This window comes from Capra hircus, chromosome 8 (genome assembly GCF_001704415.2).
Source record: "Capra hircus breed San Clemente chromosome 8, ASM170441v1, whole genome shotgun sequence".
NCBI classification, from domain to species: domain Eukaryota; kingdom Metazoa; phylum Chordata; class Mammalia; order Artiodactyla; family Bovidae; genus Capra; species Capra hircus.
The window spans coordinates 90,598,574-90,886,931 of NC_030815.1; the positions used below are offsets into that span (position 1 = coordinate 90,598,574).

The 288,358-nt window shown below is 40.9% G+C and overlaps 2 protein-coding genes across 2 annotated transcripts; one reads left to right on the plus strand and one right to left on the minus strand.

Annotated features, from left to right (window-relative positions):
* Positions 96,868–237,209, plus strand: PLPPR1 (phospholipid phosphatase related 1). Its single transcript, XM_018052534.1, has 7 exons — positions 96,868–96,968; positions 183,399–183,587; positions 197,533–197,665; positions 221,924–222,174; positions 226,557–226,733; positions 229,633–229,764; positions 236,098–237,209. Exons 1-7 carry the CDS (start codon positions 96,906–96,908, stop codon positions 236,128–236,130), a joined length of 978 nt encoding a protein of 325 aa, XP_017908023.1. The 5' UTR covers positions 96,868–96,905; the 3' UTR covers positions 236,131–237,209.
* Positions 246,449–262,732, minus strand: BAAT (bile acid-CoA:amino acid N-acyltransferase). Its single transcript, XM_005684245.3, has 4 exons — positions 262,636–262,732; positions 254,886–255,380; positions 254,451–254,653; positions 246,449–249,050 (listed from the first exon to the last, which is right to left on the minus strand). Exons 2-4 carry the CDS (start codon positions 255,346–255,348, stop codon positions 248,457–248,459), a joined length of 1,260 nt encoding a protein of 419 aa, XP_005684302.1. The 5' UTR covers positions 255,349–255,380; positions 262,636–262,732; the 3' UTR covers positions 246,449–248,456.

Sequence of the window (288,358 nt, forward strand, 5' to 3'; positions counted from 1 at the left end):
GTTTTCAGTATGGGACCCAGGTCTCAGCTGGGCCTGGTCACCTAATTCAGAGACCCTCTCTTCCCTTTCCTGAGATTAAAGCTCCAGGATTCTGCTAGGATGGAGGAAGAATTGCCCAAGACTTTGGGGAGCCAACTGCTTCTTAAGTATTCTTTTCACAGATCTTTCTGTTGTTAGCCTCATCTTCTCTACCCTTTCCAGAAGTATTTGGTGCCATTGATTCCTGAGCCACTGGGAGTTCTGCCGTGAAAAACAGACTGTTCTTGCCTTTCTTTGCTGCTGATTTAGAATTGTGCTTTTTTGAGTCTAAGTCAGTTTCCACCTATTCATCTACTTTCTAGCCCTCAACATTTTGTTTTGTCATTTCCTCTCCCATTTTCCTTTGTGAGTTTCTGCATTGCAAATATAATTCTTGAAATTTTATGGGATTTGAGAGGGAGCAGAATTAATTGCATGTGTTTAATTTACCATTTAAAATCACAAGTGCTTTTAAATTTATTTGCTTTCCTCTAGTCTCTGAATTAGATTGGAATGACTGGAGAGTTACATGAATTATGGCATCTCTACCCCTACACTTCCCCATTAGAAAGCAGAAATAGATACAGTATGTTTAGATTAAAAAAAAAATTTTCCCCTCTGTGTTACATTTGGTCCAGTTCTATTTCTGCTTAAGACAAGATGAACAGGAATGTATTTAAATTTCAGAAAGGGGAATGGAAATTAGATAATAAAATCTCCTGAGTGTGTGGTATGTTGAAGTGGGTTATCAGGGGAATCCACAGAAGCTTTCGAGTAGCTGAGTTGACAAAGAGCTCCTAACATAAGCATGGATCTTAACTTGGCTGGCGTTCCTTTGTAAGGCATGGCAATTAGCACAGGAGCAAGCACACTCTCCTCTTTGTCTGGATTAAGAAATATCTGCAGTTTTAACCAAATGCAGTGCTCTCATTGATGCCTATTTGGATATTGCAGAGTTGTCCCTGAGATCAGGTTGCTTGCATCCAGTTAGTACCTGGACATCATTGTTGAGAGTGGTGGGCATAGCTGCTGCCAGATGGGCAGTGACTCAGTGAGGAGGGTGGAGGGGAGGAGGGGACTCTGGCAGCTGCTATGAACAATACCATATACAACCTAACAAAATAACGTATTTTATCATTTGTTGTTTGAGAAGTGGTTGCGGTTTGAGAGTGGTTGATTACCTCTCTACTTTCACAGAGCCTTGAGGTTTACCTGGTCTGCCTTTTATTTTTATTTTTCTGTTATTCTTCCTTTTACTTACAAACATAATTTCATCAGAACATTTTCTGGTAATTTTTTTTTTTTCTTTTTTACTTTGAGGGTTGGGGTGTGGTGGTGAGCAGGAAAGCTTTTGATTTTTTCAAGGAAAGGATTACAGAGCTTGATTCACCCATGCAAAGTTCCCTTTAGGTGTGTGTGTCACTGTGTACTATGAAGCCAGTGCTGCAGGGAGAAAGCAATCCTAGCTGTGCCACGAAATTTAGTTGGATTTATGTTTAGCTGCAGAGTCAAACTCAAGAAAATAAAGTTGTTATTTACTGCTTTGTATTGGAAGCGTGGCCTTTCCTTGCCCTTTCTGGTTTTGAGTTTGGAAGGACAGCACTGTGCCATATTTACTTATTTGGACGTTCTGATCCCAAGATTCTAAAGGCAGTATCGTGCAGGAGTAAAGAGTATGGGTTTGGGAGTGAGATGCTGGGTCCCGATGTGTGTGAGTAACTTTGGCCAAACTAGTTCATCTCTCTTAATCTCAGCCTCCTTATTTGTAAAATGAGAATGATGTTTGTGTTTCTCCAAGGACTGCTGTGATGATTAAATGGACAAATGTAAGCAAAAGAGCTCCTGTCACTGCTGTAATTATTATCACTGTTACTATTATTCAGAGAAAGTCTGGGACCATCATTAGGTGGAAAAGTGAGAACAGACATTTTAGAAGAGACTTGGGGTGAGCAAAGGCATGACAGCTCAGCCTGCTTCTCCTGCAGAATCTAGTGAAAGACCTGTGTAAGCGTGGTTCCACAGCCCAGTGTGTGCTCAGTCATGTCAGTCATGTCTGACTCTTTGTCACCCCATGGACAGTAGTTCCCCAGGCTCCTCAGTCCATGAGATTCTCCAGACAAGAATACTGGAGTGGGTTGCCATTTCCTTCTCATCCACAGCACAGACTAGAAAATAAATCTTGCTTTATGGAATGTTCACCTAAAATTTATCTTATCACACACCAACCAGATCCTTATAAGGCCCATGGAAGAAGCTTGGTGAATCATCACAAGTTCAAAGTCCCATTTACAAGACTGCTTCTCTGGTGGCGTAGAAGGTAAGGAATTTGCTTGGAATGCAGGAGACCTGGGTTCGATCCCTGGCTTCCGAAGCTCTCCTGGAGAAGGGAATGGAAACCCGCTTGAGTATTCTTGCCAAGAGAATTCCATGGACAGAGGACCTGGCAGGTTACAGTCCATGGCATCCCAAAGAGTTGGACACAACTGAGCAACTAACTTCTTCCTTACCTGTGTCCAACCTCAACAGGAGTGAATATTGATTCTGTTGAGAGAGCAATAAAAATCCTTAAATATATTATTTTTAACTAAAATGTCCAAATATTCACAGGAGTAGTTGTACAAAGTAATAAACACATGGAAAATTATCAGAACTGTCTAGCTGATACATTTTGAGACTTGAAGGGAGTGTCTTTTTTAAAAAAAAGAGCTAGAAAAAGAAATAGGATTCAAAGGATCTGTGATCCAGAACTGGGTTTCCTACATTTAAAAAAATTAAAGTAATGCGAAATTGACTGTGAAAAGAATAGCACTTAGTAACTGAAAGCTTTTCTTTTTTCCCATGTATCAAATCGAATGCATTTCATAAAGGAGCAGGAACCTCTTAAATACGATGAAGCCGCCTTTAAGCATTTACTCTAGGGACTAACAAAAATCAATTGCCTCCTCAAGGTAGATCTTTAATAAAAGATGGACTCAAAATGGTACTGGAAGCTGCATCCACATTATGAAGAAGTGGCCCCTTAAGACAGCTGATTGCCCACCATGCAGCATCTTTAGTACAGATGTCATTGTCTTTTTTAAAGGAGACTGTTTGATTGAGGAATGCCATGTTGAATACAAAGGTCTATTCCTTCATCTGTTTACTTATTAATGATCAGATTCATTATCTTAAATAATGGAGAGAAAGAATATTTCCAAGCCTTGTAATAACATGAAGGAGTGTATTTATGTGTACTTCACAAGAGAACTCCACTTGGCTGATGTCACCTAATTAATCTTTACAGTTGGCCTGTAAGGAAGATGCAGTTTTAATGTCCCCCAATCTGTAGATCTGATAACTAAGGAACATAGACGATAAATTGTGTTTGCCCTGAATAGCTGTTTTAAAGGCGTCTTTACAGTGCTGATAATGAAGCCCATTCTAAGCTTTGCACACAAGGGGACTTTGACTCTGAGCTTCCTGTATGGGATGCCTGGAGGCTGTTAAAACAGGGAAAATTTGTTAGAAATGCTCAGGTCGTCCCAGTTCTTGAAGGAGCAACACAGTCTGTGCCATGCCTTGGGGACCTACTAGGGTCTTTTCTCTTTCCTAAATTTTGGGATTTGGGAGGGTTGGGGGTGTGTGCAGTAAAGTACACAGTGACAATTCCTACTGTGGGAGAGAAGGATTAAAACTCAGTCGTGTATCACTTGATCCACTTGGATGGGGCAGTGAAACAGTGAAAGCTGAATGGCCATAATGATGATGACAATGGCAATGAGAGCAATGTTAATGACCTATTTTATTAAATGCTACTCTGCTTATTAAAAAGCAGAGACATTACTTGGCCGACAAATGGTTTTTCCAGTAGTTATGTGTGGATGTGACAGTTGGACCACAAAGAAAGCTGAGCACCAAAGAATTGATGCTTCTGAACAGTGGTGTTGGAGAAGACTCTTGAGAGTCCCTTGGACTGCAAAGAGATCAAACTAGTCAGTTCTGAATATTCTTTGGAAGGACTGATGCTGAAGCTGAAGCTCCAATACTTTGGCCACCTGATGCGAAGAGCTGACTCATTTGAAAAGACCCTGATGCTGGGAAAGATTGAAGGCAGGAGGAGAAGGGGACAACAGAGGATGAGATGGTTGGATGGCATCACTGACATGAGTTTGAACAAGCTCCAGGAATTGGTGATGGACAGGGAAGCCTGGTGTGCTGCAGTCCATGGTGTTGCAAAGAGTTGGACATTACTGAGCTACTGAACTGACTCTCTGCAGACCCAGACCAAATAGACACAATACTCTATGAGGCTGATATTTATTATTATTATTATTATACCAAGTTTACAGGGGGGAAAAAAAACCATCTGGCTTCTGTTAATAAGGAAAAATGTGGGAAAAATCAGAGCTTCATAGGAGTCATCTTTTGTTTTTTTTAACTGAAGTATAGTTGTTTTATAATATTAGTTGCAGGTGTGCAACATGGTGATTCAGTGTTCCTACAGGTTATACTCCACTAAAAGGTATTAAAACATAATGGCTATAATTCCCTGTGCTATACAGTATGTCCTTCTTGTCGCTCATCTGTTTTTCACATAGTAGTTTATATCTCTTAATCCCATACCCCTATTTTGCTCCTCCTCCTCCCTTCTCTGCCCCACTGGCAACCACTAGTTTGTGTCCTATTAATGTATCTGAGTCTCTTTCCATTTTGCTATATACGTTCATTTGTTTTTTAGATTCCACTTGTAAGTGATATCATCCAGTACTTATCTTTCTCTATCTTACTTCATTAAGCATAAGATTCTCCAGGTCTATCTACCTTGCTGCATATGGCAGAATTTTATTCTTTTCTATGGCTGAGTAATGTACTGTGGTGTATGTGTATGTGTGTTTGTGTGTGTGTGTGTATTAAAAATAATATATGTATATATATATATCTCACATCTTCTGTGGCCATTTGTTGTTGGACACTTGGGTTGCTTCCGCATGATCCAGTTAGTTTTCAGTGCTGTGTTTTTGATGTGTTCATGGGGGAGAATGAGTGTCATGTTTTCTTACTCTGCCATTTTGAGCATCTCCTTCGGAGAGTCATTTTTTTTCCGGTACAGAATATGGCAACTCATTTTACAATGTTCCATTGGCCTCTTTACAAGTCACCTTGGTTTTTGATCCAAGAATTTCTTTGAGGTACTATGTTCAGGGATTGGTCTGGGGACTGAGCAAGTGCCGTGCTTAGTCGCTCAGTCATGTCCGATCTTGCGATCCCATGGACTGCAGCCCCTAGGCTCCTATGTCTGTGAGGATAGGGAGGTGAAAATGGCCCACTGTTTGTCATTAAAAAATTCATTCCAAACTGGGCTACCAAATCAAATTCTTTCAGGGCAGCCATGCAGTATGACATCAATGAGTGTGACAGAGGCCAGCTGGAGATGTTCAATTAAACAGCATTAACAGCAAAAACTCCTGTCATGTGAGCGGAACCTCTCTCTGGGTTGGATTAGCTTTAGCATTACTTTGCAACTCATGGGCTAGCTATATTCTGATTTCTTAACCAGTATTATGTTTTGTGTGTGATTTTTCATATTAAAATTAAAACATAGGGTCTTTACCTCTGTGATATGGAAACTTTGATATGGAGGCTTAGGAACTGCTGGTGGCCCAGCTCTGCTTTGAAGGACGCCACTGTCATGAGACTGGCATGGGCTCACAGAGAGGAGCAGAGACAAGAGATAGGGTTATCGAAAGTCCAAATGGCATTCCTATCCCCAGTTCTAATCCTCCCTAAGGTCCAGTGGTACCGTTCCTACAATTTGTTCAACGATTTCTTCAGTTACAGAAAATGATACTCGAGAATATCCTTCCAAGTTATTTCCCTTTCTCTTTTAGCCAGAGGTAGGTTAAGGGATTTCTACCGCTTAAAACTAAAAGTGACTTGAGTAATTCATTGGGTTGCCTGTGAACCCAGAAAAGGAGGTGAAGGACGTAGAAAGTCAATGATGAAAGAGCAGAATCCATCCAGAGAGCACACAGCTGGATAAGGCATCTACGCTCATAAGCTTAAACACAGAGACATGAATACTCACAACCAGACAGTTAAGTCAAAATTAAAAGGCAAAAGGATACTATGGGAATTGGAGAAAATTTTTGAGAAGAAAAAAAAATTCAATTACTATTTGAAACTGAAGTCAAAGTCATAATTAACGTGCTTTTGCCTGAAAGCTGTTGGGAAATGGATTCTGGTGTTTCTCAGTGGGTCAAAGACAGGGCTCTTAAAGGAAGGGAAGCTGGAACTAGTTTTTAAAAGGAGGAGATGCTGGAGGTACTGGGACAGTCTATAAAGTTGACTCACTTCTTTATTTTTTTAATTAATTTTTATTGGAGTATAGTGTATTAATAGACAAAGTGTGTTAGTTTCTACTGTACAGCAAAACGAATCAGATTCTTTTCCCATCTAGGTCATTACAGAGTATTGAGTAGAGTTCCCTGCGCTCTACAGTAGGTTCTTATTCATTACCTGTTTTATATATAACAGCATGTGGACTCACTTCTTTAGATTGTCTCCAGAACTTGCTCTGGCTTCTGAGGGGTCCCCTTCTCTCATCGGAAGTGGACCAGCATGGCTTCATTGGCTTCATCTTAATCTAGATCTGAACTCTAAGAGTATTATTACCTTCTTAGTATTCAGGGAACATAAAACATACCCTGAACGTATCCTGTGAACATCCTCCATGCTTTCTATTGCTAGCTGTGTTCTTTAAAAAAATCTTTATTAAGATATAATTCACGTGCTAAGCAATTCACCATTCAAAGTATATAGCTCAGTGGCTTTTATTGTATTCACAGAGTTGTAGAACCACAACCACAATCTATGTAAAATATTATCACCAAATCTAGAAGAAGTCCTGTCCCTGTGTTAGCAGTTACTCCTCATGTCTCGCTCCGTGTCCCACTCCCTAGGCCTTGGGTTTCTATCTCATTAGATTTGCCTGTTCTAGACCTTTCACATAAATGGGATCATATTATACGTGCCTTTTGTGATTGACTTCTTCCACTAACAGTGTTTTCAAGGACTATCTGTGTTGTAGATGCATGAAAAAAATCGCCTTTATTGCCAAATAATAGCCCTTTATATGGAGAAGGCAATGGCATCCCATTCCAGTACTCTTGCCTGAAAAAGTCCCATGGATGGAGAAGCCTGGTAGGCTGCAGTCCATGGGGTCGCAAAGAGCTGGACACGACTGAGCAAATTCACTTTCACTTTTCACTTGCACACACTGGAGAAGGAAATGGCAACCCACTCCAGTGTTCTTGCCTGCAGAATCCCAGGGACGGGGGAGCCTGGTGGGCTGCCGTCTATGGGGCTGCACAGAGTCGGATACGACTGAAGTGACTTAGCAGTAGCAGCAGCCTATTATATGGATATACCACATTTTATTTTTCTGTTCATCATCTGATAGATATTTGAATTGTTTCCACAGTTTGGCTATTAAGAACAACAGTGTTGTGAACATTCCACGTACAACTTTTTGTGTAAATATACATTTTCATTTCTCTTGCATATATATCTAGGAATGAATTTGTTGGGTAATGTGGAAACTTTATATTTAACATTTTGAGGATTTCCAAACTATTTTATAAAGTAGCCACTTCATTTTACATTACCAGTAGTAAAGTATGAAGGTTCCAGTTTTGCTGTAACCTCAGCAGCTCTTGTTTTATGACATGTGTTTTTGACTATAGACATCCTAATAGTTATGAAGGTGTATCTCATTGTGTTTTTTTATGGCTGATAATATTGAGCATCTTTTTATGTACTTATGGCCATCTGAATATCTTCTTTGTAGAGATATCTATTTAGATTCCTTGTCCATTTATAAATTGGATGGTCTTTTTATTGGGTTCTTTATATTTTCTATTATATGTCTCATCAGTTATGTTATCTAGAAATATTTTATCCCATTTTGTAGATTATCTTTTCATTTTATTATCCTTTAAAGTCCAAATGCTTTTAATTTTGAAGATGCCTAATTTATTTTTTTCTTTTGCTGCTTGTGCTTTTGGTGTTGGGTCCAAGAACTATGGATATTGATTTGTTCCTACACAGTTTTTTAAAAACACAGTTCTCTTTTCCATGGAATAGTCTTGGCACCCTTGTCGAATAAGAGCTACCCATAAGTGCAAGTGGTTATATTTAGACTTCTAGTTCTAGTCTATTGATCTTTAAGTCCATTTTTATGCCAATACTACACTGTCTTGATTTCTTTAGCTTTGTCATAAGATTTGAAATTAGAAAATGTGTATCTTCCGACTTTTTCGATGCTGTTTTGGATATTCTGGGCCCCTTACATTTCCATATAAATTTCAGGATCAGTTTATAAATTTTTGCAAGGCAGTCACCTAGGATTTTGATAGTGATCGCATTAAATTATTTTACTCACTGATTGAATTTTGACAGTATTTGATTGTGATTGTATTAAATCACTTTGGGGAGTAATGCCATATTAACAGCATTAATTTCTTTTTAGTTTTTAATTGGAGGCTAATTACTTTATAATTGTGGTGGGTTTTGCCATACATTGACATAAATCAGCCACAAGTGTACATATGTCCCCCCATGCTGAATCCCCCTCCTGCCCACTTCCCCATCCCATCCCTCTGGATTGTCCCCGTGCACTGCCTTGGAGTGCCCTCTTTCATGCATCGAACTTGGACTGGTCATCTATTTCACATGTGGTAAATGCTATTCTCTCAAATCATCCCACCCTCACCTTCTCCCACAGAGTCCTAAAGTATGTTCTTTATATCTGTGTCTTTTGCTGTCTCGCATATAGGGTTGTTGTTAACATCTTTCTAAATTCTGTATATATGTGTTAATATACTGTATTGGTATTTTCCTTTCTGACTTCCTTCACTCTGTATAATAGGCTCCAAATTCATCTACCTCATTAGAACTGACTCAAATGTGTTCTTTTTAATAGCTGAGTAATATTTCATTGTGTATATATCCATCTGCTGATGGACATCTAGGTTGCTTCCATGTCCTAGCTATAGTAAACAGAACAACATTAATCTTAATATGTTTTCAGATTAATAAATATTGGAATATCTTTCTACTTATTTACCTCTTTAATTTCTTTCAACAATTTTTGTTTTAGTTTTCAGAGTATAAGTTTTATACTTCTGTTCTCTGTTATTAAATATTTTATTCTTTTTGATGCTAATAAAAATTGTTTTCTTAATTCTAATTTTGGATAGTTCACTACCAGTGTATAAAAATAAAATTTATTTTTGTATATTGCTCTTGTACTCTGCAACTTTGCTGAATTTGCTGATTAGTTTCAATGGTATATTTGCTGACACCTTAGGGTTTTCTATATACAAAATCATGTCATTTGAAAATAGATATACTTTTATTTCTTTTTCTCTAATCTCAATATTTTTTACTTCATTTTCTTACCTAATTGCCCTGGCTAGACTCTCCAGTATGATATTGTCTAAAAGTAGTGAGAGTATTTGCCTTTCCTGATCTTAAGGGGAAAACTTTTAGTCAGTGACCATGGAGTGTGATGTTAGCTATGGGTACTTTATAGATGCCTTTTATCAGGTTGAGGAAGTTCACTTTTATTTCTATTTTGTTGAGTTTTATTATGAAAGAGCATTAGATTTTTTGAAAAGCTGATCATGCGTGATTTGTCTTTTAATCAGTTAGTATGGTATATCATATTAATTTGTCTACTTGTTTTCTTGAATACCTGAGAACGTTTACTTTTGGGTACTCAATGTATGTCATGCCTTAGATTCTCTGGAAGCAGATATAAAGATCAAATTTGGAGTGCAAGAGATTTTTTAGGGATCAACACCTATGAAAGATTGGGAGAAAGCAAGATTGGACAAGGGAAAAGGTTAAAAACTGCCATATATGTCTGACAAAGTCTTAGCCAAGCCTGTAGGCAAGTCTGAAATAGATATTTCCCATTGAGTTCTCCTGTAGTGGGTCAAAGTGGCTGAGGCTTTTTGCCCCATCTTGCTCAGTATCCTGATGTCAGCTTCTCTATGAAGAGTGTGCCCCAGGGCCAGGTAGCTCCCAATGGCTGAAGAGACCCTGAAGGTACTAACAGCTGGAGATTGTTTGCAGATCACTTGGACAATAAATCATGCCTGGAAGGTGATTGGCCTGTGTATCAGCATATCAACCATACTCACTCATAGAAATCTTAGATTCTGACTCAAGGTTTGTTGCTGTTATCAGAATTTTGAATTGCAGAGTAGATCAGAAGTGTGGGATAGCCTTGATATACTTTCATTAGAATCATACACAGTAGGCCAGTAGTCACAAATGCCCAAGCAGGTGCCCACGCTCCTTGAACTACATGGCACACACAAAAGTCTATACCCATAGTGTTCAGAGGCTTTGGTGACTAATTTAACTGTTATCTCATGAAGAACAGGGCTTGTGCAAATCTGGACACATTCAAGAATAAGTAAGTTCAGTTTAGTTGCTCAGTCGTGTCCAACTCTTTGCAACCCCATGAACTGCTGCATACCAGGCCTCCCTGTCCATCACCAACTCCCAGAGTCCACCCAAACTCATGTCCATTGAGTTGGTGATGCCATCCAACCATCTCATCCTCTATTGTCCCCTTCTCCTCCTGCCCTCAATCTTTCCCAGCATCAGGGTCTTTTCAAATGAGTCAGCTCTTCGCATGAGGTGGCCAAAGTATTGGAGTTTCAGCTTCAACATCAGTCCTTTCCATGAACACCTAGGACTTTAAAGGGATGGACTGGTTGGATCTCCTCGTGGTACCAAGGGGCTCTCAAGAGTCTTCTCCAACACCACAGTTCAAAAGCATCAATTTTTTGGTGCTCAGCTTTCTTCACAGTCCAACTCTCAGATCCATACATTACTACTGGAAAAACCATAGCCTTGACTAGCCGTGAACTCCCTGATGTTCAAGCTGGTTTTAGAAAAGGCAGAGGAACCAGAGATCAAATTGCCAACATCTGCTGGATCATGGAAAAAGCAAGAGAGTTCCAGAAAAACATCTATTTCTGCTTTATTGACTATGCCAAAGCCTTTGACTGTGTGGATCACAATAAACTGTGGAAAATTCTGAAAGAGATGGGAATACCAGACCACCTAACCTGCCTCTTGAGAAATCTGTATGCAGGTCAGGAAGCAACAGTTAGAACTGGACATGGAACAACAGACTGGTTCCAAATAGGAAAAGGAGTCCGTCAAGGCTGTATATTGTCACCCTGCTTATTTAACGTCTATGCAGAGTACATAATGAGAAATGCTGGGCTGGAGGAAGCACAAGCTGGAATCAAGATTGCTGGGAGAAATATCAATGACCTCAGATATGCAGATGACACCACCCTTATGGCAGAAAGTGAAGAGGACCTAAAAAGCCTCTTGATGAAGGTGAAAGAGGAGAGTGAAAAAGTTGGCTTAAAGTCAACATTCAGAAAATGAAGATCATGGCATCCGGTCCTATCACTTCATGGGAAATAGATGGGGAAACAGTGGAAACAGTGTCAGACTTTTTTGGGGGGGCTCCAAAATCACTGCAGATGGTGACTGCAGCCATGAAATTAAAAGACACTTACTCCTTGGAAGAAAAGTTATGACCAACCTAGATAGTATATTCAAAAGCAGAGACATTACTTTGCCAACTAAGGTCTGTCTAGTCAAGGCTATGGTTTTTCCAGTGGTCATGTATGGATGTGAGAGTTGGACTGTGATGAAGGCTGAGTGCCAAAGAATTGATGCTTTTGAACCGTGGTGTTGGAGAAGACTCTTGAGAGTCCCTTGGACTGCAAGGAGATCCAACCAGTCCATTCTGAAGGAGATCAGCCCTGGGTGGTCTTTGGAAGGAATGATGCTAAAGCTGAAACTCCAGTACTTTGGCCACCTCATGTGAACAGTTGACTCATTGGAAAAGACTCTGATGCTGGAAGGGATTGGGGGCAGGAGGAGAAGGGGACGACCCAGGATGAGATGGCTGGATGGCATCACTGACTTGATGGATGTGAGTCTGAGTGAACTCCGGGAGTTGGTGATGGACAGGGGGCCTGGCGTGCTGCGATTCATGGGGTCTCAAAGAGTCAGACACGACTGAGCAACTGAACTGAACTGAACTGAACTGACTAGACGGACCTTTGTTGGCAAAGTAATGTCTCTGCTTTTCAATATGCTATCTAGGTTGATCATAACTTTCCTTCCAAGGAGTAAGTGTCTTTTAATTTCATGGCTGCAATCACCATCTGCAATGATTTTGGAGCCCAGAACAATAAAGTCAGCCACTGTTTCCACATTCAAGGATAGGTTCCTGTTATTTATGATGACAGAAAAATCTTAGAAAATCTGGTAAGTAAAGTTTCACTGGCACGCCCTTCATTTAAGAAGGGAAGTTTTAATTGAAAATATAATTTAATATGCCTGTTTTCTTTTATGTTTTTTTTTGTCATACTGTTGGTCTTTTCTTATCCTTATTTTCATTTTCCTACTAAAAGTCTTATACATGTAACTCAGGAGACCCAGAATCACAGAAACTATCAGAAAAAAAAAAAAAAAGGAACAGAGATTAAAAACTCACATCTGTTTCTATCACAAGAAGTCTTGCTTGTAAATCTAGAATAAATATTTGTTCTGCTCCAGGTTTCACTTTTATTTACTCTGGCTTTGTGACTCCAGGTCTCTTTTCAATGGTCCTCTAAAATCCACTTAGACTGGGTTGAATTTACTTGTTCTTTGTTCTCAGAAAATGTGACATAATGGACAAAAAGCCACATTTACACTAATGTGGAGTGTCAATACATGTTATGTAAATAAACCTCTAAGGTCTTACTTACTGGATTGTCTGGGAAGTGGAGAGAGAGAAATTAACCCAGCAGTGTTCCTGAACATTGACTCTAATCTATTCTCCAAGTAAGAGGAACTCTGGTATTATTTTTATCAGAATTGTCTAGTTACTGTTCTCTGAGGTAAATCATTCTTCCACAAATGAAATGATTTGTCATTCCTTTTATCTGAAATTTGACTCATCAATAACAGCGTCTGATTCATCTCTGTCTCTGAGAGGCTGACATTAAGCAGAGAGCGCAGCTTATGGCCAAGTCTTTGTCAACTCTGAGTATTTGCCTGGGGATACATATGCTTGGCTTTTCAAGTAAGCCTCAGAAGAGGATCCTTACTGATAACATTTGAAATGAGAACTGAAGCATCTAAATTTCCCTGCCTTCAGTCCTCCTGTCTCAAACCTCATGGAAATGATTAATGAAATTTAGAGATGACAAGAAACTTCAAGGAATTGCTGCTGGAATACTGCTGATGCAGCTAGTTAAAGAAGGTGACTTTGAGGACCAATAAAGCATTGATTTGCTTGTGAAATTCCTATCTCTTCTCCGCTTGTGGGAATCAGATAGGCCTCGGGGTAGGTGAGTGAAACAGCCAGGAGGAAAAAGTAAGGAGTGAAAAGAATCCAAATATCTATATCTTGCTTATCACTCACTTATTTTTTTTAATGAAACACAGCATTTTCTTCTATAACATTGAGCTACTGCTAATTTTCACAATGATTATTTCAGACCATCTTAAGTAATCCTGCATATGTTGCTCAGTCATGTCCAGCTCTTTGTGACCCTATGGGCTGTAGTCCACCAGACTCCTCTGTCCACGGGATTCTCCAGGCAAGAATACTGGAGTGGGTTGCCAGTTCCTTCTCCAAGGGATCTTCCCAATCCAGGGACTGAACCCATGTCTCCTGCATCTCCTTGCATTGGCAGGTGCATTCTTTACCCTGGAGCCACCTGGGAAGCCTTCTTAAGTAATCAGCAATACACTTCTCCATTGTTGAATTCTATGTGAGCAAAAAGACACTTCGTATTGCTCTCACCATGCAAAATGCTTTGAGGAAGTATAGCAAGGGTTACCAGGGAAGGATGAGGGGCAACCCACTCCAATACTCTTGCCTGGAAAATCCCATGGATGGAGGAGCCTGGTAGGCTGCAGTCCATGGGGTCGCTAAGAGTTGGACACGACTGAGCGACTTCACTTTTTCCACTTTCATGCATTGGAGAAGGAACTGGCAACCCACTCCAGTGTTCTTGCCTGGAGAATCCCAGGGACGGGGGAGGCTGGTGGGTTGCCAGCTATGGCAGAGAGTTGACACAACTGAAGTGACTTAGCAGCAGCAGCAGCAACAAGGGTTACATGGGAAATGGCTGCAGTGATATTTCTGCTGTCACTTATAGTAATCAAGCATGTGTAACCTGCTTGGCCTTTTATCATTTCTTCTCTAGAAATGTCTTTATATTGAAATTTTATAGGAAAGTCGTAGTGTGAACGCAAAAGAACTGCTGGACTTTGCTGTGCTAGCTTACTGATCCCTGAGTGTTAGTACTCAGCTGATGAAACAAATACTTTGACATCTTACAGTTGATTCCAAGTGGTGAACATTTAAAACCCGCAGGGATCTGCCTTTCCTGGAAAGCAGCATAGATCTTTGTTTCCTAGTAAACTAAATTGTAAGAGCCAGGCATTAACATTTATTGATTACTTAGTATTTATCAGCCTTGTGATAATGTGCTTTATATTTATCATCTCTTCAATCTTTTCAACAACCAAATGAAAAAGTTCTTATTCCTGCTTTACAGGTGATTAAACCGAGGCTTAAAAAGTCAAGGGTCTTGCCAAGAACAGTGAATGATGGAGCTGAAACATAGAAAGAAAGAATATCATTGTTTTTGTTAACCAAATAATTACTATTAAGTATATTAGCTTAATTACATATGTTTTGAAAGGTATTATTAGTATTTTCATGCTTATGTTTACTGTGGAATGATCAGAAAAACATTAAGAAAATAAAAATCACTGTGTTCTCGTAGAGGAGATAAATAATTTTCCCTCTGCCTTTTTAGGTTCTTGACTGAGACCCCTCCTCACCATAATGAAAGACAGATTAACAGAAGAAAAAACAAACAGTTTAATAACACTTCCTGTCTACATGGAGATATACGGGAGAACCGAGTAATTCCCTGAAGTGGCCCAAGCCATTACCTTAAATACCGTTTTCAGCTTAAAACAAAGGAAAGAGGTTGGGGTGGGTTGGGGGCTGCTAATGGGGGGAGGGTTTACCAGGAAAGGCACAGTAACAAGTGAGAGGGGTATGGTGGGCATGCAGATCTAAGTTCTTGTCTCTCCTTTGATAAGAGTCTCTTGAGAGTTAGCCACCCTTCTTTTGCTAGTCCTGAGAGGGAGGGAGGAATCCTTGCAACTGGATTCCCTTATGAATGTAAAGTCTCATACAAAAGGGTAACTTCTATTCAATTTTTAGAGGTTTTCCCTTGTCTGCTGTTGCTTAAACCTGAGCAGCCTAAAATAATTCTTCTACCAAAGAAATGTATTTGGGGTGACAAATTCAGTTCTCTTTCTCTCTCCTCTAATGCTCACCATTATCATTCATAATGTACACATGAAGTACAAAGTTGGAATAATAATGGACCTTATATAGCCTGTTTTTTCATATAAAAATGTGTGAAAATGTTTCCATATCATTCGTTTTCTTCTAGAACAGTATTTTAAGTATTTAAAACATGGTGTTATGTTCCAGATAAGGAACCTATGATTTAGTGAGCCAGTTTCTTAATTTTGACCTAAGTGGTTCCTAATATTCCATTATTATGTGTATTACAATGATCCTTCCTATTAAGCAGTCTGTTTGATACATATTTCTAAACTGTCCTTGGAGAGGATAGTTTGTAAGATGTATTAGCTTGCTGAGGATGGTTTATAGCAAGGTGCCACAAACTGGATGTTTTAGAACAAGAAAAATGTATTCTCTTACAGTACTAGAGACTGGACGTCCTAAATCAAGGTGTCAGCAGATCCATGCTCACTCTGACACCTACAGACAATGGGTCCTTTCTTGACTGTTCCAGCTTCTAACCCAGGACATTTCTTGGTCTGTGGCTGCGTAATTCTCCCTGTGTCTCCCTGTATCTCTTCACACGGTCTTCCTTCTGTGTGCCACTGTGTCCAGATTTTCTCTTTTATAAGGACAGCAGTCATTGGATTAGGGCCCATCCTAATAACTTCATCTTAATTTGGTTAAATCTACAAATATCCTCTTTCCAAATAAGGTCACATTCTGAGGAAATGGTGGTTGAGACTTTACTCACCTTTTTAAAGGAAAGTAAAAGTCGCTCAGTCGTGTCTGACTCTTTGTGACCCCATGAACTATAGAGTCCATGGAATTCTCCAGGCCAGAATACTGAGGTGGGTAGCTGTTCCCTTCTCCAGGGGATTTTCCCAACCCAGGGATCGAACCCGCATTGCAGGCAGATTCTTTACCAGCTGAGCCGCAAGGAAAGCCCGGGGAGACATAGTTCAACCCATCACACAAGGTGTACGATCTTTATGAGTACGATGTAGGAGTCCTTATTTTCCTGCATGTTCACCAGGACTGGGCAAAATTTAACAAATAAAAAGAGATTTCATGTTTGCCAATTTAAAAGATGAAAAATGATGTGTGTGTATGCTTTGATTTGAGAGTGTGCATTTTCTTATAGGTTGTTACACTCATGTTCAGCCACTCTCAACCCACCACAATCTGTCTTCCACTCCTACCACTCCTCTGTATCTGCTCTTTCTAGAATGCTGGTGGCCTCCTTCCCACTAAATTCAGTGTTCATTTCAGTTTTTATTTTCCTTGCTCTGGTAAATAGTAATGCATATTTATGTCCCAACTTTCCATCTTGAAATATATTCTAAATCTGCCTTGCATGACAGTGCCTCTCTTGTTTTCTTCCGTTCACATTGGCTGCTCCTTCTCAGCTCCACCCACTTCTTTCTCTCTCCCATCCCCTAAATTCTGGAGCTCTTTATGGTTGTGTACTAGGCCTATTTCTTCTTCTTCCTTTTTAAAATTTTTACTCTCACTCCCTAGATGATCACCTGTACGTGGCAGGTAAGTTACTACACATGTTAATGACATATGTAGAAGTCAGAAGTTAGCTACTCCTGAACTTCTGTCATCTTCATCCAACACAGTGTATTCTTTCTTGCCTCCAGGCCTACACTTTTTGTTGTTTTTAGTCTGTAAGTTGTGTCCGACTCTTTGCAACCCTATGCGCTACAGGCTTCCAGGCTCCTCTGTCCATGGAATTCTCCAGGCAAGAATTCTGGAGTGGGTAGCTGTTCCCTTCTCCTGGAAATCTTCCTGACTCAGGGACTGAACCTGCATCTCCTGCATTGGCGGGCGGATTCTTTACCACTGAGCCACGTGGGAAGCCCCCTGGTCTGCATACTTGCTCCTTAAAACTGCAATAACAGTTATGTGTTTCAGTTTCCACTTTGCTGAAGTCTACTTGATTTCTCTTTTAGGTCCTGCTTAAAACCTTACTTCCTTTAGGAAGTCTTTTGCGGTTCCCTGTCCTCTGGATATTATGTGTCGCTACTTCCCTGTATCAGCACATGCTATTTTTACGTTGTGAGGGTCGTATCTATCTTGCTTACCTTCCCTGCTGGACTTTTAGTACCTAGCTGGTACTTCATTCACATATATTAAATCCTCAAAGCAAATTTGTTGAGTTGAAAAAAAAAAATCAATATGGTCCTTTATCAAATAAAGCATTCTTGCTTGGTCCAGCCCTATCTCTTGAAATTCATCCTGCCTCTCTCTCTTCTTTTCTGTGATCCATGCACACTAGCCTCTCAGTTCTGCCAAGGGACCCTGTTCCATCATGCTTCAGGAACAATGCCTATGCTGTACCCTCTCCTTGGAATGAATTCCTGTGCCTAGACCTCTCCTTCAGATCTCAGCCCAGGGGTGACTTCTGCAGGAAGCTTTTCTTGGCTCTCCCTTTTATAGATTAAATGTCTGTGAAGCCTCTCCATTCCTATGTTGAAACTTTAAACTGTGGTAATTGGGTCTTTGTGTGGTAATTAGGTTTTGACAAGTCGTAGGGGTGGGGCCCATGATGGGATTAGTGTCCTTAGGAGAAGAGGAAGAAACCAAGCTGTCTTTCTCTCTGCTTCATGTGAATACAGCCATCTGCAATCAGGAAGAGAGTCTTCACCAGACACTGAATTGATCTTGAACTCCCAGCCTCCAGAATGTGACACGACTGAAGTGACTTAGCAGCAGCAGCAGCAGCAGCAGCAGCAACTCTCCTTGGTACTTGTCCTCCCATCTCCATCCTTCCTTCTGCTTCTTAATCTAAATCATCATCTTCCATCTGGATTGCAGCTGGAATATTCTAGCAGGACTCTCTTCCTCCTGCTTTGCCTCCCTCCAGATAGTGTTCACAGATTGATATTTCCAAAAGACAGATCAACTCAAGTCATTCTGCTGCTCAAAAACCTTCAGTAGCTCCCTATTTATGAATTTATTCATAAATACTATCTCACTAGAAAACGTGTGTGTGTGTGTGAAGTCACTTCAGTCATGTCTGACTCTTTGTGAACTTATGGACTATAGCCTACCAGGCTCCTCTGTCCATGGGATTCTCCAGGCAAGAATACTGGAGTGGGTTGCCATATCCTTCTCTAGGGGATCTTCCCAACCCAGGGACTGAACCCACATCTCTTTTGTCTCCTGCACTGGCAGGTGGGTTCTTTACCACTAGTGCCACCTGGGAAACCACTTATACTTATTTATACTGGAGCATATTACCTATTTAAGGTAATAGGTTTAAGCACACATTACCTGTTTAAGGAGTAAATGTGTACAGCCTGGTCACTTTTTGGTTAATAGGCACTGCCTTGAGACTTAAATAGAAACGAAATGTGAAACCCACTCTAGCAGCCCTTCTGTCATCAGTTTGAACCCGATTTTCTTGCTTCTGTAGTTTTCTCAGCTCACTAAAAACATCCCTGAAGGCATCAATCTATCTCAATTGTAAAATAATCTGTTATTTTTCTTTCTGACTTACTTCACTCTGTATGACAGGCTCTAGGTTCATCTGCCTCACCAGAACTGACTCAAAATCATTCCTTTTATGGCTAAGGAATATTCCATAATATCTTCTCTGTCCATTCATCTGTCAGTGGACATCTAGTTTGTGTCCATGCCCTGGCAATTGTAAATAGTACTGCAGTGAACATTGGGGTACATGTGCCTTTTTCAATCAAGGTTTTCTCAGGGTATCCTCCAATTAAACAATCTTCTATTAAGGTAGGAAGTTTCAAGAAGCCCCAGCCCTCACCCCAGTGAGTGGTAGTGTCAGGTCTAAAGTACTGACCATGAGTTCCAAACCATGCTGTCAGTGGCTCTGCAGCTCATTTGTTCCAGAGGGTGGTGTCTGAACAGATTATGTGGTGTCGATAATCTGTGTTTGGGCTTCCCTGTTGGCTCAGATGGTAAAGAATCGCCTGCAATGTTGGAGTTCTAGGTTCAATCCCTGGGTTGGGAAGAGCCCCTGGAGGAGGGCATGGCAACCTGTTCCAGTATTCTAACCTGGAGAATCCCCATGGACAGAGTAGCCTGGCAGACTACAGTCCATGGGATAGCAAAGAGTCAGACATGACTGAGTGACTAAGCCCACAGCATAATCTGTGTTTATTGAGCTTTCTATTCCTTTCTCAGACCTTGAAATTGTCCTTCCTAGGATTATCCACTTGTACTCAATTTTCTAAGCTCACTATTCCCTCTTCCTCTACCCTCATGTACCTCAATCAGTGGGACTAAACTTCTAACTTCGTCCCTTTTCCAAGATTTTATTTCAGCAAAACCTGATATAACTGAGACTCCTATGCATCTCCCACTGTCCCAGTACCCCTGCTAGGAGGTTTATGAGTCTCATAGTCCATCCATAAATATTCCTTGTCTGCTGGCTTCTGAGTACTGTCCTCACAGCTGCCTTCATAGTGCCTGGACTGGATCTTCCCTGAGTCTGTGATGGGTTTGCCCATTTAAGTGGAGCTCACCTCTCAGTCCCAGCCTTACCTACATGTGCTGTGGTAGCTTCACTGCGGGAAAGCATAATTCTTCCCTTTATTTGGCTTACAACAAAATATTTTTTAAAAGCTAACTTTCCTTGATCAAAGGCTATGTGCCAGTCATAAAACCTTCATAAACATGATCTTCATCATACAGGTGAGGGAACTTGCCTCTGAAATATTACATGACTGTCTCAAGAGCACATAGCTGATAAGTGGTAGAACCAAGATTCAAATTAGTATCATTCTGATTTCAAGCATAAAATAGCTCTTTCTCTGCAAATTGGAGCAGAAAACACTTCAGACACATACAGAAATATTTCTGAGCCACTAAAGGAGGTTGAGTTCATGATAAGTGTTCCATCATTACTGTTTGTTTTCAATGTTGAGCCGGTATCACTACTTTAAGCCTCTCTTATTGATTGTGGCCAAGACAATGATAAAATTATGAAGTGGAACCAATCAAAAGCTCTCTGAAATGAAGGAACTTGGAAGGCCCTGAAGGTATTTAACTGGATTGCCAAAGGTGATGGAAGATGTGGTTAAAAGCACATTTAAACCCAGTGAAAGGCTGACAGTTGCTGGAACAATTTTCCCAAGTTGATGAGGGTATTTGAATATGAGAATCAGATATAAATACAGTGTAAACAATGGTGAGCTTGGGCTACCCTGAGATCATAGGATGATCAAACTGTGAGGCAACTGATGGGCCAGCAGAGTGTGCATAGGGAGTGACACAGCAGCGGCATCAGGAGAGAGGCCGGGGGCCATAGGAGACAAGTAAATGGGAACTTTGTAAAGAAGGTGCCATCCTCAACATGGGAAGTGGCTGGAGCAGTAGGTCCCCTTCAGCTCTGGTTGGTTAGCAGTGCATACAGGATGTGTAGGGCAGTTCCTCACGGAGTGAGCACACAACTGAATGGCCCTATGAGCATGTCAGTGAGCATGTGTGAGCTGAATAAGCACCTTTAGCATCAGAATGGGCTTGTAAAAATCTGTGTGCATTGTGAAACATGTATGACAATGTGTAAGATTGGAGTGAATTTGTATATTACTTGAAATAGGGTGAAAGTGAAGTCGCTCAGTCATGTCCGACTCTTTGCGACCCCGTGGACTATAGCCTACCAGGCTCCTCTGTCCATGGGATTTTCTAGGCCATAGTCCTGGAGTGGACTGCCATTTCCTTCTCCAGGGGGTCTTCCCAACCCAGGGATGAAATAGGTGTGACATCTAAATAAGCACATGACTATGGAAGATCAGAATGAATAGCTTAACGTATGAAAGATTTAGGTAAATATTTTTTAACAATGCAGTGAACATGTGTGTCATCTCAGCGAGCACATGTACTATCTGATGAGGTTTTGTGATGTCTCAGGTATGACTTTCCGAACTAGCTCATGCATGATCTGAACATCAGTGTGTAATGTTTGAACTATTTGCTACTTAAATGAATATGTTTTCTAACAAATTAATGTGTGTATCCTTTTAGTGAAGGGATGTGTCACCTGCGTTAGTAAGGATGTGATCTGAGCAGGCAGGTAGAACATCTGAACGGGGATGCATAACACCTAAATCGGCAGGTCTCAAACTTGAGCGTGTGCCAGGGTCATCTGCAGGACATGTTAAGCTCACATTGCTGGGAACTTGTCCCAGGAATTTCTGAATCAGAAGATCTGGGGTCAGGTCCAAGGATACACATCCCTGTGATCCTGGTGCTGCTGGCCTAGAAACCACATTCTGAGAACTACTGTTTTAATGATGTGTAACACTTACGTGTAGCATTTCAGTGAGCGAATTAATGGCTACATGGACACATGACAGATCTAAGTGAACACATGTGTATAAGGGACATATATGTCACCTGAACAAACACTGTGACAACTACACGAACACATGTAACATATAATATGTAGGGAACATAAGTGAATCTCAAAGTATTTGCAAAAACATCTAAATAAGCGTATGTAAGTATTAGGTTATATGGAATAGCTGAATGAATGTGAGTACCATCTGAGTAGATATGACATCTAGAAGATGTGTATGTTTTACATCTGAAGGCACTCATATGAGTAGACAGGCATTATGGGAAATGCAGCAATGAATGTCCAGGGAATAAAGATGCACAAGAAACAATAGCTGCATTAGTAGCAGAAGCTGCTAGAGGAAAAGGGAGGTGGAAGATGACCTGTTAGGTCTGTTTTAAGTGCTGGTTAGGTCTATGGCTATACCACCCAGAATGCGTCCCTTCTCATCTGATCTCAGAAGCTAAGCAGGGTTGGGCTTGGCTAGTGTTCGGATTGGAGACCATGTGGGAACACTTAATACTATAGGCCTTTTTTTTTTTTTTTTAAACAAAAGCTGATTATGAATTCTCTAGGCTAACAAGAGGAGGTAGGTGGCAAAGGTCATTCTGTAAGAGAGCATAGCATAAGAAAAGGCATAAAACAAAATAGCTTGGTGTGTTTGGGGAACCAAAAGTAGTCTGAGATTTCTGGAATAAAATATCATGTGGTTGTACGGGCTGAGGCTAGAGGGTTTCCCAAGGGATCAGACCGTGGAGATCCTTATGGTCCATGATATGGAACTTGATGATTTTTTTTCCTCCTAGTAAGTGATACAAAAACCAATGAATTGGATTCAGGTAGAGGATTAATGTGATGGGTTTATGTTCACAAATAGGACTTTGGATTCTGAATGGAAGATAGACTGGAAATGGAGCAGGAAGTCTGCTACAACATCTATGTGCAACAGACAATGAGGTCTTCAGCTATTAAAAAAAATGCAGTGGAAAATAAGGGGCAAAATCAGGATCAATTTTAGGAGATGAAAGTCCGTAGGACTTGTGGACCTGTGCACTGGTGCGTCATGAGTCTCAGGTGAAGTGAATGGTGGAGACAGGGATTATGGGAGAATGGACTGGAAAGAATTATGTATTTGCTATTAGACACTGTCAATTTGGGTGCATCGCCAGCATTCAGAAGATGATGTTGTACACTTGGGTCTGAAACTCAGGAGATAATCCAGGTCAAAGATAGAAATTTGGAAATGGTTAGTCAGTGCTAACTACACTCATGGGAATGGCCAGGCTTTGGTGAAAAGAGCAAAGAGGCCAGAGAGGGGGCTGCCCAGGATCATCAGCATTTGAGGGGTCAGCAAATGAAGAGACTGAAACAAAAGAAAATCAGGTGGAATACTGGAAAGGTAGAGGGATGCAGAATCATGTGACCCCATGAAACATCATGTTCTTTTAAAAGTCGGGGGAAATTCACTTCATTTCAGTGGTTTACAGACAGTCCTGGATTGAGAGTGGGTTGTTCAAGAGGGAGATTCGTGTTCCATCCTGGCTGTGCCAGGTGCCTTTGTGGCTTTGGTTCATGAATTTGAGTCTCTGGGCTTCAAAATATGAAAAATGCTAAGGCAGTCTTGACTGTGAGAGAACAAGAGCTTGGTAGTTTCTGTTCTGCTTCGTGAATGAGAGTTTAAAGACTGTCCTTAAAATGCCTGTTACAAGGGCAGGCTCTGGCGTTGCTCAGCCCTGGGTTGAAATCCTGAAGGCCTTGTTTTCTAATTCTTTGACCCTGGGTAAATTGCTTAATCTCTCTAAGCCTCAATTTCCTATAAAGTAAGTGAAACAATAGTAGACTTGTGGGGTGGTTTTGTGTGAGTATTTAAAGAGACACATCATGTAAACTGCTTAGCACAGTGCCTGGTACAGGGTAAGTGTTCAGACAAACCCATCAACAGCAATAACAAAACCCTACAAATTCATGATGTTGGAGGAAGTCAAATTATCAGATCATCAGTGAAGTCTTTTCCAGCTCCACGTTATTTGTCTTTGTTTCTCTTTTTGTCTGTGATCCTGAAATGAGACTCAGTAGACATTTATTACCTATATATTGGCTAGGAAGGATTTGGTTTCTGACTTCTGACATATATTACACAGTCAAGAAAAAATAATTCTGATGGGGGAAAAAACCCACCATAAAATGCAAATACACTAAAAAAAATATGGCTTGCCAGGCAGTGCCCCTCCTCTTATCCTGCCCTGAGGCAGCTGAGGAGCCTGTGCTGCATGGAATCCAAAGAGCATCTTTTGCTAATGACCTGTAATAAATTGCTTCCTCAATCTAATCACTGGGACAGGTAATTATTTGTTTCTCAAAATATTGCGGTACAACGAGAAGGAGTCATGAGCTTGGGGGAAATGTGGTGGCTGATTATTCCTCTCTCTTTTATCACACCTGGTCAGAGGGTCTCATTACTTCCTTTATGAGACTTGCATGGTTAGCATTTTTTCATATGTGCAATATCTAGAAAAATGTGAGACTGACAAAAAGTGGGTTATTAATATGGATCCCCAACTAAATTTAGGACCTAGCAAGGTAGAAAGATAAAGCAGTCTGACTCAAAGCCAGTGGCACAGAGCAACTGAGAAGATGAGAAGATCTCACCTTTGTGGTGACAGTGACTATTTTGCAATGCAAAACCATCCTCATCTCCACGGAAAGGCAGGCTAATGAGACTGAGCAGATTAAAGGCTGGACCTGGAAAGAAGTTAAGAGTTAGGTTTTATCTTCTACTCATTTTATTTTTATTTATAAAAAAACATAAGATTGCATTTCTAGGTATTATTTGAGCATTTCACCTCTGTATAAGTCCTCTGCCCTCAATTCCTCATACTTTACTCAGCTTATCTGCTTGAAATAAAACCTCATTGCTCTCAAACCCTGAAAATACTACAGTTATTATGGAAATGTATTTTGGAACACAGATTTTTATACACTAGCATTTAAAAAATTTTAAGAAACTATATTGTGATAATATATGGGATGGACTTAAAAGATGATTTGTCAGAGAATTTTCTCTTTGTTTGTGTGAGTGTAGCATTGGTTGTAGCTCACATTTATTGAGCACATTGAGTAACCAAGTGCTTTTCCAAGTTCTTATTTAGCATTTAATCCTCACAGTTAGGACCCCATTCTTAAGACTCCTAGTGATACTGATCAAGGTTCTTGGCCTTCCCCATCAATAGAAATTGACTAGAGGCGAGACAAGAAATTCAGGCAAGGTTTTATTTGGGCCACTGCTGTAGCAAGGGGAGCGAGAACAAACGAGAACAAACAACAGGTTCCCTTGCTTGCCCACTCCCTGAGGGGGAGCACCCTTGTTCCTTATATGGGATGAGGGCAGGCATGTGTCCAAGAGTCTGGCCTGGGAAGTGGATTAGGTGTTTTGCCCACCCCCCTGGTGGTTTTGAGTGCAAGGGGCATGCTCAACATGTTGCTTTTGCGCCAAACACCCTGTTTTTGCTCCTAGCTCTTCTGAAGTGGTAGTAGGGATTTTTTGGTCTTTTTGTGTCTTTTGCCCAGAACTTGCCCCAACTGTACTACACGCAGTCATTTTCCCTCCCATATAGTTTCTTTCTGTTTTGTTGTTGGAGGAGAGGTTTGTCCAGGTATAAGCACTGCAGCAAATGGTCCCAGGTCCTGGCCTGTCTCACTAGGATACTGTTAGAGCCCACAATTAGGATTATTATTTCACTCATACTGTAGCTGAGAGAGCTGAATTTAGTGATGCAAAGTAATTCACCCAAATTCACATAGCTAAATAGTGGTGGAGTAGGATTTGAACACAGGTCTGCTTGATTCCCAAACCTACACTTTGAGCCACTGCACAATACTTATGTGTACAAAAAAGTATATGCAAGTGAGTTAAACCTTAAGAAATGCACATTCTTTTCCCCATTGCTGTTTATGTTCTGCTTAGCTTGCTGAAGGCACTTTGTGCATTCCTTTATTACATTTACTTATTGCTTTGTATTATTAGTTTATGTTTATTCTCTTTTTTATCAGTAGCTCTTGATTTTCTTGTGCAGTAAAAGATGGTGATGGCTCTCATGAATCTTTTTGAGGATTACGGTTAAGCGTCTGTCTACAATGTGGGAGACCAGGGTTCAATCCCTGGGTCAGGAAGGTCCCTGGAGAAGGAAATGGCAATCCACTCCAGTACTATTGCCTGGAAAAGCTCATGGACAGAGGAGCCTGGTAGGCTACAGTCCATGGGGTCGCAAAGAGTCGGACACGACTGAGCAATCTTCTTCTTCAGTGCTTCAGTGATGACTTATTTAACATTATACATTTTCCCCATTAAAATATAGTTTGGGTATCCTTAGATTTTCTAGACATGTGAGATCACTCTTCTACTTAGTATCTTAATACTGAATACTTCATAAAGGAAATTTAGTCTCTTTCAGAAAACATCTCAGTGCTTGCTGTAAATGCTTCTGAGTCTTTGTTGCCACACGTTACCTCTGGGCGCAGCTGCAGACAGCTCCAGAACAAGTTCTGGAGAGTTGGTTGACATGCTTAGTGAGTACCTGAGCATAGCTTGAGGTCATTTAAGAAGGGAAAAGGGGAAAAACTGATAGTTCTTTTCCCCCAGATTTCTTATTGGATACTCTACATGATATACAGCCATCTTGTTGAACAAATAATAAATGGATGAATTAAAGGATAAATCTACAGACCCTTTAAATATTAATGAACCAGGTAGTTCAAATCCATGCAGAAGACTGTAAAGTTCTTAAGGGCAAAGTTTTTTCTATATTCTTTACCATTCTATGAAAGTGAAAGTGTTAGTTGCCCAGTTGTATCTGACTCTTTGCGACCTCATGGACTATAGCCTGTCAGGCTCCTCTGTTCATGGGATTTTCTAGGCAAGAATACTGGAGTGGGTTGCCATTTCCTTCTCCAGGGGATCTTCCTGATGCAGGGATTGAACCCTGGTCTCCAACGTTGCAGGCAGACTCTACCATCTGAGCCACCAGGGAAGCTATTGTATACCTATAAGCTAATGCTAAAAAACTATTTGTTGAATATGTTAATAGAATAAATCCATTAGCTAAGTATATTGGTACACTAAAGAGAAAATTAGAGCCTCTTTTTAAAAATTCCTCTTTTAAAACCAGGCCATACGCTGTTAAAAGAATATTTCCAAATACAAGAGCATTATTTGCCCCAAAGAGATTAATGCCATTACCTCTTCCATGCTGTTTATAGAATATCACCCTTTCTCACTTATCACATTTCTAGTTATATTTTATGTAATTGCCTTTTCCATTATAAAGTGAGCTTATATACTTGATGAAAGTAGGAAAAACTTTTATCTGTATACCGCTGTATTTCCAGGTTTTGGATGGAGGCAATAAATATTTGTTGAGAGAGACCTATTTAATCGATGAATGGATGATTAAGTCAATCAATTGATCATTCATGGACTATTGGTTGGCTTAGATGATAAACATCTTGCAAATGTTTATTCTGTTTTGTATTCCTGACCTAAACCATGGAATCTGGCATGAGTAGGTGTTTGATAGATGCTTGTTGAATGAAATAAATACATGTATAAATGAGTCTTGGATAAGCCCTTACTGTCCAACTTGGGACTCTTTGTTTATGAAGGCAGAGGCCATTAGTAATTATGCCAGGATATCAAGCGTAGACCAGAATTTCCCAGACACGCTGGGAATTCCGTTCGGTCACCCTGTGGATAAAGATGATACCAAAGTAGATTTTTGTTTAGGGAAAGTACAAGAAAACATCATTATAATGCAGTTCCCCTGAACATTTTTTAAAAATCTCACCCTATGCCATAAGTTAAACAATTAAGTTACACCTGGTGGTGCAGAGGTTAAAGTGTCTGCCTGCAATGTGGGAGACCTGGGTTCGATCCCTGGGTCAGGAAGATCCTTTGGAGAAGGAAATGGCAACCCACTCCAGTATTCCTGCCTGGAGAATCCCACGGATGGAGGAGCTTGGTGGGCTACAGTCCACGGGTCACAAAGAGTTGGACATGACTGAGCGACTTCACTTTCACTTTCACTTAATATTTACTTTGGAAATCCCAAGATTCTTTCTATTTCCTAAAAGTCCTGAAAACTGGAAGACAGGCTCAAAACAGGCTGGAGAGCAATTGGGCTTTTGTCTCCTGGCCTGATACAGAAATCATAAATCATTACAACAATTTGTGTTTTGTTTCACTAACCTTTGGGAAGAGAGTAAACATCCTCTGGGAATGCTGCTCTCCTAAAACTCTTGCTTACTGCAAATGTTCCCAGCCTTCTTTGGCTTGAAGTTTCTTCTTAAGGTGTCTCTGGATCAGAGCACAGCCTTCACTTCTATCCATCTTAGAACTAGATCCATTTACCTAGCTCAGACGATTAATGGAACTAGCTAATCTCTAGAGGCAGTGATGTTGGGAATGAATGGGGGCCACAGTTTCATTCTGGTTTATGAGCTTCTTCTCTTGTTTGTGGATTGCAGTATCTTCTAGTCAAGCTAGCTTTCAGGCAGTGTGAAAGGGTGACCTCAGAGTTAGAAGACAAGGCTATGGGCTGAAGTCATAGTTTGCTACTCAGATAGCTATGTGACCCTTTCTGGGCCTCTTTTTACTCCTGTGTAAAGAGTCATGTTGTAAAGATCACAATATTGAGGGAATCTTAATGTGAAGGTGATATATAAACTGTAAAGGACAGTACAGAAACTGTGAAGGCCTCAACAGTTCAGCATCCTATAGCTGCTCTGGACATCATCCATGATAATATTAGGGCACCGCCAGGTTCTATGATACTGTCTGTACTTCTCTTTAGAAAACAGTTAATAATGTCATTATTGTTCAGTCACTAAGTCATGCCCAGCTCCTTGTGACCCCATGAACTACTGCACACCAGGCTTCCCTATCCTTCACTATCTCCCAGAGATGACTCAAACTCATGTCCATTGGGTCAGTGATGCCATCCAGTCATCACATCCTCTGTCACCTTCTCCTCCTGCCCTCAATCTTTCCCAGCATCGTGGTCTTTTCCAGTGAGTCAGCTCTTCTCATCAGATGGCCAAATGTCAGTGAAATCTAGTAATCATAAGTAAATTTTGCCTATTTTTTGACACTCTAATTGACAGTTATGAAATCATATTTTATATGTTCTTAGATTTTACTTCTTTTTACCATAATATTCCTATAACTTAATAATATTTCATATTGCTCTGTATGGCCAAAATACACCCATCTTCCATGGCTTTTTCTTTTTTGTTGTTGTTATTGCAAACAACAGTCCTATGAACATCCTTTTACATGTGTCCTTGTGTGAAAGTGCAAGTATTTAAGGGAAAATTTTGCATTATAAATAATTCACATCTTTAGTTTTACTAGATTATATCTAACTATCTTCTTCAATGGGGAAGATAAATTGATATATCCAGTAAGAGCATGTGAATTTTCTAATTCCTACGCATCCTAGCCAACACTTGATATTGCTCAACTTTTTAATATTTGCCAATCTAATGGTTATAATGGTACTGCATTATGGTTTTAATTTGTATTCTCCTGATTATAAAAGAGGATGAGTGAAGTGAAGTTGCTCAGTTGTGTCCAACTGTTTGCAACCCCATGGATACCAGGCTCCTCCATCCATGGGATTTTCTAGGCAAGAGTACTGGAGTGGGTTGCCATTTCCTTCTCCAAGGAACTTCGCGACCCAGGGATCGAACCCAGGTCTCCCACATTGTAGACAGACGCTTTACCATCTGAGCCACCAGGGAAGTCACAAAAGAGGGTAATTTTTATTTAATACCTTTATCCATGATTTGGATTCCCTACTCTGAAGTGCCTCATTACATGTTATGCCTATTTTTTTTTTAACATGGAAAGTTTTATATATTTACAAAAAATATTCCAGATTAAAATTTACACAGGATTGGTGATTTCTCACTTTACATATAAAAGATGCCTTGCAGATAAATTACAAACCAGAAAGATTTTCAGTGTGGTCATGGGTGACTGGTAACCAAGCATTAGGGTTATTTTTGAGATTAACTTTAGCATTTCTGTTCAAATGATGCTTTTTTTAAGACTAAAACTACTACCACTACTTTTATGTTTTTTTTTTTATTTTTTTAGTTTTTTTAATTTTAAAATCTTTAATTCTTACATGCATTCCCAAACATGAACCCCCCTCCCACCTCCTTCCCCATAACATCTCTGTGGGTCATCCCCATGCACCAGCCCCAAGCATGCTATATCCTGCGTCAGACATAGACTGGCGATTCAATTCTTACATGATATTATACATGTTAGAATGCCATTCTCCCAAATCATCCCATCCTCTCCCTCTCCCTCTGAGTCCAAAAGTCCGTTATACACATCTGTGTCTTTTTTCCTGTCTTGCATACAGGGTCGTCATTGCCATCTTTCTAAATCCCATATATATGTGTTAGTATACTGTATTGGTGTTTTTCTTTCTGGCTTACTTCACTCTGTATAATTGGCTCCAGTTTCATCCATCTCATCAGAACTGATTCAAATGAATTCTTTTTAATGGCTGAGTAATACTCCATTGTGTATATGTACCACAACTTTCTTATCCATTCATCTGCTGATGGACATCTAGGTCATTTCCATGTCCTGGCTATTATAAACAGTGCTGCGATGAACATTGGGGTACATGTGTCTCTTTCAATTCTGGTTTCCTCGGTCTTGATTATCTTCTTATTGATTTTTTGGTGCTCTTTATATTTTTTTGGACACTAATGAATTGTTAGTAGTTTGTGGCAACTATTTTCTCTCAACTTGTGGTTTGAGTTTCAGTGCATTAAAACAATTTTTTATGTTGTAAAAGCTTTTTTTTTTCCCCTGTAGTCAAATTTAACTCTTCTAATAGTTAACCATTTGTGTCACATTTAAGAAAACATTTACTACTTTGGCTCATAAAATATTCTCCTGTAATGTCTTCTAAGATATGTAGAATGTTGTCTTTTGCATTTGTCTTTAATTCATTTGGAATTAATTTTGGTATATGATATGAGATGGGACAAATTTAATTTAACTTTCCTATGAATAACTAGTTGTCCCAATGCCTGTTTTTGTCCCAATGCCATCCTTTACTGCATTTCCAGTGCAGGCTCAGATTTCCATGTATCCGTGGGTCTATATTTCCAAACAGCATTTTAAAAAAGAGAAAGAGTCAATCTCACTGAAGCTCTCATTTATTAAGAGCTTAGTTTGGACTAGGAACTCTCCTAAAAGCTTTTTATATGCATTGTTTTATTTGACCCCCAAATAATCCTGTTGAGATTGATGGGTACTATTCATTTTATCCTCATTTTACTTATGAGTAAACTGAATCACATACATGAATTTCATAAATTAAGTACTCAACATTTCCTAATAAAGAGTGGAGACTGGCAATGAACTCTATATGAAAGACTTGTTTATTTTGCAAGGCACCATTTGAGTTTGAGAAACCAGAATGTATCCTTAAAACCCTGAGTTTTTAAAATCCCTTTTTGAAGCTTTAAATTTTATTTCAAATACAGTCTCAGTGGGGGAAATGATGTGAGTACACTTCCTGCTCGCCTCTTCTGCCATGCTGTCTTGAAAAGCTTTGTATGGAGTATTTTGCCAGAATCTACTCGTTTTATAAGGATTAGCGCATTTACTCAACATGAAGCAAAACTGTTTAACTCAGAGATACTTTAAATTAATGTGCTTCTTAATGCCTGCGTTTGGGTAATTGAGTCAGCTTTATAGGGCTTTACTATTACTTTTAACATCAGTTCAGTTCAGTCGCTCAGTCGTGTCCGACTCTTTGCGACCCCATGAATCGCAGCACGCCAGGCCTCCCTGTACATCACCAAATCCCAGAGTTCGTTCAGACTCAAGTCCATCAAGTCAGTGATGCCATCCAGCCATCTCATCCTCGGTTGTCCCCTTCTACTCTTGCCCCCAATCCCTCCCAGCATCAGAGTCTTTTCCAATGAGTCAACTCTTCGCATGAGGTGGCCAAAGTACTGGAGTTCAGCTTTAGCATCATTCCCTCCAAAGAAATCCCAGGGCTGATCTCCTTCAGAATGGAGTGGTTGGATCTCCTTGCAGTCCAAGGAACTCTCAAGAGTCTTCTCCAACACCACAGTTCAAAAGCATCAATTCTTCGGTGCTCAGCTTTCTTCACAGTCCAACTCTCACATAGGTGATGATTAAAAATGTATTTAATGTATTCATTTCAACCTAAGCCTGAGATATTCAGTGTAATATATGTCTAAAAACCCCACTGGGCACCAGAATTCTTTTATTATAGAAATTCCACCTGTAGAGGAAATGACTGATCACTAGGATTATTTCCTACTCAGAAAGATCTCATCTGTTTATGAAATAATGAAGGCCCACCCTGTACATAAAGTCTGAATATTCATATGCTTTTGTGCACACACACACACACACACACAATTCCTGACTCTGGTTTAGTTTTAGGGCTAATTAACACTTTTTGTACCTTTTATGCACCTTACCCCACCCACACAGACATATAGAATAAAATAAAATCTTAATTGGTCATTAAGTTGGAGATTTGTAATGTACGGATGGCTTTCCTTTTCTGAAAGGTCAGATGCATTTTGAGAAAGAGCAAATTCCAGAAGACCAAAGCTTAGATAAAAATTTCCTGTCTTTGCTATGATTTTCCTGTTAGACCTTAGTTTGCTGTAGTTTTTTTTTTTTTCTGTAGTTTTCATTCTGGCATTTTTAAAATGAGGAGAATCATACAGTCATAACATGTCAGAACTGTATGAAACCTTAAAAATCTTCTCATTCATGGATCCATAAGACCTTTGCAAGGTAAAAATCTTTTTTGTAATAATACTAAGATGCTACCTGTCTCTTTACTCTCACTAGCGTTCAGTGAGTTTCCCAGAGGCTACATGGCATGTGTTATCACAACAGATGGAATGTAGACAAAGAAGAGAGAATCCAGCTGTCTTCCACTTACCAGACAGGAAAAAGATGTGCAGAAATGCAGGGGAGTGGCTTTTACAATTGTCTTCTGGTTTGGAAAAGCTCATTATTTTTCAGTAATGTGTTTTAATGTTAACCTGCATTGGTTTTTTAATGTTACCCTTGAACTAACAAATTGTTTTAAATTTTCTCAGTTTTAATTACTAACATAATAAAATTGATTGAGATAACTCACAAAATAAAAGCTCTTTTTGGTCCTTGATAATTTTTAAGAGTGTAATGGGGTCCTGAGACCAAAAAAATAAAGTTTAGAAACTTTCATCTATTTTAACTTAAGGTCATCATTTTGCAGTAAAGAAATGGAAACCTTGACTTCCTCAAGGGCGTAGTTGTTGCATTTAAATCAGCATTTTGTTCTCTTCTCTCTATTGACTTTGCTAATCATTCCTTATGCAGGTATGTATCTGTGGTGCTGCCATATATACTTCTGCCTGGAGCATGATCATAGCTTCACAGAAAGTATTCAAATATACTCACTGAGTATAATAACCTAAAGGTTATTATGAATTTCTAGTAATCCTTCTAGTATGTTCTTCAAAGGGTATATGTAGGAGATTCCAGCACAGAGCACTTGGCGTTGATTTTTTACCATTTCCACAGAAAGATTAAGAGTAATTTAGTAATAGTCAATCCTAGTACCCAGGCAAAATCACTGTGAACATTTTTGAGTAATTCTTTTTTTTTTTTTTGGTGTGGTTTGCCAATTTGAGTCCTACGCTATCTTTTAATGAGTTTTAATCCTAATTAACTAGCCATGTATAATACCTGTAGCTGAGTAGTTTGCTTGTGACAGCACTTTCAAAGCTATTTTGAAATCTTGGCACGTGCCAGTGGTCTTTATGTGCTGCTGAGCAACTCTGCTTTGGGGTAGGACAGGTGGGAAAACTGTTCAGTGATTCTCCCAGCAAAGCGTCCCAAACATGTAAACAGTTTGGCCATGGTTAACAGTGCCAAGACACAACAGCTTTTGCTGCTGCTTTAAATTATCATATATCAAAGCAGGAGACTATGAATGTGAAGGGAAGGACATAAATAACAAAACAGTTTCTTCGCTAGCAAATTAGTTGAAGAACAGCAAGGCAAGATTTTCCCTAGTCTCCAGAATCCATATGATGATTCACTTGGAATTTAGAATTTAAGGTTCAAATTGAATAAGTGATTAACCTCACTCATAATTAAAGAAATACAAATGAAAATACAGTAAAAAATAATGCAGTGTCTTAGCTTTTAGCTCAGCAAGGATTAAAAGGTTGCATAATAGTGTTGCTAAGAAATGTAGATAAAAATAGCCATTTAGAAAAGGCAATATGATGATGTCTAGCAAAATTAAAAGGCATATGTGTATATCCATATACTGAACAGATTCCCTCTGTACTGAAACATCTATGCAAGTTTGCAAAATACATGTACAAGGATGTGGTATCATTGTTTGTAAGAGTAAAAATCAAGTGATGGAAATATGCATCAATGGGGACCATTTTTTAGTAAGTTCTATTATATCCAGGCAACCAAATTTGATGAAATCATTCAAAGGATTGAAGAAGAGATATAGGTACTGATCTCCAAGATATTTTGCTAAGATGTAACAGGCTTCCATTTGTGTAAAGGCACAGTGTTAGTTGCTCAGTTGTGTTTGACTCTTGGCGACCCCATGGACTGTAGTCCCCCTGGCCCCTCTGTCCATGGGATTCTCCAGGCAAGAATACTGGAGTGGGTTACCATTCCCTTCTCTAGGGAATCTTCCCAACCCAGGGGTTGAACCTGAGTATCCCACATTGCAGGCAGATTCTTTACCATCTGAGCCATCAAGGCAGGGTGTATGAGTAAATTGCATGTATTCCTGTGTATGAATATAAAGATTCTGGAAGAATAAATAAGAAATTATCTACACTGGTTACATCTGAAGGATAATTTGTAGGTTAGGGTCAGGGAAGAAGGTAAAAGAGCTTTTTACTTTTTGATAGATTATGTTCATGTGTTCCTATAATTAAAAACATTTTGATAAAAAGCCTTTAAATTTTTATCTTTTTAGATCCAGGAATACAACTTTATGGAATTAATGTTATAGAATTGGTTATGTATTAATAAGAGCCCTGATCCTAAGATGGTCTTTTGGCATTGTTACTAAATAAAGTATTAGAAGCAATGTAAGTGACCAATCATGGAATTAGGTTACATGATTTATAGTATTATTAAAAATGATATTTTGAAAGAATATTTATACTGTTTGTTAGATGGTGCCCCTTAAAGTATGTGCACTATAGCTCAGATATCTGGGATGAGATATATCCAAACATGATTAGTGGTAGACTAATGAATGATTTTTATTTTCCTTGTTTTTTTTAAATCTGTATTTCCCAAGTGTGCTCTAAACATACACACACATACAACCCAAGTTATTTAAAAATAAAAATAAAAATAAAAGCTAAGATATTTAGATATTGCTGCTGAGTAAATTAATCTCTTAGCATCATCAGAACATCTGTTCCCATATTTTCATAACCTGACTCCATTTTCTTAGTTTAGTAATGTTACGTACTGGTTGGCTTATATGCCATGGGATTCCCATATAACTGATACATTCATAAACCTGTCTATTCAGCAGTCAATTCCTTTAATAAAAATATGTTGGAGCTTGTGTAGTGAGATATTTGGGGGAAAGTATTTTTCTGTTGTACCTGCATTTGTGTTCCTAAACTATGTTAACTGATCTATGCAATTTGATATGGTTTGTCAACAATCTGTTGATGCTACTCTGGCATTTTACATTGTGGTTGTTCAGTTGCTAAGTTGTGTCTGACTCTTTGCTTCCTCACGGACTGAAGCATTTCAGGCTTCCCTGTCCATCACTATCTCTTTTAGTTTGCTCAAGCTCAGGTCCATTGTTTTAGTGGTACCATCCTACCATATCATCCTCTGTCACCCCCCTTCTCCTCCTGCCCTCAATCTTTTCCAGCATCGAGGTCTTTTCCAATGAGTTGGTTCTTCACATCAGGTGGCCAAAGTATTGGACCTTCAGCTTCAGCATCAGTCCTTCCAATGAATATTTAAAGTTGATTTCCTTTAAGATTGACTGGATTTGATCTCCTTGCAGTCCAAGGGATGGATTTTGTTTATTTTGTTAGGATAGGAAAACTGTGAAGCACTGTTATTAACTTTATAAAAATTCAGGTACTAGGTGGTAGAACCTTAATTGCACAGTTATAAAAACAGTACATCTTGACTTTCTGACTTTCCCTGACCACAGAGCAGTGCTGAATGCGTGAGCTGTCCTCTTCTAGGCCGGACTGAACCATGTCATTTAAAAGTGTCTGCCGACCCAACCCAACACTAATGAAGATACATTTAGAAGGGCAGTCAAATATTAGAAAGTCTTTATAGTAGGAGAAATGAAAAGAACGTATGCTCTCAAACAATGCTTTAAAATACATACAGCTTTACTTTAACTTCTCCCTTCCAACTTTATAAGGTGCTTTGTTTAAACAAATTTAAGCTCAGGAAATAATTTGGCATTTCTCTGCCCCCATATACACACTCTGTCTCTCTATATTCTGTGATAAGGAGATCATTTCTTTTTTTTTTAATTTTTATTTTTACTTTATTTTACTTTACAATACTGTATTGGTTTTGCCATACATTGACATGAATCCACCACGGGTGTACATGCATTCCCAAACATGAACCCCCCTCCCACCTCCCTCCCCATAACCTCTCTCTGGGTCATCCCCGTGCACCAGCCCCAAGCATCCTGTATCCTGCATCGGACATAGACTGGCGATTCGTTTCTTACATGATAGTATACATGTTTCAATGCCATTCTCCCAAATCATCCCACCCTTTCCCTCTCCCTCTGAGTCCAAAAGTCTGCTCTACACATCTGTGTCTCTTTTGCTGTCTTGCATACAGGGTTATCATTGCCATCTTTCTAAATTCCATATATATGTGTTAGCATACTGTATTGGTGTTTTTCTTTCTGGCTTACTTCACTCTGTATAATCGGCTCCAGTTTCATCCATCTCATTAGAACTGATTCAAATGTATTCTTTTTAATGGCTGAGCAATACAAGGAGATCATTTCTATTGCAGAATCTCTGGTGGCCATCCTGTTAATTCTCTCTGAGAAGGATATTTGCCTTGTGAGCTACAGTTTTTGCACAGAAAAATGAGGTGTGGGCTTCAAATGTCATATCAACTGAAATCCAATATTCTCCACTTACCATTTGTTTCTACTTAATAAATTGATAATCATACTCAAAGACAATGCAGTTTTACAGTCCTGTTTGAACACTCTATCTGCACGTTAGCTTAACATTGACTTCACCCCACAAAGGCATTCATGGTGGTAAGGACAACTTTTCAGATACTGTTATTTCTATATTACGAAGCATGTGCATATATAGCTTTATTTATATTTACATATAGAGGCAACAAGTGTTCCACACATAGAATTTGAAAGGGGGTATAGGCGGAAATACAAGCCCAATTTTCTAAATAACATTTAGCTAAGATTGGCCACTTATGCGATCCTTATTCATTTAATATTGGGTTTCATTTTCATAGGATGTAATTTTGGAACTTGGAGTTTGGCTACTATTCTCATCTAAAAATATCTCAGATGAACAGCTTCAAATACAAACAGTGTTGTTAGCAGTAATTTCAGTGCTTCAGTACAGAAACTATCTCTTCCTGCATTTAATCATTGTCTGCCCTGGCACGCAGGAGCCCTGCATCTTTACTTGGTCACCCCAAGCAGTGCAGCGCTGAGCTTGACAGTTTCCATATGGCGTGTCACACTAGGGGAAATAGGGAAGTGAAGAAGGCTGAGAGCGCACTTTCTTCCATCCACACTGGGAAGGGAAATGATGCTGGCAGCTGTCTATCCATAGAAACATCTGAGCAGGTTAAAACTTCATCCTCACACTGTCAAATGCCAGTGGTGGCACTTGCTTGTGTGTTTGTTTATGGTTTACATTGAAAGAAACTCAGCAGGATGAAACGCATGTCAGTTCTCATGGGATGAAGCAGTAAACTGACCTCACCATTCAGACATCTGCCTCCCATATTTGCATATTTACAGTGAACATGGTTTGGGGGCTTGAAAGGTGGATCTTTTCCTCCAGTTTTTTACTTCTTTGGAGAATTGACAAATCCTTAGGGATATACCTGTTTGGGGGTGGGAGGGGGCAATTGTATTTGTCTAGAACCTCCATCTTGATTGCTTTGTTCTTTTAGACAGTCAAGTTAGGAGGTGCTAGAATGATAATTGGAAGTGGGACAGGAAGTGATGAGAAGAATTTTATTCTTTTGCTGCATCCTTAAATATTCTAGTGATTCTTACCTTGGAGGATGTTGCAGTAGCCTCCAGTGAGAACCCTCAGCATTGGTTCTGATTTACTCAAATCATAACTATGCTAAACCAAACCAAACAAAATGTAAAGAAACCAGGTCAGTATTTTTGTATATTTCTGCCTTCATACGCTATAAGTGATGTATGTTCTTTAGAGAAGCAACAAGAAAGTGATATGTTTAAGGGATATAGGATGATTATGTTTTTCATTTTCCTGCAGGAAATAGATCATTCATTTTATTCTGAAATGAACTAGAAAGTGTATCATCCCAAGGTCTTTACAAATCAGAGATCAGATGTACCCATGGACTCTCAATTTGCATTCTTAATGGAAATTTTTTTTACAGCTTCTTAAATATACCAGTATTCAGTATGATTAGGGGGAAATGTGGTGGTAAGAAAGAACAGCAAAAATCATACTCTTAGGCTGACACTGAGGCTTTTTATATGCAAAAAAATAAAGCAAAAAATCAAGCAAGTCTCTGCACTGTTGATAGACAAATGCAATTTTTTTTCACAATAAACTTAAAGCAATTGCATATTTCTGCAGAAACTTGAGCCTCTATGGCTCTTTGGACCCATGGCAGGATTGTGGAGCAGTGTCTGCCCAGCAGTAAGTGAAGGCAGGCACAAACAGTGAGTTGCAGAGGCTGTAGGGAGAAGAGCTGAAGCCTGCAGGCAGACCTCTCCATCGAAGATGCGAGGAGACACAGCTGGGGAAGGAGGGAGTGCGGTAAAGTGACACAATAGCTGGGGCAGTTTGGGTGGCCCCACAGGAGATCAAGTGAGGAGTGATGGACGTGTCCTGAAAAGGAGATGGGAGCCTAAAATTGGTCCTAATGGCAAAATCAGCAAGACAAACAGCAGCATCAAAACTGAGGATTGAGAGTCTTCCCATGGGCAATGGCTTCCCATTGCCCATTAGAAAAGAATCCAAAATCTTACCAGGCGGAGGTCCTTTAAAATCCGCTCTTACTGTCCCCTCCAGCCCCATCGTTCTCTCCACTTGCCTATTGCTTGCTATGCTCCAGCAAATTCACCTGCCTACGGTTCTTCCAACAACTCAAGCTTTTTTCCTCCTCAGGTCCTCCCCATGTGCTGTTTCCTCTGCCTGGAATCGTTTTTCCCCATACTTTACCTCCACTGTTCTCAACGTGGCTGACTCCTACTTCCCCTTCATGTCCCAGCTGCTATGCAACCTTCTTCAGAGAGGTCTTTCTTGACCTTCTAATTTATAGGACTGTAACCCTTGCCCAGTTACACTGTGCCACTATCGTCTTGAGCCCTCTACCTGTCACTTGTGTGAACCAGGTCCTACCATCCTCCCCAGCATAAAGGCTGCCTGCGACCTGGAGAGGTCAAGTAAGTTGTCCAAACTATGCACTAGCAAAGGGTACATCAGCCAGGATCCCAGCAAGGGAGAGACAGTACACTTGGATTTGCCTGACTTAAGGAGCCCTTAAACCTGAAGAGGAAGGAAATAGACACAGCTGTGTGGAAAGTGTCACCTACAAAAGACTGAGACATGGGTGAAGGACGCAACCAGCCCAAGGTGACCCTGCAGAGAGGGAGGCAGGAGTAGGGAAAGCAGACCACACTCTCCTTTTTCGCCATTTTCCTGCTGGTACTCCATGCTGGAAAGCAGGCAGGAAAGGGAGCCAGTGAAGTGATCTACATCAGCCCCCTAGGGACACAAAACAGGCGAAGAAAGGTCCATGTGGAGGCAAGCAGCTAGGCTTCTCTGTCCATGGAGTTCTCCAGGCACGAATACTAGAGTGGGTAGCCATTCGCTTCTCTAGCGGATCTTCCCAACCCAGAGATTGAACCCACCTCTCCCACATTGCAGGCAGATTCTTTATCATCTGAGCCACCAGGGAAGCCCCTCCCTCTGGTACAAAGTGCTTAACCCAGACTGATCCTGATGTAATGAGGACCTGAAAGATCATTGAGGGGTTGCTGTTCTTCCTGCATGCATTGAAAAGCAGAGTAAGGTGAGTATTGCAACCATCCTTCTCTGTAGGAGAGCTCTAAGGACCACTTATTAATTAAGTCAGCCTTTTGAGAGGTGAGGGTGAGGCAGCCTCTTTATTTCTTTCCCTCTTGTAGCTCATTATGTTTCCTAGAATGGGTTGAGTCTTGCAGCTGCTGGAGATGACTCTTCAGGTAATTTCAGATTTGCACGCGGGGGCCAGCCTGTGTTTAATTTTGCTGCCTCATTACGTTCTGTCCCATCCCTGCAGAATAGGAGGGGCATTCATGTAGGAGAACTCATTCCATTCCCATAGCAGAGCCCCAGTGAGACAGAAAGCCCAGCTCTCTCCTAGAGGGTCATTTTCTTCTTTCCTAATGGAACTTCATTTGAAAAGACCCTGATGCTGGGAAAGATTGAAGGCGGGAGGAGAAGGGGACGACAGAGGATGAGATGGTTAGATGGTAACACCAACGCAATGGACATGAGTTTGAGTAAACTCTGGGAGTTGGTGATAGACAGGGAAGCCGTGCTGCAGTCCATGGTGTCACAGAGAGTCAGACATGACTGAGTGACTGAACTGAACTAACTGAATGGAGCTTCAGGAACATATGGGAAGAGAGGCAGCATAAACATTTAGGTATATCTGTGCTCCAAGGCTGATTCACACAGAGGATCAGCCACCTGCATAAGTTTAGCCTATGAGGGCAGCTGTGATAGTTGTGGGAATGATGACTGATTTCCATTATGCAATTATTTATCAAGTGCTTACCATGGGCCAAACACTTGGGGCCATTATGATAAACAAAGCAGTCATGGTGTCATCAGACTTTCAGAAGTTCGCTTTTAAAAATACAAATTGCCAGTTGAGATGGAAAGATGTCTTTCCCTCCCTTGGGAAATATAAGAGAGGGCAAAGAATAGAGTTTAAAAACATCGTAGATGTGAGAGCTATAAGAAAACTGTATTGCATAATAGCCTTTTAAACAACCATTACATAAAACCTGATGGTTAGGTATATATTGGTGAGATGCATATATTCCATATGGCATATGTACATTGTGCTTTTTATCACATAACTTGAATGTACATTTAGCTGTGTCCCATCTTAATGAGAGGGATTTCTTGCTTTCTTTATTCTCTCAGAATTCCCTCCAATTTTGCTGGGAGAGACGATAATAGCAACAGTAATAGTAAGTCCCTCCATTAAGGATGATCACTTTTTGCAAAGTTTCACATTATTCTCACTGCTTAGCAGTGACTCTAGGAATTTACACATCTTTCCAGTTTTCCAGACAATGAAAAGAAAGCTTCTCTAGCAGCACAAAGCTTTGAAAATTCTCTGGGAATGACCACAATTCTCAACGTGACTTTGCGACCAATGTGAGTATCACCTAGACAGTCTAATGGGGCTTCCCTGGTGGCTCAGATGGTAAAGAATCTGCCTGCAATGTGGGAGACCTGGGTTCAGTCCCTGGCTTGGGAAGATCCCCTGGAGGCAGGCATGGCAACCCACTCCAGTATTCTTGCCTGGAGAATCCCCAGGGACAGAGGAACCTGGTGGGCTACCATCCACGGGGTCACAAAAAAGTTGGACACAACTGAGTAACTAAGCACAGACAATCTAATAAACAGCTATAGAGCTCTCAGCATCTGTAAGGCAGGCAACCGAGGGGAGAGGTGGGGAAACCTGTGGGTTAAGAGTGCAGGCTCTGAAATTAGATGTGCCAAAACCTTAGGGAGACTGTTTAATCTCCAAAGTCTCTGTTTTCTTTTTTTTAAGTGGAAATAATAAGAATATCTCCTTCAAAATTTAGTTGTGAAGATCAATGACTTACCTAGCGTGGTGCCCAGCACACATAAACACTCAGTAGGCATCAGTTAATTCTGCCAGTATTCTCATCATCACTTTAGTTATATCTGATTCCCTCTTCTTAAATAAGTGGGATCCTGGGATACTTGTATCCCCCAGGGGATTTCCTACTCAAGGTTGCCTGTGTCAGATGTCATCAACAGAGGTAAGTTTTATATCAGCAGTAGTTTCAAAGGGAAAAGCATAGAGGAACAATCCAAGAGGTGAGTCAATGGACCAAAAAAAGAAAAACACACATGAGATCAAATGTTTAGAGGAGAAGGTAGGAGCTGGGTCCAGAGAAGTGACCTAAGACATAGTGTCTTAGTGTATCATAAGATTTGATTCATAACTAACATCCTATGACATGGATGTGCAAGAAGCCAATAAAAGCAAGCATTAATTCTGGGAATTAATGGCCAAGAATCTTAAATGCTACCTCACCGATGGGACACAGGCACTGTTTGCTAGGGTTCTGGGGAACCTGGGCTCAGCGGGACTGGTATGAGAGAGCTAAAGAAAGAACACAACTGTCTGAGAGCGAGTATGTTTGAAATCACATCTTAGAGACCAAATTTGCTTTCTTGGAAATAGGATCTAAAAGAGAAAGGGGAACAGAACAAGAGATGGCATGAAATTGAGGAGTGAAGCTCAGAAGATCTAGGACTTGTCCCATGAATTGAAAACTGCCAGTCTCTCTGGATTCTGGCTCCATGTGGTTTGAGATAAAGATGTGACTTCAACTGGAGCAGCAGATATTAGTAAGCCATGAGAGAGGCTCTAGGGCAGGAAGAGGAGAGATTATGAAGCCTGTTCAAGGCATGCCAAGGGGTTTCAGTCCCTTTGACCCCTTCAGAATGAAAGAGAGAAAGACACAAAGATGAGGTGCTGATTTGGATGATGTCCCGTAAGAAGTTGGTTTCCAGAGACTCCTGAAGGCTCGGGCTTGGGGCTCAGGTACTAAGTCACCACCCTCCTGCACTAGAATTGGGCCCTGGGAGTGGGCCAGCTGTACCTGGGCCTGCAGCCTGGAAGGCTCCTGAGAGTCCTTTTTCTCTTTTTCATCTGTCTTCCTAGTCTTACCATATGCTTGGCACACAACACTCAATATGTGTCTAATAGGTGAAAGGCTGATACCTCTTCTTGAAGGATGGCCTTAGGTAGGGCCTTCAGGGTGCTTCTTGCCCTAATGTTATAGCATCATTGGGGATGTGCTGCTTTGGCCATATGGAAGCCCACCTGGTCTCCTGGGAGATGCTTGGAGTAAAACCACTTCACACAGCACTGCCAACCCTGGCCATCAAGTGCGGCCAGTGGAGGGCAGCAGAGGGCAACAGGCAGGTCTAGCTACTCAAGGGAACTTCCCTCTGGAGGCCACTGAACCACCAGAAGATGTCTCTGGACAGAGGAACGGAGAATGCAGGGCTGACAGGGACGTGCTCTTGAGCAACCAAGAGGAAGAGTCAATAGCACCTTGGGAGCAAGTTTGGGCTGTAGAGAAATTGAGGAGCTGCCCCCTTGAGAACTGTGAGCTAGGCTGGGGACTACAGTGGGAAACTTAAAAACCTTAGCTGAGCACATGGAGAAGGGCACAGCTGGCACTGCTTCACAGTGCCTTTATGCCATGCAGACCGCCAAGGTCATGGGTGAGTTGATGAAACCCACTTTCCAGAGGACCTCAAGGGGCACCTTACGTGGCCTCTAGGCTCTTTTGTTGTTTCTTGTTGTTCATTCACTAAGTCGTGTCCTACTCTTTGTGACCCCATGGACTGCAGTGCACCACTTCCCTGTCCTTCTCTGTCTCCAGGAGTTTGCTCAAATTCTTGTCTGTTGGGTCAGTGATGTCATCCAACCATCTCATCCTCTGTCACCCCCTTCTCCACCTGCCCTCAATCTTTCCCAGCAGTGGGGGCTTTTCCAATGAGTTGGCTCTTCCCATCAGGTGGCCAACTCTTTGCGACCCCAGGGGTTATAATCCACCAGGCTCCTCTGTCCATGGAATTCTCCAGGTAAGAATGCTGGAGTGGGTAGCCATTCCCTTCTCAAGGGGGATCTTTCTGATCCAGGGATCGAACCTGGGGCTCCTGCATTGCAGACAGATTCTTTACCACCTGAGCCACCAGGGAAGTGCCATGGGCTCTTTACTTGCCTGGAGAATGCAGCGGCTCTGGAAAAATCCCCTCCCCATATTCTTTGCCACATTCCTCCCACCTCAACCACCCATTTCTGCCTCATATGTTTGTTCTTTGCAGGCTGAGGAGGCTAGTCCTACACTAAAGGAAAAATCCAGGTTTTCCTTGGCATCTCAGCAGCCTCTCCAGGGGACATCTACCTCATCTACCCAACAGTTTACTGCTGTAATTAGAGGCATTTAGGAGATGTTCCTCTCTCCTTTACTGAGTTTCTGCTTACTGGCTAGGAGAGAGCTCTGGGATTTTTCTGGTGACTCACACGTCTTCACACCTCAAGTTTTTTCCTGTCTCTTACTATAGTTTCCCAGGAGAAAAGCTGTCTTTACACACACAAGGATAAAAATAATTATCCAAAAGTCTGAAAGAGAGGGAGTGAGATATACTCACTCTCTCAAAATTCCTCTTTCCCTTTTGTCTTTTAACTGACCGACAGCCAATGGGATCAATTGTTGTGAACTCCTTTTCTTGCCTTTGATGGTTAGAATTACTGACTGTAGGCATTGTGACTTATTTGAGAGAGAATGTCTGAATGTTCTATTTAACAAGTGTATTGGCCAGTGTATCTCATCGATACCTTTGTGTTTTAATCATTTAATATTATTCCTCTTAGAAGCATCATAAATGTCCTTAATGGCTAGAACTTCATTGCCTGGTGAGGTAGCTTCCTTGTTTACGTCTTTACATACTCAGCAACTTAATAGGTGCTACTGAATGAATGGGTGGGTGAATGCCTATTTTATGATAAGTACCATCCCTGGCATGTTGCAGTTCCATGCAGCCACAAAGAGTCAGACTTGACTTGGTGACTGAACAACAGTCATCCTCTTAGTTTATCCCAGGACCATTCATTTTTAAAAAACTGAACATAGGGAATAGTTGTGGTCATATTCTTCCCTCTTTAAATAGATATAAGTGTGGAGTCATCACCAAAGGAAAATGTTTGAGGCTCTGTGAGCTCAGCCACCCATCTCACTTGGCTTCGGAAGCTCTGTACCTTGGGAAAGAATATGACCCTATGAGGTCCTTCTCACTCTGTTACTCCCAGGATTTAATGGTACTTCCCTCTCATTGCCACAGTTACATCCTTGGCATTGGACATAATGGAGTTATTCTTGGTGACTTAGATGACAGAATCAGAATCCATCAGTAGATAGTCATTACAGAGGAACAAATATGGACTCAATTTAAATAAGCATTTGCTAACAGTTGAACCTCCCAAAGACAGATGAAGCTGATTCACAAGGGGATGGATGCCAATCACTAGGGTTTTAAGCAGAGGGTGGGAGGCCAGTTGTCGACACCAGTTCTCGCTGATGCTCAGATTGTAAAGTCTTTTGTAGCCTTCAGGACACATAAGGATCATGGCCTTCTGAGATGGGTTTCTTCTAAGTTCCTATTGATGCCTGCATCTTTAGCCAGTAAAATAGTGCAGTGCATCTTAGAGACAGGATCTAGCTTCTTTTTGGCAGACAAAAAATAAATTTGCATTCATTGAGTTACTATATACTATGCTGAGTACTTTTCTTTTAATCTGCACAACAGCACTGCTAGGCAAGATTTATTCTTTTCATTCCATAGGTAAGGAAACTGAGACGCAGAGAGTCTAAGTCTCTTGTCCGAGTCCACATCATAGCAGAGCCCAATTCTAGAGCCAGATCTGTCTAAAAGTGTCTTTTCAATGCACCAGGCCTCCTTTAATAAAGAATTGAAAGCTACGCTTGCCAAAGCTCTGTCTTTCTGAGTATACCATGCATTTTAGTCACAAGTAACAACATTTAAAACAGTAATTTATGATCAAGGAGCAGTTTGTAATCTTTATAAATGGCTGCAGGGTAAACACAGCTCAGCTTCATTCTGCATGCACCTCAGAACGCGTGCACAGTCAGTCAGTTTCCCCATTTCCTGTCAGCAAGTACAGTGCAAGTGGTGCTCAAGGAAGGTGAAAAATGATTGACTGCCTTCAAATGAAAGGAATCGCAAGATTTTATAGCCAGTTTTGCCATGAGAATTGTGAGTGTGGGCAAGTGAAAACAAAGAATTCTTCCAGAAGTTAGCAGCTTTTCCCCTTGTTATAATAGCTGAGTCCATCTCTTCTTTTTTAGGTATAAAACATGCACTTGGCAAGCTACGTAAGGGCTGATCACACATGCGACCACGACGGTGTGGTTAAGCGAGTCCACTAATCCATGGTTTGCAGAACTAAGAGACCAGAGTCAGCCCCAGGAACATGGCTAGAGTGTTTGCCAGTGCTATGAAAGGCTGGAGCCATCCAAGCAATCAGCCTTTTGGTATTTATTTCCTTCATATAAAAACAGACGTTGAACTTGCTTTGTATTCATTTGTTTTCCAGGTTAGCTCTTGGCAATTTTCTTTGAATGTGCGGAGAGGGATTTTTCAGAGGTAACATTGAACCATAACAGGGAATCTTATCTGGCAGTCTTCCCTGATCTGTCACCGAACGCTAATCTCACCACAGGAACACTGTCATACATCATAAAGATACATACCCTTTCCAAACATTTTAAGACTTGTTCATCTTCCCATTGTTGTGCAAACACTGCCATTGTCGACAACAGTTGGTTTTCATAATATTACTAGCAGACATTTAATTGCACTTGCTATGTGCCCTGCACTATTCTAAGAACTTTTATCTTACAACAACTTTGTGATGATTCTCATTTTACAGATGTAGAAACTGCAGTCATCTTTTTTTTTCCTTAATAGATTAGGAAAGAAAAAAAAAAGTTGAAGTAAAAATCCCTTCCAGCTTTAAAGCAGATATTCAGCTTAAAACACAACCAAACAAAATCAGTTTCAAAGATGTGTATTCTAGGAGTCATTTGTAAAGTTTTATTTTTACTATTCACCTTAGTTTCAACCTTATTTAATAATTTCTATAGTTATAAGATGTAATAGATCTACTTTATTAAGTATATTTTTGATAGTTAGTATCCCTATGGGGGAACAAACAACAACAGGCTTTTTGAAAACAGAAGACCCAGGGTGAATTCTAGATTGGAGTTGTGGCCTTTTGTATACTACTTCCATCTCCACAAGCCCCTAAACCATATTCCTTCAAAGACTGCAGGATTTCAAGTTCTCTCTGTAGAAGTCAGGTCAGTGTTCTGTTTTCAGAATTACAGAGTAACATTTACTATAAATGAGTTTATCTTAAGTGCAATGTTTAATGGCCTCCTAATACCATTCTTCTCTTTATACCTGAGTTTAGTTTCAGTACAGTTGATTCACCTGGGCTTATGCCAAATAATGGGTGTTCCTGCAACCCCTCCAAAACTTTGTTACAGATAGTTCCCCTATAAGCCAAATCAATGTACCTGTATATTTCTAAAACCGTGAATTAGAGGTCCATGCTTTAAAACTGAGACCTAACGTTATAAATCCAAAAGTTCCCCCACATTAGCGAGGTTCAATAATAGCTCTACCTGTCAGTCCACAGTAATGCTTCTAAGACACTAAGAAATAGAAAATCTTCACAGTGAGGCTTTGAGATCAGACAGCCTGGGTCTGGCCCTGCTAGTCAGGGCAAACGTTGGAACCATAAATGTAATGTGCCCAGTGATGGCTGGTGCTTGTTGGGGGGAGGGGGAGGGTACGGTGGGCTGTGAGTGGAGCGAGAGCAAATAGGTAGTTGGAGGATCATTTCTAGAGAATCTCTTAGGGAGAGAGAAGAGGAAAAATTAAACCTCATCAGGCAATGTAGGGGATATTGGCCTGGGATGTGGGTGGAGACCAAGGTGGACAGAATTCCTAGAAAGAGTAGTTCAGGGAGATTTGTGAGGATCTAGAAAAGAAGGGCTCCCCTGGTAGATCAGATGGTAAAGAATCTGCTTGCAACGTGGGAGACCTGAGTTCGATCCCAGGGTCAGACAGATCCCCTGGAGAAGGGAATGGATACCCCACTCCAGTATTCTTGGGTCTTCTCTGATGGCTCAGACAAGAGACCCAGGTTTGATCCCTGGGTTGAGAAGATCCCCTGGAGAAGGGAATGACTACCTATTCCAATATTCTTGCCTGGAGAATTCCATGGACAGAGGAGTCTGGTGGGCTACAGTCTGTGGTAGTTACTTTGGGATGGTGGGAAATTTCTTAGAGAACCTGGGGGCTCTGTCTGGAGATACATTCAGGGAAAACCTGGGACTTCTGTTATGGAACAACCAAGAGGTTTGCGGCTCACGTGGTATAGTCACCCAGAGCATCCAGCTGTAGAGAAATTCCAAGAAAGATAAAAATCCTCACTGGAGTCATGATTCATCCCAACCTGCTGTTACAGCTTTTTGTTTAAATTCTGCGAAGTTCTTTCCCTAAAAGAATGAATGCTTGCCTTTTAAAGTGAAGCAATCATTTTTCCTTTGAGATGTAATGATGATCTTATTTACTCTTGCCAGATCTTTATATTATTTGAGTCAATCTGTGGTAGACAGCTTACTGAGCACCAAATTCAGTTTCCATGGAAAACCCACACTCCCTTCAAAGCAGTGACTGGACATTTTTTTGCACTCACTACAGAGTGAGTTTACCATGATGGGAGGGTGGCATCGTTGATGTGCCCAAGTTACTGCTCTCTCTCAAAATATGTGGGTAATTACTCATTTCTTTGCTTGAGACCATGTAATCTGCAGGATTGACACACTTCTCTGATGAGAACTTTGGAAGGAGATGGTTTCATAGTACTTTGTCTTGTGGTTTAATGTGGGTCATTCCCATGATAACCCCTTATGATGGGGATTAGAGAAGTTAAATAATTGACCTAAGTTAAGCCAGTCAATAGAGGATTCTGAAACACCATCTTTTTCTTCTAACAATACAAGTCCTGTGGTTCTCTCAAGGGTGATACAATACCTGTTACCAGAAGCTAAACCTGACCAACAATACATAATGTTATGTTCTTATTTTACATTTTCCTTTGAATCTTTTTAATCATATTTCAATATCTTATCGTATTAATCCTTCTTTTTATAGATATATAGATAGATATGCAATTATACTAATGATCCTCTAACCACTTCACTGTCTCCCTAGATAGACTTTGAGCTCCATGGGATAGAATCCCTTGTCCTCTAATTCTTTAATCTCCTCATTGCCTCTTGCACAGTGCAGAACAACTATAAATCTTTGTTGAAAATATAGAAGACTGACTATACGAAACATTGTCAAATATGTGGAACAACTAGAACTCCAATTCACTGCTGGTGAGAGTCTAAGGTGGTGCAACCGCTTTAGAAAAGAGTCTGAGAGTTTTTTTTTTTTTAAGGTAAACATACAGCTATAATTTGATCTAATCATTCCATTCCTGTTTATTTATTCAAGAGAAATGAAAGCATACATCCACACAAACATTTATACAAAAATGCTCATAGCAGCTTTATTTGCAATAGCCCCAAACTGGAAACAACCAAAATATATGTCTGTCTATAGGTGAACGAAAAAGCAAACTGTGATATATCCATACAATGGAATACTACTAAGCGATAGAAAGGAATAAACTATTGATATATGCAACATGGATAAATCTGAAAATCATGTATGTGCAGCGAATGCAAAATGCCTCACCAAAAAAAAAGGGTACATTCTATAAAATTCCATTTATATAAAATTCTAGGAAGTGTAAATTAATGTATAATAACAACATAGAGAAGGCAATGGCAACCCACTCCAGTACTCTTGCCTGGAAAATCCCATGGACGGAGGAGCCTGGTAGGCTGCAGTCCATGGGGTTCCTAAGTGTTGGGCGTGACTGAGCGCCTTCACTTTCACTTTTTACTTAAATGCATTGGAGAAGGAAATGGCAACCCACTCCAGTGTTCTTGTCTGGAGAATCCCAGGGACTGGGGAGCCTGGTGGGCTGCCATCTATGGGGTCACACAGAGTCAGACACGACTGAAGCGACTTAGCAGCAGCAGCAGCAACAGCATATTGTGAGTGCCTGGGAATGAGAAAACAGGGCAGGGAGATTGTAAAGGCAATGAGGCAACTTTGGTGGGTGATGATATATTCATTATCTAGATTTTGGTGATGGCTTAGTAGACACACACATATGTCAAAAGTCATCAAATTTGCATTCTAGATATCCCTGGCTTATTGTCAGTTATGCCTCAGGAAGCTAAAAGAAAAGCACTGAAATTGCTGAAAGTATTCTACATGTGTCCTTTTCCCTTCAGTATCTCACTGCCTCTGTGTTTTCATGGCAGGAAGCTTGCTCTTTGAGACCAGCATACAAGAAGATGTGAAGCAGATCGGGGCATTTAGATCAAACAGAGCTTGTGTGATCAAAACTGTGCTTCTTACAGCTGTATAACCCTGGGCAAGCTTCTGAGTGTTCTTAGAGCTCAGGTGCTTCCTCTTCTAGAAAATAGAACTAATCATATACCAACCTCAGAGGAACATTATAAAAATTAAGTTAGATTAAAGGCCTGACACCTCATAAATGGTGAAAGTGAAAGGGTGAGTTGTTTAGTCGTGTCTGACTCTTTGCGACCCCATAGATTATAGCCCTCCAGGTTCCTCTGTCAATGGGATTCTCCAGGCAAGAATACCGGAGTGGGTTGCCATTCCCTTCTCCAGGGGATGTTTCCGACCCAGGGATTGAACCCAGGTCTCCAGCATTGCAGGCAGATTCTTTACTGTCTGAGCTACCAGGGTCATTAATGGTAGCTACTATTTATTATATATTGTTAAGAACCTTTTTAAAATAAGACTGGCACACATTTATTGAGACCTTTCTCAGCTTGATTTAATTTTTGCTGATTCCTAACCAGTTATTAAGAATAAAGCAATTAACAGAGAGCAGACTAGGTTTGAATATATAAAAAATACAAAATCACTTCTGGGCACCTATCTACCTGATTCTCCATCATTTGTGCTAAGCTGAATTAGCATCATATGTGTAAGTGTATTCCAAATGGAGAACAGGATAATACAGAAGATGTGAATTGGGGCAGAGTGGGAATTGATGAACTGAAAAGCATGGAGAGGTGCTTGAAAGTGTGTGGGTTTTGCTTTACACAGCCTGACTATAAATGTGAGCTCAGCCGCTTACTATTTATATGTGAAGCTGTGGATAGGTTTATTAAACTTCTGTGATCCTCAGTTTATTCATTTGCAAAATGTAGTTAAACAGTTCACACATCACAAATCTGTTGTGCCAGTGAATATTTATACAAATATCAGAAATAATTTCAAGAATGGTCCCTATTCTCTGTCTCATTCTGGAATAAGGCCAACTGTTTGTGTACTAATGATAAACACATGATTTAACCTGGCCTTAATGGTATTTTTAAAACAATACGTATTAAAAGTCCTTTGTAAACTTATTCTTGGATAATTGTGTGTGTGTGGGGGGGGGGTGTAAATGTGATTACCAGATCTCTTGAATCTGCCACTAATACTTCTTTTAAGGAGAAAAGTTGATCACATTAAAACCTTCTCAGTGCAGGAAAACAACTCAAGCAGCAATTTTCATTCAGAGCAGTGAGGAGAGGCATCCAGGCCAAGCCTCTAATTCCCAAGGCTCGCCCACGTTCCATGGCCCAGGTGTATCTGTGTGGCACCATCAGGTTTAAAGGAACCACTTGTTTAAAGGAACAGCCCCAGAAGCTCAGCTGGGGAGGTGGAGGCAGAAAGCAGGTCGGAGGAGCCGGGGTATGGACTCTTCTCCCAGTGGGAACCCCATGGCCTACTCTGGAGTGGCCTTCCTCAGACACCAGCATCTGCTCCTGGGTGCCAAAGGTTCGCCACCACTTACCTTCTATTTCTCACCTTGCTCTCCACGGGGTCTTGAAAGTTTGAGAAAGGTACATATTTTAATCTAATTTTGCAAATGGGGAACCAAGTCCAAGAGAAACAGTAGTGAGGAACTTTGAAAGAAATTTTTAGCCAAAGAGATTAAAACTCTAGACTCTATACTCAGATTACCTGGGCTGTAGTTTTATCTCTGAAATTTACTAGCTGTGTGATCTGGGACAAGTTACTTAACCTCATTTTGTCTTGATTTCCCCGTGTGTAAAATGGAGAGAGTACCTACCTCATAAGGTTGTTGACAGAGGAGTTAAAGCAAAGTGCTCAAAATAGTACCTGGCTTATAGGAAGTGCTGCATCGATGCTGGTTATTGTTTTTGAGCCATTGCTTAGTCAGTTTCATTAGAAAAGATTTGGTATATTGGAATTATTCTGACTTTCCATAACCCTATTCCTTTTAGACCGGTTTATCAGAACAGACTAGGGCTTAATTAAGACTGTTTGTCATAAGCCGTAATCTCAGATCTCTAGGGTTTCCCCTGGTGGCTCAGTGGTAAAGAATCTGCCTGCCAATGCAGGAGCTGCAGATTTGATCCTGGGGTGGGGAACGTCCCCTGGAGAAGAAAATGGCTATCTACTCCGGTATTCTTCCCTGGGAAATCCCACCGACAGAGGAGACTGGTGGGCTGTAGTCCATGGGGTCACTGAGAGTCTGACACGAATTAGCGATTAAACAATAGCAACATCATCTTCAGACCCTGTAGTATTTTAAAGAGCATTTTGAAAATGAGATAGTTCAGAAACTGAGGGGGCTGTACACCAAAAGCTCCTGAAAGTCTTAAGAAGAGATTAAGATCAATCAGTGCCACAGAGTCCCTAGCAGTGAGCCAGGCACAGGCCCTAAAGAATGGAAAACGCAGTGGGGAATTCTACTTAGATGGCTTTTTTTTTTTTTTTTTCCACTTTCTCTGCCAGCCTCTGGAATTTTTCATGTCTTGAATGATTAACCAAGGATTATGGTGTGTGTTATTTCATGCGTAAGTTTGACCACCAGATAGATTCAATCATGCTACAAAACCATGTAACTGAACTAGTGTTTTGCTGTGAGATAAATCCCTAGTATCAGAAAAGCTTCAATTAGGAAACTGTGTTACAGAAAGATAAACCTTGAGTAACAGTTTTAGGAAGAATTAATTTTTATGTATATGGATTTTCTCCACCAGTACCTCTTATTTCTCATGGTACCTGTTTCCTTATATAATACATGGTATTGAAACCTATCTTTATACTTTTTAAGAAGTATAGTGTTTGCTGCTGGTTAGAACAGATTTAACTGTTTTTCCCTGATTTTATGTCCATTATAAAAGAATATTTGTATTGTTATATGAGCACTATAACAGATATGAGAGAACAGGGTAGTTTGCAGGTTGAATTTGGCCTCTAGTATCAAAAGGGACTAAATTTGAATTCTAACTTCAAACTTTTGATTTTGGATTAATTATTGAACTTAAGCTTAAAGTATTTTATCAGTTTTTAAAAAGAATAATATATGTATCTACTATACATGATACTTGCATGATGAGCTTTAGGCAGTCATGTGAATGCTTACATTCATGCCTGGCATCGAGTGAGCAGCAAATAGTAAGTCACTGTTATTCAATGTTTTCAGCTTAAATAACAAGAAAGTTTCATACCTGAAACTATTTTATGCCTGCTAATCTTGAGTTTATCCCTTTAGTGAAGTGAAGGAAACTACAGCCAAAGAAACTCACACTGAAGCTGTATAGTAGAATTGTGTGGAGGTTACAAGCTGGATTCAGAGTTTAGACAAGCTGATTTCAAGTCTCAGCTCCACCTTACTGTTCTGTGTGTGCGGGCTGTCGTGTCTGACTCTTTGCGACCCTGTGGACTGTAGCCTGCCAGGCTCCGTCCATGGGATTCTCCAGGCAAGAATACTGGAATGGGTTGCCATTTCCTTCTCCAGGGATCTTCCCGACCCAGGGATCAAACCCTTATCTCTTACATCTCCTGCATTGGTAGGTGGGTCCTTTTTAAACCAAAAAAAATATATTATTTATTTTTTAGTTGAAGGATAATTGCTCTACAGAATTTTGTTATTTTCTGTCAAACCTCAACATGAATCAGCCATAGTATACATACATCCCCACCCACTTGAACCTCCCTCCCATCTCCCTTCGCATCCCACCCCTCTGGGTTGATATAGAGCCCCTGTTTGAGTTTCCTGAGACATACAGCCATAGATAGCCAATGGGAATTTGCTGTATGATAGGTGGGCTCTTTACCACTAGTGCCACGTGGGAAGATTATTGCTCTGTAAGTCTGAGCAAATTGCTTAACCTTGCTGTGCTTCCCCTGTCTCCGTCTATAAAACTGGGTCAGTGATACTACTTTATTTGGTGGCTGTGAGAATTAAGTGAGCTGATACATATAGAACTGGCACATGGAAGACCTTCAAAATATTTGAATTACTAATATTCAAGAATAATCAAGGAAATTGCAGAGTGTAAACAACATAACTAAAATCAAGTTTAGGTTTGGAGTTCTAGCAATCATGCAGTTTTGCTCTGGTCTATGAAAATGAGGTTGGTCTCCATCCATAGTTTCTACTTTGTTAAATTGGGTAGACTACATCTCCATTACATCTTTACTGACTATTTATGTGCTGTAAAGAATATAGAAGTTGAAGAATTAAGGAATTTGATATATTGTTAAAGAGACAACCCTAAGTCATAGAAGATAATTTGAGGACAATGTCAGATAACATAGTCAAGTGCTAAGTGGTATGTTGTGGTCTGTAAGAAAAGGAAAACTGCAAAGCAGGACAGATGTCCTGTCCTGCAGGGAATCAGCAGCTGGGAATCATTTATGGATGGTAGGGTAAGTGATAAGTGTTTGGAAGGGAGTATGGATGGATTCAAGTTCTAGTTCAACAGAACAGCAAAAGCAGAGGGCAGGTGGTAGGTCTGGGCATGGCATCTTTGGAGGGGAGAAGCAGAGGAATGAGAAACCCCGGAGGATATCTGTGAGCAAATAGTGAGAACTGGGTGTGGTGTACCAGGTGACAGGCCTTCTGAAGGGTCGAGTTTATGGTTTAATGGGTACCCCTCATTTTATAGATGAGGTGAATGAGGTATAAAGAACACCAGGTCACACTTACTAATTGGTATGAGGCCCCGTCATCCTGGACTCCTTGGCTGGTGAATGTGTGGCTGCATCACTCTGTGGGGTCAGATGACAGAGATCCTTAAGAGGACTGAAAAATTCCCTAGATGCTTCTCACGTGGTCATGCTTCTAATTGTGTAGATTAAGTGATGCTCTTTTTTTTTTCTGTCCATATTTCCTAAAGTGAAAGAAGCATACATTAATTCACAGGCCATCGGAATGAGGGTTTCATCAGTCCCCTCTCAGGAACACCCACTGGAGCATCGACTTAGAACACAGATCTGATTGCCAGGGCAAAGTGCTTTCCACTACAACCCCTTACTGTATTTATTTACTATGATTTCAAATCCTTTTCTTAAGGATCTCCTTATTTTGATCCTTGTTAGGCTAAATGACTCAGGTTTTTCTTCCTCTACAGTGTGTTTCATTTTCTCACTTTTACCAACCCCCTTTAGTATCAATGAAATGTTACCATCTACTTATAGAGAGCCTCCAGGATTGCTCTGCCTATGACTCCCTAAAAGCTGCTGATCTGGAGTCTGTATTCAGTTGTGTTCCTGAATTATGCAGGTCATTATATTAGAAACATGTTTTCCTCCTCCTCTGAGTCACCTCTGGCTTAAAGGTTGCAGATCCTACTGCTGTGGGAGTCCTTTCTTGATAAAAGCCAACACATACATCCCCGGGAGATCCCTGTTTTGCTATTCCATTCTGGTGGAGTTGTTTTCACCTTCCCGTTTTTCAGCCCCCACCACTTGGTGCCCAGCGGGCGCTTGTGCGTTAACACCGTCATGGTGTATTTCAGATGGCTGTGTGGGGAAGAGGCAGGCAAACAGAAACGCTGCAGATAAAATACAAAAGGAGGTAGGATGGGCTGTGACTGAGGTTGCAGGGGCTTAGGAAAGTTTCTCTGCTATTTCTTAATCAGCTTCAGTTCCTCTCCTTCACCTCTGAGTGGGTGTAAATTCCTTCAGAGTTCTTTCCCCACCCTCACCTCCTCCTCCTCTTCCGCTTCCCTGGTTTCCTTTCACAGCCCTTAGTGGCAGGTGAATCAGAATTAGTGGGGGAATAATTATCTTCTCTTTCACCGTTTATCACCAGCCCACTTCCCTTTAAAACCTGAGATACTGCTTGCAGGTTGCCAAGTATCCACAGCATCCTGAAGAAGTGTCATGTTTATAGGAACAGCTTCTGCTGTCAGCATTAAGAGTTGAGAGAATCAGCACAGGTCTGTTCAGCAAATTGAAGACCTATCTCACTGCTGCTGCTACTACTGCTGCTGCTAAGTTGCTTCAGTCGTGTCCGACTCTGTGCGACCCCAGAGACGGCAGCCCACCAGGCTCCTCTGTCCCTGGGATTCTCCAGGCAAGAACACTGGAGTGGGTTGCCATTTCCTTCTCCAATGCATGAAAGTGAAAAGTGAAAGTGAAGTCGCTCAGTCGTGACCCCATGGACTGCAGCCCACCAGGCTCCTCCATCCATGGGATTTTCCAGGCAAGAGTACTGGAGTGGGGTGCCATTGCCTTCTCCCGACCTATCTCACTGCATGTGCTAAAATCTGGGAACAATAATAACTTGTGGGTCCTCCTTTGCTGATCCTATTTGACACCATTCAACACATGCTTTGCATGACAGTGTTCTCTTTTCCTCTGACATTAATCTGTGTTTATTGCTCTACTGAAGATTCCAATTTCTCCACATTTACTTGTTACTGTTGAATCTTTCACTCATAAATCCCTTCCTCCCTATTCAATTTTTAGTCAATTAGGGGTAAGTGTCTAAATGCAACTTTATGAGTTGCATTCATTCTGTTATATTTGCTTTTGAGAGCTTCATGTACTTCTATGTTTAAAAATGAGTTGTGTGGTTATTTGGTTATTTTTGTAATTTCATCAAATTGCATGATGAGGACTTGAATATGATTACTGGGTTTCTTAGCGACAGCGCCTGGCTCTCCTGACAGGACTCATTCCCTTCGTCTTTAAGGACAGTCCGAGAGGTGACATTCTTTGGCAGACTGGGTGGCAGACAGGATGGAGGGATGTTCTTCAATCGGCTTGGGAAACACATAAGGCAAGAAAGGTGACTGGCAGGAGGAGGAGCCATGTGGCTTTAAACTAGCCATTGGAAGGACTTCCTGGTGAGAAAAGAAGTTGGGGAGGAGAGAGAAGAGCACAGGCTGGAAGGAATGGAAGCTGGAGGGGTAAGAAATAAGAATTACTTGGACAAAAATAGGTGGAAGATGATTAAAGAAGAACAGTTTAATCAAGGACACTGCTAGCCCATACTCCGCCTTGGGGCAAAATTAGAGAAAGGTGCCTGGTTCCTCTATGTGAAGGTGGTCCTGTATTTGGGCGCACGGCCTGGGGTGCAGAGTAAACTGTATTATAGTCACTGTCTGACTCCTTGGTTCAGTGCCCTTGGGCAAGATACAGCCTGCATACTCTCCATGGCAAGTATATTGAGTATATTGATCAAGAATATGCTCTAAAAAGCAGTGGTACAAGTTTTAGTACGTGTTACCTCTGAAGCGAAAGCAGTCTGCTCTGAAATGGACATATTCTAATATTCCTTTCCATAATATAGTAAGACTGACAAAGTTTCTGAGCCTCTGCTCTTTGTTTGATCCCTCACATGGCACTGAGTATACTGTTATCCCCACTGTGTTGATGAACAGAGAGGTTCAAAGAGATCAAGGTGTTCACAGAGGATATACGACATCAAGTAAGCAACAGAGTCATGATTTAAATTAAACCCTCTGACGATAAATCCTGAGTTTTTCTGCTGTGTGAGGCTACCCACATTGACAGCATACAGAAGAAAGGAGGCTGCATTTGTGAATTACCATGACCATTCCTCACGCATATGCCATAATTAAGACAACTCTGTCATTTTGTCTGTACAGTAGAGCTGATGGATTCCTGCCACCAAGGTAACTTGGAGAAATGAATTTCTGTGCCTCAGTTCCCTCACATGTAAACTGACGCCAGTAATAAATCGACCCCATAACTCACTAGGTTGTGAATCATCATAATTATGTTTCTGAATATTAAACACTACAAGACAGGGCTTCTGTCTGTTTCATATACGACTGTGTTTCCAGAAACAAAAACAATACCTGACACAAATAGCTGCCCAATGTATATTTGTTGAAAGAATTAATGGACGTAGCAATTGACTGCATGCCAGGTGCTAGGATGGGCTAAATGCTTTGTAAACATTACTGATTCCTCACCACAGAGCTGCAGGCTGTGTGTGATGACCTGCATTTTACAGGTGAGGAAATCAAGGCAGAGAGAGGAGTGAAAATAACTCATGAGAGTTCATGCAGCAGAGCTGGAATTCAAGCACAGCCTCCTAAAGCTCATGCTGACAGCTACTAGACCTGCAAGGACTAAATAAAAGTAGGGCTGGACCTAGCATAGTTTATAACGCAAATGTTTGATTAATGAGAATTTCCTCTATTCTTCCAGTTGTAAATCCAAAAGTCATGACCACTTCTTAAATGTCTAAAGAATAAATATAAGGGTTTTAGTTGGTAAATAACTAGAAGCATAACTTCTGAAGCCTGACTAACCAGTTTCTTTCCTCTGTCATGCTTCAGTGATGACAATTTCTTGGGGGCACCGATTGGCGATTTGTTTCCTCCTTTCAACGTCCCCTCATTAGCTCTGGTGATGCATGTTCTCACAGGTCTCACAGCACAAGAGACATTGATACTGGCTTTTTTCCAAGGATGTAGAGGAGCAGCCAGAAGTGACTAACATCCCATATGGTGGGGAGCACAGTTCTGTCTTTATGATGTAGTCATCCCTGAAGACCTCGTGGTAAAGCAATTAATATCACAATGGATAGGGGGTTTTTCACTATTTATTGTGAAATCTGTATTTCTTCACCTTTCAGAAACAGGAAAGATAATATTTAGAAAATATTAAATAGTTATAATGAAGTCTAAAAGAGTGGCTGGAGCCTCCTCCCCCTGCTTAATATGAAAAGCACATGACTGGGTACCAAAAATAGAACAGGCACCCAGATGTGGTCACAGTTCAGAGAGGCAGCTCTAGTCTGACTAGCCTGCAAATCATGAACCTTGTAATAACCACATGGGTTCAGATCCCAGCTCCACCACTTGCTAGCCTTATTGTTCTGGGTGAGGCGTTAACCTCCACAGGGCCTTGGCCTTGCTCTCGTAGGAAGCTGAGAATTCCTGCTTCACAGGCACTTTGTGAGGACTGAAGGAGGCAGCATGGAGCAGACCTAGCAGAGTGCCTGGCACCCGTGGGAGCTCCGTGAAGGTGGGTTCTTCCCCCTCAGGGTTGACAGTGTAGTGAGAGGGAGCCAGAGACGATGAGGGAGGTGATTCCTGGTGAAGTCAGCGTGTGGTACTCTCAGTAGAAGTGGCATCATTACCTTAATTTTTGGAGACATGGAAATGCAAAATAAAGATTATGCAGAATTCTGGTTGGTTAATAAAATGGCCATCTTGAAGTAAAATATGCAGGTGGGTGTGGGGCCGGCATCAAGGGCTGAGGCCCCGGCCAGATGTGCTGGAGAGCTTTCCCCCGGCCTGTGTCTTAGCTGCTCCCCAACAAATGGAGACGCGTCTACTGCACACTTGCCACCTCGTATAATGAAGGAGGCAAAACCTGTGGATCTATAGTACCCTCAAATGGGAGCACAGAAGGAGACAGAAGCGGGTCACTGCCCACTCCTTTTGTCCACAAAAGGGCTAAGTCTATATATATTCTCATAAAAATAACTTTTCCTGAATGAGTTTGACTTTTCCTAGAGACATAAAAGCAAGGTTAGTCAGTAGGAAAGAAGTAGACGCTTTACATGGACTAAAGCTGAGTTTAAGTTTCATTCTTTCGAGTGTTTGAGGTCTGCTATATACCAGAATCCCCACTGAGTATTGCACATAGGAGAAACAGGTGTTTGAAACACCAGCAAGAACAAAACAGCATTGACCCTAATAATGTAAAAATCGTTAGATGTATAAAATGTTCTTTGCATTTTATACACATTGACAAGTGGATAAAGGTCAGGAAAAGGGTACCTTATGTGTGTACTGAACACGATGTTCCCTCTTTCTCCAAGGACCCCGTTATTTAAATAGCTCCCCTTCCTCATCTGTTGGTGGGATAAATGGCTCCTTCTATAGGGTACATCATGACAGCTGTTTAATGATATAACAGATGAATCCAAGATTGTCATAACCCTCAGAGACAGGGAGAATAGGGGTCAGAAGATAGCAGCCAGTTACCTACAGTAGAATTTGGCCCATGTGTTGTAGGGGGAGGATGGTTTTGGTGGACTGTGTAATAAGATGTCCTGAACCCCCACAATTTGATATATGTGTCGTCTAGCTAGCTGGACAGCAAGAATAACTCAGCACCCGGATGAGAGACTAAAATAAGCAGCAATATAAGACAGGCAAACGTGAGAAAGAGGTGGGAGTGTGCTCCACAGGTGAGTGGCCTCAAGGCCTGTCAGTAGGTAACACTCTGCTTAGAAGTGTCACAATGCTGACACCTGGCAGGAATCCCATGAGAAAATGATTCAAATATGGAAGTTTCTGTCTGGAAGAAAATGACACTCCTGTGTCCCTGTGTAGAAGTGTCATGAGGAATCGGAAGTCTTTGAATAGAAAATAAGGATTAATTTCCAGCCACAATGGACATGGCGTCCTGTTAGGCATTGGGAGGAGAGACATGTTTCTGAGGAAAACCAATGGGAATCTTCTCTGGCCACAGGGAAGATTCTAGTCTGTGAAAGCACTAGGTGTTCTGTCTCATGTTATTTAATCATTATCATCATAAATGTTTTTGCACTATGGAGGTTGAGCCTTTTGAGTGAATTACCTTATTTAATTCTCACGATGATTTATGAAGTAGATATTGTCATTGCCAGTTTTCAGATTAGAAACCTGAGGATTAAAGAGTTTAAGTATATTATCAAAAAAATCACACTGTAAGTGGATAAATCTCACTTCTCCTGTTAGATAGACTTAAACTCAGGTCAGAGCCCAAGTTCTTAACAATAACTTGATAGATTTTCCCTAGCACAGAATGAGTGAGAGGATTCTTGGTTGTATATGAATGAACAATTTTAAAACGTATTTATGAATAAGAATTTTTAAAAATTATTTTTGGTTGCACTGGGTCTTCACTGCTACGTGTGGGCCTTCTCTAGTTGCGGTGAGCTGGGGCTACTCATCGTTGCTGGGCGTGGACTTCTCACTGCGGTGTCTTCTCCTTGCTGCAGAGAGAAGGGCTTGTGGGCTCTAGGCTCATGGGCTTCAGCAGTTGCAGCATGTGGGCTCAGTAACTGTGCACAGGCTTGGTTGTTCCACGGCATGTGGAATCTTCCTGGACCAGAGATGGAACCTATGTCCCTTGCCATGGCAGACAGATTCCTGCCTACTGCACCACCAGGGAAGTCTGAATGAGGATTAAAACGAATCTAACTCATCATTTCATTGTAGTTGTTCTTAGAAAGAGGCCAAGTAAAAATAGCCAACTTAAAGGTAATTTTCTAGCAATAGGATGGGCGTGGGAGAGCCTCAATAAGGATGTAAGTAATTGAAACTGGCAAACTGCATTAGGACACGTATCCTTGCCTGGCTCTTGCTCTTCTGTCACCAGCACTCTTTACCCCTATGTGCTCTGGAATTTTAGTTCCTCTACCCACTCTGTGATTTCCCACTTTGGATCAACTCCAGTGCTGACTTTATCTGTTCCTGTTCTTTGATGCTTAACAGCACAGGGCTGGGGAAAAGCATAACCCTGTTAATTGGCCCCAGCCCGGCACATTTCAGGCTTCCTGGGTGGCGCTAGTTGTAAAGAATCTCCTGCCAATGCAAGAGATGTAAAAGACATGGGCTCAATTCCTGGGTCAGGAAGATGCCCTGGAGTAGAAAATGGCAACCCACTCCAGTATTCTTGCCTGGAAAATTCCAGGGATGGAGGAGCCTGGTATGACTACAGTCCACTGAGCTGCAAAGAGTCAGACATGACTGAACAGCTGAGCAATGCACGTCTTCATTCCCAGCCCCAGCTTGTTTCTCCCGATTGGTCAGCCGTTCTGTTCTTTATCCTGCAGTGGCTCTTCCAAACATTTAACATATATCTCAATCCAACGTATCTAACATTGCTCTCACCAGATGCTGCAAGCTTCTTCCTTCCAAGAAAATACACCCCCCCCCCCAGAGTTTCTTACACAGAAGTAAACTGAGGTACAGAAAGCTTAAGTAACTTGCCTCAAGTCTCACTGCTAATATTGGTAGAGCTGGGATTCAAACCTTCTCAGTCTGGCTATACACTTTGCCCTGTTACCCTCTATGCCATATTGCCTCTATGGACATAGATTTTGGATGCAGCAGTTAATCAGTGAGTAGATAGATTAAAGGCTGGAATCTGAAACTTGGTAGCCATAGTAGCCAGGCCAGGTCTGCCTGTACATATGAAGTTACTGATAAAGTTAACTCTTATATCAGGACCCACTAAATGGAAGCCACCTTAGTAGCCTGGTCCACCTAAACCCAAGCCAGGCTGCACTTACAGGAAATGCCTGCCAAACCTAACATACACCAATCAGTCGTCCAACTTGGCTTTAGCTAGCTCACCTTACCCTGGGAAACAGGACCTACCAGCCTTATAAGGAAACTCCCAGCCTCCTAGCCACTTACACCGTTTCCACATGGCCTCTTCTGATGCTCTGTAAAACACTCTTGCCCAAAATTTCTCGGAAAGAATGCTGCACTGCTTCTGAGGCTCTGCACTCCCCCAAGTCCATAGATTATTTTCTCTGGAATAAAGGACATCAGACTCCTCACTTCTTTTAGTTTTGTCACTTGATACTAGGCTTGCAGTAAACGTGGCCTGAATCCACATGCCTTTGCACTTAATTTTACTGGACTGGCCCTTCCCCAGGGACCATAGGAACTTCCTCCGTGACTTAGTTTTCTCCTTGTCCCAGCATCCTATGTGGCCAGAGTGGCTGCTTAACTGACCCTTCCGTGGTCTCAGCTAGCTTTTCTTCTGTATTCCCTATTGCCCTTGAGGACTTCCAGATGAGAATCCAGGAATAGTCTGGGACCCTTCCCATACTCTCCTAAAATTTTATTTCTTGACTCTGTCTCCTCCTCTCATTTTCCATCGTCGCTTCTTTGATTCTTTCCCATAGTGCATTCTTTTGGCATTAAGAATGCAGTGATGAAGACGACAGACAATGCCTCTGACCTCATTGTAAGGGAGGAGATAGATTCTAATGAAGATCTAGATTGTGATTGGTGAAGAGAGTCAAACATGGGGTAGAGGGCATAATAGGACGGCCTGATGCTATTGAAGGGTGACGTGGGCACTCATGAATTGATTGTGAAACCAGTGATCGTAGTTGAGTGACTCTTTTCCTCCTGTAACTTGCCTGCTTAGACGAGGTATGGACAAGGTGGATGGATGACTTCATTTCTTCATCTCTTACGCAGATCATTACAAAAGTCTGCTGAACAGTCCCCTAACCTCCAGTTCTCGCCTCTCTTCTGCTCCATATTGATGCCAGCATGTTCTCTGTAAACACAGAGTTGCTATGTCATTGCTCTAATTAGACACCTGCAATGCCCCCTCTGCCTGTAGCAGTGGCTTTCCATCCTTAGTGGGTCACAGTTGCGTTAGAGAGTTAACCACACTGACGGCTGTCTCCTCCCTGGCTCTCATCACCTCCCTACCAAAGTTTCTGATGCCGTAGATCTGAGGGCTGGTCTGGGGTGGGGGTCTGAGAATTTGCATTTCTGGCAAGTTTTCACCTTATGCTGATGGTCTGGAGACCACACTTTGAAAACCACTGGCCTGAAGAACAGTTTGCTAACTGCTCCAGAAACGAAGCCAGCTTGTTTCCAGCTTCACTCCTCCGCTTTCTCATTCATGTAGACAGTGTTCTCAAAGAGTCAGACTCTTTGCAGCATTTCCGATATGCCAAGTACTTCATCATCTGTTACCTCTGTTCACGCTGTTCCTCTTGCCATGAATGCTCTTTCTTTTCTCTCTTTGGTGAATCCTTATCCTTTGAGTCTCCGCTGAAACCCATTTGCCTCTGGGATCCTTCCCTTATCCCACCATTTGAGTAAAGTTAATTATTGCTTCTGGCTTCCATAGTACTTTCTTTATATCGCTTTATTTCTCACAGCCTAATGTGGTTCCTTGTATGCCTCTTGCTTTGAGAAACCACAGTTTATTTATGCTTGTTACTGCTATCCTACCCCCTCAATGACCAGCACCAGCCCTGGTACCTAGCAGAAGCTCAAGAAGTATTTGTTGACAAATGACTGTTTAGATAGGTGGGTACTTAGAGGTGTCAGAGAAGGCCCCTTAGAGCACAGTCTTGAATGAAAGGGTAGAAATGATACCTGATAATGTGCTAGTGTTAAGCCTTGTTGGACAGGAGACTATGGAACAGAAAATGAAGTCCCTCAGAACACTCTAGCAGCTATCCCACTCACCAAGCCAGGCCATTTAAGAGAAGAGATCTGTTGATAATGCAAAAAGGAATGTTTGCAACTTCTAGCTAGAATTGCCTAGAAATTATAGAACCCAGGGAAACATCACCAGTGAAGGTACCGCTAAACAACCCAGCAAAGCAATTTCTGAGCTTGAGGCTCCAAAGGACTGAATTCCCTTACTCCCCAGCAGGGGTCTGAGGAGCCTTTAACCAAAGGATCTCTGCCTAATTTTCCCCTCCCCTCAGAACATCTTAAGCTCTGAGCTTGCAGTGATGACAGTCCCTTATATGAGGGTTAGCAGGCAAGGTCTATGACTCCAAGAAACTTAAAATGCTGCCTGAAACACATGGCCTTAGCACGTGGAGGAGACTGGGACTTTGCGATTTCAGACCTTGTTTCAATTCCACACAACATGAAAAATTTAAAGAGAGTTCTGTTTCTGGTTTAGCTTGCCTAATAAAAGACCAGGATGTTGTAAGGTCACGTTGCTGGGCAAAAGGTCACTTCGGCAGTTTTGACTGTGGTCACAGCCCAGCCACCTGGTAGCTGTAGGACTAAATAGGAGCAGCGTGTGTGGCTGAGAGTGGCTCCCATCCTTGCCCTATAAAAGAGGTACTGAGCCTGGAATTGCCTTTTGGTTGGTTCAGTGGCCTCGTGTGAACTTCACTCAAACGTAGTTCTGTGGCTCAGAGCAGAAGCCTACCCAGTGCCTAGTGGTCTAGGATATTTCCCATGTCTGCATATTTATAATTTGTGAGGAAGGTCTTGTATTCATTCACAGTAAGGTTTTCTATAAAATTACCACAGTTTTCCTGTCTCTGGGTGGGCTTTAGAAAAAGTCGCTTTTGGTCCCTTGAAGGTGCCCATTTCTTCCTAACATGAGGGTCAGATATTCAGAACTGCTCTGCCAACCAAGGAGGTGAGTTTTTGTGCTAAGTGCTGTTGGGTCTCCTCCTGTGTCTTCTTAGTGGTAACTTCCAAGGAAGGAGGAGCAGAATAGTAAAAAGCACAGAGACAGACACGTGAATGCAGAATGAAGAGGAGCAAGACGTAGGAGGAGGAAGTGAGACTGCATTTCCCAAGAAACAGGACAGAGAGAAGAGTGTTCCAGGGGAGCAGAGGGAGAGTGAGAATGGACAGGAGGAAGACTGAAGGCAAAGCTTCAGGAATCAGAAGTGACTTTGCAGGAAACCAGTGGCTGCGGCGGCAGGTACACTGGGAAGGGTGGAGTGAGGGGCACAGGGCGCCCATCTGCTGAGCACTGAAGCCTCTCAGGCTCTTTAGCACCCACTGTTATTGTTTTGGGAAATCCCCACAAGAACCCAGTGAGATGTTACTATCCAAGGCTAGTTAAGCTAATGTCACCATTTCAGCTAAGTGGCAGAAATGGTATTTGGGGTGGTCAAAGTATTAGAGCTTCAGCATCAGTCCTTCCAATGATTGATTTCCTTTAGGATTGACTGATTTGATTTCTTTGCTGTCCAAGGGACTCTCAAGAGTCTTCTCCAGCACCACAATTTGAAAGCATCAGTTCTTTAGCGCTCATCCTTCTTTACGGTCCAGCTCTCACATCCATACGTGACTGCTGGGAAAACCATCGCTTTGACTAGATGGACCTTTGACAGCAAAGTAATGTCTCTGCTTTTCAATACACTGTCTAGGTTTGTCTTTGCTTTTCTTCCAAGGAGCAAGCATCTTTTAATTTCATGCCTATAGTCACTGCCTTCGGTGATTTTGGAGCCCAAGAAAATAAAGTCTGTCAGTGTTTCTATTGTTTCCCCATCTATTTGCCATGAAGTGATGGGACCAAATGCCATGATCTTAGTTTTCTGAATGTTGAGTTTTAAGCAGACTTTTTCATTCTCTCTTTCACCTTCATTAACAGGCTTTTTAGCTCCTCTTCACTTTCTGCCATAAGGGTGCTGTCATCTGCATATCTGAGATTATTGATATTTCTCCAGGCAATCTTGATTCCAGCTTGAGCTTCATCCATCCTGGCATTTCACATGATGTACTCTGGATATATGTTAAATAAGCAGGGTGATAATATACAGCCTTGATGTATTTCTTTCTCAATTTGGAACCAGTCCATTGTTCTATGTCTGGTTTTAATTATTGCTTCTTGACCCGCAAACAGGTTTCTCAGGAGGCAGGTTAAGTGGTCTGGTACTTCCATCTTAAGGCAGTGAGATTTGGATGCCCATTCGCCTGGGTGGGTGTTAGGAGAGGGGCCTCCTTATGTATAGTTAGGCTGGCAACAACCCACTTCTCAGTCTCCAGGTGACCTCTGCTCTGGACAAACAGAATCCGAGATGCCCAGGGTCCCTTCCCTGGTGTAACTACAAAGGGGATGGTGTCTTCCATTCTCTCTCCTCAGGGGTCGTCATATAGCAAATATCCAGACGTTTTCTCCAGTCTCATATTTTATTCCCTAGGGATGCTGCTCTAGATTAGAAGAATCTCAAGTGTTCCTGATCTGGTCATGGACTCTGACAGGGCTCACTTGCCTCTTCGATGAAACTATTTGCATTCACAACTGGAAAACACCCTTAAAGGCTGAGGAAACTCGGAGCAGCTCCCACGTAACCGCTTGGGGTTTGGGTTCAACCCCTATTTTCTCTCATCTGGTGTTTTCATGTTCAGCCCTTTTTTGAACTTAGTTCTCTGCTTCTTCACCCCTGGAATGAATCTCTAACATCTCTCCAGTGCCCCACTTGCACTGTGTCAGGCCAAGTCCTCCCAACGCTCTTTTGCTAAACCCTCTGTTCACCATGTAACTGGCCCCTGGCCTGGACCCTCTCTGTTCACCTTATGGAGTTTCTGCCAGATTCATCCTCCCTAAGTGCCGTGTTGTTCAGTTTCTCAGTCGTGTCCAACTCTTTGAGACTCCATGGACTGCAGCACCCCAGGCTTCCCTATCCACCATCTCCCGGAGTTTGCTCAAACTCATGTCCATCGAGTCAGTGATGCCATCCAACCATCTCATCCTCTGTCATCCCCTTCTCTTCCTGCCTTCAATCTTTCCCAGCATCAGGGTCTTTTCCACTCTGGGACCACTTTTCCAGTGGTTTTTGGCCACTCTGCATCCGGTGGCCAAAGCATTGGGGCTTGTGTGCTGTGCTAACTTGCTTCAGTTGTGCCTGACTCTTTGCGACCCTATGGACTGTAGCCCACTAGGCTTCTCTGTCCATGGGATTCTCCAAGTAAGAATACTGGAGTGGGTTGCCATTTTCTCCTCCAGGGGAATCTTCCCAACCCAGGGATCAAACCCTTCTCTCCTGGGTTGCCTGCATTGGCAGATGAGATCTTTACCACTAGCACCACCTGGTGGTACTATTGGAGCTTTGGTGGTTTGGTCACTCGGTCACGTGACCCCATGAACTGTAGACCTCCCAGCTCCTTTGTCCTTGGGGTTTTCCAGGCGAGAATACTGGAGCGGGTTGCCATTTCCTCCTCCAGGGCATCTTCCCGACCCAGAGATTGAACCCGCATCTCCTGTGTCTCCTGCATCGCTGGCGAATTCTTTACCCACTGAGCTGTCAGCGATTTGCTCTATGTTGACTCAGTAGCACTTCACTGATCACAGAATGAAACTCCAAGGCTGGTCTAGACTTCAAGGCTCTCCATCGGGCCTTGCAGAGACTCACCCCACCCTGCTTTCTAGGATCTCCTCACCCAACAGTCTCAATTCCAGCATACATCCAGAATTTCTTCCATTTCTGTGCCTTCGTTCCCACAGTTGCCCTTCTTGGAAGTCATTCTTCCTTATTCCCAAAGGTCAAAATCCACCTGTAATTCAAGGCCTGGTTCAAGTACCAGTTACCACAGAGAATTTCTGTTAAAGTCTTCCTCCCCATCCTTCTACCTAAAGTGTTATCTCCTACCACTGAATTCCTATCACAGTGCATTACACCCTCTCAGGGAACTTTGTAGTGTAAAATTTTTGTTAGAAATATGCAGATAATAAATACCTGTTTTACATACGTTCCTAGGAATTTGCTTCATAGGATTAACCAGTTGACATATACTTCCTATGTTTCCTCCATACTTCTGAGATAATGGGGAAACACTCTTCAGAGTTATGATGAAAAGAAGTGATTATTCTAAAGCACTATTGATCATATATCCAAAATAAAGTGTGTAGAGTATTGACAGGGCTTCCCTGGTGGCTCAGATGGAAAAGAATCTGCCTGCAATGCTGGAGAGCTGTGTTTGATTTCTGGATTGGGAAGATCCTCTGGAAAAGGGTATGGCTTACCCACTCCAGTATTCTTGCCTAGAGAATCCCATGGACAGAGGAGCCTGGAGGGCTGCAGTCCATGGGGCCGTGAAGAGTCAGATACGACTGGATGACTAACACAGAGTATTGACACCAGAGACTAACAGAAACTCAATATTTATTGACTAAATGAATGGATAAAAGAAGCAAATTAACATTTCTTAAGCTCAGCTTTTAAATAGAAAAACCCCTGACCTTACTCATAACCGTTACCACTTCATACACTTCCTGGCCTTATCTGTGAGTCCTCCAGGATTCTAGGCCACATAGGCTTCCGGTTACTAGGGCTACCTCTTTGTGTATTCAGTCATGCACCCGTGGTGGCCTTGCTTCCCCTACAGTGAATCCCTAGCTGTCTCATACTAGAGGCAGCTAGCAAAACAAGAACAATTTCTTTGGTTATGAAACTTTTAGGTCATATTTTCCTTAGAATTTTGCCCGTATTATTTCGCTATTCCATTTTCAATATTGCTAGAAAGAAGTCAAAGCCAACATAATTTTTTTCTGCTTTATTTTTCACAGCTAGGTATCCATAGACTATTTTTTATCTTTGGAACTCAGCAACTTCCCCAGTACTTGATCAGGTTTCCTTAGGAAATGGTATGATGTTTTATCTGTAGTTTCAAATCTTTAATCAAGGATTGTTTTCTTCTTTTATAACTTTGACTGTTTTTATTCCATTTTTTTTCCTGTCCTCTTTTTCAGGAATACCAGTTGTAGGGATGTCAGATTTCCTTTGCCTATAGCCAGGGTTATTCATCATATTCTTTTTAATCATGATAATATCTTTTGTCATTCCAGGCCTCTCTACTATATTTCCAGATCTGTTTTCAGTTAAGTTTGTTTTATATTTGTGCTTTTAACAAGGCTTTAATTTGTCATACTTCTGCTTTGTTTTTGTATTTCTTTCTTGAGCACTGCCAACTCTTAAAATCTTCTATAATCTTAATAATAATTGTCTACTTAAAATTCTGTATCCTTTGAACTCTGTCTACAGCCCTCTAATAATTTTGTGTCTATTGAGATGCATTTCTCTAAATACTTACTGATTTCTGTTTCTATAAAATTGTCTTAATCTCATCCCCTCTTTTCCTGTTGTGGGGTTTTAGTGTTTCATTGCTTACCTTACTTTTGTAGCTTTTATGCATAGGTCTCAAATTGATGCATTTCTGATTATTATCTTTGGGCTACTAGTTTCAGAAGACTATTTCAGAGTGGAGTGAAAGAGAGCTATTAAGTTGGAGCATTCTACAATTTTGATAGAGGCAGCTAGGAAAACAAGAACAGTTTGGTTGAGATTTGCCACAATGCCTTTTCACAAAATCTGTTTTAAGTTTGTCTTATACTCAGGGCCCTGGCTTTAACTTTTTGTCATTGAGAAAGCTGGTGTGATTTTTAGCAAAAACTCTTGACAGGCTGAGAGTGTCACAATCCAAGGACTTCTGCCTCTTGTCCATCCACCACCCTGTTCTTCTCTGGTGGTCCCTGTCAAGTAGATGGTTATACTGTGGGCCACGGAAAGAGCACTCAGCTTTGGTTCCTCTTTGGATCCCCTGCTGTGCAGATCACCAATGATTTGACCTGCCTATGTTCCCACTCTCATTGCTTCAACAAAATGACTTTTCAGCAAGCCTTTAGGGCCATGCCTCTTGCTCCTGATGAAATCCACTTCCTGCTTGAGTTTTGCGGAGGTGTATTTATCTTTACACATACAGGTTTTACAGTATTGGTCAGCTATGCTTTATCGTTAGCGCAGCACTGCTATTCCAAGTAAATGGAATTTTTTCCTTGATAGTTTTGTGTGTTTATGTGCGCAGTATATGAGAGAATAGGGTCAAATGGAAACACTTTTACATCTTTAAACAAAGGTCCAGATAATGTTTTTAAAGACCAAATCAAATGAAAAGAAAGCCAGATGTGGCTAATAAAACTATTCTATTAATTATGCTACAATGTAGATGAAGCTTGAAGACAATCAAGCTAAGGAAAATAAACTAGTCAAAAAGGGACAAATATTGTATGACTCTACTTACATGAGCTATCTAGAGTAGACAAATTCATAGACACAGGAAGAAGGCTGGTTGCTAAGGGCTGAGGGAGGTCAGAATGGGGAGTTATTGTCTAATGAATACAGTTTCCATTTAGGAAGATGGAGAATGTTCTGGACATGGGTGGTGGTTATGGTTGCACAAAAATGAGATAGTACTTAATGCCTCAGAACTGTAACCTTAAAATGGTTAAAAAGGCAAATTTCATATTATGTATATTTTGCCAAATTTTTCAAAATAAAAGTGCACAAACATGGAAAAAACATTCTATTAATTAGATAATATAAAAGTAATGGGTATTTGTTGCCATATGAGTTGGCTGTGTAATCCTTTGGAACCATTCTCAGATGAAATAATGGATGGGAAACAATTTTTAAAATATTAGACAGTGTTTCAGTATAAGGTAATATTCATTATGAGCTTCCCTGGTGGCTCAGTGGTAAAGAACCCACCTACCAAGGCAGGAGACATGGGTTTGATCCCTGGGTCAGGAAGATCCTCTGGAGAACGAAATGACAACCCACTCCAGCATTCTTGCCTGGGAAATCCCATGGTCAGAGGAACGTGGTGGGCAACAGTCCATGGGGTCGCTAAAGAGACACAGCTTAGCAACTAAACAGCAACAACAACAAATATTCAATACAGAATAGAGTTTATATAAATCTGGGTCATCTTAAAAAATTTCCTGATGGGAATACCTGAAAGCCTTTTTTATTGATTTGGCTTCAAATATTTGTACATATTATACTTATTTTAAAAGTAAACTATGTTAGTATTCTTTAAGCAGGGGAAGGCATCGGTTCTTACAGAAATAACAAGTTGTTGCTTTAAAATATTATTCAATCAGACCAAATAGCACAGCAGCATCCTAATAACTAATAGTTAATCATCAAGGTGTGCTGACACTCTGGATGAATGCTTAAGCATGCACTGGTGAAGCCTCTTGTGTGGCTATATTGTTTGTTATCCCCTCTCTGGTTTACAAAGGGATTGCAACTATGTAGCATATATGCTGCTGACCCCCCTGCCCCCGCCCCTTGCTGAGCTTCTGACTGAGTGCTAATTTATCATTTTACACATTACACTGAGGTCAAACATGGCCTTAGAACCTTTCCCATCACAAAAGCATCTGCTATGAATTTATTCAGGATGGCATGACAGAAGCAGTCTGCCTACCACCCCTACTCTAACTCACTGCTGGGCTTCTCAATTTGATGATGTTCCCCAAATAATGAGCAGGCAGAATTGTGAAATTAAATGATGAAAATGATGTTTCCTAACTATCAGAAAACATTCCATAGGCTTCTCTTTCTATGATGCTTTGGTAGTGTGACTAAAATTCGGTTCAAAACCTTATGCCTACTCTGGGTGCTATTTGATCTTGGGTGAGGAGATGAATAAAATATAAGCTCTGTCCTCAAGAAGTTAACCAATTAGTCTAAGTATTTTTGGAACACTTCCTCTGGCAGACTCAATGCCTGGTTCTAGGGTTACAGAAGTGAGTAAAACAAGTACTGACCTTGTCCTCATGGAACAGACAGTCTAGAAGGGAAGCTGGGAAATCAAAACATATAATGGTTAACTAATTACAAGGACATAGAGTGCTTCAGAGTTGTTGAAGGCACTACTATTAGTATGTGACAGGGGGCTCTTCGTTTGTCGTAGGTGAAGGGGCTTGTTATCTAGTAATGGAAATAGCCACAGAAGCAAACACGTGGAACTTGGTCTGACACAAACAATAGAAGAGTTATGTACAAGGAACAGAAGCAGGGCCAAAGGCCCAGTGATTCATTCTGTTTTGCAGAGTCAGGGAAGAGCGCATAGGGAACACTCGGGGGAGGTTGTAATGAATAAATAGGGTGTCAGTGGGCATGCGCACAACAGAGAGGGAGGCTTGGCAGATGGAGGAAACTACTGGAGTTCAAATGAGAGGAACTGCCTCGTGTTTGCAGAAAACTGTAAGTGATTCTGAATGGCAAGTGATGGCCTCTAACTTGATAAAGATCCCTATATGACATAAAAAGAAGCTTAAGCTTTGGTTTTTTGTACTGATGAGACTGACATTGACTTGGCCCCCCTTATTACAGAAAGATCAGTTGGTGGCAGTGTTGAGGATGGGTTGGTGAGTGAAGTAAAGCCTGGAGATAAGGAACTGAAACTGGAGGTTATGACAGCATGTGAGGGAGCTAATGAGGAATATTATAGTAAAGAAATTCAAAATGCCCAAATCCAAATGCCTAATCCAATTTACACTTTTTGGTCCCTACTTTACTTTTTCTTGGCTAGTGGAGAAGAAAAGGGGAGAATACATTTGAGAAATGTTTAGGAGGTAAAATTCACAGGGCTTGTTAACTGTTAGGTCATGAACCCTAGGAGAGATGCTGGGTGATTGAACTTATAGAGGTTTCACTGAGTAATATGCAAATTGTAGGAGATTTGAGCTAAAAAAAATGATGAATTCAGTCTCAGATGTACGATGTCTGCTGCTGCTAAGTCACTTCAGTCGTGTCCGACTCTGTGTGACCCCATAGATGGCAGCCCACCAGGCTCCCCTGTCCCTGGGATTCTCCAGGCAAGAACACTGGAGTGGGTTGCCATTTCCTTCTCCAATGCATGAAAGTGAAAAGTGAAAGTGAAGTCACTCAGTCGTGTCCGATTCTTTACGACCCCATGGGCTGCAGCCTACCAGGCTCCTCCGTCCATGGGATTTTCCAGGCAAGAGTACTGGAGTGCGGTGCCACCACCTTCTCTGGTATGACATCTAGATGTCTGTAAATATATCAAAGGGATATATGGCTCTAAATTCAAGAGTTGTCAATCCTGAAAAATACGGATTTCAGCACTGTTAACCAGGGGAATAAATGAAATTACAAAGGAAGAGCATGTGTGATAAAAAGAGAACCTGAGAAGAAAGCCTTGGGGGACATCAACATTTAAATAGTTTGTGGAAGAATAGAATCCAAAGCAGTCTTCAAAGGAATAGTCAGAAATATCAGAGGAAAATCCAGAGACTGAGGTCACAAAAATCAAGGTTAATGAATTTTAAAGAAGATGGTTTCTGTAACATAGGGAAGTGAAAGTGTTAGGTTTGGCATTTAGAAGGTCACTGCTGACTTTTGATGAAAAGAGCTTCAATAGAGATGGATGAAGAAAGCAGATTACAGTTGGTAAAGATGAGAAATATAGAGAACATGAGAAGATGAGAACACTGGAGTGGGTTGCCATTTCCTTCTCCAATGCATGAAAGTGAAAAGTGAAAGGGAAGTTGCTCAATCGTGTCCCACTCTTAGTGACCCCATGGAGTGCAGCCTGCCATGCTCCTCCATCCATGGGATTCCCAGGCAAGAGTACTGAAGTGGGTTGCCATTGCCTTCTCCGATGAGGAGTTGCTATTTTCAGGAGTTTTAATTCCCTGTGCTTCCAGCCTGCATTGCAGGTGGCTGAACACCTGCTGCTGCAGGTAAAACATCCCCTGATGAAGAGATGTTGCAGGTGCTGCAGGGTGGGAGTTGGGCTGAAAAAAGTGAAGTCGCTCAGTCATGTCCGACTCTTTGCGACCCCATGGACTGTAGCCTACCAGGCTCCTCCATCCATGGGACAGGTCAACTGAAATAATAAGTCACAGGGTGGGTGTGCTGGATCACAACAGTTTTCTTACAGCTTGAAAGATAGACTTTGCTGAGTGAGTGGAGGCATGGGATTGAGTGGATTTTCCATTGCATTTCATGTAATTGGTGTGTGTGTGTGTGCTAAATTTAACTAATATCTTCATCATATATCAATTTGAAGAGTGAAAATTATGTTTGAATAGTAATCTATAAGGATAAAACCTTTTCCCTGTCTTACATATGTAATTAAAAATCTTGATGTATAACACCATTTTCAATCTACAGAATGTATTGCTTGCTTTCTCCTAAGTGATCTTGCAAAAACACCTGGCAAAGGAATTGTACTGTGAAAAGCCAAAGTTTGTGACTAAGTAATAGAAATTTACATTCATCAGTGAGATGGGCTAGATATTTTAGGAGTGAGATTGAAGGTGCAAAAAACCCTACAAAATTCGTAACCTTAAGTTAAGTCATATAATATTGGGCTCTTATTATGGAGACAAATATAGACATTAACCTCAAATTTACTTTAAGTTGTCTTGTGAAAGCTATGAGTGGTAGTTTAGGCTGTGGTGATGCATGCCTGTATGTGTAAGTTTCTTCCAGACTTCTCTTAGATTTAGATCAAACTGAAAATGATTTTTCCTGTACATAATACTAATCACTTTATTCGCCCTTTAATGTGTGAGTCTAGGTATTAAATAAGAAAAGAAACAAAATGTTTCAAAGTGATTGCCTCTCAAAGATGGGGCATCAGGGTGAAAAAAGGCAAAATGGCAGACTACTAATGGGGTCATAAGTTGGTAGTTTTATTTGATCTTTTAAACTTGCCGCATATATTAATTTTTTCATACAGACTTTAAAAATGTTCTGTGGAACAAAGAAGCTAAGAGAGATGAATGGAAAGCAGTGGTTAACCAGAGCTGTAGTGCAAAAGAACAAAGTTTTGGGAGGTGAGGATGACAACATGGCCTTTTCCACACACAAACACAAAGGAACATGATGCGAAAGACATCCTTGGAGCAGAGAGGGGCTGAGATGGTTAAACCGAACAGGACTTGTGTTCCAAGCTGTGTCTTGATAATATAAACTTTACATCTCACTTTCTGGACTGTAATTTAAGATTCTTCTGCAAAGAGGGATTATTTTGCTTCTTGTGACATAATGGTACCTAAACAAAATACAAGGCTTTCTATGTCAAGAAAAGGTGGTAGTGGTTAGGGTTTTAGCCTTAAGAAGTTGGAGTGAGAGTGCCAAGTGTCAATGAGAAGGCCTCCTGCAGACCTGCTGAGATTCCTAAAGTGTGTACCTGGGGAGAGCATGAACCTTCTAGAAATAGGCAGAACATGGACCGAGCCATCAATTCCCCTCTGGGTAGCTGAGAGTTGCCTTTCTCTGTAACTATAGCAGTGTTTTTATATCAGAGGAGTGGCTCAAGGGCTGCTTCTGCTCAGTTGCTACATGATGCTGAATGGGTTACTTGGTCTTTCTACTCCTTGGTTTCTTTCATAGTAAAATAGAATGGTAATCTCAACATCTGTGGTGATTATGGGGATCACATGAAGTCATCTATGTGAAAGGCTGCCTGGTGATGATATGATGTGTGCTTTTTGCTCTTTGCTTTGAGGGCATTTGGTACTTTAGTACTCTTTGATCAGAATGAATGCTTTCACATGAGAAATCCATTTTATCATGGTATTTGGGTCTTCAAACTTTCGTCCAAATTTTTTTGTTTCATTTGTTGTAAGTATTATAAATTTCATGATGTAGTTTGAATAGCAAATGTGAGAATTTAAAATGTAGCCTTGAAGGATGTTCAAAACAATTGCTTATTTAACATGGACCTAACCAATATCAGCAAAGAGCTCAGGTTTCATGGAGAGCATAAAATTGGACAAATTCCTGGATAAAAGGCTTATAATCCAATTAGCTATCAGGAGTCCATAAATATTTATGCAAAAATCATCGGACTGGAAAGAATTTCAAGTTAAATGCAAATGTGATTTCTACAAAAAAAGTCCTTAACTTCCTTTTTCATTCTAACCTTTTATGTGTGTTCAAAATGTCATTGAAATATTAAAATTTTTAACCACTTTAGTGTGACAAGTTGTCTGTAGCTGGATGGTTGGCTGGATATAAAATGTTATTCTCCTTCAGCTATTAAAGCTGTCCTTGAAAAAGAATCTCTCTCAATTTCCTTCAAGATCACTTGTGCTTCAATAAATAGCATTAAACCTCTTTGCTTTTGGAAATATCACTTCATTAGCATTATTTTTTGCCCTTGACCCTATGGGAGATACAAGTGGGAGGTTCCTAACTGAATTGCATTGTCAATTGAATATAAGTATGATTTTTCTGATCATCAGAGCTGCTTATAAATGGAACAAGCTTTAAGTGTTTTTATTCACTGGAGATGTTCAAATACAGGCTCAGTAAGTGGTAGTTAACATCTTAGCTCAGTTGCCCCAAGATGTTCTGACCCTAGGAAACTAGAGAAGTATTTGGACAAACCTTAGATAGAAGAAGGGCTTCCCTGGTGGCTCAGATGGTAAAGAATCCCCCTGCAGTGCAGGAGACGGTTCAGTCCTTGGATTGGGAAGATCCCCTGGAGAAGGGATAGGCTACCCACTCCAGTATTCTTGCCTGGAGAATTCCATGGACAGAGGAGCCTGGTGAACTGCAGTCCATTGAGTCACAAAGAGTTGGACATGACTGAGGGACTAACACTTTCACTTTAAATGGAAGAAAGTGTTGGATTATTGGCCACCTGCCACAAACTTGCAAATAATCCCAACTGCCTGCTGATGTCAAGACAGAGAATAGCAGGAAGTCATTCGGTTTACTTCTTATCTTACTATGTGTCTCCACATACCTTGAAGACCACATGAATAAACTACATTTGTATCCTTGCATGAAGGCCTACTTGTTGTGTGACCTTGGACAAGTTATGCAATGGTTCTAAGCCTGTTTCTATATCTGTAAAATGGGGATATGAATAATAGAACTTGCTTTATAAGATTACTGTAGAATTTCTTCTAGAGCCTATTATACAGAGTGAAGTAAGTCAGAGAAATATAAATATCATCTACTGATGCATATATATGGAATCTAGAAATATTATGGTACTGTACTGAAAAATTTATTTTCAGGGCAGCAATGGAGAAACAGACATAGAGAACAGACCTAAGTATGTGGTGGGAGGGGAGAAGGGAAAGGGTGAGATGTATGGAGAGAGGAATGTGGAAATTCACAATACTATATGTAAATAGATAACCAATGGGAATTTGCTGTATGACTCAGGAAACTCAAACATGGGCTCTGTGACAATCTAGAAGGGCTGGATAGGGGGGAGATGGAGGGGAGATTCAGGAGGGAGGGGACATGGGTGTACCTATGGCTGATTTTTGTTGATATATGACAGAAAACCGCAAAATTCTGTAAAGGAAATATCCTTAAGTTAAAAATATTAAGTGGCCAAAAAAAAAAAAAAAAGATTACTGTGGAGTTTCTTAAGGCAATACTGAAGCTTAGCATGGCCTAACACACAGGAGGCATTCAAAATATGCTATTTATTAAAAGGAGAAGAAAAGAGTGTCTCATAAATGGTTTTTCCCAACCCCAAGACTCCTTACCTCTCTGGAAAGTTACTGCCTTATTTCAAACTGTGTAAAAGTCCTTTTCTGAAATTCTAAGCATAGGATGGGTTCTTGGACTAGATGACTCATGAGGCAGCTTCGTGCTCTGAGACTCTGTTATTTTGAGTATTTGATTCATAGTATTCACTTAGGGTAAACATTTCCATGTCTCCCCAAGTATGAATAGCCTGGCTATCCTGGGTAAGCACTGTGTAGAATGAGGAGCTAACATGATGAAGGAGATGGGATTCGGTTACCTCTGGACGCCTGTGGACCTAGTTTATATCCTAGCTTCTAATACCTGTTAGCTGAGAACCACAGGAGGCAAGTTGCTTACCCTCTCTGGGCCTCAATACCCACATCTGTCAAAGGAGGGTAAAACAATATCCAGGAGCTCTGGAATGAAGATGCTGTGAACTAGTCCGTGTTACGTCATCCAGCACTGGGTATCCAGGAAACAATCTTTCTGTTGGCTGCAGTTTTCACCTTTTAGCCAGGTATGTCTGCATGATTTAACACAGCCTGTCAGTGTTTTATCCCCACCCCGTAAACAGCAGGAATATCTTCTGCCTGGCCCAAACGTTAGGATGTAAGATTTTTGGATGGCACCCAGTTTGTGTTCATATAAAAGCCCTAAATAAAATGCTTTGGGTAGAAACAGTTTTGGCTCATCAACAAGGCAGCGGCAAAAGTGACTGGCTTCCCAAGGACAAAGCAAACGATGCTGCGGCCGGCTTTATTTGCTGAGGGCAGAACTTGTGAAGTTCTCTGCTGCAGCTGCCATCTATGTTTCTGCAGCTGTCTCTTCCCATTTTTTTAAATTTTATTTTTTTATTTAATTTTACTTTATTTTACTTTACAATACTGTATTGGTTTGCCGATTCTACAGAGTGAAGTAAGCCAGAAAGAAAAACACCAATACAGCATACTAACACATATATATGGAATTTAGAAAGATGGTAATGATAACCCTGTATGCGAGACAGCAAAAGAGACACAGATGTATAGAACAGTCTTTTGGATTCTGTGAGAGAGGGCGAGGGTGGGATGATTTGGGAGAATGGCATTGAAACATGTATAATCTCATTTTTTTTTATGAGCTGTTGCGGCAAAGTCGTCTTAGCATGATGTGCCAAGTTTGAGGGAAGTTAATTTATTAGTTCATTAAGCTTAGGGCAGTCTAGCTTTAGCCTCACCATTGCTTTTGATTTTGGAGTTTGGGGGCTTCTCATATCTTCAGTGTTTGACCTACCACTTTGCCAGCAGTGACCCATCACCGAGTGCTACGTGCCATGTTTTTACTTCCAGCGTTGCCCAGATGGATTTGCTCTGTGTTGTGGAGAATATGGTTAATTAAGAGCTTCAGGCAGAACCCGCAAGTGCTTTTTAATTTTCCTTGCTGTTTGGTTCATCGCTCCCCTTATCTCATTATCCACGTTTCTCCTCCAATCTCAAGAATGAATTTCCTCCTCATGAAGTCCCGCTGGCTGCAATGCAGCCTGTGCCTGGCTATCTGCTCCACTGCACGTGCTTTCTCTGTGAGGGGAAAATAAAATAGTGAAATTAACTCATATTCAAATCTGAAGGTTTTCTGAAAATAGATGTGAACAAATTAGGCGTCCTGAGAATTAGCCAAAGCTCAGTAACTAATAACCGTTTTAGGTCTGGGTGAAGAAGAAGAATGTTTAATAAGTATGGCTAATGTTCTCTACAAACAGTTCATTCTCATTAAGCGGGATAGTATAGCACTGTTGCTCTAATGGGTGAGGGGCAAAAGTAGAAAAGTGACTGCAAGTGAGGGGTGTAGTGAGATTTCTTTTTAGAAACATTTTTATTTGTTTTTATTTTATTTTATTGGCCGCACCCTGTGTTATGCACGATCTTAGTTCCCCAACCAGGGGTCGAGCCGGTGCCCCCTGCATTGGAAGCACAAAGTCTTAACCACGGGACCACCAGGGAAGTCCCTGTAGTGATCTTTCATGCCTGGTATGTGCTAGCCACTGCACATGTCATGTAATTACTCCTCACACCAATTACTGCAGTACAACCACAGTAACACCAAGGAATAGAAAACACAGCAAGTCACGGTGGCTTAATCTGGTTTATGTACTTGGTTCCTTGTGACTGGGGTCCAGATCCAACACCTGTCAGACTCCAAAGCCAGTAGTGTTCAAGGCCTAGAACCTGAGACTTTGTCATCCAGATGCAGAGTGACATTTACTCATGTGATGAGGGTTAATGCTGTCCCAGTAAGGAAATCCCTATCCTGGTGGTATTCTAGTGACATCAGGCTGCTGGGGAGGTTGTTAATTAACCTGCCCAGCTTTCACTCTGTAGGTTACACATCAGCAAAGTGCAGAGAGAAAGGGGGGTACTTGGCGAGAACAGTGGAACAAGGGTACACTTTATCCCAAAGCTTGTTTATAGACAGTGAATGTCAGTCAGTAAACAGGTGCCTTTGAGGGGCTAAGATTTATCCTTAACTAACTCTGGCTTGGACCACAGAATAACATCAAGTCCCTGAAGTAATTTTATGATCCTCTGAAGTGTGGAATTTCAGTAACATAGAGAAGAGGATGAGAGGTCTCCTAAGTATAGTCATTGAAGGTATCATGGGCCACAACTTGTGAAAGTTCTTGTAAAACTAGGGAAGAACTCCCCTGGTAATCCAGAGGTTAAGAATCCGCCTTCCAGTGCAGAGGACTTGGGTTTGATCCCTGCTATGGGGTCGCACAGAGTTGGGCATGACTGAAGCGACTTAGCAGCAGCAGCAGCAGCAGCAGGGAACTAAGATCTCATATGCCGGGAAGCAACTAAGCCAGCATTGTACAACTGGAGGGCCCGCATGCTGCAACTAAGACCTCATACAGCCAAATAAATTTAAAAAAAAATTTTTTTTAATAAAATCAGGAAAAGCCTGGGGCTTGCATTAGGGGATCACAATCCCTGGATGTCTAATGAAATAGAACCAGCACGTTAAAGAGCAAACTAACTGTTAGCTAGCAAGCTGGGACCAGGAATGCAAATTAAGCCCTTTGCTACCTTTTCATTTTTCTGGAGAAGAAAATGATACAGTTACTGAGTGCACAAACTTTAGGATCAGATACCTAGGTTATAAATCACATATGTCATATGTGATCCTGGGCTCTGCTTAAATTCTCTGTAACTGTCTGTTTTTTCCCCCCAAAGATCCAACAATGAATTGTATACTTCATAGAGTGGTTATCAATATTAAGTGAATTCTATATATAGTTTGCTATTACTTTCATCCTCACCTTTTGACACCTTTATAAATGTTTCTGTTAAAAATGGGAAGGCAGAAAGGAAAGAAAACTTAGTGGATTTTGAAAGTAATTTTACCAAAAAGACAGGTGACTCTATGGATCTGAAATTGGATCAATAGTTTGAGTTCATTCAGTTTCCTTCTAATGCGAAAAAATATTCATGAATTGACTCTGTTTTAACCACAGGGTCTTCACAGAAGATTTGACATGTTACTATGGCCAGTATTTTGCTGACTGCCCACTTGATGCCCAGCTGGGCATCTCACATCGGTGATGTGAGAGGAGTGGGGATTGGAGCTAAGCAGCCTGATAGTCACCTCCTGCACATTTCTCTGTGGAATAACCATAAATACTTTCTGTATATTATCATTTAGCACTGGGCTAGATGCTGTGAGGGAGTTTATAATCTGGAAGAAAAGATAACCCATTTTCCCACTGGAAGTTAACTAAGAATTTTGGAGTGAAAGATGAAAATGAGAATACAAAAGGGAACCATGGGCTGGTAAGGGTCTTACTGTTGTTCAGTCACTAAACTGTGTCTGATTCTTTGCAACCCCATGAAGTGCAGCACACCAGGCTTCCTTGTCCTTCACTGTCTCCCAGAGTATTCTCAAACTCATGTCCATTTAGTAGGTGATGCCATCTAGTCATCTCATCCTCTGTCGCCCCCTTCTCCACCTGCTCTCAGTCTTTCCCAGCATCAGGGTCTTTTTGAACGAGTCAACTCTTCACATCTGGTGACTAAAGTATTGGAGCTTCAGCATCAGTCCTTCCAATGAATATTCAGGGTTGATTTCCTCTAGGGTTGACTGGTTTGATCTCCTTGTAGTCCAACAGACTCTCAAGAGTCTGCTCCAGCTCCACAATTCAAAGGTGTCAGTTCTTCAGCACTCAGCCTTCTTTATGGTCCAGCTCTCACATCCTAACATTGCTTGTGACCAAACACCAAATCAATGGTTCACATAGTAAGCATGCACAGCTTATGGGCAGATCAAAGCATGATTGTTGTGAATGACTGACTTTTCTAATTGTATCCTAAAAGATACAGAGGAGTTGGAAAGGCAAAAGGAAAATAAGGAAGGGCATTTGTGTATGTTTAAAGGATCCCACTTTATTTAAGGAATGGATTTGCAATAAGTTACTGGTTTCGTTGTTTTAGCACTGTATATTTTTAATTTATTTTTTAACTGGAATATAATCACTTTACAATATTGTGTTAGTTTCTACTGTACAACAATATGAATCAACTGTAAATATACATGGACTTCCCAAGTGGCACTAGTGGTAAAGAACCCATCTGACAATGCAGGAGACATATAAGATGTGGGTTCGATCCCTGAGTTGGGAAGATCCCCTGGAGGAGGGCATGGTAACCCATTCCAGTGTTCTTGCCTGGAGAACCCCATGGATAGAGGAGCCTGGTGGACTACAGTCCATAGGATCGCAAAGGAGTCAGACATGACTGAAGTAACTAGCGCAAATGCATGCACACACATAAGTATACATATATCACCTCTCTCTTGAGTAAGCACGGCATTTTCAAATGAGATATTGTGAGGTGATTCTCAAGAATTGTCTGTTCCATGCTGTGCCTGATTCTGGGCCAGATGAAGGCTGAGAGGACACAGTTGGGACTCAGGAGCAAAGACTGAAGGAGAGGCTGATTTAACAGGAGAGGAAACAAAGCTATTCATCACCCTTGGAGGCAGCACAAGGAAGGTAGTACTCCGGATTTACATTTAAAAAGGCATTTAAATACCCCCACCACTCCTATTTTCATTGATAATTAAATGTTATTTGGTCTTCTGATCTTTTGAGTTCACTGACCTGTCTGTGTCTGTTGCCTGAGCCTGCCCCCCAGCTACCTTCTCCTTTTATCTGGAGATAGCAAGATCCTTCCACTGGCCCACCACAGTCACTCTTGTCCCACTCTCCCAAACCATTCTCTGTATCCTGAGCTATCTTTCGTAAAAGCAAACTGGGGCATGACTGTTTTGTTCCTTAAAGCCTTTCAATAGTTTACCATTGTTCTTAGAACAAATCTCAAACTTTTTAATGTGTCTCCCCAGCCTTGCACCATGAGCCCTTTGATCCCAGCCCTCATCATGTGTCCATTGCCGATGCTGTGTTTTGCAGCTGTGTGGCCATGCTTTCTCTCATTTCAGGAAGTTCCCCTGTTCTATTCCCTTTGACAGGAATACAATACAATCTTTTATGTATCCAAGATCACTTCTTTAGGGAAGACTCTCCTGACCCCTATACTATGTTGGGTTCCCTATTAGGTCCTGGAGAGATACTGTCTTTATCTCACTTGTAATTATTCTCTGTCTTCTCTGCAAAAGACACTTAGGGTACAACTGGTGGACAAAACAGGAGGAGTCGTAAAACTTACATCCTGGTCACTGGAGGAAGATGATAAACACAATGAATAAATAAATTATGGTATATGGTGAGTGATATATATAAAAGAGAAAATAGACTAGAGTAAGAAGGATGAGATGAGGGAAGCAGGCTGCAATATTGAAAAGAATGGTCAGCATATTTCCATGCCATATGCAAATTAACTCAAGAAATATTATAGTGTTAAAGGTAAAAGTTAAGACCATAACTCTGCATAAAGCCTGGCATGGGTTAATAAGTTCTCAAAACATATTTATCAAGGAGTCTAGCAGACAATATTATTTTTGTTATTATACTCATTCAAATTCTAAGTTTGGGTCAGGCACAGAATATGTGCAGCCTTCTTCTGGTTGCACAGCAGGCAAACCAAGCCTTACGCCAGGGTTGTCTAATCCTTCTCTGAAATCTCCTATGCTGAAAGGGGATTCCTTTCAATGCTTTTTTCTGTCTCCTGTGAGACCCTAACAGGGTGCAACAGAGTGCAACAGAGTTAATTAATTTCCCTGTCATGAGGGCATAGGGACTTCCTTGCAGTGATTTCTGAGGGCACCCACAGATTGAGCAGGCCTAATGATGAAAACAGAATCATTCTGTTCCAGAGAGTTGATGAGGGGATAGACCAGATATCTGAACTCCTGGATGTTTCTGTCTCTGTCTGTCTCTCTCACACACACATGCACACATGCTCTTTCTCTCCTTGTCTTAACAACAAACAGCTTGGCTCCTGGGCAACTTAGCTTTAAATTGGAAAGTGCAGCCTTGCTTGGCAGAACAACAGTATCACAGCCTCCCCGTTGCTCAGAACAGCTTGTGACATACATCCCTGCAGGCAGGACCATAAAGGGCTGTGTAATGTCCTGGAACCTCCACCCCCAAAAGGACTCTTCTGTGCAGCTTCTTTAGAATTCTGGTCTGCGGGGCATATCTTCTCTTCCCCAGCAGTTTCTCATGCTGGACTTGAACTTTTTGCTTCTTTCCTCTCCATTTAATTAGTGATCTCATCTCTTCGATCATTAGAAACTCACAGTGGCCATGGAGATGGGAATCGGAACCAAATTCAAAGGGAAATGCAGGAACCAATGACTTGGAAGTCTGAAAAACACTGTAGTCCCTCTGACCTTAATAACATAACACATTCCTTCTTGGCCACTTTACAAAGGCCCAAGTTCAAACAGGCACTCCTATTTACCTCTCCTCCCTGTGCATCTCAAAAACATTTTAAAAGACTAGATTGAAACAGTTCTTGCATGGTTCTGAATATGTCTTATTTAGATGACAATGGCTACTCTTTTGTTATTGTTGCTCAACTGCTAAGTCATATCCGACTCTTTGCAACCCCATGGGCTGCAGCATGCCAAGCTCCTCTGTCCTACACTATTTCCCGAAGTTTGCTCAGATTCATGTCCATTGAACTGGTGATGCTATCTAACCATCTGTCTCATCCTCTGCTTCCCCCTTATCCTTTTGCCTTCAATCTTTCCCATCATCAGGGTCTTTTCCAATGAATTGGCTCTTTGCATCAAGTGCCAAAATATTGGAGCTTCAGCATCAGTCTCTCCAATAAATATCCAGGGTGATTTCCTTTAGGATTGCTTAGTTTGATCTTCTTGAAGTCCAAGGGACTCTCAAGAGTCTTTTCTAGCACCACAATTCAAAAGCATCAATTCTTTGGTGCTCAGCCTTCTTTATGGTCCAACTCCCACAACCGTGCATGACTACTGGAAAAACTGTAGCCTTCATAAGTCTTGCTGACTCCAGTGTTCACCCACTATCACCTATCTTATATTCTGTAAGCAAAAGCCAATGAAATGAACCTAAACTCCTTAGCTTGCATTGAACAATCCAGCACCAGTCTTCTAGAGATAGAAGAAACTTGCCTAACCATAACTCCATGTCATAGATATGGTCTGGGCTATTCTAATCCATACTTTGCTCTTACCAGCCTTAACACCTAGAAATCCATCTGTCTCCTGGGCATGTTCATAACTTCCTGTCCTCATCAGTTCACCTCAGGTATCTTCCATGGAAACAGTCTCTCCTTCCTATGAATTTTCATCATTTATATCATTTCATCATTTATATCATAAGTAGACTCTGCACTTGACTGCATTTGCATTCTTACTAGGTTGTAAGCGACTGGCTGTCAATGTCTGTTTTACCCATATTTGCATTATTCAAAGCCTAAAACTTTGTACCTAGTAGATACTTAATAAAGCCTCATTGATAAGTGAATGGACAAAATGACATCTTTTCTCAATGTTTGTCTTCAAAATAGTTTAGTAAAAGGTGTTATGGTATTAGGTACATCAGAGCCTTTCTAAAATACGGTCCATTTTAGAACAAACTGTAGCGTAGTGCAAGTTGATTGTAAATCTGATCGATGGGCAATTTTCACTGGAATGATGTGAGAGACCACAATAAAACAGTCTTTACCTTTAATATAGTCAGTCCTATAACAGATCAAAACATCATTACAAATTTTGTTAACTTCAATTGCTTTTGAAATTATATTTGAAATTTAATAACTAGAGCTAGATGCAGGAGAATATAAATACATTCAGTTCCCGACTTAATATGGTTGGATTTAATACTTTTCAACTCTGTAATGGTGTGAAAGCCATTCTCAGCAGAAAGGCTGAAGATCAAACTATGATCTTTTCCAGGGCTAGCAAATGAGGTATCGTGTCTTCTGATGTTGGGCAAGGTCCTGAGCTGCAGCTCCCAGTTTGCCATATGATCTCAAGGATAAAAAACTGATACACTTACAACCAGTCTGAACCCATAAACCGTTTTCTTTTTCACGCTCAGTACAGTATTCAGTAAATTACTTGAGATAGTCAGTACTTTATTGTAAAGCAGGCTTTATGTTAGATGGCTTTGCCCAACTGCAGGCTAATTATAAGTGTTCGTAGCCTAGGCTATTGCTAAGATGTTTGGTAAGTTAATGTGAACTAAATACATTTTCTACTTACGCTATTTCCAGTTAATGATGGGTCTATCAGGATGTAATGCCACCATAAATCAAGGTAGACCTGTACTTAATTATATTTAAAAATCATATTCACTACTTTATAAGAGCAATTCAGCATATTCCCTACCACTTTTCTCTAGAATTTAAGCTGTGAGCACAACATTTGTCTGGAACTTTCCCTATCTTTAAGCCTTTCTGAGGGGAAAGGGTGTGTGTCTGTGTGTCCATCCCAGTCCACGTGTGTGTACACGCACATGCGTGCATACTTCTGGTTCTTGCTCTGATACTTCAGGGTTTCAGTTTAACTGAGTGTCAAACTTCATTTCCTTCTAGCCTTTGATTTTACTGAAAGAAACATTAACTTCTGCTTTGTAATTAAGAAAAGTTCTTTGAGTCCTGCTACTCCTCCAGCTGTGTGTTTTGTTTTTTTTTCCTTTTTCCTAGTGGAAAATTAGGGGTAAACAGTATCAACTGAATTGAATTGAAAAAGAAATTCGGGACTGACCTTCTGGTCTGGGCACTGTCTTGTTATCTGTTGAGCAGTTCTCCTGGTGGTGGCCCATCAGATGGCCCTGGGTCCTTGTTCCCATCAGCAAGTCTGACATTTGCAAGCTCTCTGCTTTCCTCCAGCTGTCTCAGGTCGCCTGCTGAGCTTTGTGGTCTGAATCATCCCTGTGCTCCTTGTTTTTAGAAGATCAGTCTGTAACAGAGTTGGCTTACTTTTGGATAGATTTGGATTCTTTTTTTCCAATTTAAACTTTTACCTTGGAGGCATGTACCTTTTAAAGTAGCCGTCTGAAGCAGTTTTCTTATGTTTTTTAACACTCAAATGGACCAGAGGTGGAATCCAGTGGAATGATTTACCCTTTCAATTTTACATTTTAAAATGTGTTCTGGTTTATGTTTTTATTTCTAGGACTTTCAGACACTTTATTCTTCATTGCATTTTGGGTCCGAGGTATAGTTAGTTGACCCAAAACCTATACTGTTGAGTTCATGCAGGACCTGGAAAGGACTGACCAAGACCCAGATGAGGACTGGGTCAGGAGTAAGGAGTGGACCCAGGGCAAATGTGAAATCAAATGACAGAGCTGAGTGGCTTAGGCACACTGTGAGTGTCAGCTTTTACCATGCACCTACACAATGTGCAAGGTCTGTGCAAATTACTAAAGTTACAGTGTGAGCAAGGCAAACATTCCTAGAAAAGAGATATTAGGCAATTACACAATACATACTCTGAAGGAACATGATAGTGTGTAATAGAACTGAACCAGTCAAGGCAATTAAGGACAATTTCCCATTGAAAATGGTGTTTAACTGGAAATCTGAAAGTGGGGCAAATAATGGAGGAGGGAAAATTCTCCATGCTGGAGTGAATGAGAAAGTCCAGAGGTGAGAAAGAGCTTAGCGTGTTGCAGAAACTGAGTGAGTAGCTGGAGTACCAGGAGGCTGGGGATGGACATGAGGTGAAGATTGTTACAAAATGAGACTAGAAAGATTTAACATGGTCAAAAAAAAAATTAACAAGCTCAGTCATTAGCCAGGCCATCTTCTGCCTTAGTTGTGAGAGGTCCATCATTGGTACTTCTAGGTCAAGTCATCCTCTAGTAGCAAGGGGCAGTGGTTGTCTTGCAGACTATCCATTCAGGACTAGGGCTGAAGTGTGAACCAGGTATAACTTATAGGTTCAAAGGACTCACCTAGAGAAATGGGCATCTGGGTCCTAGTTACTGGGTGAAGTTCAGACAGGAGTGCTCAGGCAGACCTGAAAAGAGATTGAGGTATGAGAGAGAGTCATCAGATTTAAGCAGCAGGAACAAAGCTAACGGCTGGTCATGCAGACCTGGCCAATGTTATATGGGAGCCCAGAGGGAACCTGGAATTATGCCCGGCTCTGAGAAGCCACTCAAGACCAATCTGGGGCCCTGGCATCCTCACAGACCACCCCTCCTCCCCCAAGTTTTTATTTTGTAAAGATTTGACTGAACTCTAGAGTTCCCTGTATCGTAGGTCTCATATTCTTCGTATCTCTGCCTGATGCTGGGCTAGCTCAAGGGCTGGACCATGGATCCAGCTGTGAGTGAGGCACTGTGGAGGGGAGAGAGAGACTGGACAAAGAAAGAGGGTGTCAATGCTACTGTCCTTGATGTAGGGTTTTCACTTTGTCATTTTTCACAAGATTTGAAGAGCACCTTTACAAGCTTTGAAAAGCATCTCTAAAATTGAACAGAGTACAGCATTTCTCTTGAAAGTCTAAGTAATACAGTCTTAAATCCCACATCATCTTGTGATGCAATCTCTTTTACACTCATCTACAATCTCATTTGACTTGTTCCTATCTCTTAATGTCTTAGTTGCTTAAAAAAAAAAAACATAGTTAGGTTTTCCAGCTTCGAGAAATTAAATGCCTACTGAGATGCTGGTTGGAGATAATGTACTGAATAGAAATGATCCAGAACAGTGAGGGGCAGCTCAGAGCCACCAGGGAAGTTAATGCCTATTTAACATGTGTTAAAGATGAGCTGGATTAGGGGATTCTGGCTCACCCTTAGTACAGGGGAACAAAATGAAATGCAACTCGCACAACTCATTTTTTGCCTTTTAATTTTCCCTTTTCTACTCTAATCCCCTCTGCCATACCTCTAATTAAGATGTGGATCATGTAGAAAAACGTCCTGTTTTTCCCCTTGCTAGACATAATCTCATTTCAATCCTACGCCAACCCAATTTTGAATAAATCCTAGAAAGTTTCACCACATTGAGTGTTGTAAAACTCATGTCAGAGGTTCCTTTGATGTGACCTGAGTCATGGATATTCTTGCTTCTGGGGCCCCCTGACACTGGGGAAAAACAAGTCATTCAGTGGCCCAGAATCTCAGTAAATTTTCAGTATCCTGTAACAAAGGAAAAAAAACTCTGTAAGGAATACTTGTGGTCCCTGGATAAGGAATGTTTTCATAACAGAGTTATTAGTTTACCTAAACTGAAGTCTTCTACCTTCTCTCTGATGAGTTAGGTGTCTTTTCATTTGGGTTGGTGGGAACAGGAAGTATTCTTGGCCTTGTGTGAGCCCTGATGATAATTTCACTCGAATCCTTTTGAGTGGTTTCCCTTCCTGGCCTTAGCTAGTTTCTCCCGTGCTCATTAGTACTCTGCCAAAAATTTGCAGAGACCCCCAACCTTTTTGGCACCAGGGATAGATTTCATGGAAGACAGTTTTTCCATGGACTGGGGGTTGGAGGGTGTGGTTTCAAGATGCTTTAAACGCATTGCATTTATTTTGCACTTTATTACTATTACATCAGCTCCACCTCCGATCCTGGAGGTTGGGGATCCCTCCACCTAGGGGACCCTCAGCAGGGCAACCCAGCTCTCTCCGTGCAGAACTCTCCTCTCTGGCCCTCTGCCTTGTGAACTCCAGTCACTTGGGCCTCCCCACATTCCCAGTGCTGTCTGCTCAGCTCAGGGAGACCACAGGCCATTCTTCCGGGTTTTCTTTGTGCCCTGGGCTAGAGACACTCTCCAGGCAGTAAGCGAGGGCAAGTGCGGGGCTTGCCTCTGTTTGTTCCCATCTTTCAAGGATCACTGCCCTTCATTGCCTCACAGCCAATGTCTTGAATACCATCGGCTCATTTATTTTGTCTCTATTTTTCAGTTATGCCAGGCATGAAATCCAGTCTTAGTTACTTTCGCTTGGCTGAAAGCAGAATCCCTCCAGGGCTATTTTAAGGTTGTTTAAGCTTGTTTTTGACACTCACTTTTTGAGACCTCACTCCATACAAAGATAAACACATAATGAATGATCTGACAGTACATCTTTATTTTGTGGCAAAATGAAAAGATTTTTATGACTTTTCTTTGGAAATTATTTTTCTGAGTCACCAATTTTACAATTAAAGTTTATTTGCAAAGGAATTTTTAGAATTAAGAATTTTGCCTATAAATCACTTTCAGATTGTTAACATTAAACTGAGTGATGAAATTGCAAGAATTTTACATTTTTAGGTATACATGTACATATTCATTGGATTTTACAGAGCATTGGTGCCTTTTTTGTTTATTGCTTATATATTCTCACGGACTGTAAAATAACTCGTCAGCCCTAGGAATTGGGCCTGAAGGTCTCAATGTATGAAACAGCCCTGCTTTCTTTAGAGGTTCAAAGTGGTAGTAATACCACTTTTAACAGCTTTATGATCACTCCAATCATGGTCTCTGACATGAGATGCCCTTTGTTTCCCCCCAAATGCCGGTAAGACATCTCAGCAATTTCCATGTTTCCCTCTGTTAGGTACTAAACAGCAATAGGTTTGTCCCCTTGTGATAAAATGTGGCCTTTATCCTTAGTGAAGCAAGTTCTTCATCAGCTCAAAAATTCAAATGTCCTAGGGCCTCTGCTTTCAATCCTTTAAAATTAATGGTTCTCCCCTGGATCTGTCTCCATCCCCTGCTCCCTCCAACCTCGGAGGGGAATAACTGGCAATGTCTAGAGGCATTTTAAGTTGTTACAGTATTTGAGGAGGAGGGTTGCTACCATTGGCATCTTGTGGGTAGAGGCCAGGGATTTAACTAAATATCTAATGATGCTCAGGATAGCCCCTCACAACAAAGAATTATGAAGCCCACAATATCAACAGTGATGGGGTTGAGAAACACTGTCCTAAATCAGTGTGGCCTCAGAGTGCTGAATTCTTGGGGCTACTCATAAAAATACCTTTTTGGTGGCCTTATTGTTACCTATTTGTTTTTCAGACTTCTGTTTTAGTGAACTCAGTTAATTCATATCATCCTAACTTTGAAGGGAATCACCATGGCATTTTGAGCAAAATTAGCTTAAAATATTCTGTATAAAAAGAGCAAGATCTAGCATCCCCAAAAATCATAGACTCTCGGCTGCTGAGAAGAACCTCAGGCTGTGACTTTGGCCACTGAAAATATTGGATTCACACCAAGTCTGGGCAGAAGGTCCACTGAGTCATGGGGACTCTTTCTCAAGGGCATTTTTGTTCCTTGCTGTTGATGCTTCATTTGACTGGTCAACTGGAGCTAACTTTGCATAACATAGAAATCAGTGAGGTTTATCCTCATCTATCTATGATTGTGCTCCATCCATATCCATTCTGAGTCTCACTGAAACAGATTCTTTATAATCAGCCATTATTTGTGCCTTTGTCCTGGAATGACTAAGAATTGTTACACTTCTCATGAGCTAAAGGGAATTACATGGAAAATCCAGTGGAAACACATGAGATGTCATTGGCTCCTTTATTGGACAGGTCTGATTTATAATGTACTTACTGCCTAGAAATGAAGAGCTCTCAGTTAATTAGTAGGAAACAGTAGTCTGTCAATATTCTCTTTTTTCCCCATGCTCCTATCTGATATAGAAATGGACCAACCTTGTATTTTTTATCCTTGAGGTCTTCTAACTTCTGAGTTTGTGCATAAAATTCTACATGTACATAAACAAATTTTGGTAACACCTTGAATGTTTTCATACATTAGAGCTGGTGGTGTTTTTATCTTCGCAAACATATGTTAAGTCAACTTATATCTTTGGAGCCTTAGCTTTTGCTATTCCCGTTAGCTAAAAATACTTCACTTGTCCTCTTCTGATAGGGGGGCAGCTACCTTTATTTTAAACAACTTAAGTAGCCTTCTCCTCTAAGAAACTTTTCCTTAACTTTCTCCCAACGAGGACTAGCTCATTACTTTTGTGGACTCTAAGCAATTTTGCCTTTGTGGACCCCTTTCTCTATTAAAATTAAAATTTATATTTTACAGTTGAATTAGTATAAAACTGAATTTAATAACATGTTAAATATTTTTTTACCTAACCTAAACATTTATTATTTTAAAAGAAATTAAAATATTTTCATTTACTTCTAGTTGTGCCTAATGGGATACCAGGCATGAGTTAGGGACTCACAAATAAACAAATGTTGCTATTCTGATATTTTGAAACCTTGGGCACAAAAAGACTCAGATTCATGAGAACACAGCAGGGCTGGGCTACATGAGAACTTTGGTCCCTGCCGTTGCGGTGCTCCTTTAAAAAGACTTCTAACAACTTCTTCTGAAAGGATGGAGTAAGATGTACTTTCCCCATTCCTCCCACTAAATCAACCAAAAATCTTGAATGTTACATGTAAACAGACAAAGTTCAGAGGAAGGAATGGTGGACTGGTGGAGGCTTCACATAAGAACCAGCACAATATTGAGTTCCCAGGATTTCTTTTTGCCTCGTATCTCAGACTGGATATCAGAGAAGCTAGCAAACTGGGATACTGATACTCTCAGATGAAACAGTCCCAAGAAAAGCTGCTGCTTTTCTAGCCAAAGCACTGGGAAAAGGGCAGCCTAGCAGTGCAGAAAACTTTTAGAAAATAACCCTTTGACTCTATCCAAAACCACAGAAAAAAACTGCAGTCCTACCTCTGTCTCTATCAGCAAAGGCTATGTAGAGACCCTAGACTTCCGCCCTTGCCAGGCTATAAGGAGACTGCTCCAAACTTCTGCTGGGGTTATATCAGAGAAGGCCAAGTAGGGAGCCAAGACTTTAATTCAGGCTGGCCATTAACAAGTAGGCCCCCGCCCCTGTTCCAGTGTCAGGGGAGAACATGGGAGGAGCCTAGACTTCATCCCCCATCATGCAGTAATGAGGCACCCCTACTTCCTCCTCACTGGAGTGATATCAGAGTGGGCCTAGTGGAAATTCAGTTTTACCATTACACAGCATTAGCAAAACCACAGTATCAGTGGAGGCCATGTGGGGAGCAATAAAGAGGTACCTAACCCCTCCCAGCCCTGGTGGGATCAGTGGGCCTTACGGAGGAGCCTGAACTCTCCTGTTGCCTAGTGAAAGGGGCCACTCACCAACAAGATATCACAGGGGGCCAGGTTGAGGACCTGGACTTTGACATTCCCTGTATCTACTGGAGGAGTGTCAGAGGAGGTATAAAAAGACATAAGCTTTCAACAGGATCTTTAGTCTTATAATGTAACAACCCAAGGTCAATAAAAAATCACTCTGCATACCAAGAATCAAGAAAATGGCAAACTTAATAAGAACAGATCATTAACAGACACCTAAAACAAGATGGTATAGAGTTGTCTGACAAAAATTTAAGTGGCCATCATAAAACTACTTTAATAAATAATTGTAGACATGCTTGAAACAAATGAAAAAATAGTCTCAGCAAAGAAAGAGTTTCAGCAAAGGAATGGAAAATAGAAAAATCAAATGGAAATTTTAGGATTAAGAAATATAACAACTAAAATAAACTCAGTGGATGGACTTGGCTCACCATATGGGAATGATGAAGGAAAGAATCAGTGAACTTGAGAACAGAATAAGAGAAAATACCCCATCTGAACAACAGAGAAAAAATAGACTGGGGTGGGGATGGGGTAATAAGAGTCTCATGGACATGAAGGATGGACTGCAACAAAAGATCTAATATTCATGTCACTGGAGTCCCAGAAGGAGATGAGAGAGTGGGTTAAAAAAGTATTCTAGGAATAATGGCTAAAAATTTCCCCAGACTTGGGAAAAACCTAAACTGATAGATTTAAGTATTAAGAAATCTCTAAGCAGGATAAACCTAAAGGAATCCATACCAAGGCACATTAATATTCAGAAGACAAAATATATCATTTGTTATTTACAAAATGAAAGCCACGATGAGATATTATCCCACATCCACTAGAATGACAATGAGAAATGAAAATAAACACAAGATGTTCTTAGCATCACTGGATAATGATAATCTTGGATACAACCTAATATTGGATACAGCAAAAATTAGAAACAGCCTACATTTCCACCAGTTGGTAAAGGCTCTATATCCATACAATGGAATAGATTCAGTAATAAAAAGGAAAAATTACTGATATGTGCATTATGACATGAATAAACTTCAAAGACATGCTTTTGTTTTGTACAAGAATCCAGATCAAGAGACCACGTATTATATGATTCTATTTATTTGAAATATTCAGAAAAAGCAAATCTGTAGAGACAGCAGATTAGTGACTAGCTAGGCTGGAGAGGGGTGAGTGTGGCGATGATAGGAATGAGAATTCTTTGGGGGTGAAGGAAAAAGTATTAAAATTGTTTTGTGTTCATCATTATACAACTTGGTAAATTTACTAAAATATCATTGAATTGCACACTTGAAATGGGTGAATTATATGTGAAAGAAACCTCATTATATTACTAATTAAGTATAATACACATGCATAGATACCTATGTGTGTGTATATATTTAGTCTTCATACATGTATAAAAAGCTAGGTTGTGTTTTGAACCAGAAGAGTGAAGAGAAAGGTGAATTTTATGTGATATCCCAAAGCTTGTGTTGTATTCTCCATTTCACTGCTATTTTTTATGAATTGTATGGAGAGGCCATCTAAAATACTGGGTGTGTCTGATGCCTTTGTTTTTCTGGTGCCCCTACCTACTTCAAGGTGATTAAAAACTTAATTTACTTTTCAGATATAAGGCACTGTATTTAGTTGATGCTAACAGTAGGACTCATCTAAATCATAAATACTAAAATATCACAACATTATTAATTGGCTGTACTCCAATATAAAATTTAAAAAAATAATAAATACTGATACATGAACTCTAAGATACTTGGGTTAAGTAAGGGTAAAATGAAACCAACACATGGTTGCCAAATCAACTCAAATGTGTTCTATTTATGAGTTTATTTCTAATTGTAAAAAAATATTATTTACTCCTAGTTATGAAGTAGAATGGTGAAATAAAAGATATACCATGAGTATTTTATAACAGATAATAACCAATTTTAATAGAAAAATTTAAGCTGCCTAAAAATTAAATAATTTAAGCACTGTGATTGATGTGGACTTAATATCACACATAATGTTAAATTTGATCAGAGAACGTTTTAGTCAACAATTGAAAGCTGGTTTTTCATAAAGAGAAAGAAATGTGTTTTAAAGTTTTATCTTGGAAAAAAATAAGAATGGGCATAAAGACAGAGTTAAGTTAAAAAACATTAATTCATGGCCTTTAAGAAAAAAGGCAGTCAGCCGGTTGCATGGACCAGTAGTCCCTGTACTACTTTTCTTGCCACAGTCCATAAGAACTATGGGAAGTCTGACACAGAAACAGAACAAACCAAAAATAATTCTCAGGAGCAGCTACCTGAAACGTATTAAGTATTGCTTTGAATAGAGAGTGAAAGGTTTAGTGGAAAATTCTTTTTATCGGGCCATGGAAGTTTCAGAAAAGCCTGGAATCTCTATTTTGTTGTTGTTATTAAGAAGAACCAAAATTAACTGATCTTCTAATACACAACTATTTTCAGTTCAAAGCAGGACAGAAGAGTTCTAACAAATATTTAAAATAACCTGCTGTTGCCCAATTACACCATTCTTATAGGAGAATGTTTATGGTGTCAGTGTTTTGTGTTTAGAACACACACACACACACACACACACACACACACACACACACACACATGGCTGAGGGAACCCAGTGAGAGGGATCAGTGATGTATTAATCCATAGTGAATAGCACTGTAGTCAAGGGAGCAAGGGCAAAGAGTGGTCAAGAAAGGAAGTCGGGGATTAGTGCCTCAGTCCTAAATGTCAGCTCCAAAGGAAGAGGCAAAGGCAAAAATGAGCAAATCCTTAGGCTGCAAACTGCAAGGATCAGGCACAGAAGAGATTCACGCAGAATGGAGGGTAACAAATGTGCTGTAGCAAAAATTGCATTTGCGGCATGAGCGCAATCTACTGGGTTCAGGCACTGTGCAGCACCAGGCAATTAAAATTCTCTTCACTATATCTGTGTGCACAGGGGCTCCCTGCTTGGTCATTTAGGCTCAGAGACTGTTTATGGTTAGTAAACCTTTGTCTCTTTTCTCTGGATTTATAATTAATCTGATTTGACTGTGCTATAGATCAGTATTTTGCCTTGTTTGTACACAGCTTGCTTATCTAAAGGGCAGCTGATATTTTTATGTGCATACCTAAGGGACTTCTAAACATATGGTTCTTACACCATGCCATCTATTTCTATTTCAGCCTGGAAAATTTTAGACGGTACAGCCTTGCTACATGTAAGAAATGGCTGTAGGAAACAACACTCAACGAAGTTATTCCATCATCCCGTGTTTTATATTTGTTGAGGTAGGTGTATTTATTTACCTTTACAGAAAAACTGGAATTGTAGCAGTTTTATGCTGAGAACTTGGATTATTTTATAGAATCATTTAATCTTATGATGGATAGTGAAATTTTTATAGCAGAAACATTGGTAAAGAATAAGTTATGCAATGTGTTTCTTAAATAGAAAGCCATAGAACAAGAAGATTCATCTATGGGGTCCAAAATAATTGTGTCTTACTAGATTTCTTTTATTTTCAGTGGTGATTTGAATATATTATTAATTATGAATGCAACATTTTGATTAAATTGTTTCTTTAAAAAATCAATACCATATTTCAAGAATTCAATAAATAAGGTTTATAGATGATGTTAATGACCTTTGGCCTTGGATCCAATATAAAGAAGAAAATTTCTTAGAGTTAACTATCTTCACTGGGCATTTTTTTTACTGGGATATTGAGAACTTATATAGTGTGCAATTTTGGGGGTTTTAGATGATTTTGTTGAGATGCCCCAACTTTGAGCCAGCAAACAATTTCTCCAGCGTCTGTTGGTTAAACTTCTTGGCATCCTTTGCCCGCTGTACCTCCCTTTCCTTAATGTTTGCTATAGAAGAGACAAAGACATGAAAATTTTAGGTAATTTGGAATATGATGGAAAAAAGCTACTCCAGGTTTTCACAACATAAGGTATTGATTTGCCAGAGCTGATATTATTTTTGCCTTCTTCAAGAGAAAGGGCATCTAACACATTGGTTTTTATCCAGAAAATTGTTTAAAATATGATGATGTGAAGAGCTGAAAAGTAAATGTCCTGAGTTTCCTTTCTGGTAACAGCTTGTATAGTTTCTCCATCCTAAGGATTGGCTGCAGCATGTTCTTACATAATCAGGAAGGGGACCTTTTTGGCTTTGAGCATGGGAGGAATATGCATGTTGATCCGTTTTATCACCTGTATCACTTGAGTTAAACCATTACTGATGCTAGCAAAAATATACTATCAGTGCATGTGTTGTTTAACCATAACCTATGAATCAATGGAATGTTTGTGTTTGGTTTTTCTTTTTTTTCTTCTAGCTCTTGAAATAACTGTAGCTGTCTATATGTCAGTTGGATGATTTTGATAATATTATCTGGGCCAAATAATAATGTTTGGCTGATCCTCAAGTTTCACTTTATAGATATCCCTTGGTAGTTTAGATGGGCAAATATTACTTGATGATTTATTTTCTGGTGATATCTGTGAACCTCTTTGTATTGCAAAACTAGGTGGAAATAGAGATTACATTGGGACAGAAGTGTTGATATAAATTAAGATACTCAGACTCAAGCTATATCTTTGAAAGGGTAAACAAAGAACTCATCTTTGAAAGGGTAAACAAAGAACTCATCTTTGAAAGGGTAAACAAGGAACTCATCTTTAAACACAAGCATATATTCTTAATACTCCTAACTTGCCATACAAGGTCAAGAATAACTCCTTTCAGACAATAACTCTATATTATATCTATTGTGGGTTCTAGTTACTGTTGTTCATATTGAAATTGTGATGAATAAAAAGGAGTCCTTTCTCCCACGGATCATGGGAAAAGGATAGAAGTGTTTGACACTGTGGTTTTCAGTGTTAAAACCCTGACTCTTTTGTCACAACAAAAATAAAATTTTAAAGTGATCTTGCCTGGAGAATCCCAGGGATGGGAGAGCCTGGTGGGCTGCCGTCTATGGGGTCACATAGAGTCGGACACCACTGAAGCGACTTAGCAGCAGCAGCAAAGGAGATTTAGAATAAGTCATCTGTCATCATCCTTATCCTCCTGGTTCACTTTAGTTCAGTTGCTCAGTCGTGTCCGACTCTTTGCAACCCCATGAACCGCAGTACACCAGGCCTCCCTGTCCATCACCAACTCCCAGAGTCCACCCAAACCCATGTCCATCCTCCTGGTAGCAGTTTTATTTTAAATTTTCTTAAAAGTTAAACAGGAACCAAACCTTAAAGTAAGCGGCTGAATTTATTGGCTGGAAGCTCTGTGTCTAAAGATTGTCAGGCCTCCAGTCTGTGAATGATGAGCTTGACAAGTAGAGCAAACCACAGAAGACATCAATTAATCTTTCTATGCCTTAACCTGACACAAACATAAATATAAGTCTAAAGATCTTGGAAAGGAAAGATAGTTTATTCTTTATCTTGCTGTATTATTGTTCTTACTTTGCACAAAAGTTTAAGACATATCAGTGACTTCTCTGAAACAAGGAGGAAAAAGAAAAAGAGGGCATGAAGTATCAATAGAATAAAGTAGAAACTGAAGGGAAAGAGGTGGAAGTGGCTTTCATGATTCTCCTGTATTTCATTCGGTAAACGCTTTTTGTTATAAATACCCCATGTTTCTTGCTGCACTATTTATAATAATCAAGGTATAGAAACAACCTCAGTGTCTGACAATAGATTAATGGATAATGCAGTTGTGGTTTGTAGATATGTGTGTGTGGTGTATATATATATATATATATATATTTTCCCCCCCCAATGGAGTATTATTGAGCCATCAAAAAGAATTAAGAAACTGTCATTTGTGACAGCATATATGGATCTCAAGGGCATTATGCTAAGTGAAACCAGTCAAATACAAATACTTTATGATTATTGAATCTAAATATGTGGGATACATATGTGGAATCTAAAAAGGAAAATAAAAGCTCATAAATACAGAGCAGATTTGTGGTTTCCAGATGTGGGGGCACAGTGAGGAGGACAGAAATGGGTGGAGGGAGTGAAAATGTTAAACATAATTAAATAAGTTTCTTCTGAGATTGGGCAACAAAATTTTGAGTAAGATCCAATGGGAACAAAAGAAATGAAATAAAAGAAAATACTTATTGTTTACCTACATTATTCCAGGCATTATAATAGGGATATCAGAAAACTTGATCAAAAGTATAACTTGGTAAAAATGTCAACATGATCAATAAGTATCTTTCCACTGTTGTTTTTTAATTATGAAGTAATTCAAACAGAGAAAAAAATATAGCAGACATCACTGTACCTACCATCAAGACCAAATCTTAAAATTTGCTACATATGCTTCAGATATCTTTTTCATGGAATGTAAAATATTCCAGATATGGCTGAAGTCCTACTGTTCTAGACACAGAAGTAACTACAGTTGACCCTAAACATTGTGGATTTGGACTGTACAATTCCACTTACATGCAGATGTTTTTCAATAGTAAATACTATAGTACCAAGAGCACATGGTTGATTAAATCTGTGGATGTGGAAGAACCTTGGATATGGAGGACTGACTGTAAATTATACATGGATTAACCCCTGTATTGCTCAAGGGTCAGTTGTTTGTATGTGAATTTAGAGGCTTTATTCTCCTGGATAATTCTTATATATATTTTCATATTTTCCCTACATGTCCACATATTCATAAATTAAATTTTAGGGAGAGTTTAGGTAAATGATTATATTGAACCTACCTTTTGCAACGTAACTTTTCGTTCAACATTATATTTCTGAGTTTATTCAGATTGGCAAGTCACTCTTTTAATTATTACCTTTTATCCTATCATGTGAATATATATCAATACCTACTGAAGGATGGTTTGGTTGATTCTTTACTTTCTTAATGCTGTATACTCTTACAGCTTTTTACTTTTTTTGCAGAAATTATCCTTATTTCTGTCTCTGTATGCAGGTGTACAAGTGCTTTCCGTGGATTGACACCTAGCAGTGGAATGATGAGAGATAATTACATTTTCCTGTTTTGTCTTTTCATTATAGAAACAATATTGGTATTTTTCTACCAGTTTTCTTGAAAAAAACTTTGCTAAACTTTATTATTAGTTTTACTGGTGTCTGTATATTTCTTACAATTTTTTCAGACAGTGATACCACCTGAAGGTATTGAACCCAGGCTCCCTGCACTGGGAGTGTGGAGTCCTAGCCACTGGCCCATCAGGGATGTCCCGGAATTTACTGATGTTTAATCCTCCAGTATGTTGAATCTGCTGTCTCTGGCTCATAGTGGATTGTTTCTTTATAATTATTTTTAGCTCATTTTTGGCAGAGCTAAAATTCTTCTTCTATATAATTCATGTGGGCCTTAGGTTTTAAGAGTATTTCTTTGGAAAGATTTTATATGCATGTTTCTCTTGGGTTTATGTTTTGATATTCATTAGTCAAATTTTCATAATTCCACAGTATTATTAATCAAAGTTCATCTTCCTGTAGTTTCCCTTTGCCAGCAGGTGGATTTACATAGAACACTGTCTCTGAAGTGTCAAAAGCAAGCTTTCAGGAATTCTGGCTTTTACACAGGAGTCTCAGTTCCAGCTCAGGTCCTTAGAACGTCTTATCCTCATGGGCATTAAAACCCAAACCTTGTTACTAAGACTGCCATGTATCCCTTTCTCTATTCCCGTTTAGGTTCACTGTGTCGTCAGTTTACTCAGTTACCACTCCTGCTTTTAAGTACTCTTTTGGATTCAGCTCATCTATGAATTAAAAAGAAAGAAAAAGGCTGACCATCATTTGTAGATGTTTGTGGTAGAATCTTTGCATGACTTTTCTGTTCCATGAATGCATTCACTCATTCAGCACTCATATTTTTAGTACTTATTTTTCGTCCCCAAGTCGTTATGTGTTTTGCCCTTTTTTGCATACTTGACATACTAACTGGGTTTCTGAAACTTGTATCTCATCAAGGTTTTTTGCAGCTCTGTGGTTATTGGGCCATGTTTAACATGTGTAGGGGATGGAGGGTAGGGAGGGGAGACACACAGAGCTCTCATGTGTATTTTCTTGGTGATTTTAACTCTATGAGCATAAAATTTTATTTGTGGTAGTTGGTGAGAAGAATAGATGCCAACCAGCCTCTAAAATTCAAACTTCCTGATATAGTAGGAGCTTGTTTGAGACCCACCCAGAAGGCTGAAACAGTGGCAGAGAGGCTGACAAAGCAGCGTGCAGCAGGAACTATCTCATGGTGGTAACGTGTCAGGAGAGCATTGCTTTAGGTAATCCTTGAATGTCACAAACCAAAATGAAGGGTTAAGATATCACTGGAGAGAGAGCACAGTTTGTAGATTAGGAGAGTATCTAGAGAAAGTAATGGGCTGAAAGGAGAGAATTAACAGTGGGAGGACAGTGGAATAGATTAAGAAGTATGATATGCAGTGGCCAACACAGGTAGTGCCAGAAACCAGGCCTTGAATGTTAGAAATTCAGAAAAACGTCTCAAGTACATCTTCCAGCTAATCCTTAAAATGGACGTTTCCATGCTGGCTAAAGCCTGTTAAGTGGAAAGCCCTTGACAAGAAATTAATGACTTGATTGACCAGAATCCAAACTCTTCTGTCACTAATGAGAGGGAACTTCAGAATCACTAAAATTCGAATACGGTCCACAGTGATCCTTCTGGCCAGCTTTCGGCTCTTTGCTGATCTTGTTCTAGTAGTGCAAGTAGTAGAGCCCATGCTGAACTAGACAAAAGCTTAGAAAAGTCAGAGGCAGCAGGGAGAGCAGCAGCAGTCTACCAGCTGTAACATGAGGACACGGGGGACACCTACTTCCCATCCTCATTTTTATTCCTTGAACTCAATAATATTAATTTTTGGTGAGGATAAATGTACAACAAAGTAGCTCCCAAAAAGTGATCAAAATAATCAGATATTCTTTGTGATTTTTATTCTTAGTCCCTGTTTCTCTCTCTCCCTCTGCCTTCCCTACCTCCCTCTCTGCCTTTTAGTCTATTTCTGATCCCCTTTTCTCTGTCATTTTAGCAATACCGCTCATGCTTGAGGATCTAAAATGGAGAATCTCTGGGAGGAAAACACACTCAAATTTGTGACTGAAGTATTATTTTTCCCTAAAAATAAGAACACAAGTTGTTTGAGATCACCCATGTCCCCCAAATCAATACCTAACTCTATTTTTGCAAATTACTTAGGGCTGAAATACCCTTTTTGCAAATCTTTCCAGGTATCAGTGGACACCTCTTGAGACAGTTTCACTGCATGCTCTATAAACTTGTGAAAAATTCAGTCAAATCTCTTTCAAACATATTTTTGCTAACAGCAAAACTCTAAATGGAACTTAGCTTCCTTGGTAGACAGTATTAAGTATCAGGAGTTGGACATAATGAATGTAATCATTGCTTGATATGTACAAACGTGACAGTTTTATCATTTTGATGGTTGCTTGTACTTGCAGTTGTTATTGCCTTTTCTTGACAACTCATTTTTCTCAGCTGGAACCTACTAGGTGATTGTCATAAATCCCAGACTGAAGATAAATACTCTTTTGAAGTTCTGCAAGAACTTGATTCTGAGTGTCTTTCTCCAGGGCCAGAAGTTAAGGAATTTCCCCTTGTCATTTCTGGACAATGAGTGCCATTTCAATGTCTCACTTGTTTCATGTCCCTCCGATTTTAAAGGAAGGGTTGCTTGGCTTTGCTTTCTGCTGTTTACTTGCAGGTGCAAAGATTTAGCAGCTGTGATTGCCTTGTTTCTGAGTCTTAAATTGCATTTATATTTAAGTCACATTGAGAGCTTTTTCTCCTTAAAAAAAAAAATCGAACTACTGGTTCTTATAAGGAGAAAGTATCAAAACTTATCCTCATACAAAGTAAAGTAGAACAAGAAAATAACTTGATGTCAGAAGTGAGTTTGAGTCCTGGCTCTGCCATTTACTGCTTCTATAAACTTGGGTTCCTTCCTTGGCCCTCAGTTGCTTCATCTTTGAAGTGGAAATAAAAATAACTTCTTCCTGAACACTTTTGAGAAATGAGGTAATGCATCTGAAAGTGCTTGTCAAGTAATAAGTGGTTAAAAAGGGTTAGCACAAAAATAATTTAAAATAATAAGTTCTACCCACTATAAAGCAGAAAAAAACAGCAAAGATGAAAAATAAAACTAACCAAACACACACATACACAAACACTAAAACCCTGACAATTAGGGAGGAAGTCTGGCAGTTTAATCCCCAAATATGCAACATCACTGGGTTTAGGGGTATAATGTTTTTAGAATATATTGAGATGTTATTGGATGTGGTGTTTTAAAAGTAATGAACAATCCGTGGTCTTTTTAACAATTGCAGTGATAAATGCACGTTATAAACTACTTTCCCATGCTTTTCCTTATTTAATCGTTATTTTAACTAGTCTTTGCAGTACTGGGGTAAAAGGACAATGCCAGTCTTTAGGTATCTATTTTTCATAGACTCAAAATACCAATACCGATTTAAAAAATTAATATGGTTACCATCACCCTTTATTCTTGTCATCAGATGCCCTTCTCAATGAATGAAGTCTCCTCTATTCTTCAGCATTGAGTCTCTCCAAGGTGAATATTTTGGGATCAAGGTCCCAGTTAAATCTTCATGAGGGGAAAAGAAGTTAGGAATAAAAAAAATGAATCTGGCTCCAGAGGACAAAAGATCGAGAGGAAGAAATACACTTCTGGGGAAAATCAGATGGTTGGACTCCAAGACCAACTAGGAGCTGGGCCTAGGAACCTCCCAGCCCCTTCTTTCTCTGACCCCCTTACCATACCCTCCTCCTGTTTTCCTTACTGGTCTACTCCTCCTCCCACCCATGCTTTCAAACTAATGAAAAGCCCAATCTAACTCCAGGGGAGGGGGAGTTATAAATCTCCAAGAAACATAAGAAAAGATGAGCAAACTCACTGGTAATCTAAAAGTGATAATGATGATAACTATACCAAGAAGGAATTTTGAGTAGAGCAGGGATGGGGTCAGAATGAGAGCAGCTTTGCTCTTGCCAACATTTTAATGAAATATATAACTCTCTGCATGCACCTCATGATGTAAGTTAGTCAGATTTCAGATTTTTTGAAAATCCCCTAATGTGTTATGCTGTTGTGCTCAGCTGCTAAATTTTGTTGGACTATGTGCAACTCCATGGACTGTAGCCCACCAAGCTCCTCTGTCCATGGGATTTTCCAGGCAGGAATACTGGAGTGGGTTGCCATTTCCTTCTCCAGAGGATCTTCCTGTCTCAAAGTTCGAACCCTCATCTTCTGCATCTCCTGCATTGGCAGGCCTCTTCTTTACCACCGAGCCACCTGGGAAGCCCATTAGACCACTAAATATATCATATTTGACATTTGCATGGTGTTCTGTTATAAAACTGGAGTCCTGAAAAACATCAATAGGAAAATATTGACTGTTTTCAATAGAAATATGTCTTTTAAAATTTCAAAATGAAGAAACTGAGATACAGAGACATTAACTGGCTTACTCAAGGGCACACAGACAATAGGTGTTAAACTTGGGATTTTAATTCATCATACCTTCATATCTTACATTCTTGCCACTGCATATATGTAGGCATGATAATCATTGGCTTCCTGGTCACATGGTAGGAGGGAACTTTCTCCTCCAGAGAAAATAACTTAGGGTAAGGAAGTCCTTTCAGAGGCCAGAATCCAAACATGGAAATGCTGAAGTGTGAATTTCCCTTTCTACAAGCTTCTGTGCTTTAAGAGCTTAACGAGTGTTATGTTTGCTGCTGCTGCTAAGTCATTTCAGTCGTGTCCGACTCTGTGCGACCCCATAGACGGCAGCCCACCAGGCTCCCCCATCCCTGGGATTCTCCAGGCAAGAACATTGGAGTGGGTTGCCATTTCCTTCTCCAATGCAGGAAAGTGAAAATTGAAAGTGAAGTCGCTCAGTCGTGTCCGGCTCTTCGCAACCCCACAGACTGCAGCCCACCAGGCTCCTCTGTCCATGGGATTTTCCAGGCAAGGGTACTGGACTGAGGTGCCATCGCCTTCTCTGATTGTTATGTTTAAATCCAGGTAAGACGGTATATTCAAAAGTAGAGACATTACTTTGCCGACTAAGGTCCATCTAGTCAAGGCTATGGTTTTTCCTGTTGTCATGTATGGATGTGAGAGTTGGATTGTGAAGAAGGCTGAGCACCAAAGAATTGATGCTTTTGAGCTGTGGTGTTGGAGAAGACTCTTGAGAGTCCCTTGGACTGCAAGGAGATACAACCAGTCCATTCTGAAGGAGATCAGCCCTGGGATTTCTTTGGAAGGAATGATGCTAAAGCTGAAACTCCAGTACTTAGGCCACCTCATGCATAGAGTTGACTCATTGGGGAAGACTCTGATGCTGGGAGGGATTGGGGACAGGAGGAGAAGGGGACAACCGAGGATGAGATGGCTGTATGGCATCACTGACTCGATGAATGTGAGTCTGAGTGAACTCTGGGAGTTGGTGATGGACAGGGAGGCCTAGTGTGCTGCGATTCATGGGGTCACAGAGTCGGACACGACTGAGCGACTCAACTGAACTGAACTGAAATCTTAACTATCTAGAACTCTTTCAAAGTAGGGCATTTAAAAAAATTGTTATTGGATTATAGTTGATTTAAAATTTTATATTACTTCCTGCAGCACAGCAAAGTGCCATTCAGTTGTGATTACTGCAACTTTGTAAGTGCCATTCAATCCTGATTACTGTAACTTTGTAGCATAGTCTAAAGTTAGGGAGCCTGACTGCTCCAGCTCCATTTTGTTTTTCAGGATTGCTTTGACTATTCAGGGTTGTTTTTTTTTGTTGTTGTTTTTTTTGATTCCACACAAATTGTGAAATTTTCTGTCCTAAGTCTGTGAAAAATGTCATTGGCAATTTGAAAGGAATTACGTTGAATCTGTGGGTTGCTTTGGGTAGTAAAGTCATTTTCCAGTCCAAGAGCATGGTATATACATTTGTTGGTGTTGTCTTTGATTTCTTTCATCAGTTGCTTATAGTTTTTTGTATATAGGTCTTTTGCCTCATTATGTAGGTTTATTCCTAAATATTTTATTCTTCTTGTTGCAGTGGAACATGAGTTTATTTCCTTAATTTTTCTTTCTGATATTTTGTCATTTAGTGTATAGGAATGCAAGAGATTTCTATGTACCAATTTTGTATCCTGCAATATTACCAAATTCATTGATGAGCTATAATAGTTTTTTGGTTAGCATCTTTAGGATTTTCTGTGTATTTTATTATGTCATCTACAAACAGTGACAGTTTTACATCTTTTTTTCAAGTTTGGATTTATTTTTTTCTTCTTTGATTACTGTGACTAGGACTTCCAAAACTATGTTGAATAAAAGTGGCAAGAGTGAACATCCTTTCTTTTCCTGGCTCTTAGAGGAAATGTTTTCAGTTTTTCACTATCGAGTATGATGTTTGCTGTGGATTTGTTATATATAGTCCTTATTATATTGAGGTAAATTCCATATATGCACACTTTCTGGAGAGTTTTATTATAAATTAGTGTCGAGTTTTGTCAAAAGCTTTTTCTGCATCTATCAAGATGATCATCTATGTTTTGTTTTTCAGTTTGTTAATATGACTTATCACATTAATTGCTTTGAATAAATGAAAGAATCCTTGCATCCCTGAGATAAATGTCACTTGATCACAGTGTATGATCCTTTTAATGTGTTGTATTCAGTTTGCTAGTATTTTATTGAGGATTTTTGTGTCTGTGTTCATCAGTGATACTGGCCTGTAATTATCTGTTTTGTGATATATTTGTCTGATTTTTGTATCAGAGTGATGGTGGCCTTATAGAATGAGCTTGGGAGTGTTCTTCCTCTGAAATTTTTTGGAAGAGTTTCAGAAGGGTAGGCGTTAACTCTTCTTTAAATGTCTGATAGAATTCACCTGTGAAGTCACCATTTCCTGCACTTTTATTGGAAATTTTCCATCACAGTTTCAATTTCACTACTTGTGTTTGGTCTGTTCATATTTTCTATTTCTTCCTGGTTCAGTGTTAGAAGCTTATACCTTTCTAAGAATTTGTCCATTTCTTCTAGGTTGTCCCTTTTATTGGTGTGCAGTCACTTATAATAGTCTCTTATTCTTTGAATTTCTGTGGTGTCAGTTGTAAGTCCTCCTTTTTCATTTCTAATTTTACTGACTTGAGTCCTCTCTCTTTTTCTTAATGAGTCTGGCTAAAGATTTATCAATTTCATTTATCTTCACAAAGAACTAGCTTTTAGCTTCATTGATCTTTGCTATTATTTTCTTCATCTCTTTCATTTCTTTCTGCTCTGATCTTTGACTTCTTTCCCTCTACTCACTTTGGGTTTTGTTTGTTCCTCTTTCTCTAGTTGCTTTAGGTGTAAGGTTATGTTGTTTATTTGGGATTTTTGTAGTAAGATTGTGCTGCTATAAACTTCCTCTTAGAACTGCTTTTGCTGTGTCCCATAAGCTTCGGATCATTATGTTTTCATTGTTATTTGCCTCTAGATATTTTTTTATTTCCTCTTTGATTTCTTCAGTGATCCATTGGTTATTTAGTAATATATTATTTGGCCTCCATGTGTTTCTGCTTTTTACAGTTTTTTCCTGTAATTTATTTCTAATCTCATAGTGTGTGGTCAGAAAAGCTGTTTGCTATGATTTCAGTTTTCTTAAATTTACTGAGACTTGGTTTGTGGACCAAGATGTGATCTATCCTGGGGAATTTTTCATGTATACTCGAGCAGAAAGTGTTTTCTGCTGCTTTTGGATAAAATGCCCTATAAATATCAATTTAGTCTATCAAGTCTAATGTGTCATTTAAGGCTTGTGTTTCCTTATTATATTCTGTCTGGATGATCTGTCCATTGGTGTAAGTGGGGTATTAAAGTCCCCCACTAAAAAATAATAAATAAAATAAAGTCCCCCACTAATATTGTATTACTGTTGATTTCCCCTTTTATGACTGTTAGCATTTGCCTTATGTATTGAGGTGCTCCTATGTTGGGAGCATATAGATTTATAATTGTTATATCTTCTTGGATTGATCCCTTGATCATTATGTAGTGTCTTTCCTTGTCTGTCTCTTATACCAGTCTTCATTTTAAAATCTATTTTGTCTGATTTGAATACTGATACTCTAGCTTTCTTTTGGTTTCCATTTACATGGAATATCTTTATTCTATCCCTTCACAAAGTAGGGCATTTTATTTGGAGGTTTAAGTCAGCTGATAATAATCAGAAAACCCTTTGACTTCAATAACTGCTGTTAAATAATTTTCTTTTAAACTTGTGTTTCAAATGATCAGAAGCATACTCTACATAATAGAAAATAATATCTTTCAAGTACTCAGCTATATAAAACCTTAAATTTTGGCATCATGTGGTTCAGATTTAAAATAATAATAAGACATCACTGATACAGTTGAAGCTCCCATGTACTCTTCCTTTACGGGATCCCATTTTCTTCTTTGTCTCTCCAGAGGCAACCACTAAGCTGAATTTGTTGGATATAGTTTTCTAAGCTTTGGACAGTTTTACAATATGTGTTCACTTTGTGCCTTTAGTAAGTTAGAAAGGCTGAACAATTATATTTCTTTTTTAATGTTAAATTACTTGATCATGAGTTGTGTTTACATGCTCTTCTATTATAGGTGTAGATATTTAGGAGATTGAACCAAACACATAATGTCCATGGCTTTATATGATAGGTTGGCATTTAAAAATAATCCCAGCTAAAGTTGACTCTAACAGTCAGTGTAGGATAGGTTTTGGCACAATGACAGACAGTTATTGTGGTTAACACACAAGCTGATTTCTCACACTGAAGATTCTTTGTGGTTAGTAGGAGGGTTCTGCTCATCCCAGTCACTGAGACCTTTCCTGTTGGAGGCATCAGCTCAACACGTTTCCATGATCACTTTGGCAAACCGGAGCAAACATGGACATTCACAACACAGACTCCAAAGCTTCACATATATAGTTAATATCCTTCAAGCTTCTTATATGTAGTGAATATTGGTCACTTCCACCCACATTTCAGCAGCCCAAGCAACAAAACTGTGTCCATGCCCAAGTTTAAACAGGGTGGGGAAGTACATCCTATAAATGTATCTAAGAGAGAGAGATGCTTTGTAGCCTAAATGACCACCACAGTGCCCTTGTGATTTCTTCCTTCCCACTAAAATTATGTTCCAAATTGTTCAGATAATAAGCTTTACTTAGCCACGTTCTATTTAATAGTGACATTTGCATATGTTTGCTGAGTTCTTTTTGTCACGTGATTTATGCAGTTGATGTGACTGATAGGGACAGTTCCCTGTCACTGGTGTGTTTAAGTAGAGACCGATTTGCCAAGCAGTGGGAGACTGAGGAGAAGACTTCAGTACCACGCTGTGCGGTGCTTAGTCGCTCAGTCATGTCTGACTTTCTGCAACCCCAGGGACTATAGCCGCTGGGCTCCTCTGTCCACAGGGATTCCCCAGGCAAGAATACTGGAGTGGGTTGCCATGCCCTCCTCCAGGGGATCTTCCCAACCCAGGGATCAAACCCAGGTCTCCCACATTGCAGGCGGATTCTTTACCATCTGAGCCACCAGGGAAACCCAAGAATACTGGAGGGATAGCCTATCCCTCTTCCCGACACAGGAATCAAACCAGGGTCTCCTGCATTACAGGTGGATTCTTTACCAGCTGAGCTACCAGGGAAGCCCCTCAATATCAAACTAGTGACCCTTATTCCCTTATGACCCTGAGTCCCTGACCTAGTGAGAACCATCCACACGCAAGTACCATTTCCCAGGTTTTGCCCAAGAATGCTTTCCTTAATTCATCCACCTACTTTGTGGAGTTTCCAGACCACTTTATTCCCATATGGTATACCATGTGGTAACATGTTCCTTACCAGCTTCGCTGATAATTGACATAGCACCTTAAACCAAGCATCCTTCATAATGTTGAATGAATGCACCAATACTCTGATCCTCATAGAATTTTATATTCTGCCTCTATAGGTCACGAGCCCAATCAAGCCAAAATAATAGCAGAGTCTGGAATTAACATGTTACATTTTTTAAGAACTATAAAAAGTATCTTGTCCTACTGCAGTGTATCATTTTGCACAAGGTACAGGTGAATTCATTCTTTACTATGTGATGCCTTTTTTCTTTTATGAAATCCTTTCAATATAAGTTGAAGCAGTCTAACCTGTTGTTGAGATGTGTGGCTGGCCAAACTCTTTGCATTTCTCTTGAATCCTAATTCTGATTATATCAAGGCTAATGTTTAAGCCAATACAATGTTACGATCATTTATTCTAAAAACAAAACAAAACCCCTTGAATTTGAATCTATTTCACAGCATATAAAATTCTAATTTATAGGAATGCTAAAATAGCAATCTGTAGGGAGAAGCAGCTTGGCACTGTGTCCCAAGATCTTCAAGACTTTGTATTCCCCTTTTTACCCCAAAAGCACAATCTGCTTTTATTTTTTTTAATTGAAGCATAGTTGATTTGCAGTGTTGTGTTAATTTCCGTTGCAGAGCAAAGTGATTCAGTTGCACATATATACATTCCATTATGGTTTATCACAGGATATTGAATATATTATAGTTCCCTGTGTTATACAGTAGGACCTTGTATATCCATTCTATATACTTTAATTTGCATCTGCTAACCTCAAACTCCCACTCTATGCCTTTCCCACCCCTCCTCCTACTTGGCAATCACAAATCTGTTCTCACTGTCTATTGCTCACACATGATCACAGAGGATTCTGGCAGCTCCCTAATCTTCCCTGGTTAAGCCTGGAATTGATACCCAGGCTTGTGAAGCAGTCTCTGGGCTCTTGTTACCCAGAGAATCAGAGAATTTTGTTGACCAGCTCCAGCCATACATATCTATTTTCTCAAGCAAATAAGCCACATAAAGGTGCCTCAGCCCTGTCACTGCCGGCTTTGCTGTCATGGGGAATGCTAAAAATCTCAGCCACGGGTGGGTGTGGGTGTTAGTCACTCAGTCATGTCCAACTCTTTGCAACCCCATGGACTGTAGCCCTCTAGGTTCTTCTGTCCATGAATGGGTAGCCATTCCATTCTCTGGGGAATCTTCCCAACCCAGGGTTTGAACCCGGGTCTCCTGCATTGCTGAGAGAGGGCATCAGAGGGCAGACAGACTGAAACCACAATCACAGAAAACTAGTCAATCTGATCACATGGACCACAGCCTTGTCTAACTCAGTGAAACTAAGCCATGGTGTGGGGCCACCCAAGACGGATGGGTCATGGTGGAGAGGTCTGACAGAATGTGGTCCACTGGAGAAGGGAATGGCAAACCACTTCCATATTCTTGTCTTGAGAACACCATGAACAGTATGAAAAGGCAAAAAATAGGATACTGAAAGAACTCCCCAGATTGGTAGGTACCCAATATGCTACTCAGTGGAGAAATAACTCCTCATTTGAAAAAACCCTGATGCTGGGAAAGATTGAGGGCAGCAGGAGAAGGGGGCAATAGAGGATGAGATGGTTCGATGGCATCACCGACTCAGTGGACATGAGTTTGGGTAAACTCCGGGAGTTGGTGATGGACAGGGAGGCCTGGCATGCTGCGGTTCAAGGGGTCGCAAAGAGTCAGACACAACTGAGTGACTGAACTGAACTGAACTCTTGCATTGCAGGCAGATTCTTTACCATCTGAGCTACCTTTGTCCCTGTGGAGGATAGAAAAGAAATTCTGTTCCCAACTCAGTGTCTCACTTCATCACCAGAGCATCAGGAGGCTCTGATGTGTCTTTACAACCTTCTGTTCACAGGACTCAGATGTGAATCTGTGTACTCATGGAAGAACCAATGCCTAAAACAGATACATTTGTCTCCTCTATTTGCATTTATCCATCCCCCTTTTCCATGTAAATTAGTTCCAAAAATAACATTTTGTAGGCCATCAGCTGCATTAACTTCTCAGACATGCTGGATGTGTTCAGGTTGTGGCAGTAGATATGGTAGCCTACCAGCCAGATAACCTCTCCATTCAAATTCTGCAGCAGAGCTGTAAAATGTGATGCCATTTTGGAAATATGGATATGTACCTATATAACTGGACTTCCCGGGTGGCTCAGACGGTAAAGCGTCTGTCTACAATGTGGGAGACCCAGGTTCGATCCCTGAGTCGGGAAGATCCCCTGGAGAAGGAAATGGCAATCCACTCCAGTACTATTGCCTGGAAAATCCCATGGACAGAGGAGCCTGGTAGGCTACAGCCCACGGGGTCGCAAAGAGTCGGACACGACTGAGTGACTTTACCTTACCTTACCTTACCTTACCTATATAACTAGAAAGAAAAGTATGTGCAAAAGCCAGTGTTTGCCTCTGGATATTGGTATTAAAAGTACATTTTTTTGGCATAGAACTTAATTACTTTTTCTATCATGAAAAAGTAACTTCCTTTTAAGAGTACACTAAGTCACTGATGGGTATAGTATAAAATATGAAAATACTGTTGTTTAAAGGTAGAACCCAGCTGCTACTTCTGTAGCTTGAAAACTCCTTCACAAAAAATCTGAAGTCTCATTCACTTCTCAATATAGAATTAATTGAAACAATAGTGAAGATTACTGTTTCTAACACTGGATTTTTTTTTTTAACAATACATACTATGTGTTTATCACTAATAAAAATGTTGGGAGTATCAATGTAAATATTTATAATTGGGCTTCAATTGTCAGTTTTGTTTAGAAAAACATATTTAAGAAAATATTTGAGTGCTTTGGATTCTTCTCTGCTTATAGATTGGTATATTAGATTGTTCATTATATAAGAGAATAATTGTTCTTATTTTTAGTTTTAAAACTACTCTTTTTTCTACACGTATTTGTGCAACTGTATTTTCTACTCAACTGGCAGCTCTGGCCCGAGTGCCTACAGTGGTTTTCTCCTTTGTGCCTGTAAGGTGAGTGGAGTAAAGAATCTTTGTCCCACTCCCACCCCTAGACACTTACCAGCATCAAAAACTTCTCTCCCCACAGTTAAGAATAAAGGCTCTTAGTGCTAAATGGGGCCCTAGATCGTTGTGCAGATCTCTCTTGTTTCAGATAAAATAATTGAGATTCAGAGAGGTTTAGTGACTTATCAGAACTCACGTAGCTGATTATTAACCGAGCTGGCAATCAAAAGCTGTAACTGTTGACCCAGTCGTAATCAATAGCAAACAAAATTAATTGTTCATAGCCAAATAAGTTTAAAAGCAGAAATATAAAAAGCATTTCCAAATATGTACATCAAGAACAACTGTATAATATATAATGTGTTATATCTTAGTCTACTTAATGTAATATTAGGAGAAGCCTTCCAAAGTGTTAGATCCCAAGGCCTACGGAGATTCCGTAACAGCTCTGACTCACCTTCTGAAGGGGCCAGGGAGGCATCCTAGAGGAAGTTCATTTAGAGCAATACTTGAGGACTAGAGAGTCTTCACTCAAGTGAAGGAGGAGGAGGAGTCTTCCAGGACAGAGAGACAGCATGGCATGGGCCAAGAACTAAGGATCTACAGAGAACTTGAAAAGCTGAAAGAGTGTTTAGTAAGGCTAGAGCTTAAAGGGTAGATAGGAATTAGTGACAGAGAAGAGGCCAGGTCATGAATTGCCTTACAGGCCATAGTAAGCAATGTATTCAGCCTCAAGGCTTTGGGAAATCAGGATGCTCCTGGATATTTTCAGGTTTATGAAAGTGAAAAAATGTATTAGTCTCTCAGTTGTGTCTGGCTCTTTGTGACCCTCTGGACTATAGCCCACCAGGCCTCTCTGTCCATGGAATTTTCCAGGCAAGAATACTAGAGTGGGTGGCCATTCCCATCTCCAGGGGATCTTCCCGACCTAGGGATTGAATGCAAGTCTCTTGCATCACAGGTGGATTCTTTACCATCTGAGTCAAGCTTATATATTTCCTGATAAAATGAGATGTCAGCAAGAAGTGGTGATGAGAACCTAGAGCTGAGGATAGGAAACATGAGCTCAGATTTGCACTACATACAATAAATACCAACTCTCCCCAGATGGCAGAATATCATTCTTAGAGAGGTGAACAAGTGTCAAGGTCCTAGGGCCCTCATTGCCGACTCTCCATAATATCAGATAGATGAGAAGAATGTGAAAGGAATGATACTTTATCAAAAAAATTCTGAGCTTAGCAAACTGCTTTTAGAAGTACCATGTCACCTTTTATCATAACCTAGGAAATTTTGAAAAAGATGGTATCAGCAGTTGGCCTAGCTTTGGTTGGTTGGTTCAGCTTCCCAAAGCTGAACAGGTATATATGCAGGCTCCCTGTAGCAAAGGCTTAAAGATATTTTTTTCCTAAGAATCCTGACCAACATACGTAGGTACATATCCCCTTTTCTTATTTCCTCCCTCCATTCACTCCTGCTCATCACACCGTCTTGTTGGAAAAGTATGATCACTCCAGAATAAGGGTATCTGACAATTTTGCTCCTGACCCATGATCAGATGGATGAATCTATATTTAAAGTGATTTTCCAGAATTAGACTTGCAAAGTGCTAACCCATTCACATACTCTCATTACATTCCCTACATGAGCAACAGTTTATATTTGAGAAAATGAGACATAGGAAAGTAAGATCCATCTGCAGTCGAGCTAGGATTTTTCCCTCCAAGACCCTGGTGAGCGCACACAGGGATGAATCCGTGGCATTTGGTGTCACTAGCACAGTCTTTCCACACAGCGGTCCAGGGACCACTTGCTCTGAAACAGTTAGATGCTCGCTGAAATTCAGGTTGCTAAATCTAATCACTGATCTTATTCAGTATGGAGGTGGGGGGGGCTAGAGATATGTATTTTTCTCCATTTTTAGGTCTTTATGCCCAGTAAAGTGGACTAAGCTGATCAATAAACAGTTCACTGTGAACACGGTGTAGCAGATGCCGGCAACACTCTGCTCCGCCCATTTTTCTCAGCCTGAGGCACTTGCAAACAGTCCTGAAGAGACAGAGAGGTTTTTCCATCTTGTCCCCATAGGCTATTTTCTAGCTGTAGAAGTGTGCTAGGCCTAACAAGTTGAGGAGGCCGTGATTGCTAGGGGGTTACACCCAGTTCCCCTCGACCAATGAAGAAGCCGTGATGGTGGATAAACTGTCTACCTTCTTCACTCCTCAGTGGGACTATTCTGAAAGGGGTTTGATATCATCTCTGAGAGGCTCCCAGCAAGACTGAATGCCAGTTGCCCCTAGTGGTAACCCGCTCACTAATGCACTGTTATTCTCTCTATCCTCCCTTCCTTGTCTTCCTTACCCTTCCCTCAGGTGTTTCCCAGATCACTTCACAAATAAGTGAGTTGCACCCACATCACTGCCCATTTTGAGGGGGGAACCCAGACTAAGGCAGATAGCACACTGTATGTGGAGTGGAAAAACCTTATTACAGCCAAATTAGGGAATGAGATTTGAAGAATGGAGGGTAAAAACTTTTTAAGAAATTTGATAAGGGAAATTTTATTAAATCCACCCAATCAAAATGGAGTCAGTTCAAGCTGTTGTATTTTTCACACTGTTTTCTATTATTTCTGTGTGGGTATACATCCTTCTATGAAGTCTGATGTATTCAACAACCTTCCCAAAGTATCCTCATTATTTTATATTAAACCCTTCAACTTTTTCTTGAAAATATTCAGATTTTTCTGGAGATAAATATTCTGTATATGCTAGATGGAATTTAGATAGCTTACGAATCAATTTTCCATTGATAGTAGACAAAAGGATGCTTAGCAAAAAAAAAAAAAAGATGAAGAAGAAGCATTTTAAAGACTCATTTTCCCTCAAACTATGTGTTATTTGACCCAAACAATTGAGGACACGATTGTTCACACTCATTTTTACACGTCCCAAGGCAAACACTTTGGAGCTGAACTTTGGTGTGCTTATTTTCCAGCCCTAAAGGATGGCAGCATGGTATTTTGGAAGAAGCATGGGTTTGTGGGTCTGACAAAATAGCTGTAATACCTTACTAATCATCTCCTCGTTGCAGTTTTCTCATTTGTTACAGGGTAGTAATAATAATAATACTAGTAATACCAACTTCACTAAGTTGTTTGGCAGATTACATAGTGTTTATAAGGTGCCTGGCACATGGAAAGTAGATGCTTACTACTCATTAGCTCACCAGACAGCCCAGCTAGAACCTCACACCATGAACAAGCCAGTATTTGTCAGCTCAGGAACCTCCTCAAGGTTTCTTATCATTTACTTCTATTCAGCTTGCTCTGTTCCATCATTTATTCAGTAACTGTCCTGGGCTGAAGGAGGGTTATTTATAGGATTCTATGTAATCAGTGTCTGCGGCCTGCAAACATTTGTCTGACTGGCAGAGTCACCAGCTCGAGTGCAAACCCAAATGGCTAACTTGTCAAGCTAATGACATACACAAAATTTAACTGTTTAATTTGTTTGCCTTCCACGGAAATTAATCTATTTGGACAGAACTGAATGAAAAGACAGATAGTTCTGACACTTTTCAAACACAAGATGCAAAATAGCCAATTAATCTTGTCCAGCCAGTCTGGGGGTCTATGTACCTACCCTTGTCACTAAAGAACAAGCCTGGGTTGTATAAAATATTTCTCTTTAGATTGCTCATTCAAGCATGCATTGTAAGGGATGACAAATTCTGTGAAATGTGTTAATATTTCCAAGTGAAATCAGTACCTTGATTGTTTCTTTGATGTATGTAATCTTACTACTTAGGTTGTTTGATGCCTTTCTGCCATAGGGTACTTTGTGCTGAGTTCTTAATGGCAAACTCCACTTTTCATTGTGAGAATCTTGCATTAATGAACATATGTTTATTGTACATATCCCCAGTATCCTTCCAAAGTAGACTGTCATCGCTGGTCTTAACCTTTGTGGTTATATTCCTAGAGGTCTTATCTTTGAGGGCTAGGATGATATCTGCTTGCTCTTCATATCTCTGATACCTATTATATAAAAATGATTTGTACAGAGTATAAACACTTGTTTTAGGTTGGGTTCCTCCAGAACAGTCTCTAAAACCAAGACTTGAGGGCAAGTAGTTTGAAAGTACCTGCTATAAATAGGAAAGGATGAAGCTAAAACACAGTACATTGAGGGCAGGTGCCCATGGTGGAGAACTGGGCTCAGTGCATGCTGGAGACACCTAGGATATGCCTCAGAGTTATCCCAACCAAGGGGTAAGGAAGCTGGTATATTTATCATCTGGTAGCTGCATGGTGGTTCAAGGTTTCCTCCAAGGGGCATTGATTCCTGAGCCCTCCAGCCAGCCCTGCACACAGCAAGCACACTCCCGCATCTCAGGAAGCTCTTGCAGAGGGTCAACTTTGTGAGAAAATAGCGAGTGCTAAGGGACTGTGAGCAGGGCACCAGCTGCCTCTGCTGTAATGCTCAATAAACTCTTCTTGTACAGAATTGAATGAAATTTTCCCAGAGCTATAAGAAATGTCAAACGACTCCAAGACCTGAAATCACTGATTTTTACTTACCTCCTGCAGACGTGTGTTTTCAGCAGTATCAACTTTGTCAGGGCTGAACGATTTGGGGGCAATGCCATCTCTAAAAGCAGCAGGAGGGCAGTGTTTATTCTGACTCCATCACCCGGTGGGATGTCTTACATACCCAGGCTATGTTACAGATAGAGCAATAAAAGTACTTTTTTATGCTTTTTAAACTAAGCAGTATGGGATCTCGGTAGAGACTCCAGGGAAGAAAGACTGTATTGTCCTTTGGAAAGAGTACTGGGCCAGGAGTTGGGGGATTTAGGTGTTTATATTCTTTCTCACATGACCTCACATGGCCTTACAGAAATCACATTGAGCCTTATAGCCTCATTTGCTGACCCGTAAAATGGATAGGTTGAACACTAAGGTTTCTTCCATTTTCAAATATGATTGTCCTATGAAATAAGGCAATAGGACTTGTGTTATGTGGATCGAGTAGAGATTGGAAGGGAAAAAACACAGACTTACACATATGTACAAATTGTGCACATTTATTTCTGTAACATGTATGTCTGTTCATTCTGTAGTTATTTTTATTCCAAAAATGAGAGAACATATTGTTATGACATTCAGAATATATCCTTTTCTAATAATTTTTTCCCCTGAAAGCAAATGGTTTCTTCTCCCACTTATAAGTGAGAATATATTTTCCATGTAGGATCACAACAGGAAAGGAAATTTGAGAATGAGATCTTTTCTTATGACTGACGTGATTAAGTAGTCTATAGAGATGAATGTTGGCTGAAAATTCATGGGAAAATAACCTAAGGTTGCTTCTCCAGGTCATTTAAGTTTCTGTTAATTTCCCATCTGTCTTCATAAACTCAGCAGGATTATACTAGTATGGAAGGATTCCCTACTTCTAAATATTAAAAAAAATCCAATTTTGCAGTTTCTGTTTTGCTGATTTAGCATAAAGTATTGGCCTCATAACCTAATAAATGTAAGGTTTTATCTTGTTTGTTCCTAAGAGGTAGAGAGTAGTGTGGGAAGGGTGGGAGCAACCAGTTCAAGCCCATTGGTAGGGCTCACTTACCCCAACCCCTATCTCTTTGAGGACTTAATATCATACTATGAATAAGAGAACCCTGGTATTTTATGATAACGATGTACATTAGGTTGTGATGGAGATGTCAAAGAGAGGGAAGTTCTCATTCTATGATAGCATCATAGCTAATCATTCCTGGCTCCAACCTTCCCACTCGGATCCTTTAAGGGAGTGTGCCTGGGCTTGTCTGGTGCTCAGCTGAGGATGCAGAATGTGATTCACTGGTTTTGAGGCCCAGCCACATTTATAGACACTCTTAAGCTGCTGTTTCTGTGTACTGGGAAAGCAGAGCCACAGTCAGGCCCTTCTGCTAGTGCTTTGCCGTGGTGTGGACACCTGTTCATCTCCCCGGGGACCAACCCACTCCAGACTGGGTCTTCAGGCCCCTGGAAGTACAAAATGGGTTTCTAAGATTCTCTGGCTTCTCTGATAGGGTCAATGTTTTCTTACTGGGCTAATCAGGATGTCTGAAATCCCAACAGACTTTTGAGTCAGAATCAGCTGGGGAACTACTTAATGGTCAGGGGTAGTATAGGAGGCCATGCTTAGCCCCGTTCAGTCTGTTGTTCAGTTGCTGGTCATGTCCAACTCTTTGCAACCCCATGGACTGCAGCACAAAGGCTTCCCTGTCCATCATCAACTCCCAGAGCTTGCTCAAACTCACGTCCATCGAGTTGGTAATGCCATCCAACCATCTCATCCTCTGTCAGCCCCTTCTTCTCCCTTCTTCAATCTTTCCTAGCATCAGAGTCTTTTCCAGTGAGTTGACTCTTCATATTAGGTGGCCAAAGTTTTAGAGCTTCAGCTTCAGGATCAGTTCTTCCAATGAATATTTAGGACTGATTTCCTTTAGGCTTGGCTGGTTTGATCTCCTTGCAGTCCAGGGGACTCTCAAGAGTGTTCTCCAACACCACAGTTCAAAGGCATCAGTTCTTCAGTGCTCAGCCTTCTTTATGGTCCAAGTCTCACATCCATACATGACTGCTGGAAAAACCATCAGTTCAGCTCAGTTGCTCAGTTGTGTCTGACTCTTTGCGACCCCATGAACTACAGCACGCCAGGCCTCCCTGTCCATCACCAACTCCTGGAATTCACCCAAACTCATCGAGTCAGTGATGCCATCCATCCATCTCATCATCTGTTGTTCCCTCCTCCTCCTGCCCCCAATCCCTCCCAGCTTTAGAGTCTTTTCCAATGAGTCAAGTCTTCGCATGAGGTGGCCAAAGTATTGGAGTTTCAGCTTTAGCATCAGTCCTTCCAAAGAACACCCAGGACTGATCTCCTTTAGAATGGACTGGTTGGATCTCCTTGCAGTCCAAGGGACTCTCAAGAGTCTTCTCCAACACCACAGTTCAAAAGCATCAATTCTTCAGCACTCAGCTTTCTTCACAGTCCAACTTTCACTCCATACATGACCACTGGAAAAACCATAGATTTCACTATATGGATCTTTGTCAGCAAAGTGATGTCTGTGCTTTTTAGTATGCTGTCTAGGTTTGTCATAACTTTTCTTCCAAGGAGCAAGCATCTTTTAATATCATGGTTGCAGTCACCATTCGCAGTGATTTTGGAGGCCAAGAAAATAGAATCTGTTACTGTTTCCACTTTTTCCCCTTCTATGTTAGCCATGAAGTGGTGGGACCAGATGACATAATCTTAGTTTCTTGAATATTGAGATTTAAGCCAGCTTTTTCACTCTCCTCTTTCATCCTCATCAAGAGGCTCTTTAGTTCCTCTTTCCTTTCTGCCAATAGGATAGTATCATCTGCATATCTGAGGTTGTTTATATTTCTCTGGGAAATCTTGATTCCTGCTTGTGCTTCATCCAGCCCAGATTTCACATGATATACTCTGCATATAAGTTAAATAAGAAGGGTGACAATATACAGCCTTGACATACTCCTTTCCTGATTTGGAACCAGTCCATTGTTCCATGTCCCTTTCTAACTGTTGCTTCTTGGCCTGCATACAGGATTCTCAGGAGGCAGGCAAGGTGGTCTGGTATTTCCATCTCTAAGAATTTTCCATAGTTTGTTGTGATCCACACTGTCAAAGGCTTTAGCATAGTCAATGAAGCACAAGTACATGTTTTTCTGGAATTGTCTTGCTTCTTCTATGATTCAATGGATGTTGGCAATTTGATCTCTGGTTCCTCTGCATTTTCTAAATCTAGCTTGTAAATCTGAAGTTCTAGGTTCGTATACTGTTGAAGCCTTGCTTGAAGGATTTTGAGCATTACTTTGCTAGTATGTGAGATGAGTGCAATTGTGTAGTAGTTTGAACATTCTTTGGGATTGCCTTTCTTTGGGATTGGAATGAAAACTGACCTTTTCCTGCCCGGTAGCCCTTGCTGAGTTTTCCAAATTTGCTGGCATATTGAGTGCAGCACTTTAGCAGCAGCATCTTTTAGTATTTTAAATAGCTCAGCTGGAATTCCATCACCTCCATTAGCTTTATTTATGCTTCCTAAGGCCCATTGACCTCACACTTCAGAATGTCTGGCTGTAGGTGAATGACTATACCATTGTTGTGATCTGGATCATTAAGACCATTTTTGTACAGTTCTTCTGTGTATTCTCTTCTTAATCTCTTCTGCTTCTGTTAGATCCTTGCCATTTCTGTCCTTTATTGTGCCCATCTTTGCATGAAATATTCCCTGGGTATCTCCAATTTTCTTTAGTCTTTCCTATTCTATTGTTTTCCTCTTTTTCACTGCGTTGTTCACTTAAGAAAGCCTTCTTATCTCTCCTTGCTTTTCTTTGGAACTCTGCATTTAGATGGATATATCTTTCCTTTTCTCCTTTGCCTTTCACTTCTCTTCTCAGCTATTTTAAGGCCTCCTCAGACATCTGTTTTGCCTTTTTGCATTTCTTTTTCTTTGGGATGGTTTTGGTACACTCCTCCTGTATAATGTTATGAGCCTCCATCCATAGTTCTTTAAGCACTATGTGTATCAGATCTAATTCCTTGCATCTACTTGTCACTTCCACTGTATAATCATAAGTGATTTGATTTAGGTCATATGTGAATGTTCTAGTGATTTTGAATGTCCTACAGTGTGTGTAAAACACACAAGCTCAGACAAACATGTTTTGTTTATGCTTAGTTTTACTCAGTTCAGGAATCATAACTTGTTTGTAATCATGACAGAGACATAGAGGAATGTTCCATGTATCCTGGCAGAGAATCTCAACTGGTGGTTGGAAAAGGGTGAGATGGCCATTAGGTTGGGAGCTAGAGTGTGCCCACAAGTTACACCAACATATTTCCTCAGGGATTTGGGCAGATGTGAGAATTAAAGTCACAGTGACCAAAGGGTTTATAGGAGCTAGACTATTTCTCAAAAGTGAGGCTGAAAAAGGCTTAAAAACTACTGACCTATGATTATCTGGAAGCCTTTTTAACTTAGGACTTCATCAGTACAACAAAAGACTCTGTGGATGTCAGAATCCATGCTCTGGAAAGGAAGAGAGTGGGACAAACATGGCCACACACACACACACACACACACACACACACACACACTCACACACTCACACACTCACACACTCACACTCACACACTCACACACTCACACACACACACACTCACACTCACACTCTAAACACAGGCAATGTCCAGGCCCACACCCTTAGCCTTCCGATTAGCTTTCTGGAAGTTCACTTTGAATGTAGACATTATCCAGTGATTCTCAGGGAAGTATATCTGAAGATGTTCAGTAAATGCCTGCTGCTTTGACATACGAACCTATGACTCTCATCTGCTCCCGTCTGCAGCCTGAGCTTTCTCTCAGAGTTTGAGCTCTCTGCCTGGAACAGAATAAACTTTCCTCTTCTGTCCTTTTGTGTTACAAGCACACAGGGTTCTCTTGCTCAACAGCAAAGGGACAGAGGTAGAGACAGGAAAAGAGTAGGTTTAAACTTGGATCCTTTGCCAGTAGATTCTCTTCTTGAAAGGTGATGGAATTGAATGTATATTCAGCTTCCAGATAGGACACCCAGGTTTTTCTGGCAAACTGCTGATTTATCACTTTCTGTGGGATAATGATATTTTCCCTGGAACTTCCACTGATACCTGAAATTATAGTCTGTAAGTTGTTTGCTTTTGTGTGTGTGTGATTTTTTAAAATTTGCTTTTTCTCCCGTGTCTTACTCACAAAGCTATAAGCTCCATGCATAACAAATGAAGATAATAAATATTGTTTCAGTGAATAAACAGGTAAACCCTTAGGAAAAGTATATCCAACCCCCACCCTTCCTCTCACTTGTTCCTTTTCCAAGAAATGAAGAGAAATAAGAGGAAGAAGGAACTGGAAGCATTAGACCGCACTGACCTGCAGGACTAGTATAAAGGCTGTTCTGTATCTTTTAATTGTACCTGGCCTGGAAGAATTATGCAGAATTGTCTTTAAACTCTCTAAATCTTTGATTCAGCTTTTCCCCCCAATACTCTGGTTTTCTCCAGCTGTGGTCTGATAGTTTTCATACTTTAAGAAATTAGGTAAATTGCTTGCTTTCTTGGATCCTACATGCATTTTCAGAATATTATTCCAATAGCCTGAGATGGAGTGATGAGGATGAGGACAAAGTGGGGGGAAGCACAGGGAATGGAACCCAAGCTTCTACCCCTTAAGTCATCTTCAGGTTATGTGACATCAAGCCACCCCCACTCACCACCAATGGCAAATACATTACTAATGGACAGTATCTCAGCATATGAAGTGATCAAAGAATTTCTGATGGAACCATGATCTATCCATCCTAACCTCCAAGAATTAGGGGAAGAATTCTGAGCCTCTGAAAGAGTTTGAAAATGGAAGGAGTGCTCTTCAAGGAGGGGACAGAATACATATCTAGTAATCAGTGAGGTAACTAGGAAAACAGGGCTTCTTATAGTCTAAGGGGAAGTCCTGAGTGGAAGGATGCCAGCTTCATTCTATCTGCAAACATATTTTGTTTGAGTCACACACTTTTTTTTTTATTGGAGTATAATTGCTTTACACTGCTGTGTCAATTTCTGCTGTACAACAGGGTGAATTGGCTATACATATACATATGAAAGGTTGCTGCTAAGAGCTGTGAACAATGCCTGAATTCTTGGCCTCCAGAGGAGAGGAATTCGATCTGGGGCCAGTGACATAGCTTGATTGTTCAGAGCTTTTTGTGTAATAAAGTTTTATTAAAGTATAAAAGAGATAGAGAAAGCTTCTGATGTAGACATCAAAAGGGGACAGAAAGAGTGCCTCCTTGCTAGTTTTTAGCAAGGAGTTATATACTTATTAGCAAGCTGCTAATTAGAGAAAGGAAATGCCTCAAAATTGAGAGAGTTGTACCAGGCCCACAACATGCATTTTGAGATAGCATTGGCACACAGTGAGTCATCTCAGCCCATAAAACAATTGGCATGAGTCTTGAAACAGGCAGATTTCCAAGCAAATACATAGTTCATTAACATAGCTTAAGGAAGATATTTCCATGAGAAAAACGCATTGGTTAGCTCAAGGTTTGAGACAAAGTTCAGTTCAGGTGGAACCAGGTGTCGTCATGACAACACAGAATTTTAAAAGAAAAAAAACAAAATGTCTGCCACTTGCGGTTTTATTTCCTCTTGCCCCTTGGGGACCTCTGGCCTCCCTACCAAGGCTATTAACCCTGTCACATATATCCCCTCTTTTTTAGATTCCCTTCCCATTTAGGTCATCAAAGAGAATTGAGGAGAGGTCTCTGTGCTATACAGTAGGTTCACACTAGTCATCTATTTTATGCATAGTTATATATATGTGTGTGTGTTTGTCCCAATTCGTCCCACCCTGCACTTTCCCCCTGGTATCCATATGTTTGTCCTTTACATCTGTGACTCTGTTTCTGCTTTGAAAATAGGTTCATCTGTACCATTTTTCTAGATTCCAAATGTGTGTTAAGATACAACTTTTTTCTCTTTCTAACTTACTTCACTCTGTATGGCAGTCTCTGGATCTATCCACATCTCTGCAAATGACACAACTTTATTCCTTTTTATGACCGAATAATATTCCATTGTATTTAGGTATGACATCTTTATTCATTAGTCTGTTGATGGACAGTTAGATTGCATCCATGCCCTGGCTATTGTAAATAGTGCTGATAGGTACACTGGGTTGCATGTATCTTTCTGAATTATGGTTTTCTCTGGGTATACACCCAAGAGTGGTATTGCTGGGTCATATGGTAGTTCTACTTTTAGTTTTTTAAGGAAGCTCCGTACTGTTTTCCATAGTGGCTGTATCAATTTACACTCCCGCCAGCAGTACATGAGGTTTGCCTTTTCTCCACACCCTCTCCACCATTTATTGTTTGCAGATTTCTTAATGGCCATTCTGACTAGTCACACACTATTTTAACAGCTAGGAAACTTTACATGAAATTCCAAGTTCTGATCCCTCTTGGAAAATTGGGAGATCTGGGAACACTGGGATCACATCCCATAATGCAGCAATCTCCTGAAGCTGGGAAAGAATTTCCCCTCTAAACAGAATATAACAGTCTTTGGTTAACCAAGTCTCTTTACTATCTATTGCCTTATATTCTATTTCACTCACTTATATTGGTCCCTGTTGGCTGCAAGATTTCATCTCTGGTCTCTGAAATAGATTTAGGATTTTCAAAGGGACAGTACACAGTGAGTATTTCATTGGCAGAATGGAAGTGAATGGCAGTCACTTCCTGACTCTACCAGAGAGAACCAAAGGGTCCGAGAAGGTATGTTTATTACTTATATTGAGTTGGCTAGTACATCCTTAGGAGACACATGTATGGAGAATATCTCTTGAACTTGAGCATCTATCTGTGGTTGAGAATTTCTAGGTGCTGGCTTTTGGCACCTTTGTGACAGGTTTTTTTTTTGTTGTTGTTAGCACAAATTTTAGCTTTGCATTTCAGTCAGTTCGTAACACTTGTAGTACCTATTTTGGAAATTACAGTCATTCTTTCATCTTTATACCTCAACCTTCATTTGTTCCAAATGGTTGAGTATCTCTCTACTGGAAAATTTGCTTAGTCTCAGTAAATGTGTGTCTGTTATTAGGCCAGATTAGTTTTGCCAAATCAGTGAATATAATATCCTCAGGGTAGAATAAATTAATACATTTGTAAAGGTAATTCCATTAAGTCATTTTGCCAGAGCAGTCAGAAAAAAAGAGAGAAAATTTCTAATGAATCCTTCGGAGTGGTTTTGTGAAAGACTCATGCAAATTCTAATTAGTCGTAAATTGTAATTTGGTACTGTTCACATTTACAATGATAGAGTTCTCTGGCCACTGTCATCTTCCTTTATAGTTGCCCCCTTTGGTCTGGCTAAACAAAGAGAAACATCCAGTTTGGGCCTGCTATTTCATCTCTCTGTGCTTCCTCATAAACTCCCTCATTCACTTCCTAACAATCATCTGTTGAGCAAATCCACTGGATCCTTGGGTGCAAAGAGCGACCGGCCCTCAGAGAGCTCAGAAACTAATAATCAAGTGAAGAATTAGGCCTGAGGGCAGGCTATAATGTGTAGCCTCAGCATCACACTGAAACTTGTTAGAAGTACAAATTCACAACTCCCACTGGATGTAATGAACCAGAGTTGAGGAGTAGGCCCGGTAGTCAGTGTGTTAACCAGCCCTCCCGGTGATTCTGACTGTTTGAGAGCCCAAGTGTCCTGTGTTCCATTCACATAAACTATACCCGGAGTTTCTTCACAAAACTTCTTCAGAAACTAAACAAATAAGCTAAAGCATGAGAGCCCTGGTATCCAAAGAGGCAGGATTCTTTCCTTTGTGAGCTTTTCCTGTCTAGTACTGCTGTGTGCTCTGTGGCTATTTCAGCATCCCAGGTGGTGCTAGTGGTAAAGAACCTGCCTGCCAAAGCAGGGGACATGAGTTCAAGCCCTGGCTTGGGAAGGTCCCCTGGAGAAGGGTCCAGCAACCCACTCATATTCTTGCCTCGAGAATCCCATGGACAGAGGAGTCTGGCAGGCTATGGTCCATAGGGTCACAAAGAGTCGGACATGACTGAAGCGACTTAGCACTCGACCTTCAAGGTAGTTGTGGAGTGAATGAATCACCTGCTCCCTTGTCTGTCTCTCTGTTTAGGGTCCTTTCTCAGATTTCTTAAGCATCTTTAGTCCACACAATCTCCTTTCCACTGTCTATTGTTCAGAGAGATAGAATCAACAAATTCACAATGTGGGACATATGTTTGGTCCAAACCATGAGGATGTATAGCATAAAATCAGCAACATATTTTTAGCTGTTGACAGTGTGGTTTTCCTGCTGGCCAGAGTATCTTATTTCCACATCAAATGAATGAAAAGACTTATGACCATGCCAGGATTGTCCATTTTTCAGCTACTGAGATAATCCTTCTAAGGAATATCTGCAAAATGTGGATTATTTTTACCAGTGAGAAGTTTCTGGTTTTTAAATTTTATTGGAGTATAGCTGATTTACACCAGTGAGAAGTTTTAAAAATAGCACATCAGCTGTCTCCTGGATCACGGCCTCACTGATCTAATCATGCGTTCTGTTCTCAGAGTTAACACTGATTTTTGCAGACAGTTTGTGCAGTGACTGTTAATCCAGGTTTGAACTCAGGAGCCTTAGATATGAAGAATGAGCAGTACTTCCTAGAAATACAGGGATTAGTTTTATAACGACTTACATTTCCACCGGGTGTAGAATTATTATTTTTAGAATTATAAAACCCAATATTATGTACCTTTGCTATGTCCTGACAGTTGCTTTAAGCTGTGCTCATCAACTGTGTGGGGCTTCCCAGGTGGCTCAGTGGTAAAGAATACAGCTGCCAATGCATAAACATGGGTTCGATCCCTGGGTTGGGAAGATCCCCTGGAAAAGGGCATGGCAACCCACTCCAGTATTCTTGCTGGGAAAATTCCACGGATAGAGGAGTCTGGCAGGCTACAGCCCATAGTGTTGCAAAGAGTCTGCCGTAACGGTGTGACTGAGTACGTTCACACAACCGTGCTTGCTAACACTGTGAACAGTGGTTAGTACTGCATTCTGTCACAGGCAAAGATTCTGCTGGCTTTGGGGGAGTGGTATTAATGTGACCTGTGTACTTCAGAGCACTGCGGGATCATCTGAGAGAAGATAAAGACACGTGTAGGTTATGACACAAGTAGCTTGAGGCCTCTGAATTTTAACTCCAGGGCACAGGGGCTCCCTGGGCCCTGGGGGGCTTGTGTGAGTGGTGGCCAGTGTTTAGGGACAGACAGGGAAAAGTCTGTGCACTCATCCCCACTCCTCTGTCTGGAGGCCTCTGTGGCAGGTCCTTCACTTGTCATTCTTCTTCCTCTCATTCTTTATAATGGACATTGAGTAGAAGAGGATTCATAGTTGCCGATCAATTTTTTTCCCCCAAATTTGGCCTTGTATCCTGTGAATATGATGAAGTGTATCTGTTTCTGTTGGCCAGTTCTGCTTGCAAAAACAGACATTTAAAACCTAGAATTTAAAAAAAGAATGCAATTTTCTTTTTTATTTACCTTCACAATTGAGTTGGACATCCTTCCACTTTTAATCTTAATTAAATTTAATTTTATATTCATGCTGTAATTATAATTATGGTTTTATGAGGCCCTGGTTAATTTCAGGATTTAGATGCTGCTGCTGGAAGTAATAACTGAACAGATAGGGCTGGAAATTTCAGAAAGGGTCACCTGCACCAGTCAGAAAGGAGCTTCATTAAGATAGAAAGAGAAAAGAACCCTACACCCAGGAGCTGGCTTAGTACTTTCAGTGGGTTTGGCATTTGCCTGCTGCGTGCATTTTCAGAGGACACCATCATCAGACAAGGCCATTCTGTGACTCTGATGGATCAAGACAAAACAAGACCACTCCAAATCACATCTGAACACAGGCAGAACCGAAACATTCTGCTCTCTCAGCTAGTAGGAATGACTGCTGTTTCTCTTTCAATTAAAGCTTTAGTTTGTCCTGCCCTCAGATAAGATTCATTAAGGTAATTTAAAAATTATCCCTGATTTCTATAATTAACCAACAGAGATAAAAGCCTGCTTCCTTGAACTCTCCTAAGAGTACTCAGTCAAAACCCCAATCCTAAAAGTCCTTGCTAACATCTTCCTTTTTTAATTTTTTTGTACTTAAAAAAAAACTTATTGAAGTCTGATTTATAATGTGTTAATTTCTGGTGTACAGCACAGTGATTCAGTTATATATTCTTTTTCATATTCTTTCATTATTAACATGATGCTATATGGATTTAAATTAGACCTGCTTAGATATAAACATAAAATCTATAGTCAATATACTTCTAAAATTAATTTTTATTGTAGTTGATTTACAATGTTGTGTTAGTTTCTGCTATACAGCAAAGTGAGTCGGTCATACATACACTTATATCCACTCTTTAGATTCTTTTCCCATATAGATCTTTACAGGCTATTAAGTAGAGTTTCCTATGCTATATGCTGCTGCTGCTAAGTCGATTCAGTCATGTCCGACTCTATGCGACCCCAGAGATGGCAGCCCACAAGGCTCCCCTGTCCCTGGGATTCTCCAGACAAGAACACTGGAGTGGGTTGCCATTTCCTTCTCCAATGCATGAAAGTGAAAGTGAAGTCGCTGAGTCACGTCTGACTCTTAGCGACCCCATGGACTGTGGCCCACCAGGCTCCTCCGTCCATGGGATTCTTCAGGCAACGGTGCTGGAGTGGGGTGCCACTGACTTCTCAGCCTGTGCTATATAGTAGGTCTTTATTAGTTACCTTTCTTACCTATCCCTATCTTCCAGTTTATCCCCTCTCCTTTTCCCCCTAGGTAACCATAAGTTTGTTTTCTACATCTATGACTCTGTTTCTGTTGTGTAAATAAGTTCATTTGTACCATTTTCTAAGATTCCACATATGTGATATTATATGATACTTTCTCCATCGGCCTTACTTCACTCGGTATGACAGTCTCTAAGTCCATCCACTGCTGTGGCCAGCACAACAGGTAGGGATCTAAAGTGGTCGACGCACAGTTTGGGAAAAAGAAACTAGAGACAGAATTAAAGTTTTGAAGATGGGACCAGGGGACTCAAGACTTCTTGGATCAAGAGCCCTGTTCCTCGGAGCCACATCACTCTTATTTAATGTCTTGGCACGCAGAAATATCTGTTGTGCTATGATAAAATCAGCCTCCTGTGTCCCTGGGTCACGTCTCCCATTTTATTGATTACTTTGAACTATCTTTGTTATTTTCTTGTACAAGGGCTATCACCCAGCTGGAGGTCATAGACCCACATATGCTTTTGGAAAACATCTTGATGCGTGCACAAGCAATGTTCTGAACTTGCACTGATCTGGCATTCCAAGGTCCACACTGTGTTTTTCCTTAGCTTAGCAGGGCATGACGACCTCAACTAATCACCCTGATGTACTTTTGTTTAGATTATACTGTATTGCTATATTTTGCTTTTGTTCTTTTCCCATGGTGTTTTTCTCATGGCTTAACCAGAGCAACAGGCAGCTGATTATTAACCCCTGCAATCCATGTTGCCCCAAAATGACATTATTGTGTTCTTTTTTACTGTGTAACATTCCACCATACATATGTACCACATTCTTTATCCATTCCTCTGGTGATGGACATTTAGATTGCTTCCATGTTCAGGCTGTTGTCAATGGCTGCAATGAACACTGCGGTGCATATACCTTCTTTAAAAATTTTACTGGAGTCTAGCTGATTTACAATGTTGTGTTGGTTTCAAGTGTATAGCAAAGTGAATCAGTTTTGTATATACATATATGCATTCTTTTTTAGATTCTTTTCTAATATAGGCCATTACAGAGTACTGAGGAGAGTACCTTGTCCTATACAGTAGGTCTGTATTAGTGCTCCATTTTATATACAGTAGTGTGTACACATCAGTACCAATCTCCCAATCTATCCCTCCCCACCTTATCTCTTGGTGACCATAAGTTTGTTTTCTAACTCTGTTTCTGTCTTATAGATAAGTTTGTTGCACCATTTTGCATTTTAGAAATGATATCATATGGTATTTTTCTTTCTGTGTCTGACTTCACTCAATATGAATCTCTAGGTCCACCCATGTTGCTGCAGATGGCATTATTTCATTCTTTTTTGTGGCTTATATTCCTTTATGTATATGTACCCCATCTTTATTCCTCTGTTAATGAACATTTAGGTTACTTCCATGTCCTGGCTATTGTAAATAGTGCTGCAACAAGCATTGGGGTGCATATATCTTTTCAAATTATGGTTTTCTCCAGATATATGCCCAAAGGTGGGATTCCTGGATCGTATGGTAGCTCTATTTTTGGTTTAAGGGTCCTCCATACTGTTCTCCATAGTGGCTTACCAACTTAAATTCCCACCCACAGTGTAGGAGGGTTTCCTTTTCTCCAGCATTTGTAGATTTTTTTGATGATGGCTGTTCTGACTGGTGTGAGGTGGTACCTCATTGTAATTTTTATTTGCATTTCTCTAATAATTAGTGATGCTGAACTTCATGTGCTTTTTGACTATCTGTATGTCTCCTTTAGAAAATGTCTGTTTAGGTATTCTGCCCATTTTTTGATTGAATTTTTTGTTGTTATTGAGCTGCATGAGGTGTTTGTACATTTTGGAAATTAATCCTTTGTTAGTTGCTTCATTTGCAAATATTTTCTCCCATTCGGTGGGTTGTCTTTTTATTTTGTTTATGGTTCCCTTTACTGTGAAAAAGCTTTTAAGTTTAATTAGGTATCATTTAGTTTTTATTTTCATTACTCTAGGAGGTGGATCAAAAAAGATACTACTGTGTGTCAGACAGTGTTCTGTTTTCCTCTATGAGTTTGATAGCATCCAGCCTTACAGTTAGGTCTTTGATCCATTTTGAGTTTCTCTTTGTGTATGGTGTTAGAGAATGTCCTAATTTCATTCTTTTGCATGTAGCTGTCCAGTTTACCTTCTATGCCTATTTTCTGGAGAGTTTTTACCGTAAATATAACACCCTCTTTCTGAGACAACCCATAATTACCCATGGTGTGCTCTCACTGCAGCAAGTAACAAACCCAACTTTTTCAACCACAGGTGTATTCCTGGTGGTCTTTGGCCAGAGAATATTCTATAAGTTAGTTGGCTATGTGGTTATGTCCACTCTGGACAATAAATGTGAATTTTACCTCCTTAATGCTGGGCATGGCTTACTAATGAACGCATCAGCTCTGTCCTTCTCTCACTTCAGGTCTTCTGGGAGATTTTTTTATTATTTTTTAACTTTTTATTTTATATAAAGCTGATTAACAATGTTGATAGTTTCAAGTGGATAGCAAAGGGACTCATCCATGTAAATACATGTATCCATAATTGAAGATTTGTTCTTAATGGGTTCACATGCTGAAAAGATTTTAATCCTTTGAATGGAGTCACCTTAGAATCCAAACTGAAAATATGTATTAATCAGGGTGTTCTAGAGAAACAGAACCAGTTTAATGGATGTATGAGGGAGGTACATATTATGAAACGTAATATTTACTACATGTTAGGAAACTGTATTAAGTGCTTTACATAAACTACCTTGTTTTAATCCTTGAGACAAGCCTATGAGGTGGATGTTCAGTTCAGTTGCTCAGTAAGTCTAACTCTTTGTGACCCCATAGACTGCAGAATGCCAGGCCTCCCTGTCCATCACCAACTCCCAGAGTTTACTCAAACTCATGTCCATCAAGTCTGTGATGCCATCCAACCATCTCATCCTGTCATCCCCTTCTCCTCCCACCTTTAATCTTTCCCAGCATCAGGGTGTTTTCCAATAAGTCAGTTCTTCTCATCAGGTGGCCAAAGGATTGGAGTTTCAGCTTTAGCATCAATCCTTCCAATGAATATTCCTTTAGGATGGACTGGTTGGATCTCCTTGCAGTCCAAGGGGACTCTCAAGAGTCTTCTCCAACATCACAGTCCAAAAGCATCAATAATTCTGTGCACAGCTTTCTTTTGGAGAAGGAAATGGCAACCCACTCCAGTACTCTTGCCTGGAAGATTCCACGGCTCGGGGAGCCTGGTAGGCTACAGTCCATGGGGTCACAAAGAGTCAGACATGACTGAATGACTTCACTTTCTTTCTTTCTATAGTTCCTTTTGGAGAAGGAAATGGCAACCTACTCCAGTGTTCTTGCCTGGAGAATCCCATGGCCAGAGGGGCCTGGTGGGGCTACAGTCTATGGGGTTGCAAAGAGTTGGACATGACTAAGCAACTAACACACACACACACAGGTTTATTTATAGTCCAACTCTCACATCCATACATGACTACTGGAGAAACCAGGTTTCACTAGATGGACTTTTGTTGGCAAAGTAATGTGTCTGCTTTTTAATATGCTGTCTAGATTGGTCATAACTTTTCTTCCAAGGAGCAATCGTCTTTTAATTGCATGACTGCAGTCACCATCTTCAGTGATTTTGGAGCCCCCCCAGAATAAAGTCTGCCAGTGTTTCCACCATTTCCCCATCTATTTGCCATGACTCCATTTTACAGATGAGCAAACTGAAACACAGGTGAATTAACTTGCCCAATTACACAGCTGAGGATCAAATTCAAGTTGCTAACTCTCCTCTTTAAACTTTTACATTTTGCTGCCTTTGCGATACCACCTCTGTTTCCCAGAATCTCAGTTCGGTCAGTCAGTTCAGTCACTCAGTTGCGTACAACTCTTTGTGACCCCATGAATCGCAGCATGCCAGGCCTCCATGTCCATCACCAACTCCCGGAGTTTACCCAAACTCGTGTCCATCGAGTCAGTGATACCATCCAAGCATTTCATCCTCTGTTGTCCCCTTCTCCTCCTGCCCCCCAATCCCTCCCAGCATCAAAGTCTTTGCCAATGAGTCAACTCTTCTCATGAGGTGGCCAAAGTAGTGGAGTTTCAGCATCAGTCCTTCCAATGAACACCCAGGGCTGATCTCCTTTAGGATGGACTGCTTGGATCTCCTTGCAGTCCAAGGGACTCTCAAGAGTCTTCTCCAACACCACAGTTCAAAAGCATCAATTCTTCGGTGCTCAGCTTTCTTGACAGTCCAACTCTCACATCCATAAATGACCGCTGGAAAAACCATAGCCTTGACTAGACGGACCTTTGTTGGCAAAGTAATGTCTCTGCTTTTCAATATGCTATCTAGGTTGGTCATAACTTTCCTTCCAAGGAGTAAGCGTCTTTTAATTTCATGGCTGCAATCACCATCTGCAGTGATTTTGGAGAGCAAAAAATAAAGTCTGACACTGTTTCCCCATCGATTTCCCATGAAGTGATGGGATGAGATGCCATGATCTTCGTTTTCTGAATGTTGAGCTTTAAGCCAACGTTTTCACTCTCCACTTTCACTTTCATCAAGAGGCTCTTTAGTTCTTCTTCACTTTCTGCCATAAGGATGGTGTCATCTGCATATCTGAGGTTATTGATATTTCTCCCGGCTATCTTGATTCCAGCTTGTGCTTCTTCCAGCCCAGTGTTTCTCATGATGTATTCTGCATAGAAGTTAAATAAGCAGGGTGACAGTATACAGCCTTGACGTACTCCTTTTCCTATTTGGAACTAGTCTGTCCCAGAATCTAAACAGTAGTAATTCAGAATACTGTTATCTGGAGGAGCACAGGTAGCCATAATAATAGTTATTAAAATGTTGGTACATTGGTAAATATATTACCAGCTTTATTCTTCACAGTCACAATAATTAATGAATCCATGATCAAACTCTTTGAGAGAGCCAGATACTATTATCATATATCAATATAACTACAGGATTCAGATTTTTTTTCAGTGCAAATATTGGTAAAAGTGTATTCTTCTTAGTTATTTAGGGTCATTGTAAAGTAAAAATATATAGGAAACTCTTCTTTGACTGAGATAGACATATTTGTAGCAAAAGGAATGAGAGATATGTGTAACATGAGTACTGAGTACAGGTATATTAAGGTGGCATCCACTGTTACAGGTGTTTTCCAGGTAATCCTCTTCCTTATTGGTAATAGCTGAATTGGGTATTGACATCGAGAGGTGCTACTAGATTCACTGTCCAGTGTTTCACTCTTCTTTTGTCCAATCACTATTTTCAACCTCTATGTTCTCTGTCCATCTTAGTCTCAGAGAATTTAATTACTCTCATTGTTTACTTGATCAGTCCTTTCATGTTAACTTACCATTTCTTTTACCACTTGGTAGAATTTTTATAATGGTTTAGCTATTTTTACAACTCTTCTGACCTTTAAGCCTTTTGTTAATGTTAGTTAATAAATCAAGAACTTATTTGAATATCCAAAATATAAAATAATTTTGAGTAAGCACTCAAGAAAACATATAATCCATACAAATAATAAGTATTGTTTTCAAAATGGGCATATGTTTACATCTCTGATATACTTTAGAAATTCTAAGATTAATATTAAAACAGTAAATGTGCAGAAACAAAATTTATAAACAGATATTGTCTTCCTGCCCGTTATCAATGTCAACTATATTAAAAGTCACACTTTACACATGATTACGGTATACTTTTCTGTTATCTGGACCAATCAAGGGAAAATCTGTGACCTCCTGGATGTGCTTAGTTGCATCCGACTCTTTGTGACCCCATGGACTGTACCCACCAGGCTTTTCTGTCCATGGAATTTTCCAGGCAGGAATACTGGAATGGGTTGCCATTTCCTTTCAGCATGTGATATATAGAATATTCATCAGTTCCTATCTAATTGTTAGGGTTGCAATTAACTTCCATAGTCCTTCCATTGCTCCTTACAGCCAAACTAATTCTAAGTCTAATGCTCTGTACCTAAGAAGAGAAACACTGTAAAAAGACAAGGGAAAAAGTTTAGTTGTGAGCATCTTAAATGCAAATGTACCATTTTTTGTAGTATTCACAGAAGGTTAAATACTGACAGAAAAAAGTAACTTAATTGAATGTTCCATCAGTATTGCATCTCTTACTCTAAACATCTGACTCTGTATATTCAGAGAAAATCACATGTGGGTCCATTTAGAAGGATGTGTGTGTTTGTCTACAGTTTTGATCTGTGAAGAGAATGTACAGCTCAGTCACTCTTGACTACTCTGTGAGGCCTCCAGAAAAATCTGTAAGAGAGATGGATGAGGTGACAAGACAGATCCCAGTAAAAAGGGTTTTAGGGATTGCTATCACTGAAGGACTAAGGATTAGGTCAGAAATACTTTTGTTCAAGTTCATTCAAGAATCAATCATGCTGTTCTGTAGGGATGCCGGGGGAAATTACAATTTGACCTGCTGCAGAGGAACCTTTTACCCTTGATGGTTTCTGAATAGCTCCTTGTACTTCAAGGAGCTTAAGCACATCTTTGTAGTGCCAACATATCCTGGCCTAGCTAGCACAGCAATACTTCACCGTGTCAATTAATATTTGTAGAGGTATTGTGTGTATGTGTATATGTATGTGCACACCCATACACATATATACATATACTTATTATGTAATATAATCAAACGACCAGTAGTAACTACTTTAAAATGAAGATTATAAGTTTTCTGTTATTTTTAACTTTAAATATTTTACTTATGAAATATTTTACATTTTTAATTCTATCAACATTCTTTATTACAATTAGTTTGGAAGTCCAAGTCTATGCTGTATGGACCAAACAAAAATAAGATTAAATTACTTCATGGGTTGAAAACTTAGAGTAGCCAGACAAACTCTTCTCAAATTCTGAGTTTTAGTAAAATTGCTTGAGATAAAAAATAGTATCCAGATATAGCTATCTGATAACAAAGAGGTCCCATTTCAGAGCAAGAAACTTGTAAAACCCTTAGGAATAAACCTCAGAGGTGTTTAGGACAAAGTAAGAAAACCAGAAAATTTGACTGGAAATTTTACTTAGTAAAGACTTATTTATAAACAGGAGCTATAATAGAAGACTGACTGAGAGTGTAAGTTAATTTGTAGCACTAGTTCAATTCTGGCCAAAATCTGAAAAGAATTTTCTTTTTCCTTGGCAGAGGCTATTGTAAAATTTATTTGTAAAAATACGCATTCAGAAGACCAACTGATACTTTGAAAAGAAGCATGAATGGGTGAGGTGACTGGCTGCACGTTGCTATAAAGCACTGGTAAATAGGGTACAAAGCTAAAGTTGCTGTTCAGTGCCAAGCCATGTGCAACTCTTTGCGACCCCACAGACTACAGCACACCAGGCTTTCCTGTCCTTCACTATCTAAAAACTAAAGTAGGGTTTCTCAACTACACTGACATTTGGGCCAGGTAACTCATTGTTTGTGGGGGCTGTCCTGATATTGTAAGATGGTTTTTAGTAGCACCTTCTTCAGTTGTGATAAACAAAAACATGTCTGGATACTGACAGATGTCTCTTGAGGGTCAAAATCATTCCTAGTTGAGGACCACTGAGCTAAAGAAAAAAAAATCAGAAATTAATGAAGCAGATTTGAGAGTTCAAAAACTCTCTAATTATATATAAGAAGGTTATGGAAAGGTAGGCATCAATAGGCAATGAATAAGTTTTTAAAATAGATTTGCACAATCAAGTTTCATATATACATTAAAGTTAACATTGTGAGTAGAATTAAATAAAGGAATCATATCTTTAAAAGGAACTAATAGAAAATAGACTAAACCTATGTATCTGATCTCTGGGGCAGTGATTGTTGAAGGAAACTAAAAATTCTGTCCTGAAAACAGACATCAATGTTTTGACACAAATGGCAGTAGTTTAAAAAAGCAAAATTACAGACAGGGATAAACATTTAAGCCCATTATAAGAGATTTAAGATTAATGTGCATACCAGAGGGCAGCAAAGGGCTAGAAAGTAAATGTTTCAGACTTTGTGGGGAGGGCCAACTTCATGGACGTGTGACCTTCACTTGACTTAATGCTCTATCATTGACATCTTGAAATTCTTAGTGTGGAGCTCCTTGTTAAAAAATTGTTTTCATAATTCATTGCAAATTATGTAGCCACTCCTGTTTGCAGGCCACTTGTTTTCTGTGGAAACTACTGAACTCTGCAGTGGTAGCATAAAAGCAGCTACAGACTATACATGAATGAGGTCATGCTTGAATAAAACTTTATTTATAAAAACAGCCAGTGGGCCAGGTTTGGCCCATAAACTTTGTTTACCCTTGTATGTCACAAGGGAGTCGGACACGACCAAGTGACTAAACAAATTCTATAGAGAAAGTATATAGAAACAAAGAAAAAGAACCATAAATGAATGTCCCACTTCCGACATTTTCAAAGAAATAATTATTAGCAAGACAACTGCTGAATTAACACAAACTTAATGATTAATTTCCATACCAATGAAATCATAGTAAACCTGGTAGCCTCAGAAAACACTCACAGGAGCATAACTCAAACTTTGAAGAATATGTTTGAAGAATTATAAAAAGGCACCTAGCTTTTGACTCAGTACCTTCACTCCTAGGAATTTATCCCAAGAAACAGATCAAAAATAGAGAATATTGCATGCATGAAGATATTCACTAGAGATTACTAAAAGAGGCAAATGATAAATAAAGTATGATTCTGATTTTTTGAAATTGTATACATACTCTCAATAAAGATGATCCAGCTTATAAAGTTGAGACTGCAACTTGCGAAGTACAGTGGAAACAGTGTCAGACTTTATTTTGGGGGGCTCCAAAATTACTGCAGATTGTGACTGCAGCAATGAAATTGAAAGACGCTTACTCCTTGGAAGGAAAGTTATGACCAACCTAGACAGCATATTAAAAAGCAGAGACATTACTTTGCCAACAAAGGTCCGTCTAGTCAAGGTTATGGTTTTCCCAGTGGTCATGTATGGATGTGAGAGTTGGACTGTGAAGAAAGGTGAGCACCGAAGAACTGATGCTTTTGAACTGTGGTGCTGGAGAAGACTCCTGAGAGTCCCTTGGACTGCAAGGAGATCCAAACGGTCCATTCTAAAGGAGATCAGTCCTGGGTGTTCATTGGAAGGCTTGATGCTAAAGCTGAAACTCCAATACTTTGGCCACCTCATGAGAAGAGTTGACTCATTGGAAAAGACTCTGATGCTGAGAGGGATTGGGGGCAGGAGGAGAAGGGGACAACAGAGGATGAGATGGCTGGATGGCATCACCGACTCGATGGACATGAGTTTGAGTAAACTCTGGGAGTTGGTGATGGACAGGGAGGCCTGGCATGCATCGGGTTGCAAAGAGTCGGACACGACTGAGCAACTGAACTGAACTGATATGAAAAGAACAGACAATCAGTCAATGCTGTGTTTGCAGAAAGGCAAAAATTATGAATGGATAATGAAAAATTCTGGAAGGAGTCAATGAGAAAAAGACAAGAAAACAGTCTTTGAGTTCCAGCTCAGTCTAGTGCTCAGCTGGAGTCCTGGGCCTATGGTGTTCAGCAGGGCCCCATTTGGCGTGACTCTGAACAAGTTACTTGACTTCTGAGACTCCATTTCCTTTTCTTCAAAACAGATGTAATAACATTATACTGTCTATATCATGAGGATGTTGTGACTTAAAAGATAGATATGGTATGGCACAGTGCTTTGCACGTGGGATGCTTTCAAATGTTAACTATTATTATTATTATTAGCAAAGCATGGCACATTAAAAGTTCATTTCCTTTTTACTTCAGTTGTTATGATGTTATTTGTGCAGTTAGAGAAACTTCTAACAGCTGTCTTTTAAAATGTAATGATTAAGACTACAGCAATCTCAGTAGGTAGCAAACTAAAACTATTAAAGCAGGGACAATAAAAAGACTATTTTGAAGATTTCACCAATAGGAAAGAGAAAAGAATTGCTGAAATGTCTTACATAAGTTGCTGAGCAAAGTCACAAAGACAATTAGAATGAGCACAGGGAAGGGTAATGAGGGGCGATTATTAAAGCTGCCACCAGATACGCACACAGGCAAACTCACACACATCTCTCTGTCCTTTAGGATAGCTGATTAAGGCAGCAGGGAAAGGGGTAAGTATTAAACCAGTCTTGTCATGAACATGCTCCTCAACCCAGCTTCTCCCCTAAGATGAAAGAGGAAGAGAAGTCATACCATCACATTACGGCCAGGAATCTTTGCCATTCACTCCTGGTCCATGCCCTTGTGGATGAATGGGTTTCCAGATACCATGTATGTAGCTGGATGGTCTGGGGGGCTGACTCAACATGAAATTCACTCTAGTCATTTGGTCCCAAGGAGGCTCGTAAGAAAAGCATTTAACACCGTAAATCTGGGCTTATTCTTCAACTGCACGGTGATTTTCGTTGCCACAGAGGACCAGGTTATGGTTTGTAAGACTATGCTACCTTTTTTCTCTTTTACACCTAGGAATATCTATTAGACTGAACCAGTGTTCTGTTTCCCCACCAGGCCAGAATTTGCAAACACCCTCAGCATGTGCACACATATAGAACGTAACACGAAAGAATATGTTTAAGGAATTTAAACCAATATATAACCTACAGAAGGTCAGTAGCCGGTTGATGAAAGTAAGATGCCCTATCCCTCCCAGCTCTGAGTTCTCAGCATTTTGACTATGCTTCCACGTCACAACACTTACAGATGCAGGGAGTGCTCCGGTCTAGAACTTTGCCATGGCCCTGCCCTCAGGGACAATTCATCTTCTTACTGTGACACTGTCATGAACCCTAGCTGGGCCCCGCAGTGTGCAGTCTCCAGTGCTCCATAACCTCTGCATTTCCTCAGCTGGCCTTCAGCTCCCTCGTTCACTCTGAAATCCATCGGTCACAGGTAGAACTCCTGCAGCCTTGGACAGGGGCAGGGAGTCCCTCTGTTTTCCCTCCTGGTGCTCCTGTCTTACGTGCTCCTTCATTTTCCCTCCCTCATTTTACCAAAGTGTTGTGGCAGAAATAGCAGAAATTGAGGCCTGCTTTGAGCCCTCCCCTGATAGCAGTAGACATAACTTCTAGAACTGAGTTTCTTAACCTTGGCACCTGTGATATTTAGGACTGGGTGGCTCTTTGTTGCAGGGTCTGTGCTGTGAATCGTGACGTGTTTAGCAGCATCCCTGGTCTCTACCTGCTAAACACCAGTTGTAGCTCCCATCCATTTGTAACAACCAGAAATGCTTTATAGACTTTGCTAAATGTTCCCTGGGCAGGGTGTCTGTGTGTGCATGTGTGTGTAAAATCACTCCTAGTTAAGAACCACTCTTCTGCTTGGTAATTTTGGATGACCTCCTGATCACTTTTGTGTAAAAATGCCCTTTAAATGAGCACAATGATTTAAGTATCATTATTTATCACCTATAATTTACGAGGGAATTATTATTAAACCCATTTTTCAGGTGAGGGAATTGAGGTTCTATTTGCCAAACATTACACAGTTAATAAGTGGTAATAGCTGGATTTGAACATAGAACTCTCCTTTTTTTCTACTACTTAACAGTGCAAACCAGAGTATTATCTTGCTGGTTCATAGATAACTTGTATTTCCCCTGTGTCCTCACATGGCAGAAGGAGCAAGAGAGCTTTTATAAGGGCACTAATCCCATTCATGAGGGCTCCTCCGTCATGAGCTGATCACCTCCCAAAGGCCCCACCTCTGAATACTATCTTATTGGGAGTTAGGATTTCAACATATGAATTAGGTGGGACACAGACCTTCAGTTCATCACAATATACACATAACACATGGAGCAGTATAGTAACAACAGCAACAAAAAAAATCAAAGAGCTACATCAGTTTAGCTGATATTACATTATTAAAGAGCCAAATATCTTTTAGAACAAATAATTTTCTTACAACTCTGCCTTCTAGTTAAATGGAAAATAATTTATATTTGAGGGTAATTAGATTCACAGGGTTTTCCTTTCCCCAAGCATATTGGTCTCTCAGCTGAAGTTTTACATTACAGATTTCAAACTGGTTGATTCACATACGGAAAAATCCAGATATAATACCCACCTCAGGTAAGGCTTGATCCAGGGTTTCAAACACTATTTTCCCTTCACGTTTCAGCTGCCTTTCTTAATGCCAGTTCCACTCTCAGGCTTCACACTCTGGGCCAGCAGATCAAGGCTCCCCCTTTATAGTGGTGGTTCAGGCCTCACAGCTTCATTTTACACCATCTAAAAAGAAGAAGGCAGTCCCACAAAAGAAACAAGAGTTGATTTATTTTTCTCTTGAGCCCCTGAAAATATTTGGCTGTTCATCGAGTCATATATGCCCATCCCTGAAGCCCTCAGTTCAGCCAGAGGATTGGCTGTGTAATTTGCTTTAGCTCTTCAAGGCTTACTCTGGACTAGTTGTGGGGTCAATCCCCTTCAACTTATAGATCTTAAATTGAGAAGCAGTGATTCCTCAAGGAAAGTGAGGAATATAATTCCAGAAGATAAGGGAACAGATGCTAGAGGGGACCAAATAATATGTTTTTACACCAATTCTGTTAACCTGTCTGCTGCACTTAGCAGTTATTATTTCACAAGCCATCTCCCCACCCCCTACACTGCCCCCTGCCATCCAAAAACTGCCCCAGCCAATTTTATCACAGAACTTTTACTATAGACCTGTTTCCTTTACCTGGTATTGCTGAAAACTCTTGACAAGTGCCCAAGTAGACACTGTGGTGAACCAATACCCACAGAGCAGATCTCAGCCAAGGCCAGGGCCAGGTGTGGGGACAGCCCACTGCTTCTTAGAGAGGGCTCCCAGCCAGTCCCTATCATTCAATCAAAACCTCTCTCGATCATCGGAACTCTAGGGCCTGATTGCCGCCACTACAAGTAGGCTAGCACTTCATTCCTCAAGCAAAGGAAAGGGGCTGTGTTTGAGCACCTATGTGCACCAAGCAAATGCCACGTGCGTATCCTGTCTTCCTACAACCACCTACGAGGTGGATTTTAAGATGAGGAAGTGGAAGCTCTGGAAGGTGAAGCAGCTTGCCCCAAGCACACCTCCATAAGAGGCCGAAACACATTCACTGACATGTCTTTCAGTCCAAAGCCTGTGCTTTGCATCAGCCAAAATGAACCCCCCAGAAAATCAATGAATATGTTTTTACTTAAAATCTATTGTACATCAAGAAATATGCTCAACATTATTTACATATGAGTAAATATAAAGGATTTCCCCTTTTCCCCAGGAATGAATGAATGGAAGAGGAAAAATGAGAAAGCAGGAAAGATAAAACCCTTGTGTAATGAGAGGAGCCTTAGTCATCTCAGTGGTCCACACAATACCTAGAAGTCAGCACCAACGTGTAATAATGAGAGCATCTGCAGGAATGGTGAAGAAGTTTCTTCAACCGGAGTGCAGGGCAAGACTTCTTTAGGCGGTGACACTGAGTCCCCAGAGAAGTTAGTGGGGGCTGGGGCAGCCCTGTGGCAACAGTGGGAATCAAAGCAGCATTTGACGACGAAGGTGAGCGGGCAGTGTGCATGCCAGTCCTATCTCAGGGAGTCTCAGCTCAGCCTCCAAGTTGGTGGGCCCTAAAGGAGTTCCTGCTAGAGAAAGGTGGTGCAGCAATACACGTAGGCTTTGCTGAAATTCAAATTCTGCATCTGGAATAGAACAAACAGGAAGAGTATTTGCTCATTCCTGGGTTATCTTGAAAAGCTAACATAGCCATAACACTTGGGTGTATTCTTCAGCTCATAGGGTAGGTATTATGTGGATTTCTTTCAATTCTGGCAAGAATATCACCTTTAGGCACATCAAAATGCAACACACCCTCTAAGCACCTCAGTCTCTATGTATACCTTATACCTGTCATCCTAAACCTGTGTAAACTTTGGACAGGTTGTGAGTTAAATCATTCCTTTGCCCATGATCCATAGTATACAGCAGGATGACACAAAAGCAAATAGCTACTTTTCTCCATTCTGTGTCTTAGAGATAGATGACAGTCAATTGTGTAGAATCTGGCTTGTTGTGCAGACAGCCTAGAGCAGAAGTCCTTGGATTGGGTTCTGCAGAGAACTAGGCCTGAGAGAGGGTCACAAAAGCCACAAAAGAGACAAGGAGGATGGCTGTGTGTTCCCCCTCCACCACTTCTCCCTGGCGCCTCCCCTGCACCTGCTTCTACTATTGGAGCTCTATGTGAGATTATGTCTGTGAATATTTCACTACTAAAGGTGCACAAGCTGTAGTCCTAGATGGAAACACCATATTTCTGCCTCTGAAATGCCTGAGTTATGCTCAAAATGACAGTTTCTAAGACAATACAGAAGTTAACACTCTAGAGCTGCGGTCCCCAACCTTTTTTGGCACCAGGGGCTGGTTTAGTGGAAGACAACTTTTCCACAGAGGGGTTGGGGGAGGGGGGATGATTCAGGCGATAATGAGAGCGATGGGGAATGGCAGATAAAGCTTTACTGGCACGCCCACTGCTCACTCCTGCTATGCAGCCCAGTTCCTAACAGGTCACAGACCAGTACCAGTCCATGGCCCAGGGGTTGGTGACCCCTGCTCTAGAGGACGCCAGCTACTGGGGGCAAGTGCCCCCTGAATATGCATGGGAACCAGTTGCTTGGTATATAATAGTGCTGGGCAAGACATGCAGAAAACAGAATTTCCAGAACTTTCATGAAGCCCGTCCATCATGTTCTGAGACACCTCCCTCCCCAATTATTTAATCCTTTTACTAATTCACCTGCACCCAACAAGAACCTCTAGTGAGTTCTAAATAAAACATCAGGGCCTTAAGCCTTTGGACTGTCCATCCCCGGTAGCTCAGCTGGTAAAGAATCCGCCTGCAATGCTGGAGACCTGGGTTCGATCCCTGGGTTGGGAAGATCCTCTGGAGGAGGGCATGGCAACCCACTCCAGTATTATTGCCTGGAGAATCCCCTTGAATAGAGGAGCCTGGTGAGCCAAGGACATGGGGTCACAAAGAGTCAGACATGACTGAACAACCAAGCACATCCGACTAGTGGGGCGGCAGATAAAGTCTGTTTTCCACCTGACCTGCCACCTATAAGTATTGGAAAATGCATTTAAGACAGAGTGAGAAACTTTTGCTGTATTTTGAGGTAATCTCAGCTATTCTGAGAAATGACATGACAATTCTAAATTTGATTGGATGAAAAGTGAAACACCCAGTTTACTTCTGTCCATTTAAAGAAAATTCTGTATGAATGTGTGAAACATATACATATAACACCTCAATGTATATAACCAAGCCAGTACTTCATCATTGGAGAAAACAGCCAGTCAGTTCTTAGTTGGTATTTTTACATTTTTTTCAACAGCTTACATAAGATGATACCCCTCCCCCAATTCCTCTCCTGTTCCTAATAATGTGTGGGAACCTGCAGGTTGATATCTGGGCCTAGATCTCCTCCAGTCTTACAAGGATGAAATAGCAAAGCCTCTCACCTCCTTAGGAGAGCTATTTTGAGGTATGATAAAAAGTTGCTATTGTGTTTTTAGCCTCTGACAATTGACAAATGTAATAAGCTGGACAAAGGACAAAGATTCTGCAAAAAGAATTTTCTGTACAAATCAGGTGGTAAAATGTCTTTGCTATTGTTGATGGTTATACACGAACGAGGTTTTGTTAAAAATGTTCTGCTAGGAAAATAGTGAGGATTCCAGGGCCATATCCAAAAAGATACAATGTGCTATTGAATTTTAAGCATTCATTATCATTGATGGAGGGAAACATAATTAGAAGCTTCCATTTTGATGACAAGCATTTTCCTTTCTCACTGAATCCAAAGTTACTAATGTTCAGGCCTCTGTCTTCTGCATTGCAGGCATATTCTTTACCCATTGAGCCACGCGGGAAGCCCCAGGCCTCTGTCATTGAGTCTTTGGGGGAATGCTTTATTTCTTGTGTATAATGAGGGTAAACTGGTGGCAGTTTTACTTGGGAGGAAAATATGCACAGTGGGCTCTATCCAAGGGCCTGTGGACAGCCTAGGGTGGGTGTTTACAGACATCATGGAGAAGATCTGTGGATGTAAAAGACTATGTTAGCATGTGGGGCCTGAATTTGTACCAGTTCAAGAAGGTCTTTTGGAGTCATTTGGGGAATGAATTTTACCAGCAATTCTTCCTTAAGTGAAAAGAATCATTAAGTCATTTCCTTTCGAGCACATGACATCTTTAATGTTTCTTATGGGCCATTTGTGAAGTGAAATATTATCAGAGCTCACGCAGTAGTTTTCCAAAAATAGAAGGCTGTGTAGACGGATTTAACAAGGGCCATGCCTTACTTGGCTCTGCAGGGCTGATGGTCTCATTCTGATCCCACACAACCCACCCCAAAGCAAGAGCTAGCCCTCAACCATACAAGGATTCACCCATCAACTCCTAGGTTTCCAGAACCTCTCATCCCAATTGCAAAATTTGCCTGTGCACCTGAAACTAAGGAGAGAGCATGTGGTGAAGATACTAGAAGCAGTAACAGAAGGGCTTGCAGCAGTCAGTGGGAGTGAGATACTTTTGACATGACCTCTGACAGGCCATGCTTGCTCACATGCGGCAGTCACCTTTGGAAGTTTCCTGCACCCCATGGCTCCCTCATTGTCCCCTGTACCTGTCTAGCCAAACAATAGAAGTTAAGAGTGCCAAATATTATACACAGTGTATTAAGGTGCTTTTATAAAAATGATAGATCCACTCCAGTTACACTACACCGGATGCAAATCTTGGGGCCTGGAGGGCCTTTTGGATCAACCCCTCAAGATCACTTATTTTTGAAACTGGGGAAACTGAGACCCAGAGAAAGAAAGTCAGTTGTCCAGAGTCACACAGGAAGTTTAGGGAGAGAAGTGACACTCAGCCCCATGGCTCCTACTCTCAGTTCAGTGCTCTTCCTCCAGAGAGGAGAGGCTTTTCATCTCTTAAACAATCTCATTTCCCAAGTTCACTCTCTGACCTGATGACTTACACGTTTGTACTCGGGGCAGGTAAGACAGTAGCTTTTTCTGAAAGTAAACTTCTTGGAAACATGTTGCTGATGGGGTCGAACAATGTACTGAGATGTTTTCTCCTCCCTCCCATGTGCACACACAAATCCCCTCATCCCATTCTGTTCCAATACCACACAAGTAGCCTGGGGTTCCGTATGCTTTGTTAATCACAGGGGCATATGCCAGGGGAAAAGAGCTGAAGCCACTTAAACTTACTGGCTCTTTATCTTTTATCAGAGCTTGTACCCCTTACAGTGATTATGCTAGAAGACCTGGCTGGACTGGGAAGAAGGGAGGTCTTTGAGGGCCAGCAGAGAGACAGATGAGGAGGAAGAATATTCCCTGAGACTGGAAAAGAGAAACAGAATGGGTGGGTCTTTAGCTAGGGACAAGTGTCTTGCTGCATAGCAGGACTTCTGTGAGTTGGCAAGACCTCACAAGGCGAGGACCACGTGGGACACCAAAGGAGGCTGGACTTTGGGGCTTCAAGCCCCAGCAAAGACGCCTGTGCCCTAACGGTGACACAGAAGCAGCAGAGCCCCAGGGCCTAAAGGAATTATATGAGCTGGATACTATGGGCTTCAGGGCTACCCAGTATAGACCATCACCCATCCCAGAGGCTTATCTGATGCACTAAGATCCAGTAGGGGAGTCCTAGTAGTTACAAATAAGTTTCCTGTGGTGCAGGGTGATGGTGGCTCAAAATCAGATATTAACAGACTTAAAAAAAAAAGAGAGAGATGTGATTTATTTTAAAACACTGAAGATGGTGACTACACCCATGAAATTAAAAGACGCAGGCTCCTTAGAAGAAAACCTATGACAAACCTAGACAGGATATTAAAAAGCAGAGACATTACGTTGCTAACAAAGGTCCATCTAGTCAAAGCTGTGGTTTTTCCAGTAGTCATGTATGGATGTGAGAGTGGGACTATAAAGAAAGCTGAGCGCTGAAGAATTGATGCTTTTGAACTGTGGTGTTGGAGAAGGCTCTTGAGAGTCCCTTGGACTGCTAGGAGATCCAACCAGTCCATCCTAAAGGAAATCATTCCTGAATATTCATTGGAAGGCTTGATACTGAAGCTGAAACTCCACTACTTTGGCCACCTGAGGCAAAGAGCTGACTCATTGGAAAAGACCCTGATGCTGGGAAAGACCGAAGGCAGGAGGGGAAGGGGATGACAGAGGATGAATTGGTTGGATGGCATCACTGACACGATGGACATGAGTTTGAGCAGGCTCTGGGAGTTGGTGATGGACAGGGAAGCCTGGTGTGCTGCAGTCCATGGGGTTGCAAAGAGTGCAGGCTACACATGTGCAAGCTACACATGTGCAAGCTACACATGACTTAATTTTGAGATAAAAGAAAAACAAAATACCCCAAACTGTGCATTCTTCATTTGGTCAATGAAGACAGGAGACCCCAGGGTTATTTAGAAGGTGTGGTTGTTTCTAGCTTTTCAGTTTTGCTGCTGCTTCTGCTCTCAACTCAGGTCAGTTCAACGGACTCAAGGGGCAATACTTAGCATGTCTGGAGCACTCTGCTCCATGAGAAAGTCTCATGCATACACACACATGCTCCAGCAAGGAGCTCCCAACCTACTGGAGAGTACAGGCAAAACAAGGTAAATCATGAAAAAATCATATTGCTAACTCTCTTTCCCTCATACCCACTGTAGGACCCTTATCCAGGCCTAACATAAGCCCATCAGTCAGGTCAGTCACACAGGGGCAGTCATGTGAACTCTGGATTTTGAAAGCAAGGAGCTATGTTCTAAGCCTTTCTTTAGATCTTAGTTTCTTTAATTTTTTCCTAAGTGGATGTAATATTTGAGTTAGAGGTCTGATTGACAATATGCTTAAAAGTGCAGTGTAAAAAACAGTTTTAAAAAAGTAAAAAATGAGAGGAAAAAAAACTGTTCCAAAGAAAGAATAAGTACACAAAACAATTAATATACAGAATAAGTATATAAAACAGAGAATTGAATGGAGAGGATAGAGAATAAGGAAGTAGAAAGGGAAAATAAAGCCTATTTAGTCAATGAATTTAAACACAAAAGAAGAAAAATGGACAGGGGTTGAAATTAACTTTATTAATAAATTCCAGTGGGACTATTGGTGATGTGATAATATTTAGGAGACGAGATTATTTAAGAGAAGAACCAATTAAGTTCATCATAAGTGCTAGCCAGAAAATGGGCATGTCATCCTCTAGAAGAGTAAAATAGGAAATTCAGGGTAGAGGTAGAAGGTGATTGGACCTAAATCTTTGAGAGAGTGAGTTAGTGGGGGAGGAAAATTAGGAAGTTAATGGACATTTGCAGGGGAGAAGTACTAAATAAGTGAGCTGATAAAATCAAATGGCAACGGATCCCTCCCCTAAAGTCACTATATTATTTACGTAGGAATCAATATAAACTGTTTTGAACTGCAGCCTCTGAGGAGATTCCTGTGACAAATAGGTCATTTCCATGATTCGCCCAACAAAATTAGTCAGTTCTTAACTCAGAATGAAAAAATGATTAGGTCTGCTTCCAGGAGTTTGGCTTATTATTGGGTCAGTGGTTTGATATTGGATCAAAGCCACAATTACATATCAGTCAAAAAAAAGTATAGTGTAAGAATCAATTGTTATCTGTGTTTGTTATTTTCCAGTGCATCAAATTTGCTGGTCCCAGGGTCTTAGGGGAAAAAAGCTAATTCTCCCGTATCAGGGAACTGATTTAACTGTATGAGAATAATTATATTTTAAGTAATTAAAATATTTCTTTTCCATTTATAAAAGCAATATATATAAAATACAGGGAAAAAAAAAGGGGGAAAAATCATTCATTGGTCAATCATTCAAAGCAACCCACTTCTAATAATATGATGTATGTCTTAGTATTTTCTATGCATGTTTTATTTCATAGTTGGGATTATACTCTTTCATATATGGCTTCACTTACTTATAATAATAAAGACAGCATTTTAAAACACTTTTAAAAAATAAGATGCCTAAATCTAAAATGCCATGCACTTGAAAGTTTTCATCTCTCAGTTTTTGCAGTAAGACTTTAACATAATCTTTAACAGGAAGTAAAATTCAGTATCAAACCTGACTAAAATCAGAGAATCTAGTTGAAGGGTCACAGCCAGCAAAATCAGCAGATTCTAAGACCTCTCCAATTTCTGTGCCTTGCCAAGCGACTGAAGTGGAGAGGCAACTTGACTATTGCCTTCTGACGCTAATTAATGTTTAATACTGAGCAGCAAACGTGCGCTTCCTCTTGTAAGTTCTCATTGAGTTCCTTTTGAATCAGTTAACACTCTGTTTATAAAGATGTGTATATTTTCTCTAATTACTGTAATTTTGGCTACTGCTGTAAAAATCAGTGCTCCGTGTCACGCTGTCAGAGATTATTACAGATGCGAGTGTACTTCTCCCCTCCCTCCCCTGGAAAGCATCCAGTTATCTCTAGAAATTAAATGCCTTAAAAGGTTCAATAAAGGAAAATCCAGACGTAGCATGTCTCTTGTCAAGCCATTCCAGAAGAAAACCAGGATGTATTCATCGGGGTGATGAAATGTGGACTGTTTAAAGAATAAGGGTATAGATGCAGAGTTCTCTTACTTATAATAAATTTCATTATGGTAAAATCCAATTCATCCTGCCCAACAAGAATAAATTGAGATGATTTATGGTCTCAGAAGCCCATTTCCCCCTCCTGGTATTTCCTTCTGTGTGCAGAGCTATCTGTAAGGGTACAGAGTCTAGCCCCTCTTCCTCCTTCCCTGTGGGAGCCAGATACCACAGGAAATGTGCGTTCTAGTCTTTTCCTTCTATGTGGGGAAGGACTGAGGCTTTCTAGCTGTCTGTCACTGAGTAGGTTAAGTCCATCTAAGTCTATGGCTCAGCATTAGTGGCTCCAATTAAGCCACATCCTCGAACTCAGCCTTTAGAAGTAACAAAGGACCCTCCATCTCTGACACCTTCTTGCTCTCTTAATCAATTCAGAACACTTGGATGGCTAAAGCAGGTGCTGTTTACCACCAAACACAAAGAAGCTGGTGATTCAAAAACAAAGTGAAGCAAAAACACCACTCTGTTTTAGAGTCCTGCTGTTTTCCTGTCAGTTATTATAGGCAGCATCAGAAAGATACACTATAAGGGTTTATTAAATTGAGAAAAATATGTCCGACTAGAAACGCATGTTCCAGGAGTTCAGAGGATGGCCCCAGGGGCCAAGGTTAGTTTTATAGAGGAGTACCTAGTCTGTGTCTGCCATATAACTAGAAGGGGTTGAATCAAGATGAAAATCTGAATGAGCATTAACGGCAGGTGGGAATTAGGCAGCTTTCTTATGCTTCAAATAGAACCGTATCAGAGAAAGCCATAAGTATGCACAGGTATGTTTTAATGTATCCTTTCTTTGTGTTATTCCTTAAGATCTCAAATTTTAAGTCCCAGAATTCTAAGATATAAAGCTAAAAGTATTTTGAGGATAGAGGATCCAGAAAAATGGGATATAAGAAGTTTCTAGAAACTGTAAGTAATTATATCTGCCACCTAGCATTTATGTCATGGTAGATGTGCAAAAATTGCATTTATTTTTATTAGTGTTTAATAATCTCTCTATTCATGACCAAACGTGGGGCTTGTGAATGTGTTAGTGTGGAGAAAGGCGGCTCTTTATCTACTCTGCATCCCAAATCTAAATATTTTCCTTTCCCCCCAATTCCTTTCATAATTAGTGCCTTTGCCTGTGCCAATAAAAGGGGAGAGAGCTAACAGACAAGTATTTGTTGTATCAGAGTAGTTTCTAACACAGAAAGAACTGTTTCATTTCACTCATTACAGCTAACTGAGAGCTGTAAGCATTAGTGATGCTAGTTCACCATGATGTCAGTTCAGCTGTCTTCCCAATTCCCAGGACTTGGAAATGCTGAATCTGCAGCTGCTGTGACAGTTTTTTCACCTTTTCTCTCACAAAAAAGAAAAAAAAAAAATTAAGGCCTCCAGCATCTTTATCTTAGAAAAATCAAATATGTACATGCTATGCTTTTATTTCATTAAGTTTCATTTGAAACAGATGACAGTTCTATGTGGATTTTTCTAAGAAAAATAGTTTCTCTATCTGCTTTGATTTGTGATCATTTTAAAATGCTCAGCATTACCAAGAGCACTTAGTTTCTGAGTCAAGTGCTTCTGCTGATAGAACACCAATGCCCCCTACTGATAAATTTCCCCAAACCTTTCTTGGACAATGAGAACAGAACCCCCTCACTTAAAACAAGAATACTATTCACCGGCCTTGTCTGAAAAGGACAAGTACTTCTTGGGTCACCTGTGTCTGCTTTATTAGCCTCTCATTAGTGTAATTTCCTCTATTAGTCTTTACTAAAGCAGAAAGAAGATATTTCATGCTTGGCTGGCTGTATTAAAAAAGCAATTTTAAAAGTATCAGCAGAGCTTTATACCTGATAAAATGTGAACCAGAACTAACATTTGATTACAGTAATGTAATTCATGTTACATTACATTTATATTTAATGGGAAAAGTCCTTCTGAATACCTTATTTGTCTCCCTGTGTCTTCAGTATTTATAGAATTCAGGCATAAACAGACTTTAATACCTAATGCTCCAGATTTACATGAATCCCTTCTAATGTCATCTCCATTGAGTAATTGCTTGGTTTTCCCTAGTGACGGAGAATACACTACCTATCAAAGCAACCTGTTGCATCTTTGAACAATTCTGGCAGAATGTTCTGGAAAAACTTTTTAGCTTTCAAAATATTGGGCAATTTCTTCCCTTCCTTTGCTGTAACAACTCTAATTCTTCTTCAGTATTTGAACAGAAAGATTATGCCCTTCTTCTGGCATTCTTCTCTTCCTCAGAAAGAGTGATGTCAGCTGTTAGAGAACAGGCAAATGTTTCTATAAATGTGAAATCAAAGGGGCAAAGATTTAGGACAGAATGCCCAGGTGGCACAGTGGTTAAGAATCTGCCTGCCAGAGCAGGAGACACAAGAGCCGTGGATTCAATCCCTGGTTTGGGAAGGTCCCCTGGAAGGAAATGACAACCCACTCTGGTATTCAAGCCTAAAAAATTCCATGAACATGGAAGACTGGGGGGCTATGGTCCATGGGGTCTCAAAGTCAGACACAACTGAGCAAGCAAGTATGCCAGTAGATTATAAAATTCCTATTTTCAAGTTATGTACTAATTATTACTTCCTCGCTCTCTCTCATACACACCCTCATGGTTACCACAATACACTATTAAAATGGTCATCTTTACTCTCTCTGATACGGTCAACAATCTTTTTCCAGGCTCCATACAGCACAGAAATCTTTCCAGAACTTTAATCTGATCACATCTTTATTTTCAGCTCTTTAAAGGATCCTCTTACTATCAAAATAAAGTCTCAAATCCTAGGTCAAAAAAAAAAAAAAAAAGGTCATCTTTGAACTTAGTACAGGAAGCAAGAGGCCAATTCAACTTCTATGATAGTGTGATTTAAATGTTTCCAAGAAGATCCAGTCTCAAGGCTACCTCCACAAATGCCTGGAAATTGTTAGACCTCCCTGCTCAGTCCACATGTTCTTAAGCAAGCAGCAGTAGATGAGGGCTTCCAACAAGGTTGAGAAATTAGTCAACTTAGACTGAGGCTTTTTAAGCAGCAAATGTCTCACAAGACCAACTGGACCTTTGTAAGAAGTCTGTCATCCCATTAAGTTCAGGCCCTTCTCTTTGGGCAGACACAAAATCAAGATTCCTAGTGCGCTCTGTATTCCTAGTATTCCTAGTGCCCTTTCCCTTTCTCCCTTTAATTTGCAGCCTTAATTTTGCTGTCTAGGAAGCCAATCATGAAGGGTATTGCCATCTTTTAATTATAAAACAAGCGAGAAAAGTATCATATATTAACACATATACATGGAATCTAGAAAAATGGTACTGATGAACTTTGAACTTACTTGCAGGGCAGGAGAAGGTGGAATGAATTGGGAGATTATGACTGACATTTATACATTATCTTGTGTAAAACAGATAGCTAGTGGGAATCTGCTGCACAGTACAGAGAGCTCAACTCTGTGCAGGCACCACCAGCACCTTTGTGTGGCCTTTTTATGTGCCTTGGGCTTCTTGATTTGGGAGTGGAAGCACTACAGGAAGAAACGTGGTGAGAGAGCCAGGTGGATGCTGCAAGGTTTCTTCTGACCTCACTGACCTCCCCTTCCTCACACTTCTTCCCTGAAACAGGCCAAGAGACACTCATGTGAAAGGTGCTCTTCCTACACCCAGAGAAAAAGAGCATCCTTCTCCCTGAAGACAAGGGAAGCTGAGAAGAATCTTAACAGGTCTTGCTAAGTTTCCCCGTTTCCTGCAATTACCTCATGCTTCTTAACCGATCAGATTCCTCTCCAGCTGTGCACCTCACCAAGCCCTAGCATACAACACTCAAGGCTGTTTCTTTGGCTTTTCATTTCCTTATGAAGGCTCTCAGGTCACATTAAACTTATATTGTGCCACTTTCTTCTCAATCTATTGGTCAAGGAAACTACCTTCAAGAGAAGGATAATTCAGGTCCATTTCTTAGCGAGAAAAGCAGCAAAAGGTTTGTTGTTATGGTTAATCTGCCGTAGTTGTGTTTGGTTAGAGAAGGAATGGCTTGAAGGGGGTCAATAAGCACAAACTTCAGCTGTAAAATAAATAAGTCCTGGGGATGTAATGTACAGCATGGAGACTACCGTTAATAATTCTGTACTGCATATTTGAAAGTTGCTAAGGCAGCAAATCTTAAAAGTCCTTTTCACAAGAAAAAAATTTTCTAATACATATAGTGGAAGATGTGATGGTTTCAGTGTGTACAAATATTGAATCATTATTTATTCACCTAAAACTAATATAATGTCAAATGTCAATTATACTTCAATTTAAAAAAAAGTTTCTTGCTCTCAATTGCTTACTATTGTAATAGGTACTGTTTTCTTTCTGTGGTGTTTCACACAGTTCCCATTTCTTCAGTCATTGCCCCTTTGACAAGGTGTTAGATTCCTTATTGTGCTTCTTTTAAAGTTTTTTAGTCTATATCTGCCTTGATGCAAGTGCCACATCACATCAGAGCAAAACATTCTAAACATGCATTGATGAGCCCAGAGACAAGCAGCACTGCCAGGGCCTACAGGGCTCCCCTGGTGGGTCAGCAGTAAAGAACCTGCCTGCCAATGCAGGAGACATGGGTTTGATCCCTGGGTTGGAAAATGCCCTGGAAAAGAAATGGCAACCCACTCTCTGGCCTGGAGAATCCCATGAACACAGGAGCCTTGTGGGCTACAGCCCATAGGGTTTCAAAGAGTCTGACATGACATTTTGACTGAACATGCACTGCCTGTAAGTTCTATCAAGAATTGTTAAGAGAGCCAGGGAAGAACAAATTTGTGGAGGTGACTCTGTAATCTATTCCATAAACATGAGTTAAGTGTTCACTATAAACCAGGATCTATAGGTAAATAGAACTTAGTCACTTCCTTGAGGAACTCACAGTTTAGTGGTAAACATTGTCATGCAAAACAAGTAATTGCTGCTCTGCTTTGCACTATAGATGAGGCTCTAAGGGAATACAGAAGAGGAAGATTCAAATGCTTCCTATAGGAAACAAAGAATTATGCCTTAAAGAATTTCATCAGGAAAAAAAGAGGTAGAAAACAATCAAAGCAAAAAGAAAAACATATGAATAGGCACAAAAGTACAACAGAAGCAAGATATATGTAGGTAATCTTACTTTTAGTAGAGATGGATGGTTAGTCTGTTGGATACTTGCAGGAAAAACTATGAGATGGGATTGAAAAGGTAGGGGAGAGGACTCAGCTCATCAAGAGCTTGGGGGACATGCTGAAGAGCTGGGATTATTATCCTCTAGAAAAGGAAATCAGTAGAATTGAGTTTGAGAAAAAGTGCTCTAGTGGCAGTGTAGTATTAAGGGAATATAACTGACCAGACTTGGAGTCTGCCTGAACATGGAGGAGAAAGAGAAAGAAGGAAGAATCAGGCGCAGTGCTTCATTTTCTGGCTTGTATGATGGGTGGTATGATTTTTCAGAGAAGGAAATACTGCAAGAAGAGGTTTCAGGAGGTGGAGGGAGAAGAGTTATGATCCAGATGGAATACCGTGCGTATAAGATGCCTAGGAAACATCTAGGCAAAGGTGTTGAGTATGAATCTAGAAATAAGGGTTTAGAATTCGAGAGAGACATCTGGGTTAGAGTTTCTGTGAATAGCTAAAGTATAGGTCGTAATGGAAACCATTAGAGAAGTGGAGGAGAAACTAAAGTCTAGAGCTCAAGAAAAGGGTATGCAAGAAATAAAAGATCTCAGCATGGAAGAGGCCGTTGAAACCCTGGAAAGACCCTACCACAGGAAACAATGAGAAGAAAGTACAGAGCCACTGGTAGAATGAGGTGTGTGCTTGAAGAATAGTGACAAAAGAGACTTGAGATAGAATTCTGAGACCAGGAAAATAACCGCAAAAGAGAGGAAACCTAGGAAAGAGCGGAATCCAAGAATAAAAAAAGCGACTGGGAGTATCAGATGCTGCAGAGGGATACGATTATACCAGTCCTATAAGGTTAGGATTGAAAAGTGTTGAATGAGTTTTTAAATTAGGAAGTCATTGATGATTCAAATAAGGCCAACTTGAGGAGAGCAGCTGGAGCAGATGAAGTTAACCCCTCAGGAGCCCTGCACTGTAGAAAAGTAGAAAGATTGGGTGGTAGCGAAAGGCAGTAATACAGAACCAAAATACAAAACTCCCTTTATTGTGTTTTTAATGTTTAAGATGTCCTTAGAAGCGGTGAAGATGGAGAGATTCAGGATGCAGAAAGAGGAAAAATAATGGAGAAGTGTTTTTAAGAAAGACAAATTAGCTAACAGCCACAAGAGGAAAGGCTTCTTTTTCTAAGTCTTGTTCCTTTATTTCAATTCTATTAAGTGACATTTATGCCCCTGTCATATCCACCACCCGATATTTGAGCAATAGACTATTTTTGACCCAAGTATTAGGGCTTCTGTCTTCTGTTTCTATGAAATTTCTTGGAGTTAAATTCGGTCTCTCATTTCAGACCACTGAGGACTTTCTGTCTTTGTTAGAGGAAGCAGACTGACTGAAACCACCCACCCCTGGCCAGGCACCGCAATAACTAACCATTTGTACAAGTTATTTTATGACAGGAGGTCCTAGTAAGGAACATGGAACTAACAAACCATCACCAACTGGAAGAATTTGGGAAAGGTCAAAAGGAGAAGCCATGTGTCCTACCACCTCCCAGAGTCCTCGCTGACATCCATCTTGGCCAATGCACACACCACCAGGAAAGACCTTGAGTCAGAATGATTGGCCAAAGACAACCCGGAGACTAATCCCATCACCAGAGAACCCTGGACTGTGAGCCACGTGGCAGAGCAGTTATTCTGGGTTCCCTTACCCTACTGCTCTCCTCCCAGGCGCCCTTTCCCAATACTGTCTCTTGCTTTGTCAGCATGTGTGTCTCCTCAGACAACTCATTTCCAAGTGTTAGATAAGAGCCTACTCTTGGGCCCTGGAAGGGGTCCCCCTTCCTGCAACAGACTGATTTTTTTCTTTCTGTGTATATGCTATCCCTTCAAAGTTCACTTTCATCATTTACAGATTTGGTAAGGCTGACTTCTAACCCATTGACAAGACTGAGAAATGCACACACCTAGATTTTTCCACTGATATTACTACTGACTCATTAATAAGCTCATTTAGTTCATCCAATATTCTATATACCTATCATTCAGTACACATTTCTGTCTTGTCCTTCAGATTTCTTAAGGTCAGCTTTTGACAGATTCCTGGATATAGCCCAGACAGATCATAAATAACTCACATCCCTCCCTCTTATGCCAAGCCAATAACTCCATTAAAGAATGAAGTAAGATCAGCTAAGATAATCTGACTCATCCTTAGTGAACCCATCTGGCTCAGGGTGATCAGGGCTTCCTCTTCTGAAAGCAAAGAAAGTTGCCCTGTAACATTCTATAGTCATCCCCCAGATAACTGTAAAATTCAATCATCATCATTAGCAATATTTTTAAGTCTGTTGACTTCATTTTTTGAAATTTGGAAATAATGTTTGCCCGTATCTAACCTTCCTGCTTCTCTTTTACTCTCAGCGATTTCTTGAGACTTATTCACAAGTTTCTCAGTGTCCTGGATGTGATTTCTCTTGTAAAGCATATTTAAACTCATTGAAAGCAACTTTATTCTTTCTCCAATCACACACTACATTTGGGATCAATGCCACTCTCACTTTTTCAATCTAAGGATCTTTTCTCTAGACAGAGAAAGCAAATAAATATTAAATAATTCACCTTTCTCAGCACCATCCATCAATATCACAATCATCATTCTGTCTTGTTGCATCAAATCTAATTGTGGCATTTTTTTAACCACCATTTAGTTTGGATTTTAGATACCAGAACACACTATAAAAAAGATCACCTGAAAAACAAGTATCATATATTACCATATATATATGAAATCTAAAAAAAATTGTACCTATGTCCAGGGCAGGAATAGAAAGAGACAGGTATAGAGACGTGGTGGGTGGGGGGAAGGAGAGGGTGGGACAAACTGAGAGGGTGGCATTGACATATATACACTATGATGTGTAAAACTGATAGCTAGCAGGAAGTTGCTGTATAGCTGGGTGCTCTGTAATGACCTAGAGGGGTGGGATGGCTGGGGGAAGGGGAGGTTCAAGACGAAGGGGAGATATAGATATATATATATATATATACACACACACACACAGGACTGATTTACATTGTTGTACAGCAGAAAATAACACAACACTATAATGCAATTATACTCTAATTTTTAAAAAATTAATAAAATGGAAAGAAAACAAGAGAGAGATTCACTGTCTTATATTGGTCACAGTTAGCTCTCTTTCATCTTGTATACATTGCCAAATCTGGCCTCCTCAGAGAGCTCCCCATACAGCTCAGAGAGTTTCTTTCAGTTGTTTCTCCTCCTCTTTCTCATTACAGCTTCACCTGTGAGAACTTTAATCATCTAGACTGAGTTCTCTTTTAGCTTCCCATGTCTTAGACCCATGTTTGCTTCATCTTGAAATCTTTTATTTTTATGAGTTCGTGTCTGACCAAACTCAACCTTTCCTTTCTTAGATACACTGAACTAAGTTACAAGGCAGATTTTTCCTCCTACATTCATTTCAGGTAATTTATTTTTTAATTATTTTTCATGAATTGCAGCACATTGATCTAATAGGTTACCTATAAATAATCCCATGTCTTATAAGAATATCAACATTAACTGAAAAATTGATAAATATTGCATATAAATTGTGGGGCAAGTGGAAAATGAAAGCCACGTGGCATAATAGGTACACAAAATCATTTCTCAATTATTAATATGACATTAATTATCATAAAGAGGTTATAACCAATAAAGTAATTACTTTAGAGTACTTTAGATATATGATTGACTAGGACAATCATTTGTACATATCAAATCCCTATAATTTGGAGATTATCTCATTTCTATGTTGACATACAATAAAATATACCTTTGATGTATTGAAAAACCATACTACAGAAATACAAAAATCAGGAAATTGTATTCATCAAAAGATGTCAATGGGAGGGAGGGTCAAGAGGGAGTGGACAATTGTACACCTATGGCTGATTCATGTTGATGTTTGACAGAAAACAAAATTCTGTAAAGCAATTACCCTTCAATTAAAAAATAAATTTTTAAAAGGTAAAAAGAAATACTGGAGAATATTTTTTATGTGTATCTGATAAGAGATTAGTGTCCAGAGTTTATTAAAAACTACTTCAAGCCAGTAAAATGACAGTGCAAAAAAAAAAATAAACATAAATAGGCTGTGTGTGAACATCCACACATATGTACCTACCTATACTTAAGGTACTCGAAGAGTGGCCTCTTTGGGAGATCATCCGGTTGGGGCTGCAATAGGATCCAATAGATTGAGATTAGAGCACATACAGTTGACCCTTAACCAGCACAGGGTTAGGGAGCCGACTCACTGCACGGTTGAAAATCTGTGTGTAAATTATAATAGGCACTCCATATCAGCACTTCCTCCATATCTACTGCTTTTGAGGATTCAGCCAACCCATGGATCACGTAATGAAGAAAATTTGGATTTAAGTGGACCCATGTAGTTCAAAACCAGATTGTTCAAGGGTCAATTGTATATGGGAAGTGTCTATGGCATTAAGTAATATGTTCACATAATTATGTGTCTAAGCTATAATTCAGTTAAATATATATATAGTGAATTTACAATGCTGTGTTAGTTTCAGGTGTACTGCAAAGTGATTGAGTTACTCATTTTTTTTAGAGTCTTATCCATTATAGGTTATTACAAGATACTGAATATATTCATGCTATACAATAAGCAGGTCTTTGTAGCTTATCTATTTATATATAGTAATGTGTTTTATATAGAGTATGTGTATATTATTCCCAAACTCTTAATTTTACACATATCAAAAATACCAAACAATAAAAAACAATAAGAACTCACTGTGCTATGTGCTGATCCAGAGTATTTGGATAACTTATTCTGTTATCTCAAACAAGTTACTTAGCATGTCTGAGCCTTACTTCCCTCATTGGTAAAGAAACTGGCTAATCTGTAAAGTGTCTTCCAATTCCCACTGTCTCTAATCCCATGATCCAGAGAAATAACAGTATGTAAACCAAGGAACTTCCCCAGTTAGTTTTCAATTTACACATGTTGACATAGGCTCAAAATAAGAGGAAAGGGGCAAAGAATATTAAGCTGCTAAGTTACTTTAAATAAGTGAGAAATTCAAACAAAGAAAGACTAAATAAACAAGATTGTATTAGATTATTTGAAACTATAACCGTCTTATCCCTGGATCAAATAGCTACTTGTCCACAACCCTCCTAATCACCTCTCCCATATCCCTTTCAAAATTTTAAAAACAAGGAAAACTTTGTATAAACACTGAAATCTGGAGGAAAATGACATTCAGTAACAAAAATTTCAAATACTGCAAATGTGGTACCAATTGACTCAGAAGAAGGAAAAGGAAACTGAGGCCAGCTTATCAAACCTCTTGCCCATCCAGCAAAACTAGCAGCAGCGTGTGAAGCATGCTTCTTTACGTGGAGAAGGCACTGGCGACCCACTCCAGTGCTCTTGCCTGGAAAATCCCACGGACAGAGGAGCCTGGTGGGCTGCAGTCCATAGGGTCGTGAAGAATCAGACACGACTGAACGACTTCACTTTCACTTTTATGCATTGGAGAAGGAAATGGCAACCCACTCCAGTGTTCTTGCCTGGAGAATCCCAGGGACAGGGGAGCCTGGTGGGCTGCTGTCTATGGGGTCGAACAGAGTCGGACACGACTTAGCTTTGATTAGGAGCAGCAGGCTTCTACGTGACCTAACTGGGTATTTATATCAAGCTGTCCTTCACTGGGACCTCCAAGAGGAGACTGTTTACAGCCATCATAGGGAAAGGAAGGGAATCTAAAGAGATATTTATGTGAGAAAGTGTTTTCCATTTCTGCTGGGGTTTAGATTTATTACATGGCACTTACGAAGGCATTGCTTGTTGCTAATGGTTGTCTTGAGGCACTTGAGAGAACTATAGGTGTGGTGGTCTGTGGATCGACAGCCATTGGCTGGAGTCTGGATCTCACCATTCTCCGCTGACTTTCGTCCATTTATTGTACAAGGATGCATGGAGCACTTAGCAGATACCAGGCTCTGGGAGCACAATAGCTGTTCAGTGTTCACATTCCCCATGGACTTTTTAGCCTCCTGCACTGACTCTTCATGGTCTCCGAGACCCAGAGTGCTCATTAGACTATATTCAGGAATTAAAATAGCACGATTATTGCTATTCTGTCTCCCAGCTCTCTCTCTCTCTCTGAGTATACCTCTTCTTCAATATATCCAGCTAAAAATATTTTTCCTGAACCCCAGAGAATAGAGATCCTGTCCTACTTTGTAGAAAACAGAGAGCCTGTGCCTAGGAAGGGGGTGGGGCTTAGCTTTGATTAGCTGATACAGCAGTACTGATGGAAATTACTTTTGGACCCAGTAAGAGGCTGATGATGTGAGGTATAAGGTATCAGTCGGTGGGGCCCAAAGCAGCACCTTGACTGTACACTCTAGTTATAACATTCTTACTTTCACATTTTTCTGTCGTGAAAATGTGAAGACACCACTGAAATGATCTTTCATATCCTAGATTCTCTACCTTTTACTGGCTGTTTCATGGGGTCAGAAGACAGAGGCAGCAGTCAAGAATGACAAGATAGCTTCTGGTGAACAATTATTAACTACTTAAGAATATAACTAACTTCCTGAATGTTTTCAGCTCAGCATGCCTGGCTCAAATCAAATGCTCTAAATGTGTCTTCTAAAGTAATTTCACATCTCATTGAATAAATTTCCATTGACAAGGCATGCTCAGTCATAAGCCCCCTAGTATAATGGCAGAGTATTTAGAGTGCTAAATGATACAGATTATGCATTGTGCCGTGTTCAGAAAGTTTTCAAATGGAACAATCATTTTCAAAAGGAACAAAAATCAACCCAAGAGGATAAAAGTGAGAAAAGGAGGCTTAGATTGCTTCACAGAACCTGCAGTCAGGCATGGATATCCAGAGAGTGACAGTTTTTCATGAGAATCAGGAGATTAAAAGCTCTGAAAGCCTTTCTGCTATCATGTGTATTAAAATAATTGTTCCTCTAATTCAAATCTTTAAGCAGCTTAATGCCTGTTCTTATCTTAGTTCAGTTTAGAGAGAACATAAGAACAAAAATGCTGTATCTGCTCAGTGTCTGTTTCTCTAGATGAAATTGTTTAAGTAAACTCAAAGCTCTGGGATTATGTGGTTGACCGTGTAACTGGACATTCCTTCCAAAAACAAGGTAAAGAAAGCCTCTCCTAGGCCAACACTCAAATTGAAAAGTGGTCCTAGGATTGTTAGAAGGGTATAATAACCTCTTCCTAACGAAATATGTTTGGGGACAACTTAACCTAACACTAGAGGGAAGAAAAAACAATCTCCGTTCCATTCAATGCTCTGAATTTAGTTGAATTACCATGATTGCATCAGTCAACACTCTCAGCGGACACAATTGGGGTCTTACCTGGGACAAGAGGTAGCCATCTTTACTGAAATTACTGCCTTTCTCCAGATTCAAAGAAATGATTGTTGAGCGAGTGTCTGGTGATACCCCATGCTGAATTGTTTGTCGTGTACCTTTCCTCTGGACAGGAAACTTTGGAACCAGAGTTTGCTTGTCTCAGGAATGTGGAGTACTTTGAAGGCACACAGATATCATTCAAGCATGTACTGAAAACCTCATGGCAGTCTAACCTATTTCAGGACCCAAGCCACATATCTGAATAGGTGGTACCCCTTATGACATCAGGGGTAGCCTAGTCCCAGTCAACTGGTAATGACTGAGTGCTGTGTGGAAAATGATCTGAAGACCCAACTAGGTTCAATGGGAAAGAGTCCCAAGAATAACTTGTGCTATCGGTCATAATTATGGCACATTTGCCATGATTTTATCATTTCTAGCTCTGCTGAATTGAAACAGTTTTCCTTGCATTTTCTCTTTTCTTTAAAAACACAGGGTAAAGGAAGCCTGGTTGGGGATGGGGCGGAGGGTGGTTTAAGTCCTCTGCATTTTGAAGTGAAGATGTTGGTCCTGTACACATGGTTATATATATACACATACACACACCCCTGAATTACTTTGCTGTACATCTGAAACTTATACTACATTGTAAATCAACTATACTTCAAGAAAAAAAAAAAAAGTCATTCAGTGTAAAGCCTCACTCTATCATCAGTACCTCTCATTGCCTCCTGGGTGCCCTTACCTGAAGTCCGGGGCCGCCACACCTCCCATAGTCTGGTTCTTGGCTCACCGTTACTGTCCCTCCAGTCCTACCCTTGTCACCACCTACTTCATTTGCCTCAGCACATTTCCTGGACTCTTCTTTCCTTTATGCATGCTCACTAATTAAGGCTTCCTGGTGGTCCAGTGGTAAAGAATCCACCTGGCAATGCAGGAGATGCAGGTTTGATCCCTGAGTCTGGAAGATCCTTGGCGTAGGAAATGCCAACCCATTCCAGTATTCTTGCCTGGAAAATTCCATGGACAGGGAAGCCTGGCGGGCTACAGTCCATGTGATGGCAGAGTTAGACACAACTGAGCAACTGATCACTAACTAGAATGTCACATACCTTGACACCCAGAATATATCTCCAACTTATATAGCTGACACCTTCCTTGACATTTCTATTGAATGTCTAATAGGCATCTCAGAATTTATATGCTCAAAATGCCAGCCCCCAGAGCTACTCTCTTTACTGCCTCCCCCATGTGGATAGAGACTTGATTTTGTGCACTGCTATTTCTTTAATACCTATCATGTAGTAGTTTATCTATGAAAGTTTAATGAATGAATTACTTTATATCTTCACAATAGTAGTTAAAAACTAAATTTACAACAGACAGCATTTTACTTTTATTCCTTTATGAGGGAGAGTGCTAAATAGGATTTCGTGAGCTCGCTCTGGAAATGTGAGAGCACTGCAGTATAATTGGTACTCTGAGTACCTGGAAACTGACCTGTAAACTAACCTTTGTGCCAACTCTGATTTGTCTGCCAAGGGTCTCTGCTCCAGTCCCATACGGATTCCTGTCAAGGTCACCCTCTCTTCAGTAACAGGTTTGATGGCACCACTTCTCTGCTCAAAATCCTTCAGTTACTTCCTTTTAAGTACACAATAAAAGGTTGATTTCCTCTGCCTACCACACAGAGCTCTCCTCTTTTGAGTTTGTACCTACTTATCCTTTTTTATTCCAGTTCCTGAATACACCTGTCAATCAGAATATATCAGCTCATGTAACTGTGAAGATCTCTATGTACTAAGATAGAGATCCTTATAGTTACAAAGAATAGTAAGTGGCTCAGAGGGTAAAGAATCTGCCTGCAATGCAGGAAACCAGAGTTCAGTCCCTGGGTTAGAAAGATCCCCTAGAAAAGGGAATGGCAACCCATTCCACTATTCTTGCCTGGAGAGTCCCATGGACAGAGGAGCCTGGCAGGCTGCAGTCCATGGGGTCCCAAAGAGTTGGACATGACTGAACAACCAACACTTTCACTTCAACTGTAAAGATGTCTATGTACTAAGATAGAAAAATGGTGAAAATAAGTTAAAAGAACTACATGCTGTGGAACAGTATTTATGGTATGATTCTACTTTACATATTTTAAAATTGAGAAGAATAAATATAGACTACATATTAATTTCAATAAGTTTTTCAAATTATACCATTATATATTAGAGTGTTTCATTTTTTAAAAGATTCACAAAATCAGAGACAGAGATCAGACTTGTGGCTAACAGGTGTGGAAGAAGAGGGGAATGGAAATTAGAGGAAGGTGATCAAAAGGTACAAGCTTCCAAATAAAGTATGTACCAGGAATGTTATGTACCACATGATGACTATACTGTCTGATATAGGAAAATTGTTAAGAGAGTAAATGCCTAGAGTTCCCATCAGAAGGAGAAATTTTTTTTCTAATTTCTTTTTATTTTAGTTATATGAGATGATGGACATTAGCTGAGCCTATTGTAATAATTTCACAATATATACAGATCAGATCATCATGATGTATGCCTTAAATTTATATAGTGATACATATCAATTATGTCTCAATAAAACTAGAAAAAATTGAAAGGCTCATCTTTACGTTTGGCTCATAGTTGCACACTGCTAATGCAAAGTTATCATGCACGTTCCAATATAACTACCAGCCATGTGTGGCTACTTAAAATGTGGCTATGGAATTTTAAATTTCACCTCAGTTTATATAAATTTAAGGGCTGGTAGCTACACATCGCTAGTGGCTATCTTATTGAGAGTACACATATAGAACCTTTCCATCAATTCAAAACAGTCTCACACTGGGAAACACCTGGTAAGCCAGATGTCCCTAAATGCTCACCTGTTTGCTTTCACTAGGATAACTGACTTCATTTAGTTGCAGCCAGAATGAAGCGGGTACAGTCCTGAACACCTGTGATCTGACAGCCACCAGGAGTTGGAATGAGGGTCAGGTCAATGTTCCTTTATGCAAGATTTTCCTAATGTGTATGGGTAAAGTGCTATCGTAGAGGCAACTTACTCAGTAAGTTGAAGGGAAATAACGAATATCCTAACTGGCAATTGTTAAAGGAAAATGAGAACATCTAAATCGTTTACAATGGTGAGTTAACCCGTTTTAATTAGAAAGAAAAATAACCAGTTGATTTAAAAGAATGTCTTCCCTTTTCTCATTTGTCTTAGTTCCCAAGTAACGTAGTAATCCATGTGGAAGAAAAAGAATCATATTCCTTTCTGGTAGGAAAACTAAAATGATATCTTAAGTACTTCTGTTCAAAATTATTTGAAAGCAAACATAGGAAACTCTACCTTGTTTCCTTGATTTTCTTTTTCAGTTGAAACCTTTAATGTTTGTTGTATGTGGTGTGCAGAAAATGCAATGTTACTTTTGTGTCCATTCTAATTTAATCATAAAATAATTTATGTGACTTTTCCCAAGTCCATAATTTAAAAGCTCATAGTGAGAAAAGGATTATTGTAAATAAAAAATAGGAATTCTCAATATTTTTGAGATAGTAATGTGATTTTAATATTTAAAGAGCAGTATATTATATCTCAATCGCTAGTATCCTTTTAAAGCCAAAAAATAGTAATCCCATGAAAATATCTTATTTTTAAGAGGAAAATCATTAAAACTTTTTTGACCACAGATCTCATTCCTTCTCTCTCTCTGCAAAGTGCTTATTAACATCTTACATACCAGGGAACACTATTCAGAACATGCTTAGTTTTGACCAATATACCAATAAGACATCCCATGATGTTTTAGGTCCTATATTCTTTGAATTATGGTTTTCTCAGGGTATATGCCCAGAATTGAAAGAGACACGTGTACCCCAATATTCACTGCAGCACTATTTACAATAGCCAGGACATGGAAGCAACCTAGATGTCAAACGACAAATGAATGGATAAAGCTGTACATATACGCATGTTACTCAACCATTAAAAGGAACAAATTTGAGTCAGTTGTAGTGAGGTGGATGAATGTAGAGCCTGTTACACAGAGTTAAGTCAGAAAGAGAAAAACAAATACCATATATTAACACATGATATATGGTATCCAGAAAAATAGGACTGTTGAACCTATGTGCAGGGCACAGAGATGCAGACATAGAAACCAGACTTGTAGACACAACCAGGGAAGGAGAGGGTGGGACAAACTGAGCGAGTAGCATTGACATTTACACATTACCATGTGTGGAACATGGCTAGTGGGAAGCTGCTGTACAGCGCAAGGAGCTCAGCCAGGTGCTCTGTGATGATCTAGAGGGGTGGCGGGGTGGGGCGGTGGGAGGGAGGGGATATATGTATATGTATGGCTAATTCACATTGTTGTACAGCAGAAACCAAGAAAAAAACTGTAAAGCAATTGTCTTCCCCAATTAAAAAAATTTTTAAACAAACAAATAAACTTCATGGCCGAGCAGAATCTTCAGATTTGGCTTTGGGGGGACACGAATCTGCCTTCTCCCTGATTGGTGGCTTTTTGACTAAAACTAATTTCCCTTCCACCAATAACTGCCTCTTGGATACTGAGGCATCCTATACCAAAGTATTCCTAATGATGAAAATCACATTACATGACCTTACCCCTAAAGAAAGAAAAATACAGGATAAGGTGAAGTCCCATTGAACTTAATCCTGTAACAAAAGGGCCCAGAATGACTAGCAAATTTCTTTTGTTGGGCTGAAATCTTATCCTATTATATTTTCCTTTGATTAAGTGGATTAAATAGTTGAAGTCCTTCAGTAAGGTACCTTTACTTGGAACATCATACATTAGGATTTTAGTGTGGATATTAGTATAGTGTGGATAGGCCATACTATAAAGGAAGTAAGAATAAAGTCCTCTTTTTCCTTCAGACTAGGCACAAGACCCAAAATGATTCTTTAGGCAGAAAATCAAATCAGTCTCCCCAAAGGCAAATCAATGTTCAGTTATAAAGCAAAGATTGCAGTAATGATGATTCAAATCCAGCTTCATGTATTCGCTTGTGATACCCAGCTTTGTTCACACAGGGGCTGTGCCTGCTGATTAAGCCTGTATCTCTTTCACTGAAAATCTCTTTTGATTATTAATGAAAGAAATTTTAAAGATGGCAAGAAAATTGCATTTCCTTTTGAAATTATAGTACAAGTGTAATTTCTTCAACTGGCTCTTTAAAAATTGAGAAGGCCTCATCCTCACAGATTAATGAGATTTTTTTCCTTCCCTGTGCCCACTCAAACCCCCTTGGACCTACTGATACACTTAGTAAGTCTGCTGCCTATGTCTTGGCTGTCAGAAATGACACAAGTCTTCTTTCTTTGGAGGAGGGATTTCTAAACATTTTCTTCAGTGCTTTTGACTCAAGTGGATGGCACACCAGAGGCCCTGTTCTCACATCTACACCCTTCTCCCCTTCCTCCACAAGAGGAAGTGAGGCCTTTGGTGTTAGTCTAAAGACTGGCATTCAGATGACCTACTTGTTATTCCTGTAGCTTTTCATCCAGTGATAGTCAATCCCATAAAGAAGTCAGGTGCTAGGAAACTTGAACCCAAGAATGTTTGTGGGTTTAGAGCAGAGTTCTCATTCCAGTGCCCTAAAGGACCAACTCTTTCAAGAGCAACAGGGTAGGCTGTTTTGATCATGGCTCTTTGGATTCATAGAACAGAAAACCAACTGCATTATGTGAAGCCAAATCTTTTGAAATTAGAGTAAAAGTGAATTCACTGAAAACCAGAAAGTAGACAGTCCTCAGCACAAACTAAAAGCAAAAACTGCAAAACCATCAGAACCAAAATTATTCTCTCTCTCCAGGCCTTACTGTCTTCTTGGTTTTACATGTCCCCTTTACTTTTCCCTCTGAAAAACCATATGTTAGCCCTCATGGCTTTTCCAGGTTCAGGTGGCCACACACTGAGCCCTGTAGCTCCTGGATTTAACATGTCCTGAGATGGTCAACTGATCTCCAGTAGCGTACTGACCTGGGGAGTTCCTCTTTCAGTATCCTATCATTTTGCCTTTTTATACTGTTCATGGGGTTCTCAAGGCAAGAATAACAAAGTGGTTTGCCATTCCCTTCTCCAGTGGACCACATTCTGTCAGGCCTCTCCACCACGACCTGCCCGTCTTGGGTTGCCCCATGGGCATGGCTTAGTTTCATTGAGTTAAACAAGGCTGTGGTCCTAGTGTGATTAGATTGACTAGTTTTCTGTGAATATGGTTTCAGTGTGTCTGCCCTCTGATGCCCTCTTGCAACACCTACCATCTTACTTGGGTTTCTCTTACCTTGGGTGTGGGGTATCTCTTCACGGCTGCTCCAGCAAAGCACAGCCGCTGCTCCTTACCTTGGATGAAGGATATCTCCTCACCGCCAGGAGAAATATCAATAACCTCAGATATGCACATGACACCACCCTTATGGCAGAAAGTGAAGAGGAACTAAAAAGCCTCTTGATGAAAGTGAAAGTGGAGAGTGAAAAAGTTGGCTTAAAGCTCAACATTCAGAAAATGAAGATCATGGCATCTCATCCCATCACTTCACGGGAAATCGATGGGGAAACAGTGTCAGACTATTTTTCGCTCTCCAAAATCACTGCAGATGGTGACTGCAGTCATGAAATTAAAAGATGCTTACTCCTTGGAAGGAAAGTTATGACCAACCTAGATAGCATATTCAAAAGCAGAGATATTACTTTGCCAACAAAGGTCCAGCTAGTCAAGGCTATGGTTTTTCCAGTAGTCATGCATGGATGTGAGAGTTGGACTGTGAAGAAAGCTGAGAGCCAAAGAATTGATGCTTTTGAACTGTGGTGTTGGAGAAGACTGTTGAGAGTCCCTTGGACTGCAAGGAGATCCAACCAGTCCATCTTAAAGGAGATCAGTCCTTGGTGTTTTTTGGAAGGACTGATGCTAAAGCTGAAACTCCAATACTTTGGCCACCTCGTGCAAAGAGTTGACTCATTGGAAAAGACCCTGATGCTGGGAGGGATTGGGGGCAGGAGGAGAAGGGGATGACAGAGGATGAGATGGCGGATGGCATCACCAACTCGATGGACATGAGTTTGAGTGAACTCCGGGAGGTGGTGATGGACAGGGAGGCCTGGTGTGCTGTGATTCATGAGGTTGCAAAGAGTCAGACATGACTGAGTGATTGAACTGAACTGAAGGAGATAAAAAATCTGTGCTCTGAAAACTATAAGATGCTGATAAAAGAAATTAAAGATGACACAAATAGAAGGAAAGATCTACCATGTTCTTGGATTGGAAGAACCGATATCATTAAACTGACTATTCTACCCAAGGCAATATACACAATCAGTACAATCCCTATCAAATCACCAGTGGCATTTTTCACAGAATGAAGACAAAAAATTTTTAATTTATAGAGAAGCACAAAAGACCCCCAAGCAGCCAAAGCAAGCCTGGGAAAGAAAAACAGAGCTGGAGGAATCATAACCCCTGACTTCAGACTATACTACAAAGCTACAGTAATCAAGACAGTATGGTACTAGCATAAAAAAAGAAATATAGATCCAAATATATATGGAACAGGATAGAAAGCCCAGAGATAAACCCACAGACCTATGGTTAATTTATCTATGACAAAGGAGGGAAGAATATACAATGGAGACAAGACAGTCTCTTCAGTAAATGGTGTTGCAAAAACCAGACAGCTACACATAAAAGAATGAAATTAGAACATTCTCTAACAGCATAAACTTAAAATGGATCAAAGACCTAAATGTAAGGCCAGACACTATAAAGCCCTTAGAGGAAAACAGGCAGAGCACACTGCTGCAACGAAGAGCCCGTGTGCCACAACTAAGACCCGAAACAGCCAAATAAATTAATTAAATGCTAGGAAAGGAGAGCTTTGGGTGGGAAGTGATCAGTCAACCCCTACTCTTACCCCAGGCCCATTGAAAAGGACAAGTGAATAGAACTCACAGAATATGAGAAAGGAGGAACTGAGCACTCACTAAGTGCTAAGAAGGCATTAGACTAAGCATTTTACAGACATCATCTCATTATGCTTAAGTGACACCAGCGGTTCAAATCCCACTCCACCATTCACTAGTTCTGTAAGCTTTGATAAATGTACTCTGCTTTAAATGAGGGTAACTCATCATCTCACAGGGTGGCATGAGTATCATGTGGCAATACATTTCAAAGCACATACTTGGCTATGTGCTCAGTCAATGGGAGTCATTATTCTCATTCCTTTGGATTTGCTTTTATAATATCTCTCTCCCCACAGAAAGCCCCATGAGTCCAAAAATCATGTCTGTTTTATAAGTTTTGTTATTTTTCAGTTTTGTCAACAACTGAAAACCCCTAATGTCTGCATGTAGTAGGCACTCAATAAATACTAGTTGAATAACTGAACAATCTCATTTCATCTACATCCTTGCCTGTGGTACACCTTTGGTTCTCCTTAAAAAAGGAATGAATTCTCATATATACACTGGTCCATACTAAGTTTCTCAGTTTTTACATGAGGATGTCATGGTTAACCATAACTTAACTGCCTACTAATTAAAAGATTCTGGACTGAGGGGGAAATGGAGAGTTACTAATCAACAGGTATGAAGTTTCAGGGTACTGAGTTCAGATCCCAGGGATTTAAGCTCTATTGGTACTATCTAGAAGTGATGCTTTTTCTCCAGAAAAATACCAGAGGATCAGCACAGACAGATGCAGAAGCCACAATCTCAGTCCCTATGCAGGCCGACAGCAGTGTGACCAGTGGTGACCATTATATGCTTTTTAAGTGTTAGACATGCTGGATCCATCCATTTCCTATGGTATTGATTACAAAAGTATAATACAACTCAAAAAAACTGGGGAATAAGCTCTAAAAATGTGCTGTACATTGGACCTATAGTGATCAATAACATAATGGTACTCTTAAATATTTGTTAAGAACATAGATCTCATTTTAAGTGTTCTTACCACAATAATTTTTAAAATATTTCAGAATAAAAAATAGACAATTAAGAATCAAGTGCATTGACAAAAGAAGACTAATTGCTTAATATTTTTATCCTGTCATTTCTTGAGAGAAGATATCCTTTACAAATAGCAAACTAAGAATAGTTTGACTCTTGAAAATTCATATTTGTAGAAATAAGATGCTTGTTAAGCATCTTTTCTATCTTTTGTACATGGAAAAATTGGTTGATCATTCAGTCTTGGCTAATGCAATGATTTTATATTCTCATTAGGCTAATGCAATGATTTTATATTCTCATGTATTTTAGTACATGTGGTATTGTTTGCTTATTCAGAAAACAATGTATATTCTACTTAAGTCTAACAGTGTTTGAGTGCCTATTCAGTGTAGGCATTTTTAACGTATTTTTAAATTGACATATGGTAAAAATTTACTCTTTTTGATATACATTTCCACGAGCATTGAGAAGTAAGTGGTTTTGATATACTAAATCATATAGTTCTCTTACTTCTCTCATGAGCATTTCACAGGTGAGGAAACTAAGGCATAGACAGGTTATGCAATTGGTTCGAAGACATACAGTAGTAATTACTAGATTTGGGATTTTAACTTACATGTCTTAGTCATTAAGAATAAGGAACTTGCTTACGATGAGACAGGTATCTAATAAAATCCCATTTTATTAGAACATTTTAAAAAATATAACTGAAAGAAAGAAATATACTTTACTTTGTAGTACACATTCTCCTTCTGCCTATATGTTGCATACTCAAAGTTTCACATAAAAACACTTGTCCTTGGGACTGGGAGTTTGTGATTAGCAAGTGCAAACTAGTATATATCAGATGGCTAAAAAACAGGGTCCTACTGTATAGCACAGGGAACTATATTCAATATCTTGTAATAAATCAAAATGGGAAAAATATGAAAAATAATATGTATAACTGAGTCACTTTGCTGTACAGAAGAAATTAACACAACATTGTAAGTCAAGCATGCATTAATAAAAATTTTTCAGAGACTTGTCCTTATTCTATGTAAAACTCTCTAATATATACAATTTCCTTCTGTTCTTTTTCCCTACAAAATTCTGGCTGAACTCCAAACTGTGTACATTTGTTTCAAGATCCACTAACGGTTTCATACCTTCAGTTTAGAAACCAAGTATAATAAAGGACATATTAAGATACAGTATCCCTAAATGAAGTTATAATGATTAGGGATGTCATTTATTAAGCATGTACGATATGCCAAAATACTATCATCAAATTTATGTATAATATCATCAGTTCTCCTTACAACCCTGAAAAGTAATGCAGTCTTTTCTCACAGAAGAAGCCAGGATGAGAAAAGCTTAAGATTTGTCCTACAGAGAGCAGACTGATCAAAAGTTACTTCCACTCAGTTCAGTTCAGTCTCAGTCGTGTCTGACTCTTTGCGACCCCAAGAATCGCAGCATGCCAGGCCTCCCTGTCCATCACCAACTCCCGGAGTTCACTCAGACTCACGTCCATCAAGTCAGTGATGCCATCCGGCCATCTCATCCTCTGTCGTCCCCTTCTCCTCCTGCCCCTAATCCCTCCCAGCATCAGGGTCTTTTCCAATGAGTCAACTCTTCGCATGAGGTGGCCAAAGTACTGGAGTTTCAGCTTTAGCATCATTCCTTTCGAAGAAATCCCAGGGCTGATCTCCTTCAGAATGGACTGGCTGGATCTCCTTGCAGTCCAAGGGACGCTCAACAGTTTTCTCCAACACCACAGTTCAAAAGCATCAATTCTTCGGCGCTCAGCCTTCTTCACAGTCCAACTCTCGCATCCATACATGACCACTGGAAAAACCGTAGCCTTGACTAGATGGACCTTTGTTGGCAAAGTAATGTCTCTGCTTTTGAATATGCTATCTAGGTTGGTCATAACTTTTCTTCCAAGGAGTAAGCGTCTTTTAATTTCATGGCTGCAATCACCATCTGCAGTGATTTTGGGGCCCCCCAAAATAAAGTCTGACACTGCTTCCACTGTTTCCCCATCTATTTCCCATGAAGTGATGGGACCAGATGCCATGATCTTAGTTTTCTGAATGTTGAGCTTTAAGCCAACTTTTTTGCTCTCCTCTTTCGCTCTCATCAAGAGGCTTTTTAGTTCCTCTTCACTTTCTGTCATAAGGGTGGTATCATCTGCATATCTGAGGTTACTGATATTTCTCCCGGCTATCTTGATTCCAGCTTGTATTTCTTCCAGCCCAGCGTTTCTCATGGTGTACTCTTCATAGAAGTTAAATAAGCAGGGTGACAATATACAGCCTTGATGTACTCCTTTTCCTATTTGGAACCAGTCTGTTGTTCCATGTCCAGTTCTAACTGTTGCTTCCTGACCTGCATACAGATTTCTCAAGAGGCAGGTCAGGTGGTCTGGTATTCCCATCTCTTTCAGAAGTTTCCACAGTTTGCTGTGATCCACAGTCAAAGGCTTTGGCATAGTCAATAAAGCAGAAGTAGGACGTTTTTCTGGAACTCTCGTGCTTTTTCAATGAGCCAGCGGACGTTGGCAATTTGATCTCTGGTTCCTCTGCCTTTTCTAAAACCAGCTTGAACATCTGGAATGTCACAGTTCACATATTGCTAAAGCCTGGCTTGGAGAATTTTGAGCATTACTTTACTAGCATGTGCTGATGTGCTCAGTCATGGCTGACTCTTTACGACTCTATGGACTGAAGCCTGCCAGGTTCCTCTGACCATGGAATTTTCCAGGCAAGAATACTGGAATGGGTTGCCTTTTCCTTCTCCATGTGAAGAATGTGAGATGAGCACAATTGTGCATTAGTTTGAGCATTCTTTGGTCAAACAGGAGATGGCAAGTGTGAATGTCAACATTCTAGGAAGCAGCGAACTAAAATGGATTGGAATGGGTGAATTTACTCAGATGACCATTATATCTACTACTATGGGCAGGAATCCCTTAGAAGAAATGGAGTAGCCATCATAGTCAAGAAAAGAGTCTGAAATGCAGTACTTGGATGCAATCTCAAAAATGACAGAGTGATCGCTGTACATTTCCAAGGCAAACCATTCAATATCACAGTAATCCAAGTCTATGCCCCAACCAGTAATGCTGAAGAAACTAAAATTGAATGGTTCTATGAAGATCTACGAGACCTTTTAGAACTAACACCCAAAAAAGATGTCCTTTTCATTATAGGGGACTGGAATGCAACAGTAGGAAGTTAAGAAACACCTGGAGTAACAGGCAAATTTGGCCTTGGAATACAGAATGAATCAGGGCAAAGGCTAATAGAGCTTTTGCCAAGAGAATGCACTGGTCATAGCAAACACCCTCTTCCAACAATACAAGAGAAGACTCTACACATGGACATCACCAGATGGTCAACACCGAAATCAGATTGATTATATTCTTTGCAGCCAAAGATGGAGAAGCTCTATATAGTCAGCAAAAACAAGACCAGGAGCTGACTGTGGCTCAGATCATGAACTCCTTATTGCCAAATTCAGACTTAAATTGAAGAAAAGTGGGGAAAACCACTAGACCATTCATGTATGACCTAAATCAAATCCCTTATGATTAATACAGTGGAAGTGAGAAATAGGTTTAAGGGACTAGATCTGATAGAGTGCCTGATGAACTATGGAGTTTCATGACATTGTGGTATCATTAAACAATGAAATCCATTTTTTAAAAAATATGTGGATCTGTGTTTCCCTAGCAGAGTGCTTATGAAAAGGTCGTATCTAATTCACTGCTACCCAGTAGTTTTTAAAAACCTAATCTGAGAAAAACTATAATAAAGAATGTGGAAGAATACACAGTCTATGCATTCTTCTAGAACATGCTTTCTATTGAGTCAGATAATGCTCTAAATACTACACAATCCTCATTTAATCTGCACAAAGACCTGAAGAGGTAGGTGCTGTAGTATTCCTAGCCCCTTCACTTTATTAATGAGGAAACAGAGGCACAGGAATTTGTCACATTCCTAGTAAGCAGCAGAGTGGGTTTCCAGGCTAGGCAGTCTTAACTTTTCATTGTGCTGTATCTCTCAAGTGTAAGCTACACTGAATCATGATATCCACCTCCTCCCTTCTATCTCACAGTATTGTTTTTGTCCATTTAGCTTTAATGTGATGTCATTAGCCTATGTTAGAGTTGATATGAAATCCCATATAAGGAACAGCACAGTCACTCTCAGCATGGTCATTGTTTATCATGTTGCTTGTGAGGACCCAGGATGAATTTCTGTCCAGTCACTCTATCAGAAAGATTCTACTTACCTCTATTTAACCATTGGTTGGTTTTTATCTTATAGTTACTGTGAAATGTGAAACTGACCAGTAATTCCTTATTGTGTTGTCTATAAGACAACTTATACTCAAGGACATAATTCCTGTCTCCATATTTATTTCTTCTGTTCCAACAGTTCACTGATGCTTGCTTACTTTATTTGGTAAAAGTTGGTATAACTTCTTTTTGAAACAAAATGAGAATATATAAACATGCCTCATGGCATATTTATGAGTTATTATTGACCTTCATCAGTTTAGTTCAGTCGCTCAGTTGTGTCCAACTCTTTTTGACCCCGTGAACCACAGCATGCCAGGCCTCCCTGTCCATCACCAACTCCCGGAGTCCACCCAAACCCATGTCCATTGTGTTGGTGATGCCATCCAACCATCTCATCCTCCGTTGTCCCCTTCTCCTCCTTTCCTCAATCTTTCCCAGCATCAGGGTCTTTTCAAATGAGTCAGCTCTCCGCATCAGGTGGCCAAAATATTGGAGTTTCAGCTTCAACATTAGTCCTTCCAATGAACACCCAGGATTGATCTCCTTTAGAATGGACTGGTTGGATCTCCTTGCAGTCCAAGGGATTCTCAAGAGTCTTCTCCAACACCACAGTTCAAAAGCATCAATTCTTCAGTGCTCAGCTTTCTTTACAGTCCAACTCTCACATCCATATGTGAATGTGAGAAACAATAGCCTTGGCTAAACGGACCTTTGTTGGCAAAGTAATGTCTCTGCTTTTTAATATGCTGTCTAGGTTAGTCATAACTTTCCTTCCAAGGAGCAAGTGTCTTTTAATTTCATGGCTGCAGTCACCATCTACAGTGATTTTGGAGCGCAGAAAAATAAAGCGAACCACTGTTTCCACTGTTTCCCCATCTATTTGTCATGAAGTGATGGGACCAGATGCCGTGATCTTAGTTTTCTGAATGTTGAGCTTTAAGCCAACTTTTTCACTCTCCTCTTTCACTTTCATCAAGAGGCTATTGAGTTCTTCTTCACTTTCTGCCATAAGGGTGGTGTCATCTTCATACAGATGAAGAAATTGATTCCAGGAAACATTTGAATAAAGTACTCAAGTCTGGGGACTTCCCTTGTGATCCAGTGGCTAAGACTTTACACTCCCAATGCAGGGGGCCCAGATTCGATCCCTAGTCAGGGAACTAGATCCCACATGCTGCAATTATGACCAGCACAGTCAAATAAAATTTTTTAAGTACTCAAGTCTGTAGCACATGGTTTAGCCCTTAATATTATGCTGACATGTTTCTCACCTGATTTTCCTTAGGCTGGCAGAGTTTGTGTGAAGAAATATATCATAATTACAGTAGTAATCCTAGATTCAGCCCAGTTGTGTGACCTTATACAATTCATGTTATCTCTCTGGGCTTCTGTTTCCTCTTCTATAAAATGGAAATAATATGTGTACCATTTTGGTTGGTTGAGCACAGAGAAAAGAGTTGATTTATGTCGTGTGCTTAGAACAGTTCCCAAGACATGCATAGTATAGATCATCTCCTTTACCATCACCATCTCCACCATCTCCTCCATCTCCTCCTCGTTCTGTTTCTCCTTGGCTCTCGCCCCTGTTGTTGTGGAAGACTTCCGGTTCCTCTCGAAGCATCACTTTTATTTCGAAGGGTTCCCAGGGAGGTCTCACGGGGCTCGCTGTCAGTTTTCTGAGGTGTTTCCCCTCCAGCTTACGATCTTGTTCCCACTTCCATCAGTACCACTTGAGGGTGTCCCACCCCAGCTGTTTTGTGCAGCTGCTGACCTTTGGTGCCTAACATGCTTTGCCAGTACTGAACAACATCCAAGTCTTTAATGTGTACTATCCCTAGAAGTTCTAAGACTTCGCTTCTGCATCGCAACCATGCCAGATCTGATCATCTAAGCTCTGATGCAGCCTTCCTTCTGCTCTGAGTATCCTTTATCCTCTCTCTCTATGGAATTGAACAAATGTCCCTGGGACTAAGTCAAAACCAATATCCTGAACACACACCCCTCTGCCTTCTCCACCCCCTTGCCCTTGCTCCTCCTCCACACAGCAGCTCCTTCCCTTGCTCTCCTTCTGTCAACACCCATCCCTACTAGGTCACCAACTACATATGAACCCCAGCTTGGGATCAACTGATGCCCTCCTACAGATCACTGTTTCCTGTGTTGATGTGTGCTCCCAGTTGGGTCACGAATGAATTGAGATTAGAGAGCATATCTGAGAATTCCTCATCTTCACTACACTTAGCTCGGGACTGAACACAGAGATAGTTTTCAGAAACAATTGTTGGTTGGCTGATTAATTGGCATTGGTCTCGATCACTTCTGGCAAGACCAGAATAAGAAAGCTTTTGGGGGAGGGAGGCATTCATTGCCTCAGGTAGAGTGACTAAGCACCCCAATTTGTTCAAGACACACAAACATCTCCATGTTAGCACTGAAAGGTCCACGTCCCAGGACACCCCTTGGTCCTGGGCAAACTAAGATGACTGGTCACTTAGCACTAGGATCCCTCAGTTCCAACTATGCCCTTTAGGGACTTCCCTGGTGGTCCAGAAGCTAAGAGTTCAAGCTTCCCTGGTCAGGGAACTAGATCCCACATGCTGCAACCAGGACTGACACAGCCAAATAAATAAATTAAAAAAATCTTAAAATAAAAATGCCCCCTTTATACGCCAAACCAGATACCAGTCCTCTCATTCCCATATCATGAGTCTGCCCCTACATCCCTGGACACACACACAAACACACACACACAGTTTCACTCACTCACATGAGTCATACACCATTATCTGTGCCCTGCTCTCCTAGCTTGTACCCTGTCATATAAATTAGTGGTCCACAATTGCTTCAGACTTTACCAACCAAAGGAAAACATATCTGTCATCTCAGTCTCTCCTCTCAGCTTTGTGGCCTTCCCAGTTACCCCTCTGTGACCTTAACTTTTCTCCCATCAGCAGAGGGCTGGGGTAGAAACACAGGACTGTAGACTCTGAGAAGCTGGATTTCATACACTGCTGGCTGCTGCCTTCTGAATCTTCATGGAATGATCAGGACTTAATGCATCCTCATATATCGGGTTGTCATTCTCAGGAAGTGAGAGCTTAGGAGAATCCCTGGGACGGGAGCTCCTGACACCTTATCTCCCCACAGCCGTAACTGCTCTTTTCACACTGGTATCATCAACCCTGCCACCAGCACTTGGGTCCAGCACAGCCTCGCCATCTGCTCATGTGACACCAACATTATGGCCACCCTCCAGGCCTCCCTAGCTGGGGCTGGAGAAGGCAGCGCAGATGGCAAGGGTGCCAGCTGGCACAAGTGACACAAACCTAGACAGTGACGAATGCAGCCCAGGATAGGAAGGAGGAAGGGAGGACGCTGACACCTAATTGTGTGTTATCCATGCTGTGCCTTTGCCCATGGAAGCAGAATCAATGTGCTTCTCCTGTTCCTGTACTTCTTTTTAGTCATGAGAGAAAGCTGGATTCCCTGGTGGCTCAAACGGTAAAGATCTGCCTACAATGTGGGAGACCCGGGTTTGATCCCCAGGTCAGGAAGATCTCCTGGAGAAGGAAATGGCAACCCACTCCAGTATTCTTGCCTGGAAAATCCCATGGATGGAGGAGCCTGGTAGGCTATAGTCCATGGGGTCACAAAGAGTCAGACACGACTGAGTGACTTCATTTTCACTTTCTTTCATGAAAGAACATTCAATAGAAAAGAAGCCTGTGCTCATGGTAAAGAATCTGCCTGCAATGCAGGAGATCTGGGTTCAATCTCTGGGTTGGGAAGATCCCCTGGAGGAGGGCGTGGCAAACCACTCCAATATCCTTGCCTGGGGAATCCCATGGACAAAGGAACCTGGCAGGCTACAGTCCATAGGGTTGCACAGAGTCAGACATGACAGAAGTGACCTAACATGCACACACACATTATATATGTATAATGTATATGTATAATAATGTATACAATATGTGTGTATATATATGTATGATTGTATATACACACAAATATACATATAGATCATTTGTATATAGACCATATATATGTGTGTGTGTATATATATACACACACACACAATTTTGCTATCATTTACTTCCTTTTACCTTTTTCTCTTTTAAATGTAAGTGGTAGCACAAATGCACCTAATAAAATATAATATTCCTCTTCAATAGAGGAAGCTAGATGCCATTTATTTATTTTTGTTTTATCCGAAAAGCCCCCATTGATCTGCCTGTTCGCCAATCACATTTCTCCTAAGGACTAACGAAGCTGAGAGAGAGAAAATGTGTTTCCTGCCACATGGATAAGATAAACAGAAATCAGATCATGCCTGTGCAGAAAACAGAAACAGAGGCAGAGCCCCCAAACTGTTGGAACCCTAGTGTTAGCTCCAAAACATTCAGGTCAGCTGGCTAGCTAGCTTCCCATCCAGTCAATCCAACGGAGCAGTGCAACAAAAGAGAAACAGAAGCATCCTGGCCTTGACTTTATCAACTAGCTGCCAGCAAGAGCACCATTCAGTGGGGCAGCTCGGGAGCACCTATTTCTCATCCTTATAGGAAACATCTGTATCCAAGTTTGTTTTAAAGAGGAAAGAAATAAAATGCTTGAAACAGAGATGGTGGCAGGAGCACTGGTAACTTACACAGGCCAATAAACAACTTCAGGCACCAAGAAATGCACACAAACGTCTAGAGATTACTGCATGGTCAGAAGTTGTGACAGAAGGTCCACTGGGGAGGAAGGTAGCAAATGTCAGATAATGGAATATAATCCTTGTAGAGCCAGAAACAAGCTGTGTGTGAGAGTGATTGGAAAGTATGATTTGGAGCCTATAGACCTTTATAGCAGGATGGTTAGGAGTCTGCACTTTGAACTCAGTGCAGGCAGAGATAATTCAAGGCTCCTGAGCCAAAGAGGAAAGGCACTGAGAGAAAATGGACGACTGGGGAAGATTCTTAACTCAAATGACCTTTAAAGACAATGAGGAGGAGGACTCGCAAAGCTAACATTCCAGAAGCAGAGACTGTGCCTGGTATGAAAGAGTGGGCAGAGTGCGAGGCTCTGCTCTGGTGTTGCAGCGAAAGAAATGGACATGAATGTGGATAAAGATGACAAACAGTGCCTCTCTGCATGAGAGCTGAGCCGCCTTGCCTCCCCCCATAACTTGTATAGGAGGTGATTTGCACTCCATGACAGGTGTTTTGCCCCCTGGAGATCAGAAAATGTGGGTTTCTTGTCCTGGGTCTAACACTAACTAGCTATGTGACCTTGGGTTTGTCACTCCAGGGCTGGAATAAAAACTGGAGACTAACTCCATATTTTTTCCAACAGGTGGAAGGCCTCTGGGTGCAAAGCAATAAATAAAACAGCCATTGTAAATCTGAGGAAAATGGAAGAGAAATAAACAAAAACTGTAAAAGCAAAAAAAAAAAAAAGAGACTAAACCCTCAAAGATTATCCTTCTTCCTCCCTGCCCTTTATGTACTTCCACAAAGAAACAATTTTTAAGCCATGAAAGACACACTACCAAGTTCTAATTTTTCCCAAAATGATTACTTTGATACTTTTAAACAAATCAACATTTTAAAATACTTTTTTCTCCATTTCAGTTTCCTTGTTTTGCTGATTGTCAGCATAAGCACATGTTTGGTTTACTTATTGGATAATCCAGCAGTAGTTAGTTCTCCTTGCTGGGCCTCTGTTTTCTCATCTAAGAAATAAAGGTTTTAGATGAGAAAACTTCCAAGGTCTTTTCCAGCTTAATTTTCTATAATTTTATAATCTCAAAGACCTCTTTTCTATCTACCTTTATCACCATCTCATCTTGCCATTTTGGTGTTTCTGTTGTGAATGAGGAAAATAATGGTGTTTCCATACTCCCCCAACTTGTCACACCTATTAAAGGCTTCATCTAAACCTCGGTGAGTATCTGGGACATGTCTGAGCTAAACGAAAGGATAAAACTGTGTCCCTTTTTGTGTCCAAACCTTATGAAGTACATTTAGAATAAGATGTCATCATCAGCAAAGTCCTTTATTGACTGGTAGAAAACCTTTATTAAAGGTAGAAAGCCGTACCTTTATTTTTGGAATAAAGGTAATACCTTTTTGGAAAAGGATAAGAGTTATGACTGATATAGGATACCTGTACGATGTTCTTATCCATGCCATTAATTTAGGGTGTGGTTCTGAAAATTTCCCTTAGCCTTTCTAGGCTTTAGCTTTCCTGATCATTCATTCCTTCATCATTTACCTGCCTCTAATACTTTATAATAAGGTAAGTTTATCTCTGATATTTTCTGAAATTTTCCATGAGCAGATCTCATGCTACATCTGGCCAATTCACATGCCACTGTCCTTTGACTTTTCACCTCTGTCCTGAATGGCAGCATTGCCTTGGTTCCCATGCATCCTCTGGGAAGGCGGGGGGGGGGGGGGGGGGGGGGGGAGGGGGGTGGGGGGGGCAGCAGAAGCTGGGTCTCTCTGCAAACGATGCTGTGGTCTGCCTCTCAGATGGGAGCCGTTCTTATTTGCTGGAAGGTTTATATAACAGACGTTACAAGGCAGACAAGTAAGCACACACTCCCTGAGCCCGGCACACGTGGAGCCAGACACGCAGACACTTGCTGGTACCAGTACAAGGAGAGCTGCCGGGTGATGGAGGGAGTATGCTCTGAGGGGCGGGCACAGCTCCAAAGCCCTGCTAATGTCTCTGTGTGGCCATGCTGTATTTTCAGCTTGTCATCATGGCTGGGACAGTGCTGCTTGCCTACTACTTCGAATGCACTGACACTTTTCAGGTGCATATCCAAGGATTCTTCTGTCAGGACGGAGACTTAATGAAGCCTTACCCGGGGACAGAGGAGGAAAGCTTCATCACCCCTCTGCTGCTCTACTGTGTGCTGGCTGCAACCCCAACTGCTATTGTAAGTACAGAAAGAGATTTCCCTCTTTCCTGTTGGATCCTAAACGACATTTTCCGTCTGCCTTTTCTCCTCTTTCCTCTCTTCCTGGGCGTACAGCAGCAGCCTTATTAGCTGTGTCCTTTTCCGGTCAAAACAGAGTGAGTAGAGCCCTGCATAAAATCTCATCTAAGTAGGCCTTGTCTTTTACAGGTGGCTTTTGCTTTTCAGTGCCTGAATTGAAATATATAAAATTTTTAAAGTATGTCTGAATATATAAGTCAATAGTCATGAGTGGCTGTCATGTTAAGTATAGCAATTGCGCTCTTGAAAAAAAAAAAAGTATGGCGTGCGTTGTGTGTATTCAGAAGAGGTTGTGAATGTAAATGCTGGCCTCGATATAAAGACTCATGTCAGATTGGAACAGAACTCCCCCACCCCACTCCCCCCACCAGCCTGCATCTCCTGTTCTTCTGACTGAACTTCCAGAGAGGCTGGAGATGAGAGAAATCGCTCAACCTGATTTGCCGTGATTCATTCTGGGCAGCTCTGGCTCTCCTCACACTGCATGACATTCAATTAAGTTGCAACTTTACTTTCATTGATTGCACTCTTCTCTCTCATGAGGAAAAAAAAAAAAAAAATTGGCCCAACAGTCCTCTAGGGAGACTGTTTCAAAAACATAAAACTCACAGATCTGTATTGTCTAGTAAAGTGATTTAACACTTAGATATCTTAATTTTAACTTAAAAAAATGACTTTGTATTTTAAAATAAACGTTTCTTTGTACATGCTATGGGGTCAGATTATTTGGGATGTGATCTCAGTTATCATTTGCTCCTTTTTTCTTCCAAAGCTTCCTCCCCCTCAACTCCCCCTCCTCCCCTACCCTTTCTCCCTCATCCCCCACTCCCCTCTCTTTGGGACAGTAATAAAAATACCACTGGCATGCTGAGGAGTGTACTGATTACTCAGATGTTCAGTTCAAGTATTGTTTTCCGTACAAATGTTTTCCTTGCTTTAAGATGAGAAATGGAATTGAATTTAGAGGAGAATATGCACATAATGAGTACTTTAAGTTCATGTTTATCATTAATTCTAGGCTTGACAAGCTCCCCCTTAAATGATAAAGCTCTGCAGTAGGAATTAAGATCAGCTGTGATAAAACATGATCTCTCATGGTGGTGAAAAAACACAAGCTTTGCATTCCAACCCACAGGACATCCTGTCTGTGTGACTTTGGGCAAGTCATTGTACTATTCCCCTCCCCCTCTGCCCCCCAAAATAGGGATGTGACTGCCTAGTTCACAAGACTTAAGATGCTTCATACAAATACTTGGCATAGTGTCTAGCATGCGCTAACTGGTTAGAAGTAGGGGAAAGAAAGAAAAACTGGAAACTGATCTTCACCTTCTTCAGGATCACAGACGAACTTCCTCTCCCTGCAGAGGAGACTCCACTGAGACCCTTCTCACACCTTCTGTTTAGAGACTCCACTGAGACCTTAGTGACACCTCCTGTTTAGAGTGTTAGGGGATGTGCCCCTCTTAACTTTCCTTTCTCACCAGCCCAGGGACTAAGAGAAAGCATAAAATGCCACTTCCAGGCATCTCAAAAAATGATACAATTCGCTCCCCAGGTAAAGCCTAGAGGCCACACTGGGTTCTATCTGGAATGGCTTAATGGTGGCTCTACCCAGAGGCACTGGGCTTAGCTGGAATCAGGTCCTGGTTTCTTCCTGTCCCATAAACATACCATTTTCTCAAGTTCTCAGACTAGAATCCCTGAGAGATCCATTGACTTACAGACATTTACCTATCTTCTTGCTAGTCCCAGGAAATATCATTGCCTGAGCTCTCCTGCAATTACTTTTTGTAATTATAGAGACATTTTTCCTTTAAAAAAAAAAGAAAAACTAAGGAAAGCAAAGGAAGCAGATCAATAAAAATTATGAACAAATCAATGAATCAAAAAACAATAGGATTGATAAGTAAAATGTACAATCCCCTTGTTCTAACAGAAGACAAAAGTTAAAAAAAGAGAAAAAATACATAAGCAAAAATATATAAATGTTTAAAAGTCTGTACTATAGTTTTGTTAAAATTGTATATTCAGCTCTGTGCCAATACATGCTTACCTCTCAATAAAATTGATAATATTCTATGAAAATATAACTTTTTAACAATGCCTTTAATAGAAGTAGAAAACTGAATAGATAACAATAGAGAAAATTTTAAACTGTCTAAAATTTATCTCATATCATTGGAGACACATAACTATAATGTAAATTCCTTCAAAATTTCAAGGCATACATAGAAAATCAGTAACTATAAAACTGTTCCGGAGCCTTAAAATAAGTGGAAAGCTTTTCAATGCACATTATAAAGAACACTTAGAAAGTCTATATACACATCCACAAAAGCATCAGGAATGTTAATTGCAAGCAGATGGAAGAGAACTGATAAATTTGTCTACCTGAAAAATAAGCGTTTCTACCAAAATAAAAAGTACATAAAGACTGCAAAAATATTTGCAGAATATGAGACTCCCTTGTAAATATTCTTACTACTTAAAAACGGGCAAGGACAAAAATAGACAATTAACAAAATAAATTGTATACACATAAACATTTCTAAACTCATGAATTATCACAGGAAAGTAGTTTTTTTAAAGTCCAGAATTTTCCCCATGTAAAACTGGCAAGCACTTTAAAGAAGTATAACCTGTGTTGTTAAAGGTATAGATACTTTCATACAATTTGAGTCAAAATGGAAACTGAGGGGCTTCCCTGGTAGCTCAGTGGTGGGGGATCCACCTGCCAATGTAGGAGACACTGGTTTCATCCCTGATCCAGGAAGATGCCACACACCATGGAGCAGCTAGGCCCTCGCACCGCCATTATTGAGCCTGGGCTCTAGAGCCCAGGAGCCACAGCTTCTGAGCCCATGCTCCCTAGAGCCATGGTACACACAGGAGAAGCCTCTGCGATGAGAAGTCCATGCACCGCAACATAAAGTAGCTCCCCATAGCTAGACAAAGCCTGTGCAAAGCAATGAAGACCCAGTGCAGCCAAAAATCAATAAATAATATTTTTAAAGAAACTGGCCATTAAAAAACGTAAACTGACATTTTCTTTCTTTTTTTTTTTTCTGACATTTTCTTTTTGAAGAGCAGCTAGTCAAAGATGTACTAAGAGTTTTATAAACTTTGAACCCATTAATTCCATTCCTTGAATTTATGTTAAGGAGATAACCAGAGTAGGGATGTTCAGTCAGCTTTCACAGTAGAAGCATACTTGGTGGTAGCTAAATACACAGAACTAGAGGATTGTCCAAACTCATTATGAGGCAGTGATATTTCTGAAACACCTCTAAGAGAAATGAAGCATGCTTATGATTTAATGAAAAGATTTTTATGAGGACTAAGAAATTGTATCTAGTATCAGAGGTAAAAGCTTTTTCCCTTTGATAAGAGAATATGAGATTCTCTTAGTTTTCTAGCTCTGTTTCTCCAGAAAAAGAGGGTATGTATCAGTTCTGTTACTAGGCAGAATTAACCCCTGATTGGTGAACTGCCCCTGGACTCAGAGAACTGAGATTACCCAAGACGGTGCCATGCTATGATTTCCCAGTGCAAGTGACTCTGGAAACTTGGAAGCTATGTCTGTGGGACTGCTGCACCATTTATTGACTCTGATGGCACACGATAAATCTTTTAAGCCAAGGTGGCTCCTGCATCCTCTGATGTGTCTTTGATCTCCTTGCACCTGAGCTGCCCTGAATCACTGCAAGGAAACTGGCTGAAGAGGAGCAAGTGATGCTGCCCTATTGGCAAGCCATTAGTTCCTCCCAAGTGGACCAGTGCCAAATGAGACATATGGTTGTCTGTGGCTCTGAATATTTAATAGACCCTAAGAAGACACCACATGTGTGTTACAAGTATAATCCCCAATTTATAATTATACATAAAAAAACTGGCAAGAAATAAACTAAAACGTACAGCTATTATCTGAGTGCTAATGGAACAGTTATTTTTTTCTTCTGTTATACAATTAAATTCTACATCAATGCAGTATTTTCAAACTGAAAGATATTTTTAAAATATTCTGATCCTTCTGGCATAATTATGAAATGACCAATCTTTAGTAAGATTTAAACAGCAATTCTAATAAAAACACATATGACCAAAAAAAAAAAACCCAAAAATAAAACAGAACTTTATGAGGAATTTCTCCTCTCTGGTAAAGATGATAGATTTCATCCTAAGATTTTCAGCAGAAATTCTTCTCACACTATGAATTTTGATCATATATACTCCTTTTTTCCCCAAATGATATGAACTGACATGGGGTCAAATGCCATGATGGGAAGCCAGGGCAGTATGGCCACTGGACAGGGAACTGAATTTTAAGGATCTAGAGTTCTACTCTCGTTTTCAAGTATGGAACTCTGATTTGGACATTCCACTCCTTTTCTTCTTGGGGAGAAAAGTGTGACCAATAAGGATGGAGGGCCTTCAAAGATATGTGCTGAGGAATATTCCATAAATGAAGATGGCAGGGATAACTTCTTTTAATTTTCTTGTATTCTGCAGTCCTTGCCTAATTTATCCTCATAGCATCCCAGAGAAATAGAAGAGAGATATCTCAAAGAGCATAGAGAAAGTGTGTGGTCCAATTTCCTTCATTTTTGACTCTGAGTCTGTGAGTTCATTCAGGAAGACAGTCATTAGCTACTTTATTTGTGAGTTAGCTACGTTAAATGATTTGCTGAAGGTTGCAGCTAGTTCTCTATGTGACTGGACAGTAACCCACCCATTTGGTTCTATTTTTATTTTCCTCTCAAATGAGGAGCATTTGCTAGGACCCAGCACTGATTACAGCTGATGGGTTAATGGCAGAGTCCAGTGGCCTTGAAACCCTGCTGTGGTGCTTGATCTTCCCCCAAAACCTGAAAATAAGTCAGCAGCTGCAGGAGAGAGAGTGGACCTCTCCTGATGCTCAGGGACATCTCCTGGGAGCAGGGAGCCATATTCACTTCTGTCCCTCTTGGAGAGGTACGGCATATCCGAGAGCAGTCTGTATCAGGCCACCTGAACACAGATCCCAAGTGCCGAACTCAGCACACCCTACCCCTTGGGTGTGCATCCTTCATCCTCACGCTGCAGCGTCACCCTATCTCAGGTCTGCTCTGTCAAGAGAAGGAGGGATGTCAGTTATGGCTTTCCATCCCAGTAATTGTGTGACCTCCAATAAGGCACGTTCCCTCTGTGGGTTGGATTTCTCATCTGTAAAAGGTAGGCTGGGGCTAAATGATCTCCAAGACCTTTCTGGTTCTAATATTCCTTAAGAGCTGAACCTTATAATTGGAAGGCTCCAAATGTCAGATTCCCAACTCCTTAGTCTCTCTTAGACTCACAAATTAAACTTTCTGGAGTTTAATTTGTGCCTGGCCAAGGGTTACACAGAATGGCACAATGTGTGTGTGTTTCTGTGTGTGTGTAGGGTTTCTCAGAATAGTACTGTGTGTGTGTGTGTGTGTGTGTGTGTGTCACACACTGATGGCAGTTCTCTAAGAAGGCACCTCAACCTGGACTTAGCCTTGGTGTTCTGTGTATCCTGTGGTTCATGTGCTAGAGAACAACTAACGCCCTACACTGCCGTGTGTCTCTGAGGATGGGCACTAATTGCAGGGATGCACAAGAGAAGGCATGAGGGAAAGGACTCTGTTGCGGGTTTGATCTGTCACTTCCTATTTCTCCTTTTGTGCTTCGCTGTCAGAAAGGATCAGCATCATGTGGAGGCAAGGCCACATGGGAGCAACCGTGCAGGGACTTAGGAAAGGTTAGAGCTTGGAGTATTTATTGTGTCCAGAACCATTTAGCCAAAAGTGTTGGCCCAGGCTTCCAGGAAATCTGCAGGGTGCGTTCTGACCAACGTGGAAACCCTGGCTCACAACTGCCTCAGGCCCCCTGAATAAACTCACAGACTCAAAGGCAGACAGCCTTTTTGGATAAGAGGATTTAACTCGGTGGAGAATCTGATTTACCCGTATTGTATCTCAGCCCCAGCACCACAGGGCATGAGACAATAGCTAGTAAACCTTTATTGGCCTCACAACAAAGTGACAGGAGTACTTAGAATTGAAACAGCAGAACGTTTGACGCCCAGCCCAGGAGAATTGACACAGCTCATGGTCTGCACGCAAGTGTACACGTGAGCATACATGCATAAGACTCTGCGAGAATTTCCTAGGAAAGGAAGAGACAAGCATGGTTTGATAGAAAGGCCCAATCTGGAGGAAACTGTGACTCTTCATTTGGGGGGTTTCTAGGCCAGAAGCTCTGGGAGTGAATACAAAAGCTCAAAGCACAGCGTGGATCAGAGGGTGGGCCCTGGTTACAGGCACATCTGTTGCTTGGCTGATGAGGACCGCAGCTGCGGCAGCAGAGGAGACAGTGTCGGCGCCTGAGTGCCTTGTCATCTGCCTCTTCCCGGCTCTGAACAGCCTCAGCTATTGAAACCCCTTTTAACACTTCATCATTCACATCTTTTCCCTTTTGTACATTATCACGATTTCCTTTTTTAAAAAATAAGAAGCCAGTGCTGTTTTTTCCTTTTATTTTGGCCCAACCATGCAATATGTGGGATCCTAGTTCCCTGACCAGGGATCGAACCCATGTTCCCTGCAGTGGAAACGTGGAGTCTGAACCACTGAACCACCAGGGAAGTCCCTATATTTGTTTTTCTTTACCATGAGTACATTTTCTTTATTGCAAATGTACTTAGTCATTATAATTTACATTCCCTCCCCCACCCCAGGAAAGCGTTATAAATATCCTCATTAACTGCTGTGGATTTTTTCAAAATCTTGAAGAAGAATATCCATTTCCCTATTTCCTATCCATGTGATGGATGAGTGCCCCAAATTCCTTTCCAGACTGTTTTTCACCTGACATCATCTGACAGCGAGAGGTCCTTACACCTTTGAGATGTTCCTTACCACCCTTACAATGCCTCTTTTAATGACTGATGATTAGATGATTGTGTTAGGAGTTTTGATAATTTGTTTCTTGAAAAGACTATCATTTGCCAAAAATTATGTGATGATGAGTTACTTGGTGACCACAATGCATTTTATTTTTTACTGAGAGCAGTATTTTAGCTAACTCATTTTAAATTCCCATTTCTCTTATATCCTCTTTTCAGAAGGGGGAAAAAAAAGTTCAAGAGAACACCCTGCTTTGGCAAGGTAGTATGCCACCCTGGTGCCTCACTTCATAGCAAGTGTCGATTTCAGAGCTTTCTGAATGGGTAGGTGGTGCTCCTGGATTAAGACCAGTAAGTGAAAAGTGACAAGGAAAGGCACTCAGTCGTGTCCAACTCATTGCAACCCCAGGGACTATACAGTCCATGGAATTCTCTAGGCAGGAACACTGAAATTGGTAGCCATTCCTTTCTCCAGGTGAATCTTCCCAACATTACAGATGGATTCTTTACCAGCTGAGCCACACGGGAAGCAGTAATGATGACTCTCCAATCCACAAAACACTTATTATCGGAGTTGCTGGATAATTTCCAAAGCCATCATCCAAATGGCCTTGATTCTATCAAGGAAAGAAAGGCATAGAAATGTCTACAGCTGAATTCCTTTATTTACACTCAAGTGTGATAAAGCAGACATCAAGAGGTCTTGAACCAAGTGTAGCTCAGCAGCCTAGAGGACTAGAATCCTCTCTGCAGATCTGAGGTGTTACTGGTACTCATCAAGAAAGATTAAACAGAGCATGAAGATGCTGGGCAGCATGGTCAGTACGCTTAAAATCCCCTGGGTCATGTTTAAACAAGATCTACAGGAAAAACCCTGGGCCTTAGACAGTAAAGAATCTGCCTGCAATGCAGGAGACCCAGGTTCGATCCCCTGGCCTGGAAGATCTTCTGGAGAAGGGCATGGCAACCCACTCCAGTATTCTTGCCTGGACAATCTCATGGACAGAGGAAGCTGGTGATCTATCAGTCCATGGGGTCACAAAGAGTCGGACACAACTGAGTGAGTGACACGTGTGAACACACAACACACACAGCAAAAACCATGCCTGCCTTTCTCAGAAATGCTCACGAGTAAAGAAGGCTCCCAAGGAGGATATTGGAAGCATCTACAACTCCCTGGGACTGACAGATCTGCAGCTACTTAGACACTTATTGAGAAGTGTGCAGAGAACCCTCTTCTCTTCTTCAGAGCATGCTACATGCACACCCAGAGAGGGGCTGGCAGCCTCTGCTGTCCTTTAGAGACACAGGTGACAGGTCTCAGGCAGTGTGATGACTCTGGAGGAGGCTGTGTCCACTTTGCTCCAAGGGAAGATTATTTCGTGAGGGCAAAGCCCTGTGGGGTTTGAAAAGTGAATGAAGGCTGGAGGGAGAATCACTATAAGAAACTATGCTGGCCCTGGAGAGCTTAACCAACAGAAGAGACACTGAAGCCCAATTATGTGATATCAGTTCCCTTAATCAGCACTATCTTGTCAGTTTCTATCATAAAAACAAAGATCTTGGAACTGGAAGAGCAACTTAAAGGTCTCCTACAGAGTTCCCCAAGCTCCAGGATCTCATGTCTAATGATCTGAGGTGGAGCTGGTATAGTAATAATAGAAATAAGGCACACGATAAATACAATGCATTTGAATCATCCTGAAACCGTTCCCCCTCCCCAGTCCATGGAAAAATTGTCTTCCATGAAACTGCTCCTTGGTGTTTAAAAAAAAAAAAGGTTAGGGGCCACTGTAGTCTAACAGATGAGAGATTGACAGATAAGGAACCAGAGAGGTCAGCCAAGTGGTCCAAGACTGGACACCTGGCGAGGGGCAGGGCAGAGCTTGAATCACACCATGTTTCCTTAATCCAGGACAGTTTTTAAGTCAGTTTCAGCACACATTCTTGCCTAGACCAACCAGTAAGTGAAAGCAACAAATACTCCTTGAGCTTCTCTAGATGCTTTTATATACATTTCTAATAATCAATAATTTTCTGATATAATTATTACCCTCATGTTTAAAATCATGGAGGGAAAAAAAAAAAGCTCGGGAAGGTTCAGTTATCTGCCCAAAGTCACCTCTCAAGAAGGGAAGGAACAGAGATTTCAACTCCAGAGCCTACATTCAAGAAACAGGACTATGTGGGAGAAGGAGAGGGTGGGAAGGGAGTTGGGGTGGGGGGGTTCAGGATGGGTGGATACATGTATACCCATGGCTGAGTCATGTCAATGTATGGCAAAAACCACCACAGTATTGTAAAGTAATTAGCCTCCAACTAAAATAAATAAACTTTTTAAAAAAATAAAATCATAAACAAAAAAAGAAACAGCAATGACTTTGATATGCCAAGTATCAGAGCTACAGTAGCATATACATGAACCCCAAATCTATATTCCAGGATGTCTAGAAGCCTTTTGTGATAACAGCCACACAGAACATGCAGTGGATCCCCCTTACAACACGAAATGATGTCTTCCGGTGACTTTTTCTGCAGACTTTATATTTTGCAATCTAAAACACTATCTTCTAAATATTTTCCATTTATATCACTGATGACTTATCAGATCTCCTTAAAACATTGTAAAGACATGAATTCTGAAAGATTTCACCAAACAAATGTATTATATTCCAGGGTTATTTATTTATTTGAAATTTGGGCTTCCATATTTCAAAGGCAGGTTTATCAAGAGTTACTATGAAGTCAGTCAGAAAGAGAAAGATAAATATATATTAACACATATATATAGAATCTAGAAAGATAGTACTGATAATCCTATTTGCAGGGTATCAGAGGAGATATAGACATAAAGAACAGAATTTTGGACATAGTGCGGGAAGGAGAGGGTGGGATGATTTGAGAGAATAGCTTTGAAACATATACATTACCATGTGTAAAATAAATAGTCGGTGGGAATTTGCAGTACGATGCAGGGAATCCAAAGCCAGTGCTGTGACAATCTAGAGCGGTGGGATGGGGAGGGAGGCAGGAAGGGGAATCAAGGAGGAGGGGACGTATACCTAAGGCTGATTTATGTTGATGTATGGAAGAAACCATCACAACATTGTAAAGTAATTATCCTCTAATTAAAAATTTTAAAAAGGAGTTACTCACTAAAAGTATATGTATTGTTATCTAAAAGTTTTAGGTCACTTGTGATAGTAGGCGGCATAGCTGTGGGGAACGAGAGATGCACCAGTGGAATTCACTTGCTTGTTCATGGCCAGGGCTAGTTTGGCCTTGATCATTTCTCACCAGAGGGTATTCTCATTTGCTATGAGTGATAGCATGCTTGTTAGTCAACAGTCTGAAAGGCTGTAATAGGCAGGGCAGCCAGGGCTGAACACATGGAGAGTCCCACGTGTCCCGGCTGCCCTCTGAACAGAGTGGTGGATGGAGACAGAGTGTGCATGGCAAACAGACAGATGCAGGAACCCAGTCAGTGCCAGAACCGGAGTCATAAGTCTGCCAGTGTGAGAGGTGGCTTCCAACATGGGCTGGTGGCCTGGCAGGGAAGCAGAATCTCGCCCGCCTCTCTCTCCAAGCAGAATCAGGCCTGTATGAGACTATAGGACCCAGTGGATGGAGAAACAGTACGCTGTGCACAATCAGTGAAATGAACATCCATGCAGCTCATTCACTGGGACCTGAGAGCTGGATTGTTCCATCAGCAGCCTTTATGTCCATCACAGTCTGAACTGAAAATCAGGACTGCTGTCCTACCTTTAACTTGTAAAATGACCCCCTTCCTCTCTTCCTTCCTTCCTTCTTTACGTAAACAGTATTGCTTAATATACTCAAAGTACTATATCAGTAACTCTGCATGCATGCTCAGTTGCTTCAGCCGTGTCCTACTCTGTGCGACCCCATAGACGGCAGCCCACCAGGGTCCTCCATCCACAGGATTCTCCAGGCAAGAATACTGGAGTGGGTTGCCATTTCCTTCTCCATCAGTAACAATACAAGTTAGTATATATTCTAGTTCTGATTTTTTTTTATATTTCATATCTCAACTCTGATTTGAATATTGTTGACCAATAGTATCAATTTGTATACTGCTTATCCCTGCTGACACAAGAGTCTTAGGACATTTTACTTATGGATTATTTGAGCCCCATCCCCTTACACATGGCAAGTTTTGTGCGGTGCACCTTGGAGTGATTCTGTTTAGATTCGTATGTGTGCATGTCTGTGTACATATATATGTGCATTTTCTTAAAAAACAAGAATATGTGTAGATTTTCACTCACATTCTTTTGCTATGTTGTCTCTTATATGAGTGTGTGTGCTCACTCACTCAGTTGTGTCCAACTCTTTGTGACCCCATGGACTGTAGCCACCAGGCTCCTCTGTCCATGGAGTTTTCCCAGCAGGAATCCTGGAGTGGGTTTTGCCGTTTCCTCCTCCAGGGGATCTTCCCAACCCAAGGATCGAACCTATGTCTCCTGCATTGGCAGGAGGATTCTCTACCACTGAACCTCCTGGGAAGCTCGAGATGTCAGGATAGAGATCTGTATAATATGTTGTGGGAACAATGATAAGACAGGGTCTCCCTTTTCCTGAGGGGACCTGGCAAAGGTTTGGGGAGAGTCATGACATTTTCACTGAGTCTGGAAGGATAGTGCTAAAAATTATTTTTCCTTTCTTATAGTCTCCCTCATTAAACCTATATTCCAAAAAACCTTCGTTAATCTGATATGCTTAATTCATTTAACACTGAATAACTGCTATGTGCCTTACACTGGGCTAGGCCCTAGGGATATAACCAGAAGACAGGCAGGACATCCTATAACAAGGAATAACAATGATAGTGTGTACTCATTGTGATAGAAATAGAAAGGAAAACATGAGGTAAGAGATTCATATACAATAAGAACGCTTAAGCTAGGCTCTGGGAGTAGAGAATGCACCCTCAAGGAAATGCTGTTTCATTACCCGACCATGCATGAATTTATCCCCATCTGTTCACTGAGATAAAGAACAGTAATGCAGTGCCATCATTCCAGTGGGGACAAACAAAGCCTTGTGGCACCTCATTTTGAGAGAGATAAGTCTAACGAGAAAAAAAGGGAAAGCTGAGTTCTTAAAGCTATTCAAATATTTTTACCTGAAGGAGCATTAATGCATTAATTCCAAAGGATGTCACAAAATATTCCTAGACATATGCAGACAGCACCTGCCAAGGTGGTCCATGCTGTCCCATCGTATGCCTGTCTGTCCCTGAACTCAGTCTATTCCTGCCAACTTTTCATCCCATTCTGACTTGGCCATAGTTCTACTTCTACTACACCAATCTATCTTGTACTTTAATATCATCGAAGGTTTTCAGTGTTTAAAGCATACTGCATTTGTTTTGTTTTCTGTGTTGTCAATATTAAATACGAATTCAACAAGTATTTTATTGGATAACTACTGAGTAAAAGTGTAGCATTTAAGAGAAAGGACTCTAGAGACAGGTTTCCTGGCTTCAGAGCTAAGACTTGTGATGAACTTGGACAAATTATTTCACCCCTCCATGCCTCAGGTGTCTTATCTGTACAATAGGATAACAGTGTCTACTTATAGACCACCTGCTAGAGTTGCTTCAGACACTGTGTGGCCAAATCCCTAAGAGTCGAGTTTCTCTCTCAGATGAAGGGGGAAACATCTGTAGATGATTCCAGCTTTACAATTCTATCACTTAACTTCCTCCATTCATGTGCCATTCATTATGTTGGAATTTTTATCCATCTAAATAGATATTCTACAATGAAAGGAATATAAGGCATAGAAAGCCTTAAAACATTGATGAAGCTTATCTAAAACCACAAGCATACGCATAGCAAAAGTGTGAGTCAACTAATTTAGAGTAGGAGAATGTCACTCAGGCAAACATGCTCGAATAAGATTTGTCACATAAATAAGGGTAGTATTGCCACATAGTTCAGTTCAGTCGCTCAGTTGTGTCCGACTCTTTGCAGCCCCATGGATTGCAGCACGCCAGGCCTCCCTGTCCATCACCAACTCCCAGGGTTTATTCAAACTCATGTCCATTGAGTTGGTGATGCCATCCAACCATCTCATCCTCTATCGTCCCCTTCTCCTCCTGCCTTCAATCTTTCCCAGCATCAGGGCCTTTTTCAATGAGTCAGCTCTTTGCATCAGGTGGCCAAAGTATTGGAGCTTCAGCTTCAACATCAATCCTTCCAATGAATATTCAGGACTGATTCCCTTTAGGATGGACTGGTTGGATCTCCTTGCAGTCCAAGGGATTCTCAAGATTCTTCTCCAACACCACAGTACAAAAGCATCACACTCAGCTTTCATTATAGTCCAACTCTCACATCCATACATGACTACTGGAAAAACCATAGCCTTGACTAGACAGACCTTTGCTGGCAAAGTAATGTCTCTGCTTTTGAATATGCTGTCTAGGTTGATCATAACTTTTCTTCCATGGAGTGTCTTTTAATTTCATGGCAGCAGTCACCATCTGCAGTGATTTTGGAGCCCCCCCCCAAAAAAAGTCTGCCACTGTTTCCACTGTTATTGCCACATAATGAAATAACAATTTATTGTGTTGTGTGCATATAATGCCCTGCTGGGCACATTGGCTATCCCAGTCATTCCTCATCACTGTGATACACACATTCAGTTTGAAATATTCAAGACCAGCTTGAGTGAGCTTGTTCATTGATTCTCTTATTCAATTTACTATTTCAACTTATGTTTTATATGACTGTAGAATTTTATATTATACCTGAAATCTACCTGAAACTATCAATTATTGCTTTCTCTAATTCTTTTAACGAGTTGACTGCAAACTGCTATTTAACTCTCCATCTCTCCAACATAGTTTTTTAATATAATTGTGAAGCCTCAGAAGTTTTCAGTTTTTTTAAGCCAGTGGTATATCAGAAAGCTCTCCAACTTGATAATTTTTTAACATTCCTTCTCCAGATTTTTATTGGTGAGATATCCATGTATTTCATAAAGTCAACCAGAGAATCTCTGATTGCCCAGGAGAAAACAATTCTGACTGGAGAATGCTGTTACCTGAACCCCTTACTCCGAAGGATCATAAGATTCATAGGTGAGTACAAGGGCATGTTGTATAAGCCCTCACTTATAGGTAAAACTTACTAAAGATGAACATACTTGATAAAATAACCTAAGCTATGGAAGCACCAACTTTAAAAGCAAGGGTTGTTTTAGAGTTTTTCTAGGAAGTGCAGAAATTGTGCCTGACCATGGTACCAACTCAATTTTTTCATCCTTAAAGTGAAGCAATACTCACTAACGTGTTTAACAAAAAATTTAAACTTTTTTCCTACACTATATCTGAGATTCCCTCAGGACATATATTTTAATATTGACTAGATATTGCCATATACCCTTTAGCTGAGTCAGGCAAGGGAGTGGGCCATCAGGGAACATCAATCAAATGAACTTAGAAATAATCAAATTTCCTGGAAAAAGAGAGTTTCCTACCTAGTAATTCTGTTATGCAGGGAATTTTTAAAAGTATGGGAAATCACATCCATCAGGTTCTTGAAAATCATACCTTTCCAAAGTTGGAAAACAAAGAGTTTTACTAGTGTTTATGACAAGGAATAATTAAGACACTTTCTATATTCCTCCTTCTAGGACTTTTATAAAAATGCTGAGGGGATATGGATAATGATCACAGATATAGGAATGAATGTGTATATGGGTAAATGTGGGAATATAGATCTCGCAGAGTTCCTACACAGTGAGTACTCAGTAAATAATTATTAGTGTTCTAATGAGATCCTGCAAATTATCTACTGGTCAGGTGCTTGTGGGAGAGAAGATAAAACTCTGAACGCATAAACATGGTATTAACACAAGTCATGATATCATTTAGAACATGGAGAACTGACAGCTGAGAAAGTGAGGTCCAGAAGACACATGCTCTCAACTCCTTTGATTATTCTTAGTCCTTTCCTTCCTAATGAAGAAACGGTTGAATTTCCTCAAGTCATGAGCAAAAGATCACAGCACAATCAAACGTGTGGTAAATTCATGCACTCCCATGCTCACTGCAGCACTATCTATTAATATGATAGCCAATACATGAAATCAACCTAAATGTCCATCAACAGAGCAATGGATAAAGATGATGTGGTACAGATATACACAATGGAATACTCAGTTCAGTTCAGTCGCTCAGTCGTGTCCGACTCTTGGCAACCCCATGGACTGCAGCACGCCAGGCCTCCCTGTCCATCACCGACTCCCAGGGTTTATTCAAACTCATGTCCATTGAGTTGGTGATGCCATCCAGCCATCTCATCCTCCATCATCCCCTTCTCCTCCTGTCCCCAATCCCTCCCAGCATCAGAGTCTTTTCCAGTGAGGCAACTCTTCGTATGAGATGGCCAAAGTACTGGAGTTTCAGCTTTAGCATCATTCCTTCCAAAGAATACCCAGGGCTGATCTCCTTTAGAATGGATTGTTTGGGTCTCCTTGCAGTCCAAGGGACTCTCAGGAGTCTTCTCCAACACCACAGTTCAAAAGCATCAATTCTTCAACACTCAGCCTTCTTCACAGTCCAACTCTCACATTCATACATGACCACAGGAAAAACCATAGCCTTGACTAGACGGACCTTTGTTGGCAAAGTAATGTCTCTGCTTTTCAGTATGCTACTAGGTTGGTCATAACTTTTCTTCCAAGGAGTAAGTGTCTTTTAATTTCATGGCTGCAATCACCATCTGCAGTGATTTTGGAGCCGCAAAAAATAAAGTCTGACACTATTTCCCCATCTATTTCCCATGAAGTGATGGGACCAGATGCCATCCATGATCTTCGTTTTCTGAATGTTGAGCTTTAAGCCAACTTTTCCACTCTCCTCTTTCACTTTATCAAGAGGCTTTTTACTTCCTCTTCACTTTCTGCCATAAGGGTGGTGTCATCTGCATACCTGAGGTTATTGATATTTCTCCCAGCAATCTTGATTCCAGCTTGTGCTTCTTCCAGCCCAGCGTTTCTCATGATGTATTCTGCATATAAGTTAAATAAGCAGGGTGACAATATACAGCTTTGATGTACTCCTTTTCCTATCTGGAACCAGTCTGTGGTTCCACGGTATGGACCTAACAGAAGCAGAAGATATTAAGAAGAGGTGGCAAGAATACACAGGAAAACTGTACAAAAAAGATCTTCACGACCAAGATAATCACAATGGTATGATCACTCACCTAGAGCCAGACATCCTGGAATGTGAAGTCAAGTGGACCTTAGAAAGCATCACTACGAACAAAGCTAGTGGAGGTGATGGACTTCCAGTTTAGCTATTTCAAATCCTGAGAGATGATGCTGTGAAAGGGCTGCACTCAATATGCCAGCACATTTGGAAAACTCAGCAGTGGCCACAGGACTGGAAAAGGTCAGTTTTCATTCCAGTCCCAAAGAAAGGCAATGCCAAAGAATGCTCAAACTATCACACAATTGCACTCATCTCACACACTAGTAAAGTAATGCTCAAAATTCTCCAAGCCAGGCCTCAGGAATATGTGAACCATGAACTTCCAGATGTTCAAGCTGGTTTTAGAAAAGGCAGAGGAACCAGAGATCAAATTGCCAGCATCTGCTGGATCATCAAAAAAGCAAGAGAGTTCCAGGGGAAAAAAAAGGAATATTACTTGGCCATTAAAAAGAGTGACATAATGCCAGCAACATGGATGGATGTAGAGATTATCATACTAAGCCAGAAAGAGAAAGACAAATACCATGTGGTATCATTTACAAATGGAATCTGAAATACAAAACAAATGAAACACATATGAAAGAAAAATAGACCTACAGATATAGAAAACAGACTTGTAGTTGCCAAGGTGGGGAGGGTGGAGGGAAAGACTGGGAGTTTGGAATTAGCAGATGCAAACTATTCTATATAGGATGGATAAACAACAAGGTCCTACTGTATAGCACAGGGAACTATAATATATTCAACATCCTGTGATAAACCATAATGGAAAAGAATATGAAAAGAATGTATTTATGTGTATAACTGAGTCACTTTGCTATACAGCAGAAATTAAACAATAGTATAAATCAACTATACCTTAATAAAATTTAAAAATTATATGCAGTAACTTCTAACATTGGCATGGGAGTGAGGGAAGTGGTAGCGTGGGAGGCCTAAGAAAACCTAAGTTAAAAGAAGCAACCCTTAACATTCAAATAGTCTTCGGCTTGGCAACCCACTCCAGTGTTCTTGCCTGGAGAATCCCAGGGACGGGGGAGCCTGTGGGCTGCCATCTATGGGGTCGCACAGAGTCGGACACAACTGAAGCGACTTGGCAGCAGAATCACCTGTGGGAATCTGCAGTAGGCTCATTGGGTTTACCCTGATCCATGTGATGTCATCACCATCTATTATTTATTCCAAACAAGAGTATCTTTCAAAGACATCCAGAATGTGGTCACTTGTTACCAGAGTGACTTCAAGAAAAAAAGAGGAGAGGAAAGAATATTTATTATACAGAACACTGGACTAGACACTTTATAATTTCCTTGATCCACCCAACACCTTTTAAGGTAGATTATAGTTCTAACTGTGCAGACAAAGAAGCTGATATAAAATGGGATAAAGTCACTATTCCCAAGGACTGTGAGTGTGTGTGTAAGGCTAATAATACCTGTATTGTGAGCGTGAAAAATACTATCATAAAGAGCTTGATACCCAGTTTTTAATAGATGATGGTAATCATTTACTTTTAGCTTTCCATGGCATGATTTTGCTTTCCATGGGTTCAGTTACTCACCGTCAGCCATGGTCCAAAAAGGCTCCAGAAATAATTCCTAAGTTTTAAATCACTCTCCATTCTGAGTATGCTGAAATCTTGCACCATCCTGCTCTGTCATGAATCTTCCCTCTGTCCAAAGGGTCCCACCTATCTATCAGTTACTTAGCGGCCCTCTGGTTATCACATTGACTATCATTATATCGCAGGGCTATGTTCAGGTAACCCTTACTGTACTTAATAATGGCCTCAAAGTGCAAGAGTAGTGATGCTGACAATTTGGATATGCCAAAGAGAAGCCATAAAGTACTTTAAGCGAAAAGGTAAAGGTTCTCAACTTAATAAGAACAAGAATCATATGCTGAGGTTGAACAGTAGGAACAGATCCTCTGTTTGTGAAATTATGAAGGAAAAAGGAGCATGGGCTAGTTCTTCTGTCACAGCTCAAACTGCAAAAGCTGCCGCCACAGCATGTGGTGAACACTCAGTCAAGACAGAAAAGGCATTACATTTGTACAGTAAGATATTCTGAGAAAGAGAGACTGTATTCACCCTTTATTACCGTAAATGTTGTTACAATTGTTCTATTTTGTTATTAGGTGTTGTTAATATCTTAGTGTACCTAACTTATAAATTTAACTTTATTCTAGGTATGTATGTATCAGAAAAACATAATAAAGGATTTGGTATGATCCATGCTTTCAGGCATCTACTGGGGGTCTTGGAATATATCCCTGTGAATAAGGGGGACTACTGCAATTTGTGATCCCTTGGAGACGAGGGACTGTATCTTTCTTGCTTTGTATCAGTAGCACATTGTAAAATACCTGTCATAAGTAGGCTTTCCATAATTTTTCTGGAGGGGTAAAGAACAAAACTAAACTGTGTTAAATCACAGATTTACCTAAAATTGCTTTCATAAATACTGATTCTTAAATATTCATTTGCCACCTGTTTAATTAACTTTTTACCTCTCTTAGCTTAGTGCTGGCAAATTAAGGTACATAAATAAGGCAATTTCTAAGAGAAATTCAAAAGTCTATTCTGACTTTTCATATAGGAGAGGGAGGGGTTTATCCTGAGATGGGTAACTTTGTCGTAGTATCTGTGGATTTTTTTTAATAAGAGAAAAAAAGCATACTAGTTGAAATGAAGATCCTTTAAATGGAGATGTTTCCTTTGAAAAAATTACAGTACAATAAGGTATTACTCAAAATGTATTAGAAGTATTATTATAAATTGCTTACCAGTCTTTTTTTCTAGCCCAACAGCCTGCAAAATGTATACTATGCAATTGATATTAGAAAATGATAACTATTCCTGTAAGCTGAAATGGCATGACTTTGCTCTTGCAGTTTATATAATTATTCTAGAACCTATTACAAATAGTGTTTCCTAACAAGTACAATCAGTTTCACATTGCAAAAATGGCCAGTGAACTAGCAGAATATTTTTAAACAAAATAATGCTTTATTCTATCACAGATGAGAAAAAAACTTGGGGTTCTAGTACATTTCTAGTGAGAGTAAGTTGATATACACTTTCTGCACAGCGGTTTGACAGTATATTTCAATAGCCTTAAAATAATCAACCTTTTTAACTCAAAAGTCTATTTTAAATAATCTGTTCTAAGGAAATAATTGGAAATTAAATCAATTTTTACAGACTAAAATCATTTTTTCATAATATAAATTAGAAATATCTAAAATATAACTTTTAAAAATAGTGTTACCATAAGGTACAATCTCAGAAAATGGTATTTTTAAACCAATTTTTAATGAAAGGGGAAAATTCATGATATAACGCTATGTGAAAAAGTCATGACACTAGGAACCTATTTATTCTGAAATAAAAAGGATTCAACATGATATGTATATATCAGGCTCGAAGAATGGCAAGTCCTTTAATACAGTGTTTGCTGTTGAAAGAAGAGCTGAAAGTGGCACCTTGGCTCTCAGATCCCCTGTCTTCTCTAGACTGTGTGACTGGGACTTGAATAGACAGCCCCTCACCCCACCCTACAGATCCAAATTAAATTTTAAGTGAGAAAATGGCAATGGCCAAGTCAAAGGAAAAACATTCGAATTAAGGCATCTTGTCCTATAGACAAATGCTAACTGTGTTGACCCTGACAGAAAGGATTGAACTCCTCTGATTCCCAAACCCAGCGATAACTTTTTTCCAGGGTCCTCATTATAAGGAAGATGAAACACCCTCACAGACATAGAAAACTTGTGGTTACCAGAGAGGAAATGTCTGGGACTAACAGATACATACCACTATGTATAAAGTAAACAACAAGGATTTACCGTATAGCACAGGGAACTATATTCAATATCTGATAATAACCTGTAACGGAAAAGAACCTGAAAATATATATGTAACTGAAACACATTGCTGTACACCTAAAACTAATGCTATATAAGTCAACTGTACTGCAACAAACAAAAAGCAGTCTCCCAGGCTTTAGCTGTAAACCCTCAGAGTTAACTTTTGTGAAAGCGAAGTCGCTCAGTTGTGTCCGACTCTTTGGGACCCCATGGACTGTAGCCCACCAGGCCCCTCCGTTCTTGGGGCTCTCCAGGCAAGAGTACTGGAGTGGGTTGCCATTTCCTTCACCAGGGGATCTTCCCGACCCAGGGATCAAACCCAGGTCTCCTGCACTGCAGGCAAACGCTTTACCCTCTGAGCCACCAGGCAAGCCCAACTTCTGTACTCATTTCCAAACTGCTATATAGTTTCTCACACTGTGTTACATGATGTGGGAAGGGAGAAAAGGAATTGGCGGAACTAACAAATTTGACCAACCTTGTATCAAAGCAAATGTTGTCAAATTAGTAACACATATTTAGGCTTCTCCCTTTCATTTTCTCCTCTCCATTGCTTTCCCTTCCTATACCAGTTTATTTGGTAGGCATTAAACTGAACAACAATACACAGCCTTAAGTTCTAAGATGATATAAACTTCTACATTCTCTTTTCAGAAACAAAAACGAAGGAAGGAAGTCATATTTAAATTCCTTTCATTCACAAATATACTTGAGTAAGCATACCTTGTAAATATTGATTATTAAATAATAGTTTTTTCATTTAAAACTGAAAAGTATGGGTAAAAAATATTAGAATTTGATGAGGGTTTTTGGTTTATTTGCCTTCTTGAATAACTTTCCTTGGGGTTAAAGAAAAATACTGATCCAAATATACCAAGATTAGATTGTCTATTAGCACATAAAATAGACTGTCATCCAGAAGCTATTTATTATGGGCTTTTCATTTGGAATCACACAGTTGCTCTGTTATTACTTCTAATAAAACTTTAATTAAATACAAAGTAAGTCTTAGACCATTTATTTAGGTCAGGTCTAAGGATTAGGTAGCCAGGGACAGACTGGAAAGTACCATGGTAAAGAGTTAATTCATGTAACACTAATTAATTGCCATAAATTAAGTGTGATCTAAATGAAGCATGAATATTTTAAATGCAACCTCAAAGGTCACAGTGTTTTATGGTTGTAAGAATTGATACCCTGAGACAAGCTTAATGTCAGCCTTTTTGAGAACTGGAAAATCCTTCTCAATTTAGAAATTTATTTAGATGTACTTTACCTGAAAGGAAACTCCATTTGATTGCATCAGTCCATTTTTACTTGCATTCAGTGTTTATAATTATAAACAGGGGACTCAACATATGTTTAACCTTCAACAATTATTGGCATCTACCATGTGCTAAACACTGATTAAGGTGTTGAGAACATATTAGTGAACTGAATAGAGATTTACTTCCTCTCGTTGAATTTATATTCTAATGGGGGGAGCCAGGCATTAAACTAAGTATATTATAGTATTTGTGTTATGGAGGGAAATAATGTAGAAAAAGGAAATAGGGGGTTTGCAAAGGCAAATATGCAATTTTAAGCGGGAAGGAAGAGGCTGCCCTCCAATGAGAATTGTCTATAGAGTTGGCAGTGACTTCATAGCAGGACAATGACCATTCCAGGAAACTAGGTGCCCAGTGAACTAGCCCAGCTCCATATGTTGACCACGGAAGTTGACCTTGGCTGGAGAGTTTGAAGAAGAATGTCAGCGCCCAGGCACCCAACTTTAGTTCTGAGTCCAGAGCAGACCCTAAAACAAATATGTCAAAGACAAGGTAGGGCATGGACCTATAAGTAGATGGAGATATTTCTGCTGCTGCTGCTGCTGCTGCTAAGTCGCTTCAGTCGTTCCGACTCTGTGCGACCCCATAGACGGCAGCCCACCAGGCTCCCCCATCCCTGGGATTCTCTAGGCAAGAATACTAGAGTGGGTTGCCATTTCCTTCTCCAATGCATGAAAGTGAAAAGTGAAAGTGAAGTCGCTCAGTTGTGTCTGACTCTTAGCGACCCCATGGACCGCAGCCCACCAGGCTCCTCCATCCATGGGAGTTTCCAGGCAAGAGTACTGGAGTGCGGTGCCATTGCCTTCTCCGGAGATATTTCTAGAACTCAGCAACAAGAACCAGATTTGAACCCAGGTGTATAGCTGAGAAACCTATATGCAGGTCGGGAAACAACAGAACTGGACATGGAACAACAGACTGGTTCCAAATAGGAAAAGGAGTACGTCAAGGCTGTCTATTGTCACCCTGCTTATTTAACTTCTATGCAGAGTACATCATGAGAAATGCTGGGCTGGGAGAAGCTCAAGCTGGAATCAAGATTGCTGGGAGAAATATCAATAACCTCAGATATGCAGATGACACCACCCTTATGGCAGAAAGGGAAGAAGAACTAAAAAGCCTCTTGATGAAAGTGAAAGTGGAGAGTGAAAAAGTTGGCTTAAAGCTCAAAATTCAGAAAATGAAGATCATGACATCTAATCCCATCATTTCATGGGAAATAGATGGGGAAACAGTGGAAACAGTGTCAGACTTTATTTTGGGGGGCTCCAAAATCACTGCAGATGGTGATTGCAGCCATGAAATTAAAAGACACTCCTTGGAAGAAAAGTTATGACAAACCTAGATAGTATATTCAAAAGCAGAGACATTACTTTGCCAACAAAGGTCCATCTAGTCAAGGCTATGGTTTTTCCAGTGGTCATGTATGGATGTGAGAGTTGGACTGTAAAGAAAGCTGAGCGCCAAAGAATTGATGCTTTTGAACTGTGGTGTTGGAGAAGACTCTTGAGAGTCCCTTGGACTGCAAGGAGATTCAACAAGTCCATTCTGAAGGAGATCAGCCCTGGGTGGTCTTTGGAAGGAATGATGCTAAAGCTGAAACTCCAATACTTTGGCCACCTTATGCGAAGAGTTGACTCATTGGAAAAGACTCTGATGCTGGGAGGGACTAGGGGCAGGAATAGAAGGGGACAACAGAGGATGAGATGGCTGGGTGGCATCACTGACTCGATGGACGCGAGTCTGAGTGAACTCCTGGAGTTGGTGATGGACAGGGAGGCCTGGCATGCTGTGATTCATGGGGTCGCAAAGAGTCGGACACGACTGAGCGACTGAACTGAACTGAATTGATACAGCTGAGGCGGCAAAAGCCAGGATGGATCTTAGGAAATAAGTGGAACCTCAGTTTCTGGACCCTGTGAACATCCAGATCACCAGACTTTGAGACAAAGATATTTGATGCTTCCCTCTAGGGACCAGGATGGACTCTGGATGCAGGAGAGGGAGGCATGCTGAGGTTGAGAGCCTTGGTTCACGTTGGAGGCATAACCAGGGATCAAACACTACTCACGTCTCAAGAAGGTGTGCCGAGGCTGCTTTTGGTTGCTCAGTCTAGTCCTCCTTGAATGTCAGCCCTCACTGAACCAGAGCATTACAGGCCTGAACAAGACTCCTGACCCAGAATTCTACAAGTTACTCTATCAAGACGAAAGTTATTTCGTCATGAGACTCAAGTGACCCTTTTCCAAGGACCCTTCCCAGAACCAGTGTTTAGAGACTGGACTCAAATAAAAAGACTAACTGAGTGGCTTAGTGCTAACTAGAAGGACTATGGAAAAATTAATGCTTAAGAGCTAACTAAAAGAACTAAGGATTGCTGCTTTCTCTAGCACTTTGCAGATTAACCTGTGCAAATTCATGGCGCTTCAGTGAACTTATTGGCTGTAAAGCAGTTTCTCTTCCTCAGCACTATTTACATCTTGGGCCTGTTAGTTCTTTTCTGTACAGGAGGAGAGGACATCCTACATTGTAGAGTGTAGGATGCATGGGAGCATCCCTGGCCTCTAACCAGATGCCAGTAGCACCCCCTCCTCCCCTACGAGTGACAATCAAAAATGTTTCCAAACATTACAAAATGTCCCCTGGGGACAGGATCACCCTCAGTCAAAATCCACTGCTATAACAAGTATTTCAAAGACTTTTTAAAAAAGAGTTTTATGAATATTTATGTTATATAAGATCACACACAACAAAGTCAAGCACAGCGAGGTGCAGAAATACTGTCTGAATATCAGAAATGAATCCCAGGGCTTCCCTGGCGGCTCTGTGCTAAAAGAGTCTGCCTGCCAATGCAGGAGACACAGGTTCAATCCCTGAACTGGGAAGATCCCACGTGCTGCAGAGCAACTAAGCTCCCGTGCCACAACTATTGAGCCTGAGCTCTAGAGCCTGGGAGCTACAGCTACTGAGCCCATGTGCTGCAATTACTGCAGCCTGCAGGCCCTAGAGCCTGTATTCCACAAGAGAAACCACCTCAGTAAGTAGCCTGCCCACTGCAACTAGAGAGTAGCCCCCACTTGCTGCAACTAGAGGAAAGTCTTCACCACAAAGAAGACCCAGCACAGCCAAAGAAAGAAAGAAATGACTCCCAACAACTGATAAAGGGCAGTTTCAAAGTTTTCTATGATTGAAAAAAAATAACAAAATTTGCCAAATATGCAAATATCAAATCACATTTTATACCTGAAACTAATACAATGCTACATGTCACTTGCACCTTAATTTTAAAAAGTGCATGTTTTGGAAATAATTTATTACATCAAAACATAATAAAAGTGGATGGGAAATCCTGATGCAGAGAGCAACAGTACCAGATCAGGATGGCTCATCACCAATAGGGCTGGCAGCTACCTGCTGATGGAACTTGAGGCTGGTCAGGTGGTGGGAATGGGAGTGGATTCAGATCAACAGCTTTGGGTTTAGAAACTTATGAATCAGAAAAAGCAAAATTTGAAGGCTGGAAGCCCTCCAGGATTTGATTTCCTGTTTTTAGGTTCCTTGATAGGTAAGGAATCTAAAATCTTTCCTCTCCACCTTTAGTTTGTATCTAGGTGTACTTTCTAGTACATCATGCAAAATGCCGGGCTGGATGAATCACAAGCTGGAATCAAGACGGCCAGGAGAAATATCAACAACCTCAGATATGCAGATGATACCCCTCTAATGGCAGAAAGTGAAGAGGAACTAAAGAGCCTCTTGATGAAGGTGAAAAAGCTGGCTTAAAACTCAACATTCAAAAAACTAAGATCATGGCACTCACTCCCATCACTTCATGGTAAATAGATGGGAAAAAGAGGAAACAGTGACAGATTTTATTTTCTTGGGCTCCAAAATCACTGCAGACATAAAATTAAAGATGCTTGCTCCTTGGAAAGAAAGCTATGACAAACCTAGACAGTGTATTAAAAAGCAGAGACATTACTTTGCCACCAAAGGTCTATGTAGCATATTAAAAAGTAGAGACATCACTTTGCTGACAAAGGTCCATATTGTCAAAGCCATGGTTTTTCCAGCAGTCACGTATTGATGTAAGAGTTGGACCATAAAGAAGACTGAGTGCCAAAGAACTGAGGCTTTGGAATTGTGCTGGAGAAGACTCTTGAGAGGCCCTCAGACTGGAAGGAGCTCAAACCAGTCGATCCTAAAGGAAATCAACCCTGAATATTCATTGGAAGGACTGTTGCTGAAGTTCTAATACTTTGGTCACCTGAGGTGAAAAGCCAGGGGTGGGCAAAGGACGAAATGATTAGGTAACATCACTGCCGGGGTCCAGCCCTGGTAGAACCAGGGAATTCTAAGCGGGGATGGCGTGGCGAGGAAAAACTTATTTAATTAGAAATATAAAGAGAGATTAAGAAGAAATAGTGTAGTAGGAAAATTTAGTGGAGAAAAGAGGCTGAATAACTTGGTTTACGTGGAAAGCCAATAAAGTTCCAGACAAGGAACTTGCACCATCTACGTTAGGCCACCGGCGTCCTCTTGAATAGCAGGGGTTGCCCCACCTTGGGCTCCCTCTCGCGTGGATCTTAGAAGCCAGGGCAAGTAAGTAGACATGGCAAGCCTCCACGCCCCAGATGGGAATTCAGCCAGAAAAGGAGAGAAGGAGAATAGACCACATGGGGGAAACCAGTCCAGTGACTGGCCCGTCCTCTATTGTCCAGAAAAGCCTTTTATACCTTTTTTTGTACATAGAGATCAATGGATAATATAAAATTATGCAGCGTCAGCATCCCTGACTCTTATCGAGACCAGGCTCTCTCTCTGCATACCTAGTTGTATACACAAGTCTTAGGTAATTTACAGCATCTTCTGGCCAGAGGGCCAATTAACATTTTACAGCCCTTTTTCTGATAAGGGTTTGTCAACCAGAAGACTTATTTGCCCCAACAGTGTTGTTCTTCCCAAAGTCTGGTGCCACTCTCAGAAAGCACTAAATAAAGTTACATTCTTACATAGCAAAGACCCAACAATTTATAACAATGAAAGAAGTACAGTGATTTATAACAAAGAAAAAAGTAATTAACTCAAAAGTCTAGTGTTGCTAACATCAAAACTACTATATTCCTTTTTCTATATCCCTATTACATTGATTAATATCCTTCAGGTGTCTAAAAGATAAAGAATATGGAGGCCTGGCAGCAGTCATTGAGTGAACAGTGAAAACCCATCACCAATATGATTTTTAGCTCTTTAGAAAAGGCTCTGTATCTTTAAAACACATTAAGCTCTGTGCCTCTCGCAGTTGGGGGGCTGTAAGCAATTCACAAGCTGCAAAAAGTCCAGGGGAACCTGTCAGGCAAGTTAGAGAGCCATCAAAGGGGGTTCAAGCCGAGACATTCTTTTTATATGCAGGAGACTGTTAACTGGAGCCCTAAGTTAATTCCTTTTAGAGGCAGAAGAGTGGAAAGCACAGTACAGTAAGGCAGGCAGACTCTGGTTTTTGGGGGTAGATGTTCAGGAAAACCAAGATGGAACCCCCGAAGCCAGATCACGCCTTTGCGTTTTGTCAGGCTTCCTTCCTCATGACCTTTGTCACAGGCGGGATTCCTCGCACAGGCTCCCGGCACATCACCAACTCAATGGACATGAATCTGAGCAAACTCCAGGAGATACTGGAAGACAGAGGAGCCTGGCGTACTACAGTCCATGGGGTTGCAGAGTCGGGACCACTGAGCCACTGAGCACACAGCAGGCACACAACAGGAGTGAGGGAGGAAGCAGATCCTGAGAGAGAAAGCCCTGAGGAGCTGTCCTGCACGAAGAGGAGTAAAGTCCCTCTTGTTGAGATAGAGCCATCTTACCAAGAAATTGTACAACTTTGGGGACTTCCCTGACAGTGCACTGGTTAAAACTGCACACTCCCAGTGCAGAGGGCACAGGTTTGATCCCTGGTGGCTCAGATTGTAAAGCGTCTGCCTGCAATGCAGGAGACCTGGGAAGATCCCCTGGAGAAGGAAATGGCAATCCACTCCAGCACTCTTGCCTGGAGAATCCCATGGACGGAGGAGCCTGGTGGGCTATAGTCCACGGGGTCGCGAAGAGTCGGACATGACTGAGCGACCTCACTTTCACTTTTGGGTAACTAAGATCCCACATGACATGTGGCATGGCCAAAAGTAGACTTTTTTTAAAAACATACAACTTTATACTTTGGAGGAGCAGAAGTATATCAGTTTGTTCCTTCATTTATAAAAACATTTGGGAGGTTTTCTGGCTGATAACTCTTCCTCTTCCTTTATCATGATGTGTAGTTATAGTAATGACAGTATTGTTTAAACACCACCAGCTCCTCATATTGTAAAGGTGTTTTATTAATACAAAAAATGAATAACAGAGTCAAATACATGTTTGAGTTTGTTAGAATTAGTGTTCTTATCTCTTTCTTCTGCCTTAAAACAACTTTATAATCAACTTATTTGAAATATTCCTCAGTTATAAAAACAATAGTCATTAATATATAAATCTCTCAATGTACAAAATGTTTTTACAACTATTTGATGTGATTTTTCAACAATAACCCAGTGATTTAGGACTATTTAAAACATCTAAATATATAAAACCTCTCATATAGATAAAGTAACTGAAGTTCAGATTATTTGATTTACATAAAATTTATTCTTTTGATTAAAACCATGACATCAAGAGAAGTAGCCTGCTGTCAGCTTTCATGTTTCTGTGACTTACTGAGGAAAGAGACCCCAGAATCTTTGTTCTGTGAGCCCCTGAAATTAACTATCTAAGGAACTGACAGATTCAGTCCTGTCAGAAACTTCCTTTCAAAACACAATATTTGATGTATGTAAATCAATTTGCACTAATGGTGTTGTTATACCAGAAACAAAGTCAGATTCATTGCCAAAGTGATGAGAAAAGTGCCTCGTTCAGTGATGACATGTCTTAGGTATTCTACCATCTTCTTATTGGAAAATTGTTGGCTAAAAAATGGAGGAATTCTTTTTCTGAGTTGACAAGGCAAACATTTCACTGGGGAAATGCTCTAAATCCTTGCCTCTTAGTGCATGAGTGAGAACTAAAGTCCTTTTTTTCACAGCTTAATGCTTATGTATATATATATATTTTTTAAGTACATAAAAATATAAGCTTAGAGGGTTGTCACGGAGAAGGCAATGGCACCCCACTCCAGTATTCTTGCCTGAAAAATCCCATGGACAGAGGAGCCTGGTGGGCTGCAGTCCATGGAGTCGCTAAGAGTCGAACACGACTGAGGGACTTCACTTTCACGCATTGGAGAAGGAAATGGCAACCCACTCCAGTGTTCTTGCCTGGAGAATCCCAGGGACGAGGGAGCCTGGTGGGCTGCCGTCTATGGGGTCGCACAGAGTCGGACACGACGGAAGCGACTTAGCAGCAGCAGAGGATTGTGAATAAGAGTTTGGATCTAGAGCCGTAAGTATTTAGTGTCTAATCCCAGCTCTTCTATTCCCATCACACGGGCTTCCCTGGTGGCTCAGGGGTAAAGAATTGGCCTGCCAGTGCAGGAGACCTGGGTTCGATCCCTGGGTCGGGAAGATCCCCTGGAGAAGGAAATGGCAACCCACTCCTGTATTCTTGCCTGGGAAATTCCTTGGACAGAGGAGCCTGGCAGGCTATAGTCCATAGGGTCGCAAAAGTGTCAGACACAACTTAGAGACTAAAAACAAACCCAGCTGTTCTATTTACTAGCTGTGCGAACATGGTCAAATTAGTCTCTGTGCCTCACTTTCCTCATCTGTAAAATGGAGACAATGGTGTCTACCTCAGAGAGTTGTGGTGCACTAATATTTCCAAGCACTTAGATTAATACCAAGCACATTCTAAGCACCATGTATTAGCTACCTTGTTACCACCATTACCTAGTATCCATGGCAGTCTTATTTAAACATCTGTCTCATCAGCTCAGTACAACTTGCAAGGAAATGAGATGAACATGGTAACTGCAGATAAAATATCTTCATTAGGAATGTTCCAGTTTGAATAAACCACGTTAAGGAGAAGAAAACATTTCACTGTCTCTCCTTTTTCTAAAGACATAATTGTTTCCTGAAGGAATGGTCTTCACAGCTGGATGACTTTCTCCACTGAGATTTTCCACTAGGAATCTCCACATAGCAACAGGAGAAGCAAAAAGAAACTATGTTCATTTCTTTGTATCTTATATTCCATTTGCAATGGTGCTTTGATGAAAGATGCAATCTAGAATGAAGACCCAATGATTGCATCAGAATATATTGAGGAAAGTTGAACATAAGAATTCCTTAGAGGTCCCCTTTCCACTGTCAAAAATGGTACTGGTGACCCCGTTCCTCTTGCTTGTACCTGCGTGTAGGATAAGATTGCCATCAATTTTCCCACTAAAATAAAGGCCAGGAATTGATTTGAGGGGGGTGTTTCCTTGTTTTTTTGAACATCATAGTGGGAAAACTACCACAAAAGATTCACAAAGCTGGTTAACTTCTCAAAGTGAGAAAATGTTCAAGCATTCTTAATCTCAAACAGTATGGAGCATGTGTGTGCTAAGTCGCTTCAGTCGTGTGTCCCTGTGGAATGCAACCTTTCAGGTTCCTCTGTCCATGGGGATTCTCCAGGCAAGATAGTGGACTTAGTTGCCATGCCCTCCTCCAGGGGATCTTCCCAACCCAGGGATTGAACCCATGTCTCTTACATCTCCTGCATTGGCAGACAGGTTCTTTACCACTAAGATCTCTTGAGAAGCCCTTTCATTACCTTGATTTGCTAGCATAGACAGAAGAGCCATTCTTTTTTAGAAATGTTTAATAAAAGGTTGAGAACATATATTGAGAAAGAACTAAGATCCCCTCCCCTTTTCAGAGAGCAGTATTACCACTCTAACCCAGATAGCTTGTTTTTATGTCTTTTCCACTATCCTTTCAAAATTCTCTGTGTTAGTTTCCCCACAAGAAAAACATGTAGGAGCCATGCTTTTATGTGTGCATGGGTTAATATTCAAACCGACAACCATCGCACCTTCTCAGAATCGGAAATGGGGCAATGTGTCTCAAAGATGTTCATGCCTACGTAAAACTGCCCAAGTGCATCATGACTTCCAGATTTCTTGTGCTTCATACACATCCACAGGAATAAATCTCTCCTGCATATGTAGTGTGGATCTTCATACTCCAAAATAAGGATATTTTCTCATTCTTGCTGTATTGAAAAGAGAGAGTGATTTGATTTCCAAATTATGATTTCCAAATTTATGATTGTCTGACTTCTGAGACACTTAGAAAGACCCAGTTTTTAATTCTAAGCAGTTAGCACTCTACCGGATTTTGTGGCCTTTATTAAAAAGATAAATGATCCCTACCGCTTACATGCTAAGTGGTTTGATCTCAACCCCATGTTCAACAGAGTCAGGGATGTGAGACCCAACAGAAGTTAGACAATTTGGACAAGTTTTTATGCTCTTTTATTGTCTTCTCCTGTCAGTCTTCTCTGAAATCTCTTCTACAGTTGATTCATTGATTCCACAAATGTCTATTAAGTGTTTACTGTGTGCCAGGTTTGGTGCTAGGTACTTGGATACAGTATTGAGCAAAAAATAGATGTGTTCTCTGCTCTTTACAGCGTGCATATTATACAGTTCTAATGGGAGAGATGGACATTTTTGAATAATCACATATAAGAGGTACAAAAAAAGAAGTATAATGGTATAATACTAGTCTAAAATAGTATTTTTACTCACTCACCTAGGGTCAGTTAATCTACAACAGAGAGGCAAGAATATATACAATGGAGAAAAGACACTCTTTAATAAGTGGTACTGGGAAAGCTGTACAGCTACATATAAAAGAATGAAATTAGAACATTCTCTAATACCACACACACAAATAAACTCAAAATGGATTAAAGTCCTAAATGTAACACCAGATACTATGAAACTCCTATAGGAAAACATAGGCAGAACATTTTTGATATACATTGCAGCAATACCTGTCTGGATAGAGGAAAACAAAAAACAGAAACGAATAAATGGTACCTAATAAACTTAAAAGCTTTTGCAAAGCAAAAGAAACCATAAACAAAATAAAAAGACAACCCACAGGTTGGGAGAAAATATTTGAAAATGAAGCAACTGATTAATGAAGCAAGGGATTAATCTCCAAAATATACAAATAGCTCATGTGGCTCTGTCAAAAATAAATAAACAAAAAAGTGGGCAAAGGGGCTTCCCTGGTGGCTCAGTGGTAAGGAATCCCGCTGCCAATGCAGGAGACGTGGGTTTGATCCTGGTCTGGGAAGATCCCACATGCCATAAACCCGTGCACCACAACTACTAAGCCTGTTTTCTAGAGCTTGGCAGCCACAGCTACTTAAGCTCTCATGCCCTAGAGTCTATGCTCTACAACAAAAGAAGCCACCTCAATGAGAAGCCTGACCACCGCAATTGGAGAGCAGCCTTTGCTTTCCGCAGCTTAGAGAAAAGCTTATGTAGCAGCGAAGACCCAGCACAGCCAAAAAAAATTTTTAATTACTAATTTTTTTAAATTTAAATGTTTTTAAAATGGGCAAAGACCTAAGTGGATATTTCTCCAAAGACGACACACAGAGGGCCAAAAAGCACATGAAAAGATGCTCAACATCACCAATTATCAGAGAAATACAAATAAAACTACAGTGAGGTATCGTCGCACATCAGTCAGAATAACCATCATCAAAAAGTCTACAAATAGTAAATGCTGGAGATGGTGTGGAGAAAAGGAAATGGTATGGAGTTTTCTTAAAAACCTGAAAATAGAGTTGCCATATAATCCAGCAATCTCACTCCTAGGCATATATCCAGAGGAAAATATAATTCAAAATGATACATGCACCCCAATGTTCACAGTAGCAATATTCAGAATAACCAAGACACATGTGCTCAGTTACTCAGTTGTGTCTGAATCTTTGCAACCCCATGGACTGTAGCCCACCAGACTCCTTTGTCCGTGAGATATTTTCAAGCAAGAATACTGAAGTGGGTTGCCATTTCCTACTCTAAGACATGCAAGCAATCTAAACGTCCATCCCCGATGAAAGATGTGGTGCACATACACAATGGAATATTACTCAGCCACAGAAAAGAATGAAATAATGCCACCTGCAGCAGCGTGAATGAGTGTGCAGATATTACGCCAAGTGAAGTAAGCTAGATAACACAAATATCGTATGATATCACTTACACGTGAAATTTAAAAAGAAAAAATGATACAAATGAGCTTATTTACAAAACAGAAACAAACTCACATACTTACAAAATAAATTTATGGTTACCAAATGGGAACAGGAGAGAGAAATTAGGAGTTTGAGATTAACCTATACACACTACTATACATAAAGCAGATAACCAACAAGCTTCTACTGTATAGCACAGGGAACTATATTGTGTATTTTGTAATAACTTGTAAGGGAAAACGGAGAAGGCAATGGCATCCCACTCCAGTACTCTTGCCTGGAAAATCCCACAGACGGAGGAGCCTGGTGGGCTGCCATCTATGGGGTCACAGAGTCGGACACGACTGAAGCGACTTAGCAGCAGCAGTAAGGGAAAAGAATCTGAAATATATATGTATAACTGAATCACTTTGCTGTACACTTAAAATACAACATTGTAAATAAAGTGTACTTCAAAAAACTTTATAAACCCAAAAAATATGCTATATAGCAGTTGTGAATTTGAGTAACTCAAATATGCAAACATTTCATAGTTTTTGTTTTAACTGAGATGCAATTCACTTACCACAAAATTCACCCTTTAAAGTGTTCAGTTTGATAGTTTTTAGTATATTCACGAAGCTGTACAACTACCAGCACCGTTTAATTCTAGAAAATTTCTTCATCCCTCCCAAAATACCAATACCTATTAGCAGTCACCCACTGTTTTTCCCTTCTCCCCAGACCCTGATGTTCACTATTCTACTCTCTGTCTTTGGAGTTGCCTATTTTAGGCATTTCACAAAAATTGATCATACAAGGTAAAAAAAATAAAAGTAGCATTTTCCCCAAGACCCCATGTGATATGTGATTATTTCTCCCTCTTCAGTCTTAGGTGGGGCAAGATCTATACATTCTGTTTTCCTCAACAGAAAGAAGGACAGAATGACTTGCTCTCAGTCCAGTCTCCAGAGCTTAAGCCTGAAAGCAGGTTGGCATGCACAGCACTGAGTCCAATTCCACATTAGCAGGTTTCCACCTGGAGTTCCTCAGCTCCACTGAACTGGCATCTCCTCCTACCCCCAGTGCCATGACGATGCAGTCACGCAAACCTATGGCACCCAGCACACGCTGCTCTCTACAGCGTGAAGGTCTAAACCTCTCAGAAGCAAGATGCCAGCAGCAGGGCCCCTGCCACTGCCTGCCTAGCTGTTGTCCCAGAGCCTGTCTCTAAAATACATTTAGCAGAACAAGGGGGAAAAGGAACTCATCCCTGGCAAAGTCACAGAGCAGAACTCATCCGGTGGAGTGACAGCATCCATGTTTTCTGAGCAATCTAAATCCTGGATCTCTGAGTAAGGGGCAGATGAGAGAAAAGAAATCTCCCTCAGTTTTTCCCATGATGGATCTTCAGAGAGAAGCTCAGGTTTTTCATGAGATAAAACTTTGTGTATGTGCACATGTGAGAAAGGAAGAGAGACAGAAATCCTCACTGCTTATCCCTTTGAGCTGGCACTCTGAATGTCCATCTTTTTTCACTGTCATCATGTATATTTTAGTTGAGAAGTGGTCTGTTAGAGTCTGTCAGCAAAGTGCCATTTTAAGCTGCAAAATTGCACACTTGCAATTTAATATAGAATAATTGGCCTTCGGTTCAAAGGCTCCACCTCCGGTCACAGGTTCTTTGTGGCTAAAAGGAAATATTCCTTCCTTTGCTCACCCCATCAGCTCCTGCTAATTATTACTCCGTGGTCTGGGTCTAGGCTTCCTAATGAAGGCCTCCTGTGTGTCTTTCTCAGCAGCGAGCAGTCTGGTTTCTTTATTTTGACCAGTTCTTTGTTTGGGAGGCAAAAATACATCCTGATAGGAGCCCTATTAGTACTCGCCAGCACACCAGTTACCTGCGGCCGAGAAGATCTTTGTCATGCATGTTTCCTGCTTACGTCACTGCTTCCCCTACAACCTTCTCAGTTGAGTAAAAGGATGGAACCCTGAACTGATCCCATGACAAAAAGCGGGTCACAGAGTTTCACCTCTGTGTCCCCATTTACCAGTGACCAAAGATCCTAATTTGTCCAAAGAATCCAGGTAAACCCCTGAGAGGGAGGAAAAAGGATTTTTAACACTTTCATCTTCCTCTTTCTTCATCCTTTGACTTGCCTGATGGGTGTCAGATTCTTTCAGGCCACAAAGTGGCAGCAAGCTCAGGTTACCATAGTGATCCATGTCGTCAAAACAGGGACCACAGACCTCACCAACGATGCCAGTCTCTGTCCTGAAGCCAGGCTGCTTCTACCTCCTGGCTCTCTGAGCATTCTAATGCCCCTCACCCCTGATGGATTCACAAGTGCCCACCCCACTCTACACCAGAGTGTATGGGTCCTGTGAGGTACCATAGAGCTCAACCAATTTGACCCTCATCCACCACTGCTAACACAGGCACCCACAGCTACACTACCATGGTAGGTGTGGAAATTCTCTGAAAGGTGTGCAGGGCTCCCGAGCTACATCCTGGGAGGCACAGGACAGACTTCAGCTTGATTTTCAAAAATCATCCTGGAGGTTTCTCTTGCGCTGCCCCTGGGGTTTGACAGCCAGCATGGGCAGGGAAGAGGGCAGCCCCTTCACTCCTTCAGCCAGACTAGGTAAGTTTCTAGTTCCCCCTTGGGAGACATGCTTCTCACATCTCCCCATTCCAGGGTTTATTATAGAAATTCAATGGTCTTGTCCTCCAGGCCATGGCTCTTGGTTTTCCCATCTAATTCTTCTCAGAATTCCAAACAAAACCGTACATGCCTCAAGCATATAGCTCTGGCAAGCTAAGAGAGTTTTACTTTTAGACTTCTGTGTCTTCTGTAAATCCATTCAGAAATGTGATCAAGGACTTCCCTGGTGGTCCAGTTGCTAAGACTCAGCGCTCCTAATACAGGGGGCCCTATTTAGGGAATTAGATCTCACATGCCACAACCAAAGACCTCACATGCCACAATAGAGGCCTGGAGTAGCCAAATATATAAATTAAAATATTTTTTTAAAAAGGAAGTGTGATTAGCTCCCCTGAAGCAAGGAATACTGTTGGGAGCAGAGCCATAAGCTAAGTATCAATAGAACCAGCTAGGGAGGGTCATAGGAATGAAAAATGTATCTGTTAAAATTTCAAAAAGATTATCACACTTAAAGAATTTTAGACACCAAGGTAGGACACTCCAAAAGGATCCCTTCAAATCATATATTGCGGTACAGGCGGCCATAAACAGTGTTCCACCTGACTTTAAGGACAAAAGCAACACTTTTTAGCTTCTGAGCCTTGTAATACACACACAAGAAGCTCAGGATTAACAGAGGAACGCCTGGAATGCCTTACAAAAGCCCTGTATGATCTGACATTGTCTGTGAATCACCAGGGTAGGCTCCACCGCACTTTGTTGGCATGGCCTGTGCCAGGCAGGTGGAGTCCTGGGGCTGCCCTTCAGCAGCTACATCAAATACACCAGAATGAGATGTTTGGAAAGCAAATGCTTGTTAAGCCATCAGTAAAAGCAGACATAATCCAGGGGAGGCCAAGGGACAAAGGGAAAGCAACTTTCAGCAACAGTATCACACGACAACAAAGCAGAAATTTGCCCATCACAGACCCATAGACCTGGCATTTCAGATACTCATCTGAGGAACCTAGAAATCCTCAGAAATGTCTCAGAAAGAATTCACCCTAATTGGAAGCACTCCAACAAATAAAATGCCAGGGGAAAATGCTGTCACTTTTCTCTTTTCAAATCATGAATTATCCTCGTTTCCTGGAAAAGTATGTCTAGAAAGACTTATTGCCCCTTGAAAAAGCTAGAGACCTGGTCTTTGAGAATCTTGCTTGAAGATATAAAAAGACTAGCCAGACTTCCAGAACCTGGGAGTGAAAGGAATGATCAACGAATGCTTAGTCTCAGAGGTCAGGTCCTAGGAGTGTCAGTCAGCTCAAGCTATTAAAAGAGCCAGTTCTCATTGTGATAAAGCACATCCTGGCAAAGCCACAGAAAAGAAAATTGTAAGAATCAATACAAGCCAAAATGGAAGCCGGATGAAGGTTTCAGCCAAACTCGTCTTCACTTCTGATCTAATGGATTGACTTTTGGGTGCTGAAATCAATACAATTTGCAGATTCAAGACATTGAATATGGAAGTCAAAATTGGATAGGAATTTAATCAAAAACTATAGCAGATCCTTGAAATGTACAAGGGTTAATGCTGCCTCTCACTCTTGCCAGTTCCTCCCACAGCTGAGTTGCACTGGCAAAGTCTTCTTTATCTCTTCAAGCAACCTGTGTATACCTTGGCTCTGCACAGCTGCTCTTGATACATTTAACAGATACTCTATAGATGTATGCATAACCTTTGGAAGAATCCACAGTGCAACTTCCTATAAGGAATTCACATTTTTGTTCAAGCTAGTCAGGGGCAATCCTATATTCCTGTGGAAGTTACCAGAGAACAGATAAAATCCAGGAAGTATAGCCTACCCACAGGATTCTAGCCAAACAGGTCAAGTCAGCATGGTAGGTAAAATGATGTCTTTCTCACCCCAAAATGTTTACGCCCTAATCCCTAGAAACTATGGGCCATGTTACCTTACATGACAAACAGGAAAGTACATGTGTGATTAGATTAAGGATTTTTAGATTATCCTGGATTATTCAGGCGGACACAATGTAACCAATGTAACGTTATAAGAGAAGCAAGATAGTGAGTCAGGGAAGGAGACGTGACCACGGCAGTAGAGCTCTTGTAATGCGATTGCTAGAATCGGGGGCATAAGTCAAGGAATGAAGGGGAGAATCTGGGAAAGCAAGGAATAAGTTCTGCTCTGGAGCTTCCAGAAAGAACACAGCTCTGCAGACACTTCGATGTTGGCCCAGTGAAACCTATTTTGGACTTCTGATCTCCGGAACTGTAAAAGGATGCATTCGTGGTAGTTTAACCACTCAGCTGGTAATTCGATACAGTCAACAACATTCTCATTTTCCAACATCAAATGAAGCATTCAATTCAATCAGGGTTTCTAGAGCGATCTTTTTCTCTGAAGGACGACTCCTAACATATTCATTCTCTCTCACCTGCCATGATAACTCCTTCAAGGAGTACTCGCATCTCCAACACGACCAGGGAGAAGATATATTCTATAGAAGGCAAGAGAACCAATGTTGAGTAACTATTGAGTTGGCCAAAATGTTCGCGCGTGTTTTTTCTGTAACACCTTTCAAACTCTTTGGCCAACCCAATACTTAATGCCAGACACCCTAGGGGTTACTTTGCACGTCTTATTTTATCTTTCCAACTCTTTTCTGAGGTATCATTCCCTGCAACCATGCTTGATAAGGGTACTAAGATTCAAAGAAGATAGCTTACACTGTAAACAAGTCACCAAAGGAGTGCCTAGAGCCCAGCTCTATGACTCCAAAATTCAAATCCTCCTATGAGAACATGCTGCTTCTACTTTATTGACACAAAACAGAAAAGCACTACCAGCAGCGTGACTGCATCAGTTTGGAAGAAACAGTGGTTTAGGAAGCAGGAAAGAGAAAGGTGAGGGCACAGTTTGACTCCAGGGAGGACCTTTCTGATAGGTTGTCATGGGCTCGCACTGCTGTTGTTCTCTCAGGGACAAAAACCAATCTATGGTGGATGTCACTATTCCTAATTATTTTAAATCTCCTCATAGGAGTATTTGCTTTTGGGCTTTTTGCTACTGACATTTTTGTAAATGCCGGACAAGTGGTCACAGGGCACCTGACCCCATACTTCCTGACGGTGTGCAAGCCCAACTACACCAGTACAGACTGCCGGGCGCACCACCAGTTCATCAGCAACGGGAACATCTGCACCGGGGACCTGGAAGTGATAGAGAAGGCGCGGAGGTCCTTTCCTTCCAAACACGCCGCTCTGAGCATTTACTCCGCCCTGTACGCCACGGTGAGTATGACCCGAGAGGAGTTTGGGTTGTGATGGGTGTCTTTGCTATCCTCATCCCCCACTCTTTCATTACAGTCACTTCTGGTGGCTTCTGAAGTCATGTTACAATGTGTTTCTCTTCCATTATATCATGCTGTTGCCCCCACCCTCAATACCCCAGTGTAAGACCCCAATGCCAGAGGATGTTAATTCTGGCATGACTGTTGATGATCACTTAGTCATATCCTCCCATTTTACAGATACAGAAACTGAGGCCCAGATAATTGTTAAGAGTACACAGTCAGAGCAGAGGCCCAGGCTACTGGCATTGGACACGGGGTTCTGTCACTGCCCAGAATAGCACTCTGCGCCAAAGCTCTGGTTGGTTCCAGAATGCACATATTCCTCACGCTTGTCTGTAGATTGTAGATGTAGGCCTTATGCAAATGCCTGCCCAAAGCAACGCGCAATACCAGATGAAGACAGGGTTTTCCTCTGCTCCTCCTAACATTCTTCAACACTTTGCCAGGACAGATGGGCAATCCTGCAAGACCCTCAAAATCCGACAGTTCACTTCTCACTATTCTCTAGATCATAAAATCTCTTGACTGCCCCCACTGGGGTATATTAGTCTAAACTTTTTGGTCTCAAAGAGAAAGTGCAAAAGTATGTCTAACATCTTAAAATAGAAGAAATGGTGTCCATCCATTTTTCCTGCTCTTTAATTCTGCCCACTTTGGAAATGACCTAGGGCTTCCCAGGCACTAGTGGTAAAGAACCCACCTGCCACTGTAGAAGACATAAGTGATACGGGTTCAATCCCTCGGCCGGGAAGCTTCCCTGGAAGAGGGCATGGCAACCCACTCCAGTATTCTTGCCTGGAGAATCCCGTGGACAGAGGAGCCTGGTGGGCTAGAGTCTACAGGGTCGCAAAGAGTCAGACATGAATGAAGTGCCTGAGCATGCATGGAAATGACATCATTTCACCTTTGCCTGACCTTTGCTTCTTTAGAACCTAGAGTGTAGAAGTAGATGAATCAATGCAAGCATTCCACTGATATGTGCATTCACCTGTGGATGATTGACTATTGGCTAAAAACATCCCTTTTCCTTCAACTTACTTTATATTTAGGGTACAACTAGTCTAGAGATTCTTGGGTGAAAGGTGAGGTAAGGAGAAGGCAGAGCAAAGACCCCTTTCGAGCTATGCAGTCTTCCTAGAAACTCCCAGAATGCCTTCAGCCCAGCCCCCGGGGAGCACGTTCCCCTCCAATGACAGTAACCACACTGCCCACTGCGTCTGCTTCTGATGGAAGAGTGTCCATGCCATCGTCCCAGACACCGGCCTAAATTCAGGGAGGAGTAAAGGTAACTGACTACAGGTCTGGTCCATTTAGTGTGGTTTAAAAGAAATTGCTTGATATTCTCTTTAGAACAATGGTTCTTTTTTGTCCAATTTATAAAATCACATCTATAGGACAACTTTGCAAAATCTATTTCTTTTAGATTTACTCTTTAATGAATACATGACAAAAATGATTTCAGCTACCCCCACAGTAAGGAAACATGAATGTAAATAATACAGAAGCCTTGATTTACAAACCAGTTTAGCTCAGTGAAGTTTCTTGACTCACTTTTACCCCACCCACTAACAACAAAAAAAAAAATCTATGTCAGGTATTTTTTTAAACAAGGTCTCTTCAGGCATTTGGCATAATTTCCAGCTTTCAAAATATTGTATCAATTTGTATCCTAGATTATCTAGAACTTATCTAGAACCTAAGTTATATGAAACAATGTACTCTTGCACCTTTTCCTGTATTTTTGTCAGACTTAAGTCATTGTTATATGAAATCAATTTTTACAACACCATTACAAAAACAAATCTGTTATTCATCCTAAGCTACTGTCTCATCAAGTGATATATAAATTTCTCTTGAGAAGAAAGAAGTATAGTCATCTCACTCAGAGTTTATGCTGGTAGAGCACATGTTTTCAAGTATTCAGATATAATCCAATTCAAATCATGCCCCACAGACAAACTATAATCAGATAAACCCTGATACAGGATTCCAATTATGTAAACATCTTCTGAGCCCCTATTATGTGTGCTTTCAGAAATTACTTAACAAGGATTTCCTAACTACTAGTTAATACTGTGAAGAATACTAATGAACCATAGGCCCATGTTTTCATAGTTTGTAATTTTATAAGATTTATAAAGCTATAATTTAAACATAAAACACTAAATTTAAATATATATATATAATTTAACCCATTATTGACTGGGGGATTTTTGCAAAAACCAACACCTGTGGCTAGCGATTTTTATTTTGGCCAGCCAAAAATTAGTTTTTATTTCATTAAGACTTTATGGGTTACTGCATTTAATAGTTACACTTGACACACCTGTAACGTCTTCTCCAGCATCTTGAGTTTTATCACTTTCCATATCAGAATTTATCACTAGGGTTTTTTTTTTTTTTTTGTCTTTTTGTTTGTCGAATATTCACATTGTCTGAATCAGAACTATATTCCGAAGAACTATCATCTTCTGACACATTAGTATATATGCCACTTAGACAATCAGATAAAGTATCTGCATAAAATTCTTCACTTAAAATTTCAAGATGTATCATTTTTGAAAATTCTACAGCAATAAACTTGCATTTATAATATATACAGCATTGTAACAAAATTTGAACAGAGGAAAATGTGAATGATAATTATAATTATCATAACATGATAAATATCATTAATCATAGTAACTATAATAAGTTGTGTAATGAACTCTATCAATTTTAAGCCCTAACAACTATGTCTCTGGTCAGTAACATTCAGTACCAAAAGACATATTAACACATCTTTGGTCAACAATGTGCTAAACAACATTTCCTACTCAGCCTCAGAATGGTGTGATGATATGCTCTAGTTTATATAACTCTGATCTAACCACAGTTTTGTAGGGTATGTGTTACATATAATAAAGAAAATCCCATCTTCCTGTATTCACACCAATGCTGAAGGATAATCCTAGGAAATTAAGTTTCCACTAAAATATTTTTAAATGCATCTATTTGAACTTATATGTGCTCAGGCCATACAACTTGAGTATTGGCATACTATTTTTCTGAGTCACAAACTCATTTAGCACACTTGTTAAGGTTTCCCTGGTGGTTCAGATGGTAAAGAATCTGTCTGCAATGCCGGAGATCTGGGTTTGATCCCTGGGTCAGGAAGGTCCCCTGGAGAAGGCAATAGCAACCCACTCCAGTATTCTTGCCTGGAGAATCCCATGGATAGAGAAGCCTGTTGGGCTACAGTGCAAGGGGTTGCAGAGTTGCTCAGAATGAGACTAACATAGAGACAATAGATCAATTGCGCCCTCTAGTGGTTTCTTATAACCATTACCAAAGTTTGTGTGACAAAGTGTTAAAGAGGCATACCTTGCTTACTCTAAGCCACCAGGGACATATTTGATAACCAAGCCTGTAAAATATTTAAGTCTTACTCAGCTCCTCACGGAGAAGGCAATGGCACCCCACTCCAGTACTCTTGCCTGGAAAATCCCACGGACGGAGGAGCCTGGAAGGCTGCAGTTCATGCGGTCGCTGAGGGTGGGACTCGACTGAACGACTTCACTTTCACTTTCACGCATTGGAGAAGGAAATGGCAACCCACTCCAGTGTTCTTGCCTGGTGGGCTGCCGTCTATGGGGTCTCACAGAGTCGGACACGACTGAAGCGACTTAGCAGCAGCAGCAGCAGCTCCTTACAATGTCATAAGAACAGAGTACGTCTCATGTGTCATAAATTGTATCATCATTTACTAACATCAGGTCTTCCCAACATTTTATACACCCACATAGAAAATTTTAAAACATGCTGGAGTAAATGAATGAATAGAACTGATCACAGCCATCCCAAGGAATGTGAGAATCAATTTCCCAGCACAACTGAAACCTATCTATGTTACACACTGGTTTGGAAGTCAATGCTTTTATACTCCTTGAAAGTGTGAAGAAGTAGCTAGGATTATGCGGGACTCAAGAAATGAAATGTTGCTACTCTCGCCTACCTGGTCTTCTCCATAAAATTAATTCTCATAGAAGATTTTCTGGCATCTGAGATTCTCATATGGGTTTATTAACACTCCGAGTGATTCTTTAGTTTGTTGCATAAAAACTGCATGCTCTGGGCCTGATTATCAGGCAGTCATTCATGTCGCTGTAATTCTGTTCCCATGCCCACCAGAATATAAAGCTCTGAGATGAGTGAGCATTCATTCATCGCTCCTGCTTTGGTGCGGGCCCGTCTGTATGTGTTGGTGTGTGTCCGTGTGCATGTATCTGTGCACCGTGTACAGAGGCTGCTGGTCACTCCCCAGTCTCTGTCCTCACCTAGATGTACATCACAAGCACAATCAAGACGAAGAGCAGCCGACTGGCCAAGCCAGTGCTGTGCCTCGGGACCCTCTGCACAGCCTTCCTGACGGGCCTCAACCGGGTCTCTGAGTATCGGAACCACTGCTCTGACGTGATTGCGGGCTTCATCCTGGGCACTGCGGTAGCCCTGTTTCTGGTAGGTCAGCATCCTCTACTTTTCCCCTCCTCTGGTGCTCTCTGAAAGGCTGCCCAAGATCCTGGTAAGTCAGGCTCGCCAGACTCCATGGTCTCAGTCCAGGCTCCACCGGCCTCAACCTTGGGAGCTGCAGCTCCTCACCAAGTACCCTGTGTCCTTTCTTTCAGAAATATGACTGCATAGTCCCTCTGTGGGCCAGGAGTATGATCACTCCAGGAAGGATGGCTTGCTCCACTTCTTCCAACCCTGTCCTTGGGGCTGGGGATGGGCAGACTAGCAAAAATTTAGTATACCTTCAAACCATGATTCTTTAGATACTTGCTCAGAGACATACTGGCAGCATAAGCTATGTGCCGCTTGGGGGAAGAACAGAGAACAAAGTACTGACGGAAGCAGGCAGCTACTTCTCCAGCATTTCAAGCAACTCCACTCTGGCCCAGACTTGCAAGTCCCACTCAGAAATAGGAAAACCCTCAGCTAATCACACCCGGGGGACCTCTGTTATTATCTGAACATGCCTCCTGGGCATCTTGTTTCCGCTATAAGTGGCTTCTCAACCACGTAACACTTCCTGAAGAAGAGTTTTGGTTCATTTTTATAGATTTGAGGTATGATAAAGTGAAAGTGTTAGTCACTCAGTCATGTCCAACTCTCTTCAATCCCATGGACTGTGGTCCACCAGGCTCCTCTGTCCATGGAATTCTCCAGGCAGGAATACTGGAGTGGGTTGCCATTTCTTTCTCCAGGGGATCTTCCCAACTCAGGGATAGAACCTGGGTCTCCCGCATTGTGGGCAGATTCTTAACCATCTGAGTCACCAAGGAAGCTAGGCATACAATAAATGGTACACGAATTGTATAACTTGATCAGTTTTGAGCTTCAGATACCTCTTTCTCTCCCACCCTTTCCTTCCCCTCATTCCTAAGCAACCACTGATCTTTGGTATTAGGTTACTGTAAGATTTAATGTTAATGGAATTATACAATATGTATGTGTTTTTTCCTAGCTTCCTTCATTCAGCATAATTATTTTGTGATTCATCCACATTGTATCAGTAATTCCTTTCTCTTGCTATGTAGTACTCCATTGCACGGACATACCATGGAGGTAAAGGTTTTAAAAATATAGTCGAGGACTGGGCTTCCCTGGTGGCTCAGTGGTAAAGAATCTGCCTGGCAATGCAGGAAACATGGGTTTGAGCCCTGTTCTGGGAAGATCCCACATACCACAGAGCAACTAAGCCCACGCACCACAACTATTGAGCCTGTGCTCCAGAGCCCGGGAGCTGCAACTCCCGAAACCCAAGCACCTACAACCTGTGCTCAGTACCAAGAGAAACCACTGCAGTAAGAAGTCAGCACAATGCAGCTAAAGAGTAGCCCCCACTCGTCACAACTAGAGAGAAGCATGAGCAGCAATAAAGACCAAGCACAGCCAAAAATAAATGTATATAAATATATGTGTGTGTATATATGTGTGCGTGTGTGTGTGTGTGTATATATATATATATATATATATATATATATTCAAGGATTTAAAATACACCCAGAAGGGTTCACGGTAAATCACTAGGCCTAAAGAGGCTGTGCAGGATGAAATCCGTCTCCTAACAATATTCAGCAAGCTTCTCCCAGCAGACAGAAGTCATCACAGCCTGCTGCCCTTGCTCCCATTCTGCCCTTTCTGGTCCAAGGCACCAGTTAAGACCAACATCACATGTAGATGGATTTCACGGGCCTGTGACCTAACTTCTCCTTGTCCTATCCCTTCCATACAGGGATTCTGCATATATGTCCTCCCCAACATACCAAAGGCACATGTGCCTCTCCCAACTTCTAACTCAGTTCCACAACACTTTTACCTGCTCAGACACACACAGAAAATGCTCACATTTACTCAGAACACTAACTGGCAAGCTCCATTTGCATTCAAAGTTCTTTTTCAGGGATCCAATCTTTCTTCCTAAAGTGAAAGACAGGGGGACTTAAATGCACATTCTCTGTGAAGCAGCAGAAGTGGTGCCGAGTGATACTGATCTCTCAGAGGGTATTTCCCTAAGGGTGCTTCTTAAAAGGGGGAGAGAATACAGATGACTCAAAGAGGGATCAATACTATGTCAATGAAAGAAAGCCCCATTGAGGGGCTTCCCTGGTGGCTCAGACAGCAAAGCCTCTACGTGCAATGCGGGAGACCAGGGTTCAATCCCTGTGTCGGGAAGATTCCCTGGAGAAGGAAATGGCAACCCACTCCAGTACTCTTGCCTAGAAAATTCCACAGATGGAGGAGCCTGGTGGGCTACAGTCCAGGGGGTTGCAAAGAGTCGGACACGACTGAGCGAATTCACTCACTTGGCACTTAAGAAGCCAAATCTTACAGTGGACTTATTTAGAGGCCATGGAGTTTACGTAGCCTTGGGAAAGTTATCTACATTCTCTGTGCCTCCTTATCTAAGTTGGAGAGGATAATAGTATCTCCCTTATAAGAATGTTGAGTAGTCAAATGAAATTAGGTAAAACCCATCAGACAATGCCAGATACATAAGTGGCCCTCAGTAAATGTTAGCTGTTACTATGAGATGGTTTATATGCGTCATGTCTTTTAAATGTAAATCTGCAAGGCAGGTATTATTCCCATTTTTTATAGGTCAGGAAACAAGTTCAGTGGGGGTAGATTGAGTATCCCTGGCCATCTGGTGATCAAACAGATGCTTCCTCAGCACCCCAAATATGCTCAGCAGCAGACAGCCTGGACCATGCCCCAGGTCTTTCCATGGTCCCTACACATTGGCTCAAAAGTCACTGTGCAATGACATTCTAAGGGGCAGGCCTGCCACCCACAGAGATAGCCAGGCATTGATGGCTGCAGTCTGACCCTAATCTTTTTTCCCCTCATCCCGCAGGGAATGTGTGTGGTCCATAACTTTAAAGGAACACAAGGATCGCCTTCCAAACCCAAGCCCGAGGACCCCCGTGGAGTACCCCTCATGGCTTTCCCAAGAATAGAAAGCCCTCTGGAAACCTTAAGTGCACAGGTACAGTAAAGTGGTTTTAGCCAACAAAACCTGGAGGCTCCAGGCTTGTTATCTGGAAGTCAACTAACCATTCCTCTAGCGAAAACAGGACACAACTGAATCCACCCAACAACAATAAAAATCTGGGGGATTCCCTGGCAATCCAGTGGTTAAGACTTCGCCCTCCAATGCAGAAGGTGTGGGTTCAATCCCTACTCAGGGAACTAAGATCCCACGTGCCTTGTGGCCAAAAATACCAAAACATAAAACAGAAACAATATTTAACAAATTCAATAAAGACCCTAAAAAAAAAAAACGCAATAAAAATCTGACATAAAGGCCCTCAAGAACTTCACAGCTTCCCTCAATTAGTCCCATATTCCTTTCAGGGAGCGGGCATCATGAATCCTCAGGACATTCTTAGTAACATCTAACTTAAACCCCAGCTGCTTCAGGATATCTTGACCTTCAATGTAATAACACATTTGTGAAATTTAGACCAACTCATGTGGAAGGCCAATTCGATTTAGTATGTAGGACAACACTTGGAAAGAAATGCTTTGTTACGTGCGGTGATAGATGTAAACTGGAAGCACATTAAAAAAGGTAACTAAATATCCTTTTGGATCTCTTTTGATGACCATCAAAAATCCAATGCAACAGTACTTACTGTTTACATTAGGACCTTGTTTACCTTAGGACCTTGCTTCATGCCAGAGATAAAGATGACAACTAGCCACACAGTCTTTATGCTCAAGGAACTTATAGATGATCAGGAAAGGTGTATATAAATGCACGCATGCTCACTTGTGCCCAACTCTTTGTGACCCCATGGACTGTAGCCCATCAAGCTCCTCTGTCCATAGAATTCTCCAGGCAAGAATACTGAAGTGGGTTGCCATTTCCTACCCCAAGGGATCTTCCCGACCCTGGGATAAAACTGGCATCTACTTCATTGGCAGGTAGATTCTTTACCACTCTGCCACCTGGGAAGACCTGTATATAAGTGAATAATCATAAATGGCAAAGTGTTTTGTGAACACAAACAAAGAAAAAATTTATTGTAAGACAGGGAAAGACAGAGAGATGCTAGCCAAAATGAGCCCTGATACATGGTATAAAGCCTGACTTTTGCCTGAGACAATTGCTAAGTGCTTTACAAATATATTTTTTTGAACAAAAATTTACTGAATTGGTAGCGTAATTCCCACTTCACAGGGAGAGGAATATGAAGATAGCAATATTAAATTACTTACCCAAGACACATAACAAGCAAGTGGGAGAGTTGGGGTGAATAATTCTTTGAGCAGACAGAGCAGGGATAACTAATAATAAAACAGGGATTTTATTTTCATGTAGCTGAGTCTTGCTAAAATATTTATTTTCTTTAATAGTCTGTTTACCTTGAAGTCTTATTGTATTTGGCATCTCCTTCTAAATCATCTTTATTGAGTACAAGAGAAAAGCAAATCTCTCCCCACTGGACTTATCAGATATTTCCTATCAATGCAGTATAAAATATTTCACTAAAGATTATTAACTATCAGACATCTGAGAAACTATCCTATTTCTTTTCACATTTAATGAAGTCCAATTTTATTAAAGAACAAGGAAAAATCTATTTCCACTTGGGAAAAAAATATTTAGGAATCTCCATTAAACCCACTGCCAAGTGTTTTGTTTTCCCTTCACCTATATTAAGGTGAAAATTTTGCCTTGGTCTAATTAGAAGTAACATGTTGAAAATGTTATCACTGGTTTATTTATATACAGCCAGTTAATGCAGGTTGAATGACAAGTTAGCTAAATAATGAAACCTGTAATGAAAAACCCTAGTTTTCCTTCTAACTATGTTCTTAAAACCAGTGAAGTCAAGAGTAGTGAAGTGAAGTCGCTCAGTTGTGTCCAACTCTTTGCAAACCCATGGACTGTAGCCTGCCAGTCTCCTCCACCCATGGGATTTTCCAGGCAAGAGTACTGGAGTGGGTTGCCAATGCCTTCTCCAGGGGATCTTCCCAACACAGGGATTGAACCCGGGCCTACCCACACTGTAGGCAGATACTTTACTGTCTGAGCCACCAGGAAAGATCTCAAAGTCAGAGTGGTTCCCTCTGTCTTCGAGAAGAAGCAACCAGTGACAAAGGTGAATTTAAAAAGCAAACTGAAATGTTTGCCAAGTTCCACAAACATGTAGTCTGTCCGTACAGATGCTGTTGACCTTGCCCTGAATGTCCTGGTCTAACAGCACCTTCCTTCCACCTCAGCACTGCTCAAGTGTAACCTTCTGTCTGAAGCCTTCTCTAGACTTCTCTCTCCTCCCTCAGGACCAGTAGTAGTTGACGAAGAGACACCCAGGCCATGTTTTGGGGGATTCTGCTTGCATTGAAAAATGAAGTACCAAAAAAGGTTTCAAAACCCGATATTAGCAGGAAAGGGGCTTCCAGGTGGTATGGTGGTAAAGAGTCTGCCTGCCAATGCAGAAGTAAGAGACATGAGTTGAATCCCTGGGTCAGGAAGATCCCCTGGAGAAGGAAATGGCAACCCACTCCAGTATTCTTGCCTGGAGACTCCCACGCACAGAGAAACCTGGGGGGCTACAGTCTATGGGGTTGGAAAGAGTAGGGCATGACCACACAACAGACCGATCCACAAAACAGATTTTTAAAATTCTTTAAATATATGTATCATTATTCACTACAGGCACTAACTGAACTTTTGAAATCTGTCCACGTGTCTTTACTTCCATGTATATCACCTTGTCTGCACACAGTTTGAGGACTTTTGTGAGTACCAGCCTTCAGCCGAAGGACCCTCAGGGCCTGACGTGTATTTGCTGCTCACAGTTCATCTCAGGACTGCCCTCATATCTGCCTCCCCCAGGAACTGAGAGATTAAAGCTACAAACCCTATGAACCATGTCCTTCTTACTCTCCATATTTCCTGGCATTCATTAGGCATGAAATAAGTGTCAGATGAATAGACAGATGCAAGCCAGAGTCAAAATATGAACTAGGCCCTTTAGCCAAAACCAAGAACCCACAACTGGACTACAGTCTATATCTGAACCTCCATGGTAAACAGTTTATGAGTAATGATGAACAGGACTTCTGCAGGCTGGTCACAATGAAGCTACAGGAAGCTGGATGGAAAGTACTGCCTCTTAAGTGATGCCTTCCATGCCATTCGTGCAATATCCAAGCATCTGCTTTCCACATGGGTGGTTAGAAGGACATACCCTTTATTTGTGGGTCAAGAAAAGGAAATGAGCATACGGTGCAAGCTATCACATTCAATCTTTACCGTAATCCTTCAGTTGGCCTTATTCTTCTATTTTACAGATGAAGTAAGGCACAGAGAGTTTAAGTAATACGCTGAAGGTCACTCAGGAAAAATTAAGACACAGGCCCATCTAATTCTAAAGGCCCTGCTTGCTCTCTACACCACACAGCCTGAGGTTTAAGGAAAACTCCATTTTGAAATCTATAGCTCTCAGCACTGAACATGGAAACACGCTGTAGCGGCCAGTGCAGGGGGCTGAGCTGCACAGCACTGGCAGAGTTTACACTGAGCAAAACAAATATGCCCTGTGCTCTCCCCTGTGGGCGAAAGCCTCCTGTGCAATAGCAGCAGCCATGGCTTCTACCAGAAACTGCTGCTCCTTTGTCATCTAGGGGACAGAGCTGTCTTCCCAGGAGGAGGACTATGGGGATCTGAGAGAAGATATGAACCTCTCCTTAGAGCACACATTCTCACATGAGAAATCCACCCCGCCGTTCGGAGCACCTCAAGCAGAAGACTGTCTCACTGGGGAGGGAACCCCTCATCCTCCCTTTCATCCCCCTGAGACATACTTTCTCCTTTGCCACATGGAGCCCCAGGGCTGCAGGCTGCCCCAGGCTGCTTCTCGACTGAGACAGTACGTTCTCTAAAATTTTTCCCCAGGACTAAAGAGAAACCAGAAAGTAAAAAACTGTAGAATCCAAATGAAACAAAGATGGTCAAGTTTCCAAAGTGTTATTTTGTGACTCCACAGAGCTGTATCCTGGAGACCTGCTCCGAGCTTTCCTCGCCCTGCAGCCTCATACCCATTTTCACCTGCGCAATCAAGCTTAGTGTTGAGCAAATGTGTTCTTGTTGAACACGGTTTATATTAACAAAGAAATGAGAGTGAAGCCAGTGTGTTAACTCACTGTGTGGGATGAAGTCTCTTGTGTCTCCTGATGTGTACAGGGGGGAGAGGAGATATATGTTTCTTTAACAACAGTAACAACAAAAGGATCCACTCTATCCCAGGACCCACATGCCTATGACCTTATTCCAGGAGATTCTGATTCAGCCATTCTGGGGTGAAAAGCCATGTAAGAAAATCATCCCACAGGAATTCTAATGCTTATAGACTTCATATCATAAATAGGGGAAAAAAGACTTGGAGAGTTAAAGAAATCTGTATAAAGTAACCAAGTTAGTTATCTTAAGCTGTTCAACTACTTTATATTTACCATTCACTCTTAAATGAAATCTTAAAAACATATAAATGACCAAACTATTGATGGAAGTTTTTTTTTAAGGAAGCATACTATAAAAGCAAAAGCATGTGTTTTTCATATTATAGCAAGAAATGCAAAAGCCTCAGTTTTTCACAAATATGGTAGATAAAAGTACCTTGAGAAATATGGAATACTCAGTTTCTAAAATTCACATTTGCCCTCTCAAGAATATGACTCTCTAGTGTCCTAAAAACAAACAGGAATCTGGAAACCCATAATAATCAATTAGCTCTAAAGCCACCGTTTCTTAAGGTATTATCAATACCGTAAACTGGGAATTTTAAGTTCATACAAAAAAGAAAGCCTTAGGCCTGAAAAAAGGTGGGATTATATATGTTATATAAAACAAGAGATAAGGGTTATCATGCACAAACCACATAAACAAAAATTAACAGAACTACAAGGAAAAGTGGATAAAACTGCAATCATAGATTTTAACACTTTTTTCAGTAATAAACAAACAAAATATAGTAAAAAGTTAATAAGGTAGCACCCCACTCCAGTACTCTTGCCTGGAAAATCCCATGGATGGAGGAGCCTGGTAGGCTGCAGTCCATGGGGTCGCTAAGAGTCGGACACAACTGACTGACTGACTTCACTTTGACTTTTCACTTTCATGCATTGGAGAAGGAAATGGCAATCCAGGCCAGTATTCTTGCCTAGAGAATCCCAGGGATGGGGGAGCCCGGTAGACTGCCGTCTATCAGGTCGCACACAACTTAAGCGACTTAGCAGCAGCAAGGCAATATATAATCCTCAAAACACAAACATTTAAAACACCGTAAAAAAGAATTCATTTGAATCAGTTCTGATGAGATGGATGAAACTGGAGCCGATTATACAGAGTGAAGTAAGCCAGAAAGAAAAACACCAATACAGTATACTAACACATATATATGGAATTTAGGAAGATGGCAGTGACGACCCTGTATGCAAGACAGGGAAAGAGGCACAGATGTGTATAATGGACTTTTGGACTCAGAGGGAGGGAGAGGGTGGGATGATTTGGGAGAATGACATTCTAACATGTATACTATCATGTAAGAATTGAATCGCCAGTCTGTCTGATGCAGGATACAGCATGCTTGGAGCTGGTGCATGGGGATGACCCAGAGAGATGTTATGGGGAGGGAGGTGGGAGGGGGGTTCATGTTTGGGAACGCATGTAAGAATTAAAGATTTTAAAATTTAAAAAAATAAAAAAAAATTAAAAAAAAAATAAAATGTTAATCTACTGGAAAAAATTAAAAAAATTAAAAAAAAATAAAACAAACTACATGTAAGACTATAAAGCAAAGCAAGAAACTTTAAAAGCATTCAGTGTTATATTTTCATAATTTAAATAAATTTGTGTAAAAAAAAATCTATTCAATAGATCACACAGATGATGACATTCTCCAGAAATTCAAAGATACCTTAAACCAAAACCGCTATGCATTTCAAAATATTAAACTCACTGCTCTGAAAATTCATGGCTCAGAATACATCATAGGGAAATTTTTCAAAGATTAGAAATGTTCAAAATTAAAACACTTAAAAAAAAATGTGGGATGCAGCTAACATGACTTTGAGATCTTCAAATGTTTCATAGAATACAGTTAAGTATAATACAAGACAGATGAGTTTATTTTGATTGAAAAAAAAAATCAGAGAAGGTTTAATAGAAAAGGTAACAAGTTGAGGGGCCTTGGAACCGCACGTCAGGGAGCAGGAACAGACTATGAACTTGAGACAGGAATCAAGGGGATATTGAGGGAAGTGAGTGTGTGCATGAGTCAACTAAAATTGTATCTGCTTATGTTTGCAGAACCACACTGCCTCCATGACCGAAGTTACCTGAAACGGCTGACGTGTCACAAGCTGTTTTTTTTTTAAAATCACCCTCCAATTCGATACTTCAAGACACAGTTACTTGATATCAAACTGTGAAGACAAGTATTATGTTTATCTAGTTAGAGGCTAATGTTTTGTACATTTTTTTGTATGAGGAAGTGATGTAGTTTGCCCTGATTTTTTTTTTTTTTTTTTTGGTCAGCTTTAATATATTTATGCCAGAATTTTAAACAAAGTTTTCTTCTTGTTCAGGTGTGCATTGAAGAACCACATTTATTCAATGATTGATGTTGTTTTGTGATATTTGTACACAAACCTTCTTTTATCAGTTTTGTAGACACTGAAATGAAATATAATAATTCACTTTAAACTTTTATTATCACAGTTGCTGCCTCCTCCGGCATTTTTGAATTTAAAAAAAAAAAACAACTTTTGAGTTGCAGGGAAAACAATGTTGGTTAATGGTAAATCTCAAAATGAGTTGTGTAGAAAGAAGTATTACTTTGAGAAATAACTTTATATTCTGACTTAACATGTGATTGCATCCCAAGTTAAAGTAACATATTAATAAGAAAAACTCACCTAAGTTACAGAAGCAATGGCAGGAAATTCTGGTTTTGAGGATGTTGGTATGATCCTTAGATAATAGCCTCTCCTGGTTAAGAAATTCAAGAACTTTCTGTAATCATGCCCTTGGGCTGGCAGGTAACACTGCAGCCTTCTTTCCCAAACAACCAGCCAGTACCAGCATCCCCTGTCAACTCAGTTTTGTATATCATATTGTATGGACTTTATATGAAAATGAATATTTTACAGTTTGCACAGTATTATTTTACAGAGAGGGTATCAGAGCATCTACAACCTAGAGCCCAAAGCAACAGCTTGACTTTGGGGCTTTTAATTGTTCTAGACTTTTAACTGCATCTCATTTTTCTAGCATGGTGATAACTAATGTGCAACTTCCTTGAGAGCAGGAGCTTCCTTGTCTGTATCTCTCAGAATGTTTTCTCAACACTTCCATGTTGGTTCTTCTTAGCTTTTTTTGTACATTTTTTTTTTCTAAAGAAAAAAGTTATTCACAAAATGAATTTTGGCTCCTGTCCTTTGTTTGAGGCTTCATCCCCCAAGTATTTGAAGACTCACAATGATGTGACCTCTGTAAGTGTTTATTCTCTTCAGTTCCCTGCCTACTGGGATCAGTCATAATAGAGGCATGACTGATATGTCCTTTCATGAAGGAGTATCTGTGTTTAGGCCAAAGAATTTGTGAATTTAAGACACTCAGAAGCACATTCTGGTTTTCTAGCAAACTACCTTTGTCTTCAGTCTGCCCATAGATACTTCTAAGGCATCAGTAAAAAGTCAGTCACTTTGACTCTGCTAAAACTCATCCCCCATCTCATTCTGGCCTAAACTTACTTGCACTTACATGTATAAACACTCATACACATCTTTTGAGTGACATCAGACTAAAAGTTGGGGAAGTGGGAAAGAAAGGGAAGTGCTGAAAGCCCTACTCATCCCCAGTGCTAAGCCACAACCATAATCTGGCTGTTCAAAACAGTGAACCCAGCCATACAGAACAGACTTTCGGACACAGTGGGAGAAAGAGGATGGGTCAAATTGAGAAACTAGCATAGAAACACAAATATTACCATATGTAAAACAGATAGCCAGTGGGAATTTGCTGTATGACACAAAAACTGGTGTTCTGTGACAACCTAGAGGGGTGCAATGGGGTGGGAGGGGGTTCATGAGGGAGGGGACATAATTAAACCTATGGCTGATCCATGCTGATGTATGGCAGAAACCAATACCATATTGTAGAGCAATTATCCAATTAAAAATAAATAACTATACACATATATATATAAACAGTGAACCCAAAGAAGATGTAACAACTCCAAGGTGGTGCTATATAAGCTACCCAAGTATAATGTTGCCCAACTTCAGAGTGATTCATCTTCTAAATATATTTTATAGTTCTTTTAATAATAGCAATGACAGCTCAGTTTCATTGTTCATAAGACATTCTGAAAAATACTGGCAGACTCCTGATTCTGCATTGCCCATTTCTTACCACAATGAGAGACCATCTAAATATCTATCAAATGGTATTTCCAAGAACATAAGTTGACCAAGTGAGGGTTACCCTTACACTCTTCACTTTGGTTTCAATCTGGAAGGACCTATTAGAAGTATTCTGAGGTCTCCAGCCACAGACTCCAATTTCCTGGCCTTTGGAAGTTATTGATACAGGGCTCAGTGATGTTCCACAGAACAGAATACTGGGGCACCTAGAACCAAGGACCATCTCTGGGCTCACATCCCTGGGATCATTGGGTCAGTCTGATTCCTTCCATATGATAAGGCAACCTCAGTGTAACACCTGATTTAGGGCCAAGTCACTTCACTGACCTTTCAAGCCTGCCATTTGAGACTCATTTCTTAAGGCTAGAGACCCCTCCGTATGGGCCAGGTACCCAGGATAAAGCCCTCTAAGTAGGAGGAGTGGTCACTATCACCCTAGGATGACATCTGCAATGAGCTTTTCTTCTTTTTAAAGAAGCCCAGAGGAGCCCGAGAAGTCTGATTCACTGTGAGAGGGAAGTGAAAAGAAACTAAAGAAAAGCTGATAAAACGTATTGGACATAAGCAACCTCATGAGACTATTAGCCCCTGAGGGTTTATTTATGACATTTTCAGTTCTTTGATTCTGCACCCAGAATAGGATCTGACAGAAAAAACTTTGCAAATAGATGGATGCCAGGGTTCCACTTCATTTGCCTGAAAGAGATTATGCCTAGTTTGGAAATAAAGAGAATTTGCATGGAGCCTGAAGGTAGATGAAACATAAGTATATTTAGATAGGGAATTAAGTGTGAGGAAACTGCACTCAGCAGCTATGAACATGTGGGTGACTCTCTTGGTAAATTCTAGAGATCTCTCTAGGCTGTGATAGACAGAAAGGCTATATGTAGCTCCAGTTAATTAGAATGTAAGTAGGCATAATCCCATACACAGGAGGAGACAGCACTAGTATGATTAAAAGAGCAGAAGAGTGCCAGCAATAGCATTTTTGTTTCTAAAAAATTGCCTTGATTTTTCTATTATATGCAATGACCAGAACTTTGAAGGTGTTAAGTATCTGGGAGGCAGACACAAATACCAGATTGCCCTAGTTAGTTTTAAGGAGGTTACATTAAGGCTGTTAAACTGTTCTTGCCTTGCTGAAGTCAAGATGTGTACTAGAACTAGCCTGTCATTCACAATCATCCCCTCTACTACCACGGGAATCTTGTAATGAACAGCTAATCTCTTGCTTCCATCCTAGTTCTTGATCCAGATATCCCAGGATTGAGTGATACGATCATTCACTAGGAATTTAGTGAGCATGTTATGTGTTAAGAATCATGCCAAGAGCTGGGAATATACAACAAAATTGACCTCCTACTCACCCCTATGGAATTTAGGGTCAGATGGAAGAGAAGGAGAACCACCACAGAATACTCAGTGTTTTGAAGGGAGACCTGGTTTAGGTAAGGCAAGTGTTATGTCTTCTTTGAAGTGACATATACATTAAAACGAGTAGGAGATGACTACACAGCAAAGTAGCAAAAAGCATATGAGGCTAAGGGAACAGTATGTACCAACGTCCTGGGGCAAGAATGAGCTTTATCCATGCGAAGAACTGAAAGTAAGCCAGAGAGGTGCCAAGTATCAGTTATCCATTGGAGGAGAAGTTTAGGCCCTGGGGTCCCCTACATTTTGCCAAGTCCCTCGTGGGGGTCCTTGATGTGGTCCAGCTCTGTGGACCAAATGTGCAGCCGCCAGTGGAGCAGCCTGTTGTCTCATTCTCTGTTGTTCCTTCTTCCTAAACCCCGTCCCTGCCACTAGAAATCTTGAAGGCAATCTCAACAAGGTGAGACATAGGCATACCCAAAGTCCCTTCCACCTTTTGTACTTTCCTTTGTATATTAGAGGCGCTGATAAAAGTCATGTTAACCATCTTTAAATTCTCTGGGGCCTCAGAGACTGTATCTGTATATGCCTATAGGCTTTAAAGATCCTTTCTAGAAATTCCGAAGGATCTTCACTCAGTTTGTTTCCTTCTTGTGCTTTATTAAGGCATCTGTGTTTTGGCCCCGTTTGGGCCCGTCTCCAGCACAGCTTCCCAAACAGGACCCACTGTGGGTTCTGCTGCACTTGCAACAGCCTGTATTGGGCTGCCAGAGGTTCTTAATGAAGCCCACCTGCCCCCTCCCCGGCTTTATCCAGCACCTTCTACGCTCTTCTGAAGTGAGGAGTATGGGTAATAAACCTTGAACATCAGCTCAGGCTGGGCTGTGGGCTGCAAAAAATTGATGAAAAAATTTTTTCCATTCTCCTTGGGTCATCTTTGTATGTTGATATATTAAGGAAACAGTACGTATTCCCATTATTTATTCCAATTAAATAAATCTGAAGTTGAAAAAGGAGAATGGACTGGGATCAACCCCCCCTGGCTGCCCAGTTTCAGCATTGGCACCCCCAGTGGGGACTTGCCTTAAAACAGGGGACCCAGACCCCCGAGCCACTGGTACTGGCCAGATAGGAACCAGGCCACACAGCAGGAGGTGAGCGGCAGAAGAAACCGAAACCATTCCCCCACTCTACTCCTCCCAGGAAAAATTGTCTTCCACAAAACTGGTCCCCCGTGCCAAAAAGGTTGGGGATCGCTGGCTTGAAAGATATCGCCCCACCTTACAAGATCAAAAAACGAAGTCTCAAGCCTTTAACCCAGGTACTGGTAGCCTTTTATATTGCTTGCCCACATCCCGCCAGGTGGGCCTCCAACCCACGACCCGTGGGTCAAGATTCCACAAAGAACGTAGGCAGGTGTATTTTTTTTAACAAGGTTACCCAAAAGGCATCTTCCAAACCCTAAATCTCCCCAAACCCTTGTTTCACTGCAAGAGGAAATAGTGCGGAAGCTTGGCGGCCCCTCATTGGGTCAGCCGCAGGGAGCGTTCCTGTAACAAACGGACCGGCTACGGCTTGGACTCAGTTCCCAGGCTCTTAGCCTCTCAGCACCCGGGAGGGGGCAAAAAAACCAACGGGCAAAATCCTGTTTGGACTTACCTCCTGGTTGACCCACCAAATTTGTTACTAAGCCAGGTTCGTTCTTCCAGCCAAAATGCTGAGTCACCGAGGCTCGCAGCAAAGACAGTTTACTTGCAAGGCGAGGAAATGGGAGAACAAGCCTCAAATCCAAGCCCCAGAAGACAAGCGGGTGGAGTATTCAGGGGATGACCAATGAAGAAGCAGAGCGGGGCTGGCTGAGGCGAGAGGGGGCGTGGAGGAAAGGTGATTGCAAAAAGATGCGATTCTCGTGGTCCTGCACAGGTGTAACTAATCTACAAGCCTCTCCATGTTCAAAAGGTCACCCAGGGGACACCAGCAGGTGCCCAGCCAGAGGGTCGGTGGTGCTACCCTGTCCCAACCAGCTCAGCCTGAACTAGACAGAGCTGAGTCCAACATCCTGGAAAATAACTCAGGCAAACATCTTGTTTATGCTACATGCCTCTTAGAGGACATGTAGTCATAAGACATACAAGTCTTAAAACAACCTTGATTAGTGAAGGCAAGTGAAATAGGTTTGACTAATCACTGTATTTGGTTTCAGATAAAACCAGGAAAAAAAGAGCAAGGAAATGTGAGGACAAAAGCATGTAAAACCATTTTCAAATATTATCTTTAACACACCATGTGAAAACTCAAGAAACATTTATTAATTGATGGTGGCATCATCACAAATTTGTGTCCAAAATTTGACATTCCATGCTTTCCAGGTGGCTCAGTGGTAAAGAACCCGCCTGCCAATGCAAGAGCCACAGGAGTTGCCGATTTGATCTCTGGATTGGGAAGATTCCCTGGAGTAGGAAATGGCAACCCGCTGAAGTATTCTTGCCCGGAGAATTCCATGGACAAACGTGTTCTGGCGGGCTACAATCCATGGGGGTACAAAAGAGTGAGACACGACTTAGCAACTCAACAACAACCCATACTTCATCTTGTAATTGAGATGTCTGGAAAACCATTTTATTAGTTAAAATGCTGCTTGATTAGCATGAGTTTCTTTTTAAAGGTGAATAGTGTATTCTCCGGAGAAGGCAAAATGGCACCCCACTCCAGTACTCTTGCCTGGAAAATCCCATGGACAGAGGAGCCTGGAGGGCTGCAGTCCATCGGGTCACTGAGAGTCGGACACGACTGACTTCACTTTCACTTTTCACTTTCATGCATTGGAGAAGGAAATGGCAACCCACTCCAGTGTTCTTGCCTGGAGAATCCCAGGGATGGCGGAGCCTGGTGGCTGCCGTCTATGGGATCGCACAGAGTCGGACACGACTGAAGTGACTTAGCAGCAGCAGCAGTGTGTTCTCTGGTGACTCAGATGGTAAAGAATCTACCTGCAATGCAGGAGACCCAGGTTCAATCCCTGGGTCAGGAAGATCCCCTGGAGAAAGGAATGGCAACCCACTCCAGCATTCTTGCCTGGAGAATTCCATGGACAGAGGAGCCTGGTGGGCTACTGTCCATGGGGTTGCAAAGAGTCAGACACGACTAAGCAATTATCACTGTCACTTTCATAACTGAATAAGCCATGGGAAAAGCCTGCTGCACCGTCCCTGTCCCATGAATCAGACGACTTCTCTATTGTGAACTCAACTATGTTTCCTTTACTGGTGGATTTTCTTCTCTAACCCAGCTTTTTCATTCAGAGCAATGCAAGACATTCACCAAACCTTTCTCACTGAGGCCAGAACATACTTCTGCTTGTCTGAATTTTTCTTTCTGTATATGTGGTATTATCAATTAAAAGATTGTAAGGTCCTCTGTCATTGGACTAGTATGTCTTTTAATATTATGTGTTGAACTAACCAAACTAAAAAATTATAAAGACCCTTACCACATCCAACCTCAATTATAGTGGAAGTCATAATATTGATATAACTAAGAGAAGATTAGATTATTTCATCCCTAGATACTGCAACCTGGGTAGATACTGCTGTCAGGCAGGTAAAATGATAGTTACATGAGTTCTGGAAGACTGTAAATGCAATCCTATTATAAATCCATCTATATTTGTGTAAGCTTAGGTAACTTAAGCTCCCCAAGGCTTGGTTTACTCATCTGTAAAATGGAAATAATTTAGTGACTATACTGTGGTGGTTAATTTTCTGTATCAACTTGACTGAGCCACTGGAGCCCCAGATATTTGGTCAAACATTATTGTGGGTATATCTGTGAGAGTGTTTTGGATGAGATTACATGAGATTCAACAGACTGAGTAAAAACATGGATTGCCCTCCCTAACATAGGTGGCTCTCATCCAACTAATGGAAAACTGGATAGAATAAAAAGGCTCACCTTCCTTTAAAAAGAGGGAACTCCTCCTACCTCTTTGAGCGAAGACATCTGTCTTTTCCTGACTTCAATCTCATACTGAAACATCAGCTCTCCTTGGATATCGAGGCTACCAACTTTCAGACTGGAATTCGCACTATTAACTCTCACGGTTCTCAGGCCTTCAGACTTGGACTACAATCATACCATCAGCTTTTCTGGGTTTCCAGATTGCAGGTTGTGGATTTGGAGACTTCTCAGCCTCTGTAACCCCAAGAGCCAATGCCTTAAAAAAAATTTCTGTATTTATCATGTCAGTTCTATTTCTCTTGAGAACTCTAACCGAGATTTTCTTACAGAGAGTGTTTCTAAAAAAAACAGAGTTTTAAGATTGAGTTTTTTTGAATTGGCTCTGGGATTTCTGGAACTGGCTCTTTAATCTGATTAGATTTAAATATGATAATTATTCTATTTTGAGTAGTAAGGAGAACACTGATAGTCGATGGCATGAGTTGACAATGAAGACAGGAAAAAAAAGGCACCCCTGAATACTTCTCATCAACCTCTTATAAGAATGAAAGGGCTGGGTAAATTTATATATGATACTTTAGAACATTTTTGGCAAACTGATTATAAGATTGGCTTGTTGCTCCTAGTGTTGCTGGACAAAGTGGGGAAAGAAGATGAACTCAGGAATTTAAATTCCCAACTTGTGTGCCCTATAGATGATCTAAAAGCGTCTATGTGTGCTCTGAAAAAGATCCTTCTCTCCTGTAATCACAGGACTGAGATTGATAAAAATCAAACCCAGGATCAGCTGAATGACAATGCTAATCCATCTCACAGCCTCTTGGGATGTCTACTGTTATAGCTGCTCTGAAGATTCAATTGGATAACTCAAAAAACCTTGTAGCAAAGTTTCTGGTATACAGTAAAAACTCAATAAGCATTTTGGTCTGTATTTTTTCTATATACATGGCTTATTTTCAGTTCCTTTCCAATTGGGAAGATGGAGGTGACTCTACTCACCATCAGAGGTTTCACTTCTCCCCACTATTGCATCATCACAAGGAAAATGTAATACAATCTCCTCCAGCAACAATACATGGTCCTTGGGACTTCCCTGGCAGTCCAGTGGTTAAGACTTCACCTTCCAATGCAGGAGGTGTGGGTTCTATCCCTGGTTGGGCAGCTAAGTATTGCAGTATTTCTCTGCAACTCATTTGGCTCAGAACTTGGATGCTGGCTTTGTCTTCAGACCAGCTCCCCTCATGGTCTCAGGATATCATCCACCTTAAGATACACCATCCAAATGGATAACTTCCCTCCAAATTCCAAAAATGTCTCTTTCAGGCAATCTCCATTCTCTTCAGGTGTCCCTGACATCTCATTGGCCAGAATTATGCCACATTCTGTGCCTACACGAATCACTGGGTGAGGAAAAAAAGAACACCATGTGGGTACAATTCAAAAGGAGAAAGGTTATGCAACAAGAGTATAAGCAGCAGGGATTTTTAAACTGATTAAACTTTCTACCAGAAGCAATAGAAATCTGTGAAAACCATATACAAAGGCTGAGGGAAAAATACCTAGTCAAGGTTGAAACACAACAAAGAAACAGTGAAATGGAAAGCCTTAGAGATAAAGAAAATCCAGAGACTAAGAGGCTGCCAGTTTACAGCATTATAAATTATTTGTTTTCAAGGGCACATAAACCTTTGTCTTTGGGATAGACTGTATAACCACCCTAGAAAGGGAATATGATAGGGTGAAAGTTACTAGGATTCATATATACAGATGAGAAGTATTCTACAAATGTTTAAACTAGAAATACTTCTGCAGTCAGCCAAAGGACACAGAGAAAGGAAACAAAGCTTAGAGAATCAAAATGTCTGGACAGGTTAATTGAGGGGTAATCTTTGCCCATAAGTTACAGAAAATACTTGAAATGCATCAGAAACCAGAAGAGCACATCTCCCCCAACCAAATTTTCGTTTGTTACTGAAATAATTAGGGGAGATAGTAAAAGCAGGTGGGGCAAACTGTGCTGATTGGCAACTGAATAGCCCTTCCTAATAATGGATCTTATTTTTGTTCATAGTCCACTAAATGGACATGGCTTTCCAATGGATGCTGACCCATTGCTGTACCTCTGGGTTAGTCTTGATTGTCTAAGTTAGTATGGTGGTCTCATCTCCCTCACCTGTGATCACTTTAGGCATGAACATGTGATACAGGTTCAGCCCATGGGGTACCAAGCAAAATCAATTAAAACAATAATAATAAACCCATTCCTAGTCATATCCTGATGGAATTTCAGAAGGCTAAGAACAAAGAGAAAATTGTAAGAAATTTTCAGAAAAAGAAAAAAATCCCACAAAGTAGCAAGAATCAGATTTCTCACTGGCAACAATGGATGCCAAAATAAAAAGACTAAAGAGAAAAACAAATATTGTATAATATCATGTACATGTGGAGTCTAGAAAAATGGTACAGATGAACTTATTTGCAAAGCAGAGAGTCACAGATATAGAGAACAAACTCATGGTTACCAAGCGGGGAAGGAGGAGGGGGATGAATTAGGAGATTGGGATTGACCTTCATACACTACTATGCATAAAATATCAATAGGTAACTAATGAGAACCAACTGTATAGCAGAGGGAACTCTACTCAGTGCTCTACGGTGACCTAAATGGGAAGGAAATCTAAAAAAGATGGGATATATGTGTATATACATATAACTGATTCATTTTGCTGTACAGCAGAAACTAATACAGCATTGTAAAGCAACTATATGCCAATGAAAATTAATTTAAACTAATTATCACCGATTGCAAAAAAATCTGAAATTAATGAGGTATATCATGGAGAAAAGATGTATTGCATGCTAAAGTTCTTGTCTGTTGGGCAGAAAAATAAATATAACAATTGTACCTTATTTTTTAACTTTTATTATTAAAAATTTGCAAGCATACATAAAAGTAGAGAAAGCAAACCTCAGTATATGCATCATCTAGATACCATAGCTTCTCACATTTTTCATATTCCTATAGTATTTTAAAATGATTCCCAGATATTGTGACTCTTCACTTCTAAATATGTCAGTATCCATCTCTAAAAAGTTACTTTTTTACATAACCCCAACACCATTGGGACACCTAACAAGATAATGATTTCATAGTATTGTTTACTATCCAGTCATATTCATATTTCCCTAGTTATCCCTCAAAAATCTTTTTACGGTTATTTTGTTCAAACCAGGCCCACACACAGTATTTGGTTGATATGCCTCTCAAATGCCTTTTAATTTTGGATAATTCCCCAGCTCACTCCAATGCAAAAAGAAAAACAAAATCCTACAAAGTGAAAAATTCCAAAATTTTCCATGCAATTTTTATGAAAAGAGGCCAGGTCAGTTGGTAATTAACTTGTGACTAGACCAGATCATAGAATGATAGACAATCTATGGTTGTCTCCTTATAGTACCATTGATCTTTTCCACTAGCTACCACCTTAGTAAGAAGTTTGATCTGGATTTAAAGCTTGACAATAAAACTTCAAGCTTACTAGTGCTGTTAGAAGAGGTCTAAGAAGTGCTGGGCACTCCACATTACATCTCATCATGAAACATGTTATTTCAAGTTGACCATTTTTAGAGACACCAAGTTTGATCAGTGGATTCAGAGGGTGACAATCTGACCCCTCCAATACAAAGTGAGATTCCCTTTTAAAGAACAAGTTAACTACAGGATGATACTTGGTACTTTGGTAAAAGCACTCCTGGGTTTAAGGGAGGGGCAAGGAGTAAATCACAAACTACTTAGACATTAACAAAATGAGAACACTGTATATCAAAAAGCCAGAAAAGCAAATATGGCAGAAAGAATAAACTTATTTCAAAGAAGCAGAAATTGATGAATCAGGAAAAATTAGATTTGACCCATAAGTAACCCAAAAGCTGTTCCAGGAAAAGATCAATAAAATAGACAAATATTTAGCAAGTTGGATTCAAAGTAAAAGGCGAAAGCATGCAAATAAAATGACAGTTAATATGTTAAAAAGAGAGAGAGAGAGAAATGTGTTCCAGAAAATAGAGATGAAATTCTTAGAAAATATAAATGACTAGGTTAGCTCCAAAAAATTTTTTATTTTAAAACCCAAACTAGTCAAGATGAGAAACTGATCTAGTAGAATTAGATGAATAAGAAAAATTAGTGTATCAATGAATACAATTCACCACATTGACAGATTGAAGGAGAAAAACCTTATGGAAATGATAATAGCTAACTCTGGTACTGAAATCACTATGTGCCAGGCACTCCTGTAATCACTTCAAATATAACTCATTTAGTCACTAAATGCTCCAGAAGCACATGAGCATTTAATCCCACTCCTGTTTAAAATTTTTTAACAAAATATATTTTAGGAAGAAAAAAACATCACTATTCCAAAAAAAAAAAAAAAAAGAGTGAAGGTATCTACTGGAAATCCATAGCAAGCCTACACCTGATGCTGGTATCAGAACATTTCAAATCAAATGTCAAATTCAACTCCAAATAGTTTAAACAGAAAATGACTTCACAAGGGACTTCAGAGTTCCAGGAAATTCATCTAGATTGGCAAACCCGGATCCAAGGACTCCCCAACCGGGATACAAAAGGTTATTCAATGTTCAAGGACATCAAAATTTTGAAGGAGCAACGTACGCTGGTGCATATCAGCTAAGATTCAATTTATAAAAATTTACAAAGCACGTACAATTTTATCGGAAATATTTCAGATGCATCTGATTCTTTGATTTTGTCCAATTTCCTTCCAGTTGCCTCAAGATGACTGTGAATCTACAGAAATCAGGAGGGCCCCTTCCCTCACCCATAGCCCTGCCTGAGTCTTTTCCGCTGTTGTTGGTCTCCGCCCCCCGCGCCCGCGCCCATCATCCCCCTTACAGTGTGCTTCGGCTCAGAACAAGGTGTTGCCTGAAGAATTTCAGGATCTCTTGCCAGGAGTGCTCCTGGGCTGCCGCTTGGCCCTCAGGCTCCCCGCCCCAGAGCATGGGGAGGAAGAGGCCGCGGCTCCAGGACATACAGCACAGGGGCCCGTAGGGCGGCTCCAGCAGGTGGCCCGCCCCGGGGTAGGCCAGCAACCTTCCATTGCTTTTGCCGTGCCTCCGCAGCTGGTCCAGTGCCTGCTCAGCGTATTCTTTGCTATTGAAGCATTCGTCAGCCTCCCCTACAATGAAGAGGATTGGGCCCCGGGCCTTTTCAACAGGAAGCACACTGTGTTGATTCCGTTCATCTCGGGGGTCGCCCTTGAAGTGGCGGATGCGCACAGCACCCGCGACGCTGACCTGCATGCGCTCTGGAAACGAGGGGATGGGGCTTATGACCAGATCCCGGTACCTGAGAGGAAATTCATGGATGGCATTGGTCCCATTGATGCAGACAGTGGCTGCCACCTGCTTGAGGTAGCAGGCCATGGCCAGCCCGATCTCTGCACCTTTGCTCACAGATATCACTCCAATTCCCGGCTTTAGGACCTGAAGGACAAAATGAAGGGAACCAATTACAGGCCATTCCCTGAGAAGGAGCTGTCCCACAGACCAGTAAGCTGGGACGACGAGGAGAGTCAGAAAATGAGGAGTGGGACTCCTAGAACTAGGATTTACCAGCTTCTGAGACCAAGAGAGATCATCATCTACTTACACTGCCTAAGCCATATTGTCTTATGAGGGGTCATAATATTACCTACCTTGCAGGACTGTTATGAAGATCAAGTGAAACAACAGACACTAAAACTGCTCATCAAAAGCAGAGTTCTATATAAAGCAAAAAGGATCTAATGCACCAGCAACATTCAAGCAGAGGCAGGTAAGCATTCTGAAGAATCAAAATTATTCTCTCGAGCTACAAAAAGTGGTGTCCTGGGTTCTTTCAACTATTCAGTTCAGTTCATTTCAGTCACTCAGTCATGTCCGACTCTTTGAGACCCCATGAATCACAGCACACCAGGCCTCCCTGTCCGTGAACTCTTGGAGTTCACCCAAACTCATGTCCATTGAGTCGGTGATGCCATCCAGCCATCTCATCCTCTGTCATCCCCTTCTCCTCCTGCCCCCAATCCCTCCCAGCATCAGGGTCTTTTCCAATGAGTCAACTCTTCGCATGAGGTGGCCAAAGTACTGGAGTTTCAGCTTCAGCATCAGTCCTTCCAATGAACACCTAGGACTGATCTCCTGTAGGATGGACTAGTTGGATCTCCTTGCAGTCCAAGGGACTCTCAAGAGTCTTCTCCAGCACCACAGTTCAAAAGCATCAATTCCTCGGTGTTCAGCCTTCTTCACAGTCCCACTCTGACATCCATACACGACCACTGGAAAAACCATAGCCTTGACTAGACGGACCTTTGTTGGCAAAGTAATGTCTCTGCTTTTGAATATATGCTCTCTAGATTGGTCATAACTTTCCTTCCAAGGAGTAAGTGTCTTTTAATTTCATGGCTGCAGTCACCATCTGCCATGATTTTGGAGCCCCCCAAAATACAGTCTGACACTGTTTCCACTGTTTCCCCATCTATTTCCCATGAAGTGATGGGACCAGATGCCATGATCTTTGTTTTCTGAATGTTGAGCTTTAAGCCAACTTTTCCACTATCCTCTTTCACTTTATTGAGAGGCTTTCTAGTTCCTCTTCACTTTCTGCCATAAGGCTGGTGTCATCTGTATATCTGAGGTCATTGATATTTCTCCCAGCAATCTTGATTCCAGCTTGTGTTTCTTCCAGCCCAGCGTTTCTCATGATGTACTCTGCATATAAGTTAAATAATCAGGGTGACAATATACAGCCTTGACAAGCTATTCAGTTCAGTTCAGTCTCTCAGTCATGTCCAACTCTTTGCAACCCCATGAATTGCAGCACACCAGGCCTCCCTGTCTGTCACCAACTCCCGGAGTTCACCCAAACTCATGTCCATTGAGTCGGTGATGCCATCCATCCATCTCATCCTCTGTTGTCCCCTTCTACTCCTGCCCCCAATCCCTCCCAGCATCAGAGTCTTTTCCAATGAGTCAACTCTTCACACGAGGTGGCCAAAGTACTGGAGCTTCAGCTTTAGCATCAGTCCTTCCAAAGAACACCCAGGACTGATCTCCTTTAGGATGGACTGGTTGGATCTCCTTGCAGTCCAAGGGACTCTCAACAGTCTTCTCCAACACCACAGTTCAAAAGCATCAATTCTTCAGCGCTCAGCTTTCTTCATAGTCCAACTCTCACATCCATACATGACTACTGGAAAAACCAGAGCCTTGACTAGACAGACCTTTGTTGGCAAAGCAATGTCTCCGCTTTTGAATATGCTCTGTAGGTTGGTCATAACTTTCCTTCCAAAGAGTAAGCATCTTTTAATTTCATGGCTGCAATCACCATCTGCAGTGATTTTGGAGCCCCCCAAAATAAAGTCTGACACTGTTTCCACTGTTTCCACGAACTATTAGGTAAGTGTAATTCATATTTAAATGGCATTTTGCAGCTATAGTTAATCCTAAAAGCTAATCCTGGAAGCATTGGGAGGGTAAAGATGAAAGACTCAGATTCTATAAACTGGATATCAGTTCCCAGTCCAGTAGGGAAAGCAGCGGTCACAGGAGGGAGTCCTTAATTTTGTGCTGGGCCGAGGGAGCAGTGGGAAAGGAAGAAGTCTGAGAGAAGAATGAGGAAAGGAAGGGCATTCTGGATGAACAATAGCAAATATATAGTGACCCTGTGTGTTTACTTTGCTCACAATTGTATCCCCAGCAGCTTTCTATCATCAGAATCACCTGGGGTTGGGGGGGACTTTAATCTCAGAATTTTCTGAGATCCAGTTTTCTTGAGAACTACTTCACTAGGTCTGAGTGGCCCCAAGAATCTGATACTATAAACTATCGGCAAGGAAATTCAGTGTGCAACCACTTTTGGGAACAATCCATGTAGAGTGAGAAAGGAGGGCTGTAGCTGATTGATGCACTGTTGCAGAATAACAGGTGAGCAGTGATGAGGGAATGGACTAGAACAGCGGCCAGGAGGGAGAAGAGGCCATAATGTATTGAGAAAGAACCTAAAACACTTTGGGATGGATTGAGGGTATGGGAAAAGGAAGAGAGAAGAAGCCAGATGGGCACAGGTGATGAAATGTATTTATTGAGCATTTACTATACATGAGGCCCTCCACTAAGTGCTTTACACATGTCATCTCATTCCTTCCAAGGAAACAAAGATTCAGGAAGTTTAAGTCTTGCTCAAGGTTACAACAGTATCAAGGGGCAGACGTGGAAATTGAACCTCTTCTACTGAATTTAACCACAAATTGAATTTTGGCAATTGCCCTTTCTCCTCATACAGTGTCACAAATAGTTCAATCTTGAAATGAAAAAACAACAAAAAATATCAGTTGAAAACATTTTATCTGGGATTTAATTCCTTCTAGGCAATCCTTTAAAAAGAGCCAAATGTGCTTAGAAAAAGTCACACATCTATTTGATTATAATGGTGATAACATTGAAAATGGGAGTATTGGTGATGCTTCAATAGGAAACATATCCTGTCTCTTCTTGGGAAGAGTCAAGGCTCTCCCGGGGGAGAAGGATACAATTCGGGGGACCAGAATGACACAGTTTGGAGCAAAGACATTGCCCAAAGGGCTCTGTCGCTAACTGGCTGTGGAGTTTTGGCATCTTACTCAACTGAGATGGATAGGCCTCCTCATCTGAAAGATGAGGACCATGTCAAAAGTACATGCATCTGGTAATTATGAGCATTAAATAAAAGGGTTAAGTTAAGGTGCTCAGTCATGTCTGACTCTTTGCAACCCCATGGACTGTAGAATAAAAGGGTACATATAAAGTATTTAGCATAGAGTCTAACAAATAATCACTTAATAAACAGGTGATTTATGATTACATTAGGTGATATGAATGATTGTTTTACCATGTCAGGTTGAACTGTTCAGTTCAGTCGCTCAGTCGTGTCTGACTCTTTGCAAGCCCATGAACTGCAGCACACCAGGCCTCACTGTCCATCACCAACTCCCGGAGTCCACTCAAACCCATGTCCATTGAGTCGGTGATGCCGTCCAACCATCTCATCCTCTGTTGTCCCCTTCTCCTCCTGCACTCAATCTTTCCCAACATCAGGGTCTTTTCAAATGAGTCAGTTCTTCACATCAGATGGCCAAAGTATCGGAGTTTCAGCTTCAACATCAGTCCTTCCAATGAACACTCAGGACTGATCTCTTTTAGGATGGACTGGTTGGATCTCCTTTCAGTCCAAGGGACTCTCAAGAGTCTTTTCCAACACCAGTTCAAAAGCATCAATTTTTCAGCACTCAGCTTTCTTTATAGTCCAACTCTCACATCCATACATGACTACTGGAAAAACCATAGCCTTGACTAGATAGACCTTTGTTGACAAAGTAATGTCTCTGCTTTTTAATATGCTGTCTAGGTTGGTCATAACTTTTCTTCCAAGGAGTAAGCATCTTTTAATTTCATGGCTGCAATTGCCATCTGCAGTGATTTTGGAGCCCAGAAAAATAAAGTCAGCCACTATTTCTACTGTTTCCCCGTTTACTTCCCATGAAGTGATGGGACGAGATGCCATGATCTTCGTTTTCTGAATGTTGAACTTTAAGCCAACTTTTTCACTCTCCTCTTTCATTTTCATGAGGCTCTTTAATTCTTCACTTTCTGCCATAACAGTGGTGTCATCTGCATATCTGAGGTTATTGATATTTCTCCCAGCAATCTTGATTCCAGCTTGTGCTTCTTCCAGCCCAGCGTTTCTCATGATGTACTCTGCATAGAAGTTAAATAATCAGGGTGACACTATATAGCCTTGACGTACTCCTTTTCCTATTTAGAACCAGTCTGTTGTTCTATGTCAACTTCTAATTGTTTCATACAGGTTTTCAAGAGGCAGGTCAGGTGGTCTGGTATTCCCATCTCTTTCAGAATTTTCCACAGTTCATTGGGATCCACAGTCAAAGGCTTTGGCATAGTCAAGAAAGCAGAAATAGATGTTTTTCTGGAACTCTCTTGCTTTTTCCATGATCCAGCAAATGTTGGCAATTTGATCTCTGGTTCCTCTGCCTTTTCTAAAACCAGCTTGAACATCTGGAAGTTCATAGTTCACGTATTGCTGAAGCCTGGCTTGGAGAATTTTGAGCATTACTTTACTAGCATGTGAGATGAATGCAATTGTGTGGTAGTTTGAGCATTCTTTGGCATTGTCTTTCTTTGGGATTGGAATGAAAACTGACCTTTTCCAGTCCTGTGGCCACTGCTGAGTTTTGCAAATTTGCTGACATATTGAGTGCAGCACTTTCAAGAAATACCTAATATTTAAATATTTTTGAACTAGAAAATGAAGAAGATCATAATATACCTAATATTTATTGTCTTCTCTGTGCCAGTAAGCATTAAGCTGATCCTAATCAACACAGCAATCCTACAAGGTTGATATTATTATCCCCAATTTTAACTCAAGTGTGCTGTGCCCCAATCTAAACAGACTGGTAACATCGGAGAAGGCAATGGCACCCCACTCCAGTACTCTTGCCTGGAAAATCCCGTGGACAGAGGAGCCTGGTAGGCTGCAGTCCATGGGGTCGCTAGGAGTCGGACACAACTGATCGACTTCACTTTCACTTTTCACTTTCATGCGGTGGAGAAGGAAATGCCAACCCACTCCAGTATTCTTGCCTGGAGAATCCCAGGGACTGGGGAGCCTGGTGGGCTGCCATTTCTGGGGTCGCACAGAGTCAGAGATGACTGAAGCGACTTAGCAGCAGCAGCAGCAGCAACATAGGCAGAAGAGACACTTGTGAGATATATATATATATATATATATATATATATATATGTTGCTATAATGTTGCCAGGTAAAATGAAAAGTACTTTAAATACCTTGGGATGAGCTAGTAGCAAGTTGGCAGCTTCCTCAAAATATTCCAGGTCCACCTCCTCCAGCTGCTTGGGCAGGTCATCATAGGCAAAATATGCTAAAGCCAGCACTGCAAATCCACGGACAGCCAAAAGACTGGCCCGATGTTCAACTAGACCCCCGATGCCCCCAAACAAATCAAGGAGTCCTGGGAATGGGCCTTCCCCTAAGAGCAGCAAAAAGAGAAGAAAATGAGATCAGAAGGAGTATCAGAAGGGCTTAGTAGATAATGGCAAAAGTACAAGCTGAGCAGAGTGAATTTCACTTTCATACACAACAAAATGGCTTGTTACCTTTTAAAATATTGTGGGAATTCCTAGTTCAACAACTGGATGCCCTTTGTTTCTGCTTTTATCCCCACCAACCATGTTTTCTAGGTCCCTCAAGATGAGTCTCACCTGGAGGCAGGAACAGGGCTCCTCTCACACGACCTTCTCGGATGGGCACCCGCTGCAGGTCGGGGCTGGAGAACCAGCGCTGCAGCACCTGGCTGGCCTTGGGCTGAACCTCGCCTACCTTGTGTATGTAAACTGAGTCATATAGATCCAGAGTGATCCAGGTGGGTGTGTTCATCACATCCCTCTTAATTAGCCTGTCAAAAGCCCTCTCGGGCTTCAGGGACCAGAAGAGGCCCATTGGATGGACCCCCATGTAGTGGCCCCCCACGGCAGGATCTCGCTTCAGGTCCAGTTCCCCAGCCTCGTTAGCCCTGTAGAAAGCTCGGGACCGGTATAGATTCCCCTTGTCATCCTTCGTGGTTGCCATGAGGGTCACCATCTGCAGTGGGGGCAGGCCCGTCGCTTGGATATGCACAGGCTCATCTGCCAGGGCACTTGCCGGGGTAACTGTCAGCTGGAACATTGGCAACAGGCAAAGGGACCAAGTGGTGTTTCCTGCAGTGGGAGAGAAGACTCTGAGTTGGAGACTGGTTCCAAGGAAGAGACTCAGACAAGGCTTACACTGGCCCAGAAGACTTCTGGAAACTAGTACAAAATACACAGAACACTGGAGGAGGGAAAAATAAGGTGTGCAGAGCATACTAATTATTCTCATTTTACATATGAGGACAGGTTAAGTGGCATGCCCAAGTGTTGTAAATAATTAATAGTAGAACTGGAAATTCAAGCTAGGTCTTAACACTACAGCCTCCTGTCTTATCCATTACACCACTGAAGGAAATCTTAGTTTTGTGGTTTTGAGTACATTGAGCTTCAGTTCTTCAGCTGAGATCATTCTCAGATGACCTATTTCACAGGTGTTTGTTAGGCTCCAAGGGGTAATGCATGATTAAGGGTTTCCTGGAAGGATCAGTGCTGCTTTTCAATTCCTATATCTACATAAACAAGAAATATGTTACAGTATTGTTTCTTTTTCTCTTTTTCAAATTTCCAATCTCTCTCTGCCATTGTAAGGCCAACCACCAGCTCTTTTCAGAGTTCCCATTATTTGTTCTTTTTCAGGGAATATAAAATTTCATAATCTGCTTCGGTGGCTTTCCAGTGGAGTGGTAAATATCGAATGTTGTTTGTAGCAAAGAGAATGAAATATACATTTGGTCAGCTATGTCATACTCTGCCCTTTTATGAGCAAAATTGGGGTATTCTCCTCCCTCACTCCCTTCCTTCTTTCTTTCTCTCCTTTTTTATATACCTCATTCACAAAGGATTTGAACCTGTTTATAGGTAACAGAGACATAAAAAATAAAAATAGGATCTGGGAAAATATGAACTAGAATCAGAAACACTGAATGAGTGCAAGCAAAGGAAAAAAGGCAACCTGTCACTTGTGTTGTTCTAATTATTCTCCTAGAAAGGGTTACCAGTTTATCAAGGGAAAGGAAAAAGTGAGGCCTTTCCAATATTTTCCTAAAAGAAATTTCTCACATGAGACTTTGACACAGATATGCATCATTTTCCAACAATGTCTTCAGACAAATTGTAGTAATAGGTGTCCCCTCAGAAAGTTTGATCCTCTAAGGGATCCTTGATTTTATTTTATGGAGGAATGCAAAGTGAGGGTTTTAGGCTTTATATTTGTGACCAGAAAAGATTCTGGAGAAAATAATCAGGGTCTGAAAGTGCAGGGGCAGAGTGAAGTCACTCAGTCGTGTCCAACTCTTTGCGACCCCGTGGACAGTAGCCAACCAGGCTCCTCCGTCCATGGGATTTTCCAGGCAAGAATACTGGAGTGGGTTGCCATTTCCTTCTCCAGGGGATCTTCCCGACCCAGGGATCTGACATCCTATCTGTCAGTAATCCTTAGGCGGACAAACAACATTAGGATTCCATTTTAAATCACCTGGGAAGGGAGCCAAGCCTGGGCTATTAGAGAAACCTAATAGCCAGCTGCTGCTGCTGCTAAGTCGCTTCAGTCGTGTCCGACTCTGTGTGATCCCATAGACGGCAGCCCACCAGGCTCCCCCGTCCATGGGATTTTCCAGGCAAGAGTCCTGGAGTGGGGTGCCATTGCCTTCTCCGCCTAATAGCCAGAGTATCTGCCAAATACTCTGTATCACTTCTTTAGATCCTTTGGGGTCTTCCCTTTATTTGTCAGGAATCACATTCCCTTGAGGCACGCCTAGAAGATCCATATCCTCTTGTGCTTTCATTCATTCTTTTCTAAGGTGGGCTCCCCGCAGATCTCCACCCGAACATTAACTCTCTGTAAGATCACTCTCTTGCAGGGGCAGAAGCAGGGTCTTAAAGTTCAGTTCTTCACTGTTGAAAAGGGATCTTCAGAGGAAAGAGAGGGTGAAGGAAAAAATGCATTTTGTGCTTCTTTTACGAAAAAGTGATTTGCTGGGAAGTCCCTGGTGGTCCAGTGTTTAGCACTCCACTCTCTCGATGCCAAAGGTCTGGGTTCCATCCCTCGATGGGGAACTAAAATTCCACAAACTGCTCAGCACAGCCAAAAGTTTAAAAAGCAAAACAATTTAAAAAAGGAAGTAATTTTCTGCAAAGGACATACTCCCTCTCACCTGATCCCCCATCAACAACCAATATTACTGACCATTTAAAATTCATGGTCAATAGAATAATTTGGAATAAATAGAAAGATTGTGAATGTTTTCCTTTAATACCAGCAGAGTTTTTCACAGAAGGAAGTTGCATCAGTTCAGACTTCCTGGGTCTTTCATTAGTCTTAGGGAGATAGGGCATGTAATATGAATAAGAACAAAGAACACCCCATATCCTGTGTGACATTTCAGGGTTCCCTTGGTATTTTCTGATCTTTTCCTTCCTATAATTCTTTGTATCTGCTATTTCTTTCTTCCCAAAAAAGAAATCGTAAAGAAGGAGTGCTTGAGAGCCTTATTCCACACATTCTTCTTCCTTCTCAAAATTTCCTTATAATGTATTGACTCACTAGAGATTTTATTTTCAACTGGAATTCATTTGAATTACTTAACATAACTACTCTCCCACATGCATTCTGCATCTGGTCTCATTCTCCCAGGTGGATTGCAAACTCAAGGGCAGCAACCATGTGTTAAAACTTTAGGAAATCTATTGATACTCATATAGTAAATTATACATTGTATATACTTCAGAGTTATCAAATTCATAATGACGGCAAGAAAAAAATAGCAGGAAACAAGTAATTAAGATACTCTACTTATATAGTGCTTTTGTAATGTAAAATATTAGAGTTTCTTTACAAATCATGGTCTCTCTTTATCTGAGAATTGCCCCCTAAGCCCAGAGATGGACACTCCATAGCTATGTTTATACCATGTGACCTCCTTCCTGGGGGCTGTTGCTGACTGGATCAGGACTGGGCACCTGATTCAAGACATGCCTGGAATATTCCTACCTTGCCAATTTGGAATGGGGACTCAGAGCTCACCAGTCCCTTTATCAAGGTAAGGACTAAAGGTGGGGCAGAGGTAGTAAAGTTGGGTAGCAACTTTGGTAGCAAAGTTGACTTGCGTGGCTGTGCCTTTGACATCCTGAAATTTTGCACCCACTGTGCCCTCTTACCTCACGCTAGTCCTGTCCCTGGACTCTTTCTGTGTGAGTGTATCCATGAAATGCAGACGCTGCATCCAGATAATCACAGAAAACCAGCCTTGGGGTAGAGTATGGACATTTGAGGAAACAGTGACAGAGACAGAGAGAAATTAGTTTGTTCCTATCCTGAGAAGCCCCTGAAGAAAGGTCTGCAATTACGGAAATAAGCGTCAGAGGAAAGAGAGAGGCCAGAAGATAGGTTTCAGAAGATTTCAGTCTTCGAAAGGAATCTTTCTTAGAATTTTGTTTTGGGATCTCAGGACTTAGCTGACTATGCTTACTGTTTTATCTCCTAGTTTTTTTGGAGCTCCTGCTAAATGTGCAAAGCTATTGATTCTGAATCGTCAGAAATTCCCTGTAATGGTCATTAGTATTCTAGGTCTAGATTTTGCCACTTACACCATGGTATATGCAAGGGATTAGATTATAATGATAGTTCCTGTAAGAAGTAGTTCTCCCAAGAGCACATGAAATAGAGAGAGAGAGATCATTTGTTAAGTCAGCAATGTGTGCTTGTGAATGGTGTCTCTGGTTTCTTAGCCACACACAGCGTAGGAAGTAACCACATGATCAGCAATCCCACAGTCACTGCCTTTGGAATGCGGGCTAAACAAAGTCGCCGTTCACAGGCTGATGAGGCAGAGCTCGTGAAGATCTGGTAGGGATCCAATGCAAAGTTTGACAGACTGCCTTTGCAGAACTTAGTTGTAAGCCTCTTGGACCTTAGATTAGTCAAACCTCTGTGTCATCTGTTCTTTATATGACACTCTGTTATAAATTCTAGAAACAAGAAAAATCCAAGATTTAAATATTGGGTTCGCAAAAAAGTTCATTTGGGTTTTCCTTAATATCTTAGGGAAAACCCAGAATGAAATTTTTGGTTCACCCAATACATACACATGTATACACACACACATACTCTTACAAAAGAAGATTGGGGATTCTCAACAGGGTCTGAGGAACTCTGAGGTTCTGCAAAATGTCATTAGGGTTTCCACAAGAGCTCTTAATTGGAAAAATAGAGAAACAGTCTTTGAACTCCAAGTGTGAGGTGAAGGATGGGGCTAAGCAGTTCCATTCCTGGTTGTTTAGCCCCATAGGGTACTGTGTGAAAGGACAATAGCCAGAGACCATTCTCAGTTTGAGATGCAAACTAGCGGAGGCTTTTGATGGCTAGTGAGTTCAATGTTCTGTGGAGAGGAGGACACTGTGCTAACGAGTGCCTCTCCTCCCTGAATTACCTCCTCCAAATCCCACTCTGCTCTGTGGACTGAGGTAAAAAAAGAAAACGAAGTCTATTGGTGTAATATAGAGGGAAATTTGCTGGTAATACAAGTGGTCCTGTTTCACTGGGCATGATCTTTAACAACTGAAAAATACAGCAGTGGCTCCAGGAAAAGGGTAGAGACAAATCAAATATCACAATTATTTGACAAGTAATGGGGCTGGTTATTTTAAGTGGCCTTTGGAATTCAATTCTCCCCTCATTTCCCTTTTTTCTGTAATAGGAAACAATTACTGAGCACTTACTAAAGGCTCATCTTACTAAAGGCTGGGTAATAGGAATCTGCATAGTAAAGCCTTTTCACTTTTTAAGACCCTTTTATGTTTATTATTTCTCTTGACCCTCACAAAAAATCTATGGGAATAAAATAAAATCATTATTATCCTTACATTGTATATGAGAAAACTGAGCTCAGTTAGTTAAATGACTTACTTGCCTATGTTGTTAATGATGAAGTAAGAATTTTAACCAGTGCCATCTCACCCTACTTACACACCTTACTTATCTTCTCCAAATGAGGGTAGACACGTGAAAGCTCATCTTTTCCTGGCCCCTCCCTCTTGCTTTTCTTTCCTACTTCTTTCTTGATTTTAACTTCATCTTTCCCTTTCCCCAACACTGAAGACTTATGTTAAATATTAATATATATCCTGGAATACCATCTTTCTTGATTATACCTTTATCTTTCCTGTTCCTTAGCTCTAAACTTCCCTGGTGGCTCAGACGGTAAAGCATCTGTCTACAATGCGGGAGACCTGGGTTCGATCCCTGGGTTGGGAAGATCCCCTGGAGAAGGAAATGGCAATCCACTCTAGTACTATTGCCTGGAAAATCCCATGGACAGAGGAGCCTGGTAGGCTACAGCCCATGGGGTCGCAAAGAGTCGGACACGACTGAGTGACTTCACTTTTTTTCTTTCTTTCTTTAACTCTAAAGCCCTTTGGTTAAGTATTAATACATACCCTGGTGTGGCAGAACTAGTAATGGAACAGTAGAATTAAACTTTATACTCCACAAATCCACATATGTAGGAAATATAAATTTTTCTATTTTTCTAGATTCAGAGTAATTTCTGTTCCTGACCCAGGGATCAAACCCGGGTCTCCTGCATTGCAGACAGATTCTTTGCTGTCTGAACCAATGCAGGCCCAATGGGTGTGCTAGTGGTAGAGAACCTGCCTGCCAATTCAGGAGACTCAAAGAGGCGTGGATTCGATCCCTGAGTCAGGAGGATCCCCTGGAGTAGGAAATGAAAACCCACTCCAGTATTCTTGCCTGGAAAGTGCGGGCTATTGTCCATGGGGCCTCAAAGAGTTGGACCCGACTCAGTGACTGAGCATGCCTGATGATGTGCTTCCTTGCTGATGCATTCTTCTAAACTCATTCTACAGTGGATGCCAGTGGTTGCAAATTCAGATACCTATTGGGGTCAGACAGGTAATATAAATTTACAGATAAAGACCAGAGATGAACAAAATATAAGACTGTAGTGAACCTAAGACTACCAGCCCACCTACAGGCACTCAAATGTTATTATATTAAAAAGAAAAAAAAAATACATACACACAAAACCACCCAACAATCACCAAACAAACAAAAATCAATCCAAGGTGTGGACCGAATGAATCACACCCATTTATGACTTTTGGAATTCACGTCATCCATTAGGATTTTGTACCATAAAGGCCAAGTAAAGATTTTTGTCTTCTCTTCCTGGTGTACTGTCCTTTTCTGAGGCAAAAAGTATCAACTGACCTCCCTCTGGAGGAAGAAGGAAAACAAGGTAAAATAGAAATATCAGAATATGAGTGACATATCTAGAGAGGGTGTGAAGCTAGAACAGAAGACCAGGTGAATTTTTATGGGCTACTTAAGATGCAAAATTCCTCAAAATTCAATGACATAACTCCTTGCAGCAGAAGGCAGGACCCTGTATACCAGCAACTGTCAAAGAAACCAAACATAGAAAGCAACTGGAGGGCAAGAAACAAGAACTCAGCTGCCTCACACGTGGTGGTGGAGAGGGAGCCCTCAGCAAAATGGGAGCAACCTGATGGGGTTGAAAGCTGAAACCCACATTGCTGAGCAGGTTTCAGACCCCCTAGAGTCTCAGGGTGAAGGGTGGGGATCAAGCCTGCACTATTCAAGACCTTGACCTGTTAGAGGAAGCGAAGTCAACAACTGGCAGGACATCAACACATCAGAAGCAGGAAGAAAAGAGTAAAAGAGAGCAAAGTTCCCATGGAACATAAAATTTCTGTCACTAATCAAGAAACAGATTCCATTCCCTTCAGAAGCCTGTGGCTTTTCTTTCTTCACCCCACCACTTCTTCCTCCTAATAAATCCCAGAAAAATATTCCTTGAGTCAAGAAACATCTCTCCAGTAGTCACATTAGGCTGGATTTTGACTTTTGCAGGCAAGTGTGCATTTTGCCTCCAAAGTAAAAGTGAAAGTGTTAGTCGATCAGTTGTGTCCAACTCTGCGAGTTCCTCTGTCTGTGAGATTCTCCAGGCAAGAATTCCCCTCTCCAGGGTATCTTTCCAATCCAGGGATTGAACCTGGGTCTTCTACATTGCAAGCAGATTCTTTACAGTCTGAGCCACCAGGGAAGCCCTTTTGCTTCCAAAATAGTCTCCTAAACACTCTTCCAGATAGCTTGATGCAGCTAGCATAAATCTGTATTTGAACAATAAACCACCTGGGATAATAATTGCTGTTTTTTCAGAGAACTGAGCTACCCACTGACGTGAGCAAAATACACACAGCACGATGCAAACAGCCATCCCGGGTGCCCTGTGGCTGAAATCAGAAAGCAGATATTTTCTACTTGGCCGTGACGGCCTTGACTTACCCTGAATTCAGCTGCAGAGAGCAGTCCAGAGCGAGGTGCCTTACGGAGCCAGCTAAGAGCACTAGACACTTGCCTGTTGCTTGCTAATTTAGATCCTTCAAAATACCTCAGCCTACTGGTCAAAGTTGAAACTGTCTCTATAAAAACAATCAGCTGATCCTTTTTTTTTTTTTTTTAAAGTTCTCAGAGGCAGGGTTATCAGCACACGCTGCCACAGGCTCTGGGCAAAGGCTCAGTTTAGCTGGCGTGCCTTTCAATCCAAATGTTTCACAGTGGAGTCTTTCATTTCATCACATAGGTCTGGTTTCCATGCCTCTTCCCTGGACTTCTCTCAACTCCTAGCTCTCTTCTCCTTTGCTTCAATTCCTTCCCTATCTCCTCCCCTAAGTCAGTAGTCTCTTAGGCAGCATGTTTTTGTTGGTTTCTAAGAAGATGACTTCCAAATTTCCATCTTCAGAGTGGTGTGGTTTTCAGACTCATCTGGAGAGTCAGTTAAACAGACTCAGGGCCCTTTCGGAGAAGACAATGGGACCCCACTCTAATACTCTTGCCTGGAAAATCCCATGGACGGAGGAGCCTGGAGGGCTGCAGTCCATGGGGTCGCTAAGAGTTGGACACGACTAAGCAACTTCACTTTTACTTTTCACTTTTATGCATTGGAGAAGGAAACCCACTCCAGTGTTCTTGCCTGGAGAATCCCAGGGATGGGGAAGCCTCATAGGCTGCCGTCTATGGGGTTGCACAGAGTCGGACGTGACTGAAGCGACTTAGCAGCAGCAGCAGCAGGGCCCTTTACCTGCAGATTCTGACTTGATAGGATTTGGTTAAGTTTCAGGGATCTGTACTTTTAACAACAGATTCTAAAACATAGCCCAGTTTGCAAACCACTCTTCCAAGGGAGGGCTGAAGCCCTCTCCATGCAAAAATGCCTTCTCAGGACAAGAATCCCTGATATCCGTTCCACTGTTAATCCTATCAGTCAATGTCTATTGTCAAAATGTACAAGTGAACCAAACTGCAAACTGCAGACTGCACCTGCAGGTTGTGAGTTCCTTGAGGGAGGGTACCACATCTTCTAATTTTTGCATCTCTTGCAGCCAGTGAAGTGTAGCTAGCCTCTGGAATCAGAGAACCATGATAGGAACCCGGATTCCTTTACATCTGTCGTTGTGATTGACCTCAGACAAATTACTGACCTTTCCTTAGACTTCAGCTTTCTAAGTTGTGAAATATGAATGGTACGATAAAATATATTAAAAGTGAAATGTAAGCCTTGAGGAGAAGGGGTCAATATTGGGAGTCATGAGCAAATTGGAAGATCTGCAACAAGAGGAGGCTGTTTTGGCATACAGCTCTTACACTGGATGAGAGGTACCTTGGTAGGATAGCAAAGCTCTCAGCTGAGTGACTAATTCCCAGGACTAGATCCAAGGATAGGGGCTGACCGGGGAGAAACACACAGAAATAGAGTGCTGTTTTCACTCAAACTCCAAGAGAAGCACAGAGACTTCCCTGGTAGTCCAGTGGCTAAGACTCAGCCTTCCAATGTAGGGTATGCTGGTTTGATCCCTGGTCAGGGAATGATGATCCCACATGCCTCAGAGTATGGCCAAAAATAAATAAATAAGAGAAGCACAAGAAACAGGGCTCCAGTTGTTCTTGTTGTTGTTCAATCACCAATTCGAATCCAACTCTTTGTGACACCATGACTGCACCATGCCAGGCTCCCCTGTCCTTCAGTATCTCCCAGAGTTTGCTTAGATTCATGTCCATTGGGTTGGTAATGCCATCTAACCATCTCATCCTCTGCTGTCCTCTTCTACTTTGACCTTCGATCTTTTCCAATAAAAGGGTCTTTTCTAAGGAGTCAGCTCTTTGCATTAGGTGGCCAAAGAATTGGAGTTCCAGCATCAGTCCTTCCAATGAATATTCAGGGCTGATTTGCTTTAAGATCGACTGCTTTGATCTCTTTGTAGTCCAAGGGACTTTGAAGGGTCTTCTCCAACACCACAGTTCAAAAACATCAATTCTTCAGTGCTCAGCTTTCTTTATAGTTCAACTCTCACATCCATACATGACAACTGGAAAAATCAGCTCTGACTATATGGACCTTTGTCAGCAAAGTGATGTCTCTACTTTTTAATATGCTATCTAGTTTGGTCATAGCTTTCCTTCCAAGCAGCAAGCATCTTCTAATTTCATGGCTGCAGTCACCATCCCCAGTGATTTTGGAGCCAAAGAAAATAAAATCTGTCACTGCTTCCACTTTTCCCCATCTATTTGCCATGAAGTGATGGGAGCAGTTGCCATGATCTTAGTTTTTTGAATGTTGAGTTTAAGCCAGCTTTTTCACTCTCTACTTTAAACCCATATCAAGAGGCTCTTTAGTTCCCCTTAACTTCCTGCCATTAGAGTGGTTTCATCTGCATATCTAAGTTGTTTATATTTCTCCCAGCAATCTTGATTCCAGCTTGTAATTCATCTAGTCTGGCATTTTGCATGATGTACTCTGCATATAAATTAAATAAGCAGAGTGACATACTCCTTTACAAATTTTGAACCAGTCAACTGTTTCATGTCCAGTTCTCGTGACCTGCATACAGATTTCTTAGGAGGCCGGTAAGTTGGTCTGGTACTTCCATCTCTTTAAGAATTTTCCACAGTTTGTTGTGATCCACACAGTCAAGGGCTTTAGCATAATCAATGAAGCAGAAGTAGATGTTTTTCTGGAATTTCCTTGCTTTCTCTATGTTCCAGTGAATGTTGGAAATTTGATCTCTGCTTCTTCTGTCTTTTTTAAACCCAGACTGTACATTTGGAAGTTCTCGGTTCATGTACTGCTGAAGCCTAGCTTGAAGGATTTTGAATATAACCTTGCTAGCATGTGAAAAAAGTGTAATGCTAGTTTGAACATTCATTTGGCATTGCCCTTCTTTGGGACTGGAATTAAAACACTTTTTCCAGTCCTGTGCCACTGCTGAGTTTTCCAAATTTGCTGGTATAATGAGTGCAACACTTGAACAACATCATCTTTTAGGATTTGAAATAGCTCAACTGGAATTCCATCACCTCCATTAGCTTTATTCATAGTGATGCTTCCTAAGGCCCACTTGACTTCACACTCCAGGATGTCTGGCTCTATGTGAGTAACCACACCATCACGGTTATCATCCAGATCATTAAGACCTTTTGTTTAGTTCTGTGTATTCTTGCCACCTCTTTTTAATATCTTCTGCTTCTGTTAAGGTCTTTGCTGTTTCTGTCCTTTATATTGCCCATACTTGCATGAAATATTCCCTTGATATCTCTGGTTTTCTTGAAGAGATCTCTAATCTTTCCCATTCTATTGTTTTTCTTTGCATTGTTCATTAAGAAAACCTTCTTTTATCTCTCCTTGCTATTCTCTGGAACTCTGCCTTCAGTTGAGTATATTTTTCCCTTTCACGTCTCTTCTTTCCTCAGCTACTTGTAAGGCCTCTTCAGACAACCACTTTGCCCTCTTGCATTTCTTTTTCTTTGAGATGGTTTTGGTCACTGCCTCCTGTACAATGTTATAAACCTCCATTCATAGTTCTGTCTACCAGATCTAATCCCTTGAATCTATTCATCACCTTCACTGTATAATCATAAGGGATTTGATTTAGGTCATAACTGCATAGCCTAGTGATTTTCCCTACTTTCTTCAATTTAAGCCTGAATTTTGCAATAAGGAGCTCATAATCTGAGCAACAGTCAGCTCCAGGTCTTGTTTTTGCTGACTGTATAGAGTTTCTCCATCTTCAGCTGATATAATCAATCTGATTTCAGTATTGACCATCTGATGTCTCAATGTAGACTTGTTTCTTGTGTTTTTGGAAGAGGGTGTTTGCTATGACCAGTGCATTCTCTTGACAAAACTCTGTTATCCTTTGCTTAGCTTCATTTTATAAGCATGGCCAAACTTACCTGTTATTCCAAGTATCCCTTGACTTTCTACTTTTGCATTCCAATCCCCTACAATGAAAATGACTTTTTTTTTTTTTTAATGTTAGTGACTTCCCTGGTGGCTCAGATGGTAAAGCGTCTGTCTACAATGGGGGAAACCTGGGTTCCATCCCTGGGTCAGGAAGATCTGCTGGAGAAGGAAATGGCAATCCACTCCAGTACTATTGCCTGTAAAATCCCATGGACAGAGGAGCCTGGTAGGCTACAGTCCATGGGGTCACAAAGAGTTGGACACAACTGAGCAACTTCACTTTCCTTTCCTTTTTTACAAGGTGTCATAGGTCTTCATTGAACCACTCAGGTTCAGCTTCTTTGGCATCAGTTGGGGCTGCTGCTGCTGCTGCTGCTGCTAAGTTGCTTCAGTCGTGTCCGACTCTGTGTGACCCCGGAGATGGCAGTCCACCAGGCTTCCCTGGGATTCTCCAGGCCAGAACACTGGAGTGGGTTGCCATTTCCTTCTCCATTGCATGAAAGTGAAAAGTGAAAGTGAAGTCACTGAGTCGTGTCCAATTCTCAGTGACCCCATGGACTGCAGCCCACCAGGCTCCTCCGTCCATGGGATTTTCCAGGCAAGAGTACTGGAGTGGGGTGCCATTGCCTTCTCTGATCAGCTGGGGCATAGACACGTATTACTGTGATGATGAATGGTTTGCCTGGAAACAAACTGAGATCATTCTGTTGTTTTTGAGGTTGCACCCAAGTACTACATTTTGGACTCTTGTTGACTATGAGGGCTACCCAACAAAGGCCTGTCTAGTCAAAATTTTGGTTTTTCCAGTAGTCATGTATGGATGTGACAGTTGGACTGTAAAGAAAGCTGAGTGCTGAAGAATTGATGCTTTTGAACTGTAGTGTTGGAGAAGACTCTTGAGAGTCCCTTGGACAGCAAGGAGATCCAACCAGTCCATCCTAAAGGAATATTCATTGGAAGGACTGATGCTGAAGCTGAAACTCCAATACTTAGGCCACCTGATGCGAGGAACTGATTCATTTTAGACGCTGATGCTAGGAATAATCTAAAGCAGGAAGAAAAGGGGACAACAAAAGATGAGATGGTTGGAAGGCATCACTGACTCTATGGACATGAATTTGAGTAAGCCCTGGGAGTTGGTGATGGACAGGGAAGCCTGGCATTCATGGGGTCACAAAGAGTCAGACACAACTGAGTGACTAAACTGAACTTAACTGAACATTTCTTCTAAGGAATTCTTGCCCACAGAAGTAGATATAATGGTCTTCTGAAATAAATTCATCCATTTTAGTTCACTGATTCATAAGATATCAGTGTTCAATCATATCATCTGCTTGACTATGTCCAATTTACATTGATTCATGAACCTAACATTCCAGGTTCCTATGCAATATTGCTCTTTATAGCATCGGACCTTGCTTCTGTCACCAGTCACATCCACAGCTGGGTATTGTTTTTGCTTTGGCTCCATCCCTTCATTCTTTCTGGAGTTATTTCTCCACTGATCTCCAGTAGCATATTGGGCACCTGCTGACCTAGGGAGTTCCTCTTTCAGTATCCTATCATTTGGCGTTTTCATACTGTTCATGGGGTTCTCAAGGCAACAATACTGAAGTGGTTCGCCATTCCCTTCTCCAGTGGACCACATTGTGTCGGACCTCTCCACCATGACCCGTCCATCTGGGGTTGCCCCAGGAGCATGGCTTAGTTTCATTGAGTTAGACAAGGCTGTGGGCCTAGTGTGATTAGATTGACTAGTTTTCTGTGAGTATGGTTTCAGTGTGTCTGGCCTCTGATGCCCTCTTGCAACACCTATCATCTTATTTGGGTTTCTCTTACCTTGGGCGTGGGGTGCTGCACTCAATATGCCAGCAAATTTGGAAAACTCAGCAGTGGCCGCAGGACTGGAAAAGGTCAGTTTTCATTCCAATCCCAAAGAAAGACAATGCCAAAGAATGCTCAAGTGCTCAAGCTACCACACAATTGCACTCATCTCACATGCTAGTAAAGTAATGCTCAAAATTCTCTAAGCCAGGCTTCAGTAGTACGTGAACTGTGAACTTCCTGATGTTCAAGCTGGTTTTAGAAAAGGCAGAGGAACCAGAGATCAAATTGCCAACATCTGCTGGATCATTGAAAAAGCAAGAGAGTTCCAGAAAAACATCTATTTCTGCTTTATTGACTATGCCAAAGCCTTTGACTGTGTGGATCACAATAAACTGTGGAAAATTCTGAAAGAGATGGGAATACCAGACCACCTGACCTGCCTCTTGAGAAATCTGTAAGCAGGTCAGGAGCAACAGTTAGAATTGGACATGGAACAACAGACTGGTTCCAAATAGGAAAAGGAGTACGTCAAGGCTATATATTGTCACCCTGCTTATTTAACTTATATGCAGAGTACATCATGAGAAACGCTGGGCTGGAAGAAACACAAGCTGGAATCAAGATTGCCAGGAGAAATATGAATAACCTCAGATATGCAGATGACACCACCCTTATGGCAGAAAGTGAAGAGGAACTAAAAAGCTTCTTGATGAAAGTGAAAGAGGAGAGTGAAAAAGTTGGCTTAAAGCTCAACATTCAGAAAACGATCATGGATGGCATCTGGTCCCATCACTTCATGGGAAATAGATGGGGAAACAGTGGAAACAGCGTCAGACTTTATTTTTGGGGGCTCCAAAATCACTGCAGATGGTGACTGCAGCCATGAAATTAAAAGACGCTTATTCCTTGGAAGAAAAGTTTTGACCAACATAGATAGCATATTCAAAACCAGAGACATTACTTTGCCGACTAAGGTCAGTCCAGTCAAGGCTATGGTTTTTCCAGTAGTCATGTATGGATGTGAGAGTTGGTCTGTGAAGAAGGCTGAGTGCTGAAGAATTGATGCTTTTGAACTGTGGTGTTGGAGAAGACTCTTGAGAGTCCCTTGGACTGCAAGGAGATCCAACCAGTCCATTCTGAGGGAGATCAGCCCTGGGATTTCTTTTAAAGGAATGATGCTAAAGCTGAAACTTCAGTACTTTGGCCACCTCATGCAAAGAGTTGACTCATTGGAAAAGACTTTGATGCTAGGAGGGATTGGGGGCAGGAGGAGAAGGGGACGACAGAGGATGAGATGGATGGATGGCATCACTGACTTGATGGACATGAGTCTGAGTGAACTCCGAGAGTTGGTGATGGACAGGAAGGCCTGGCGTGCTGCAATTCATGGGGTCACAAAGAGTCAGACACGACTGAGCAACTGAACTTAACTGAATATTAGAATTGGGGTTAGATCTTAGTTCCTCACCAGGGATCAAACCTACATCTCCTGCAGTAAAAGCATAGAGTCTTAACCACAGGACCACCAGGAAAGTTCCTAGAGAAGTACTCTGACTGGTCAGGTCTGGGAAATGTGAAAAATTCTATGAGTGAAAGAGGAAGGAGGCTAACAACCCCACTCATACTGAATGGAATATTTTTACTGTAAATAGTAGGTATTGAAAGTAAAGAAAATGAAGAGGCTAGGCAGATAAAACTGAAGTGGCCTCATGTTACTTCTATTAGTTTATATTGGCTCCCCATCATACCTACAAAATGATTCAGAATACTTTCCTACTGATTCATCTTCACCTTGATTATCCATCATGTAAAAATTATATGAAATCTGAATTTTGGTGTTCATAAATAAAATTTAATTGGGACACAAATACAATCATTCATTATATCCTATCTAAGGCTGCTTTTGTGCTATAACAGCAGGACTGAATAATAGTGACAGAGACCTTATGGACTATACAGTCAAAAATATTTACTATCTAGTACTTTGCTAGAAAGAGTCCTGCTAAAGTCGTGTCCAACTCTTTGCAACCCCATGAACTGCAGCATGCCAGGCTTCCCTGTCCTTCACTATCTCCTGGAGTCTGCTTAAACTCATGTCCATTGATTCAGTGATGCCATCCAATCATGTCATCCTCTGTTGCCCCCTTCTCTGCTGGCCCCCAGTCTGGAAGCACATAATCTTCACCATCATAACCATCAAAACTACTTTCCTAAACTGAAATCCTATGAATTGTAGATTGCTTCTCTTGAAAAATGCTGTACATGTTTAGACACATAAAAATATTTTCTTTAGCTAGCTTTTGTTGAATTATTGATTGTAGGCTGATTCATGTTACCTCCGTAACTGCTTCCATATCGTCTTAATATATTTTTTACTCAAGTCTAGTTTTCCAAACCAATGAAGTAACCATGAGCATATTTTTTTCTTTCTTTTTTTCTTTCTTTTTAAAAATATTTATTTATTTGGCGGCTCTGGGACTTAGTTGCAGCATGTGGGATCTTCAGTCTTTGCTGTGGCATGTACGATCTTTCTACTTGCAGCATGCAAACTCTTAGTTGCAGCATGTGGGATCTAGTTCCCTCACCAGGGAATGAATGCAGGCACCTTGCAGTGGGAGCATGGAGTCTTAGTCACTGGACCACCAGCAAAGTCCCATGAGCATATTTTCAAATATGAGAAAACTAAGCATATTTTAAAATTTATTTTATGTAAGTATAGTTGATTTACAATGTTGTGTTAAAAAGCATATTAATTTGGGTCTTAAGAAATCCATTTGTCAGCACCTGGTTCTACTGTTCCATGAAAATCAAGTGAAGGTCTGGTAAAGCATCCTATTCCTTCTCTATTTCTAGGAATATTTGCTCTTCTCAGAGATGACTAGTCACAACCGGAATAAGGTGCTTCCTGAGAAACCTCTGGATTTCCTTCCAAGAATGTTCATGTCTGCTGTGTGTGGGAAAAGGAATCTCCTCCTCGGTGCATGGAGAAGTGGAGATTAGAGATCCTGGAGGCAGAGCATTGGGTTTGGGGCTGGGGGGAGGCTGTATCAGGTGGCCTACTCCAAAGTAAGACAGCAGAGTCCAGTTGTTCCTCCCACGTCTCTTCAGATGTTCTGTGCTTGCGCTGCATAAGCTTTCCCTACTGACATTCTTATCTTCTTCTCCCACAATGAAGAGAAAATGTCCCTGGGTCTTTTCAATGGGGAGAAAAGAAGTCTCACTGGCTTCAGCTCTAGTTTCCTCAAATATGTGCTATAACCTTACTAACCCTAAGGCACTGACGGATAGTAGAGAAGGAGAGAATGGCAAGGGCTGATTTATCTGATCATGATATATCTGTGGAATGTCAAGAGTAAAGCTGGGCTCATTAATAAGCACGGTGGCTATGACTTCTTTTAGGTGAATAGCCATGGAGAAGCCAATCTCTGCTCCTTTCATATGGAGACTACCCCAATGCTTGCCCCCAAGAACCTGTAAAAAAATTAATACAGAAACCTCAAGTAAATATTAATACAGCCTGGAGACCAGTGGGAGGAGCTCTCATTTCTGCAACAATGGCAAAGCCCAAAAGGTAGAAAGGCTCCTCTTTTTTCCAGCAAGGACTCAGTCAATGAAAAGTCCTGGGTTCTTTGCTCACTGTAAGCTCTCCCATCTTCCTTTTCCCCTCCAGGAAATCCTTCCCTTGCTGTGCAGGGACTTACATGTGGTTCACCATGGTTCTAGATCTCAGCTTGCAATTTCTGCTGATCCTGAATAACCTCATCTTTGCTGGAAAAGCATCTGGCACCCTATTTGTTTTAGGTCAACATTTGGTGACCCATACAAGGACCAGAGAGCTTCCCCGGTGGCTCAGTGGTAAAGAATCTGCCTGCAATGCAAGAGACCTAGGTTCCGTCTCTGGGTCAGAAAGATCCCCTGGAGAAGGAAATGGCCATGTGGGAAATCCCATAGACAGAGGAGCCTGGAAGGCTACAGTCTACAGGAACACGACTTAGTGACTAATCCACCACCACAAGGACCAGAGGAAACCCCCAAAGACTCCCGGGCTAATGAGCAGAGAGGTGAGGTATCCACAGTTGCGCCCTTTATTGCTCATTCCTTCTCTCACTGACCCTGTACATCTTTCTCCTGATTCAAGCCTTTGTAGTCTGTGGACTAAAAATGCTGTCTGCCACATCAGTGAAAAAGGATGTGGTGGCCATTAAGCCATTAGCCACTACAGCCCCTCCTCCGACAGAGAACCCTGAGGGAACTCAGGATGGAAACAGGATGCTGGTCCTAGATAGCTGATGTGTTTATCAAAGGAATGATTTCAGTGAACCCAGATTCTTGTATCTTCCTATATGTAGAAAAGTACAAATTCATTAATTTGAGATGACTGGTTTTCTTTAATAAATAGTAATCTTTTGATCAGTAAAACCTGGTTTTTGTTGAAGAACTCTTACATATCCTGGCTTCTCCCTTACCTCTAGAGAGCAGTCCCTCAGAACTATCTGAGAAGCTGCCCCCTCGGCTTAAAGGTCCTCAGTTTGTCCACCAAATAAAACATAATTCTTAACTTTCAGGTTGTTTTCTTTCTTTTTTTTCAGTTGACCCCTCTTTGTACTTAAAGCTCTTCAGGTTGTATTAGGGATCTGTTTTTAGGTTTCAGTCTTTCTGGTTAAAGCCTTGTTCTGTATGCAAGTACTCTTTTGGCAGTTCAAGCTTATTCTGAGATCACACTGCTTCAACTGAAATTGGCTGAGAAGCCGTCAGCCCAGTTCCTTCAGGTACAGGGGTTGTTTCACTGAAACTGAGTCACTTCACTGAAACGGAGCCATCAGCCTGTACCTTTGGAATGGGCGCGGTTTCATAGGAACTAGCTGGGAAGCCTTCGGCCTGGGTCCTCCAGGACCAAGCTGTTCCCTCAGGACTGGTGGGTATTAGGCCTGCAGACAGTTTGAGCTGCAAGCTGTTAAAACTGAGCTGTTTAAGATATAAATTGTTTAAGCTGTTGGAAAATTATTCTTTTATTCTAGAGAAAAAGTCTCTGAGAGATGGTATCCTCATTATCTATATATCTTGAGTGCACCCCCACACACACACACTGAGATTCTAGTCAATTTTATGTTTAAAATCTTTATTTTTCCTCATGCTAATGGACTGACCTAACCAAAGGCAATTCAGAATATCAGTGGCCATTATGCGTAACTTTTGAAATTCCTAAATTTAATTTTCTTAAAACCAAACTGGAATACAATAGCGCAAAAATCTTCAGAACTGAATGAAATGCCTATTTTGATTGGTATTTGGGGATGATGGCATAAATGTTAGATATTGTGTCCAGACAAGAAAATTAAAGCATAACATACTCCCTGTCAGAGCTGGGCCCTCCCTATGTGCAGTCTGCATCTGTATTATCCATTAATCAGAGCGCCTCAAGGCAGGAATGCCCACTTGACTGTAAAAATTAACCTTTTCCCTTCTTCATATACCAGTAATGTTACTCCTTAAAAGATAACATTCCTTTCCTAATCCTGGAAGAGATCGTGGTGACCCATTGCTGGCTTTGTATAGTGCTTGTTGGGACTGTGTACCTCTGATGAATTTTACATAAAACATCAATGTGCCATTTTGATGTATGATCTTTTGTTTCAAGAATGTATGTAACTGGGCCTTTGACTTCTAAACAAGACCTCAAAAAGACTGTCTCCTGGGTTATAATCCTCAGGTTGGCTTCAGTAAAATTTTCTATTTCTCCTGAAGACCAACTGTTGATTAATTTTTCATCCACAGAGACTTCCCAACATTATCAGAAGTCTAAAACTGCCTTTCTGCAAAATAAGACTTTAACCAAGGCAAATGAACTATTTTAAAAAAATAAAATGATGCCTGAAACCTCAGGTTCTTCATTGACTTCTTTGTCTGAGCTCTGACTGTGATGGGGGCTTCCCAGGTGGCGCTAGTGGTAAAGAACCCGCTTGCCAATTCAGGAGATGTAAACACACAGGTTCGATCCCTGAGTTGGTAAGAACCCCTGGAGAAGGGTACAGCAACCCTCTCCAGTATTCTTGCCTGGAGAATCCCACGGACAGAGGAGCGTGGCGAGCTATAGCCCATACGGTCACAAAGAATCAGGCTTGACTAAAGTGATGTAGCATGCACAGAAGCTGCCTCTGATGCCATCTTGTCTCCCTCCCTCACCTCCTCATGCCCAGGCTCTGCCCTAGGCACCACCTTCCTTCTTTCCTTTGATGCCACCCACATTGCCTCTATACCTTCAATTTTTCTATACTAATTCTCTCACTTAATTTTCTTTTTGCCTGAATCCCGCCCCACCTTTCCCCTCTAAACTTATCAAAGCTCAATTCAGTTCAGTCACTCAGTTGTGTTTGCGACCCCATGGACTGCAACATGCCAGGCCTTCCTGTCCATCACTGACTCCCGGAGCTTGCTCAAACTCATGTCCATCAAGTTGGTGAAGCCATCCAACCATCTCATCCTCTGTCGTCCCCTTCTCCTCCTGCCTTCAATCTTTCCCAGCATCAGTGTCTTTTCCAATGAGACAGGTCTTCACATCTGGTGGCCAAAGTATTGGAGTTTCAGCTTCAGCATCAGTCCATCCAATGAATATTCAGAACTGATTTCCTTTAGGATTGAATAGTTTGATCTCTTTGCTGTTCAAGGACCTGGTGTCTGGGAAGGGAAACATCTTCCAGGGTGGGTTAATATGGATGTCGTAAGAAGGGAGTCTTTTATTAAAGCTAGTCCCTTTAAAACTAATACTTCTGAGGATGCAGAACCTTCATTTATATTTCCTGAACTAAAGCTGAACTGTGAGCCATAGTCAAAGATTTTCCCAAAATAACCGAAGATCCTCACAAATTTTGTGAAAAATTTAACACCGTCATTTAAACTTATCAATCTTATTTTTATAACTTACACCTGCTAGTTTCATATGCTTGTCAGTAAAGGACAAGCCCAGGATTAGAGGAAAACCCCCAAATGGGAAAATCCTGAAATTTCCCTCTGATGGAGACAATTTTCAAACATTGAGGCATGTGGAAATACTTTTGGCTTATACACAGCAACCTGAACTTTGTGTGAATTAAAATAGCTTGTTATACACACACAGCACATCTGCTTTAACCATCAAGATAAAGAATGTGTGTTCTGAAGGTAAGGGGAAAAACTCCCTTTTTAGGACATCCATATTAACACTCCCTGGAAGATGTTTCCCTCCCCAGACACCAGGTCTTACTGTCTCACTCTATATTTACTAAATCTCTCTATTTTGGAAACTTGAAGGAATATACCCCTGTCATGTTTGATGTATGCTCTTTGTTCTGATAAAGTATATAGCTATGCTAAAAACCATTTTTCACCCAAGCAGTTTCTCAGAATAATCTGAGAGATTGTCTCCTGGGTTATAGTCCTCAGTTTGGCTCAAACAACACTCTTTTCTATTCCTATTACAAGCAGTTTATTTATTATTTCCGTCAACACCTAAGATTACAACACAGAGACCATCCTACTAACTTATATGATCAAGTTTGAGCAAGTGCTAGGTGACTTTTTCAAAGCCTGTTAATTGGAACAAAATTCAGACTTTTTACATGAAAACCTGATGAATCTGCTCATGACTATTATAATCAACTTCAGATTATTTTAAAAGAAAATTCTGATCTTTTAAAGGTTGATTCCACCCAGATAGCTTTTAACTTTGTGTTTATTGATGGACTAAACCAGAACATTTCCTTTCTAGTAAAAAGAACCAAGATGGAATGGGAAACTAGAATTTTCCACTCCAGAGTTTAGTTAATCTGGCAAACTCTCTCACACTCTAAATGAGTCACCAAAATGAAAGACCACCTAAATTCTTAAACTCCAGCAAATGACAGTCCCTAAATGAAAACCAAAACCCTCCTAGTTTTAAACACCATATGCCCTCTAGCCAGTCTTTCGAATGTTCTCCCAGTTCTCAATAATAGGGTTTGGAGGGGACTACAGGGGCTCTTTCCCACCTTCCCTCTTAATAGAATGGGAGAAACATTTCCTCAGATTGGGGATGGGTCTCTTCCTGTTCTAAAGTAACACCAGAACCACAATCTCGGTGCTCAGCACCACTACTATAAAGCAGCCCCTGCCTCGGAGTACTAAAACAATTCAAATATGGGATCTCTAGTGAACCCCAAAGAGCTTCCTGTCTCTGAACCTATTCCCTTTTGTTTAGGCCCTTTGAGAGATACACACCATTTTCTCCTTAGCTCCTCTGCCCTTATCCATTTATTAGGTTGAGACTTCTTAGATAAGCATCATGCTAGAATTTCTTTATCCCAAAAAGGGAAAATAATTCTAGCATTTGACAGTAGTCATGAAAGTAACCAATCATATAAATTAAATGACCCTTTGACATCTTTTCATTGCTTCAGCTCTGAGTCCTAGAGCTGATCCTCAAAACACTGATTATTTGTTCTGTTGAATTAGCTACCACTTTCCTATGGACAAAAATCTGTAACTGACCCTGGCAAAATTTACAGCACACCTCCCATCATGACTCAGATAGGTCTCTCAAAACCTCTTTCTGCAATTAATTAATACCTTTTAAGTAAAGAAGCCCTTAATGGAAGACTACAAGTCTTAAGACCTCACTATCCCCTGTACTAATCTTTCTAATATTTCTACTTGACCTGTGAGAAAACCTAGGACCCAGGATGGATGTTCACCCAGAATCTCCAGGTAATAAACAACACATCCCTCGATGCCTTGTTGTTCCTAACTCTTGTATGTTACTAATATCCACGGTCACTAAAAGTAAACTCTTTACCATAGTTGATTTATGCAGTGCATTCTCTAGTGCTCCAGTTGATGAAGCCAGCCATTAAATGTTGCCTTTATTTGGAAAGAAAAAGAATTCACCTGGACACTAATGCCTCAGGTTTCACTAAGAGTCCTTATTTCTCAATTCCTGAAGGCTGATCTGAATGACAGAATGTGTGGATGATTTACTTCTTTGCTCTTCTTCTCAAGCCTCCTCAGAGAAAGACAGCATACACTTGCTAAAGTATTAGCTTCAAAGGGACATAAAGCCACCAAAATTTCAAAGGAAAATTGCAGTTTGTCCAAACCCAGGTTGATATTTAGGGCATCTGATATCAGAACAGGGACTACACCTAGATCCAGATAGACTTTATAGTGTCCAGAGTTTCCCCAAACCCAAAACTAAACAGCATCTGTGACATTTTCTTGCGATAGTTGGTTATGTTCAAATTAGATTCCAAATTTCTCTCTTATGGCCAAATCTCTTTGTGTTTTATTCAAGAATAACAACCCCAGTCCAATTTAAGAGGAAAAACCAGAGGACATAGCTTCTAAGGCCTTAAAAGAGAGCTTGATTTACTCACCTCCCTGGGGCATTCCAATGATCAGATTCCCTTTTACCTTTTTTGAAAAGGAAGGAGATGCCCTTGGGGTACTCACCCCAAAACACAAGGACCACCACTGACCCATAGGGTATTCTAGCCAGCAGCTGTGGCGATCCTGTGACATAGGGACACCAGCCTTGCCTTAGAGTGATTCAGTGCAGTTCAGTCACTCAGTCGTGTCCGATTCTCTGTGACCCCATGAACTGCAGCACTCCAGGCTTCCCTGTCCATCAATCACCAACTCCTGGAGTTTACACAAACTCACACTGATTGAGTCGGTGATGGCGCCAACCATCTCATTCTCTGTCATCACCTTCTCCTCCCGCTTTCAATCCTTTTCAGCATCAGGGTCTTTTCAAATGAGTCAGTTCTTCACATAGGTGGCCAAAGTATTGGAGTTTCAGCTTCAGCATTGGTCCTTCCAATGAATATTCAGGACTGATTTCCTTTAGGATGGACTGGTTGGATCTCTCTGCTGTCCAAGGGACTCTCAAGAGTCTTCTCCAACACTGGTATCAAAAGCATCAATTCTTCAGAACTTGGTCTTCTTACCTCCATACATCACTACTGGAAAAACCATAGCTTTGACTAGACAGACCTTTGTTGGCAAAGTAATGTCTCTGTTTTTTAATATGCTGTCTAGGTTGGTCATAACTTTTCTCCCAAGGAGCAAGCAAGTTCTTTTAATTTCATGGCTGCAGTCACCATCTGCAGTGATTTTGGAGCCCCCCAAAATAAAGTCTGCCACTGTTTCCATTGTTTCCCCATCTATTTGCCAGGAAGTGATGGGATCAGATGCCATGATCTTCGTTTTCTGAATGTTGAGTTTTAAGCCAACTTTTTCACTCTCCTTTTTCACTTTCATCAAGAGACTTTAGCTTTTCTTTGCTTTCTGCCATAAATGTGGTGTTATCCGCATATTGATATTTCTCCCGGAAATCTTGATTCCAGCTTGTGTTTCATTCAGTCCAACATTTCTCATGATGTACTCTGCATATAAGTTAAATAAGCAGGGTGACAATATACAGTCTTAATGTACTCCTTTCCTGATTTGGAACCAGTCTGTTGTTCCATATCTGCTTCTTGACCTGCATATAGATTTCTCAGGAGGCAGGTCAGGTGGTCTGGTATTCCCATCTTTTGAATAATTTTTCAGAGTTTGTTGTGACCCACTCTGTCAAAGGCTTTGGCATAGTCAATAAAGCAGAAGCAGATGTTTTCCTGGAACTCTCTTGCTTTTTCGATGATCCAACAGATGGAGGCAATTTGATCTCTGGTTCTTCAGCATTTTCTAAATCCAGCTTGAACATCTGGAAGTTTACGGTTCATGTACTGTTGAAGCCTGGCTTTGAGAATTTTGAGCATTACTTTGCTGGCATGTGAGATGAGTGTAATTGTGCAGTAGTTTGAACATTCTTTAGCATTACCTTTCTTTGGGATTGGAATGAAAACTGAGCTTTTCCAGTCCTGTGGCCACTGCTGAGTTTTCTAAATTTGCTGGCATATTGAGTGCAGCACTTTCACAGCATCACCTTTCAGGATTTGAAATAGCTCCACTGGAATTCCATCAGCTCCACTAGGTTTGTTTGTAGTGATGCTTCCGAAGACCTACTTGACTTCACATTCCAGAATGTCTGGCTCTAGGTGAGTGATTATCTGGGTTGTGAAGATCTTTTTTGGATAGTTCTTCTGTGTATTCTTGCCAACTCTTCTTAGTATCTTCTGCTTCTGTTAGGTCCAAACCATTTCTGTCCTTTATTTTGCCCATCTTTGCATGAAATGTTCCCTTGGTATCTCTAATTTTCATGAAGAGGTCTCTAGTCTTTTCCTTTCTATTGTTTTCCTCTATTTCATTGCACTGACCATTGAGAAAGGCTTTCTTATCTCTCCTTGCTATTCTTTGGAACTCTGCATTCAAATGGGTACATCTTTCCTTTTCTCCTTTGCCTTTTCTTTTCATAGCTATTTGTAAGGCCTCCTCAGACAACCATTTTGCCTTTTTGCATTTCTTTTCCCTGGGAATGGTCTTGATCACTGCTTCCTGTACAATGCCATGAACCTCTGTCCATAGTTCATCAGGCATTCTGTCTATCAGATCTAATCCCTTGAATCTATTTCTCACTTCCACTGTATAATCCTAAGGGACTTGATTTAGGTCATACCTGAATGGTCTAGTGGTTTTCCCCACTTCCTTCAATTTAAGTCTGAATTTGGCAATAAGGGGTTCACGATCTATGCCACAGTCAGCTCCTGGTCTTATTTTTGTTGACTGTATAGAGCTTCTCCATCTTTGTCTGCAAAGAATATAATCAATCTGATTTCAGTGTTGACCATCTGGTGATGTCCATGTGTAGAGTTTTCTCTTGTGTTGTTGAAAGAGGATGTTTGCTATGACCAGTGCATTCTCTTGGCAAAACTCTATTAGCCTTTGCCCCGCTTCATTCTGTATTCCAAGGCCAAATTTGCCTGTTACTCTGGGTATTTCTTGATTTCCTACTTTTGCATTCCAGTCCCCTATAATTGAAAAAAACATGTTTTGGGGGTGTTAGTTCTAGATGGTCTTGTAGGTCTTCATAGAACCATTCAACTTCAGCTTCTTCAGCTTACTGGTTGGTGCATAGACATGGATTACTGCGATATTGAATGGTTTGCCTTGGAAACTCTGTCATTTTTGAGATTGCATCAAGTACTGCATTTCACTCTTTTGTTGACTATGATGGCTACTCCATTTCTTCTGAGGGATTCTTGCCCACAGTAGTAGATATAATGGTCATCTGAGTAAATACACCCATTCCAGTCCATTTTAGTTTGCTGATTCCTAAAATGTCAACGTTTACTCTTGCCATCTCCCGTTTGACCACTTCCAGTTTGCCTTGATTCATGAACCTAACATTCCAGGTTCCTATGCAATATTGTGCGTTACAGCATCGGACTTTACTTCCACCACCAGTCATATCCACAACTCAGTGTTGGTTTTGCTTTGGCTCTGTCTCTTCATTCTTTCTGGAGTTATTTCTCCACTGATCTCCACTAGCATATTGGGCACGTACTGACCTGGGGAGTTCATCTTTCAGTGTCCTCCTATCATTTTGCCTTTTCTTTTGTTTATGGGATTCTCAAGGCAAGAATACTGAAGTGGTTTGCCATTTCCTTCTCCAGTGGACTACATTTTGTCAGAACTCTTCACCATGACCCATCCATCTTGGGTGGTCCTATACGGCATGGTTCATAGTTTCACTGAGTTAGACAAGGCTGTGGTCCATATGATCAGATTGGTTAGTTTTCTGTGATTGTGGTTTTCAGTCTATCTGTCCTCTGATAGAGAAGGATAAGAGCTTTATGGAAGCTTCCTGATGGGACAGACTGATTGAGGGGGAAACTGGGTAGGGCCATGCTCAGTAAATCTTTAATCCAATTTTCTGTTGACGGACAGAGCTGCTCTTTCATTAGGCCTCTGCTCTTTCAGTTAAGACCACTGAGAAAATCATCATGGAATCCCCTTTAACTGTTTTTGTACTTTATGCATTAGAAGCTTTCCTGAATTTTCATCACTCTCAACATTTCTCAGTCAGCCACCTCACCCCCTGTGAACTGTTTCTGTTAATTGTTCCTCACATAACTCTTCCACATTGTATTAAGCTCAACCCTGCTGTTCTTCACCTCTCCATCACTGAAGAAGTCCCTTTTGACAGCTTAACATGGAGAGATCACCTCCTGACTGGTCCTGATGATCTATAGGCAAATCCTCTGAGTAATACTGACCTCTCATGGTTCACTCTCGTGGTTCTCATATAAAAAGTGCTGTGCTGGGTAAGCTACTTCAACTCCTTCTGATGTTAAGACAGCATCTTTACATATGGCTACTTTAGCCCAACAGGCTGAATTATACACTATTAGTGGGTTTGTACTTTAGCCAATGGCAAAACTGGCAACATTTATACTGATAGCAGATGTGCTTTTGGAGAAGCTCATGATTTTGGAACATTTTAGAAGACCTGGCTTCCATACTTCCAACCAAAACAAAATTTTAAATGGCTTCAGTGTTTAGGAATTTTTGCCTGCTGCCTTAGCTATTATTAAGATTCTGTGAACATTCTAAATCTTACTCTCTGAAAGCTAAGGAAATCACCTTGTGATATTTACATACACACACATACATACACAAAAACCAGTCTTAAAGCAACCAGCAGTAGCTAAAACTTTGTTATGGTCCAAAGTTTTATTTCCCTAAATGATAACTTCAGAAAACTTGTTAGAGAAGCCCAACAATTGACCTCAGAAGAGGAAAAACAAGATTGGAAATTCAACAATTGTTGGTTTGATAAAAAGAGAAAGCTCTGGTTTAGACCAAATGACAACCCATCCTACCAGAGACTCTAAAATCCCCACTTCTCACCACTGTAAATGCATTAAACTGTTGATCTACTGACAAAATGACAGCATTCATGAGTCAATATTTGTGGGAAAATAATAACTAAGCCACAGAAAAATACATACCACGCTTGTCCCACCTGTCCAAAACACAACCTATGGAAACCTAGTCATACTGTTCCCAGACATTATTAACTACCTAATGGACAATTCAAAGTCTCGCAAATGGCTTTCATATAACTTTTTGCATCTCATGGATATAAGTATGTTTCAGTCATTGTCTGTATATTTTCACACTGGACTGTGGCCTTCCCTTACAGATGGACTATTGCCTCTTCTGTGGCTAACATCCTTCCAGAAAAGATTGTCCTTACCTTATCCCCACTTGAACTTCATAGTGATCAAGGAACCGATTTTACTGGCCAGGTGCTTTGGTAAGTCTGTACTGTTTGGCTGGTTTTATACATTTTATTGTACTTTCTGCCCTCAATCCTTTGACTTAGTTGAACACACTAGTGGCATTATTAAGACTCAAGTAGCAAAACTAGTGAAAACCCTGTAAGTACTTTGACCAAAAACGTTGTCATTTGTCCTTCTAAATCTCAGACACATACCTTTTGGAACCCATAAACTCTTACTCTAGTCAAAGAACACTTAATGAATTTGCCTTCTGCTTCTTTTGACCCACAGCCAATAAAAGAAGAGATATTCCAATATTGCAAAGGCCTAATTGCTTCTGGGCTTTCCTGGTGGCTCAGAGAGCAAAGAATATGACTCCAATGTAGGAGACCTGAGTTCAACCCTGAAAGGTTGTTGTGGAACCATAAAAGATGCTGGGATTCTTGGCCTCCAGGAGAGAGGAATTCAGTCCAGCAACAGTGACAAGGCTTGATCGCTCAGAGATTTTGGGCAATAAAGTTTTATTAAAGCATAAAAGAGATAGAGACAGCTTCTGACATAGATTTCAGAAGGGGGCAGAAAGAGTGTCCCACTGCAAGTCTTTAGCCAGATGTTATATAGCTACTAGCAGGCTGCTAATTAGAGAAAGGGAATTCTCAAAACTCAAAGACTGGTACCAGGCCCTCACCCACAACATGCATTTTGAGACAACATTGGCACAAGATGAGCTGTCCTGGGCCATAAAATGATTGACATGAATCTTGAAGAAAGGCAGATTTCCAAGTAAATATCTAGTTTCATTAACATAGATTAGGAGAACAATGTGTGGGTAAAACATACTGGTTTGTTGAGCCCCTATTGGTTCTGAGTCTTAAGCAGAATTGACTTGGAGAAAGACAGAGTCTAGGGTAAATACATAGTTCTTTAACATAGCTTAAGAAAAACATTTCCATAAGAAAAACTCATTGGTTAGATCAAGGTTTGATAAAAGTTGAGGTGGAACCAGGTGTCATTATGGCAACACAGAATTTTAAGAGAAACCTCCTTTTAATTTTGTATAGAGAAGGGAAAAAGAGTGACACTGGTAGTTTGTTTCCTCCTGCCACTTAAGAGAGACATCTCAATCCCTAGGTTGGGACTGTCCCCTGGAGAAAGAACTGTCAACCCACTCCAATATTCTTGCCTGGAGAATCCCACGGACAGAGGAGCCTGGCAGGCTAGATAGAGTCCATAGGGTCACAAAGAGTCAGATACAACTGAGCAACTAACGCACACAAATTGCTTCTATTAATAATAATCATATTTTGGTAGAGTAACCTTTTCACAGTGTCTTCTTAGGACACAAGGATTTTATGATTCACATTCTCCAACCTGGAAATTTCATCTATTGAAAAAGACCCTTCCAGAAAAAAGCTCTCTTCAGCCTCACAGGAAGGCCCTTGTGCACCAAACTCCAAGGAGGAGACTCTTGAATTTGCATGACACATATAAAGAAAGTATCAGACCCTGACTAGACCTGCATATCATCTAGTGACCTGAAAGTAAAAATTTTCCAGAACTGAAGCAGATGATATCTGATGAGACAGCTTTCCCAAGATATTCAGACTAGACCTATTGGAAGTTTGCTAACTTTTTATCAGTCAGTTTAGTCACTCAGTTGTGTCCAACTCTCTGCAACCCCATGGACTACCACACACCAGTCTTCCCTGCCCATCACCGACTCCTGGAGCTTACTGAAACTCATGTCCGTTGAGTAGGCCATCCAACCATCTTATCCTCTGTCATCCTCTTCTCCTCCTGCCTTCAATCTTTCCCAGCATCAGAGTCTTTTCCAATGAGTCAGTTCTTCACATCAGATGGCCAAAGTATTGGAGTTTCAGCTTCAGTATCAGTCCTTCCAATGAATATTCAGGACTGATTTCCTTTAGGATTGACCAGTTGGATCTCCTTGCAATCTAAGGAACTCTCTTTCTATGTTTTTGCTTTGTTTGGCTGTGCTGTGCTGTGCTGTGCTCTATGTGGGATCTTAGTTCTCCTGCCAGAGATCAAACTCATTGCCCATGGCAGTGGAAGGGCAGAGTCTTAACTGTATCATGAGGGGAGTCCCTGGAAGTTTGTCAACTTTTGGTGATGACATAATGCTTTAGATGATCTCGATAACATATGGATTTTAGATGAAAATGCTAGATAGTTGTCCCTCCTTGTTACTTGCATGGGACCTCAACTGGTTTCCAATCTATACACCTGTCCTCCAATGTGAGACATTACACCCAGGAAAGGTTCTTCTTGGCACTGAAGAACAAGTGGCTGCTGCAACTAGAAAACCTGATGCTTGATCAGTGATACTTTCAGAGAAAGATCTTGATCTAAATTGGGAAATGCAAAAAATTAATAAACAAGAAACTTCAATTAAGTAAAATTGGGAGACCAGAAAGGGGAGCTCTCATACCCAGAGTCCAGCTGGAGGAAGACTCCTTTCTTGGCCAGGATTCAGCCAATGAAAAGCCGCAGAGTCTTGTTTACTATAGGTCTTCCCCTCCCAACCCCCAACTTCCTTTTCCTCTCCATAAAAGCACTCCCTTTCCTTTGCTGTGTGGAGAATTGCATGTGGCTCTTCATGGTTGAAACACAAAATTGCAGTTCTCTGCTGATCTTGATTAAACCCACCTTGGCAGAGAAATATCTGGAGGTCTAGTTGTTTTAGGTAAACAGACCTGAAAATAATGTAAATGAGATATTGATTCCATCCATCATTTAGCCAAACCTTACCATCTCTATCAATCAATGATCTTCAGTGGCTAGTGGAAACAAAGCAAGTACTAATCCCACCTACATGCCCAGTTCTAGAGCTTTGGAATACATAACTAATGTCCAAGAAGATGACTCCTTCAAGAATATGTCAGGCTCTTACTGACTGAATACTACGGGTTGTGTTAGATGCTATTTTAAATTACCTTAAAAAAATGTAGAAGGGAAAATTAAAAAAAGACAGGATAAAAATATCAAATAATTATGTAGTATACTTGAAACCATAGCACTGTAAATCAACTATACTTCAATTAAAATGTGTGTGTTACATGAAAAAATAGAGAGAAAAAAGGCATGTACTTACTATAAATAATATTAGCCAGCATAAAATTGATTAATAAACTTTGTTGTACTAATTCTGAGCTATCTAAAAGTTCAGAGGAAAGGGTGCTCTGTAGGAAAAGACTGAGTAAAAATGATGAGTTTAGTAGAGTAGAACATGAAAACTTGAATAGAGGATTGTAGACTTGCTTTGATTTCCCCAAAAGGTTTCTCATCTGGAAAAGGTTTCTCCTCTGGAAAAGGTTTCAGAAAAAAGGCTTGGCTTAGCTTCCTCTTTGATGGTCAGTCATCAAACCTGACAAGCACTTTACATCATCTACCCTGTACAAGCACTGGGGGGACACAGAGGAAAAAAAGGCATAATTTTTTTTATCAAGGAACTCACCACCAAGTGAAGAGATTGTCTGCTTCTTTCCTCCTATTCACTTTCACTTTTCACTTTCATGCATTGGAGAAGGAAATGGCAACCCACTCCAGTGTTCTTGCCTGGAGAATCCCAGGAACGGGGGAGCCTGGTGGGCTGCTGTCTATGGGGTTGCACAGAGTCGGACACGACTGAAGCGACGCAGCAGCAGCAGCAGCAGCAGCATAAATTCTATGATAAAATAATGCACATAGGCAAGCCTGCCAACCCAGAAGGCAGAATCAGACATAACTATATGTAAAATAAGTAACTAATAAGAACCTGTTGTGTAGCATAGGAAATACTACTCAATACTGCATAGTGGGCTAAATGGGAAAAGCATCTGAAAAAAAAAGTGCATATATGTATACGCATAGCTGATATACTTTGCTATGTTTTCTGAAACTAACACAACACTGTAAATTAACTATACTCCAATAAAAATTAAGGAAAAAAAAGATTCTCAGAAGAAAAGGGCTATAAGTTGAGTATTTATGTTAAAAAAAAAATGGAGCAAACAAGAAGAAATGGCATTCTATGCTAAGTGTAGTAGACATTGTTAGCTGCCTAGACAGGGGCCAGTCTCCACAGTTTTAAAGCTAACATGGCCTTGTCTTTTTAGGGCATAACAGTGTATCTAGTCTCAAAAGATAAATTCTGATGGATGTGAATCCATTCACCTTTGTTACATCCTTTTCAAGCTGCTCTTGGAAAGACACTAAATTTTACCTATGATCTTGGCTTTTTCCCCCAACATAAAATAGAATAAAATCATGAGGAGAAAGCCAAGTTTCCTGACCATTTTTTCCTGCTTATAATGCTGGCATGTTGATTTAATGCCTGAAATGCCACAGCCATCTTGTGATCTTGAGGAGAAAGTTGGGAAATTACAGAAATGTCAGTCCAGTCTCCTTGTTCAGAAACTCCTCTGAGTCTCCGAACTAGAGCTGGAAACACCTATCTCCAGGTCTGTTACATGAGAAAATAAAATGCTTTATGTTGATGCTGCTTAAGCCACCCTCAGTGACTTTTCTGAAAACATAGCCAAAGCATTCCTAGTGGATTTGCCATGGGAAGAACACCTGCTAAAACTCAGGAGCAGTGCATTCAGGGGACCACAGTAGTACTTTACTACTTGAGTTTAAAGTATAAAACAGGAAGTAGTAAAATAAGGCTAGAAAGGAAAACAGCAGCTTGACAGGGAATGGCTTGGAAGAACATGCTAATCAGCAGATTTGACTCTTTCTTACACAGTGGAGAATCGGGAGAAATTTTAAAGAGAAGCATAAGATAAGGCTCAAGTGGTAAAGAATCCACTTGCAATGCAGGAGGCCCCGGGTTGATTGCTGGGTTGGGAAGATCCCCTGGAGAAGGAATAGGCTACCCACTCCAGTATTCATGGACTTCCCTGGTGGCTCAGGTGGCAAAGAATCTGCCTGCAAGGCGGGAGACCTGGGTTCGATCCCTGGGTTGGGAAGATCCCCTGGAGGAGGGCATGGCAACTCACTCCAGTATTATTGCCTGGAGAATCCCCATGGTCAGAGAAGCCCGGAGGGCTACAGTCCAAGGGGTTGCAAAGAGTCGGACAAGACTGAGCAACTACCCATACATGCACACATACATAAGTCAGATTATGAAAAACTTTATTAAAGATGCTAGGAATCCTGACCTTTATCCTGTAGTAAATTGAGAGACTGTTAAGCAAATGAGTAGAAAAACCTAGTCTTGTAACTCTGACTTGCAAAAATGGAGGCAGAAAAGTGAAGCCTACTGCAGTGGTACAGGCAAGAAAGAAGGTGCCTTTTTTAATTAGTGGTGGTGATAAAAAGGAAACGTGTCCATGAGCTATTTATGAGGGTAGAATATACAACTCCTAGTTGGTATAGGAGAGAAAAAAAAAAAAAGGAAGAAGGAGTTAAAGATCTTTAAAAAAAAAAATAGTGCAAAATAAAGCCTTCATTCTGCTTGAGCACTGACCCCATGCAAGGACAGACTCAGGGAGTCACATCTCTTCTAAAGTCATATTGATTCCCTAGATTTTCTTAGAAAAAATTTTTTATTAAGTAATATTTGAGTTTTTTCTTATTATTTAGAAAAATATGAATGAATATACCACTTGTATCTAGCTGACAGAAATGTGAGAAGTTCTTACAGCAAAGGAAAAAATTAAACAAACTGAGTGAGTCATATGTACTCTCCATTTTCTACCCTGCATAGTAAGAGAAGTAGCTTGAACTTCCACCCTCACCCCTAATTTGGTTTAAAAGAACCTTT

What these genes read in the sequence shown, in the direction of transcription:
- PLPPR1 (XM_018052534.1), top strand. Translation starts at nt 96,906, where the DNA reads ATGGCTGTAGGAAACAACACTCAACGAAGTTATTCCATCATCCCGTGT. An exon ending in CGTGTTTTATATTTGTTGAG is followed by an intron (nt 96,969 to 183,398) that starts GTAGGTGTATTT and finishes CTGTATTTTCAG; the next exon opens with CTTGTCATCATGGCTGGGAC. An exon ending in ACTCCGCCCTGTACGCCACG is followed by an intron (nt 222,175 to 226,556) that starts GTGAGTATGACC and finishes GTCCTCACCTAG; the next exon opens with ATGTACATCACAAGCACAAT.
- BAAT (XM_005684245.3), bottom strand. Translation starts at nt 255,348, where the DNA reads ATGTTCCAGCTGACAGTTACCCCGGCAAGTGCCCTGGCAGATGAGCCT. An exon ending in AGCCCTGTTCCTGCCTCCAG is followed by an intron (nt 254,654 to 254,885) that starts GTGAGACTCATC and finishes TGCTGCTCTTAG; the next exon opens with GGGAAGGCCCATTCCCAGGA. An exon ending in TGCTACTAGCTCATCCCAAG is followed by an intron (nt 249,051 to 254,450) that starts GTATTTAAAGTA and finishes TTTGTCCTTCAG; the next exon opens with GTCCTAAAGCCGGGAATTGG.